The sequence below is a fragment of the Haematobia irritans genome, chromosome 2, assembly GCF_050003625.1.
Source record: "Haematobia irritans isolate KBUSLIRL chromosome 2, ASM5000362v1, whole genome shotgun sequence".
Classification (NCBI taxonomy): Eukaryota; Metazoa; Arthropoda; class Insecta; order Diptera; family Muscidae; genus Haematobia; species Haematobia irritans.
The window spans coordinates 193,202,096-193,490,453 of NC_134398.1; the positions used below are offsets into that span (position 1 = coordinate 193,202,096).

At 32.2% G+C, this 288,358-nt stretch overlaps 1 protein-coding gene across 1 annotated transcript; it reads left to right on the top strand.

Moving 5' to 3' along the window:
- Positions 1-242,953: 242,953 nt before the first annotated feature.
- LOC142224429 (uncharacterized) lies at positions 242,954-244,371 on the top strand. Its single transcript, XM_075294202.1, has 2 exons — positions 242,954-243,318; positions 243,533-244,371. Exons 1-2 carry the CDS (start codon positions 243,111-243,113, stop codon positions 243,955-243,957), a joined length of 633 nt encoding a protein of 210 aa, XP_075150317.1. The 5' UTR covers positions 242,954-243,110; the 3' UTR covers positions 243,958-244,371.
- Positions 244,372-288,358: the final 43,987 nt, after the last annotated feature.

The following is a 288,358-nucleotide window of genomic DNA, read 5'->3' on the forward strand; positions in this document are numbered from 1 at the left end:
GTACATAAGATTCGGCCCGGCTGAACTTACTGCTGTATATACTTGTTTTTTGCTTGGCTTGGTCGGATCCTTTGAAACTTGGCATATTGAGAGCTAAAGACAATGCAACTTTAAATTTTTCAAGTGTTTAAACAAAACCTCTTTCATTTCTTTATCGTTACAATTTTTATATGTTAATCTACCAGCAAACACCAACCAACTTTCAATATCACTAAGTGCCATCGATCAAATATAACCAAATTGAATTGTCTTGATGTCTGGGCCAAATCTTATGGAAAAATTCAGACACATTCTGTAGAAAAATATGATTTGCTTCATATGGTGGTAGATTAAAAATGTCTGCAGGCTCGTAAGTGTTATGGGTGTATGCGTGTGGATTGCTGTGTGTTTGGTAAATTGCCTAGCTGGCTGAATGACGGACTGCCTCATAGCAATCCGCAGCATATGCTCTCTTTGCCATTAGCTGTACTGACAAAGGCATGATTAACTTTTCAATCATCGCCAATGCCAATGCTGGTAGAACATGGCCAATGATTTATGTGAATGTAGAAATGAAAGTCTTTTGTCAAATATGCAAACAAAAGAAATCGAATCTGCTCTTGGTCAGATTTATGCTACATTTCAACTTGCACCAGTTAACAACCATCAGTCCAAGATATGTTTCATTTAAACATGTGTCATAGAGAAACAAGAAAGAAACAAAAAATATGGATTTATGGAAAATGATCCGTGACCAATTTACAGATTGAATACACGCACAAAAAGTACTTTCCTCCCGAACATCGTATGGAATTTGTTTTCGTGGTAAAAAACAAAAATTAACAAGTACATACGGTCGTAAGTTCAGCCAGGCCGAATCTTATGTACCCTTCACCATGGAATGCGTAGAAACTTCTACATAATACTGTCATCCACAATGTAATTACTTCCATACGTAGTATATTAGACAAAAAAGGTATATATATGGAAATCTACAAATAATTACGAATCGATATGGACTTTTACACGGTACTTAAAGAGCCAGAATTGAAATATGGGGGTCGCTTATATGGGTCCTATAAAGGGTGATACGGTCAAAATTTGGTCAAGGGAAAACGCGTGTAAATCGGTGAAATCGTTTATTTAAAAAATCAAATTAAATTTCTTTTTCAAGTTCAATTAGTATAAAATTCAGGAAAAATATTCAGTTAGGCTTTCGCTTTTCCAAATCCGAATTGCCGGGCCTCACGCTTGACACCTGCCATCAGATTTTGTACAGCCACCTTGTCCACCTTCTTCGCCGCAGAAAGCCAGTTTGCCTTGAACTGCTGCTCGTCCTTAGCAGTTTTTTTGGTCTTCTTTAGGTTCCGCTTGGCAATAGCCCAGTATTTCTCAATTGGGCGGAGCTCTGGCGTGTTGGGAGGGTTCTTGTCCTTGGGAACCACCTGCACGTTGTTGGCGGCGTACCACTCCATGGCCTTTTTACCGTAAATATACAATTATGAACTTGATATGGACCAATTTTTGTGTGATTGGTGATCGATTTATCTGAGGGCTATATATAACTATAGACCGATATGGCCCCAGTTAGGCATGGTTGTTAGTACCAAATTTCAACTGACTCGGATGAAATTTGCTCCTCCAAGGGGCTCCAAAACCAAATCTCGGGATCGGTTTATATGGGGGCTATATATAATAATGGACCGATATGGACCAATTTTTGCATGGTTGTTAGAGACTAGAGGTGTGCACGTGACACGAAATTGTCGTGACTCACGAAAATTTTCGTGACAAACGCGTGAGTCACGCTGAGCGTGATTAACCAAACAAATGTCATGCGTGAGCGTGAGTCACGAAAATAATATATTAGTGAATGTGCGTGAGTAACGAATTTCGGAAAAACACGCTCACGAAAATAATCCCGCTTACGAACATAAAATGCTTACGAGTTCAATTCATATATATAAAATTTTAGTGACATCCTAAGTGTTAACAGCTTTATAACGCTCTCGATTATAATCATACTCATATTTTCAGTCAGGTTCTATAGGTAAATTACTCATAAAATTATTCGTGAGTCACGACGTTTTTCGTGAGTCACGACATTTAAAAGATTTCCGTGCGTGAGTGTGCGTGAGTACAAATTTTCTTTTCGTTAGCGTGAGTCCTACCAAACAAATATCGTGCGTGAGTGTGCGTGAATAAGATTTCTCCGTAGTGAGTGTGCGTGAGCGTGAGTAAAATATTACTCACGTGCACAGCTCTATTAGAGACCCTATACTAACACCATGTACCAAATTTCAGCTGGATCGGATGATATGTGCTTCTCTTAGAGGATCCGCAAGTCAAATCTAGGGCTCCGTTTATATGGGGGCTATACGTAAAAGTGGACCGATATGGCCCATTTGCAATACCATCTGACCTACATCAATAACAACTACTTGTGCCAAGTTTCAAGTCGATAGTTAAGGTTAAAGTGGCAGCCCGATTAAGATTCAGGCTCACTTAGACTATTCAGTCCATTGTGATAGCTGGTTTCGTTCGGAAGTTAGCATGATTTCAACAGACGGACGGACGGACATGCTTAGATCGGCTCAGAATTTTACCACGACTCAGAATATATATACTTTATGGGGTCTTAGAGCAATATTTGAATGTTTTACAAACGGAATGACAAAGTTAATATTCCCCCCATCCTTTGGTGGTGGGTATTTGGCTTTCGGAGAGAAGCAAATTTCATCCGATCCGGTTGAAATGTGGTACGTGGTGTCAGCACATGATAACGGTTCATAATCATGGTTGCCACTCGAGCCAAAAATAATCTACCAAAATTTTATTTCTATAGAAAATTTTGTTAAAATTTTATTTCTATAGAAAATTTTGTCAAAATTTTATTTCTATAGAAAATTTAGTCAAAATTTTATTTCTATAGAAAATTGTTGTCAAAATTTTATTTCTATAGAAAATTTAGTCAAAATTTTATTTCTATAGAAAATTTTTTTAAAATTTTATTTCTATAGAAAAGTTTGTTAAAATTTTATTTCTGTAGAAAATTTTGTCAAAACTTTCTTTCTATAGAAAATTTTGTGAAAATTTTATTTCTATAGAAAATTTTGTTAAAATTTTTTTATGTCTATAGAAAATTTTGTCAAACTGCATTATATACGTATTTGATCGATCTTTTTTGATTTAATATAACCACCTATGGACTTACATACAATTTAGAAGACGGTGTTAGGAGGTTTTAAGATACAATGCCATCGGCAAGCGTTACCGCAACTTAAGTAATTCGATTGTATATAGCAGTGTTTAGAAGAAGATTCTACGCAATCCATGGTGGAGGGTACATAAGCTTCGGCCTGGCCGAACTTACTGCCGTACATACTTGTTTTGTATTTATTTATTTCATAAAGAGTCAAGTCGCTAGACCATATATGACCCAAATACGTTAAAAACTGAGTAAGAATTCATAAAATGGTACAAATCATTTAAATTTTGTCGAAAAAAATGCTAAATCCAATCTGAAAAAAATTGTGAATTTTTAAAAATATTTAAGGTCAAACGTTTCCGACAAGCGTTAGAATCTATTAAAAATTATAAAAATTATTTATTTGACAAAATATCACAGAATTTTTTAATTTTCAGCCAAAATATTGAATTCGGATCACACCTAAAGAAGTGATGCAAATTCAGTGCAACGGCTGTTGAAATGGATGACTTCCGTCCTATGACAAGCCCATGTTAAATTCATCGCTTCTGCGTCAATTTTGCACCACTTCCGGATCTAAAAAGAATATTTTCATTACTTTTTTGGCGACGCTTTTTTTTGCTGGGTTGTTAAATGCATCGCTTCTCTCCAATTTTGCACAACTTTCGGATCCAAAAAGGACATTTTCATTATCCTGCGCCACACTGTGTAACATGGTATTATAAGTTAGTGCATTTGTTTGCAATACCCAGAAGAAGACGAGATAGCCAGATGGTGTCTTTGGCAATAATGCTCAGGGTCGATCCCTGAGTCGATCTAGCCATGTCCGTCCATCCTTCCGCCTGTCCGTCTGTCTGTGGACACATTTTTGTAATCAAAGTCAAGATCGCAAGTTAAGTCGACTTCAAATTTATCACAAATATGTGTTTTGGGTAGAATAAGACCCTATTGATTTTGGAAGAAATCGGTTCAGTTTTAGATATTGCTCCCATATATATCTTTCGCCCGATATCTACTAATATGGCCTCAGAAGCCAGAGTTTCAGTTTGATTTGCTTTATATTTTGCACAAAGGGTGCTATTGGTACTGTCGCAAAGTATGCCGTATTTGATTGAAAGCAATTCAGATTTAGATATAACTCCCATATATATCTTTCGCCTGATATGCACTTATATGGGAAAAGATGCCAGAGTTATAGCCTAGTTTTCTTTAAATTTTGCACCAGGATAATGTCGTCATGTGGGCCAAATTTGGTTGAAATCGGTTCAGATTAAGATATAGCTCCCATATATATCTTTCGCCCGATTTACACTCATATGACCACAGGGGTAAGATTTTTACTCTGATTTACGTAATTTTTTTTACAAGGAGTATAGTTAACATACGGATGTTATAATTTCACTCCGATTGACGTGAATTTTTGCACTGAGTCAGATTTAAATATACGTATTTGGGACAAAAACCTCTATATATAGCAACCAATACATTTGACGGATTCGATATGGTATTGAAGATGTGGATTTATAAAGTGGTACAAGGTATAATATGGTTGGTTTCATTGAGAATCGTTTGCTCAAAATTATCGTCTTAAAATAACGATATTGAACTGAACAGAAATGTATATCTCAGGATATTTATTATGAAAATAAACTCATGTATTATAAAGGGTGATTCTTTTGAGGTTAGGATTTTCATGCATTAGTATTTGACAGATCACGTGGGATTTCAGACATGGTGTCAAAGAGAAAGATGCTCAGTATGCTTTGACATTTCATCATGAATAGACTTACTAACGAGCAACGCTTGCAAATCATTGAATTTTATTACCAAAATCATTGGCAGAAAATCCGCTTTTTTATCGACAAATTTTGTTCAGCGATGAGGCTCATTTCTGGTTGAATGGCTACGTAAATAAGCAAAATTGCCGCATTTGGAGTGAAGAGCAACCAGAAGCCGTTCAAGAACTGCCCATGCATCCCGAAAAATGCACTGTTTGGTGTGGTTTGTACGCTGGTGGAATCATTGGACCGTATTTTTTCAAAGATGCTGTTGGACGCAACGTTACGGTGAATGGCGATCGCTATCGTTCGATGCTAACAAACTTTTTGTTGCCAAAAATGGAAGAACTGAACTTGGTTGACATGTGGTTTCAACAAGATGGCGCTACATGCCACACAGCTCGCGATTCTATGGCCATTTTGAGGGAAAACTTCGGAGAACAATTCATCTCAAGAAATGGACCGGTAAGTTGGCCACCAAGATCATGCGATTTGACGCCTTTAGACTATTTTTTGTGGGGCTACGTCAAGTCTAAAGTCTACAGAAATAAGCCAGCAACTATTCCAGCTTTGGAAGACAACATTTCCGAAGAAATTCGGGCTATTCCGGCCGAAATGCTCGAAAAAGTTGCCCAAAATTGGACTTTCCGAATGGACCACCTAAGACGCAGCCGCGGTCAACATTTAAATGAAATTATCTTCAAAAAGTAAATGTCATGGACCAATCTAACGTTTCAAATAAAGAACCGATGAGATTTTGCAAATTTTATGCGTTTTTTTTTAAAAAAAAGTTATCAAGCTCTTAACAAATCACCCTTTATCACCAGACTTCGACCCAATTCTTGTTCCAATGAAAATCGTTTTTCTTGTGATTAAATGTCACACAACAATGAATAATCCCAGTTAATAGACGACTAGACATGAGATTATGGCACCAACGATGAATATGAATGAAAATAAATCTTTTGCAAAACCAATAAATACTCATAGAGATATAATACATCAATAATGCTGCTGGTAGTAGAAAATAAAATACACAGAGAAAAGCTTAAAGTAAATCCCAAAAAAAAAAAAAAAAAAAAAAACAGAAACAAAAACAAAAACAAAAACAAAAATAAATAAATAAATAAACTTTATAAAATGGAAAAAGCGTAAACGAAAATTTTAGTGTAATAAAAATAGATAGACGGACATCATTATATAGTCATAGAATTTATCCCTGAGCAGGACTATAAATATAGTTTATATAGCCGGAAATCGCTATTGTGTTACAATGGAATACTTTATATGCCCCCATCCAACGAGAGTGTGTATAGAGAGGTGAAATATATCCATTAATTCATATTAACCCTATTTAGTTTTGTCAAATATATAGTGAATTTATTTCCCATCTTTCTGCTTCTTGTCATAATAGACATATTCTTACAAAATTTTCTACCATTAAGAACTTTCGGGGTATAAAAATATATTAAAACTTGTCAACAGTTCTAGGTTAAACAAAAATTTGTTTTAAAAAAGACAATATCTTTTTGTCGTTCAACAACAAACAATGCCCTTCAGTATTATAAAAGATTCAAAATTATGTTTATAATACAAATCACTTACTGTTAAACAACAACCAAAATCTTTCAGATTAACGTCCTTGAAAATTGGAATGTCCAAAAGTCAACATTAATCATAAAAGAATTACTAGCATTCTATGAGATAATAAGGGTTTGTGTATGTTTCTCTGATCTTTGCCATTTGAGAAGTGCATTTGTTGAAGCCCATATTGGGAGCAATAGAGAGTGAGAGAGCCATTGTGAACAACAAGAAAAAGGACTAGCTAGAATACATAAAGCTGTAAATTTCTTAGAAAAATATATGACAATGATAGATTGATTGGGCCAAAAAGTCTATCCAATTCACATATGCAGTAGAAGAAGAGAAGAAAGTTGTCATATAGTCATACTCTGGTAAGTAAAAAACATGTAAGGAAAGTCTAAAAAGTCGGTCGGGGCCGACCATATTATAGCCTGCACCATTTTGTAGATCCACATTTTCGATACCATACCAAATCCGTAAAATGTGTTGGTTGCTGTATATAAAGGTTTTTGTTCCCATATACATATAGTTAAATCTGTCTCGATCTGGACAAAATTAGTTCGACTTCTACAGAATCTATAGACTTAAAATTTAAGTCGGCTAATGTCCTGGGGTGAAACACAATGTTATTAAAAAATATGAGAAACTAAATCTGAAGAAGTTTTTAGACAACTGTGTACAAAAGTGTATTTATGATTTGTCGCCCGATAGAGTCATTCTTACAAATTTTCGTCTTAGCAGGGGCGATTTTACAAAGAAAATGTTGGTATTTTGCCCTTTTTGCCGAAATCAGAACAACATATATATGAGAGCTATATCTAACGAATTTCAACCGAATTTGGAGCCACAGTGGTGCAATGTTTAGCATGACCGCCATACATACAAAAGGTTGTGGATTCAATTCCTGCTTCGAACGAACACCAAACAATTTTTCAGCGGTGGATTATCCCACCTCGGTAATGCTTCTGAGTGTTTCAATGCCTCTCTAAATGGTTTCACTGCAATGTGTAACGCCGTTCGGACTCGGCTATAAAAAGGAGGTCCCTTGTCATTGAGTTTAACATGGAATCGGGCAGCACTCAGTGATAAGAGAAAAGTTCACTACTGTGGTATCACAATAGTCTGAATAGTCTAAGTGACACATCGGGCTGCCACTTAACCTAACCACATGTGACATGCATTGTGTTATGTGCATGCAGAATGATAATTCTAAAAACTCTGCAAAATTTCACGTAAATCAGAGTAAAACTTTGGCCTCTGTAGTCATATTAGTGCAAATAGGACGAAAGATATATATGGAAGCGATATCTAAATCTGAACCCATTTCAATCAAATTTAGCACACTTGACAACACTACTAATTGTACTCATTGTGCAAAATTTCCAGCAAATCAGATTAAAATTCTGGCTTTTGGGTCCATATAAGTCCATATCGGGCGAAAGATATATATGGGAGCTATATCCAAATCTGAACCGATTTCTTTCAAAATCAATAGGGTTCTATTATGAACCAAAACAGAAACCTGTGCAAAATTTGAAGCCGATTGGACTGAAACTGCGACTTGGACTTTGATTAGAAAAATGTGTTCACAGACAGACGGACATGGATATATCAAAAACTACCAAAAATCATGTCAAGATTTTATTTCTGTAGAAAATTTTGTCAAAATTTTATTTCTGTAGAAAATTTTGTCAAAATTTTATTTTGTCAAAATTTTATTTCTAAAGAAAATCTTGTCAAATTTTTATTTCTGTAGAAAATTTTTTCAAAATTTTATTTCTTTAGAAAATTTTGTCAAATTTTATTTCTATAGAAAATTTTGTCAAAATTTTATTTCTGTAGAAAATTATGTCAAAATCTTATTTCTATTCAAAACATTGCCAAAAATTTATTTCTGTACAATAATTTTATCAACATTTTATTTCTATAGAAAATTTTATCAAAATTTTATTTCTATAGAAAATTTTGTCAAAATTGACTCCTGCAGAAAATTTGGTCAACATTTTATTTCTAATTTCTATAGAAGATTTAGTCACAATTTTATTTCTAAAGAAAATTTTGTTAAAATTTTATATCTATAGCAAATTTTGTCAAAATTTTATTTCTATCGAAAATTTTGTCAAAATTTTATTTCTATAAAAAAATTTTGTTAAAATTCTATTTCTTCAAAAAATGTTGTCAAAATTCTATTTCTGTAGAAAATTTTGTCAAAATTTTAGTTCTTCAAAATATGTTGTCAAAATTGTATTTCTGTAGAAAATTTTGTCAAAATGTTATTTCTAAAGAAAATTTTGTCAAAGTTTTATTTCTATTGAAAATATTGTCAAAATTTTATTTCTACAGAAAATTTTGTAAAAATTTTATTTCTATTTTTTTTTCAGAATTTTATTTCTTTGTAAAATTTTGTCAAAATTTTATTTCTATAGAAAATTTTGTCAAAATTTTATTTCTATAGAAATTTTTGTCAAATTTTTATTTCTATAAAAAATGTTGTTAAAATGTTATTTCTTCAAAAAATGTTGTCAAAATTCTATTTCTGTAGAAAATTTTGTCAAAATTTTGTAAAAATTTTATTTCTATGGAAAATTTTTTCAGAATTTTATTTCTTTGTAAAATTTTGTCAAAATTTTATTTCTATAGAAAATTTTGTCAAAATTTTAATTCTATAGAAAATTTTGTCAAAATTTTATTTCTATAGAAATTTTTGTCAAATTTTTATTTCTATAAAAAATTTTCTTAAAATGTTATTTCTTCAAAAAATGTTGTCAAAATTCTATTTCTGTAGAAAATTTTGTCAAAATTTTATTTCTATTGAAAATTTTGTCAAATTTTATTTCTATAGAAAATTTTGTAAAAATTTTATTTCTATAAAAAATTTTGTCAAAATTTTAATTCTATAGAACATTTTGTCAAAATTTTATTTCTATAGAAAATGTTGTAAAAATTTTATTTCTATAGAAATTTTTGTCAAATTTTTATTTCTATACAAAATTTTGTTAAAATGTTATTTCTTCAAAAAATGTTGTCAAATTTCTATTTCTGTAAAAAAATTTGTCAAAATTTTATTTCTATGGAAAATTTTGACAGAATTTTGTTTCTTTGTAAAATTTTGTCAAAATTTTATTTCTATCGAAAATTTTGTCAAAATTTTATTTCTGTAGAAATTTTTTTCGAGTTTTATTTCTATAGAAAATTTTGTAAACATTTTATTTCTATAAAAAATTTTGTCACATTTTTATTTCTTCAAAAAAATTTCGTCAACATTTTATTTCTGTAGACAATTTTGTCAAAATTTTATTTGTAAAGAAAATTTTGTCAAAAATTTATTTCTATAAAAAATGTTGTGAAAATTTTATTTCTATGGTATTCTGTAGAAAATTTTGTCAAAATTTTATTTGTAAAGAAAACTTTGTCAAAATTTTATTTGTAAAGAAAACTTTGTCAAAATTTTACTTCTAAAGAAAATTTTGCAAAATTTTACTTCTATTGAAAAATTTGTCAAAATTTTATTTCTATTGAAAATTTTGTCAAAATTTTATTTCTATTGAAAATTTTGTCAAATTTTCTTTCTATAGAAAATTTTGTAAAAATTTTATTTCTTCAAAAAATGTTGTCATAATTCTATTTCTGTAAAAAAATTGTCAAAATTTTATTTCTTTGTAAAATTTTGTCAGAATTTTGTTTCTTTGAAAATTTTTGTCAAAATTTTATTTCTATAGAAAATTTTGTCAACATTTTATTTCTGTAGAATTTTTTTTCGTGTTTTATTTCTATAGAAAAGTTTGTAAACATTTTATTTCAATAAAAAATTTTCTCAAAATTTTATTTCTTCAAAAAATGTCGTCAAAATTTTATTTCTGTAGACAATTTTGTCAAAATTTTATTTCTATAAAAAAATTTTGTCAAAATTTTATTTCATTATTGTTGTTTTTGATGGTTTTAAGCTGAAATAAAAAACAACAATAATGATTGAAGAGAAACCATCAATAACAAACAAAATTAATGAAGATAGAAAATTTTATTTCTTCAAAAAATGTTGTCAAAATTTTATTTCTTCAAAAAATGTTGTCAAAATTTTATTTCTTTAGAAAATTTTGTCAAAATTTTATTTCTATTCAAACCTTTGCCAACATTTGATTTCTGTACAACAATTTTGTCAAAATTTTATTTCTATACAAAAACTTAGTCACAATTTTATTTCTATAGAAAATTTTGTCAAAATTTTATTTCTATAAAAAATTTTGTCAAAATTTTATTTATATGGAAAATTTTGTCAAAATTTTATTTCAATAGAAAATTTTGTCAAAATTTTATTTCTATCGAAAGTTTTGTAGAATTTTTTTTTAAATTTTATTTTTATATAAAAATTGTGGCAAAATTTTATTTCTATAGAAAATCTTGTCTAAATTTTATTTCTATAGAAATTTTCTTTTGAAAATTTTATTTCTATAGAAAATTTGTGAAGTACATCTTAGCTGGAGAGGAATATTTTGCAAAATCTGCCAATCTACCAACCAGTAAAATCTACCATTTTTGGTAGACTTCTGCCAACTGTGGCAACCGTGCTTTCAAGTCATAATAAAATGTCCCGAAATATATAATTATATTCTGCTTCATTTTTGATTTTAGGGCCTAAAGTTGAAGTTAGTACTTAGGAAGAACTACTGCGCCTCGGTCGCGGATTTGTTTTTGGATATGTTCTTTTTTATTTACACATTATTTACACATTATGTCTAAAAATGAAGTACATATAATTTTATTAATCACACCAAATTGTTCTCATTTTAAATTTATAGTTAAAAATTTTTTTATCTCCGCCAATAGAATTTGGTGATTTAGATTTCAAATATGTTAATAAATATGGTGTGTTTTGGTGCATCGGCGAGAGAATTTGACTTCTGTTAAAGCCAACTCTACTCCATTCAGAGAGTTTAGCATTGACAAAAATAGATAATAGTCCGATAAATAATGCAGAGCAAGGGTTATGCAGTGTATGCATCAAAATTTTCCATCAAAATTTTTCATTTGGCTGGATTGTTTTCCCAGATTTTTCCATGTCATCAACAATTAATTTTTGCTGTAACTTTTTTTCAATGTAACCACATTGGATTATTTGTTGATTAAACGAAGCTTAAGCTGTCACCTTTCAAAAATTATATGGTAGGACACAATTTTGTGCGTACACCTGGAAAAAGACGGCATCTGTTGACAAAACCCAAAAAATTCTAGTATTTTAAAAAATAAAATTATATTTTTAGCAAATTATTCTTACAGAATACGAGATATTACTGCTACACTGAAATGAAGCCAATGGAAATTTTATTTTGCCTATAGTTCTCTAAAGATCCAGACATCACCAGTGATTAACTAGTTGTAAACGAAACCGCAAATATTTTATAGGTCCATGCATCCGGCATTCGCTGTCGGAATGGCAACAACTAGATTTAAAACCACTGTATTATGAGCTTGGAGCTTATACATGCATACCAACTGATTACCTATTATTTCAGAAATATATAAGAAAACAAAAACAAAAAAAGTTCCAAGTGTTGCAATATTATCTGATTTGCAAATCCGCAGTATGTCAGAGGCAGCCATTTCAAATTACTGTGTAACTGTTCAGCCATTTACATTCTATGGCTGTTTAGAGGCGAAGACCAAGAAGTTCAAGGGTTTAAGATTTAAGTTTACCTGAAACGTCAATTAATTATTTTATACTCCATTATTTCAGTTGGAACAAGATTTCCTTTTAAGATTTCCTTCACAAATTTTCTCTCAGGACAGCATATATACAATTCAATACGACTACAGCTCTTACGTATTCTAATTTAATTTTAAGTTTAGTTTAGTTTCATTAAATTAGTAACAAATTTCTTAAACCATTTTGTTTTCCATGTCCACTTTATTTTTTTTTCTTGGTTTCATGTGAGGCAACTTTTGGAATATTTACTTCACTTTCCGTTTTGATGTTATTTACAACTTCCAATGCAATGAAGACCCATACCCAAAGACTAAATCACCCACACTAAAACAAAGCAACTTGAAGGAAACTCAAGGTAAATCAATTCTTATTCCGTTTTACTAAGTAAGTACCCACTACCACACAGTCAAGTCAAGCCAGTAAGGAGCAGTTAGTTTTTATTGTGAATAGAAGAACAATGGTAGCAATATACGCTGCCACAGTACCAAATAACACAAATACTCAACTGAACGACCAAAGATGTAAGGGACTTTCAAGACTGTATTGGGCCAAAAATAAGGTAAGCACTTGTGACTAAAGAAGAAAACGTCACAACATCAAGATATTAAATCTTTTTATGTTTCTATGAATGTGGTTAATATTTTGAAAAGATTCAGTGGATAGACTACGGTTGCCATAGGTGGTAGATTTTTTACTGGTCGGTAGATTTAGATGTTTTGGTAGATTTTTAAAAATATTCTTCTCCACAAATTTTGTATAGATACAACATTTTGACAAAATTGTCCTTACGAAAACAATTTGAAAACATTTTCTATAGACATAAAATTTTGGCAAAATTTTCTTTAGGAATAAAATTTGGACAAAATATTCCATAAAATATTGACAAATATAGGAAAAAATTTGCACAAAACTTTTTAAAAGAATATATATTCTGTGTTGACAAAAGTTACTATAGAAAAAAAAAATTTTGAAAAAATGTTCCATAGAAATACAATTTTGACAAAATATTCTATAAAAATATAATTTTGACAAAATTTTCTATAGAAATAACATTTTAACAAAACTTTTATAAGAATATAAATTTGAAAAAAAATTCTATGAGTTAATTTCCTTTAGGAATAAAATTTGGAAAAAAGATTCTATAAAATATTGACAAATATAGGAAAAATTCTTACAAAACTTTTTACAAGAATATAATTTTTACAAAATTTTCTATAGAAATAAAGCATTGAACATTTTTTTCAGCGAATAAAGGAGGTACTTAAAAATTCTCTATAGAAATAAAACATTGACAAAACTCTCTATAGAACTAAAATATTGACCAAATTTTCTACAAAAATAAAATTTTGACAAATTTTTCTTTAAGATTATAATTTTTCAAAAATTTTCTGTAAAAATATAATTTTGAAAAAATTTTCTAATAAAACTAAAATGTTGATAAAATTTTCTATAGACTAAAATTTTGACAAAATTTTCTATAGAAACAACAATAAAATTATGACAATATTTTCTATAGAAAAAAAATTGATAAAAATATAATTTTGACAAAATTTTCTATAGAATTTTGACAAAATTTTCGTTAGGAATACATTGTGGACAAAATATTCTATAAAATATTGAGAAATAATTTTCACAAAATTTTCTATAGAAATAAAGCATTGAACATTTTTTTCAGCGAATAAAGGAGGTACTTACAAGTTTTCCATAGAAATCAAATATTGACAAAATTCTTTATAGAACTAAAATATTGACCAATTTTTCTATAAAAATTAAATTTTGACAAAATTATCGTTAAGAATATAATTTTTAAAAAAATTTTCTATAAAAGTATAATTTGGAAAAATTAAAAAAAAAAATATTGACAAATTTTTCTATAGAATAAAATTTTGACAAAGTTTTCTACAGAAATAAAAATTTGATAAAAATTCTGTGTTGAAAAAAGTTACTGAAAAAAATTGACAACATTTAAAAAAACTTTCTATAAAAATAAAACCTGGACAACATTTTCTAAAGAACTATAATTTTTACAAATTTTTCTATAGAAACAAGATTTTGACAACATTTTCTATAAAAATAAAATTTTGACAAAATTTTTTAAAGAAATAGAATTTTGACAAAATTTTCCATATAACCAAATTTTGATAAAATTGTCTACAGAAATAAAATTTTGACAAAATTTTCTCAAGGAATAAAGCTTTGACAAAAATCAATTTGGATAAAATTTTTTATATAAATGAAATTTGTAGAAAAATTTTTATAGAAATGTAATTTTGACAAAATTTTCTATAGAAATAAAATTTTGACAAAAATTTTCTATAGAAATAAAATTTTGACAAAATTTTCTATAGAAATAAAATTTTGAAAAAAATTTCTATAGAAATAACAATCTGACAAATTTTTTGATAAAAATATAATTCTGACAAAGTTTTCTGTAGAAATAAAATCTTTACAAAATTTTCTAAAGAGATAAAATTTTGACAAAATTTTCTATAAAAATAAAATTGTGATAAAAGTTTCTATAGAAATCATATTTTGGCAAAATTTTCTATAAAAATTATTTTTTGACAAAAATTTTCTATAGACATTATTTTTTGACAAAATTTTCTAAAGAAATGAAATTTTGACAAAATTTTCTAAAGAAATGAAATTTTGACACAGTTTTCTATATAACATTTTGACAAAATTTTCTAAAGAAATAAAATTTTGACAAAATATTCTAGAAAAATAAAATTTTGGCAAAAATTTCTATAGAATATTTTCTCTAGGTGTACAACTTTGATAAAATATTCTATTGAAATAAAATTTTGACAAAATTTTTTGTAAGAATAATCTCTAGACAAAATTTCTATAGAAATAAAATTTGGGCAAATTTTTGGAAAAACTTTTTTTTAGAATAAAATTTGAACGAAATTTTATATAGAAATAAAATTTTGATAACATTTCCTGTAGAAATGTTATTTTGACAAATTTGTTTATATAAATAAATTTTTTTAGTAAATTTTCTATAAAGTGAATAGTAAGACAATATCCTTAAACATGTTAATTTTCGAAACACTTATAATACAAGAGATATTTACACACCAAAAAAATGTCCATATTGGGAGTGATCATAAAATAATAAATCTCCAAAACAAAATTGTAAGCATAGCATTTTCTTTTTTTTGGAAAAATATATTTTTCTTAAAACCCATACAAATTTGATCAACAATTGTAAAATACGATTTTTTTTAGTTGGTAGTTTTTTGGTAAAATATTCTTCAAATTTTTATAGATTATTTTTGGCTCAAGTGACAACCGTTCACCATCAGACCACTATACAATATGACATTGCAGGTCCATTGCTCTATAGAGCCAATCCATAATTTTCGGTTTTAGTTCCCACTTAGTTCATCAATGTGGATTTTATAGCATTTTTCAATATTAAGCTAAAAATGTAGCCTTCTGTCCAATATATTCACCGAAGTATTTTGTACACTCACCAAAGGAAATTTCAACGACGCATAAAAGATGGGCTTAGCAGCATGATGGTTTTGCCGTGCAATTTAAAATTAACTTCGAAGAATTGGACACATTCCAAATATGAACAAAATATTGGCGACCATGGGTGTCCACTTCTGAATGGTTTAACTGAACTTAATTTCGGTTAACCTAAAGTAACAAAATTATAAACCCCAAAATTATAAACAGTCAATCGATTTAAAATTCATTCATTATACACAGTTAGTGAAAAGTGAGAATGATTAAAAAAAATGACCACCAACATTGCAGGAACGAAACAAAATTTTCGTGGCTAGCAAAAAAGGGAAAAAATGTTGCATTGTTCAAATATTGACACAAAGAAAGTTTTACGATAGATGCAAATGGGAAAAGTTTTAGTTTATTTAAACTTTTCGCTTTCGAATAAAATATGGTGGAAAATACATCAATCGAAGTTATTTCCATTTCAATTCAATACTGTAGAAAAATTCATTGGATGGTCTTTTGACGCCAAATCGAACAAAAATAATGGAGAGAAGCAAAGTTATCCTTTAGAGCAAATCATATAATAGACATCCTGATGAATCAGCAGATAGCTTCACTAACTTGCCGCCTGCCCCCGCAACCCCCACATTTCTAGCCATTTTGAGGCGAAAAACATTTCCACAAATGTCGCACATTTTGGTATCACCCCTTTAGATTTCAATCAAAATGTGTCCTTGTCATTGTCAAGTTGATTTGTCGTTATTCAAGTAAAAATCTCATCATAGAATTGATGGTACTCACAAGATTCAACAACCGTAACAATACAACAAAATCGAATACACACACACACACAGATAAACAAAAAAATGTAATCCATCATATAAATCAAAATCGTTTATAGGAAATATGAAATATTCTCTATTCACGTTATGCCATCAAGAGGAAAAATTCATTCAAGTACATTCCATGAATAGTAATAAATTTTTGAATGGCCATAATGGCCGGGTCGAAGTGAATAGCTAAAATGGAAAGTGAAAATAAATAATTCTAGTTTTTTTTTTCTGGATTTTTTATTGTTAGTTTTGTTATCGAAACAAATGGGAGCTTAGAGGAAAATGGAAAGAGAAAACTTCCTTTGTTTTTTGCATTAATAGTTGGCACAATTGGCTCTACTCTAGAAAAACCTTCGATGCTCAACATCAAAAGCATTAAGTTTGAAAAAAAAATTGCATAAGTTTTCAAAAGGTTTGTTTTATATTTTTCATTTAATACTTTTTTTGTTTTTCTTCCCCTGAATATCATCGTTATGCTTTTATGAATCGTTGCTTTTCCATTTGTAATTGCCCCCTTCCCAAAATTGTAATTTTTTGGTAATTTTCTCTTAAAACCATTGACAATAACATATCCACTTCCCGTCGATACAAATGCCATTTTAGCAATAAATTTCCCAAAAAATTTCAATTTCAAATGACTTCTTTCCATTACAATAGCGCAAAGGCATCAAATATTGCTGATTGCGTTCATATCTGCGAGCAATCAAATCCTAAAGCTGTCATTTAAAATGCAAAGCATTTCGTTCATATGCCATTGAATTGAAATAGGATTTTATCAAAAATAATCAAAATAACTTGATGTCATATTGGTACGATATTGTATCTACGGGGGTAATTTGCCAAGTATATATGGGTTAGTCCATTTTAAAATTCTTAGAAAATATTACGTGGAACAATATCGAAAATATAATACACCGAATCGAAAATGGATACTTTAAAGGACATCGAATAAGTTGGAGAGCAGTTTACAAAAATTTCGAATATCTTTATTAAAGGCACATGCTGTAACATATAACCCACGGAATAATAAGTTTCGATTTTTATAGGTAATGTCGAGAAAGACCAATCTTAAAGCGATCATTTAGTGTATCGATCGTTTTACAATTAAATTCTGACTTGATTTGTCCATCTGCCTGTCCATATATGCAAAGTACAGCTCACAGTTTAAGTCCGATCATCCTCAAAATTGGCATTGGTCTTAGTTTGGTTCAAAGGCAATTCCTATATATGCCTATTGAAACAAATCAGTTCAGATTTATACATAGCTATCATATATCCATTTATCACCGATCTCGTCATACTTGACATGTTTACAACTTGATCTTCTTCAAATTTCGTGCACCCGTATGTATTGTGAGGTGTCGTAAAATATTTTCTATAAAAATAAAATTTTGACAAAATTTTCTATAGAAATAAAAGTTTGACAAAACTTTTTATAAGAATATAATTTTGACAAGATTTTCTAAAGAACCAAATTTTGATTAAATTGTCCATAGAAATAAAATTTTGACAATATTTTCTATAGAAATAAAATTCTGACAAAATTTTCTAGAGAAATAAAATTTTGACAAAATTTTCTATAGAAATAAAGTTTTGACAAAATTTTCTATAGAAATAAAGTTTTGACAAAATTTTCTATAGAAATAAAATTTTGACAAAATTTTCTATAGAAATAAAATTTTGACAAAATTTTCTATAGAAATAAAATTTTGACAAAAATTTCTATAGAAATAAAATTTTGACAAAAATTTCTATAGAAATAAAATTTTGACAAAATTTTATAAAGAAATACAATTTTGACAAAATTTTATAAAGAAATAAAATTTTGACAAAATTTTCTATAGAAATAAAATTTTGACACAATTTTCTATAGAAATAAAATTTTGACACACGTTTCTATAGAAATAAAATTTTGACAAAATTTTCTATAGAAATAAAATTTTGACAAAATTTTCTGTAGAAATAAAATTTTGACAAAATGTTCTGTTGAAATAAAAGTTTGACAAAATTCTCTATAGAAATAAAATTTTGACAAAATTTTCTATAGACATAAAATTTTGACAAAAATTTCTATAGAAATAAAATTTTGACAAAATTTTATAAAGAAGTACAATTTTGGCAAAATTTTCTATAGACATAAAATTTTGACAAAATTTTCTATAGAAATAAAATTTTGGCAAAGTTTTCTATAGAAATAAAATTTTGACAAAATTTTCTATAGAAATAAAATTTTGACAAAATTTTCTATAGAAATAAAATGTTGACAAAATTTTCTATAAAAATAAAATTTCTACAAAATTTGCTATAGAAATAAAATTTTAACAAAATTTTGATAAAACTTTGATAAAATTTTCTATAGAAATAAAATCTTGACAAAATGTCTATACAAATAAAAGTTGGGCAAAATGTTGGAAAAAATGTTTTCATAGACTAAAATGTTTACGAAATTGGATATAGAAATAAAATTTTGATAACATTTCCTATAGAAATGATATTTTGACAAATTGTTCTATATAAATAAAATTTTTACTAAATTTTCCAGAAAGTCAATAGTAAGTCAACCAAGTATTTATCCAAATATTGACAAAATTTTCTATAGAACCAAATGTTGATAAAATTGTCTATAGAAATAAAATTTTGACAAAATTTTCTATAAAACTAAATTTTTGACACAATTTTCTATAGAAAAAAAATTTTGACAAAATTTTCTATAGAAATAAAGTTTTGACAAAATTTTCTATAGAAATAACATTTTGACAAAATTTTATAAAGAAATAAAATTTTGACAAAATTTTCTATAGAAATAAAATTTTGACACACGTTTCTATAGAAATAAAATTTTGACAAAATTTTCTATAGAAATAAAATTTTGACAAAATTTTCTATTGAAATAAAAGTTTGACAAAATTTTCTATAGAAATAAAATTTTGACAAAATTTTCTACAGACATAAAATTTTTACAAAAATTTCTATAGAAATAAAATTTTGACAAAATTTTATAAAGAAGTACAATTTTGACAAAATTTTCTATAGACATAAAATTTTGACAAAATTTTCTATAGAAATAAAATTTTGGCAAAGTTTTCTATAGAAATAAAATTTTGACAAAATTTTCTATAGAAATAAAATTTTGACAAAATTTTCTATAGAAATAAAATGTTGACAAAATTTTCTATAAAAATAAAATTTTTACAAAATTTGCTATAGAAATAAAATTTTAACAAAATTTTGATAAAACTTTGATAAAATTTTCTATAGAAATAAAATCTTGACAAAATTTCTATACAAATAAAATTTGGGCAAAATGTTGGAAAAAATGTTTTCATAGACTAAAATGTTTACGAAATTGGATATAGAAATAAAATTTTGATAATATTTCCTATAGAAATGATATTTTGACAAATTGTTCTATATAAATAAAATTTTTACTAAATTTTCCAGAAAGACAATAGTAAGTCAACCAAGTATTTATCCAAATATTGACAAAATTTTCTATAGAACCAAATTTTGATAAAATTGTCTATAGAAATAAAATTTTGACAAAATTTTCTATAAAACTAAATTTTTGACACAATTTTCTATAGAAATGAAATTTTGACAAAATTTTCTATAGAAATAAAGTTTTGACAAAATTTTCTATAGAAATAACATTTTGAAAAATTTTTCTAAAGATATAAAATTTTGACAGAATTTTCTATAGAAATAAAATTTTGACAAAGTTTTCTATAGAAATTGTTTTTTTTTTAACAAAATTTTCTATAGACAAAATTTTCTCTAGGAATACAACTTTGATAAAATTTTCTTTAGAAATAAAATTTTGAAGAAAATTTCTGTATGAATTAATTCTTGACAAAGTTTCTACAGAAATAAAATTTGGACAAAATTTTGGAATAAAATTTTTCTAATAAAATTTTGACGAAATTTGATATAGAAATAAAATTTTGATAACATTTCCTGTAGAAATGATATTTTGACAAATTTTTCTATATAAATAAAATTGTTATTAAATTTTCTATAAAGTCAATAGTAAGTTATCATCCTTAAACATCCACCATAGGATGGGGGGTATATTAACTTTGTCATTCCGTCATATTGCTCTAAGACCCCATAAAGTATATATATTCTGCGACGTAGTGAAATTCTGAATCGATCTGAGCATGTCCGTCCGTCTGTTGAAATCACGCTAACATCCGAACGAAACAAGCTATCGACTTGAAACTTGGCACAAGTAGTTGTTATTGATGTAGGTCGGATGGTATTACAAATGGTCCATATCGGTTCACTTTTACGTATAGCCCCCATATAAAAGGACCCACAAATTTGGCTTGCCGATCCTGAAATTTTTACATGGTGTTAGTATATGGTCAGGAGCCACCGTGGTGCAATGGTTAGCATGCCCGCCTTGCATACACAAGGTCGTGGGTTCGATTCCTGCTTCGACCGAACGCCAAACAGTTTTTCAGCGGGGGATTATCCCACCTCAGTAATGCTGGTGACATTTCTGAGTGTTTCAAAGCTTCCCTAAGAAGTTTCACTGCAATGTGGAACGCCGATCGGACTCGGCTATAAAAAGGAGGTCCCTTGTCATTGAGCTTAACATGGAATCGGGCAGCACTCAGTGATAAGAGAGAAGTTCACAAATGTGGTATCACAATGGACTGAATAGTCTAAGTGAGCCTAATACATCGGGCTGCCACCTAACCTAATCTAGTATATGGTCTCTAACAACCATGGAAAAATTGGTCCACATCGGTCCATAATTATATATAGCCCCCATATAAACCGATCCCCAGATTTGGTTTTGGAGCCACTTGGAAGAGCAAAATTCATCCGTGTCAGTTAAAATTTCATATATTGTGCTAGTATGTGGCCGTTAATAGCCATGCCTAACTAGGTCCATATCGGTCTATAGTTATATAGCCCTCAGCTAAATCGATCCTAAATCACACCAAAAGTGTTCCATATCAAGTTCATAATTGTATATAGCCCACATATAAGCGACCCCCATATTTCAATTCTGGCTCTCTACGTACCGTGCAAAAGTCCATATCGTCCAACCTATACATACCTTTTTTGTCTATGTTAATATGTACCATGTATGGACTAACTAACAATTTAGAAAACGATGTTAAGAAGTTTTAAGATACCACAACCCAAGTAATTCGATTGTGGATGACAATCTTTCGTAGAAGTTTCTACGCAATCCATGGTGGAGGGTACATAAGATTCGGCCTGGCCGAACATACGGCCGTATATACTTGTTTTGTATTTATTCTGATCACAAATGTTTCCCCTGGTCATGCTGGATTTGTTCCATCTTCTTATTTAACACGAAACTATTCCTCTCAATTTCCCGATGACGAATAAAAGAAAACAATTCCCAACTTCATGGCATTATTATGAGACACAATATCCTCTTCCTGTCTGTCATTCTGTTTCTCTACTCGTATTTGTCTCTAAATAACAAGTTCATGTTAAAACTTGTTTCTTTTGGTTGTCTACATCATTTGCCAGCCTTCAATTACTTTTCGATTCTTTTTAGTTGTTTTTTATTTTGCTACCACACGTAATGTTTATCCAGTTTTATTTCTAAAGTAAGAAAGCAAAAGTTATAACTGTTGGATTTGCTGTATCACTGTCATGACGATTGTATTACGTGTATTATTGCGGTAGATGCTTGCAATTGCAGCTGCTAAAAGGACATTTTGTATAACAACAACAATTCTCATAAACAGACACATGCATAGGGTCGTGTGCATTGTACTACATGTGTAACATTATGGAACACTATGATGATGCCATGAAAATAAGGACATGTGATATTTCGTGGAGGAAAGAACAAACAAGGGGGAAGAAAATATCGGGAAAATAAATAATAAAAATGTATTTTAAAGTGAAGAGGGTTTTACAGGTTGACTGATAAGTCCCCGGTCTAACAAAGAAAAACACATTTTTTTGTCAAAATTCGTTTTTATTATTCAACATAGTTCCCTTCAAGAGCGATACAACGATTATAACGACCTTCCAATTTTTTGATACCATTTTGGTAGTACTCTTTCGGTTTTGCCTCAAAATAGGCCCCAGTTTCGGCGATCACCTCTTCATTGCAGCCAAATTTTTTCCCTGCGAGCATCCTTTTGAGGTCTGAGAACAAGAATAAGTCGCTAGGGGCCAGATGTGGAGAATACGGTGGGTGGGGAAGCAATTCGAAGCCCAATTCATGAAATTTTGCCATCGTTCTCAATGACGTGTGGCAAGGTGCGTTGTCTTGGTGGAACAACACTTTTTTCTTCTTCAGATGGGGCCTTTTTTCCGCGATTTCGACCTTCAAACGCTACAATAACGCCATATAATAGTCACTGTTGATGGTTTTTCCCTTCTCAAGATAATCGATAAAAATTATTCCATGCGCATCCCAAAAAACAGAGGCCATTACTTTGCCAGAGGACTTTTGAGTCTCTCCACGCTTCGGAGACGGTTCACCGGTCGCTGTCCACTCAGCCGACTGTCGATTGGACTCAGGAGTGTAGTGATGGAGCCGTATTTCATCCATTATCACATATCCACGGAAAAACTCGGGTGTATTACGAGTTAACAGCTGCAAACTCCGCTCAGAATCATCAACACATTGTTGTTTTTGGTCAAATGTGAGCTCGCGCGGCACCCATTTTTCACAGTGCTTCCGCATATCCAAATATTGATGAATGATATGACAAACACGTTCCGTTGATATCTTTAAGGCCTCTGCTATCTCGATCATTCAAAATCATTTTGTGGATTTTTTTGATGTTTTCGTCGGTAACCACCTCTTTCGGGCGTCCACTGCGTTCGTCCGTGCTCATTTCACCACGCTTGAATTTTGCATACCAATCAATTATTGTTGATTTCCCTGGGGCAGAGTATGGAAACTCATTATCAAGCCAAGTTTTTGCTTCCACCGTATTTCTTCCTTTCAGAAAACTGTATTTTATCAAAACACTAAATTCCTTTTATTCCATTTTTTTCACAATAACAAAAGTTGCTTCACAAAAGACGCTCTATCTCACAAACTATTTGACTTACAGACGTCAAATTTTGACACGAATCATTTGAAGGTTGGTACTATATAAAAATAATATGCATTTAATACTAGCGACGTCATCTATGTGTCAGACCGGGGACTTATCAGCCAACCTCTTACCCTATTCCACAGTGTGGCTCAGGGTATAAAAATTGAAAAATTCTACTTTTGACGTCACTGCTTCGCCTTTGTTGAACTTAAGCAAAAAAAAAAATCTAATACATATTAAAGTATATTTTTGGTTTTTTCATATTAGAAGAAGGCGATTTTTTTCGTTCTAATAGTTCTATAAATATAAGTACATTTATTGTTTTCTTTACTTTTAATCGATTTTCGGCTTTTACGGTTATCAGACTGCCGACTTTTCACGTGTTCTGTGTTTTCGATATTGATTAAATTCGATTATTTTAACTTAAAATAAGAAGACTAATCGATTTAAATGTCTAACAGCATGATTTAGATTGAGTGTTCACCAAAACTTTGAAGCTTTTTTGGTGAACACTCAGTCTAGACATTTAAATCAAATTCGATTTTTCTTCTTATTTTAGTGTAGTATAGTCGAATTAGAATAATATGGAAAAGTCGATTTTGCATTTTGTATCACTACTATACTGGAAAAATTTAATGATTTAGTTTTTACAGGAATTACATTAAAGATAAATTAAACAAGTATATACGGCCGTAAGTTCGGCCAGGCCGAATCTTATGTACCCTCCACCATGGATTGCGTAGGAACTTCTACTAAAGGCTGTCATCCACAATCGAATTACTTGGGTTGCGATAACACTTGCCGATGGCAAGGTATCGTAAAACTTTTTAACACTGTCTTCTAAATTGTAAGTTAGCCCATACGGGGTATATATTAAACAAAAAAAAAGGCCGATTAAATACGTATATAATATAGTTTGACAAAATTTTCTATAGAAATAAAATTTTGACAAAATTTTCTATAGAAATAAAAACTTGACAAAATTTTCTATAGAAATAAAAACTTGACAACATTTTCTATAGAAATAAAATGTTGACAAAATTTTCTATGGAAGTAAAATGTTGACAAAATTTTGTATAGAAAAAAATGTTGACAAAATTTTCTACAGAAATAAATTTTTTACAAAATTTTCTATAAACATAAAATTTTGACAAAACTTTCTATGGAAATAAAATTTTGACAAACATTTCTATAGAAATAAACGTTTGACAAAACTTTCTATAGAAATGAAATTTTGACACAACTTTCTATAGTAATAAAATTTGACAAAATTTTCTATGGAAATAAAGTTTTGGTAGATTATTTTTGGCGATATGGACCAATTTTTGTGTAATAAGTCATCGGCTATATATAACTAAAGACCGATATTGACCAATTTTTACATGGGTGTTAGAGGCCATATATTGACAAAATGTACCAAATTTCAACCGCATCGGATGACTTTTGCTATATATAATTATGGACCGATATGGACCAATTTTTGCATGGTTGTTAGATACCATATACTAACACCATGTACCAAATTTCAACTGGATCGGATGAATTTCGCTCCACCAAGAGGCTCCTGAGGTCAAATCTGGGGATCGGTTTATATGGGAGCTATATATAATTATGAACCGATATGGACCAATTTTTGCATGGTTGTTAGAGACTATATACTAACACCACGTACTAAATTTCAATTGGATCGGATGAATTTTGCTCCTCCAAGAGGCTCCGGAGTTCAAATCTGGGGATCGGTTTATATGGGAGCTATATATAATTATGAACCGATATGGACCAATTTTTGTATGGTTGTTAGAGGGCGTATACTAACATCAGGTACCAAATTTCAACAGGATCGGATGAATTTTGCCCCTCCAAGAGGCTCCGGAGGTCAAATATGGGGATCGGTTTATATGGGGGCTATATATAATTATGGACCGATATGGACCAATTTTTGCATGGTTGTTAGAGACCGTATACTAACATCAGGTACCACATTTCAACCGGATCGGATGAATTTTTCCCCTCCAAGAGGCTCCGGAGGTCAAATCTGGGGATCGGTTTATATGGGGGCTATATATAATTATGGACCGACATGGACCAATTTTTGCATGGGTGTTAGAGACCGTATACTAAGACCATGTACTAAATTTTAACCGGATCGGATGAATTTTGCTCCTCCAAGAGGCTCCGGAGGTCAAATCTGGGGATCGGTTTATATGGGAGCTATATATAATTACGGACCGATATGGACCAATTTTTGCATGGTTGTTAGAGGCCGTATACTGACATCAGGTACCAAATTTCAACCGGATCGGATGAATTTTGCTGCTCCAGGAGGCACCCCAAGCCAAATTTGGGGATCGGTTTATATGGGGGCTATACGTAAACGTGGTCCGATATGGGCCATTTGCAACACCATCTGACCTACATCAATAACAACTACTTGTGCCAAGTTTCAAGTCGATAGCTTGTTTCGTTCGGAAGTTAGCGTGATTTCCACAGACGGACGGACAGCCGGACAGACGGACAGACGGACAGACGGACGGACGGACGGACATGCTTAGATCGACTCAGAATTTCACCACGACCCAGAATATATATACTTTATGGGGTCTTAGAGCAATATTTCGATGTGTTACAAACGGAATGACAAAGTTAGTATACCCCCATCCTATGGTGGAGGGTATAAAAAGCAATCGTTTTAAATTTTAAGCTTACTGTACTTGATACTAGAACACAGATCTTCATTCATTTTTACAAAAAATCATCAAAATTCTTTTAGATTTATTAAAGCCTAAAAAACTTTGGTATTTGGCTTAAACTGGAATTGAACCCAGGACCCTTTGTATGCAAGGGTCCGGGAAACATATAAATGTCAAATCAAATCTCTAAACTCAATGGACTTTTGATTAAGTAAAGAAAACTTTTTATTCCTTTTCTTTGCTATGCAATGATCGCATTCGTATTTTTAGGACGAGGACTATTTTCGTTTATTATTATTTTTTAAGGTGTATTAATAAATGACCTGCTCACATGTATTCATCTACAGCCATAAAATAATGGCCAAAGAGATTTGTTGCCTTAGTTCAGTGCATAATCTCGATTAACTTACTTTAAACTTTCAGCACTTTCAATTTTCTCAGTTAATAAAAGAGGACAAATGCTGCATATTCTGATTTTTAAAAAAAAAATCCATTTAATTCAAATTTCATTTGAGGTTATACCAATCGAACTACCAAAAAAAGAGGGGCTTTGTATATCCATTAAAATTGTCACAATTAAACAAAAAACCAAAGGCATTCACAATCCCATTGTTTCATATCTCCTTTCAATTAAATTGCTTACGACCATCACCATCACTAGAATACAGAGAAAAACTCTCTCAATGATTGAATTAAATTAAAATTTATTCACTGTATATCCGCAGGTCACGTTTCCCTATCATTTTGACCATGTTTTGTTTTTTTGTTAAATGCCATATTGTTTGTGCCAATAAACAACTTGTGGCTGATGATACCTATGGGACAGTTTGAATTAACCAAGTGATAAATTTCATGAAAAACTCATTAAATTACCGAGAACTTTGTCAAAGGGAATTCACACAATACAAATCGTCAAGGCAATTTGATGCTTTATTGGCTTTGCATAAAATTCCTACCCTGAATGGAATTTCTTTTGTGCGGGTGGGGTGGAATTGCCAGTTTCAATGGATAAGAATTGGCAAAATTGAATTTTCGAAATCATCAATTGCATTTATTGAAACGTTAGCAAAAATATTTAAAACGGTTTTTTAGTGTGAAGTCTCTTTCAAAAATCAAACAATGACATTCAGTTAACAACAAACGAAAGATTTTGGAAGACTTATTTGTGTGACAAATTAATTTTCTAAGAATTGAAGGGAATACATATTTGATTGAATTTTCTACGAAAATGTATTTAGTTATTATTAAATAGAGATCAGCGAAATTTACAAGAAAATGTAATATAGTATTAAAGTTTACCATACAGTCATATTGTAACGACGGTGTTATTACACCTTAAACCAAACAGTGGTTTAAATGTGTATTTAGTTGCACACAGGACCTGTTTAAATCTTTCTTCCATAAATGTGGTTTTTATGGTCCTTTTTCAATTGAATCATAAAATACTGCATTCTATTAAATTTGAGTAGCAATATCATCAAGAGCATACTTAAAATTCTATATGTGTGTGTGTGTTGGAAATAAAATACACCAAACTCTCCATATCCATCGATCAATTATCTTTTCCCACATTCCAATATATCGTTCGATACCAATCACATTTATTGTGATTGATTGCTCCTTGGTCTGCGATGGTCTACTCATAACCAGGAATAAGGATTATTGTCATTTGAGTTATGTGCATAAATGAATATTTGCTTTTAATACCTGCTGAGCAAAATGATAAATCGAATATGAAATTTGTTCACACCTGGATGTGTTGGTGCTCAGTGAGTGCACTCACATTGTTATGGAACGAAAAAATTACGAGTTGTGACAAGTGGGAATGCATTACCATATAATTTGAGATTTATTTGCAAAACAAGAGGGTATAAATAAAATGGTTATAATTAACATAAGATCATCAATGATTCGCCGTTGAAGCAGATACATTTAGCAAACTTTTCTGTAGACATAAAATTTTTGGAAAAATGTTCTGTACACGCAGAGAAACATGTTTGATCACCTCAAACATGTTTCAAGCAAAATGTTATTTTTGTATGGTGACCATAGAACATATTTGTCACTAAATTGTTATTTTCTCGTCAAATATAATCTGATGGCCGAAATCAGATACATGATTTCCGAGAAAATAACATGGTTGCGAAAACCATGTTACATGGTCACACAACCCAAAAATAACATTTTGCTCTTAAAACATGTTTGAGGTGATTATATTTCTTCTCTGGGTGTAGGAATAAAATTTTAACGAAATAATCTATAGAAATACAATTTTAACGAAATATTTTATAGAAATAAAATTTTAACGAAATATTTTATAGAAATAAAATTTTAACAAAATTTTCTATAGAAATCAAATTTTGATAAAATTTTCTTTCAAAATAGAATTTTGATAAAATTTTCTATAGAAATTAAATTTTGATATAATTTTCTATAAAACTAAAATATTGGCAATCTTTTCTATAGAAATAAAATTTTGACAAAATTTTCTATAGAAATAAAATTCTGACAAAATTCTCTATAGAAATAAAATTTTGTCAAAAATTTCTATAGAAATATTGGCAGAATTTTTTTATAGAAATAAAATTATGGCAAAATTTTCTAGAGAAATAAAATTTTGGAAAAATGTTCTATAGAAATAAAATTCTGGCAACATTTTCTATAGAAATAAAATTTTGACAAAATTTTCTATAGAAATAAAATTTTGACAAAATTTTATATACAAATAAAATTTTGACAAAATTTTCTATACAAATAAAATTTTGACAAAATTTTCTATACAAACAAAAATTTTGAGAACATTTCCTATAGAAATAAGGTTTTAAAAAAATTTTCTATAGAAATAAAATTTTGACAAATTTTCTATAGAAATAAAATTTTTCCAAATTTTCTATAGATATAAAATTTTGACAAAATTTCCTATAGAAATAAAATTGTGACAAATTTTTCTATAGAAATAAAATTTTGGCAAAATTTTCTATAGAAATAGAATTGTGACAAATTTTCTATAGAAAAATAATTTTTGACAACATTTTCTATAGAAATAAAATTTTAACTAAATTTTCTATAGAAATAAAATTTTGACAATATTTTTTGTAAAAGTAAAATTTTGACAAAATTTCCTATAGTAACAGGATTTTGACAAAATTTTCTATAGAAATAAAATTTTGACAAAATTTCGTATAGAAATAAAACGTTGCGATTTTTTTTAAATAAAATTTTAACCACATTTTTTATAGAAATAAAATTTTGACAAAATTTTCTATAGGATCAAAAGTTTGAAAAAAAATCTATAGAAATAGAATTTGTATTTAAATGTTTTAAAGAAGTAAATTTAGGTAAAAAATGCTACACAAATAAAATATTCGCATAATTTTCCAAAAATAATAAAATTTTGGCTAATTAAAAAAAAAAGCAAGTATATACGGCCGTAAGTTCGGCCAGGCCGAAGCTTATGTACCCTCCACCATGGATTTCGAAGAAACTTCTACTGAAGACTGTCATCCACTATCGAATTACTTGGGTTGCGGTAACACTTGCCGATGGCAAGGTATCTTAAAACCTCCTAACACCGTAATATATACCACATAGTTCATACGTGGCATATATTAAACTAAAAAAAGCCAATTAAATACGTATATAATTAAGTTTAAAGTTTCTATAGAAATAAAATTTTGACAAAATACAATTTTGACAATATTTTCTATAGAAATAAAATTTGGAAAACATTTTCTATAGACATAAAATTTGGAAAAAATTTTCTATAGAGATAAAATTTTGACAAAATTTTCTATATAAATAAAATTTTGACAAAATTTTTTATGAAATAAAATTTTGACAAATTTTTCTATAGAAATAACATTTTGACAATGTTTTCTTTAAAAATACAATTTTGGTAGATTATTTTTGGCTCGAGTGGCAATCATGAATAGGCATAAAATTTGGAAAAAATTTTCTATAGAAATAAAATTTGACAAAATTTTCTATATAAATAAAATTATATGGGGGCTATATATAATTTTGGGCCGATGTGGACCAATTTTTGCATGGTTTTTAGAGACCATATACTAACACTATATACCAAATTTCAGCCCGATCGGATGAAATTTGCTTCTCTTAGAGCAATTGTAAGCCAAATTTGGGGGTCCGTTTATTTGGGGTTATACGTGAAAGTGGACCGATATGGACCAATTTTTGCATGGTTGTTAGAGACCATATACTTACACCATGTACCAAATTTCAGCCGGATCGGATGAAATTTGCTTCTCGTAGAGCAATCGCAATCCAAATTTGGGGGTCCGTTTATATGGGGCTATACGTAAAAGTGGACCGATATGACTCATTTACAATACCATCCGACCTACATTAATAACAACTACTTGTGCCAAGTTTCAAGTCGATAGCTTGTTTCGTTCGGAAGTTAGCGTGATTTCAACAGACGGACGGACGGACATGCTCAGATCGACTCAGAATTTCACCACGACCCAGAATATATATACTTTATGGGGTCTTAGAGCAATATTTCGATGTGTTACAAACGGAATGACAAAGTTAATATACCCCCCATCCTATGGTGGAGGGCATAAAAAAAAACAAGTATATACGGCCGTAAGTTCGGCCAGGCCGAATCTTATGTACCCTCCACCATGGATTGCGTAGAAACTTCTACGAAAGAATGTCATCCACAATCGAATTACTTGGTTGTGGTATCTTAAAACTTCTTAACATCGTTTTCTAAATTGTGAGTTAGTCCATACGTGGTATATATATTATATATTAGACAAAAGAAGAAGTTATATGTAAGTCTACAAATAATTACGAATCGATATGGGCTTTTTGCACGACACGTAGAGAACCGGAATTGAAATATGGGGATCGCTTATGTAGGGGCTATATACAATTATGAACTTAATATGGACCAATTTTTGTGTGATTGGGGATCGATTTATCTGAGGGCTATATATAACTATAGACCGATATGGACCTAGTTAGGCATGGTTGTTAACGGCCATATACTAGCACAATGTACCAAATTTCAACTGACTCGGATGAAATTTGCTCCTCCAAGAGGCTCCAAAACCAAATCTCGGGATCGGTTTATATGGGGCTATATATAATTATGGACTGATATGGACCACTTTCGGCATGGTTGTTAAATACCACCTCGTACCAAATTTCAACCAGATCGGGTGAATTTTGCTTCTCCATAAGGAACCGAAAGTCAAATCTGGGGATCGGTTTATATGGGAGCTATATATAATTATGGACTGATATGAACCAATTCCTGCATGGTTGTTGGATACTACACGGATGAAAAAGACTGTTTTTCATATGTTTGGCTATAAACATTATATATTTGGAAAACAAATTTTTAAACACAATATTTTTGAGTACAAGCATATAATGTTCATAAACTAGCATAACATGTTTGGGACATATATGTTAATATGTTAGAACATATTATGTTTGGGAAATAAAATGTTTTTAAATATAATATGCTTGGATGCAAACATATATTAATTTAGAAATAGCCTATAAACATATATGTGTTTAGTAGCTTGGAGCGCTATTTAACAGGGAGCGATATTGAATTAAGTTGGTGGTTGTTGCTTGTTATTACAAAATTAACATTTTATTTTTCCTTGGGCAATTGATCAGCTACTTCTTTGATCCTTACAAACTGTGTGGTCCGGTGTTCGAATCCCCGTCCGGCAAAAGGTAAAATTAAAATAAAAAAAATCATACAAGTGAATAATTTCTTCTACAATTTTTGTATTACAGAAAAAGGTGCAAAGAACTAAAAAATCTCGTGGAAGTGAGAAAGATGTGGGGGAATATACAATGGGGCAGAAACAAAATTTTGAGCATTCAGGTCGAAAACCTATGTTGTTAGCACCTATATTACCTGTTTATTTTCATAATTCATTATGATTGTAAATATATAAATAAATAAATAAAATTTTGAGCACAATATTGTTTGGGAGAATTTTGTTAAGCATATAATATTTTTGGGTGCAAAATGCTTCCAAACATATTATATGTTCACATAGTAACATATTGTTTTTTGGAAGACAACATTATTGAATTTGGATGCAAAAATACAAAATGTTTGGAAATTGACTACCCAAACATATATTGTTTAGACCAATATGCTTTCAAACATATTATATATTGGAAGAGATCAAACATATAAATGTTTGGGCAATAGCCAAAAATGTATATGCTTGAAGCAAAATATGTTTGGGAATATATGTTACAGAAGCGATTTTTTGTGAGCGTGTATATACTAACATCACGTACCAAATTTCAACCGAATCGGATGAATTTTGCTCTTCCAAGGGATGGATTTATATGGAGCCTATATATAATTATGGGCCGATTTCGACCAGTTTTTGCATGGGTGTTTGAGGCCATATATTAACACCACGCACCAAATTTGAACTGAATCAGATGAATTTTGGTCTTCCAAGAGGCTCTGGAGGTCAAATTTGGTGATCGGTTTATATGGCGGCTATATATAATTATGGACCGATGTGGACCAATTTTTGCATGGTTGTTAGAGACCATATACTTACACCATGTACCAAATGTCAGCCGGATCGGATGAAATTTGCTTCTCTTAGAGGCTCCGCAAGCCACATCTGGGGATCGGTTTATATGGGGGCTATATATATAATTATGAACCGATGTGGACCAATTTTTGCATGGTTGTTAGAGACCATATACCAAATTTCAGCCGGATCGGATGAAATTTGCTTCTCTTAGAGGATTCGCAAGCCAAATTTTGTGGTCCGTTTATATGGGGACTGTACGTAAAATGGACCGGTACGCCCATTTGCAATACCATCCGACCTACATCAATAACAACTACGTGTGCCAAGTTTCAAGTCGATAGCTTGTTTCGTTCGGAAGTTAGCGTGATTTCAACAGACGGACATGCTCAGATCGACTCAGAATTTCACCACGACCCCCAATATATATACTTTATGGGGTCTTAGAGCAATATTTCGATGTGTTACAAACGGAATGACAAAGTTAATATACCCCCATCCTATGGTGGATGGTATAAAAATAAAATGTTGGAAAATATAGAAGTACAATTTTGACAAATATTTTCTTTAGAAATTAAATTTTAGCAAAAATTTTTTACAGAAGTTAATTTTTGACACAATTTACTATTATGGCAGAATTTTATATAGAAATAGAATTTTGCCCCAATTTTCTGTAGAATTAAAATTTTGACAAAATTTTCTATAGAAATAAAATTTTTACAAAATTGTCGATAGAAATAAAATTTATAAAAAAATTTCTAAAAAATAATATTTTGACAAATTCTTTTTTAGAAATAAAATTTTGACAACATTTTCTTTAGAAATAAAATTTTGTCAAAATTTCTTATAGAAATAAAATGTTGGCAAAATTTTCTATAGAAATAAAATTTTGACAAAATTTTCTATAGAAATAAAATTGTGACAAATTTTTCTATAGAAATAAAATGTGACAAATTTTTCTATAGAAATAAAATTTTGCCACAATCCTCTGTAGCAAGAAAATTTTGACTAAATTTCCTATAGAAATGAAATGTTGCCAAATTTTTGTATAGAAATAAATTTTTGACTTAATTTTCTATAGAAACAAAATCTTGACAAAATTTTCTATAGGAACAAAATGCTGGCAAAATTTTCTTGAAGAACAAAATATTGGCAATATTTTCTATAGAAGTAAAATATAGGCATTTTCTAAAGGAAAACATTTTTACAAAATTTTCTATAGTGAAACAACTTGGCAAATTGTAGAAAAATGTTCTATAGAAATAAACTTTTGGCGAATTTTTCTTTAGAAATCAAATGTTGGTAAAATTTAATATAGAAGTAAAAAATGTTTATAGGAATAAAGTTTGAAACATTTGCTATAGAAATAAAATTTGTACTTAAATGGTTTAAAGAAGTAAAATTTGGTAAAAAATTCTACACAAATAAAAATTTGGCAAATTTTTCTAAAGAAATAAAATGCTGGAAAATTTTTGTCAAAAATTTTTGCAAAAGTTTTCCACAGAACTAAATTTTGGCAACAATTTCTATAGAAATAAATTTTTGGCAAAATAGAAATAATATTTTGGCAAAATTTTCTATAGAAATAAAATGTTCGTAAAATTTTCTATAGAAATAAAGTTTTGACTAAATTTTCTATAGAAATAAAATTTTGGCAACATTTTTTATGGAAATACAATGTTTGAAAAATTTTCTATTGAAGTAAAGTTTTGACAAATATTTTATTTAATAATTAAATTTTAGGAAAAAATTTTTACAGAAGTAAAACTTTGCTACAATTTTTTATAGAAATAAAATTTTGGAAGAATTATTTTTATAGAAATAAAATTTTGACAAAAAAATTTCTATAGAAATAAAATTTTAACAAAATTTTCTATAGAAATAAAATTTTGACAAAATTTTCTATAGAAATAAAATTTTGACAAAATTTTCTATAGAAATAAAATTTCGTTTTTTTGTTTTTTATTGTTGGTTTGTACTTCAATCACATTTGTTGTTTTGATCTCAGTTTTAAAACCATTGCGTTGACTAAACTACAAAACTAGCTTAACCAACAGATTAAAAGAATGTTTGTCAAATTTATTTGAGCGAAGTCCTATAGACTGCACGTTGGTTGGATGGACGCACGTTTCGGAATTACCACATTCATCATCAGCATCCTCTACTTGCAGCAAAATTTTGTATAGAAACAAAATTTTCTATAGAAATAAAATTTTGCCAAACTTTCTATGGAAGTAAAATTTTGACAAAATTTTCTATAGAAATAAAATTTTGGTAACATTTTCTATAGAACTAAAATGTCGACAAAATTTTCTATAGAAATAAAATGTTGACAAAATTTTCTATAGAAATAAAATGTTGGCAACATTTTCTATAGGAATAAAATTTTGGCAACATTTTCTATAGAAGTAAAATGTTGGAAACATTTTCTATAGAAATAAAATGTCGACAAAATTTTCTATAGAAATAAAATTGTGACAAAATTTCCTATAGAAATACATTTTTGAAAAAATTGACTATAGAAATAAAATTGTATCAAAATTTTCTATAGAAATAACACAATATCATAGTAAAATGAAATGAAAGAAATTGTTAGATAAAGACAAAAAATGAATTATGACGGTCAGTTCATTAAATCGTTTTGATTATTTTTTTATGTGTTTAGATAAAATCCGCATTTCAACTTACATGTTAGTGAAACGTTGTTATGCTTATCGCCTGACCTTAGATTTTTCTAATTTGTTAGAAATGTGTCATTCATTCATTGGTTTCAAGCCGGCCCTCATTTGTTACAGACATAATATGCATATTCCAATAAGCCTTTTATGGTTACTTTAAACCATCACGCAAATGTACACAAAACTTTGGGTTTGAGCTAATTTATGTCCATTAAAAGCATAGTCCGAAGTGGAGCACGTAAAAACTATTTATTAAAAGGGTTCACTTTAAAAATCCAAAATGCTTTCTGACCTACTTCAACGTCAACAAATAGACCGATCAATGCAATATAAAATGCCCATTTACTTTGATGTTCAAATCCAAAGTGAAAGGTATCATTCCAATATGAACTCAATCCATCACATTTCAAAATGAAAATTCTTGGCCAACTAGAAGGCATAAATCAATGCCAAAAACTATGCAACCGCACAATTAGTTTCAGTGAAAAAAAGAAACAATTTCACAACTAAAATAAAATCGCAAGGGTTATAAAAACTTATCATCATCATCAACTGAGTTTTAGTAGCAATCAAATGTGGGGCCTATGCCAAAATCAATATGAAGGCTTAAAATTATAATGGACACATTATCTAAATAATGTAGGAAAGATAAATGACCACAACCTACTTTTCAGAAAAAAAAACTACAAATTGTAAAAGTTTAAAAATATTTCTCAGTACATTTAGGAATTAAATTAAGAAAGGAAATTTTTGGTGTTGTAAAGTGTAAATAATTTTATACTCCGACCTCACAGCTTTGGCTACCACTATACTTACCCAGTAAAAAAGCGTCTCCAAAAAAGAAAATGTGTTTTTTTCAAGTGGAAGTGTTGCAAAATTGCCGTAGAAGTGAATTTAACATGGGCTCACCATAGGACAGATGGTCACCATTTCAACAGCCGTTGTACTGATCTTGCATCACGTCTTAAGGAATAGTGTTTGGATGTGTATTAAAATATTTTGTAATATTTTGCCAAATCAATAATTTTTATATATATTTTTTTTTAATTTGTTATGCATTCTAAAGCTTGTGTGAAACGTTTGACCTTGAATAATTTCAAAAATTCGTAATTTTTCTATAATGGATTTATTATTTTTTTTCGACCAAAATTTAAATAATTGCTACCATTTTATGAATTCTTGCTCTGTTTTTAACCTATTTACAATAAAAAAGTTAAAATTACCCATTTAAAATATGGAAAACACGAGCTATAAACACGTATATACGGCCGTAAGTTCGGTCAGGCCGAATCTTATGTACCCTCCACCATGGATTACGTAGAAACTTCTACGAAAGACAGTCATCCACAATCGAATTACTTGGGTTGTGGTAACAACTACCGATGGCATGAACCGATATGGACCAATTTTTGCGTGATTGGGGATCGGTTTACCAAATCTGGGATCGGTTTAAATGGGGTCTATATATGATTATGAACCGATATGGACCAATTTTTACATGGCTGTTAGTGTCCATATACTTACACAAAATACAAAATTTCAACTGAATCGGATGAAATTTGGTCCTCCAAGTGGCTCCAAAACCAAATCTGGCTATCGGTTTATATGGGGGCTATATATGATTATGGACCGATATGGACCAATTTTGGCATGGTTGCTAAAGACTATATACTAGCCACCATTGTGCAATGGTTAGCATGCCCGCCTTGCATACACAAGGTCGTGGGTTCGATTCCTGCTACGACCGAACACCAAAAAGTTTTTCAGCGCTGGATTATCCCACCTCAGTAATGCTGGTGAAATTTCAGAGAGTTTCAAAGCTTATCTAAGTGGTTTCACTGCAAGGTGGAACGGCATTCGGACTCGGCTTGTCATAGACATTAACATGGAATCGGGCAGCACTCAGTGATAAGAAAGAAGTTCACCAATGTGGTATCACAATGGACTGAATAGTCTAAGTTAGCCTGATACATCGGGCTGCCACCTAACCTAACCTAACATCACGTACAAAATTTCAACCGGATGGGATGAATTTTGCAAATCCAAGAGGCTCCGGTGGTCAAATTTGGGGATCGGTTTATATGGGGGCTATATATGATTATTGACCGATATGGACCAATTTTGGCATGATTGTTAAAGACCATATACTTACACCACGTACCAAATTTCAACCGGATCGGATGAATTTTGCCTATCCAAAAGACTCCGCACGCCAAATCTGGGGGTCGGTTTATATGGGGGCTGTACGTAAAAGTGATCCAATTGCAATACCATCCGACCTACATCAATAGCAACTACTTATGTCAAGTTTCAAGTCAATAGCTTGTTTCGTTCGGAAGTTAGTGTGATTTCAACAGACGGACAGACATGCTTAGATCGACTCAGAATTTCATTGAGACCCAAATTATACATACTTTATGGGGTCTTAGAGCAATATTTCGATTTGTTACAAACGGAATGACAATGTTAATATACCCCCCCCCATCCTATGGTGGAGGGTATAAAAATTGACTTAAAGAACTTCCTATATAATTAAAATAAAGAACATCTTTTGGAGTACATATTTGGAAGAGGTTTTATAGTTGTGTCTTTAGAAGAACTTCCAAATTTTTTGCTGGCATTTTATGGTTCTTAAGTACATCAAAATTTCTAGTATGAGTTTAATCGAAAACAATTACAGAATTATAGACAATTATAGGCGGCCGTAAGTTCGGCCAGGCCGAAGCTTATGTACCCTCCACCATGGATTGCGTAGAAACTTCTACTGATGACTGTCATCCACAATCGAATTACTTGGGTTGCGGTAACACTTGCCGATGGCAAGGTATCTTAAAACTTCCTAACACCGACTTCTAAATCGCAAGATAGTCCATACGTGGTATATATTAAACTAAAAAAGGCCGATTAGATACGTATATAATTAAGTTTGACAACATTTTTTATAGAAATAAAATTTTGACAAAAGTTTCTATAGAAATAAAATTTTGACAACATTTTTTATAGAAGTAAAATTTGGACAAAATTTTATATAGAAATAAAATTTTTACAATATTTTCTATAGCAATAAAATGTTGACAAAATTTTCTATAGTAATAAAATTTTGGTAGATTATTTTTTCCTCGAGTGGCAACCATGATTATGAACCGATATGGACCAATTTTTGTGTGATTGGGGATCGGCTACATATAACTATAGCCCGATATGAACCAATTTTGGCATGGTTGTTAGAGGCCATATACTAACACCATGTACCAAATTTCAGCCGGATCGGATGAATGTTGCTCCTCCAAAAGGCTCCGGAGGACAAATCTGGGGATCGGGTTACATGGGATAATTATGGACCGATATGGACCAATTCTTGCATGGTTGTTAGACACCATATACTAACACCATGTACCAAATTTCAACTGGATCGGATGAATTTTGTTCCTGCAAGAGGATCCGGAGGTCAAATCTGGGGATCGATTTATATGAGGGCTATATATAATTATGGACCTATATGGACCAATTTGTACATGGTTGTTAGGTCGGATGAAATATGCTTCTCTTAGATACACCGAAAGCCAAATCGGGGAATCGATTTATATGGGGGCTATATATAATTATGGACCGATGTGGACAAATTTTTGCACAGTTGTTAGAGACCATATACCAACACCATGTACCAAACTTCAGCCAGATCAAATGAAATTTGCTTCTCTTAGAGGCTCCGCAAGCCAAATCTGGGTATCGGTTTATATGGGGGCTATATATAATTATAGACCGATGTGAACCAATTTTTGCATGGTCGTTAGTAACCATATACCAACATCACGTACCAAATTTCAGCAACGTCGGATGAAATTTGCTTCTCTTAGAGGCTCCGCAAGTCAAATCGGGGGATCGGTTTATATGGGGGCTATATATAATTATGGACCAAGTTTTGCATGATTGTTAGAGACCATATACTAACACCATATACCAAATTTCAGCCGGATCGAATGAAATTTGCTTCTCTTAGAGGATCCGCATGCCAAATTTGGGTGTCCGTTTATATGGTGGCTATACGTAAAAGTGGACCGATATGGCCCATTTGCAATACCATCCGACCTACATCAATAACAACTACTTGTGCCATATTTCAAGTCGATAGCTTGTTTCATTCGAAAGTTAGCGTGATTTCAACAGACGGACGGACATGCTTAGATCGACTCCGGATTTCATCACGATCCAGAATATATATACTGTATGGGGTCTTAGAGCACTATTTCGATGTGTTACAAACGGAATGACAAAGTTAATATACCCCCCATCCTATGGTGGAGGGTATAAAAATCAAACAGGGAGTGTCAGATTTTATGGGGCAGGAACGTTAAAGCCAATCTTCGAACTTTACAAGCTTACAGCAAAAACCGTATCTGTGTCAAATTTCAGAAAGATGGCTCCATTGTGGAAGGTTATAGCATGATTACACACATACGGCCATCGGGAGATAGTATTATAATTTCTCCCTGATCAACATGACCATATATGGCTTGTTGGAAATCTATTCATATAAATAGATAATGATCCCATAGATATCTATCGCTTTCACAATTATTGTTAACATTTCAAACAAACTGAAATGCAAACACTTCCATAGAATCTTCATCTAAAACATAAAAAAATTATAATTCATAATTCTAAACTAATTGCATAAAATATAAATATCTATTTTCTAATGAATTATTTAATAAATATGGTGGTCATTAATGAATTCAAATTCATAAGCAATCGTTTAGTCAAAATTGCCTTCAGTAAAATTAATAATGAATGGAATTTATTTGACCACAATAATTAGGTAATCATTTGCATATTATGTGGCTATATAGTGAATAAATAGAACAATGCCAAATGAAATTGTAATTAAAGCTTTTATTCAATTAATGGTCATTTGTTTATAATGCCGAAAAAAAGGAGAAAGAATAGTTTTCCACGTACCAGGCGTCACTTGTGACCAAGCTATAAAAAACTACCGGTCTGCAAAACACAAAAAAAGGACACAAGATGTAACCTTCACGAACACTATAACACACACACACACACACATACACATAAACAATCAACCAACTGGCAAAAATTCCTACTAAATATGAATGTTGACCAAACAAATGTCCGGTCGTGACCGCAAATATTACAACTGCAACATATTTTAGCAATTCAGACGAGAACGAATAGAAACATGGGAATAGGAAATTTCATTAAAAAACGACTACAAAATATGCGGCATGGCACAAGCAGATTTTTGTTGTTGCTATAAACCAAGCACAGTGACTTCGGGCAAATACAATGAAATTAATTGGAATTTAAAATAGATTTTAGTTTTGAATGAAAAAGTAATTTTACAATTATTTGTTTTTAACAAAGATTCTATATTGATGTGAAAGAGCTCTTTCTCCTTTTCAAAATTATCATATTTTATAAATAGAATATCCAGGAGAAGGAAAAAAAATAAGCAAAATTTGACATATACACAAAAAACCAAGTCAGTTGTAAAACTGAAACTAAAATGAATTTATAATAATTGCAAAAAAATTAATTTGTTTTAGTTTATTTTTAAAATTTTGTAACAAATTTTCCCCAGTCCAATGAATTTTTCTTTATTCCAAGTATATCTTAAAAATTTTGTGAATTAAATGCCAATAAAATTTCAATGACATACAAATAAGTTCCATGCTAACTAAAGCGGAAGAAATTTCTTCTCAAAAATAATAAGTGAACGCCTGAGATTTTTTCTCTATTTTTATACCCTCCACCATAGGATGGGGGGTATATTAACTTTGTCATTCCGTTTGTAACACATCGAAATATTGCTCTAAGACCCCATAAAGTATATATATTCTGGGTGAAATTCTGAGTCGATCCGAGCATGTCCGTCTGTTAAAATCACGCTAACTTCCGAACGAAACAAGCTATCGACTTGAAACTTGGCACAAGTAGTTGTAATTGATGTAGGTCGGATGGTATTGCAAATGGGCCATATCGGTCCACTTTTAAGTATAGCCCCCATATAAACGGTCCCCCAAATTTGGCTTGCGAGGCCTCTAAGAGATGGAAATTTCATCCGATCCGGCTGAAATTTGGTACATGGTGTTAGTATATGGTCTCTAACTACCATGCAAAAATTGGTCCACATCGATCCATAATTATATATAGCCCCCATATAAACCGATCCCCCGATTTGGCTTGCAGAGCCTCTAAGAGAAACAATTTTCATCCGATCTGGCTGAAATTTGGTACATGGTGTTAGTCTAACAACCATGCAAAAATTGGTCCATATCGGAGCCTCTAAGAGAAGCAAATTTCATCCGATCCAGTTGCAATTTGGTACATAGTGTTGGCATATGGTCTCTAACAATCATGTAAAAATTAGTCCACATCGGTCCATAATTATATATAGCCCCCATATAAACCGATCCCCAGATTTGGCTTGCAGAGCCTAAAACAGAAGCAAATTTCATCCGATCCGACTGAAATTTGGTACATGGTGTTGGTATATGGTCTCTAACAACCATGCAAAAATTGGTCCACATCGGTCCATAATTATATATAGCCCCCATATAAACCGATACCTAGATTTGGCTTGCAGAGCCTAAAAGAGAAGCAAATTTCATCCAATCCGGCTGAAATTTGGTACATGGTGTTGGTATATGGTCTCTAACAATCATGCAAAAATTGGTCCACATCGGTTCATAATTATATATAGCCCCCATATAAACCGATCCCCAGATTTGGCTTGCGGAGCCTCAAAGAGAAGAAATTTTCATCCGATCCGGCTGAAATTTGGTACATGATGTTGGTATATGGTCTCTAACAATCATGCAAAAATTGGTCCATATCGGTCCTTAATTATATATAGCCCCCATATAAACCGATCCCCAGATTTGGCTTGTGGAGCCTCTAAGAGAAGCATATTTCATCCGATCCGGCTGAAATTTGGTACATGATGTTGGTATATGGTCTCTAACAACCATGCAAAAATTGGTCCACATCGGTTCATAATTATATATAGCCCCCATATAAACCGATCCCCAGATTTGGCTTGCGAAGTCTCCAAGAGAAGCAAATTTCATCCAAACCGGTTGTTATTTGGAACTTGGTGTTAGTATATGATCTTTAACAACCGTGCCAGAATTGGTCCATATCGGTCCATAATTATATATAGCCCCCATATAAAACCTGCTCCAGATTTGACCTCCGGAGCCTCTTGGAGGAGCAAAATTCATCCGATCCGGTTCGGTCGCTAACAACCATACCAAAATTGGTCCAATCACACATAAATTGGTCCATATCGGTTCATAATCATGGTTGCCACTAGAGCCAAAAATAATCTACCAAAATTTTATTTCTATAGAAAATTTTGTCAACATTTTATTTCTATAGAAAATGCTGTCAAAATTTTATTTCTAGAGAAAATTTTGTTAAAATTTTATTCGGTTCATAATAAAATTTTCATCATTTTCAAAATTTTATTTCTATAGAAAATTTTGCCAAAATTTTATTTCTATAGAAAATTTTGTTCAAATTTTATTCGGTTCATAATCATGGTTGCCACTTTAGCCACAAATAATCTACCAAGATTTTATTTCTATAGAAAATTTTGTCAAAAGTTTATTTCTATAGAGAATTTTGTTAAAATTTTATTTCTGTAGAAATTCTTGTCAAAATTTTCTTTCTATAGAATATTTGTCAAAATTGTTATTTCTATAGAAAATTTTGTGAATATTTTAGTTCTATAGAAATATTTGTTAAAATTTTATTTCTGTAGAAAATTTTTTCAAAATTTTATGTCTACTTTGTCAAACGGAATTATATAGGTATTGGATCGATCTTTTTTGATTTAATATATACCACGTATGGACTTACATACAATTTAGAAGATGGTGTTAGGAGGTTGTAAGATACCTTGCCATCGGCAAGCGTTACCGCAACTTAAGTAATTCGATTGTGGATGGCAGTGTTTAGAAGAAGTTTCTACGTAATCCATGATGGAGGGTACATAAGCTTCGGCTTGGCCGAACTTACGGCCGTATATACTTGTTTTTTCTTAATCCACTGTGCAATCAGCATTATTTTCTAACCAAATAAAGTATATGTCAAAGAGCAACAACCCTTTTCTTTTCACAAATTTACATAGCCAGAACGACGAAGTCCTTCATGGCTGGGTAAAACTTTTGTCAACACTGGCCTGCAATTCATTTGTATTCTGCGGACAGAAATCTATTGCAAATGCACGTCATTCTAGGACTATGGTCTTTTGTTTTCCCTGGGACAGTGGGATTTGGGATGAATGCCAGAACATCTGCATCTTGAAATTCGATGCGTCGTCTCTTTGACTTTGGAGAAGTTTCTCGATGTCGTTGTTTTAGGGAGGGAGAAACCAAAGGAGATTCTCTGCATTTGTCCATTTTTCCTTGTTGCTGCATGGTAAATTCAGTTTGGTAACAAGATGAGTGTTATTTTAATGAGTTTATTTTGTGGCATGACAGTGACATTGCTGTACTGAAAGTTTTATGGAAGCTATGAAACAAAAAACAAAAAAACAAAACGAAACAAACAAACCCATGGGATGGAATGGGACAATGTGCCTAATTGAATACTGGAGTAAACTGTAGAAAATTGAGCAGTGTAGAATTCATGAAGCAACTTTCACAAGCGACTCCTTAGAGAGCATGTCTAGGGGAAAATATGTGATTTTACACTGAAATAAATATGGAATTCAGTAGTGTTCCAAACCTTAAGTCATAGGTACTATGCCACCACATTATAATGAAGGGCTTGAAAATGACAAAAAGGAAGCTCAAATGTACTCGTGTGTCCTGTTCTCATAATAAATGTATATGACAAAGTTTATGTCGGATACAAGCAAGCATATCTGGTGTCTGTTCTGAAGAGTACTTGCAAATGGACAGATTTTCTATTTTTTTTGTGTTCTCTTGGACAAGTGTCTCATAATAATTGTTCATGCTTTAGGATTCTGTGACATGTCTATCCCAACCCAGCCCAAAATTTCTTTGGTTACGAATGGGATTTCATTGAAATTTTGGTAGCACCAAATTCACTTTAGAATAATTTTAACAAAATCTATTTATGCTGTTGGGGAATGAGGAGCAGGGAGGTTCTTGCATCATTTCACATATGTTGTCAGGTTGGTTTGTTTGATGGTTGGACTTTTCAAAGCTTGTGTGGTTGTGGGTAATGTGAGTACTTAAAGTGTCGTCATGATAATTAAAAAACAAAGGAAAAAAATAACAGATACACACGTTCCAACTTTGGGGGACTCATTTTACATGGGACCATTAAAGTTAATGTTATATTTAAACATGATACATTAATCACAGGAAATATGCCCTCCTACTTCTTGGGTCCTTAGTTTTCAGGAGGTTAATGTAGGAGACTCTTAGGTACATATATGTGGACCATTCCATGAATAATTTGCTGTTTTATAAATAAATAACATATACGATACGAGAGAAATAAGTTCAGCCAGGCCCAATCTTATGTAAAGAATTATTTGGGTTGTGGTAAGTCTTGCCGATGGCAATATAACTTAAAACTTTTTATCATTATCTTGGTCCATATGTAGACCGATTAAATACATATGTATGCAAGTTCAGTTCTTGATCTTTTATATAGTGGAGTCTATAAGTAATAATGAGAAAATATGAACCGATTGTCACCCGTTAAAAGAGGATTAAATTTCAAACGAATCAGATGAAATTTGCTCCTCCAAGAGGGTCCACAAAATAAATAAATAAAATTTTGACAAAATTTTCATTAGAAATAAAATTTTGACAAAATTTGTAATAGAAATAAAATTTTGACAAAATTTTCAATAGAAATAAAATTTTGACAACATTTGTAATAGAAATAAAATTTTTACAGAACTTCATATAGAAATAAAATTTTGAAAAAATTTTCTATAAAAAATAAAATGTTGACAAAATTTTCTATAAAAAATAAAATTTTGACAAAATTTATTAAAAAAATAAAATTTTGCAAAAATTTTGTATAAGAATAAAATTTTAAGAAAATTTTTTATAGAAATACAATTTTGACAAAATTTCTATAGAAATAAAATTTTGACAAGATTTCTATAGAAATAAAATTTTGACAAAATTTTCAATAGAAATAAAATTTTGACAAAATTTCTATAAAAATAAAATTTTGAAAAAATTTCCTTAAATTATAAAATTTTGACAAAATTTTCAATAGAAATAAAATTTTGAAAAAATTTTCTATAAAAATAATGTTTTAACAAAATTTTCTATAGAAATAAAATTTTAACAAAATTTTCTATAGAAATAAAATTTTGACAAAATTTTCTATAGAAATAAAATTTTGAAAAAAATTTTCTATAGAAATGAAATTTTTACAAAATTTTCTATAGAAATAAAATTTTCTATAGAAATAAAATTTTGACAAAATTTTCTGTATAAATAAAATTTTTACAACATTTTCTATAGAAATAAAATTTTGTCAAAATTTTCAATAAACATAAAATTTTTGAAATAAAATTTTGACAAAATTCTCTATAGATATAACAATTTGACAAAATTTCCTATAGAAATAAAATTTTGACAATATTTTCTATAGAAATAAAATTTTGTCAAAATTTTCTATTAACATACAATTTTTGAAATAAAATTTTCACAAAATTCTCTATAGATATAAAACTTTGACAAAATTTACTATAGAAATAAAATTTTGACAACATTTTCTTTAGATATAAAGTTTTGACAAAATGTTCTACAAAAAATAAAATGTTGACTCCATTTTCTATAGATATAAAATTTTGTCAAAATTTTTTATAGAAATAAAATTTTGACATTTTCTATAAATATAAAATTTTGACATAATTTTCTATAGATATAAAATTTTGACAAAATTTCCTATAGAAATAAAATTTTGACACAAATTTTCTCTAGAAATAAAATTTTGACAATATTTTCTATAGATATAAAATATTTACAACATTTTCTATAGATATACAATTTTGGCAAAATTTTCTATAAAAATAAAATATTGACAACATTTTCTATAGATATTAAATGATGACAAAATTTTCTATAGAAATAAACTTTTGACAAAATTTTGTAAAGAAATAAAATTTTGACAAAATTTTCTAAAGAAATAAAATCTTGACAACATTTTCTATAGAAATAAAATTTTGACAAAATGTTGTAGAGAAAAGAAAAATGTTGACAAAATTTTCAATGGAAATAAAATTTTGACAAAATAAATATACAAATAAAAGACAAATAAAAATAAAATTTTGACAATATTTATATAGACATAAAATTTTGGCAACATTTTCTATAGAAATAAAATGTTGACAAAGTTTTCTTTAGAAATAAAATTTTGGCAAAATTTTCTATTGAAATAAAATTTGGACAAAATTTTCTAAAGGAATAAAATTTTGACAAAATTTTCTATAGAAATAAAATTTTCACAAAATTTTCTATAGAAATAAAATTTTGCAAAATTTTCTATAGAAATAAAATTTTGGCAATATTTTCCATAGAAATAAAATTTTGACAAAATTTCCAAAGAAATATTTTTTTTTTTCTCGGTTGGTTAAATTACTCTTGTAGTTTACTCAATACATGGGTTTAAGCTAAAATCACAACAACAATAATGAAATAAAATTTTGACAAAACCTTCTACAGAAATAAAATTTTGACAAAATATTCTATAGAAATAAAATGTTGACAACATTTGCTATAGAAATAAAATTTTAACAAAGTTTTCTATAGAAATAAAGTTTTGACAAAATTTCCTATAGAAATAAAATTTTAACAAAATTTTCTATAGAAATAAGATTTTGACAAATTTTTTTATAGAAATAAACTTTTGACAAAATTTCCTATAGAAGTAAAATTTTGGCAAATTTCCTATAGAAATAAAATTTTAACAAAATTTTCTATAGAAATAAAATTTTGACAAATTTTTTTATAGAAATAAACTTTTGACAAAATTTCCTATAGAAATAAAATTTTGGCAAATTTCCTATAGAAATAAAATTTTGACAAAGGGAAATTTGATAAAAATTGCATTGCTCAAGAAGGGAAATATGTCCACATAAGAGCTATACCTGACCGATACATACTATATAAGTAGGGTTTTTTCCCCGGGAACGGGATCCCAGGAATTCCCAGGAAATTGCTATTTTTTCGCTCCCGCTTTCTCGGGAATGACGTGCGGGAATTCCGGGGAAAATTTCTTTACAATTTTTTTGTATAATAGAGGGTATTATATGACAAATTACAGTTGAAATCTAGTTAAAGTGGATTTTGGAAGTGTAATGTGAGTATAGTTGACTTGTGGAACATACATAGTCGTGGGTTCTAATCCAGAATCCAACGGGCTTCCTATTGTTAAAGTGGATTTTGGAAGTGTAATGTGAATGTCGTATTACTTGGTAGTGTTTCCCTTTTGGAAATATTGACCGAACATGTGCGTTTAACGATGGTGAAATCGAAATAAGTTTCTTTCATTTCCAAACTGTCGTTTAGTGTTACAAAAAATCCTACTATATTAATAGTGTTCTTCCGAAAACTATAGCGAAAGAGACTGCCTTAACCATTGTCAAAATGTTTTGTATTACAAAATATTTCATATTTTAGTATGGCTGATGTAAGAGAACAACTTAATTTAACATATATTGTTAGTTGTCCAGAGATAGCTTTAGGCGATTTCTAATTTATTCAAATATATAAATGTATTCCACATCAAAGCAGGTTTCGCTTTGACCGGGATCCCGGGAAATTCGAAAAAAAATTCCCGCTTTCCCGGGAATGTAAAAAGTTCGGGAAAAAGAAAACCCTACATATAAGACATATCTATATATGGACCCAATGTACCACTATATTTTCTATTTTATGTTAAACAAATCAGATAAAAAATGCAGTGTCAAGAAGCCCAAGAAATTAAATCGGCCTTACTGGGGGCTATACACACCATACTCAGCACACCTATTTGTCAACCAAAATTCCATTTCAGCAAATTGGATGAAAATAGCAGCGTCGTGATAACCATAAAATCAAATCGGGAAATCGGTGTGTAGAACCGATATGCGGTCACCAGTGATGAGACTGTACTCTCTTCTTTTGCCTCAAGTTGTTAATGAAACCGTGTCCCGTTAATCGGAATAGGCGGTATCTGGACCTGTCCTTCAATCTAGACATCTGGGTAAGTGATTTATTTTGATATATTATATGTTCTGTACACAGAAAAATGTCTATCGTTAAACTGCAAACTCTTTTTCCCATAAGAGAGTTTAATTTCTCTGTGTGCTTGAATCTATATTTAAAAAATTTAATATAATTTTTATAAAATAGACTTTCATTCTTGAATTTGATATTACAACTATCAAAAGAAATTTCTCATATGGGTACAACACCTATACGCCTACACACGTTCATGTTGCTAGTGACTAAAATAAACTTAAACACTCTCCCCTCAACACTGACTTTCTATTGATGTGGCCACAACCATATGTGTCCAAAAGTATCTGTTTTCCATGTTAAGCTGCCCATGTTTAAGACATAAACTTTTATGTGAGATAAATTTCGTTCGAAATGGGCAAGTTCATTTGTAGTTTAATGCTGCTGATAAAATATCTTGGTGAGAAAAGTGTTTATTATTCCATTCATTGGTGAGTGAAAAGTCTTTAATTTTGGGTATCTAATTAAAAGTGTTTTTAGATACACGAGATATTCTTGTAATTTGTATATTTCAAAAAAAGTTGCATGTGTATAGGAAAACATAAGGCAACAAAGTTGTAGTTATTTGCGCTAATACACATAAAAATTATATAAGGACAAAATTTGGCCAGGCCGAATCTCAAAAATGGCATGGAATCGTACCCTGCACCACTTGTAGATCTAAATTTTCGATACCAAATCACATCCGTCAAATGTATTTGGTGCTATATTTGTCCCAAATACAAACATTTAAATATCACTCGATCTAGACAGAATTTGATAGACTTCTACAAAATCTATAGACTCAAAATTTAAGTCGGCTAATGCACTAGGGTGGAACACAATGTTAGTAAAAAAATATGGGAAAATTTTTAAATCTGAAGCAATTTTAAGGAAACTTCGCAAAAGTTTATTTATGATTTATCGCTCGATATATATGTATTAGAAGTTTAGGAAAATTAGAGTCATTTTTATAACTTTTCGACTAAGCAGTGGCGATTTTACAAGGAAAATGTTGGTATTTTTACCATTTTTGTCGAAATCAGAAAAAACATATATATGGGAGCTATATCTAAATCTGAACCGATTTCAATAAAAGTTGGCACACTTGACTATAGTACTAACTGTTCTTCTTGTGCAAAATTTTAAGCAAATTAGGATAAAACTCGGGCTTCTGGGCCATATAAATCCATATCGGGCGAGATATATATATGTGGGAGTTATATCTAAATCTGAACCGATTTCTTCCAAAATCAATAGGGTTCTATTCTGTGTCAAAACACATACTTGTGCCAAATTTGAAGTCGATTGGACTAAAACTGCGACCTAGACTTTGATTACAAAAATGTGTTCTCTTACAGACGGAAAGACGGACATGGCTATATCGACGAAGGAGCTCACCCTGAGTATTTTTGCCAAAGACACCATGTGTCTATCTCATCTCCTTCTGGGTGTTGCAAACATATGCACTAACTTATAATACCCTGTTCCACAGTGTGGCGCAGGGTATAAATATGGGAAACATTTAAATCTGAAGCAATTTTAAGGAAACATGGCAAGGTTTTATTAACGATTTAATACTCGATATATATGTATTAGAAATTTAGGAAAATTAGAGTCAGTTTTACAACTTTTCGACTAAACAGTGACGATTTTACAAGGAAAATTTTGGTATTTTGACCATTTTTTGTAAAAATCAGGAAAACATATATATGGGACCTATATCTAACTCTGAACCGATTTCAACCAAATTTGGCACGCATAGCTACAATGCCAATTCTACTCCTTGTGCAAAATTTCAACTAAATCGGAGTAAAAAATTGGCCTCTGTGACCATATGAGTGTAAATCGGGCGAAAGCTATATACGTGAGCTATATCTAAATCTAAACCGATTTCAACCAAATTTAATACAAACAGTTGGAATGTTAATTCTACTTCCTGTGCAAAATTTCAAGTAAATCGGAGTAAAAGATTGGCCACTGTGGTCATATGAGTGTAAATCGGGCGAACGATATATATGGGAGCTATATCTAAATCTGAACCGATTTCAATAAAATTTAGCACACTTGACTACACTACTAATTGTACTCCATGTGCAAAATTTCAACCAAATTGGGCCTAAACTCTGGCTTCTGGGGCCATATAAGTCCATATCGGGCAAAAGATATATATGGGAGCTATATCTAAATCTGAACCTATTAATCAAATTTTGCACACTCGACTATACTACCAATTCTACTCCTCGTGCAAAATCTCAAGCAAATCGGGATAAAACTCTGGCTTCTGGATCCATATAAGTGCATATCGGGCGAAAGATATATATGGGAGCTTTATCTAAATCTGAACCGATTTCTTCCAAAATCAATAGGGTTCTATTCTGACCCGAAACAGGAACATGTGCCAAATTTGAAGTCGATTGGATTAAACTGCGACCTAGACTTTGATCACAAAAATGTGTTCACAGACAGACGGACGGACGGACAGACGGACATGGTTATATCGACTCAGGGAACCACCCCGAGCATTTTTGCCAAAGACACCATGTGTCTATCTCGTCTCCTTCTGGGTGTTACAAACATATGCACTAACTTATAATACCCTGTTCCACAGTGTGGCGCAGGGTATAAAAAATATGGGAAAATATTTAAATCTGAAGCAATTTTAAGGAAGCTTCGCAAAAGTTTATTTACGATTTATCGCTCGATATATATGTATTAGAAGTTTAGGAAAATTAGAGTCATTTTTACAACTTTTCGACTAAGCAGTGGCGATTTTACACAAGCAGACGGACATGGCTATATCAACTTAAGAGCCCACCCTGAGCATTTTTGCCAAAGACACCATATGTCTATGTCGTCTCCTTAAATAAATACGAGGTACATTTTAGGTTATCAATTTTTATCTACATAGAAAAAAATTTCCAGTGAATGTTTTAATTGAGTTTTAAAAAATATTCTATTAAAAATTTAATTGTTTCAACGAATTTTTTAAATGAAACAAAAATCTATCAATGTTTTAATTGCATCAATTAATTTTTTAAATTGATTCTATCATTTCTGTGGTTGAAGACATTTCAACTAAAAATTAATTGAATCAATTAATTTCGTGATTGCAGGCAAAAAATATTTTTTTGTGTGTACATCCATCACTATCGGATTCATTGTAGGTCATCAATTTTTATGTACATAGATAAGAATTTCACGAAAATTTTTCCAATTATAGTCTTAATTGAGTTTTAAAAAATATTCTATTAAAAACTTAAAAAAAATTAATTGAAACAAAAATTAATGGTATCAAATAATGTTTTAACTGGATCTATGAATTTTTTAATTGATACTATCATTTAGGTTATTGAAGATATTTCAATCAAAAATTAATTGGATAAATTAATTTCGTGATTGCAGCAAAAAAAAAATTGTTTGTGTACACACAACACTTTCGGATTCAAAAAGAAAAGTTTCATTCAAAATGCAAATAAATGAATATATCCTCTCTTATGTAAATTCCCTAATGTATAGTCGTACATGTAAAATTTAGTGCAAATTTTTCTAATGTCTTGAAATTTTTGTGTCCTTCTGAGAGAAATATATTGGCCCCATGCCCTTGGAATTTTTGCATTTTGTAAAATATTTCATTGACCAAAAGATTGAAATAAATTCCTTTTTCTTTGATAATATTAACTTCAAAAGAATTTTGATATATTTTATTTTTTTTTTTTTTGTGGGAACATATAAACTGTGTCAACACAGATGCCAAATACAAAGAAATGAAGATTCACCCATTCTAATGTGCATTTTTTTTGTGTGTTCGCGTACATGTAAAATTTTCAAATGTGTTGACATTTTTGTGTCTTTCTACGGAAAATATTTGTGGTCAATGTTCTTGGAATTTTTACTGTTTGTAAAATATTTCATTGACCAAAAAATTTAAATAACATTTCCTTTTTCTTTGGAAATATTAACATCAGAAAAATTTTAATATTTGATATATATACAAGTATATACGGCTGTAAGTTCGGCCAGGCCTAAGCTTATGTACCTTCCACCATGGATTGCGTAGAAACATCTACTGAAGACTGTCATCCACAATCGAATTACTTGGGTTGCGGTAACACTTGCCGAAGGCAAGGTATCTTAAAACTTCCTAACACCGTAATGTATACCATATAGTCCATACGTGGTATATATTAAACTAAAAAAGGCCGATTAAATAGGTATATAATTAAGTTTAAAGTTTCTATAGAAATAAAATTTTGACAAAATAAAATTTTGACAACATTTTCTATGGAAGTAAAATTTGGAAAAAATTTTCTATTGAAATAAAACTTGGAAAAAAATTTCTATAGAAATAAAATTTTGACAAAATTTTCTATAGAAATAAAATTTTGACACAATTTTCTATGGAAATAAAATTTTGACAAAATTTTCTATAGAAATAAAATTTTGACAAAATTTTCTATAGAAGTAAAATTTTGACAAAAATTTCTATAGAAATAACATTTTGACAATGTGTCCTATAAAAGTAAAATTTTTGTACATTATTTTTGGTTCGAGTAGCAACCATGATTATCAACCGATATTGACCAATTTTTTTGTGATTGGGGATCGGCTATATATAACTATAGACTAAAATGGACCAATTATGGCATGGTTATAAGCGGCCTTATACTAACACCACGTTGTAAATTTCAACCGGATCGGATGAATTTTGCTCCTCCAAGAGGCTCCGGAGATCAAATCTGGGGAACGGTTTATATGGGGGCTATATATAATTAAGGACCGATTTGGACCAATTCTTGCGTGTTTGTTAGAGACCACATTCTAACACCATGTTCCAAATTTCAGCCGGATCGGATGAATTTAGCTTCTCCAAGAGGCTCCGCAGGACAAATCTGGGGATCGATTTATATGGGGGCTATATATAATTATGGACCGATATGGACCAATTCTTGCATGGTTGTTAGAGCCCATATACTAACACCATGTACCAAATTTCAACCGGATCGGATGAATTTTGCTCCTCTAAGAGGCTCCGGAGGTCAAAACTGGGGATCGGTCTATATGGGGGCTATATATAATTATGGGCCGATGTGGACCAATTTTTGCATGGTCATTAGATAACATATACCAACACCATGTACCAAATTTCAGCCGGATCGGATGAAATTTGGTTCTCTTAGAGACTCTGTAAGCCAAATCGGGGGATCGATTTATATGGGGGCTATATATAATTATTGACCGATATGGACCAATTCTTGCATGGTTGTTAGAGCCCATATACTAACACCACTTACCAAATTTCAACCGGATCGGATGAATTTTGCTCCTCTAAGAGGCTCCGGAGGTCAAAACTGGGGATCGGTCTATATCGGGCTATATATAATTATGGGCCGATGTGGACCAATTTTTGCATAGTCATTAGATAACATATGCCAACACCATGTACCAAATTTCAGCCGGATCGGATGAAATTTGGTTCTCTTAGAGGCTCTGCAAGCCAAATCGGGGGATCGGTTTATATGGGGGCTATATGTAATTGTGGACAGATATGGACCAATTTTTGCATGGTTGTTAGAGACCATATACTAACACCATGTACCAAATTTCAGACGGATCGGATGAAATTTGGTTCTCTTGGAACAATCGCAAGCCAAATTTGGGGGTCCGTTTATATGGGGGCTATACGTAAAAGTTAACCGATATGGGCCATTTGCAACACCATCTGACCTACATCAATAACAACTACTTGTGCCAATTTTCAAGTGGATAGCTTGTTTCGTTCGGAAGTTTGCGTGATTTCAACAGACGGACGACGGACGGACATGCTCAGATCGACTCAGAATTTCACCACGACCCAGAATATAAACACTTTATGGGGTCTTAGAGCAATATTTCGATGTGTTACAAACGGAATGACAAAGTAATATACCCCCATCCTATGGTGGAGGGTATAATAATGTTGACAAAATTTTCCATAGAAAAAAATTTTACAAAATTTTCTATAGAAATAAAGTTTTGACATTTTTTATATAAAATTTTAATAAAAATTTTCATAGAAATCAAATTTTGACAAAATTTTCTAAAGAAATGAAATTCAGGCAAAATTTTCTATAGAAATAAAATTTTGACAAAAATTCCTATAGAAAATGTTAACAATTTTTTTTTATAAATAAAACTTTAACAAAAATTTCCATAGACATAAAATTTTGGCAAAATTTTTTGAGATATACAATTTTCCATAGAAATAAAATTCTAGTAAAATAGAAATGAAACTTTGACAAAAATTCCTATAGAAATAAAATGTTGACAATTTTTTTTTATAAATAAAATTTTGACAATAATCTCCATAGACATAAAATTTTGACAAAATTTTCTATAGAAATAAAATTTTGGCAATTTTTTTTAGATATACAATTTTAATAAAAATGAGCATAGAAATAAAATTTTGACAAAGTTTTCTATAGAAATTAAATGTTTACAAATTTTTCTATAGAAATAAAATATAATAAAAAAAAATAAATCGACGGTTCGAAATATTTCAAATAAATTCTTATGGTGGTGGTCTAACATTCTATGAATCATAAAATAATCTCCATAATTGGAAGTTGCTTTACAGTCATACTGCACATTGCACTATGGGCGGAAATCGCAAAACAGCACAAAAAAGTCAAATTTTCAAAATGAAAAATTATTGGATATTCCAATTGAAATTACTATAGAACATTTTGGATAGTAAAAATCGAAAGTTAATTTAAAACTTGGCAACCCTGTTCAGAAGAAAAAGGCTGCCAATGTTTACCAAAATTTATGCCAGTTGCTTTTAATCAAGGCGAACAAAAATTGACAAATTTCGTGCTTAATTTTTTTCGCAATAAAAGTGAATAAAGAAAACGTTTAAATGTAGATTCTAAGAGGAGCTTTAGTAGTTCAAAATGTTGTAAAGACTTTACAAAATATTTTTGTTTTTGAACTTGAATTTATGGATTCAAAAGTGCGGTTTATATGTGAAAATTGTAACACATACGTATATTTGGGAGGAATAGAACTAGAAATGTTAACGATTGTTAATGAAAGTTTTGGCTTATTATTGTTCGTGAGGAAGTATACTTTTACGTGCTGTAAAGTTTGTCTGCCCAAACTTGCCTATACTAAAATAAATGTAAGGGTTTTATAGTCAAATTTGGGAAAATCGGGCGATACATATATACACACAAAACATTTTTTGTTGATTTCAATCACGAAAATCGCGGATTCAATAATTTTTTTAATTGAAATGTCTTCAATCACGAAAATGATAGTATCAATCACCCATTGTGATTGAAAATCAACACGATTTTCAATTAAAAATTTAATTGACTTTTGTCACGGAATCAATTAATTGTGTGATTGAATCAATTAAAAACGTGATTGACTTTTAACATAAAATTCAATCACAGTTTTAATTGAATCAATTAAAATTTTAATTAATTTCGCGACAAAAATCAATCAACTATTTGATTCATTCAATTAAATAATTAATTGAAATTGGCTATAAATTTCAATCAAAAATATATATTGCGACCCCAAAATCGTATTTAGTTTTATTTTGTTTCTTATAATATTATGCAATAGACAAATAAATTTGGTTCTTGTCATTTGTGGTTTGCTCTAAAAAATTTACAAATACAATTACTATCAATAACAACTATAGGGTGAAAAAATAAATTATATAAATCATTATCTTCCCTATAATAATAAACATGTCAGCATGTTCCTTCTAATATGTAGATGCGCCTAGATTTCCAATAAATCAGCAGTTAGTTTTTCTGAAAGTAAACAGAATAATTCGAATTTAATTTTGTTCAATTAAAAGTTAATTGTATTAAACATTATTTGCATAGAATATCAAGTTCAACTCTTAGTTCCAGGTTGCAGATTTATAATCTTCTTTTGCAGTTGTAGTCTTTTAGCATAAAAAGGTTTATTAAGGAGCTCGGTAATTTAATTTTAGTAACAATTCTTTTCCAAATTTCCACACATAGAAATCGTCTATAAAATTTGAACCAATTAAAGACAAAAATAATGGAAAAGCAATGTAATATTTGGTATTATATTGATGATACTTTGCAAATTCTGGAAACAGAAAACAATATAAATGGAAAATACATATTTTTATTATTTTCGGATATTTTTCATATTTTTAAATCCAAAAGAAAGAACATTTTTAGATATACTGCTCTCTACTTGGGTTCAAACTGAAAAAGGCATGTAAAACAAAAATGCAATTTATGCAAGGTGAATCTTCCAACAAACCCATACCGCTCTTGGTTGTAAGAAAACTAGGAGTGAAAAAAATTTATAATTTTAAAAGATCAATAGGTACCCACTTTTTTATTGCAAACATATTCTTATATATTTGATAAAATGATGGAGTTGATGGGATTGATTGGTCAATTTCACGAAATAAAATTGGTCACTAAAAGAAATGAAAATATATTATTTTAGTCCGTTTAATGTAAACAGGCTTCAATGGAAAACGATATTCACATTTCACAATTTCCTACCTTCAATAAACGTAGATTGTTTTCCATTTTTACATTACCACAAAACACAAACACAGGTAATTTCCAATGCGTTCTCTCATATATTTTTTTCAAACCTTTACCACTAGGCCATTTGTTGTTGCACACTTTATTTATTTCAAGCCTTTGCTATGGTTTGTTGTTGCGTTCAAAATATTTATGCACACATTTTGAATGCAGCAGACAGAATGTCGCCAATCATGTTTTTCAATTTACGCGAACAACAAAAACCCAACCGTTCGTTACGAGTTACTTCCACAGACTGATCTCTACATCATACATTGTTGAATAAATACCCATTCTCTTGTTCTCTTTTCGCTCTTTCCATTGCTCAAAATTATTCAATTTCAATCACAAAGGTGATTGGATCAATCACATATGTAATTGGAAACGGAAAAATTTCAATCACGTTTGTAATTGAAAATTATTTCCGAATTGATTAACAAATTGATTGAATCAATTAATATTTTAATTGGAAACGTTACAAATATCAATCATTTTTTTAATTGGTTTTTATTCAGATTTGATTAAATAATTAATTGAATCAATTAACATATTAATTGAATCCGTTTCCAAATTCAATTAAGTGTTTAATTGAAAAAATTTTGCTGATAATTTTTTGTGTGTATGGTAGCTATATCTAAATCTGAACCGAATTTGATGAAATTTTGCACACTTTAAGGGTACTATAAAAAATTACTTTGTGTTAAATTTGAAGACAATCGGGTGGTAAATAAGCGCAGTATGGTCTAATTTGTCGAAATCGGGCGATACATATATATGGGGGCTATATGTAACTTTGATCCATTTTTTTCCAAATTCAACCGTGTTTGTCCTTTGACCAAGAAAACATGTTGTACCAGATTTTATCAAAATCGGTTCATAATTGCCACCGGAATCCTGCGAACAACAAACACAAAGGGACGGAATAAGAGTTAGATACCGAAGAATGTGATTTTGATGGCTACTATTTGTTTAATTTTAATTAATAAAATTAATGTAATAAAATGACAATTGGTTTATACTATTTACATCAAGTTCTGGGGATAAGGTGCTTTCTTAATAAGGAAAATAAGCAAATATAAATTAAACTCCATCTAAGAGTATTCTATAGTATTCCAAGTGGAATTACAATTTCAACCCCTCTATAGTAACGCACCTGGAATAAGGAGGATTGACTCCCTTTTTGTTAGTAACATTTGATTTTGATAAGACATATCGATATACCATGTTTGGCGATACTAGATTGATTGTAAATAATTTTTGCCGCAAATTTTCAATTTCCGCCCATAGGGCATTGATCGAATAAATAACACAATGGAATATAATTTTCGTAAAAACTTCTTTGGTTACAAAAATGTGAAGTGTTTTAAAAACTTTAGTTTAGCCGGAGTCGAAGTGGAGCAAAATTTATACAACTCTGATCCAGCAGCAAAATCTTCATACTTCATAAAAAAAATCCAAATCGGTTCAGATTTTAAAAATATATATAAGCGAACATCAAACATTTATATATAGCACACCACTAATTTGAGGGATTTGAGATGGTATCGAAAATGTAGATCTACAAAGTGGTTCAGGGTATACTACAGTAACCCACTCCCGACTTTAGACTTTTCATACTTGTTATACCCTCCATCATAGGATGGGGGTATATTAACTTTGTCATTCCGTTTGTAACACATCGAAATATTGCTCTAAGACCCCATAAAGTATATATATTCTGGGTCGTGGTGAAATTCTGAGTCGATCTAAGCATGTCCGTCCGTCCGTCCGTCCGTCCGTCTGTTGAAATCACGCTAACTTCCAAACGAAACAAGCTATCGACTTGAAACTTGGCACAAGTAGTTGTTATCGATGTAGGTCGGATGGTATTGAAAATGGGCCATATCGGTCCACTTTTACGTATAGCCCCCATATAAAGGGACCCTCAGATTTGGCTTGTGGAGCCTCTAACAGAAGCATATTTCATCCGATCCGGCTGAAATTTGGTATATGGTGTTGGTATATAGTCTCTAACAACCATGCAAAAATTGGTCCACATCGGTCCATAATTATATATAGACCCCATATAAACCGATCTCCAGATTTGGCTTGCGAAGCCTAAAAGAGGAGCAAATTGCATCCGATCCGGCTGAAATTTGGTACATTATGTTGGTATATGGTCTCTAACAATCATGCAAAAATTGGTCCACATCGGTCCATAATTATATATGACGCCCATATAAACCGATCCCCAGATTTGGGTTGCGGAGCCTCAAAGAGAAGCAAATTTCATCCGATCCGCCTGAAATTTGGTACATGATATTGGTATATGGTCTATAACAACCATGCAAAAATTGGTCCACATCGGTTCATAATTATATATAGCCCCCATATAAACCGATCCCCAGATTTGGCTTGCGAAGTCTCCAAGAGAAGCAAATTTCATCCAATCCGGTTGTAATTTGGAACATGGTGTTAGTATATGATCTTTAACAACCGTGCCAGAATTGGTCCATATCGGTCCATAATTATATATAGCCCCCATATAAAATATTCTCCAGATTTGACCTCTGGAGCCTCTTGGAGGAGCAAAATTCATCCGATCCGGTTCAAATTAGGCACGTGGTGTTAGTATATGGTCGCTAACAACCATACCAAAATTGGTCCAATCACACAAAAATTGGTCCATATCGGTTCATAATCATGGTTACCACTAGAGCCAGTAATAATCTACCAAAATTTTATTTCTATAGAAAAATTTTGTCAAAATTTTATTTCTATAGAAAATTTTGTCAAAATTTTATTTCTAGAGAAAATTTTGTTAAAATTTTATTCGGTTCATAATAAAATTTTCATCATTTTCAAAATTTTATTTCTATAAAAAATTTTGTCAAAATTTTATTTCTATAGAAAATTTTGTTCAAATTTTATTCGGTTCATAATCATGGTTGCCACTCGAGCCAAAAATAGTCTACCAAGATTTTATTTCTATAGAAAATTTTGTCAAAAGTTTATTTCTATAGAAAATTTTGTTAAAATTTTATTTCTGTAGAAATTTTTGTCAAATTTTTTTTTCTATAGAAAATTTTGTCAAAATTTTTATTTCTATAGAAAATTTTGTAAAAATTTTTTTTCTATAGAAAATTTTGTTAAAATTTTATTTCTGTAGAAAATTTTGTCAAAATTTTATGTCTACTTTGTCAAACTGAATTATATACGTATTGGATCGATCTTTTTTGATTTAATATATACCACGTATGAACTTACATACAATTTAGAAGATGGTGTTAGGAGGTTTTAAGATACCTTGCCATCGGCAAGCGTTACCGCAACTTAAGTAATTCGATTGTGGATGGCAGTGTTTAGATGAAGTTTCTACGCAATCCATGATGGAGGGTACATAATCTTCGGCCTGGCCGAACTTACGGCCGTATATACTTGTTTTTGAGTTGGTTTTTTGACATCATTAGATCCTGGGGGCCGAATAACTTATGGGTTTTTTTCTTTGTATCAAAGAATAAAAATTTCACCCCGAAGCAGAATGGTTTAAGAGTTTCTTATAAAAACTATGTCATCGTGTGTCAAACATTACAGTCTATAATATACATCGTCACAAGTCTTTGTTGGCCTTTTCACCATGGGAACGGTCATTTCAATTTACACTTAATTACAAAGCATCCAATATTCTAAGGAACTCCCATTTGCAACAACAGACATATGTGATGAAGACAACGATGGCATCAACTATAATATCTCATTAATTTTATTCCCCATAAAGGGAATACTGAAATTAACGATAGTCCAAATGGGCGGTGCGTATGGGTGATAAACACTAAGAGTATGTGATGTGTTCACATATACACACACACACACAAATGGACATATGAACTTGGAAACCAACATAACCATTCACTGATACTACACACACACATACAATCATATGTCATTAATGGTCAACGGTTGAAAGTCACACAAATAGATTTGTGGATACTATCAAGCGGTTAACCGATATGTGAGCGGATCTAGCAAATGTTAAATAATTGAGATAGAGAAGTCTAGTGAATGTCTTAAAGTGGTTTTCCAAAAGTAATTGAATATGTGATACGGTTAAAGAGGCATGCGGGCATTTCTATTAAATGTTGTGTTGCATTCACTTACACATGTGATATTAGTGCATAAAGCCAGCAGATAGACAATTCATATTAATGCCATAAAAGAGGATTAGAATCCAACGGCGGCGGTTTTTTGACGGATTCGGCGGTTTGGGTCAATCCGGCGTACGTGTGTTTCGTCCGTATTTTGGTGTTGGAGAAGGTGCATCCCGGGGAGCCTTTTCCGTTTGCTGTTAGTCCGAGCTGGGTAGAGAAAAACCCCAGACAATAGTATTGTTCGGTCTGGCGAAACCTGATCCACCACCGTTCGGTTTCGGTGAGGTGTAACCGGTGCTTGGAATGGATGCACCTCTGGAACTGCTCTGGACTAGCATCGCTGCGGGAGTATAGTCATACTGACTACGTGGCAGGCTGCTGCGCCAACGAATGCCACCTTCAGCCTAAAGGGTGATACGGTCAAAATTTGGTCAATATAAACTTGACGTATTTCTTTCAATTTTGCATTTCAAAAACCTGAACACCCCTCATTTTGAAGGTGTGTGTGTGTAGAATGTTGCTCCTATTTTGATTTTGGAATTCACTCTTCAGTTGTCAAAATGCCGTCCAAGCAAGAAGAGCAGCGTATCAAAATTTTGCTCGCGCATCGCGAAAATCCGAGCTACTCGCACACAAAGCTGGCAAAATCGCTAAAAGTTGCCAAATCAACCGTTACAAATGTAATTAAAGTGTTTGGGGAACGTTTGTCGACAGCCAGGTAGTCTGGATCGGGGGGAAATCGAAAACCAGAAGCCGCTGAGACGACAAAGAGAGTTGCCTGTAGTTTCAAGCGAAACCCTAACCTCTCTCTCCGAGATGCCGCAAATAAGCTGGGTGTATCGTCTACAACCGAGCATCAAGCCAAAAAACGAGCCGGACTATCGACTTAGAAGAAGTTAGAGACTCCAAATCGCGATGATAAACAAAATACGACGGCCAAAGCGCGATCCCGGAGGCTGTACACGGCGATGCTGACGAAGTTTGACTGCGTGGTAATGGACGACGAAACTTACGTCAAAGCCGACTACAAGCAGCTTCCGGGACAGGAGTTTTATACGGCACAAGGAAGGGGAAAGGTAGCAGATATTTTCAAGCACATAAAACTGTCAAAGTTCGCAAAGAAATATCTGGTTTGACAAGCCATCTGTACCTGTGGCTTGAAAGGCAGCACTTTCATAGCTTCCGAGGCTGTCAACCAAGAAATTTACGTGAAAGAGTGTTTGAATAAACGACTGCTGCCTTTCCTGAAGAAACACGGTTGATCTGTACTGTTTTGGCCGGATTTGGCATCTTGCCATTACGGTAAAAAGGCCATGGAGTGCTACGCCGCCAACAACGTGAAGGTGGTTCCCAAGGACAAGAACCCTCCCAACACGCCAGAGCTCCGCCCAATTGAGAAATACTGGGCTATTGTCAAGCGGAACCTAAAGAAGTCAAAAAAAAACTGCTAAGGATGAGCAGCAGTTCAAGGCAAACTGGCTTTCTGCGGCGAAGAAGGTGGACAAGGTGGCTGTACAAAATTTGATGGCAGGTGTCAAGCGTGAGGCCCTGCAATTCGGATTTGGAAAAGCGAAAGCCTAACTGAATATTTTTCTTGAATTTTATACTAATTGAACTATATTTATACTAATTGAAATTTAATTTGATTTTTTAAATAAACGATTTCACCGATTTACACGCATTTTCCCTTGACCAAATTTTGACCGTATCACCCTTTATAATGTGCCACGAAAGGATTGCACAAGAAGTGGAGGTTTTGGCCTCCACTTCTTGTGCGGAGGAGGGAGACCTCCCAAGGCAGACCAACTACATGGCAGGATGGTGCGCCAACGACAGCAGCAGTGGGTCATCACACTATGCGACCCCCCTACATCTCTCGCACTTTATGAAACAGAAAAGGATCAGGGTCGCGCCGATCCAGGAAATGAATGCCACCTGCAGCCTACGCAATTGTGATGAATACAATGTGCTACGAAAGGATCGCACAAGAAGTGGAGGTTTTGGCCTGGCTTTCATATTACACCGTTCCGTGCAGTATAGACATATCCCGCTTGTGCCAGACTTGGGGCTGCCGAGATAGAGCTATACAATGTGTATATACCGCCGGTTAATATCTGTGCTTCAGGCTATAGCCCAAACATGGAGTGGCTGTTGTGCGGGCCTAACCGATTGGTGCTAGAAATCTTTAATGACCACCATCAACTTTGGCAATCTCCAGAGACAGGCATAGCTATGGCAGAGCAGATAGATGGCTCTACATTTTGCACGGCGAACGAAGAGGCCCCCACGAGAATTATGGGTAATTGCGGCAGTTCGCCAGATATACATTTAGCATCGCCTGGTCTGACAAATGAAGGTTTCTGGTAACCCATCATTTCGTTGGGATTAGACCACCTCCTCATAATTCTCACCACTAACCGACCCTCTGATTTCATAACCTCTGAACGCTGGATGTTTATCAACGAAACCAAAGCCAACTGGGAAGGCTACAGATAATATACAGATTGCTGCTTCAGTGATCTCCCGTCTCGCTCTCATGTTCATGTTGCCCAGAGGATGTTCCGGGACTTCATACCAAAGGGTGTTCCGCTCGCTTCATACCCGCTGGTCAAATTGCCCAAGTGAGGCCCAACTTCCCAGCTGAAGCGGCGGGACTCGCAGACGAACGTGATGAAAGCCGTCTCTCATGTTCATGTTGCCAAGAGGGTGTTCCGGGACTTCATACCAGAGGGTGTTCCGCTCGCTTCATACCCGCTGGTCAAATTGCCCAAGTAAGGCCCAACTTCCCACCTTCCCAGCCGAACGTGATGAAAGCCGTCATGCTCACCCTGCTGATCCTAGAATCAGGGAACTAAATCTAGAGATTAGTAAGACGAGCACCGTGGTGCAAGGGTTAGCATGCCCGCCTTGCATATCCAAGGTCGTGGGTTCGATTCCTGCTTCGATCGAACACCAAAATGTTTTTCAGCGGTGGATTATTCCACCTCAGTAATGCTGGTGACATTTTTGAGGGTTTCAAAGCTTCTCTAAGTGGTTTCACTGCAACGTGGAACGCCGTTCGGACTCGGCTATAAAAAGGAGGTCCCTTGTCATCGGGCAGCACTCAGTGATAAGAGAGGAGCTTACCAATGTGGTATCACAATGGACTGAATAGTCTAAGTAAGCCTGATACATCGGGCTGCCACCTAACCTAACCTAACGTTTCATAAACGAGCGCTATGTGGGTTTACAGCAGCTTAAAAGATTCATCTCGCCCAAATAATGAAATTAAATCATTTTCACGATTTAATTTCACTATTTGAGCTATTATTATTTTTACAACTTTCGATAAAATTAATTAAGTTTTTGGCGATGATGCTCCGTCAAGGACCAGTATTTATCGATGGTATGGTGGTAGTTCTCACCAAGACGAATATCACGAGGGTTGTCCAAAATCATTTTTTTGAACAACGACTCCTGTTTGTATATCGAAAAGAAATCGCCAGATACAAATTTACACCCGCCAACGAATATACCGTAATCTTCCGAATAGGTCTGGCTCTCACCAAAAATATATTGTTATTTTAACTTCCCAGCAAAAAAAAATTTGGAAGTTCTTCTCAAGGCACAACTTTAAAAGAACTTCAAAAAATGCTCTCCCAAAGATGTTCTTAATTTTAACTACACAGGAAGTTCATTTGAGTCAATTTCTTTATAACTCGCTTTTTTATATTTTTAATGGTTTTTTTTTTTGTTGTGTTTTTATACCCACCACCATAGAATGGTGACGGGGGTATAATAAGTTTGTCATTCCGTTTGTAACACATCGAAATATCGATTTCCGACTATATAAAGTATATAACGATGTCCGTCTGTCCGTCTGTCTGTCTGTCTGTCTGTCTGTTGTAATCACGCTACAGTCTTCAATAATGAAGCAATCGTGCTGAAATTTTGCACAAACTCGTCTTTTGTCTGCAGGCAGGTCAAGTTCGAAGATGGGCTATATCGGTCCAGGTTTTGATATAGTCCCCATATAAACCGACCTCCCGATTTGGGGTCTTGGGCTTATAGAAATCGTAGTTTTTATCCGATTTGGCTGGAGTTTGAAATCTAGAGGTATTTTATGACCATTAAGAGGTGTGCCAAAAATAGTGAGTATCGGTCCATGTTTTGGTATAGCCCCCATATAGACCGATCTCCCGATTTTACTTCTTGGGCTTATAGAAACCGCAGTTTTTATTCAATTTACCTGAAATTGGAAATCTAGAGGTACTGTAGGACCACAAATACGTGTGCCATAAATTGTGAGTATAGGTCCATGTTTTGGTATGGTCCCCATATAAAACGACCTCCCGATTTGGGGTCTTGGGCTTATAGAAACCGTAGTTTTTACCCAATTTGTCTGAAATTGGAAATCTAGAGGTATTTTAGGACCACAAAGAGGTGTGCCGACAATGGTGAGTATCGGTCCATATTTTGGTATAGCCCCCATATAGACCTATTTCCCGATTTTACTTCTTGGGCTGCTAGAATCCGAATTTTTTATCCAATTTGTCTGAAATTTGAAATCTAGAGGTATTTTATGACCATAAAGAGGTGTGCCACAAATGGTGAGTATCGGTCCATGTTTTGGTATTGCCCCCATATAGACCGATCTCCCGAATTTACTTCTTGGGCTTATAGAAACCGCAGTTTTTATTCAATTTACCTGAAATTGGAAATCTAGAGGTATTGTAGGACCACAAATACGTGTGCCAAAAATTGTGAGTATCGGTCCATATTTTGGTATAGCCCCCATATAGACCGATCTCCCGATTTTACTTCTTGGGCTTCTAGAATCCGAAGTTTTTATCCTATTTGCCTGAAATTGGAAATCTAGAGGTATTTTCGTGTTTTAGTATAGCCCCCATAAGAACGATTTCCCGATTTAACTCCTTGGGTTTCTAGAAATCGTAGTTGTTATCTGATTTACCTGAAATTGTAAATATTCTGGTATTTTAGGCTCACAAGCACGTGTATCGGATTAAGTTTTTATCGGTCCATTTGGCAATGCCTCCATATAGACCGACTTCACTTTTTGAGGGTGTAGAAGGCACACTGATCATGAAAATTGCTTGAAACTCAATGTAAAACTTCCAGATTTTTCTTCTACAGATTTAAGATTTCAAATCAAGACGTTATTTTATAATTTTCTGGCACACTTACAAGAGATGTTAATGATTCCTCTAAAACTCAAACAAAAATGGTTCTTATAAATCCAGAATCTGATATAGTCTTCATAGGTGAAATCTTTAAATTTATCTCCGGGAAGTGTCCTCAAGTCCTCTAGCCCTCCTGAAATTTCAAAGGAAACCCTAATATTTGATTCATGGTGGTGGGTATTTAAGATTCGGCCCGGCCGAACTTACTGCTGTATATACTTGTTTTGTTTCATATACGTTAAAGCCGAAAAAAATGCTAAAGCCTTTGTAGAAAAAATTCGAATTTTTGAAAATATTTGATCACAAAAGTTCCAGACAAGCGTTATATGTTACATTAAAAATCCCAAAAATTTTTAAAAATTATTTTTTTGTCAAAATATCACAAAATTTCTTAATTCACATCCAAAACACTGAAATACACCTTCAGAAGTGATGCAAATTCAGTGCAGCGGCTGTTGAAATGGTGGACATCCGCCCTATGACAAGCCCATGTCAAATTCATCGCTTCTGCGTCAATTTTACATCACTTCTGGATCCAAAAAGAACATTTTTACAACCTTTTTGGCGACGCTTACTTTGATGGGTTGTAACACTTCGTGCCAACTGTTTTAAATATTTCAAGAATAATTAAAAGTCAAATTTTAAAAGCCAAACTTGATAATTCTATATCTGGAGGCGATATATCCGAAATGATGTTCGATGTCATATGTGTTTTATAGTAAACAAATAAAATCAAAATAGACAAAATTTTTCTTTATTTTGATGTGAATACCAAATCAATTAACCCCCCATAGAAGAGCTAACAATTTAGGTACCATGGTGCGTATGGGAGATTTCTCCTATAGCTACTACACAACTCATACGCTCCATGGGACAAAGAAGAAAACCAAACAAATTCTAAGATCACAATCGACCCTTTCTATAGAAACAGTTGCATAAAATTTTATTTAAAATTGTTAAACAAATTTTGCATTACCAATAAGTCTTACATCCATAACTTTCCAACAAACTTATGATAAAAAGTCTTAGCAGCTTATTTGTGTTAATAATCCTCCTTATAACCATTGGCCCAATTAACACACTAAAACTTGTCTGTAGGCCACTTATGTGGAAATTATGATTTATGTCACTTGTACGAATCGCATATCTATTCAATTGCCATAGAGGGTAGAACCACCACTAGAATGGCCAAAAGTAAATTTCCCAGATTTTGCTTTATACTCTCTATAGCACTTTATTGAATACGAAATTATGGCGCTTCAAGGATGCTTTGCCATGAATTAACGAATTGTGGGCAAAATACACCATAAAATCTGACATTCTATAGTGCTTCTATTTGTCCATAAAGTAGTAATTACGTACAGATAATGTGCCATGGAATAAAGTTCACGTGAAATAAGAGCACGTATACGCGAAAGCCATGTTTTGGGTGGAAAGCACATGTAGACATGCATTAGACAGTGGGATAATGTCGATTAGCTTTGTAAGTTATCAAAAACTTAAAATAAATACTTCTGTTTACTTATAGTAAAATATTTTTGTTTGCAGAGAAAATAAGAGAAATGAAACAATGAACTGCAAGGACAATGGAATGATCATGCTTTCTCAATTACCATTGGCAGCAAATCATGACAATTTTTTTTCATATAGTAGTACTACTTTTTTAACCATTTCAAGAAATAGTGGAAAAAATTCTTGTGCTTTAGTTCACAGTGAAATTATATACCTGCTAGATATAAGAAAATTTGCTTTGGGCTGTGGATATAAGTAATAATAGTATTATGAACAAATTTGTGAAAATCGATGATAGATATATTTATATGTGAGCTATATCTAAACATGAACCGATTAGGATAATATTTTGCATATTTTAATATGTAACAGCTTTGAGAAAAATCGATAAATGCATAAGTGAATTTTGGACTAATTTAGGAGCTATATCTAAATCTGCGTCGATTTGGATGATACTTTTCAGGTTTGGTTGAAACCATAAAATGTTACGCTATGGATAAATTTAAGTAAAATCGGTTGATAAATAGGGTTATTTTGGCCATATTTTGAAAAATCGGGCAACACATATATAAAGGAGCTATAGCTAAATCGGAAAACTCTCACACATAAAAAGTGTTAAATAAGATTACTTTGTGCCACATTTGACTACGATCTGGTTGCAAGGCAGCGCAATGTGACCATGGTTGCAACTCAAGACATAAATAATATACCAAAAATAGAAAATTTTTAAAATTTTTATTTCTACAGAAATTTTTGACAAACATTTTATTCCTACAGAACATTTTGTAAAAAAATTTATTTCTATAGAAAATTTTGTCAACATTTTATTTATATCGAAAATTTTATCAAAATTAGATTTCTATAGAAAATTTTCTCAAAATTTAACTTCTATAGAAAGAAAATTTTGTTAAAATTTTATTTTTGTAGAAAATTTTCTCAAAATTTTATTTTTGTAGAAAATTTTCTCAAAATTTCCTTTCAATATATAATTTTGTCAAAATTTTATTTTTATAGAAAATTTTGTCAAATTTGTATTTCTATAGGAGATTTTATCAAAATTTTATTTTTAAAGAAAAATTTGTCAAATTTTTATTTCTATAGAAGATTGTCAAAATTGTAATAATATACAAAATTTTGTCACAGTTATATTTCTATAGAAAATTTTCTCCAAATTTTATCTTTATAAAAAATTTTATTTTATTTTTATTTTTATTTTTATTCTATACATAATTTTGTCAAAATTTCATTTCTATAGAATTTTTTTTTTCAAAATTTTATTTCTATAGAAAATTTTGTCAAAATTCTATGTAATATTTTGTGAAAAATGTATTTCTATAGAAAAACTTATGAAAATTTTTATTCTATAGAAAACTTTGAAAATTTTATTTCTATAAAAAAATTTTTTAAAAATTTTATTTCTTTAGAAAATTTTCTCACAATTTTATTCCTACAGAAAATTTTGTCAAAAATTTGATTTCTATAGAAAAATCTTTCAAAATTGTATTTCTACAGAAAATTTCGTCAAAATTTCATTTCAATAGAAAATATTGACAAAATTTTCTTTAGAAATAAAATTATGTCAATATTTTCTATAGAAAAATTGGTCAAAAAATTGTCAATATTGTATATCTATAGAAAATTTTGCCAAAACTTTACTTGTATAAAAAGTTTTGTCAAAATTGTATTTCTATAGAAATTTTTTTCAAACTTTTATTGCTATACAAAATTTTGTTAAAATTTTATTTCTATAGAAAATTTTGTCAAAATTTTATTTCTATAGAAAATTTTGTCAAAATTTTATTTGTATAGAAGATTTTGTCAAAATTTTATTACTATAGAAAATTTTGTCAAAATTTTATTTCTATAGAAAGCTTTATCAAAATTCTATTTCTTTAGAAAATTTTGTCAAAATTTTATTGCTATAGAAAATTTTGTCAAAATTATATTTCTATAGAAAATTTTGTCAAAATTTTATTTCTATAGTAAATTTTGTCAAAATTTTATTTCTATAGCAAATTTTGTCAAAATTTTATTTCTATAGAAAATTTTTTAAAAATTTTATTTTTATAGAAAATTTTGTCAAAATTTTATTTCTATAGTAAATTTTGTCAAAATTTTATTTCTATAGAAAATTTTGTCAAAATTTTATTTCTATACATAATTTTGTCAAAATTTAATTTCTATAGAATTTGTTTACAACTTTTATTTCTATAGAAAATTTTTTAAAAATTTTATTTTTATAGAAAATTTTGTCAAAATTTTATTTCTATAGTAAATTTTGTCAAAATTTTATTTCTATAGAAAATTTTGTCAAAATTTTATTTCTATACATAATTTTGTCAAAATATAATTTCTATAGAATTTATTTAAAACTTTTATTTCTATAGTAAAGTTTGTGAAAATTTTATTTCTATAGAAAATTTTGTCAAAATTTTATTTATATAGAAAATTTTGTCAAAATTTTATTTCTATAGAAAATTTTGTCAAAATTTTATTTCTATACATATATTTGTCAAAATTTAATTTCTATAGAATTTTTTTCAAAATTTTATTTCTATAGTAAATTTTGTCAAAATTTATTTCTATAGAAAATTTTGTCAAAATTTTATTAATATCGAAAATTTTGTCAAAATTTTATTTCTATAGAAAGCTTTATCAAAATTTTATTCCTATAGAAAATTTTGTCAAAATTTTTTTTCTATAGTAAATTTTGTCAAAATTTTATTTCTATATCAAATTTTGTCAAAATTTTATTACTATAGAAATTTTTGTCAAAATTTTATTTTTATAGAAAATTTTGTCAAAATTTTATTTCTATAGTAAATTTTGTCAAAATTTCATTTCTATAGAAATTTTTTTCAAAATTTTATTTCTATAGAAAGCTTTATCAAAATTCTATTTCTATAGAAAATTTTGTCAAAATTTTATTCGTATAGAAAATTTTGTAAAGTTTTATTTCTATAGAAAATTTTGTCAAACTTTTATTTCTATAGAAAATTTTATCAAAATTTTATTTCTATAGTAAATTTTGTAAAAATTTTATTACTATAGAAAATTTTGTCAAGATTTAATTTCTATAGAAAATTTTGTGAAAATTTTATTTCTATGGATATTTTGTCAAAATTTTATTTCTATAGAAAATTTTATCAAAATTTTATTTTGATAGAAAAATTTTGTTTAAATTTTATTTCTATAAAAAATTTTGTATAAATTTAATTTCTACAGAAAATGTTGTCAACATTTTATTTTTTTAGAAAATTTTTGCAAAAGTTTATTTCTATAGAATATTTTGTCAAAGTTTTATTTCTATAGAAAATTCTATAGAAATAAAAAAAAAATTGGCAACATTTTATTTCTGTAGAAAATTTTATCAAAATTTTATGCCTATCGAAAGTTTTGTCAAAATTGTATTTTTATAGAAAATTTTGAAAAAAGTTGTATTTCTGTAGAAAAGTTTGGCAAAATGTTATTTCTATAGACAATTTTTTTTAAATTTTATTTCTACGGAAAATGTTGTCAAAATTTTATTTATTAGAAAATTTTGTTTAAATTTTATTTCTATAGAAAATATTGTTTAAATTTTATTTCTACAGAAAATGTTGTCAAAATTTTATGTTTTTAGAAAATTTTGTTTAAATTTTATTTCTACAGAAAATTTTAAAAAATTTTATTTTTTTTAGAAAATTTTTGCAAAAGTTTATTTCTAATTATACCTGCCTGTTTCGGTATCAGGCTAACATGTAATATAAAAAGTTTATTTCTATAGAATATTTTGTCAAATTTTTATTTCTATAGAAAATATTTGCAAAACTTTATTTCTATAGAAAATTTTTGCAAAAGTTTATTTTTGTAGAAAAATTTTCCAAACGTTTATTTCTATAGAATATTTTGTCAAATTTTTATTTCTATAGAAAATTTTTGCAAAACTTTATTTCTAAAAAAAGTTTTTTTTTTATTCAATAGCGTTTGGACGTTCACCAAATTTCATGAAAATCGGTAAATAAATTCGACCGAAATCCTCCTACTAACAAGTCAAGGGCTAGGTTTACTCAGGAAGTAATTCTTAGTCGATCGATTTTTTTGGCCGATCAAAGTTATTATACCCTGATCACAATGTTGTTAGGGTATAAATAGTAATAATATAACCACTGTGCCTCTGCAGTTACTTTCGATTCCCACTGTGTAATATGAATTAATGACACTTTAAACGTAAGCCTAAAGCCGGAACACACTCATGAACGCAAACAGAAGAGCACACACACACACACAGACGCACACTCATATACAGATGTGTATTTACAAACGTGACCTATGCTATAGGTGGTGTAATTTAACGCTGTTGGTAATGATGTTGGATTCTTCTTTGAAAATCTAGCATCGTGACCATGGGTCGTAGCATGGCATTTTACCACACAACTATGGCTTTGAGTTAATATTAATCTGTTAGCAGGTAGTATATGAATAGATACTACCAACACCAGTGAACACAATCTCACACACACACACACAGGCATATTCATAACTAAACCAGTCTCATATATGTGGACCACTAATGCGATGGTAAAATTATTATTCATTTGTCGTGTTAATGGAAAAATTATTAGGCTATATTGGACTTTTATTATAATCTGTTTTTTATCTTTGAGCTGGTGGAGTGAAAATGGAAACGAAATTATGGTAGCCGGTACTAACTCGATAAGGTTTTATTTTTAAAGGATGAGATCCATCTATGTAACAATTACAATAAAAAACACACCATAAAATCGAAACACACCAAATGTGAGTCCATATTTGATATGGAATTTTAACTTGATCTCGCTTTTATTACAAAAAAGTTTTTTTTTTTGACATACTAACGGATAGACAAAAAAGTAAGAGGATTGTCCGAAGACGCCATATACCAATCCCATTACCTTTTAGGTGAAGAACTAATTTATAACAAATCATCTGTCCCATGCAAATAATGCAAATTATAAAAATCAAATCGTTTGGATGCTAAAAAATATATAAACACCCAACATCCGACACAAAATGGAAATTTACAATAATGAAATAGCAAATTAATTTTAAGAATCACAAAAAGTCTCTAAAATACCAACCATACAAGACCCAAATGAAATGGCATAAATGTTCAAACCAAAACAAATCCCAAAGTAAATCCAAAATATGTTATGAGTTTATATGTATTTTGTTAAAATATTTTCAAAGCAGCACAGTGTACGCAGGACCAAATACACTAACAACCAATTATTTAAATAATTGTTCAATAAGTTTTCAATATATCCTGTACCGAATTTGAAGACGGTTAATTACAATATGTGGATAATTTGGGCGAAGAAGATTAGAGAATTACAATGAGCGTGTGTTTCAGGAGTCGATCAGTACCACAGCCAAAAACAATTTCCCAGAGAGTAGTTTTGATCCCCATTATGTGATTCGGAAAAAGTGCACATCTATATCATCGACACGGAAATTTATGTAGACTTATTATAGAATTCATATACTTTGTTTTCGGATCCATGGAATTTCATTTGGAAGAAAAAATTAAAAAAAAAAAAACAAACAGATTATCGATAGTTTTATTACACTTCATGTTTGGTAGATTTAAAAGGTATTTCACAAATTTCCTCCGGAAATAAAATTTTGACAAAATTTTCTATAGAAATAAAATTTTGACAAAATTTTCTATAAAAATGAAATTTTGACAATATTTTCCCATAACAAAATTGGGAGAAACTTCCTATAGAATTTAAATTTTGACAAAATTTTCTATAGAAATAAAATTTTAACAAATTTTCTATAGAAATAAAATTTTGACAAAATTTTCCATAAAAATGGAATTTTGACAAAATTTCCCATAAAAATAAAATGTTGACTAAATTTCCTATCGAATTAAAATTTTGACAAAATTTTCTACAGAAATAAAATTTTGACAGAATTTTCAATAGAAATAAAATTTGGACAGCATTTTTTATAGAAATAAAATTTTGAGAGCATTTCATATAGAAATGAAATTTTTGACAAAATTTTTTATAGAAATACAATTTAGACAAAAATATCTATAGAAATAAAATTTTAACAATATTTTCTATAGAATTAAAATTTTGACAAAATTTTCTATAGAAATAAAATTTTGACGAAATTTTCTAAAGAAATAAAATTTTGACAAAAGTTTCTAAAGAAATAAAATTTTGACAAAATTTTCTAAAGAAATAAAATGTTGACGAAATTTTCTAAAGAAATAAAACTTTTACAGCATTTGTATTGAAATAAAATTTTAAAAAAATTTCCAAAGGAGATAAAGTTTTGGAAAATTTTCCTATGGAAATATAATTTTTAAAAAATTCCCCATAGAAATAAAATTTCGACAAAATTTCCTATAGTATTAAAATTTTGACAAAATTTTCTATAGAAATATAATTTTGACAAAATTTTTAATTGAAATAAAATGTTGACAAAATTTTTTTTTTTATAGAAATAAAATTTTAACAAAATTTTCTATAGAAATAAAGTTTTTACAAAATTTTCCAAATAAATAAAATATTGACACGATTTTCAATAGACATAAAATTTTGACAAAATTTTCTTTAGAAATAAAATTTTGACAAAAAAAATAAAAAATATGGAAATTAAATGTTGACACAATTTTCTATAAAAACTAAGTTTTGATAAAATTTTCAATAGAAATAAAATGTTGAAATATAATTTTGACAAAATTTTCTATAGAAATAAAATTTTGACAAAATTTACAATAGAAATAAAATTTTGACAAATTTTTCTATAGAAATAAAATTTTGACAAAATTTTCTATAGGAATAAAATTTTGATAAAATTTTCTATAAAAATAAAATTTTGACAAAATTTTCTATAGAAATAAAATTATGTCAAAATTTTCTATAGAAATAAAATTTTGGCAAAGTTTCCTATAGAAATAAAATTTTGACAAAGTTTTCATATAGAAATAAAATTTTGACAAAATTTCCTATGGAAATAAAATTTTGACAAAATTTTCTATAGAAATATAATTTTGACATTTTCTATAGAAATAAAAATGTTACAAAATTTTATTTATACAGAAAATTATTTTTTCAGCACGAAATTTTCATACGATTTGAATAAAATTTGGATGGTAAGTTTATATTGGTGCCACAAATAAACTATTCATGTTTTGTTGATATCGGCTAATTTTTTATATAACAGACATATAACACTCTATATTAGATATTAATATTATAGTCACGAAATTTTTTAAACAATTTCCACCACAGTACTTTCACAAATACAACATATTGTCTTTGGTCAATACTTATATACTCTAAAATCAATATGCTCTTAAAAGTATTATATGTTTTCATTTTAATTCCCTTATTGCCAAAATTTATTCTATTTGAAAAAAAAATTAAATAATTTTATACAATTTTAAAAAATCATGTTATATGGACATAAATGTTTTTAGCTTTTAGTATTGAAATAAAATTGAAATTAAAACCATGTCTCTGGGGTAGTCACACCAAATAGCCAACATCCAACAACCAACCCAATGGCTATACTGAACGAACAAAATTGCCAACAAATTTTAGAGTCATGATGAATTTTTGCTCTCAACTCATACAAGTCCTTGGGGATATAATAAAACAAAACTTTTCGAATGAAATTTGTTTTATATCCGTAATAAAATGCCAAAAATGATACAACGAAGCCAGATACAGGAACGACGAACTAGGCAATGAAGGTAACATCCGCAAAGTTGGCAAACCAAGAAGTGGACAAAAACTCACTCTCATAAGGAAGACTGAAAAATGTGTGAGAAAAAAGAATTCCAAGGAGAAACTTTAAAAGACAAGTTTAAAATTTTCCTAAAAGTTCTTTTCTACACTGTTTACCTTAGTGGAGAGATGAGTGCAAAAATAATTCCCAAATGAATTTAAGAGGCCATTGGGGATATTTGCCAATGTCTTTAAAATATTTAGCTTTTTATTTTAGCTTAAGTTGTGAAAGGTTAGGTTTATTTGAATGGGAAAATCGCTTTCTTAGTTTTGAGTATAAGACGGTAAGAGAGCAACAAGCGACATGATGTCTCACAGGAGGTGATTGATATCTTAACTGGCAAGTTTTAAAGGAACACATTTTTTACTTACGGCAAGTTAGCAGGATTGGAGGAAAGACATCCATCAACATTTCCATCGAATGCGAGGAGAATAGGGCCCTTTAATATTATGTCCTTTATTACTGAGAAGAGAGTCATGCATTTCATCAAAACTTTATAGTGGACTTAGAAGCATATCCGGATATTCAGGGCTAAATATATTAACTCGGCAAGGAGTTATAAAAAATGTTCCGAGTTACATTAAAACATGGAAAGTTTACGAAAAAACTTATACGGAGGATATTTTAGTGGGGCCATTGAATGCTTATTTTGTTGGAAACTAGACGCCCGAAACAATTGCTGGTAAAATTATACAGGCTCAACGGAATAAGTTGGGCTCTACGTTTCTTAGGGCTTGCATTGAATGAGAAGATAATTCCGTGGACGTTCTGCAATATATAAGGCTCTATCAATATATGCGACCAGGGCTGCGGAGTCGGAGTCTGAAGATTTTGCTGGAGTCGGAGTCGTAAAGATTATGCTCGATTCCGACACTGGCTAAACTACATTTTTAAAACACTTTTGTAACTAAACGAGTTTTTACGTAAATAAGTTTCCATTGCGTTGTTCATTCCATCAATTTACGGTATGACCGCAAATGAAAAGCACCTTCCAATTATGAAGAACATTTTATGTTTCCTAGAATATTAGACTAGCAGATGGGCTGAATCGATCCATTTGAATGCCCAACACCATAAAAATTTATTTGAAATATTTCGAACAATCGATTTTATTATACCCTAAATGGGTATGGGAGCCACCGTGGTGCAATGGTTAGCATGCCCGCCTTGCATACACAAGGTCGTGGGTTCGATTCCTGCTACGACCGAACACCAAAAAGTTTTTCAGCGGTGGATTATCCCACCTCAGTAATGCTGGTGACATTTCTGAGGGTTACAAAGCTTCTCTAAGTGGTTTCACTGCAATGTGGAACGCCGTTCGGACTCGGCTATAAAAAGGAGGTCCCTTGTCATTGAGCTTAACATGGAATCGGGCAGCACTCAGTGATAAGAGAGAAGTTCACGACTGTGGCATCACAATGGACTGAATAGTCTAAGTGAGCCTGATACATCGGGCTGCCACATAACCTAACCTAACCTATACCCTAAACCACATAGTGGTCAGGGTATAATAAGTTTGATCGGCCAAAAAATGTGCCTACCAGAAATATTGATTTTAGACCCCATAAAATATATACCGATCGACTCAGAATCACCTGCTGAGCGCTTGGTGTCCGTCCGCCCGTCTGTTCATGTATTTGTTGTTCACAGGATTCCGGTCGCAATTATTAACCGATTTTGATGAAACTTGGTACAGGGAGCTTTTTGGGCACAAGGACGAACGCTATTGAATTGGGAAGAAATCGGATCAAATTTAGATATAACTCCCATATATATGTATCGCCCGATTTCGACAAATGGGGTCACGTTGCGCGTTTTTTCAAACGGATCGTCACCAAATTTGGCAAAAGGTACTTCCATCGCCCTTCAAGTCTGCAAAATTTCATCCAAATCGGTTCAGATTTAGATATACCTCTCATATATATGTATCGCCCGATTTTCCCAAATTTGGCCACAAAACCTTTATTTATCAACCGATCTTACTTAAAGTTGACTAAATATAATCTTCTATAGCACTAACTATATGTGCAAAAAATCATCGAAATCGGTTCAGATTTAGCTATAGCTCCCATATATATGTACCGCCCGATTTTTCTAAATTTGGTCATAAAACCCTTATTTATCAACCGATCTTACCCAAATTTGACTAAATGTAGTCTTCTATATCACTAACTATATGTGCACAAAATCGTCGAAATCGGTTCAGATTTAGATATAGCTCCCATATATATGTATAGCCCGATTTTCCCAAATTTGGCCATAGAACCCTTATTTATTAACCGATAATGCTAAAAGTTGGCTAGATCCAGTCCACTATAGTACTTTCTATATGTGCAAAATTTCATCGAAATAGGCTCAAATTTAGATATAGCTCCCATATCTGTATTGCCCGATTTTGAAAAATTCGCCCTTATAACCTTATGTTTGACCATGCAGGCCTCATTTCGTAACTGATCTTACTCAAATCGTGCACAAAGTAACCTTTTGTGGTATTACTCAAACCCGCAAAATATTATGCAAATTGGTTCAGGTTTAGATATAGCTTCCACATATATGCATCGCTCGATTTTCCCAAATTTGGCCATAGTACTCTTATTTATTAACCAATGTTACTCAAATTTCAAATTTTGATGTACTAGCCGATCGTACTTATACGTACTTGTAGCTCTTACATAAGAATATTGCTCGATTTTTACAAATTTGTATTTATTACCCACATTAATTTAACGATTTTCTTTTTTATACCCTCCATCATAGGATGGGGGTATATTAACTTTGTCATTCCGTTTGTAACACATCGAAATATTGCTCAAAGACCCCATCAAGTATACATATTCTGGGTCGTGGTGAAATTCTGAGTCGATCTAAGCATGTCCGTCCGTCCGTCCGTCCGTCTGTTGAAATCACGCTAACTTCCGAACGAAACAAGCTATCGACTTGAAACTTGGCACAAGTAGTTGCTATCGATGTAGGTCGGATGGTATTGAAAATGGGCCTCTAACAGAAGCATATTTCATCCGATCGGGCTGAAATTTGGTATATGGTGTTGGTATATGGTCTTTAACAACCATGCAAAAATTGGTCCACATCGGTCCATAATTATATTAAGCCCCCATATAAACCGATCCCAAGATTTGGCTTCTGGAGCCTCTAAGAGAAGCATATTTCATCCGATCCGGCTGAAATTTGGTACATGGTGTTGGTAGATGGTCTCTAACAATCGTGCAAAAATTGGTTCACATCGGTCCATAATTATATATAGCCCCCATATAAACCGATCCCCAGATTTGGCTTGCGGAGCCTCAAAGAGAAGCAAATTTCATCCGATCCGGCTGAAATTTGGTGCATGATGTTGGTATATGGTCTCTAACAACCATGCAAAAATTGGTCCACATCGGACCATAATTATATATACACCCCATATAAACCGATCTCCAGATTTGGCTTGCGAGGCCTCAAAGAGAAGCAAATTTCATCCGATCCGGCTGAAATTTGGTGCATGATGTTGGTATATGGTCTCTAACAACCATGCAAAAATTGGTCCACATCGGTCCATAATTATATATGGACCCCATATAAACCGATCTTCAGATTTGGCTTGTGAAGCCTCAAAGAGAAGCAAATTGCATCCGATCCGACTGAAATTTGGTACATGGTATTGGTATATGGTCTCTAACAACTGTGCAAAAATTGTTCCACATCGGTCCATAATTATATATAGCGCCCATATAAACCGATCCCCAGATTTGGGTTGCGGAGCCTCAAAGAGAAGCAAATTTCATCCGATCCGCCTGAAATTTGGTACATGATATTGTTATATGGTCTCTAACAACCATGCAAAAATTGGTCCACATCGGACCATAATTATATATACACCCCATATAAACCGATCTCCAGATTTGGCTTGCGAGGCCTCAAAGAGAAGCAAATTTCATCCAATCCGGTTGTAATTGTGAACATGGTGTTAGTATATGATCTTTAACAACCGTGCCAGAATTGGTCCATATCGGTCCATAATTATATATAGCCCCCATATAAAACGTTCTCCAGATTTGACCTCCGGAGCCTCTTGGAGGAGCAAAATATGTATATGGTCGCTAACAACCATACAACAAAGTATATGGTTGCTAACAACCATACAACAATTGGTCCAATCACACAAAAATTGGTCCATATCGGTTCATAATCATGGTTGCCACTAGAGCCAAAAATAATCTACCAAAATTTTATTATATAGAAAATTTTGTCAAAATTTTATTTCTATAGAAAATTTTGCCAAAATTTTATTTCTAGAGAAAATTTTGTTAAAATTTTATTCGGTTCATAATAAAATTTTCATCATTGTCAAAATTTTATTTCTATAGAAAATTTTGTTCAAATTTTATTCGGTTCATAATCATGGTTGCCACTCGAACCAAAAATAATCTACCAAGATTTTATTTCTATAGAATATTTTGTCAAAAGTTTATTTATATAAAAAATTTTGTTAAAATTTTATTTCTGTAGACATTTTTGTCAAAATTTTCTTTCTATAGAAAATTTTGTTTATATAGAAAATTTTATTTCTACAGAAAATTTTGTTAAAATTTTATTTCTGTAGAAAATTTTGTCAAAATTTTATGTCTACTTTGTCAAACTGAATTATATAAAGGGTGATTCTTTTGAGGTTAGGATTTTCATGCATTAGTATTTGACAGATCACGTGGGATTTCAGACATGGTGTCAAAGAGAAAGATGCTCAGTATGCTTTGACATTTCATCATGAATAGCCGAACGATCTGCCACAACGTCGAATTTTCAGTGAATGGGCCCTAGAAAAGTTGGCAGAAAATCCGCTTTTTTATCGACAAATTTTGTTCAGCGATGAGGCTCATTTCTGGTTGAATGGCTGCGTAAATAAGCAAAATTGCCGCATTTGGAGTGAAGAGCAACCAGAAGCCGTTCAAGAACTGCCCATGCATCCCGAAAAATGCACTGTTTGGTGTGGTTTGTACGCTGGTGGAATCATTGGACCGTATTTTTTCAAAGATGCTGTTGGACGCAACGTTACGGTGAATGGCGATCGCTATCGTTCGATGCTAACAAACTTTTTGTTGCCAAAAATGGAAGAACTGAACTTGGTTGACATGTGGTTTCAACAAGATGACGCTACATGCCACACAGCTCGCGATTCTATGGCCATTTTGAGGGAAAACTTCGGAGAACAATTCATCTCAAGAAATGGACCGGTAAGTTGGCCACCAAGATCATGCGATTTGACGCCTTTAGACTATTTTTTGTGGGGCTACGTCAAGTCTAAAGTCTACAGAAATAAGCCAGCAACTATTCCAGCTTTGGAAGACAACATTTCCGAAGAAATTCGGGCTATTCCGGCCGAAATGCTCGAAAAAGTTGCCCAAAATTGGACTTTCCGAATGGACCACCTAAGACGCAGCCGCGGTCAACATTTAAATGAAATTATCTTCAAAAAGTAAATTTCATGGACCAATCTAACGTTTCAAATAAAGAACCGATGAGATTTTGCAAATTTTATGCGTTTTTTTTTAAAAAAAAGTTATCAAGCTCTTAACAAATCACCCTTTACGTATTGGATCGATCTTTTTATACCCTCCATCATAGGATGGGGGTATATTAACTTTGTCATTCCGTTTGTAACCTGGCCTGGCCGAACTTACGGCCGTATATACTTGTTTGATTTAATATATACCACGTATGGACTTACATACAATTTAGAAGATGGTGTTAGGAGGTTTTAAGATACCTTGCCATCGGCAAGCGTTACCGCAACTTAAGTAATTCGATTGCGGATGGCAGTGTTTAGAAGAAGTTTCTACGCAATCCACGGCCGTATATACTTGTTTTAATAATGGGCTCAATATTAGTGGCATACTAACTCCGTAGGTGCAATATCAACACAGCCAGTGTTGCTAGAAGTAGGGGAAATTCCATATATGTAGGGTTTTGCTAATATTTAGCGTCTTGTAGGGACGTAGGGCCACAATGTAGGACATTTTCACTCAACACAATTTGTAATAATTTTTAAATTTTGGTGGCTCTAGAGGAGGAAATTAGAAGCCGGCAAGTCTTGATCTTTAACAATGTGTGGTAAACTTTATTCCTGTAGAAAATGTTGTCAACATTTTATTTCTATAGAACATTTTGTCAAAATTGTATTTCTATAGACATTTTTTTCAAAAAATTATTTCTATAAAAAATTTTCTCAAAATTTTATTTCTGTGGAATTTTTTCTCAAAATTTTATTTCTATAGAATTTATTGTCAAAATTTTATTTCTATAGAAAAATTTCTCACAAAAATCTGTTTATAGAAACTTTTTCCAAAATTTTATTTTTATAGAGATTTAATAAAAAAGATTACTAATTTGGGTAGAATTCTACCAACTGTGGCAACCGTGGTGGTAATACAAATTTATATTCTAAGTTATATACGTTGCATATTCATGTTTTAAGATAATAAAGTACTTAGAACCATTTTTGTTGTGTAAAATTGTTTAAATTTAACGAAAAATATAGTAGGGAAAATTGTTTGGGAATGTATGGGAAAGTAGGGAACTTTCTTTGTCCTTGTAGGGTAAACCGAACATATTCCCTGGCAACATTGACTATGAGCTATAGTCAGATTGACACAAAGCACCCATAGACATGTACCCCTTAATTTTCCTAAATATGCAACTGCGGTTTATCTCCCAGACCTATATGCTACCCCACAAATGCTTATGATTACTAATTCTGTAATGGTGGTTTAGGGTATGATATAGTCGGCCCCGCCCGACTTTCTACTTTACTTACTTGTTTTTTTTTTCTAAATTCAATAGCATTCGTCTTTGTACTAAAAGAAAAAACTGTGCACCAAATTTCCTCAAAATTAGTTAATAAATGCGAAAACCAAATACATAGACGGACGGACACTAAGGCCTAGGTTAGGTATAGTGGCAGCCCGATGTTACAGGCTCACTTAGACTATTCAGTCCATTGTGATACCACAGTGGTGAACTTGTCTTTTATTACTGAGTGCTGCCCGATTCTATGTTAAGCTCAATGACAAGGGACCTCCTTTTTATAGCCAAGTTCCAACGGCGTTCCACATTGCTGTGAAACCACTTATAGAACAAATGCCACCAACATTACTGAGGTGGGATAATCCACCGCTGAAAAACCTTTTGGTGTATGGTCGAAACTGGATTTGAACCCACGATCTTGTGTATGCAATGCTGGCATGCTGCTGCATGAGCTATAGTCAGATTGACACAAAGCACCCATAGACATGTACCCCTTAATTTTCTCAAATATGCAACTGCGGTTTATCTCCCAGATCTATATGCTACCCCACAAATGCTTATGATTACTAATTCTGTAATGGTGGTTTAGGGTATGATATAGTCGGCCCCGCCCGACTTTCTACTTTACTTACTTGTTTTTTTTTCTAAATTCAATAGCATTCGTCTTTGTACTAAAAGAAAACACTGTGCACCAAATTTCCTCAAAATTAGTTAATAAATGCGAAAACCAAATACATAGACGGACGGACACTAAAGCCTAGGTTAGGTATAGTGGCAGCCCGATGTTACAGGCTCACTTAGACTATTCAGTCCATTGTGATACCACAGTGGTGAACTTCTCTTTTATTACTGAGTGCTGCCCGATTCTATGTTAAGCTCAATGACAAGGGACCTCCTTTTTATAGCCAAGTTCCAACGGCGTTCCACATTGCTGTGAAACCACTTATAGAACAAATGCCACCAACATTACTGAGGTGGGATAATCCACCGCTGAAAAACCTTTTGGTGTATGGTCGAAACTGGATTTGAACCCACGATCTTGTGTATGCAATGCGGGCATGCTGACCATTGCACCACGGTGACTCCCTAGGCCTAGATCGACTTAAGTGATTATCGTTATATAATTATATGGGATCTAAAATGAATATTTCTGATAGGCTCATTTTTTGGCAAATCAAAATTATTATACCTTGACCACTATATAGTTCGGCGTATAATAATGTATGTCTGTTTAAATTGATATATGCACATTGCTCTTTGTAAAACACTTGCATCATACGCAGAGTAAGTACTTATAGGACCACCCTCATTAACTAAGAAAATGTCATCAATTCTACTACCACATACTCTTATTTTCCTGTAATAAATGCCGCTTATTCGAAAGGATAGTAGCAACATTGAATTATCCTTAAGAACATGTAACTAAACTCAATTGAATAATTTTCTTCAAATTTCCAGAATCTTTTCATTATTTAAGAAAATCCTTGGAATCCATTAACTCTCTATGTGATAATAATTTGACACTGTGACCACTTCATCTATTCAAATGTTAGCTGACACAAAAGTAACCTCTTTTTGGACCCAACAAAGGCCAAGATTCACAAACACGACCTCATTTATGATCACAACAGAAACCAAAATTATTTTGTGGGGTAATAGAAGTAGGGATGGTGTTCCATACTTGACATCATGGCTTTTATTAAATATTTCATTAACAGCAAAAGGCGATATTAAATTACGCTTTAACTTGAGAAAGCCGACCGGGCATGGACCGACCAACAAAACAAAAACGAAAACGAAAAAAAAAAAAACGCAAAATCAACAAAGATGTTAATTTCCATTATATCCAAAGTAGAGACATTAAGTCGAGGGCTCGAAAGTCAAAGCTGTCTATTCATAGACTTACTGAGATTCTCCCCACCGTTTGGAAATGCCTCGCAATACTTCTTTATCCATGGAGTGTTAAGACCACAAACGTTTTAAATACCATAGCTCCCGCCGCAACCACAGGGTCGGTGGCCACATCCTAGCCAGTGTAACCACTTTAGCCGGGTAAACATTTTAATACAATATGACCATAACTCATACAAACATACTTCACTGGCTCTTCCCAGTCGCCCACTTTCTCTCATCGTCGGGAAGAGGATATGCCTGGTTTCTTGGAACGTTCACAAGTGGTGTTTGCTTAACTTATCAACCACATCAAAATCATCATCATCGTCGTTGTCGTTGTCATCATCTTCATCATTAATGGCCGTAAAAAGTTCTATGCTCAAGTATCTTTCAAAGTGTTGGATTTCTTCTAATGTTTTGACTAAATGAAAAGTAAATCTGTTTATCCTGTTAAATAAACGAATACAAAATTAACGGAAAATTGAATTTGAATGGCTGATCTGGTAGACATTTCATTTCTTGTGATTGTTTTGTTTTGCACAATGATAAAAGGCGTCTATACTCTTTGAAAGTTTATATTAACCAACTTAAAATAGGTCAGAAAATCATAATTAGCCAGAGCATGTAGAAGGCATAATTTGGAATCGTGAATTTTATTAATTTAAATTTGTGAGCTGAAGGTTAAAGGCAAAAATATTGATCATCCCTTATAATATGGTTACAAAAGGGTCATAGCAATATTTTATGAAATCTTGGCAATTTTTTTTTATACTACTCATCCTAAGTCGATCTAGCGATGTGCTTGTCCGGGTGTCCGTCCGTCTGTTGAAATAACCCAAAACTTCAAACTTGGCACAAGTATTTGTTATTTATATAAGTCAGATGCACCGAAAAAAAGTGAATTGTTTTATACCTCGCACGAAAATTGAACTAAATTTGCTCCACATTTTAAGATTTCCACAAAACGTTGTTAAAACCAGGAATTTTTAATGCCCTGTTATACTTTTTAACTGCAGTTCACGAAATTACATCCTCTCATAGAAGAAAAAGTTAACTAAAGGGTGATACGGTCAAAATTTGGTTAATATAAAATTGACGTATTTTTTTCAATTTTGCATTTAAAAACCCTGAACACCCCTCATTTTGAAGGTGTGTGTGTGTGTGTAGAATGTTGCTCCTATTTTGATTTTGTAATTCACTCTTCAGTTGTCAAAATGCCGTCCAAGCAAGAAGAGCAGCGTATCAAAATTTTGCTCGCGCATCGCGAAAATCCGAGCTACTCGCACGCAAAGCTGGCAAAATCGCTAAAAGCTGCCAAATCAACCATTACAAATGTAATTAAAGTGTTTGGGGAATGTTTGTCGACAGCCAGGAAGTCTGGATCGGGGGGAAATCGAAAACCGGAAGCCGCTGAGACGACAAAGAGAGTTGCCGGTAGTTTCAAGCGAAACCCTAACCTCTCTCTCTCTCTCCGAGATGCCGCAAATAAGCTGGGTGTATCGTCTACAACCGTGCATCGAGCCAAAAAACGAACCGGACTATCGACATACACGAAGGTAGTGACTCCAAATCGCGATGATAAACAAAATACGACGGCCAAAGCGCGATCCCGTAGGCTGTACACGACGATGCTGACGAAGATTGACTGCGTGGTAATGGACGACGAAACCTACGTCAAAGCCGACTACTATCAGCTTCCGGGACAGAAGTTTTATACGACAAAAGGAAGGGGAAAGGTAGCAGATATTTTCAAGCACCTAAAACTGTCAAAGTTCGCAAAGAAATATCTGGTTTGGCAAGCCATCTGTACTTGTGGCTTGAAAAGCAGCATTTTCATAGCTTCCGGGACTGTCAACCAAGAAATTTACGTGAAAGAGTGTTTGAATAAACGTCTGCTGCCTTTCCTGAAGAAATACGGTTGTTCCGTACTGTTTTGGCCGGATTTGGCATCTTGCCATTACGGTAAAAAGGCCATGGAGTGGTACGCCGCCAACAACGTGCACGTGGTTCCCAAGAACAAGAACCCTCCCAACACGCCAGAGCTCCGCCCAATTGAGAAATACTGGGCTATTGTCAAGCGGAACCTAAAGAAGTCAAAAAAAAAAAAAAAACTGCTAATGACGAGCAGCAGTTCAAGGCAAACTGGCTTTCTGCGGCGAAGAAGGTGGCTGTAAAAAATCTGATGGCAGGTGTCAAGCGTGAGGCCCGGCAATTCGAATTTGGAAAAGCGAAAGCCTAACTGAATATTTTTCCTGAATTTTATACTAATTGAACTTGAAAAAGAAATTTAATTTGATTTTTTAAATAAACCAAATTTTGACCAAATTTTGACCTTATCATTAAAAAAGTATTATTTTAGTAAAATATAAAAAAACATTAAAATGTTCACTCCCGAAGGGGTATGAAACTGTGTCAGTTGACTCTTGCACATTTAAAGAAGTTCTCTTGAGAAGGTTTCAAATTACAATAATTTTAAATTTTTTTAAGAGTTTATATTGAAAAATATATTCATACAACACTATATAGCAAAAATAACAAACTAAAAACGATATGAAACATAAAATAATATTTTAGTAAAATATTTGTTAAAAAAAATTACACCGCTGGTGAGATTTGAACCTTCGTTCTCTATTTTTTCATTCGTACGAGTAAAGAAGATCACAAAAACTAGTTTTATGCATTTTTTCCATGTTCACGATTACCATTGGTAGATTTTGCAAAATGTTCCTTTCTAACTAAGAGGTACTTAATAAATTTTCTATTGAAATAAAATTTAGGCAAAATTTTCTATAGAAATAAAATTCAGACAACATTTTCTAAAGAAGTTAAATTTTGCAAAATATTTTTTTTTTTTTTTTTTGTCAAATTAGCTCAAAATTTCTGTAGATTATTTTTGGCTTGATTGGCAACTGTGTTCGTATTACCATCATGTCACAAACATTTGAACTGACATTTCGACGCTTCGAGTTTAATGGCATTTGTGGCTGAGTGTTCTAAGGCGTTCTGTTATGGTGCCAACAAACCCCTGGTCATTCCCTGACCAGAGCGAAAAAGTTTTTTAAATTATAAAAATTAGATAATAAGAAAATATAAGCATAATAGAAATATTATTAAAAGTCAATAATGAAATTGATGAAAAATATACTTGCTTTTTAATTTTTAATTTTTGTTTTTTGAACTTATTCATTCAAATTAACCTTCCGGGTATAGCTTCTAAAGCAATGCTAAAGATCAAAAATTGGGGTACTTCCGTCCTATGACAAGCCCATAAGTTAGGTTAGGTTAGGTGACAGCCCAATGTATCAGGCTTACTTAGATTATTCAGTCTATTGTGATACCACAGTGGTGAACTTCTCTCTTATCACTGAGTGCTTTAAGATTCTATGTTAAGCTCAATGACAAGGGACCTCCTTTTTATAACGGAGTCCGAAAGGCGTTCCACATCGGTCGAAGCAGGAATCGAACTCACGACCTTATGTATGCAAGGCGAGCATGCTAACAATTGCACTACGGTGCACAGAGGGTTGAAATCCATCAAAAGTGGCGATTAATTCGAAAGACGAACTTTAACTTTAATAACCGTATTTGGTACCGGATGAAAGAAGATAAAATTCTACATCACTACTTGCCAAAATAAAAGTTCTTAGTTGTTTACTTTATTTGCAGTGTGTCTTCAAAGTTCAATAATTATTATTATTTTTGCGCGCATTGGTTAAAAGTGAAAATTTGCATATTTCCAGTGATAATTTTTTTAATTAATACTTCTAAAAGTGAAAATTTTATAATGGAGCCGTCTACTTCAGGTATTTGAGCATATGATAAATATTTGTTTGTTTAGATAAATGTTTTGGAAATATTGAAAAAAAAAAAAAAAATATAAGGAAATTGCTCCAAAAATGAGGTATTTTTGATGTTTGTATTGGATTTCAACTGAATTATCGGTGAAACTTGGTAAAACTGCTTATATTTTCTTAAAATATGAAGTTTCAGCTTATAAATTCCAAAACATCTTTTTGCCTTTTTGTTGCATTTTTTGACTTATTAAAGAATTTGTAAAATAACTCCAGTCGCTAAAAATATATATAAAAAAATAAAACAAACAAAAAATCACTTTGACCTTATTATCTTTTGTCTTTATATTCCGTTTAGTATTTGTTATTGTAGCTACTGAGTGTGCAGTTTATTAGAGAGGGGTGCGTGAGTAATTTTAAATCACGCGCACTCACGAAAAAAAAATTAATTAATTCCAAATTACTTACAAAGCTTCGTTTGAAAATCTGAATAATATGAGAAAATTATATTTTACACACGTACACTGTTTTGAAAAATAAATTTGATCACGCTTCCATCTCTATTTAGTTTAGTTTTTCATTTGTACCCTACATGATAAATGTTGGTCATGTACATACGTGCGAACATACGAGTACTGTTGTCATATTGGTTTAAGCTGATGATGTTCCATCTACCAATGTATTGATAATTAATTGGTAAGAATTTAATACGTATGGTATTTAAGATTCGGTACTGCCACTTTCATTTATTTTTTTATTGACTGTCAATGTTTTGTTTAATGTGATGTTATTTATTGAAAGTGTTGTGTGTTTGTAAATTATTCGGTACAAGGGAAAACGAATAGTATTTTGCAAATTTTAAACGACTGAAAATTCGACTAATTTCAGGAACAAGTCCCAAAACAATTTTTATTTCTCGCCATGACTTACATAACATTATGAAGAATTCGAAACAAAAATCACTTCAAGATCTTTAATCTTCTGAGGTGGGAAATTAATTTTATAATGGTTGTGAAGTAAATGATGATTATGAATACTTTTAAAATTAATGAAATGAAGTAAATAAAAAAAACCGTACAATTATATTTTTTATACCCTCCATCATAGGATGGGGGTATATTAACTTTGTCATTCCGTTTGTAACACATCGAAATATTGCTCTAAGACCCCATAAAGTATATATATTCTGGGTCGTGGTGAAATTCTGAGTCGATCTAAGCATGTCCGTCCGTCCGTCCGTCCGTCCGTCCGTCTGTTGAAATCACGCTAACTTCCGAACGAAACAAGCTATCGACTTGAAACTTGGCACAAGTAGTTGTTATCGATGTAGGTCGGATGGTATTGCAAATGGGCCATATCGGTACACTTTTACGTATAGCCCCCATATAAACGGACCCCCAAAATTGGCTTGCGATTGCTCTAAGAGAAGAAAATTTCATCCGATCCTGCTGAAATTTGGTACATGGTGTTAGTATATTCTCTCTAACAACCATGCAAAAATTGGTCCATATCGGTCCACTTTTACGTATAGCCCCCATATAAAGGGACCCTCAGATTTGGCTTGTGGAGCCTATAACAGAAGCATATTTCATCCAATCCGGCTGAAATTTGGTATATAGTGTTGGTATATGGTCTCTAACAACCATGCCGAAATTGGTCCACATCGGTCCATAATTATATATAGCCCCCATATAAACCGATCCCCAGATTTGGCTTGCGGAGCCTAAAAGAGAAGCAAATTTCATCCGATCCGGCTGCAATTTGGTACATGGTGTTGGTGTATGGTCTCTAACAACCGTGCAAAAATTTGTTCATATCGGTCCATAATTATATATAGCCCCCATATAAACCGATCCCCAGATTTGGCTTGCGGAGCCTCAAAGAGAAGAAAATTTCATCCGATCCGGCTGAAATTTGGTACATGATGTTGGTATATGGTCTCTAATAACCATGCGAAAATTGGTCCATATCGGTCCTTAATTATATATAGCCCCCATATAAACCGATCCCCAGATTTGGCTTGTGGAGTCTCTAAGAGAAGCATATTTCATCCGATCCGGCTGAAATTTGGTACATGGTGTTGGTATATGGTCTCTAACAATCATGCAAAAATTGGTCCACATCGGTTCATAATTATATATAGCCCCCATATAATCCGATCCCCAGATTTGGCTTGCGGAGCCTCAAAGAGAAGAAAATTTCATCCGATCCGGCTGAAATTTGGTACATGATGTTGGTATATGGTCTCTAATAACCATGCGAAAATTGGTCCATATCGGTCCTTAATTATATATAGCCCCCATATAAACCGATCCCCAGATTTGGCTTGTGGAGTCTCTAAGAGAAGCATATTTCATCCGATCCGGCTGAAATTTGGTACATGGTGTTGGTATATGGTCTCTAACAATCATGCAAAAATTGGTCCACATCGGTTCATAATTATATATAGCCCCCATATAATCCGATCTCCAGATTTGGCTTGCGAAGCCTCAAAGAGAAGCAAATTGCATCCGATCCGGCTGAAATTTGGTACATGGTATTGGTATATGGTCTCTAACAACCGTACCAAAATTGGTCCACATCGGTCCATAATTATATATAGCGCCCATATAAACCGATCCCCAGATTTGGGTTGCGGAGCCTTAAAGAGAAGCAAATTTCATCCGATCCGCCTGAAATTTGGTACATGATATTGGTATATGGTCTCTAACAACCATGCAAAAATTGGTCCACATCGGTTCATAATTATATATAGCCCCCATATAAACCGATCCCCAGATTTGGCTTGCGAAGTCTCCAAGAGAAGCAAATTTCATCCAATCCGGTTGTAATTTGGAACATGGTGTTAGTATATGATCTTTAACAACCGTGGCAGAATTGGTCCATATCGGTCCATAATTATATATAGCCCCATATAAAACGTTCTCCAGATTTGACCTCCGGAGCCTCTTGGAGGAGCAAAATTCATCCGATCCGGTTCAAATTAGGAACGTAGTGTTAGTATTTGGTCGCTAACAACCATAGCAAAATTGGTCCAATCACACAGAAATTGGTCCATATCGGTTCATAATCATGGTTGCCACTAGAGCCAAAAATAATCTACCAAAATTTTATTTCTATAGAAAATTTTGTCAAAATTTTATTTCTATAGAAAATTTTGTTAAAATTTTATTCGGTTCATAATAAAATTTTCATCATTGTCAAAATTTTATTTCTATAGAAAATTTTGTCAAAATTGTATTTCTATAGAAGATTTTGTTCAAATTTTATTCGGTTCTTAATCATGGTTGCCACTCGAGCCAAAAATAATCTACCAAGATTTTATTTCTATAGAAAATTTTGTCAAAAGTTTATTTCTATAGAAAATTTTGTTAAAATGTTATTTCTGTATAAATTTTTGTCAAAATTTTCTTTCTATAGAAAATTTTGTCAAAATTTTTATTTCTATAGAAAATTTTATTTCTATAGAAAATTTTGTCAAAATTTTATGTCTACTTTGTCAAAATGAATTATATACGTATTGGATCGATCTTTTTTGATTTGATATATACCACGTATGGACTTACATACAATTTAGAAGATGGTGTTAGGAGGTTTTGAGATACCTTGCCATCGGCAAGCGTTACCGCAACTTAAGTATTTCGATTCTGGATGGCAGTGTTTAGAAGAAGTTTCTACGAAATCCATGATGGAGGGTACATAAGCTTCGGCCTGGCCGAACTTACGGCCGTATATACTTGTTTTTAAATTATTTTTTTCCTGTAATGGTTGTTTGTTTTATTTTTATACTATGTTTTTTTTTATGAATATTGATCAATAAGATATAATAATATTTTCTAATGTATTTTTTTTTTTAATATGTGGAATTACGGAATTTGAAGAAAAAAAATCGGATTTTAATTTAAAATTTTGGGTATATAAATACAGATTAAGTATTTATTAATTTTTATTTTTTAAAAACTTTTTTTTTTCTAAAAGCACATTAAGTATGCTCTAATTTTCAATTGCATTTCCTAATTTATCGTTTTTCGTTGAAAAGTTACAGAGAAAATTGTGATATAAGACCACTTTTTCCAAAATACAAAAAAGGCCATAAAATATTAAAACAACAATTTTTATTTTTTTTTTGTTTCTAGTTATGTAATTTTATGCATTTATGAATATCCATCAATAAAAAATAACAATATTTTAAAATTACGGCTTTCCTGAATTAATCGCCACTTTGCCTACCGCTCAACCCACTGTGCGGTGGCTCACAAACCCATGTAAAATTCATTGGAAAAGTTTTAAGTTTGTACAACTTCCGAATTACAACATTTTCGGAAGTTTTTTGGCTGCGTTAATCTACATAAGCTCAGACACTAGCAACCACAGCTAGAGCTAGGGACGTCGGAAGTTAATCTGACTTCACGTACGGACATCGCCAGTTCAACTCAGATTTTCACCACGACCCATAATATATAAATATAAAACGGCAGTCCACAGCTGCAGCTGTGTTGGATTTTCACATCACTCATTAATTCATCAGTTGTTTCATTACAAAAGCCCACCTGTAAAATTTGCATATATATTTCTTTCTAATTTTCTCAACGTGAATCCAATGAATATAACAATTGAAATCTTTTGTCATGTAATGGTGCGTGTAATAACTATAATGCGTGTTAAGATCGTTACGCTATGCTAATGAAAATTTGTTGTCAGTTTATTACGATTGTCATATCTGAATGAGCTGCTCATCATGATACATTGTCATGTGTATGAGTGAGAATACATATATCCGTATACTCGTATATTAATATAATGCTGAAATTATTGAGATCCTTAGTTAATTCGTTGTTATTATATGCTTCTTATATTGCTATAAATAAGCATACAACACTCATACACAAATACATACATGCATTAAATTAAATCAGCACATGTAAAATGAGGGGAAGAACGACAATCATATTCACACACACACACAAGAACATTAATTCGTTTAATCTCAGCGAATGTAATGAGTGATATAATGAAATATATTTCATGGAACTTTTATATGAATGATAAAAAATGTAAAATTAATTATAAAGGTGCTGTAATGTTTGACACTACAAATACATAAATTTGTGAATAAAAATAAGCATGGATTTATTGAAATATTAATGGATAGGGGCAACAATAGGAAGGGAAGCTCTAGAGAAAGCTTTAAAAACAATTGGAAGAAACGAAACAATAGGAACCACGGTTGCCACAATTGGTAGAATTCTACCAATAATGTTTCGCCGATTGGTAGGATACTTTGAGAAACATTCCTCTACAACTAAGAGGTACTTCCATTGTATATAGAAAAATACAATTTTAAAACAATTTTCTGTAGGCATAAAATTTTGACAAAATTTTCTAAAGAAATAAAAATTTGAAGAATTTTTCTATTCCAATAAAAGTTTGAAAAACTTTTCTATTGAAATAAAATTTTGATAAAATTTTCTATAGAAATAAAATGTTGACAACAATTTCTATAGAAATAAAATTTTGACAAAATATTCTATAGAAATAAAATTTTAACAATAGAAAAAAATATTTTCTATATAAAAACAAGTAAGGAAAGTCTAAAGTCGGGCGGGGCCGACTATATTATACCCTGCACCACTTTGTAGATCTAAATGTTCGATACCATATCATATCCGTTAAATGTGTTGGGGTCTATATATAAAGGTTTGTCCCAAATACATACATTTAAATATCACTCGATCTGGACAGAATTTGATAGACTTCTACAAAATCTATAGACTAAAAATTTAAGTCGGCACTAGGGTGGAACACAATGTTAGTAAAAAAATATGGAAAACATTTAAATCTGAAGCAATTTTAAGAAAACTTCGCAAAAGTTTATTTATGATTTATCGCTCGATATATATGTATTAGAAGTTTAGGAAAATTAGAGTCATTTTTACAACTTTTCGACTAAGCAGTGGCGATTTTACAAGGAAAATGTTGGTATTTTGACCATTTTTGTCGAAATCAGAAAAACATATATATGGGAGCTATATCTAAATCTGCACCGATTTCAACCAAATTTGGCACGCATAGCAACAATGCTAATTCTACTCCCTGTGCAAAATTTCAATTAAATCGGAGTTAAAAATTGGCCTCTGTGGTCATATGAGTGTAAATCGGGCGAAAGCTATATATGGGAGCTATATCTAAATCAGAACCGATTTCAACCAAATTTGGCACGCATAGCTACAATGCTAATTCTACTCCCTGTGCAAAATGTCAACCAACTTGGGGTACGGCTTCTGGGACCGTATTAGTCCATATCGGGCGAAAGATATATATTGGAGCTATATCTAAATCTGAACCGATTTCAATAAAATTTGGCACACTTGACTACAGTACTAATTATTCTTCTTGTGCAAAATTTTAAGTAAATTAGGGTAAAACCCTGGCTTCTGGGGCCATATAAGTCCATATCGGGCGAAATATATATGGGAGCTATATCTAAATCTGAACCGATTTCTTCCAAAATCAATAGTGATCTATTCTGAGCCAAAACACATACTTGTGCCAAATTTGAAGTCGATTGGACTAAAACTGCGACCTAGACTTTGATTACAAAAATGTGTTCACGGACAGACGGACATTTTTGCCAAAGACACCAATTGTCTATCTCGTCTCCTTCTGGGTGTTGCAATCATATGCACTAACTTATAATACCCTGTTCCGCAGTGTGACGCAGGGTATAAAAAATAAAATTTTGACAAAATTTTCTACACAAATAAAATGTTGATAAAAGTTTCTATAGAAATAAAACTTTGAAAAAAAAAATTCTAAAACATAAAATTTTGACAAAATTTTCTATAAAAATAAAAATTTGGCAGAAGTTCGTATCGAAATAAAATTTTGACAAAATTTTCTATAGAAATAAAAATTTGACAAAATTTTCTATAGAAATAAAAATTTGACAAAATTTTCTATAGAAATAAAATGTTGACCAAATTTTCCATAAAAATAAAAATTTGACAAAATTTTCTATAGAAATAAAAATTTGACAAAATTTTCTATAGAAATAAAATTTTGACAACATTTTTTATAGAAATAAAATTTTGACAACATTTTCTATAGAAATAAAATTTTGACAACATTTTCTATATAAATAAAATTTTGACAAAATATTCTATAGAAATAAAATTTTGACAACATTTTCTATAGAAATAAAATTGTGACAAAATTTTCTATAGAAATAAAATTTTGACAAAATGTTCTATAGAAATAAAATTTTGACAAAATATTCTATAGAAATTAAATTTTGACAACATTTTCTATAGAAATAAAATTGTGACAAAATTTTCTATAGAAATAAAATTTTGACAAAATTTTCTATAGAAATAAAATTTTGACAAAATTTTCTATAGAAATAAAAATTTTACAAAATTTTCTATAGAAATAAAAATTTTACAAAATTTTCTATAGAAATAAAATTTTGACAAAATTTTCTATTGGAATAAAAATTTGACAAAATTTTCTATAGAAATAAAAATTAGACAAAATTTTCTATAGAAATAAATATTTGACAAAATTTTCTATTGGAATAAAAATTTGACAAAATTTTCTATAACAATAAAATTTTGAAAATATTTTCTATAGAACAAAAATTTGACAAAATTTTCTATAGAAATAAAATTTTGACAAAATAAATAAAATTTTGACAAAATTTTCTATAGAAATAAAATTTTCAGAAAATTTTCTATAGAAATAAAATTTTGAGAAAATTTTTCATAGAAATAAAATTTTGACATAAGTTCCTATTGAAATAAAATTTTATCAAAATTTTCGATATAAATAAATTTTGGATAACATTTTCTATAGAAATAAAATTTTGACAAAATTTTCTATAGAAATAAAATTTGGACAAAATTTTTATCGAAATAAGATTTTGTCAAAATTTTATGTAGAAATAAAATTGTTATTGTTGTTTTGATTCAAGATTAAAACCATGCGTTGACTAAACTAAATCAATAGAGAAAAATTTTGTCAAATTTATTTCGAAATTTAACTTGGTAGATTTGTGGCAAAATTTTCTTCAAATTTTGGTATATTATTTTTGGCACGACTGGCAACAGTAGTAGGAAAACTTTCCGTAGATTTTGCAACAGAGCTTACAGACCAAACAAATCAACTTATAACCCAGATATTAGTTTTTTTTTTCATAACAAACATTACTTATCATCTAAATGATGTTCTATACAATTGTTCCAATTCTCCAAAAGAATCAGAATTTCACACTTGAATAAGTACCACTTTAGTAATTTTGATGTGTTATATTTGTTATACACACCCTCAAATGGTAGAAAAAGTTTGTCAATCCGTTTGTAACATATCGAAATATCGATAAAGTATAAATATTATTGACGAGGGAGAAAAATCTAAGACGAAATAACCATGTCCGTCTAGCCGTCTGTCTGAGTGTTGAAATCATGCTTTAACCTTCAAAATAACACTTAAATTGACTACAGATTCGTCTTCAGCATCTAGAAACCCATTTTTACTGGGTCTTGTCTGAAATTGGAAACATATACATATTTCTGGTCCCTAAAGAGAAGTGCCGATTATTGTGTGTAGCGCTCGATGTTTTGGTATAGCCCTCAAATAGAATGATCTCCCGATTTGACGTTTTGGTCATCCATACCCCCTATTTTTATCTGATCTGGCTGAGGTTCACAATTTAAAGGTGTTTTAGATCCGCATGAAAGTATACGGAATCGGTAGTTAGTTTAGGTCCACAAGAACATGTGCCGAATATGGTGTGCAATATCATGTCCTGATTTGATATAACCCCTATATAAAGGGTGATACGGTCAAAATTTGGTCAAGGGAAAACGCGTGTAAATCGGTGAAATCGTTTATTTAAAAAATCAAATTAAATTTCTTTTTCAAGTTCAATTAGTATAAAATTCAGGAAAAATATTCAGTTAGGCTTTCGCTTTTCCAAATCCGAATTGCCGGGCCTCACGCTTGACACCTGCCATCAGATTTTGTACAGCCACCTTGTCCACCTTCTTCGCCGCAGAAAGCCAGTTTGCCTTGAACTGCTACTCGTCCTTAGCAGTTTTTTTGGTCTTCTTTAGGTTCCGCTTGACAATAGCCCAGTCTTTCTCAATTGGGCGGAGCTCTGGCGTGTTGGGAGGGTTCTTGTCCTTGGGAACCACCTGCACGTTGTTGGCGGCGTACCACTCCATGGCCTTTTTACCGTAATGGCAAGATGCCAAATCCTGCCAAAACAGTACGGAACAACTCTGTTTCTTCAAGAAAGGCAGCAGACGTTTATTCAAACACTCTTTCACGTAAATTTCTTGGTTGACAGTCCCGGAAGTTATGAAAATGCTGCTTTTCAAGCCACAGGTACAGATGGCTTGCCAAACCAGATATTTCTTTGCGAACTTTGACAGTTTTATGTGCTTGAAAATATCTGCTACCTTTCCCCTTCCTTTTGCCGTATAAAACTCCTGTCCCGGAAGCTGCTTGTAGTCGGCTTTGATGTTGGTTTCGTCGTCCATTATCATCGCGATTTGGAGTCACTACCTTCTTGTAAGTCGATAGTCCGGCTCGTTTTTTGGCTCGATACATGGTTGTAGACGATACACCCAGCTTATTTGCGGCATCTCGGAGAGAGAGGTTAGGGTTTCGCTTGAAACTACCGGCAATTCTCTTTGTCGTCTCAGCGGCTTCCGGTTTTCGATTTCCACCCGATCCAGACTTCCTGGCTGTCGACAAACGTTCCCCAAACACTTTATTTACATTTGTAACGGTTGATTTGGCAACTTTTAGCGATTTTGCCAGCTTTGCGTGCGAGTAGCTCGGATTTTCGCGATGCGCGAGCAAAATTTTGATACGCTGCTCTTCTTGCTTGGACGGCATTTTGACAACTGAAGAGTGAATTCCAAAATCAAAATAGGAGCAACATTCTACACACACACACACCTTCAAAATGAGGGGTATTCAGGTTTTTTAAATGCAAAATTGAAAGAAATACGTCAAGTTTATATTGACCAAATTTTGACCGTATCACCCTTTAGACCGATCTCCCGTTTTTCTTTCTTGGGATTGTAGACACCCAACGTTTTACTACAATTGGAAATCTGGAAGTACTCTGGGTCCACAAACCAATATGTTCAATTTGGTTTTCATCGATCAATGTATGTTAGATCTTCAAATGTTCTATAAAACCATCACATTCTGCACGAAAGTGGCTCTGCGAGATATTGCCCCATTCCCGGGGCAATCTTTTTCTTTTTGATCCAACTTTACTCTACAAAATGACACAGGCACAAAAGTCACACGGATTGAGATCCGGAGATTTTGGCGGCTATTGTGCGATAAAATGTTTGTCTATCCTGGGCTTCAATACTATCTCTAGGACATTTTGCCGATTATATTCGGCAATTATTTTAACCTCACGCACGATGAGTATGAGCGCAAAAACGACCATCGGCCCGTATGACGGCCCACACCATTACCAATGGAGGTGCTTTAGCTCCTGCCTGATTTTATGTTCAGTTCTATTAAAAGAGACATCCTATTTATAGCCCCACGATGGGCGCCATTTAATTCATGTAACGATCTGTCTATTATGGCTCTTGGTATTAGAACTAAAACCACGAAAAAGGGCCCTGTACGGTGGATCGTTATATAAATTGTTACAACTTCCATTATGTTGGAAGAACATATCATAGCAAACAATTTTTTTAATACGATTTCCTCTATCGCAAAAATATGTTTCCTTTTTAACCCTCCTGCTTACAATTTATATAAATATCATTGTATAATCTTCTCACTGCACTTCAAAACAAAATCCCAGAATAAGCAAAATTATTGTAGTACACTTTACACCCCTACGGAAAGACATTAAACTAATTCCAAAAGCTGGAGAAAAGTGAAATTAACTTTATTCAAAACAAAGCACAACAAAAAACGAGTCATTGCGATATGGGTGAAAGTATTTTCATGTTACTGCCTGGCACTGGCGTAGTTAGAGGGGGACCTGGGTAGGGGTCTCATAAGCTTAAAGCTGATAATCCTCATACCAAAAATTCAGAAATTCAGATATTCGTGGTGGAATTGAAGCGTGAGCTCTCCATCATTCAAATGAGAATAATTGTTTTGTTACTCTTATCATGGCTTGTTGTTGGGATACTGGCAGTAGACTGGAAAGAGCCAAGGTGTTTCTCCGCCTGCAAGAATGTGGCCAGGTACCGAATTCGATTTTCTCCGATGAGAAGTCATTCCCAATTGAGGAGTTTGAGAAAAAAAAACACAATGATCGAGTTTATTTGTCAAAGAGGTCAGCTGTAAATTTATTTCGATATGGCGCATATTAACGTAAAAATGTCCTAAAAGCCGCATAAAAACCCGGTGCAGACAACCATTTCGGCAAAACATGGATATTCCTACAGGACTCAGCACCATCACACTCACCTGACGTCAACCCAGAATGTCTTAAACAGAAGGTTCCTCGCTTCATTTCTACCGCACAGTGGCTAATATAATCCCTTGATCTCGTCGCGTTGGATTTTTGTGTCTGGGATATATTGAAGGATAAGTTTGGTAATAAAAAATACCAAAATAGTCAAAACGGTACTTTGCCGGTAATTACTTTGTCGACACTTTGAAGTCCATAATCCTTGCCAATTACTTGTTGTGACAACAAATCTCTTAATCTATAGGGAGACCGATTTAATGCTTATGTTGAATTGATGTCCACTTAGACCAATACAGGTCCATTGTGATTCCTCGAAGTGATCTTTCCATCTTCTTCCTTCCGATGCGGTCCCCTTTGGAATAGTCCCAGAACTTCCACCTGTCCGTTTTCTTTAAAAGAAATCTTAGAACAACCAATCAGAGGCCCTGATGAAGGTAAGAATGTTCCCTAAGCTGCACTCCCGCAGATCAGTGAGAGCTTGAAAGAAAAAGGATCCCATTATCTTTTTTCTTCTAAAAGATAATGCTGGACACTGACACAGGAAGTGGTACGAGTCTTCCGTAATTTTCGGGTCCAGACACTATCTACCGATATCATCATCTTTAAGGCCTATTCTTACCATGTGTTTCCCAAGTGTGTTATGACCTGTTATGATGTCAATCAAGGCCGCAATTTCTCTCTGTTCATCGACATTAAAATTTCGCAGATCCTTCGGTTCTTTTCGTCCCATATCAACTTGGTTTGCTCGCAACCATCCGAGGAAACCCAGCGTATTCGCAATAGTTCATCATATTTTATCTTTATTCTGTAATGACAAGATGATAGTGGAGGAAAAACGTCCGCTAGGGCATTATTCGTTCCACGAGCTCCCTCCTTAGCCAACACATCCGCTCATCTCCTATTATCCCACAGTGTCTAGGTACCCAGCACTGAGTTATATTGTGCTGTTCAGTGAGAACCTTGAGTTCTCTACAATAGCGGCTGACTAGCTTAGACCTTATGTCAACACTGCGCAATGCTTTTATAACTGCTTGAATGTCGATGAAGAAGCTGATACCTCTACTGAATATCGGCCTCATCAACAGCGACTCAGCTTCCGTTGTGATTGCAGAAATCTCAGCCTGAGAAATATTGCAATCACTATCCAGACTACCTTATTCCCAGTTCACTGTAATAAAGACTACTGCCCGTTCATTCTTCCATCTTTGATCGGTCCGTATACATGTTCGGGGTTCCGAGTTCCGAGATTATCCTCATGTCTTCCCCCTCCATCTTACTTGGGATAATATGTTCCGGTCCTATATAGTTCATTTGCAATACCGTCCGACCTACATTAATAGCAACTATTTTTGCCAAGCTTCAAGTCTATAGCTTGTTTCGGTTGGAAATTATTGCGACGGACGGCCATAGCTAAATCGACTCGGAATTTCACCAAGACACAGAAAATATGCACTATGTGGTGTCTGAGAGGAATATTTTGATGTGTTACAAACGGAATGATAAAGTAAATATACCCCCAGGGAGTTACCGTGGTGCAATGGTTAGCAGGCCCGCCTTGCATACACAAGGTCGTGGGTTCGATTCCTGCTTCGACCGAACACCAAAAAGTTTTTCAGCGGTCGATTATCCCACCTCAGTAATGCTGGTGACATTTCTGAGTATTTCAAAGCTTCTCAAAGTAGTTTCACTGCAATGTGGAACGCCGTTGGGACTGGGCTATAAAAAGGAGGTCCCTTGTCATTGATCTTAACATAGAATCAGGCAGCACTCAGTGATAAGAGAGAAGTTCACCACTGTGAACAACGTTTTTATACCCTCCACCATAGGATGGGGGTATATTAACTTTGTCAATCCGTTTGTAACAAAACGAAATATTGCTCTAAGACCCATAAAGTATATATATTCTGGGTCGTGGTGAAATTCTGAGTTGATCTGTGCACGTCCGTCCGTCTGTTGAAATCACGCTAACTTCCGAACGAACCAAGCTATCGACTTGAAACTTGGCACAAGTACTTGTTATTGATGTAGGTCGGATGGTATTGCACATGGGCTATATCGGTCCACTTTTACGTATAGCAAATTTCATTCGATCCGGTTGAAATTTGGTACATGGTGTTAGTATATGGTCTCTAACAACCATGCAAAACTTGGGCCACATCGGTCCATAATTATATATAGCCCCATATAAACCGATCCCCCGATTTGGCTTGCGGAGCCTCTAAGAGAAGCATATTTCACCTCTGGAGCCTCTTGAAAGACCAAAATTCATCTGATTCAGTTGAAATTTGGTACGTGGTGTTAATATATGGCCTCAAACACCCATGCAAAAATTGGTCGAAATCGGTCCATAATTATATATAGCCCCCAAATAAAGCGATCCCCAGATTTGACCTCCGAAGCCCCTTGGAAGAGGAAAATTAATCCGATTCGGTTGAAATTTGGTACGTGATGTTCAGCGTTGCCATTTTGGTCCGATCGGACCAAAATTGGTCCAAAAGATTTCTAATTTTTAAATTTGGTCCGATGGTCGGGCCAAACGGAATTTGGTCCATTTTCATAAATTTATAATTTTTGTCTAGTATTTAAAATTTTTATCACATATTCAATAGTATCTATGCACTGAAAAAAATATTGTCGTGAGACCGAATATTTCGTGTTATTAAATACGAAGGCGAATTTTGCTTAGCATAGGAGACTCATTTCTCTGTTATAAAGTTTTTTCCTTGTCCAAAAGTCGCTAAACTTTTCATTGAAGTCGTTTTGTCTTTATAGTTAAACGATTCGACTTAAAATTGGGTATCCTAACATGAACGAAAATTTCGTTTTACTTAAGTCCAATTGGCTTTAATACTTCTGAAAAAATCTTCAAAATTAATGAAATCGTCTGTAGTATTGTTGACTTTTTGCATCTTGAGTACAAAACTAAAAAGCGTTTAAAAATATATATTTTAACATTTTATTTTAAAGTCGTTTTGATTTGAAACATAAAATAGTTTTCCCTTGTAGTCGACAAGGGCAAAGACAAAATCTTTGGAACCGTGAATGCTTTGTTTCAGTGTGGGATTAGATACCATTTCAATCACAGAAAATCGAATGAAAATTTCGCGTTTTAGGTCTTGGGCCAGGTTTTATATTTTTTTACCCCCCAATTTTAACCCTAATACTCGAATGTGCACAAGAAGTGGAATATTAGGATTGAGCTACGAGCATATAAGAATATGGACCGATATGGGCCACATCTTCCGCATAAGCAAAACAACATCAAATTGGATCAAAATTCGGATATCTATTGTATTCTCTCAAGTAGGGACTTCATGGGGCAAAGGCAATATAAACCAAATGCGTGACTGTCGTGGTCTTTAACTTCATCTAAGTCGGAAGTTTAAATAATTTTTTTGTAATATTGAATTTAGACTTTTGATGTAAACTAAAATTGACTTTAAAATTCGACCTTTTCAAAAAGTCTATTTTCCCAAATTTTAAAAACGATGAAAAGTCGACGTTTTGATTACTATGTCAACCGCTAAATTATATCAGCCATTTCTGGTTTACTTTACTTTTTTTAATAAGAGCACTATTTATAACAATAAAATACGTTTTAAGGCATTTTTATCCGAAATTGGAAATTTGGTCCGCTGGAGAGAATTTTGGGTCCGATTTTGAAAAAAATTTGGTCCAAAATAAAATTTCGTTATGGCAACGCTGGTGATGTTAGTATATGGTATCCAACAACCATGCAGGAATTGGTTCATATCAGTCCATAATTATGTATAGCCCCCATATAAACCGATCCCCAGATTTTATTTCTTGGGCTTCTAGAATCCGTAGTTTTTACCCAATTTGCCTGAAATTGGAAATCTAGAGGTATTCTAGGCAAATAAAGAGATGTGCCAAAAATGGTGAGTACCGGTACATGTTTCGGTATAGCCCCCATATAGACCGATCTTTCTTGAGTTTCTAGTATCCGTAGTTTTTACCCAATTTGCCTGAAATTTAGAATCTACAGGTATTCTAGGAAACTAAAGAGATGTGCCGAAAATGGTGATTATCGGACCATGTTTTGGATCTAGCCCCCACATAGACCGATCTCCCGATTTTACTTGTTGGGCTTCTAGAATCCGTATTTTTTACCCAATTTGCCTGAAAGTGTAAATCTAGAGGTATTCTGGGACCATAAAGGGGTGTGCCGAATATATTGTGTATCGGTACAGTTTTTGATATAGCCCCCTTATAAACCGGCCCTCCGATTTGGGGTCTAGATTCTAGAACTACAATTAGATGTGCTGAATACTGTGTGTATCCTTCCATGTTTTGGAATAGCCCCACTACACCGAACTTCCGATTTAACTCCAAGGGTATCTAGAAATTGTAGTTTTTATCCGATTTGCCACAAATTGAAAATATACTAGCATTTTAGACCCATAACAATGGGTATATGATTTAGTTTTATCGATCAATTTGGTAAGGCCTCCATATAGACCGATTTCACTTATTGAGGGTATAAAAGGCGCACTGATCATGAAAATTGCTTGACACTGAATGAAAAATTTCCAGATTTTACTTCTCGTAATCATTTAAATAATTGGAATGAAAATCTACAGATTCTAGATTTCAAATCAAGGCGTTATTTCATCATTTTCTTGCACACTTACAAGAGATGTTTATGATTCCTCTAAAACTCAAACAAAAAATGGTTCTTATAAATTCAAAATCCTATCTTGTCTTCATAGGTAAAATCTTTACATTTATCTGTGGGAAGCGTACTGGTTGAACTGATCTGCTTGGGAAAATATCTGTCATCAAACCCCCCTAAAATTTTAAAAGAAAACTATTATATTTGATTCATGGTGGTGGGCAGGGCTGTGGAGCCGGAGTCGGAGTCTTGGAGTCGGAGTCTGAAGATTTTGCTGGAGTCGGAGTCGGAGTCGTAAAAATTTTGCTCGACTCCGACTCCGGCTAAACCAATTTTTTTAAAACACTTCACATTTTTGTAACTAAGCAAGTTTTTACGCAAATTAGTTTCCATTGCGTTATTCATTCGATCAATGTACAGCATGATTGTAAATGAAAATCAACTTCCAATTACGGCTATCTTTTTATGTTTCCTAGAATGTTAAACTAGCAGATGGGCTGGATCGATCCATTTTAATGCCCATATCAATTTATTTCAAATATTTCGAACAATCGAAATTATTTTTTTTTTAAATTTTATTTTAAGGCCATATACATATGTGGAATATTGACAGCAAATGTTTTCAAAGTTGTTTTTTATAGAAAATTTTGTCAAAATGTTATTTCTATAAAAAACTTTGTCAACATTTTATTTCTATAGCAAATTTTGTCAAAATTTTATTTCTATAAAAAATTTATTCAAAATGTTTTTACTATAGAAATATTTTTTTCTATAGAAAATTTAGTCAAAATTTTACTTCTATAGGAAATTTTGTCAAAATTTTATGACTGTAGAAAGTTGTGTCAAAATTTTGTTTCTATAGAATATTTTGCAAAATTTTATTTCTATAGAAAATTTTGTTTGTTACACAAAAATTTTTTCAAAATTTTATTTCTATTGATAATTTTATTTCTATAAAAATTTAAGTCAAAATTTTATTTCTATAGAAAATTTTGCCAAAATTTTATAGTAATAGATTTTTTTATTAGAAAATTTGGTCAAAATTTGATTTCTATAGAAAATTTAGTCAAAATTGTATTTCTATAGAAAATTTAGTCAAAATTTTGTTTCTGTAGAAAATTTTGCATAATTTTATTTACTAGATAAAATTTTTTCCAAAATTGTATGCTCACTGATATTCACTGCTAAGTCGAAAACTTGTAGAAATGACTCAAATTTTCAAATTTTTCAATGAATGAATCATAAATGCATTTTTGCGAAATTGTCTAAACAATTATAAATATTTCCCAAATATTGCCCGAGATTTTGTAGAAGTCTGATTTAAGATTTTATCAAAATGTAGATCTAAATACAAAATTGTGCAGAGTATATTATAATCTGCCCGCCCGACTTTAGACTTTCCTTGCATTTTTATTTTTTGTTAAAATTGTGTTACGTCCCAAAACTTTAGATTTAAATTTTAAGTACATAGATTTTGTAGAAGTATATACAATTTTGTCTAAATCGATTCAGATTCAAATTCATGCATATGGGAATATAAACCTTTATATAGCTCGCAACAAATTTAAAGGATTTGAGATAGTATCAATAATTTTAGTCCATCAATACATATACTGTTGGTATCTTCTCATATTATGATGGGTACTTATATCATTATTTTATTTATTACACATTGCCCTAAATTTGAAATATAGAGTTCAATTGGCATCTAATGTGAAATTAAGACCTTTTTTTTGCACACATAAATAAATACGATACTTTATATCGATTCACTTAGGGTACCCCCACAATAGAACTACAAATTAGTGGTATTAAAATGAGATTTAGTTATATTACCCGGAGTCGACTCCGGAGTCGGAGTCGAGCTGATGAAAAATGCTGGAGCCGGAGTCGGAGTCGAGCAAAATTGGCTCGACTCCACAGCCCTGGTGGTGGGTATTTAAAATTCGGCCCGGCCGAACTTACTACTGTATATACTTGTTTTACACTAAAATTACTAAACATTTTCGAGTTGAAAAATTTAGGGAAAATCTCAGACAATATTCCTACCTACGTCTATGATACTTAAGGCTTCTAGCTCTTCTCTTAGAGTTGAAAATCCTTTAACAAAGCTGTGCTGTACTCAACCGCAGTCACGCAATAAAAAAAATATTTTTCGCCTTTAACAACTTTTTCTTCTACTGTATATAAACGCTTTTGCAAAAGAACTGTGGAATTATTCTTGAGATTTTCAACCAACATCTCTAAGACCATGAAACGCTCTCATTTATGGGGGTGAAAGAAAGAACACAGCCCATTTTCCGCTTTGAATATCCATACACATGAGAAAGTTTTTTACTTAATCAGCTTAGGTGTTGATTTTATACAAATGTCGTTGCTGTGATGTTTTCAAAACTAATTGTTGCCTTACAATTGACACAGCTATATGGGAGGGGGGTGAGTGGTTGGGGAAATGTGATAGAGGATTAAGAAAAGTTCTTGTATTGTTGTTGTTTTTCTCAAGTCGCCTAAAGAAAATTATGCTAATTACTTTGGTGGAAACTTTGAAAACATCTTAAATTGAAGAAGTCACTAAGAATTTTTTTTTTGCAATGGGATTTTGGAATTAAATTTTATAATGTTTGAATAGGATCTACATACATATATGAACATATATATATATATATAAGTAAATAATAAATGAATGCAAATTGTTTTGCAAAAAATGTATCAAAAAGTGAAATAAAATTAGAGAGAGGTTTATTGTAGATTCAATTGGGAAGGGGCTACTGTCGGGCACTAAAGATTATTTGATATTACCCATCAACCCTGCTGCATCAAAAGTTAATGGTTATTTTCTTACCCTACATATGCAAGTCAAATTTTTTTCATAATAAAAGAATTATTTAGAAATATTCTACAATGAGGTATGACTGCTGTTTTGCCTTTATGAATCAAATATTTAGAAAATACTCTTGGAGTTATCGTTCTAAAATTTGGCAGAGAGCATCGCTACAGGTATTTTAGTCTAGTAAAATATTAAGACAAAAATCGTTAAAATTTCATAAACAATATATATTTTACTTTGTTAAATTTTTTTGATAAATTTTCTATAGAATATATTTCAATCCATTTGGTTGTTTGTTTTATAAATACTCTTAGCTTCCTATATCAATATTTTAGAAAAAGAAACAAATTTATTGACACTCAACTCTTTTTACAGATATATTGAATAATATATGTATGAAAACTGTGTTGGTATGTGCAATAAAAAAATTTTAGAATTTAAGTATTTTGTTTTCCGATATCTTTACCAAATAGGATTTGAATTAAAGGCAACTATTTTTTTTTGTTTTAAATTAAAAAAACTTAAATTAAATTGAGAAACAGTGTACCATGTGTTTTAAGATAGAGATTGCAGCTTTGGAAAAATTATTATTTTTCGATTTAATAAAATCCAGAAAAAATCAATTTGACCAAAACGTGCCAAGTTTGGTTACAATAAAAAAAAAAGTAAGGAAAGTCTAAAGTCCGCCGGGGCCGACTATATTATACCTTGCACCACTTTGTAGATCCATATTTTTGATATCATATAAAATCCGTCCAATGTGTTGGATGTTATATGTTATATAAAGGTTTATGTTCCCATATACATATCTTTAAATCTGACTAGAATTTAAGTCGGCTAATGCCCTGGGGGTGGAACACAATGTTAGTAAAAACAAGTAAGGGAAGTCTAAAGTCGGACGGGGCCGACTATATTATATCCTGCACCACTTTGTAGATCTAAATTTTCGATACCATATCACATCCGTCAAATGTGTTGGGGGCTATATATAAAGGTTTGTCCCAAATACATACATTTAAATATCACACGATTTGGACAGAATTTGATAGACTTTTACAAAATCTATAGACTCAAAATTTAAGTTAGCTAATGCACTAGGGTGGAACACAATTTTACTAAAAAAAAATATGGGAAACATTTAAATCTGAAGCAATTTTAAGGAAACTTCGCAAAAGTTTATTTATGATTTATCGCTCGATATATATTTATTAGAAGTTTAGGAAAATTAGAGTCATTTTTACAACTTTTCGACTAAGCAGTAGCGATTTAACAAGGAAAATGTTGGTATTTTGACCAGTTTTGTCGAAATCAGAAAAACATATATATGAGAGCTATATCTAAATCTGAACCGATTCCAACCAAATTTGGCACGCATAGCACCAATGCTAATTATACTCCCTGTGCAAAATTTCAACTAAATCGGAGTAAAAAATTGGCCTCTGTGGTCGTATGAGTGTAAATCGGGCGAAAGCTATATATGGGAGCTATATCTAAATCTGAACCGATTTCAATCAAATTTGGCACACTTGACTATACTGCTAATTGTACTCCTAGTGCAAAATTTCAACCAAATTGGGCAAAAACTCTGGCATCTCGGACCATAATAGTCCATATCGGGCGAAAGATATATATGGAAGCTATATCTAAATCTGAACCGATTTCAATCAAATTTGACACACATGACTATACTGCTAATTGTACTCCTAGTGCAAAATTTCAACCAAATTGGGACAAAACTCTGGCTTCTGGGGCCATATAAGTCCATATCGGTCGAAAGATATATATGGAAGCTATATCTAAATCTGAACCGATTTCTATCAAATTTGGCACACATGACTATACGACTAAGTGTTATGTTTTTACAAAATTTCACGCAAATCGGTCTAAAACTCTGGCTGCTGGGTCCATATTAGTGCATATCGGGTGAAATATATATATGGGAGCTATATCTAAATCTTAACCGATTTCTTCCAAAATCAATAGGGTTCTATTCTGACCCAAATTAGGAACATGCGCCAAAATTTGAAGGCGATTGGACCTAAATTGCGACCTAGACTTTGATCACAAAAATGTGTTCACAGACAGACGGACGGACGGACAGACGGACATGGTTATATCGACTCCGGGACTCACCCTGAGCATTATTGCCAAAGACACCATGTGTCTATCTCGTCTCCTTCTGGGTGTTACAAACATATGCACTAACGTATAATACACTGTTCCACAGTGTGGCGCAGGGTATAACAAGTAAGGAAAGTCTAAAGACCGGCGGGGCCGACTATATTATACCCTGCATCACTTTGTAGATCCATATTTTCGATATCATATCAAATCCGTCCAAAATGTTAGGTGCTATATATAAAGGTTTATGTTCCCATATACATACATTTAAACCTAACCAGAATGTAAGTCGGCTAATGCCCTGAGGTGAAACATAATGTTGTAAAAAACAAATAAGGAAATTCTAAATTCGGACGGGGCCGATTATATTATACCCTGCACCACTTTGTAAATCCACATTTTCGATCTATATCAAATCCATCAAATGTGTTGGGTGCTATATATAAAGGTTTTTGTCCCAAATACATACATTTAAATCTGACTCCATCTGAACAAAATTTATAATCTATAGACTTAAAATTTAAGTCGGCTAATGCCCTGGGATGGTACACTATACAAACAAGTATATATTGCCGTAAGTTCGGCCAGGCCGAATCTATGTGCCCTCCACCATGGATAGCGTAGAAACTTCTACGAAAGACTGTTATCCACAATCGAATAACTTGGGTTGTGGTATCTTAAATCGTCTTCTAAATTGTGAGTTAGTCCATGCGTGGTATATATTAGACAAAAGAGGTATGTGTAGGTAAGTCTACAAATAATTACGAATCGATATGGACTTTTGCACGGTACGTAGGGAGACAGAATTGAAATATGGGGGTTCCACAGTGGACCAATTTTTGTGTGATTGGGGATCGATTTATCTGAGGGCTATATATAACTATAGACCGATATGGACCTGGTTGGGCATGGTTGTTAACGGCCATATATTAGCACAATGTACCAAATTTCAACTGACTCGGATGAAATTTGCTCCTCCAAGGGGTTCCAAAACCAAATCTCGGGATCGGTTTATATGGGGGCTATATATGATTATGGACTGATATGGACCACTTTTGGCATGGTTGTTAAATATCATATACTACAACCACGTACCAAATTTCAACCAGATCGGATGAATTTTGCTTCTCAAAAAGGCACCGGAAGTCAAATTTGGAGATCGGTTTATATGGGGGTTATATATAATTATAGACTGATATGAACCAATTCCTGCATGGTTGTTGGATACCATATACTAACATCACGTACCAAATTTCAACCGAATCGGATGAATTTTGCTCTTCCAAGGGGGTCCGAAATTCAAACCTGGGGATCGGTTCATATGGGGACTATATATAATTATGGACCGATTTCGACCAATTTTCGCATGGTTGTTTGAGGCCATATATTAACACCACGTACCAAATATAAACTGAATCAGATGAATTTTGGTTTTCCAAAAGGCTCCGGGGGTCAAATATGGTGATCGGTTTATATGGGGGCTATATATAATTATGCACCGATGTGGACCAATTTTTGCATGGTCATTAGAGCCCATATACTACACCATGTACCAAATTTCAGCCGGATCGGATGACCGTTAGAATTGCATTATGCATATATTTGTAAAAGGTTTTGAAAATGCAATTGCAGTATCTACAGTATGTCAAAAAAGTCTTTTGACATTGCCAAATATTTCAAATTCCAGAAATAATTGAAGTAAAAATCTAAATGTTAATTCGTTTTGAGAAAAATAAAATATGTATAATTTGTAAAATACATAATAAAATATTTTTTAAAATTAAATTATATTTAATTTTGGAACAAAACATAAGTTTTATCCTATTGTCAAAACACTTTCTTGACATACTGCATGTGGTCAGTGACTCCTTTTCAAATCATATGTTCTGCTGAAATAAATGTACATACATATTGTTTTGTTATATATTTTACTAGACAATAAGAATAATTTTGTTTAAATTTTCTTGGTATGTAAATGAATTTAAACTCGCTCTCTTCTTGCCTAACCATCAAAGAATAAACAACATAAGTATCCTGAACATTGTACTAATTTTTAAATCTTTTCTACAGCAAATAAATAAATCGTTCTAATATTTTTTTTAATCATTGAAATCTTTCGTTTTTTCATTATTCTGTTCATTTCGAACTACGCAAGTTTTCTCAACAGGACCAATTTTGGCATAGATTTTAGAGACCATATACTAACACTATGTATCAAATTTCAGCCGGATCGGATGAAATTTTCTTCTTTTAGAGGCTTCGCAAGCCAAATCTGGGGATTTGTGCATATGGGGGCTATATATAATTATGGACCGAAGAGGACCAATTTTTGCACGGTTGTTAATGATCACATACTAACACCATGTACCAAATTTCAGCCGGATCGGATGAATTTGCTTCTCTTAGAGGCTCCGAAAGCCAAATCGGAGGATCGTTTATATGGGGGCTATATATAATTATTAACCGATGTGGACCAATTTTTGAATGGTTGTTAGAGACCATATACTTACATCATGTACGAAGTTTCGGTCGGATCGGATGAAATTTGCTTCTCTTAGAGGGTGTGCAAGCCAAATTTGGGGGTACGTTTATATGGGGGTATACGTCAAAATGGACCGATATGGCCCATTTGCAATACCATCCGACCTACATCAATAACAACTACTTGTGCCAAGTTTTAAGTCGATAGCTTGTTTCGTTCGGAAGTTAGCGTGATTTCAAAAGACGGTCGGACGGACGGACATGCTCAGATCGACTCAAAATTTCACCACGACCCAGAATATATATACTTTATGGGGTCTTAGAGCAATATTTCGATGTGTTACAAACGGAATGACAATGTTAATATACCCCCATCCTATGGAGGAGGGTATAACAAGTAAGGAAATTCTAAAGTCGGGCGGTGCCGACTATATTATACTCTGCACCACTTTCTACATCCACATTTTCGATACCATATCAAATCCGTCGAATGTGTTGAGTGCTATATATAAAGGTTTTTGTTCCCATATACATATATTTCAATCTGACTTGATCTGGACAAAATATGTTAGACTTCTACTAAATCTATTGACTTTAAATTAAAACAAGTATATACAGCAGTAAGTTCGGCCGGGCCGAATCTTAAATACCCACCACCATGAACCAAATATTAGGATTTCCTTTGAAATTTCAGGAGGGCTTGAGGACTTGAGGACACTTCCCGAAGATACATTTAAAGATTTCACCTGTGAGGACTATATCAGATTCTGGATTTATAAGAACCATTTTTGTTTGAGTTTTAGAGGAATCATTAACATCTCTTGTAAGTGTGCAAGAAAATTATAAAATAACGTCTTGATTTGAAATTTTAAATCTGTAGATTTTCACCCGAAAAATAAAATCTGGAAATTTTACATTGAGTTTCAAGCAATTTTCATGATCAGTGCGCCTTCTATACTCACAAGAAGTGAAATTGGTCTATATGGAGGCATTACCAAATGGACCGATAAAAACTTAATCCGATACACGTTTTTGTGAGCCTTAAATACGAGAATATTTACAATTTCAGGCAAATCGGATAAAAACTACGGTTTCTAGAAACCTAAGGAGTTAAATCGGGAAATCGTTCTTATGGGGGCTATACTAAAATACCGACCGATACTAACCGTTTTCGGCACACCTCTTTATGGCCCAAAAATACCTCTAGATTTCCAATTTCAGGCAAATTGGATAAAAACTACGGTTTCTATAAGCCCAAGAAGTAAAATCGGGAGGTCGGTTTATATGGGGGCTATACCAAACCATGGACCGACACTCACCATTTTTGGCACACCTCTTCAAGGTCCCAAAGTACCTCTAGATTTTGAATTTCGCGCAAATTGGATGAAAACTACGGTTTCTATAAGCGAAAGACCCCAAATCGGGAGGTCGGTTTATATGGGGGCTATACCAAAACATGGCCCGATATAGCTCATCTTCGAACTTGACCTGCGCGCAGACAATAGACGATTCTGTGCCAAATTTCAGGACGATAGCTCCATTATTGAATGCTGTAGCGTGATTACAACAGACAGCCAGACAGACAGACAGACAGACGGACAGACAGACATGCTTATATCGTCTTAGAATTTCTCCCTGATCAAGAATATATATACTTTATATAGTCGGAAATCGATATTTCGATGCGTTACAAACGGAATGACAAACTTATTATACCCCGTCACCATTCTATGGTGGTGGGTATAAAAAAATATGGGAAACATTTAAATCTGAAGCAATTTTTTGGCGACTTCGCAAAAGTGCATTTATGATTTTTCGGACGGTAGATACAAGTAAACCACATAATGTTTAATAAAATCGAAAATATAAAGGCTGGCAAAAGAGTATTTTGAAACAAATTCGTATATACCCTTTATTTTAATTATCACTTTACATATGAGATGTGTTATTTTCTTATTTGAAATCCTATTTCGAATACCTTATGACTACAATACCATGTCTGGAGGATTCTGTATTTCACGCAGCAACACTAACTCTCAGTCACACTCTAGTTTTGTAAAACATTTCAAAACTAAACCAAGCATTGAACATTTGTGGCCTACTTATGAAGTAGAGTTTTTCATGTATTTCCATAGGATTTAATATTTTTTCTTATTTTTATATTTTACAACATAAATGCTAAGGAAAGTTTTGTTTGTGAATTTCCCAAATACTAACATTCACTTACCTTTACTACTTTTCTATAAACTTCAGTGTACTATTTGTCGTTTTTACTCTCGCATAAATGTTAGACCTACTCTTAAACACTCAAACGCACACACTTGACATGTCGTACCATTGTTATGCATATACCATGGGAATATAGGGATATGTGTTTATGTGGCAACACTTACCAACACATTTGTGAGTAGACTTCCTACTACCGGCTTTTAGGTGTATTGGGTTCCTTATTCCTTCGAAATACGTGCCGGGTATGAGATAATACACCAGTAATTTACACCAACAACAAAATATTAAAATGAAATAAATTCCATGCTTATTTAAAGCACGAAAATTTTCGTATTTCACCAAAAGAGATAAGAAGTTTTATTTTACCAACGTATATCTACACTTTCTTTATTCTGTAGGGAAATAATGGAGAAAATGGAGAATGAAAATGCAAAAAAAACTACAAATGGAAAATGTTGAAGTTTGAATTTGAAAACTTTACAAAGTAATAGAACTTTTAGCAGGAATAGGTAAACCAAACATTGAACAGAATTATTATTCAAAATCAAACATTATATGCAGGAACATAACGAATTGTAATCACGGTTGCCACAGATGGTAGAATTCTACCAAAAATGGTAGACATTTTACTGCTTGCTTGATCAGTAGTATTCTTGATATTTTGGTAAACATTTTTACAAAATTGTCTATAGAAATAAAATTTTGAATAAATTGTCAATAGAAATGAAATTTTGACGAAATTTTCTATAGAAATGAAATTTTGACAAAATTTTCTATAGAAATACAATTTTTACAAAATTTTCTACAGGAATAAAATGTGTAGACGATTTACTATAGAAATAAAATTTTGACAAAATCTATATATGTAAAATTGAATCTATGTTCGTTTATTTGTTTGTTTGTTTGTATGTTCCGAGTTGGCTCCGAAACGTCTGAACCGATTTACTTGAAACTTTCAGAGATTGTAGGAGGCGTTCATGTGGTGAAAAAAGGAAATAGAAAATTTTTGACACCTGGTCGCGGAGGGGGACCTCCTTTTTGTCGGACTTTTTGAAAATTGTACCAAAGTTGACCGATTTGCTTGAAATTTTCGTTGAAGATTGGGGTTGGCAACTAGACAAAGATCCGCTACTTTATACTTCGATATATGGTGGCGTAGGGGACCTCTCCTTTGTTCGACTTTTTTTAAAATACAGTGAAAAAACTAAAATTCTCTAAATTATCTGAGATTTAGAGAGAACATGCGGTGAGGTTATGGAATTAATATGGGTTACCTGATGATTTCATATGTGGACGGGGAGGGGGACCTCCCCCTCGCCCTACTTTTTGAAACTTGGAACAAAATTATGCGATTTGCTTGAAATTTTATTGAATATTGGTGTTGGCATCTAGACAAAAATCCGCTACATCATTTTTCGATATTTGGACAGTGAAAACAAAACTAAACTCCCCCGACTGAAATTTTACGAAAAAATGGATGAGGTTATGAAATTTATATCAGGTTCCTGATTTTTTAATAAAAATAACTACATACAGAGAAACAAATAAACTTCACTGGGTTACTTGAAATTTACAGAGGACTGGGGAGAGGTTACGATATTAAGAGTTGATTTTGTGATATTTGGACGGAAGAGAGGCCGCCCTTTAGGCTTATAATTTGCTTGACATTTTCTGGGACGTTTACAAAAGATACTCTACATCACTTTTCGATATTTGGTCGGGGAGGAGGTCCTTCTCTAAAACTGAAAAAGAATCTTAATTTTTCTTGAAATTTACAAAGGCAGTGGTTGAAGGTTATGAACGAAGAAGCATGCTTCCTTGCCCAACACTTGATGGAAAGTTTCATGAATTTTCAGGGAAGGTTAGGGGTGCTATTCACTACGGTGTTTGTCGATATTGTATCGTGGAAAGTGACGTCCCTTTAAAAATATAGAGCAAAATTTAAACATCTCCGATCTACTTGAAATTTACAGGTAACGTGGGAGGAGGTGATTAAATTTATACATGATTTTTAAATTAGTATATGATTTTTCGATATCTGGTTGGGGAAGGGGAAATTGAAATAAACTTTGTCGATTTACTTCGATAGAATTTATAGGGACCATTGAGTAGTTGTCCGATATCAGGTCGGATTGGAGCGAAGGTGGGGAGAGGGTTCCCTTTTGTCCATTTTGTTTTCTTAACTTATTTTTAGTAAAGAACTTAAATTTACATGCAAATTTAACAAAATTTTCTATACAATTGAAATTTTGATAAAATTTTTTATAGAAATAAATTTTGACAAAATTTTCCATAAAAATGAAATTTTGACAAAATTTTCTATAGAAATAAAATTTACACTAAATTTTCTATAGTAATAATATGTTGAGACAATTTTTATAGAAAAAAAATTCACAAAATTTTCTATAGAAATAGCATTTTGAGAAATTTTTTTATAGAAATTCGACAAAAATTTCTACAGAAAAAAAGTAAATCTAAAGAAAAAAATTTTTTCTATAGAAAAAAAAATTGACAAAATTTTCTATAAAAATTAAATTTTTACAAAATTTTCTATAAAAATAAAACTTTTACAACATTTTCTATGGAAATAAAATGTTGGCAAAATTATTTAGAGAAATAAATTTTGACAAAATTTCCAAAAGAAATACATTTTGAAGAATTTTCTATAGAACTAAAATTTTGACAAAATTTTTTATAGAAAAAAACAAATTTGAAAAAATTGTCTATAGAAATAAAATTTTGACAATTCGACAATTGTCTATAGAAATAAAATTTTGACAAAATTTTCAATAGAAATGAAATTAAAAAAAAAAAAACATTCTATAGAAATAAAGTTTACACAAAATTTTCTATAGAAATAAAATTTTGACTAAATTTTCCATAGAAATAACACTTTAACAAAATTTTCTATAAAAATAAACTATTGATAAAATGTTCAATAGCAATAAAATTTTTACAACATTTTGTATAAAATAAAATTTTGACAAAATTTTTTATAATTTGACAATAATTTCTATAGAAAAAAAATATTTCTATAGCAAAAAAAATTTGACAAAATTTTCTATAAAAAATGAAATTTGACAAAATTTTCTATAGAAATAAAACTTTTACAATATTTTCTATGGAAATAAAATTTTGGCAAAATTATTTATAGAAATAAATTTTGACAAAATTTTCTAAAGAAATACATTTTGAAGAATTTTCTATAGAAATAAAATTTTGACAAAAATTTTTATAGAAAAAACAATTTTGACAAAATTGTCTATAAAAATAAAATTTTGACAAAATTGTCTATAGAAATAAAATTTTAACAAAATTTTCTATAGAAATGAAATTTTGAACAAAATGTTCTATAGTAATGAAATTTAGACAAAATTTTCTATAGAAATAAAATTTTGACAAAATTTTCCATAGAAATAAAATTTTGACAAAATTTTCCATAGAAATAACACCTTAACAAAATTTTCAATAGCAATAAAATTTTTACAACATTTTGTATAAAATAAAATTTTGACGAAATTATTTATAGGATTTGACAAAATTTTCTATTGAAATAAATTTTGAAAAATTTCTTATAAAAGTAAAGTTAAAAAAGTCCATAGAAATAAAATTTAAAAAAAATATAAAAAAATGTAGAAAAAATGATATAAATAAAAATTTGGCAAAACATTTCTTACGAATGAATATTTTTGCTATAATTACCTCAAAAATTTGATCAAAATCTGTGAAATAAATTTATTCTATTTTGTTATTTGGTAAAATTTTGGGAGATTATTTTTGGCTGGAGTGGCAACGGTGATTGGAATACGGGAGCTGATTTTTTTCGCCTTGGTTTTCTATATCGGAATTACTACTACATGAGGCAAGTTGGATAAAAAATTAGCACATCATATACCGATGTACCTTGATTTTGCCAACTTCAGGGAAATTGGAAAACGATGTTTAGAAGGGCAAGAAGTCAAATCGGTAGATCGGCGTAAATTGTTATACCAATCAGCAAAAAATTTTGTAAGTTGTTCTAAAGCCACAACTTTAAAACAACTTCCAAAAATGTCCTCCAAAAATGTTTTTATTTTAACTACACAAGAAGTGATTTTAGTTAAATTTTTTATAAGTGTTTTTTTTTTTAAATTTTTAATGGGTAATTTTATATTTTTTGTTTCAAATAGGGTAAAAACAGATTAAAAAAAAAATAATAAAATGGTACAGATTATTTAAATTTTTTTTTGAAAAAATTCCAAATCTGGAAAAATTTTGAATTTTTGAAAATATTTAAAATCATGAATATTTAAAAAAATGAAAATGTTTAAGTGTATGAAAAATCATAAAAAAATATTTATTTGGATAAATATTGCAAAATTTTGTAATTCACATCCATAAAACTGATTTGGATTTCGATGACAAGCCCATGTTAAATACATCGCTTCTGCGCGATGAACTACTTTTTTGCGAAGCTTTTTTGCTGGGAACACATGGACCGACGCACACCATATTCGGCTCACCTATTTTATGATCTAAAATACCTCCAAATTTCCAACTTCAGGGAAATCGGATAAATTTTGATGTCTATAGAATGCAAAAAAATTAAAATCAGGAGATCGGTCTATATGGGAGCTATATCGAATTATGAACACATGGACACCATATTCGGCACACTCATTTATGGACCTAAAATATGGCTACATTTTCAACTGCAGGATAAGATTTGCAGTATAAAGAATCTACATGGGGGCTATACAAAAACATGGACCAATACCCATCATATTCGGCACTCCTATTTTCTGATGTAAAAAAAACCTCAAAATTTTCAACTTCAAGGAAATCGCATAAAATTTTGGGTATTTAGAATGCAAAGAAGTTAAATCAGGAGAACAGTCTATATGGGAGCTATACCAAGCCATGGTCGCTTTATATGGAGACTATATAAAAATCTGGACCGACACAGCCCATCTTCGACCTGTTTGCACACAAAAGAATAATCGATGCCAAATTTCAGAACAATAGCCCCATTAGTGAAGGCTGTAGCGTGATTACAAGAAACAGAGTGACCGCAGGGCACAGTTATATCATCTTAGAGTTTCTCTCTGATCAAGAGTTTAGTCAAAAATCCATATTTACCAAAATAATGACAAACCTATTATACCCCATAATCATTCTATCATGGTGAGTATAAAAAATATATATATAACTTATTAATGATGTTTATATGTACGAAATAAACTGCTGAATGTTTTGTCAACATGTTCCTTAAATCATTTCCTAAAGTTGTCAATATTAGATATATTTGTTTCATACTTCCTCTACCTCATGTTAAAAGAAAAAAATCTTCAGAATTGATCAAAACATCTCTAACTTCTGTGAACTCGTCTTACATTATAAATTTTTCCCAAAAATTCAGCAATCATTAAGAGAAATGTTTTGCTATCAGAAAAATAAATTGCTGACCTGTTCTATTAACGAAAGTGGAATTAAATTAATTTTTTATCAAGCTGCTACCAATTGGATATTTATTCAAAAGCTATTGCCCTATTGGATAAGAACATTATCTCTAAACGGAAAAGTTTTCACACAAATATTCTTGGGAAAGCATATGCAGCGTTTGAACAGACCTATGCTGCTTTTCAAGATAACCAATTAAGGCCAATTAATGACATGAACGTCAAGCGTTTTGTTATTATTCTTGTTTTTGCCAAATAAGTTTTATGACCAACACTTTGGAGAGCATAGAATGGTCATAGGCTTATTTGGTCATGGTATTGTACTAACAGCTGCCCATGATTATGGTATTTGAAGTTTAATTGAAATCGTATTCTTCTACATCCTCTGCGACTACTTGGAAAGATATCAATAAACAAATGGATCTAACTTTTAACTAAGTGAAAACCAAAAATGGGTCTGGGGGATAGTTGTTTGGTTCCCTGGTTACTCGTGGCTAACTTTTCCCATAGGCAAAAAGGGATGAGGATGAGGTCATAAAGAACAAAGTCAATTATGCATTTTCCCTATTCCTAGTCTCCGTCAAGAAGTTGCTAATAAGTTGTTCTTTTTTTAGACATTTTTCTTAGTACGAATATCCGTATCGCTATTGTCTTTCATTGAATTGAATGGTCATGTTCCAGACATCCCTTATTACCCGCTGATGACTGTTCGAACATTGAGTAGATGAACTTTCTTTGTTCATTTATTTTTTGTTTTCTTGTTCTTTAGCACATGTAGCCTATCATGCTTCAGTAGATTTTGTTTATTTCTTACTCTCCAGAGAGCTGGTCATAAATTGTACGAAAAAAAGCCTTAAAGGAATAGCAATGATAAAAAGTTAATTGGCAAAAGTGAAGGAACACAAATCAGCAGTGTGAAAACTTCTATTGCCTACTTTATTGTTAATTTCAATATGCGATGGTAGATAAGTGATTTATTGAAATTCATTTTATTGGAAATAATTGAAAAGTACTTTTCAAATCTATTTTTGTGATCTAACACAAATTCACTTTGGTCGTATTTAGTTTAATGGTATAGCCAAAAATTTTATTTCTGCAGACATTTTTATCAAAATTTTAATTCTATATAAAACTTAGAAAACGATTTCAAAATTTAATTCCTACAGAAAATTTGATGAAAATTTAATTTCTATAAACAACTTTATTAAAATTTGTTTTTCTATAGAAACCATCAAAATTGTATTCCTAAAGTAAATTTTGTAAAAATTTTATGTCCATAGATTATTTTGGCAAAATTTTATTCTATATTAACTTTGGCAAATTTTTCGTTTTATAGAATATTTTATCAAAATTTTATTTCTATAGAAAATTTTATCAAAATTTTATTTCTATAGAAAATTTTGCCAAAATTTTATTCCTACAGAAAATTTTGTCAAAATTTTATTCCTATAGAAAATTTGATGAAAATTTAATTTCTATAAAAAATTTTTTTATTTTTTTGTCTGTAGATAGAAACCATCAAAATTGTATTCCTAACGTAAATTTTATATACATTTTTATACCCTTCACCACTACTGTGGTGCAGGGTATAACAAGTTTGTGCATTTGTATGTAACGCCAAGAAGGAGTAATCATAGACCAACCTTTTAGTATACGGATCGGCTTAGAATTAAATTCTGAGTCGATTTAGCGATGTCCGTCTGTCTGTCTGTCTGTTGATGTATTTTTGTGTGCAAAGTACAGCTCGCAGTTTTAGTCCGATTGTCCTAAAATTTAGTATAGGGTCCTCTTTCGGCTCAAAGACGATCCCTATTGATTTTGGAAAAAATCGGTCCAGATTTAGATATAGCTGCCATATATATTTTTCACCGATCTGGTCATAATTGGCGTGTATATCAACCGATCTTCCTCAAATTCCGTACATCCGAATATTTTATGGGTCTCGAAAAACTTGCCAAATATCAGCAAAATCGGTTCAGATTTAGATATAGCTCCCATATATAGCTTTCGCCCGATTTACACTCATTTGCCCACAGAGGCCAATTTTTTGCTCCGATTTAGTTGAAATTTTGCATAGGGAGTAGAATTAGCGTTGTAACTATGCGTGCCAAATTTGCTTGAAATCGGTTCAGATTTGGATATATCTCCCATATAAAGCTTTCGCCCGATTTACACTCATATGACCACAGAGGCCAATTTTTAACTCCGATTTAGTTGAAATTTTGCACAGGGAGTAGAATTAACATTGTAGCTATGCGTGCCAAATTTGGTTGAAATCGGTTCAGATTTAGATATAGCTCCCATATATATGTTCTTCTGATTTCGACAAAAATGGTCAAAATGCCAAAATTTTCCTTGTAAAATCGCCACTGCTTAGTCGAAAAGTTGTAAAAATGACTCTAATTTTCCTAAACATCTAATACATATATATCGAGCGATAAATCATAAATAAACTTTTTCGAAGTTTCCTTAAAATTGCTTCAGATTTAAACGTTTCCCATATATTTTTACTAACATTGTGTTCCACCCTAGTGCATTAGCCGACTTAAATTTTGAGTCTATAGATTTTGTAGAAGTCTATCAAATTCTTCCAGATCGAGTGATATTTAAATGTATGTATTTGGGACAAACCTTTATATATAGCCCCCAACACATTTGACGGATGTGATATGGTATCGAAAATTTAGATCTACAAAGTGGTGCAGGGTATAATATAGTCGTCCCCGCCCGACTTTAGACTTTCCTTACTGGTTTGTCTATAGATTATTTTGGCAAAATTTTATTCTATATAAACTTTGGCAAATTTTTATTTTTACAGAAAATTTTGTCAAAATTTTATTCCTACAGAAAATTTGATGAAAATTTAATTTCTATAAAAAATTTTATTATTTTTTTTTTGCTATAGATAGAAGCCATAAAAATTGTATTCCTAAAGTAAATTTTATATAAATTTTTTGTCTATAGATTATTTTGGCAAAATTTTATTCTATATAAACTTTCGCAAATTTTTATTTTTACAGAAAATTTTATCAAAATGTTATTTCTATAGAAAATTTTTTCAAAATGTTATTTTTATAGAGAATTTTGTCAAAATTTAATTCCTACAGAAAATTTGATGAAAATTTAATTTCTATTGAAAATTTTGTTTATTTCTATAGAAAATTTTGTCAACATTTTATTTCTATAGCAAAATTTGTCAAAATTTTAATTCTATAGAAAAGTTTGTCAAAATTGTATTTCTATAGAAAGTTTAATTGAAATCGTATTCTTCTTCATCATCTGCGACTACTTGGAAAGATATCATTAAACAAATGGATCTAACTTTTAACTAAGTGAAAACCAAAGATGGGTCTGGGGGTTAGTTGTTTGGTTCCTTGTTTACTCGTGGCTAACTTTTCCCATAGGCAAAAAGGGTTGAGGTCATAAAGAACAAAAATTTTATTTCTATAGAAAATTTTGTCAAAATTTTATTTCTATAGAAAAATTTGTCAAAATTTTATTTCTATAGAAAATTTTGTCAAAATTTTTTTTCTATAGAAATTTTATCAAAGTTTTATTTATATAGAAAATGTTATCAAATTTTATTTGTATTGAAAATTTTGTCAAAATTTTATTTGTATTGAAAATTTTGTCAAAATTTTATTTCTAAAGAAATTTTTTGTTTTTTTTTTATTTCTATAGAAAATTTTGTCAAAATTTTAATTCTTTAGAACATTTTATTTCTATAGAAAATTTGGTAAAATTTATATTCCGATAGTAAATTTCATCAAAATTTTATTTTTATAAAAACTTTCTAAAAATTTTACTTCTAAATCAAATTTTCTCAAAATTTTATTTCTACAGAAAATTTTGTCAAAATTTTATTTCTATAGAAAATGTTGTCATAATTTTATTTTTATAAAAAATTCTGTCAAGATTTTATTTCTATAGAAAATTTAAATATTCTTAGAGATATTTTGCGAAATCTATCAGAACATCAATATTTGTAACAATCTACCAAACTCTAAAAAAATCTACCATTTTTGGTAGAATTTTACCAACTGTGGCAATATTGGATGCACAATACGAAGATTGTTACGCGCGATGTGCGGCATGTGACACCGTCTTATTGTAACCATTTGCAAGGTTAATTCTAGCGTTGTGGTTAATAAACATGTTATATTAGGATTCGTATCATTCTTGGTCCAATGATGCCACCAGTCCATAAATCATACCAAAATGTGACTTTTCTGGATGCTTTGGTAGCTTATGCAATGTTTCTGTTTGACCTTGACTCCAAAATCAATAATTCTGCCTATCTACGTCGCTGAACACAATTTCTGGTTTAAAAAATTGGCCCACGTTTCAAGAGCTTATGCAGCCAAAATTCTGCATTGCGGTGTGTCTTTCAGCTTCAATTCTTACACCAGTTCTATTTACCAAATCCGAGATAATATCAAATTTTACAAGCAGTTCAGATTTGTTCGAATTGGCTATTTTTGGCGAGAAATATGGCCTACATGAAAGTTACTCTGTGTTAAGTTTGTCCATTCCCGACGAGGCACCTTCTTGATTTGATGCACATTTTAGCAGTTTTTAGTGCCACTGTAGTAAAATTGTCCCTTGATATTGATATTAGACTGAATAGTCAAAGTGAGTCAGAACTACGAAAGTCACCGGCACAAAACTCTAACGGATTGCGATCACGGTTGCCACAGTGGTAAAATTCCACCAAAAATTATAGTTTTTTTTTTTAGTTAGGTAGATTTGTAGAATTCTTGATGTTTTGGTAAATTTTACAAAAAAAATCCTCTCCAACTAATAGATACTTCACAAGTTTTCTGTATTAAAAGAAAATGTTTGTATAAAAATAAAATTTTGACAAAATTTTTTATAGAAATAAAATGTTGACAAAATTTTCTATATAACTAAAATTTTGACAAAATTTTTTATAGAAATAAATTTTTGACAAAATTTTCTAAAGAAATAAATTTCTGACAACATTTTCTATAGAAGTAAATTTGGACACAATTTTCTATAGAAATAAAATTTTGACAAAAATTTCTAAAGAAACAAATTTCTGACAACATTTTCTATAGAAGTAAATTTAGAAATAATTTTCTATATAACTAAAATTTTGAAAAAATTTCGATGAAAATAATTTTTTTTACAAAATTCTCTATAGAAATAAAATTTGTACAAAATTCTGTATAGAAAAAAATTTTCTAGAGAAATAAAATTTTATCAAAATTTTCTATGGAAATAAAACATTGGTAACATATGCTTTAGAAATTAAATTTTGACAAAATTTTCTATAGAAATAAAATTTTGACAAAATTTTCTATAGAAATAAAGTTTTGAAAAAATTTTCTATAAAAATAAAATTTTGAAAAAATTTTCTATAGAAATAAAATTTTGACAAAATTTTCTATAGAAATAAAATTTTGACAAAATTTTCTATAGAAATAAAATTTTGACAAAAATTTCTAAAGAAATAAATTTCTGACAACATTTTCTATAGAAGTAAATTTAGAAATAATTTTCTATAGAAATAAAATTTTGACAAAATTTTCAATGAAAATATTTTTGTTTACAAAATTCTCTATAGAAATAAAATTTTTACAAAATTCTGTATAGAAATAAAATTTTGACAAAATTTTCTAGAGAAATAAAATTTTACCAAAATTTTCTATGGAAATAAAACATTGGCAACATATGCTTTAGAAATAAAATTTTGACAAAATTTTCTATAGAAAATTTCGACAAAATTTTCTATAGAAATAATATATTGACAAAATTTTCTATAGAAATAAAATTTTGGCAAAATTTTGTATAGAAATAAATTTTTGACATCATTTTCTATAGAAATAAAATTTTGACAAAATTTTGTATAGAAATAAATTTTTGACATCATTTTCTATAGAAATAAAATTTTGACAAAATTTTCTAAAAAAAAAAATTTTGACACATTTTTCTAAAGAAATAAATTTCTGACAACATTTTCTATAGGAATAAATTTAGACAAAATTTTCTATAGAAATAAAATTTTGACAAAATCATCTATAGAAAAAAATTTCGTAAAAATTTTCTAGAGAAATAAAATTTTAACAAAATTTTCTATGGAAATAAAACTTTGGCAACATAAGCTTTAGAAATTAAATTTTGACAAAATTTTCTATAGAAATAAAATTTCGACAAAATTTTTATGGGAATAATATATTGACAAAATATTCTATAGAAATAAAATTTTGACAAAATTTTGTATAGAAATAAATTTTTGACAACATTTTCTATAGAAATAAAATTTTGACAAAATTTTCTATAGAAATAAAATTTTGACAAAATTTTCTATAGAAATAAAATTTTGACAAAATTTTCTATAGAAATAAAATTTTGACAAAATTTTCTATAGAAATAAAATTTTGACAAAAATTTCTAAAGAAATAAATTTCTGACAACATTTTCTATAGAAGTAAATTTAGAAATAATTTTCTATAGAAATAAAATTTTGACAAAATTTTCTAGAGAAATAAAATTTTACCAAAATTTTCTACGGAAATAAAACGTTGGCAACATATGCTTTAGAAATTAAATTTTGACAAAATTTTCTATAGAAAATTTCGACAAAATTTTCTATAGAAATAATATATTGACAAAATTTTCTATAGAAATAAAATTTTGGCAAAATTTTGTATAGAAATAAATTTTTGACACCATTTTCTATAGAAAAAAATTTTGACACAATTTTCTAAAGAAATAAATTTCTGACAACATTTTCTATAGGAATAAATTTAGACAAAATTTTCTATAGAAATAAAATTTTGACAAAATCATCTATAGAAAAAGATTTCGTCAAAATTTTCTAGAGAAATAAAATTTTAACAAAATTTTCTATGGAAATAAAACTTTGGCAACATAAGCTTTAGAAATTAAATTTTGACAAAATTTTCTATAGAAATAAAATTTCGACAAAATTTTTATAGAAATAATATATTGACAAAATTTTCTATAGAAATAAAATTTTGACAAAATTTTGTATAGAAATAAATATTTGACAACATTTTCTATAGAACTAAAATTTTGACAAAATTTTCTATAGAAATAAAATTTTGACAAAACTTTCTATAGAAATAAAATTTTGACACAATTTTCTAAAGAAATAAATTTCTGACAACATTTTCTATAGAAGTAAATTTAGAAATAATTTTCGATAGAAATAAAATTTTGACAAAATTTTCGATGGAAATAATTTTTTTACAAAATTCTCTATAGAAATAAAATTTTTCCAAAATTCTGTATAGAAACAAAATTTTGACAAAATTTTCGATGAAAATAAATTTTTGACAAAATTCTGTATAGAAATAAAATTTTGACAAAATCATCTATAGAAAAAAATTTCGTCAAAATTTTCTAGAGAAATAAAATTTTAACAAAATTTTTTATGGAAATAAAATGTTGGCAACATATGCTTTAGAAATTAAATTTTGACAAAATTTTCTATAGAAATAAAATTTTCTATAGATATAAAATTTCCTTTAGAAATGAAATTTTGCCAACATTTTCTATAGAAATAAAAATTTTACAACATTTTCTAAAGAAATAAAAGTTTTGACAAAATGTTCACTAAAAGTAAAATTGTGACAAAAATGTCTATAGCTTTTTGGTAAAATTTTCTCCAAACTGTAGTAGATTCATTTTGGCTCGGGTGATTGAGACCCGGAAATTTTTGTGCCATTATATGATAGAAATGAAACGAAGGATCAGTTGGAATGTCCATTGTCTGCGCTCGAAATGTTTGTCTGCCAAGGGCAGCAATATTGTACCATTTTCAGTAACTGAACCCGTTTGTGCAAGCGATGCAGGCTCTTTCCAATATAGTTTTTTTTTTTGCATCGGTAAGTTTTTGCACTTTTCGGAACATCGATGGCTTAGGTTAAAGCTCAGTTTAAAATATGTGTTGTATTTTTATTTTTGATTTATTTGATAGTGCTATTTGTCATCTTTCCCGTACTATGATAGAATTAGTGTCATATTCCATAAACTAATTTCTTCCATTTTGATAAAAGACCACACAAATCTTTTCACCAATTAAACAAGCTCATTCTTCATATTTGCTTGTATGACGAATCAATTACTAATCTCGAAAACTGTTCCACAGATAAATACATCTTGTCCACTGTGGTCGTTATTAAGCCTGTTGACAATCATTTTCATTATCCGTATCATCGTATGGCCATTGATAGCAAGAGATAATAAAGCAAGTTTCACTGAGACAAAGGCCATTGAAGTTTTTAATAACCTACTAGTGAGTATTATTATCTCCTACAGGATAGTTGGAAATAATTGGAATTCTGAATTTTCACTACCCACCCAATCAAATGCACATATACAGACAGAGCTCCTTAAAAAGGGTATACAATTTAAAATGTCCTTCAATTTCAACAACGCTAAGAAGATTATCTTATTCATCCTTAACCTGATGTTCGATCACTCGACTTGGTATATCTCGTTTCGGTAGATGAGTAAACTAAGAGTTGTTCAAATAAAGAAATGCACTCTTACAATAACAATTGAAAGTTTACAGAAAGGATAATAAGAAATGAATGCAAATTCCTTAACATTCCAGGATGATGTCAACTCTTGCTGTTCCTATTTTGTGCGCTTTGCAGAAAGTTTCTTTGCAAGCAAAGCAGAAGAGTAAAGTTAACTGATTTTAAAAGGCAACAAATAAAAAGGCAAGTGCTATAAAATGACATGACAATAACATGGGATACAATGACGTTGCTCACCCGTACATGGATGGTGATGAAAGAATTCGTAATGACCCTATAAATGGAGGAAAAATTTGTATTCAATTTCTTAATTGTAGGATAATGTTGTCACGAGACACAAGAATCTGCAGCGGCATGGTATTAACTGGTGTTTTGATGGACCAGAAATGGTGGAGAAGAAGGGAATAGCGGGAATAGAATATATAAAGGGTGATACGGTCAAAATTTGGTAAATATACACTTGACGTATTTCTTTCAATTTTGCATTTAAAAAACTTGAACACCCCTCATTTTGAAGATGTGTGTGTGTGTAGAATGTTGCTCCTATTTTGATTTTGGAATTCACTCTTCAGTTGTCAAAATGCCGTCCAAGCAAGAAAAGCAGCGTATCAAAATTTTGCTCGCGCATCGAGCACGCAAAGCCGGTAAAATCGCTAAAAGTTGCCAAATCAACCGTTACAAATGTTATCAAAGTGTTTGGGGAACGTTTGTCGACAGCCAGGAAGTCTGGATCGGGGGAAATCGAAAACCGGAAGCCGCTGAGACGACAAAGAGAGTTGCCGGTAGTTTCAAGCGAAACCCCAACCTCTCTCTCCTAGATGCCGCAAATAAGCTGGGTGTATCATCTACAACCGTGCATCGAGCCAAAAAACGAGCCGGACTATCGACTTACAAGAAGGTAGTGACTCCAAATCGCGATGATAAACTAAATACGACGTCCAAAGCCCGATCCCGGAGGCTGTACACGATGATGCTGACGAAGTTTGACTGCGTGGTAATGGACGACGAAACCTACGTCATAGCCGACTACAAGCAGCTTCCGGGACATGAGTTTTATACGGCAAAAGGAAGGGGAAAGGTAGCAGATATTTTCAAGCACATAAAACTGTCAAAGTTCGCAACGAAATATCTGGTTTGGCAAGCCATCTGTACCTGTGGCTTGAAAAGCTCATTTTCATAACTTCCGGGATGGCATCTTGCCATTACGGTAAAAAGGCCATGGAGTGGTACGCCGCCAACAACGTGCAGGTGGTTCCCAAGGACAAGAACCCTCCCAACACGCCAGAGCTCCTCCCAATTGAGAACTACTGGGCTATTGTCAAACGGAACCTAAAGAAGACCAAAAAACTGCTAAGGACGAGCAGCAGTTCAAGGCAAACTGGCTTTCTGCGGCGAAGAAGGTGGACAAGGTGGCTGTACAAAATCTGATGGCAGGTGTCAAGCGTGAGGCCCGGCAATTCGGATTTGGAAAAGCGAAAGCCTAACTGAATATTTGTCCTGAATTTTATACTAATTGAACTTGAAAAAGAAATTTAATTTGATTTTTTAAATAAACGATTTCAACGATTTACACGCGTTTTCCCTTGACCAAATTTTGACCGTATCACCCTTTAGAGATTCTATTCCGGCCTCCCCAACCCAAGAGCTGTAAGTATAGCATAATATTGCAGGATCTGCATCACAAGGGGAAATGAATTGTCGATGAGTACAAGGAAACTAAAGTAAGTGGGCGTGGATAATTCAAATCTATGAGATCTTACTTGGGCGAAGGAGCAGTGGAAGCGTATAAAGCTATGTGAAGCACTGAACAGTCGAAAGAACGATGAAACAACGAAACAACGAAACGAAATAAGGGCAGGACACGACGAACGGAGCTGTAAAATACCGTGTATGGAATATAGGTCGTTTTACAAGATACTATCACATGATAGAAGGGATTAAAGTCTCTAATTAGACAAAAAGGTTGACTAAATTACAAGGGTAGCTTAACCAACAGAGAAAAAATGTTGGCGTAATTTTATTTCTTTAGAAAATTTTGTCCAAATATTATTTCTTTAGAAAATTTTGTCAAAATTTTATTTCTATAGAAAATTTTGTCAAAGTTTTATTTCTATAGAAAATTTTGTCAAAATTCAAAAATGTTGACAAAATTTTGTCAAAATTTTATTTCTATAGATTTTTTTTTTAAATTTTATTTCCATAAACAATTTTGTCAACATTTTATTTCTATAGAAAATTGTGTCAAAATTTTATTTCTACAAATAATTTTCCCAAAATTTTATTTCTATAGAAAATGGTGTCAAAATTTTATTTCTATAGAAAATTTTTTTAAAATTTTATTTCTATAGAATATATTGTAAAAATTTTATTTCTATAGAAAATTGTGTCAAAATTTCATTTCTATAAAAAATTTTGTCCAAATTTTATTTCTTTAGAAAATTTTGTCAACATTTTATTTCCATAAAAAACTTTGTCAAAATTTTATTTCTATAGAAAATTGTGTCAAAATTTTATTTCTATAGAAAATTTTTGCAAATTTTTTGTATATAGAAATGTATGTCCAAATTTTATTTCTATAGAAAATTGTGTCAAAATGTTATTTCTATAGAAAATTTTGTCAACATTTTATTTCTATACAATTTTTTTTAGAAAATTGTGTAAAAATTTTATTTCTATAGCAAATAATGTCAAAATTTTATTTCTATAGAAAATTGTGTCAACATTCTATTTCTATAAAAAAAAAATTTGTCCAAATTTTATTTCTTTGATATTTTGATCTCAACTTTAAAACCATTGCGTTGACTAAACTACGAGGGTATCTTAAACAACAGAGGAAAAGAATGTTTTTCAAATTTGTTTGGGAAAAGCCCTATAGACGGCAAGATGGTTGGATGGACGCACGATCCGAATTACCACATTCCTCAGCAGAATCTTCTGCTTCCAGCAAAACTATCAACCAATTATCAGAATAAATTCTGGTAGTTTAGTCAACGCAATGGTTTTAAAGTTGAGATCAAAACAACAACTATGATTGAAGTACAAACCAACTATAAAAAGACAAAAAGAAAATTTTATTTCTATAGAAAATTTTTTCAAAATTTTTTTTTCCATAAAAAATTTTATTTCTATAGAAAATTGTGTCAAAATTTTATTTCTATAGAAAACGTCTGCAAACTTTTTTTGCGTAGAAAAATGTGTCCAACTTTTATTTCTATAAATAATTTTCCCAAAATTTTATTTCTAGAGAAAATTTTGTCAAAATTGTATTTCTATAGAAAAAATTTAAATTTTTTTTTTTTCTATAGAAAATTTTTTCTACATTTTATTTCTATAAAAAATTTTGTCAAAATTTTATTTCCATAGAAAATTTGATCAGAATTTTATTTCTATAGATAAGTTGTCAAAATTTTATTTCTATAGAAAATTTTGTCAAACTTTTATTTCTGTAGATCATTTTGTAATAATTTTATTTAATTTCTATAGAAAATTTTGTCAAAATTTTATTTTATTTCTATAGAAAATTTGGTCAACATTTTATTTCTATAGAAAATTGTTCAAATTTTATTTCTAAAGAAAATTTTGTCAAAAATTTATTTCTATAGACAATTTTGTCAACATTTTATTTCTATAGAATTTTTTGTCAAAATTTTATCTCTATAAATAATTTTCCCAAAATTTTATTTCTATAGAAAATTTTTGCAAATTTTTTGTATATAGAAATGTATGTCCAAATTTTATTTCTATAGAAAATTGTGTCAAAATGTTATTTCTATAGAAAATTTTGTCAACATTTTATTTCTATACAATTTTTTTTAGAAAATTGTGTAAAAATTTTATTTCTATAGCAAATAATGTCAAAATTTTATTTCTATAGAAAATTGTGTCAACATTCTATTTCTATAAAAAAAAAATTTGTCCAAATTTTATTTCTTTGATATTTTGATCTCAACTTTAAAACCATTGCGTTGACTAAACTACGAGGGTATCTTAAACAACAGAGGAAAAGAATGTTTTTCAAATTTGTTTGGGAAAAGCCCTATAGACGGCAAGATGGTTGGATGGACGCACGATCCGAATTACCACATTCCTCAGCAGAATCTTCTGCTTCCAGCAAAACTATCAACCAATTATCAGAATAAATTCTGGTAGTTTAGTCAACGCAATGGTTTTAAAGTTGAGATCAAAACAACAAATATGATTGAAGTACAAACCAACTATAAAAAGACAAAAAGAAAATTTTATTTCTATAGAAAATTTTTTCAAAATTTTTTTTTCCATAAAAAATTTTATTTCTATAGAAAATTGTGTCAAAATTTTATTTCTATAGAAAACGTCTGCAAACTTTTTTTGCGTAGAAAAATGTGTCCAACTTTTATTTCTATAAATAATTTTCCCAAAATTTTATTTCTAGAGAAAATTTTGTCAAAATTGTATTTCTATAGAAAAAATTTAAATTTTTTTTTTTCTATAGAAAATTTTTTCTACATTTTATTTCTATAAAAAATTTTGTCAAAATTTTATTTCCATAGAAAATTTGATCAGAATTTTATTTCTATAGATAAGTTGTCAAAATTTTATTTCTATAGAAAATTTTGTCAAACTTTTATTTCTGTAGATCATTTTGTAATAATTTTATTTAATTTCTATAGAAAATTTTGTCAAAATTTTATTTTATTTCTATAGAAAATTTGGTCAACATTTTATGTCTATAGAAAATTGTTCAAATTTTATTTCTAAAGAAAATTTTGTCAAAAATTTATTTCTATAGACAATTTTGTCAACATTTTATTTCTATAGAATTTTTTGTCAAAATTTTATCTCTATAAATAATTTTCCCAAAATTTTATTTCTATAGAAAATTGTGTCAAAATTATATTTCTATATAATATTTTGACAAAATCTTATGTCTAAAGAAAATTTTATTTCTATATAAAATTTTGACAAAATTTTATTTCTAAAGAAAATTTTTGCAAATTTTTTTATATAGTAAATTTTGTCCAAATTTTATTTCTATAAATGATTTTCCAAAATTTTATTTCTATAGAAAATTTTGTCAAAATTGTATTTTTATAGAAAAAACTTTAAAATTTTTATTCCTATAGAATATTTTTTCAACATTTTATTTCTATAAAAAATTTTGTCAAAATGTTATTTCCGTAGAAAATGTTGTCAGAATTTTAGTTCTATAGAAAATTTTGTCAAAATTTTATTTCTATAGATAATTTTGTAAAAATTTTATTTTATTTCTATAGAAAATTTGGTCAAATTTTTATTTTTATAGAAAATGTTGCCAACATATTATTTCTATAGAAAATTTCGTCAACATTCTATTTCTATAGAATACTTTGTCAACATTTTATTTCTATAGAAAATTTTGTCAAATTTGTATTTCTATAGACAATTTTGTTAAAATATTATTTCTAAAGAAAATTTTGTCAACATTTTATTTTTATCGAAAATATTGTCAAAGTATTATTTCTATAGACAATTTTGTCAACAGTTTATTTCTTTAAAATATTTTGTCAATATTTTATTTCTATATAAAATTTGGCAAAATTTTATTTCTATAAAAAATTTTGTCGAAAATTCATTTTGTCAAAATATTATTTCTATAGACAATTTTGTCAATATTTTATTCCTATAGAAAATTGTGTCAAAATTTTATTTCTATAGAAAATTATGTAAAACTTTTATTTCTATAAAAAATTGTTTCAAAATTGTTTTTTATATAAAATTTTGTCAATAATTTTATTTCTAAAGAAAATTTTGTCAAAAATTTACTTCTATAGAAAATTTTGTCAAAATTTTATTTTTATAGAAAATTATGTAAAAATTTTATTTCTATATAAAATTTTGTCAAAATTATATTTCTGTAGAAAATTTTTCAAATTTTATTTCTATAGAAAATTATGTCAAAATTTTTTTTCTATAGAAAATTCTTTAAAATTTAAAATTTTTTTTCGGTAGAAAATTGTTTCCAAATTTTATTTCTATAGAAAATTTTGTCGACATTTTATTTCTATAGAATATTTTGTCAACATTTTATTTCTATAAAACATGTTGTCAACATTTTATTTCCATATAAAATTTTGTCAAAATTTTATTTCTACAGAAAATTTGTCAAAATTTTATTTTTAAAGAAAATTTTGTCAAAAATTTACTTCCATAGAAAATTTTGGTAAAATTTTATTTCTATAGGAAATTATATTTAAAACTCATATATTTTACACATAGAATAGACTTAGTGTTCGGTATTTATGTGTACTGAATTTACTCCAAATTTAGAAATATTTAGTTTATAGCTCCCATGTACATTGAGACAGCTAGACACTTAATGTAGCCTACATGTGGTCTATATTTCTGAAGTTTTTAATTTTGATAGGTTAATTTTAGCGTGGTAATATATCAAACAACTCATGATTGTACATTTCAGATCATTATATTATAACTTCTCGGATCATTCTATTACAATTACAATTATTGTAAAATACATGAAATATTCTTAACAATCTCGAGACATAAAATTCTCCTTGGTTTCAATTTTTTTAATGCAATGTTACAAAATTAATAATAAATCGTGTATACCTTTCTATCCCAAACGTATTTTGCTTTCAAAACACTTTTGTTTATTTAAAGTTGAGTGGAACTTTTGCACCCTGAAGTTACTGCTATACAGCAGAGAAAACAAAACTTTCTACGTAAATAGATTTTTAATATACTACAGTGCCATGATTAAGGCATTTTTTTCAGTTGTAAAAAGTTTTCTAATGGAAAAACTTAGTTTTTGTCGACTGCAAAAAAAAAACTGTGATTGGAGTATTGCAGTATTGAAGGAAACGGATTGCGTTAATTACTAATCAAATATTTGTTACTTACTGCAAAAAAAGAAAAACTATTTATACAATCAAATGAACTAATTTAAAATGCAAATTCAATTTAATTTGGAAATACCAAATATTTGCTTTCTTTGGAATAAATTGCAAATGAGTTGGCAAATAATTGCATTCAAGATTCTTAAGATATGTAAAAAAAAATAGGAAAATAATTGGCGTAATATCAAAAGATTAGTTGTCCCTTAAACCCTGAAATATGTCAGACATACCTGCTCAGATTTCGGTGTATTTGTTAGTTTCGTTTCCGGTACACCGAAAATGACTACCACAGAGAATAAAGAAAATTTCTTTCTTATCGACCTCACGCGATTTTAGACTTTCCCACTTGCTTTAACTTTAATTCAAGTCTTAAATAAATTCAACAATTTAGTTATCCGTTCTAGCATTTATCTACTACATTATGTCATTGACCAATTTAATCCATAGACTCTGCCTATATCAAAATAATTTTTCATTAATTAAAATTTTGGCGATTTGTAAATCTTTAAATAAGTTAGAAAATTTCCACTTAATGTTACCCCAAAAACAAACCCATAAATTTATTAATTGCCTTTAAACCAATAAAATGGTAAACCATTTATTTGTTTGGGACTTCTGAGCCAAATTAGCCTTTCGCATATCAAAAGCTACCTCAAAACTTAAGAAAAACATCTCACCTCCTGTTCGACACTCAACAAACTGTGTCACAAATTTGCCAAGGGCTCAAGTTAGCAACATTTTTGGGCTTAGATGAAAATTTTTGTATCTGTGTGTGTGTGTAGGGGGACTCTCCCCCCTCTCTGGTCGTTAACAAGAAGACAACAATGGTGATTATGATAATAACCACATAACTAGAGCGCACAGCAAGAAATAAACATCTGTGCCAAAAATGAGGTTAGCACAACCTGAATCTTTGATTGTTGTTTACTTTATGTATAAAATGGAAACACAACTAAAGCTAAAACCCATATACACACACACACACTTAGCAAAAGCAAACAAATACAAATACACAGGGACACACAAAACACCTAAGCACTACCAAATGAACTGAGTAAACATTTACAGCAAAATGAGCACACAATTCATACGAAAAATTCTCAAGGCCTTTGGGCAATATAGGGTACCGAACGATAAGAAAAAAGAGTTAAACTAAAGCATGGTGCTACGTAATATATGTATCAGTAAGGGAGCTGCATAGACTTATGCACTTGTTTTATTAAAAATAGACACACAATTTTAATATGCCGGCCAATGTTTAAGCTCTTGGTATAAAATTAGTTTATATTGAAAAATAAACTGAAAGCTAATTTAAATTAGGAGTGGTCACACTAGGTAAATATTTTTCTAGAACTATTTTCGAAATATCTGAATATCGCTTTTGGCAAATACTTCTATCGTCACATTATATACCCAATATTAGTTAAAAAAATTTGCTGGTTTGGCTGTGACGAGAAATTCTGTTTGTCTGTTTTTGTCAAATATTTGTCTAGTGTGACTGAACCGCAAGACACTTATGTATATCTTAAATAGAAATATTTGCAAAATATTCCTCTATAGAAATAAACTTCTGACAAAAATTTCTATAGAAATAAAATCTTGAAAAATGTTCTATAGAAGTAAAACTTTGAACAAAAATAAAAAATTGTGATAAGTAGATCAAAAATGAAAAAAAACTTTGTCAAAAATAGAACTAAAATTTTGATAAAATTTTGTATAAACACCAAATATTGATAAAATTTTCTCAAGACATAAAATATTGACAACATTTCAGAAATTTAAAAAAACTTGGCCAAAAATAGAACTTAAATTTTGACAAAATTTTCTATAAAAACTAAATTTTGATAAAATTGTCTATAGAAATAAAATATTAAAAATTTTCAAAAATAAAAAAAAAACTTGGTCAAAAATAGAGCTAAAATTTTGACAAAATTTTCTATAAAAACTAAGTTTTGATAAAATTTTCTATACAAATAAAATATTAAAAATTTTCTATAGAAATACCATTTTGACAAAAGTTTTCTATATGATACAGTTTTGACAAAAATTTCTATAGGAATAAAATTTTGATAAATGTTTCTATTAAAAAAGGAAAATTGACACATTTTCTATAGCGATACAATTTGACAAAATTTTCTATAGCAAAAAATTTTTTACAAAATTTTCTATAGAAATAAAATTTTGACAAAATTTTTTATAGAAATAAAATATTGAGAGAATTTTCTATAGAAATAAAATTTTCTATAAAAATAAAATTGTGACAAAACTTTCTAAAGAAATAAAATTTTGACAAAACTTCCCTACGGGAAATTGATGCAAATTGCCACTGACGGACCCATCACTGGTACCGGTGATCCAGTTTGTCGCAGTTTTTAAATAGTGATAATTTTATAATTTCCATACTCGCTTGATATAAAAATCTTATTGGATCTACACATTTAGTGAAGAAGAATTACAGGAATAACATATTGTTCAACATTTTTCGAAAGTTTTTAATTTCTGGTGCGATTCGGATAACCAAACTGAAACAGATTTATAATAGTTTGTCCGAGACTTGTTCATGAGGACCTGTCTATGGAGTGCTACTACTAAAATGCCCCAGGACGTGTCCTTAGGGACCAGTCCAAGGCGTGTCCTAAAGTGTAAATTTATCCCGTCAATGACAAACCCATGTTAAAGTGGCCGGCCCCTTCCATACGTCTTGACCAGAACTAGGGCTGGTCCATGCACACCAGGGACTAGTTCTGTCCCGGTCCTGTGGCTGATCCATTTCCCGCAGGGTTTCTATAGAAATAACATTTTGACAAAATTTTCTGTAGAAATAAAATTTTGAAAAAATTTTCTACAGAAATAAAATTTTGAAAAATTTTCTATAGAAATAAAATTGTGACAAAATTATCTACAGAAACAAAATTTTGACAATATTTTCCACAAAAAAATTTTAACAAAATATTATATTAAAAATGAAATTTTGACAAAATTTTCTATAGAAGTAAAATTTTGACAAAATTTTCTATAGAAATAAAATGTTTACAAAATTTTCTACAGTTTTAACAGAATTTAATAAAGTTTTAACAGAATTTTATATAAAAATGAAATGTTGACAAATTTTGACAAATCTTTTTATAGAAATAAAATTTTGGCATAACTTTCTATAGAAATAAAATTTTGACAAAATTTTTTATAGAAATAAAATTGTGACAAAATTTTATTTCTATAGAAAATTTTGTCACAATTTTATTTCTATAAAAAGTTTTGTCAAAATTTTACTTCCATAGAAGATTTTTTCAAAATTTCATTTTTATATAAAATTATGTTAAATTTTTTTTCTATAGAAAATTTTGGCAAAATTTTCTTCCTATAGAAAATTATATCAACATTTTATTTCTATAGAAAATATTAAAATATTCCTATGAAAAATTTCGTTAACATTTTGTGAAAATTTTATTTCAATAGAAAAGTTGGCAAAATTGTAGTCAAAATTTTATTTCTATAGAAAATTTTGGCAAAATTTTCTTCCTATAGAAAATTTTATCAACATTTTATTTCTATATAAAATATTAAAATATTCCTATGAAAAATTTCGTTAAAATTTTGTGAAAATTTTATTTCTATAGAAAACTTTGCCAAAATTTTCTATAGAAAAAAAATTTTAACAAAATTTTATATAAAAATGAAATGTTGACAAATTTTGACAAATCTTTTTATAGAAATAAAATTTTGGCAAAATTTTCTATAGAAATAAAATTTTCTCAAAATTTTAACGAAATTTTTCATAGGAATATTTTAATATTTTCTATAGAAATAAAATGTTGATAAAATTTTCTGTAGGAAGAAAATTTTGCCAAAATTTTCTATAGAAATAAAATTTTAACATAATTTTATATAAAAATTAAATTTTGACAAAATCTTCTATGGAAGAAAAATTTTGACAAAACTTTATATAGAAATAAAATTTTGACAAAATTTTCTATAGAAATAAAATTTAAAAAAAAATTTCTATAGAAATAATATTTTGACAAAATTTTCTATAGAAATAAAATTTTAGCAAAATTTTCTAAAGCAAAAATTTTTTGACAAAATTTTCTATAGAAATAAAATGTTGAAAAATTTTCTGTAGAAATAAAATGTTGACAAAATTTTCTATAGAAATTAAATTTTGACAAAATCTTCTACAGAAATAAAATGTTGACAAAATTTTCTATAGAAATAAAATTTGGACAAAATTTTCCATAGAAATAAAATTTTGACAAAATCTTCTACAGAAATAAAATGTTAACAAAATTTACTATTGGAATAAAATTTTGACAAAATTTCCTATAGAAATAAAATTTTGACTACAATTTTGCCATATTTTCTATCGAAATAAAATTTTGGCAAAAAAATTTGACAATATTTTCCACAAAAATAAAATGTTAACAAAATTTTATAAAAAATGAAATTTTGACAAAATTTTCTATAGAAATAAAATTTTGACAAAATTTTCTAAAAAAATAAAATTTTGACAAAATTTTCTATAGAAATAAAATTTCGAAAAAATCTTCTACAGAAATGAAATTGTGACAAAATTTTCTATAGAAGTAAAATTTTTACAAAATTTTCTACAGAAACAAAATTTTGACAAAATTTCTTATAGAAATAAAAATTTTCTATAGAAAATCCATCCAACCATATTGCAGTCTATAGGGCTTTGCCCAAATAAATTTGACAAACATTATTTTCCTCTCTTGGTTAAGCTACACTTGTAGTTTAGTCAATGCATTGTTTTAAGCTGAAATCAAAAAACAAGAACAATGCTTAAAGAACAAAACCAACAATAACAAAACAAAACGGATGAAAAAAAGAGGAAGCACGCTCAAAATAAACCCTGCCAAATGCACGCAAATCGATGATTTGATGGTGGCATAGGAAAAAGAGATATGTTTGCACGAATTTATTTGGAAAATTTTGTCCAAAACTACAAAATAAGATTTTTTTGTAAATTTGGTATATTTTTGTTAACATTTCTTTAAAAGTTTGGTAGATTATTTTTGAAAACCTGGAGGTATTTTAGAACCACCAATAGCTGTGTCAAATATGATGTGTATCGGCCCATGTTTTGATATAGCCTCGATACAGACCGATCTCCGGATTTGAATTCTCCTACCACAAATGTTGGGTCTTGGGCTTCGTAGTTTATTTCAAATTTGCTTTAAATTGGAAATCTAGACGTATTTTCGTAGTACAAATAGCTGTGCCTAATATATGTAGTGTATATCAACCCATATTTTGGTGTAGGCCCCATACAGATCGATCTCTCGAATTGACTTCTTGGTCTTCTAGAAACGATTTTAAATACAAATATAAAAGTATTTGGGTCCAAAAAAGACTTACGTCAAATTTAGTTTTTATCGGTCCATTGTTTTGATGTTTTTTTTTTTTTTTGTAATGCCTTTATATAGACCAATGCCCCAGTTTCACTTCTTGAAGGGGTAAAAGGCGCAACGGGTATCCAAACTGCTCTAAATTAAAAGTAAAATTTCCAGATTTTACTTCTAGTACTGAATTGAGAAAGTTAGGTAAAGATCTAAAAAGTTGGGAAACATTTAACTCTGAAGCAATTTTAAGTAAAGTTTATTTATGATTTATCGCTCGATATATATGTAATAGAAGTTTAGGAAAATTAGAGTCATTTTTACATTTTTTCGACTGAGCAGTGGCGATTTTACAAGGAAAATGTTGGTATTTTGACCATTTTTGTCGAAATCAGAAAAACATATATATGGGAGCTATATCTAAATCTAAACCGATTTCAATCAAATTTGGCACGCATAGCTACAATGCTACTTCTACTCTCTGCGCAAAATTTCAACTAAATCGGAGCAAAAAATTGGCCTCTATGGTCATATGAGTGTAAATCGGGCGAAAGCTATATATGGGAGATATATCCAAATCTGAACCGATTTCAACCAAATTTGGCGCGCATAGTTACAATGCTAATTCTACTCCCTATGCAAAATTTCAACTAAATCGGAGCAAAAAATTGGCCTCTGTGGGCAAATGAGTGTCAATCGGGCGAAAGCTATAAATGGGAGCTATATCTAAATCTGAACTGATTTGGCTGATATTTTGCATGTTTTTCGAGACTCATAAAATATTCGGATGTACGTAATTTGAGGAAGATCGGTTGATATACATGACAATTATGACCAGATCGGTGAAAAATATATATGGCAGCTATATCTAAATCTGAACCGATTTTTTCCAAAATCAATAGGGATCGTCTTTGAGCCGAAACAGGACCCTATACCAAATTTTAGGACAATCGAACTAAAACTGCGAGCTGAACTTTGCACACAAAAATACATCAACAGACAGACAGACGGACAGACAGACAGACAGACAGACGGACATCGCTAAATCGACTCAGAATTTAATTCTAAGCCGATCCGTATACTAAAAGGTTGGTCTATGATTACTCCTTCTTGGCGTTACATACAAATGCACAAACTTATTATACCCTGTACCACAGTAGTGGTGAAGGGTATAAATATCATGAGTATCATAATTTCGATTTAAATTTTTTTATGTAAAAGCCCATGTGTAGCAATATACAATCAAGGAATATATCATTTGTGGAAGAATCTAAGAGAATAACAATATTGTCAGCCTATAGTAGAACTTTGACATTCATACCTCTGACTAATAGAAAAATGTATTTTATGTAAAGAATCATAAAACACCTTAAGAACTTTCGGTATTCTCCTGTCTGGAACTTTTGAGATTTATTTCTTTTCAAGGTCATATTTCTTTGGCCAAATTGAGGTCAAATACTCTCGCCTTTTCTAGTTTTTTTGCTAATTTTACAAATTGGCCCAAACTGTTGCACTACATAGCACAGAATGAATATAATTCCTATGGACGTTGTGCAGACCTTGTACAACTTTTCAAAATCAATTTGTTAGAAAATTATGTGAACACAAAAGATTATCCAGTCATCCATCCCGAAATATTTTCCTTGCATTCCCTTGAGATTAAACACCCACACATAGAAAATATGTTTCCAGACCATGTATACTTTTATGGTTTGTTATGTTAAAGCTTTGGTTTTATGTTATATCTAGTTAACATTGTGTTTTGTTTTTGTAAATTCCATGATTGGATTTTGTTTTTTAGGGGAGCGGGAAAATAAACTCGAACACTAAACATATGGCAACGATTTGCTTAGCTTGTGCTGTCATGGTTTAGTTTAACATGAGAAGAAAATTTACTTGATATTAGTGATGCAACAGCTTGCAAGTTTTGAATGACTACAATGGATGAATGACTGTTGTGATACATGATTGCAATTCAATAAGGTAAAGAGCAAGACCAAAGAATTTGCTATAGTAAATGTGACTAAAATTTTTGTTCTAACTTTCAATATCAAACACTTCATGGTTATGTCATTCGAAAAAGTTACCTCTAAAGGGTGATACGGTCAAAATTTGGTCAATATAAACTTGACGTATTTCTTTCAATTTTGCATTTAAAAAACCTGAACACCCCTCATTTTGAAAGTGTGTGTGTAGAATGTTGCTCCTATTTTGATTTTGGAATTCACTCTTCAGTTTTCAAAATGCCGTCCAAGCAAGAAGAGCAGCATATCAAAATCCGAGCTACTCGCACGCAAAGCTGGCAAAATCGCTAAAAGTTGCCAAATCAACCGTTACAAATGTAACTAAAGTGTTTGGGGAACGTTTGTCGAGAGCCAGGAAGTCTGGATCGGGGGGAAATCGAAAACCGGAAGCCGCTGAGACGAAAAAGAGAGTTGCCGGTAGTTTCAAGCGAAACCCTAATCTCTCTCTCCGAGATGCCGCAAATAAGCTGGGTGTGCATCGAGCCAAAAAACGAGCCGGACTATCGACTTACAAGAAGGTAGTGACTCCAAATCGCGATGATAAACAAAATACGACGGCCAAAGCGCGATCCCGGAGGCTGTACACGACGATGCTGACGAAGTTTGACTGCGTGGTAACGGACGACGAAACCTACGTCAAGGCCGACTACAAGCAGCTTCCGGGACAGGAGTTTTATACGGCAAAAAGAAGGGGAAAGGTAGCAGATATTTTCAAGCACATAAAACTGTCAAAGTTCGCAAAGAAATATCTAGTTTGGCAAGCCATCTGTACCTATGGCTTGAAAAGCAGCATTTTCATAGCTTCCGGGACTGTCAACCAAGAAATTTACGTGAAAGAGTGTTTGAATAAACGTCTGCTGCCTTTCCTGAAGAAACACGGTTGTTCCGTATTGTTTTGGCCGGATATGGCATCTTGCCATTACGGTAAAAAGGCCATGGAGTGGTACGCCGCCAACAACGAGCAGGTGGTTCTTAAGGACAAGAACCCTCCCAACACGCCAGAGCTATGTGCAATTGAGAAATACTGGGCTATTGTCAAGCGGAACCTAAAGAAGACCAAAAAAACTGCTAAGGACGAGCAGCAGTTCAAGGCAAACTGGCTTTCTGTGGCGAAGAAGGTGGACAAGGTGGCTGTACAAAATCTGATGGCAGGTGTCAAGCGTGAGGCCCGGCAATTCAGATTTGGAAAATCGAAAACCTAACTGAATATTTTTCCTGAATTTTATACTGATTGAACTCGAAAAAGAAATTTAATTTGATTTTTTAAATAAACGATTTCACCGATTTACACTCGTTTTCCCTTGACCAAATTTTGACCATATCACCCTTTATTAAAAATCTAGCTAATGAAAGGAACAATTGCCAAATTTCCCACTAATTGATAAACTTTCTATATAATATTCATTAACATTTTTATTATTAATTATTTAATTAATTCTTGTTAATCATATTTTCAGCTTTTGTTAATATTTATTTCTGTTTTTTTGGGTAAACAAAATTTGTTTTAGGTTGGGGGCGCAACGAAATTGATAAAATTTTTAGGGGGTCGCGAAGCAATTTGGGTTATGAAGCTCTTTTCTAAACTGTACCAGAATATGTACTTTGGAATGAGTTCAAGTTATATTCTAAAGTTTAAATGTACCCCATCAATGACTAACCTATGTCAAAGTGTCCGGTCCACTCAATACATTTTGACCAGAACTGGGGCTTGGCCATACACAACAGAGACTACTGTTACAACAGTCATATGCTTGATCTCTTTTCCGTAGGGTAACTCTATTTACATAGCCCAAGAATTTTGTCATTTCAACGAAATGCCTAGTTCACAACAACTCTAGTATTTCCCTCGAAAACTTTTTTTGTAATCCAATTAAAGGCTATTGAGCCATTAAAGTGATTTGTTGTAAGTATTATTATTTTATAAAGAAAAAAATCATTTTTTTTTTATTTTATCTTTTCTAAGTAACGACCAGTGACATTGACCTTTACATTTAAAAATTACTTTAATTTGTCATACTATATACAATGTAATATTTTTTTTGTCTAGACATTTTGGAAGCTTTTGTAATGATACAAAAAACACACAAAAATACATTTGAATAAAACCCTGCTGTACAATAAAATTTGTTTATATGCTAATTCCAGGCAATTAGCTGTGATACTGTATGAATTTTGTTTTTCATAGAAAGAATGAAACCCTCAAAATTTGGAACAGAAGGGACATAATAAATAATAATCATAACTGAAATAAGTGAGAAAAGTCAAGCAGGCCGTTTATATTATACCCTGTACCACTCTGTAGATCTACACTTTCGCTGCCATTTCAAATCTTTCAAATTTGTTGGTTGCTATATATAAAGGTTTATGGTTTACATGCATTTATATTTAAATTTAGACAAACTTTGTTAGACTTCTACCAAATCTCTAGATATAAAATTTCAATCGGCTAATATTTTGGGCGGAACATAATGCTAATAAAAACAAGTAAGGAAAGTCTAAAGTCGGGCGGAGCCGACTATATTATACCCTGCACCACTTGTAACATAGATCTACATATAAACATATATTTAAATCTGACCAGATCTGGACAGAGTTCTACATTATTTATAAACTTTAAATTTGAGTCGGCTAATGTCCTGGGCTGGGCCACAATGTTAGTAAAAAATATAAGAAACATTCAAATCTGAACTAATTTTGAGGCAACTTCGCAAAAGAGTATTTATGATTTATCGGTCGATAGATATGTATTAGAAATAAAGGAAATTTGACTCACTTTTAAAAGTTTTCGAATTAGCAGTGGCGATTTTACAAGGAAAATGTGGGTGTTTTGGCCAGTTTTGCCCAAATCGGAAAACATATATATGGAAGCTATATCGAAATCTGAACCGATTTCAACCAAATTTGGCACGCATAGCTACAATGCTAATTCTACTCCCAGTGCAAAATTTGAACTAAATCGGATTTAAAAATTGACCTCTGTGGTCATATGAGTGTAAAGATTATATGGGCGCTATATCTAAATTTGAACCAGGGATCCGGAGCGGTCCATTTTTTCGCTCCGCTCCGCTCCCGCTCCGGAGAAAAAAAAACCGCTCCGCTCCTCGCTCCGCTCCGAGAAAAAAAAATCGCTCCGCTCCGCTCCACGCACCGCTCCTCTTCGAGAAAATTATAGTACAAACATTGTATTATTTGTTCAATTGAGTTTTCTTTTATTTAGAAAAATCGGGCGGTACATATATGGGAGCTATAGCTAAATCTGAACCGATTTCGATGATTTTATGCACATATAGTTAGTGCTATAGAAGATTACATTTCGCCAACTTTGTGTAGGTTAGGTTAAAGTGGCAGCCCGATTAAGATTCAGGCTCACTTAGACTATTCAGTCCATTGTGATAAACTTTGTGTAAGATCGGTTGATAAATAAGGGTGTAAGATCGGTTGATAAATAAGGGTTTTATGACCTAATTTGACAAAATCGGGCGATACATATATATGGGACCTATATCTAAATCTGAACCGATTTCGATGAAATTTTCAGACTTAAAGGGTGATACAGAAGATTATTTTGTGCTAAATTTGACTACGATCGGTTAGTAAAAAAAGTGCAACGTGACCCCATTTGTCGAAATCGGGCAATACATATATCTAAATTTGATCCGATTTCTTCCAAATTCAATAACGTTCGTCCTTGTGCCCAAAAAAAACTCAAAATCGGTTAATAATTGCGACCGAAATCCTGTGAACAACAAATACATGGACAGACGGACGGATGGACGGACGGATGCCAAGCGCTAGATCGACTCAGGAGGTGATTCTGAGTCGATCGGTATATATTTTATGGGGTCTTGTAGGCACATTTTTTGGCAGATCAAACTTATTATTTGCATTCATGTTAGGATACACATTTTTATGTCGAATCACTTAGCTATAAGGACAAACAGACTTCATTGAAAAGTTTAGAGACTTTTAGACAAGGAAAAACTTTTTTTCAGAGAAATACGTCTTCTATTCTAAGCAAAATTCGTATTCGTATTTTAAGCATGTGAAATATTTGGCCTCCCGACAATATTCTTTGCGGTGCACCATCTACTATTTAATATGTGATAGAAACAAATTTATGAAAATGGACCAAAATGGACCGAATTCTGTTTGGTCTGACCATCGGACTAAATTTAAAAATTAGAAATCTTTTGGACCAATTTTGGTCCGATCGGACCAAAACGGCAACGCTGATTGGAATTGAAAGTCTATACACAGAGTATAAGTAACTACTCTCCGAAAGTTTTTTTTTTTTTGTTTTGCAACAGACGTAGAGAAGAGGTTTTGTTATATTTGTAATGTGTGTGTGTATGTTTATGTTTGCAACAACCTCCATCGACATCAGTCCGTGGTATACCTACGAATATTCTTACTCAGATCTAGTGTTACCTAATTTCGCTTTTTTTCCCCTTTATTGTATAATAAATGTATATGCGCACATTTTTCAACCAAAATTGAAACTATCCATAATTTTAATTAAATTTTCGATAACTAATATCAGAAATAAGAGAATGCTAGGATATAGTACAATAGTAAAGCAAATGTGAATGAAAAAAAGCATGCCCGGTTCCAAAGATTTTGTCTTTACTTTAACAGTTTGGGTATTAATTCCGAGCCAAAGAAGCGGAGAATACAAGTAAGGATACTTTAAAGACGTAATTCTCTTTTAAATTTGGGGGTTATGTACTTGCTTCTAGGAAGCAAATGTTAATTTTTAATTTTTTTAGATTTTTTTTTTTCGTCAGTTGTTATCAAAATCCTTTAAAAACGAGTTAACGAGTTATTTTTTTTCCATATTAAGACTCGACTTCCAGTAGAAATTATGCTATGTTTCAAGTAAAAAGCGTCTTTAAAATAAAGTGTTGAAAAACATGTCTTATTTTTTAACGATTTTTTGCTTTGTAGGCAAGATGCAAAAAGGAAACAAATTTAAAGACAATTTTATTAAAAAAATTTGCATTCTTATTCTAAGGACATGGAATCTTTGACTTCACGACAATATTTTTTTCAGTGTAGAAAACTAAAAAATTAAATATAAATAAGATCGTTTAATTGCATTTATTTGACGTTCATTACAAACATCTTTGTAGTAATACGGGATGAAATTGATCGAAAGTACTGTTGTTACTTTTACAACACATACTAGAGATATATTTTGACATTTGCCGTTTTTGAAAACAATTACTAAAAAACACGTTGTGTTTTCCCCAATGTACGTACGTACAAAAATACATATCGTACATTTTAAACGTTTACTCACACTACGCTAAGTACTAGCTATATTTGAAATTACCTACACAGTGTAATTTCAAAGTTACACATTTCATTCAAGTAATATTTTATTCGGAGCGGAGCGGTTTTTCATTTGGAAACCGCTCCGCTCCCGCTCCGCTCCCGCTCCGCTCTGGATTTTAGAAATGCCGCTCCCGCTCCGGCAAAAAAGGGCTTGCTCCGCTCCGCTCCGCTCCGCTCCGGATCCCTGATTTGAACCGATTTCAATAAAATTTGGCGTAATTGACTATAGTATTAATTGTTTCCCTTGTGCAAAATTTCAAGCAAATTGGTGTAAATCTCTGGCTTCTGGGCGATATAAGTCAATACCGGGCGAAAGATATATATGGGAGCTATATTTGAACCCATTTCAATAAAATTTGGCATACTTGACAATAGTACTAATTGCCCTCCTTTTGCAAAATTTCAAGCGAATTCGTATAAAACTCTGGCTTCAGGGGCCATATATGTGCATATCGGGCGAAAGATATATATGAGAGCTATGTCTAAATCTGAACCGATTTCAATAAAATTTCGTACACTTAACTATGGTACTAATAGTTCTCCTTGTGCAAAGTTTCAAGCATATCAGGGTAAAACTATGCCTTCTGGGCCCATATAAGTTCATATCGGACGAAAGATATATATGGGAGCTATATTTAAATCTGAACCGATATCTTCCAAAATCAATAGGGTTCTATTCTGACCCAAAACAGAAACTTGTGCCAAATTTGAAGTCGATTGGAATAAAACTGCGACCTAGACTTTGATCACAAAAATGTGTTCACAGACAGACGGACGGACAGACAGACGGACATGGCTATTTCGACTCAGGAGCCCACCCTGAGCATTTTTGTCAAAGACACCATGTGTCTATCTCGTCTCCTTCTGGGTGTTGCAAACATATGCGCTAACTTATTATACCTGTTCCACAGTGTGGTGCAGGGTATAAACATTGTGTCAAATGTAAAGTCGATTCGACTAAAATTGCGACCTAGATTTTAATCGTTCAAAAATATGTTCACAGACAGACGGACATGGGACATTTTTAGGGGCCAGTCTCCTTCTGGGCGTTGCAAACATATGCACTAACTTATAATACCCTGTTTCACAGTGTATAAAAATGCGACCTACCTTAGACCGAAACCTTTATAACACTTTCTCATGAAATGTTGCCCATAGCACACGTGTCATAGAATCATCTCTTCCGTATTTAACTTATTTTAAGCCAATTTGATATCAATTGTAAATTAAATTTAAAATTCCATTGAATAATTGACTACTAAATCCATTCAATTTGTTATCCCTTCAAACAGAATTGGCAATTGATTACACTAGGTTACACTCAAAATGTACACTTTATGAGAGTCGACTTTTCTTATGTATTTTGATCTGCTGAATTCGAAAAAAAATGTTTAAAAATTTTTTTATGTTTGTTTATGTTTTACAGTTTTTATATGCACCACCATAGAATGGTGATGGAGGTATAATAAGTTTGTCATTCCGTGTGTAACACATCGAAATATCGATTTCCGACTATATAAAGTATATATATTCTTGATCAGTGAAAAATTCTAAGACGATATAAGCATGTCCGTCTGTCCTCCGTCCGTCTGTCTGTTGTAATCACGTTACAGCCTTCAATAATAGTGCTATAGTCCTAAAATTTGGGACAGATTCATTTTTTGTTTGCAGGCAGGTCAAGTTTGATATAGTCCCCATATAAACCGATTTTCCGATTTGGGGTCTTGCGCTTATAAAAACCGGAGTTTTTATCCAATTTGCCTGAAATTGAAAATCTAGAGGTACTTGAGGACCGTAAAGAGGTGTGTCGAAAATGGTCCGTATCTGTCCATGTTTTGGTATAGTCGCCATATAGACCGATCTCCCGATTTTTATTCTTCGGCTTCTATAAACTGTATTTATTACCCGATTTGTCTGAAATTGGAAATCTAAAGGTATTTTGCGCCCTCAAATATGTGTGCCGAAATTGAGGTGTATCGGTCCATTTTTGGTATAATCCCCATTTAGACTGACTTCTCGATTTTATTTCTTGGGTGTCTAGAGACTATATTTTCTAGCCGATTTGCTTGAAATTGAAAATCTAGAGGTATTTTAAGATCAAAAATAGGTGTGTCGCAAATGGTGCCTATTGGTCCATATTTTGGTGTAGCCCCCAGATAGACCGATCTGCCGACTTTATTTCTTGGGCTTCTAGAATCCGTAGTTTTTATCCAATTTGCCGGAAATTAGAAATATGGACGTATCTTAGGACTATAAAGAGGTGTGTCGGTCCATGTTTTGGTACAGCCCATATATAGACTGATCTCCCAATTTTACTTCTTAGGCTTCTAGAATTCGTAGTTTTCGCCTGAAAGTGGAATTCTAGAGATATTTGAGAAACATTAAGAGGTGGTGAGTATTGGTCCATATTTTGGTATAGCCCCCATATAGACCTAACTCCCGAATTTATTTCTAGGACTTCTGGAATCCGGTTGCCAACAAATAGGTCAGCCGAATACGGTGTGTGTTGATCCATATTTTAGTATAGCCTCCACATAGACCGATCTCCAGATTTAAATCCTTGGGCTTCTAGAAACCGTAGTTTTTATTCGATTTGCATAAAAATTTAAATATACTGTAATTTTAGACCCTCAAAAATCTGTATCGCATTTATTTTTACCGGTCCGTTTGGTAAGGCATCGATATAGACCGATTTATCTTCTTGAGGGTACACCCACAGAAAAAATATTTTTCTCCGGAATGAAATTTTATACAAACGAAATTCCCCTTTCGCATAAAGTATTTTCGTTTAGAGCAAACTAATCTGAATTTTTGATAAGCGATTCAACGATTGTCTCTAAAATTTGTGTCAAAACAAAACTTTGCTTGTCTAAAATTTCGTTGCTCAGAAAAGAAAACACTTCTTTTAGGGTATAACAGGCGCACTGATCATGAAAATTGCTTGAAACTGAAAGTAAACCTTTCCAGATTTTACTCATCGTATTCATTTAAATAATGGCGGGAAAAATCTACATATTTAAGATTTCAAATCAAGGCGTTATTTCATCATATACACGATATGTTTTCAAATAAAATTGGTTCTCATAAATCCAGAATCTGATCTGGTCTTCATAGGTAGAATGTTTAAATTTTTTCTTCGGGAAGCGTACTGGTTGAACTGACTTTCTTGGGAGAAGATTTGTCATCAAACCCCCTAAAATGCTATATATTATCAAGTAACCCGCTACGACGAAGAGTTTTCAAATTAAACTATTATGTTTGATTCATGGTGGTGGGTATTTAATATTCGGCCCGGCCGAACTTACTGCTGTATACACTTGTTGAGATATCCCGTTGTTTTTACTTTTTCGCTCTTTATACCCTTCACCACTACTGTGGTACAGGGTATAATAAGTTTGTGCATTTGTATGTAACGCCAAGAAGGAAAAGTCTGAGACCCATCGTTTAGTACACCGATCGTCTTAGAATTAAATTCTGAGTCGACTTAGCGATGTCCGTCTGTCTGTCTGTCTGTCTGTCTGTTGATGTATTTTTGTGTGCAAAGTACAGCTCGCAGTTTAAGTCCGATTGTCCTAAAATTTGGTATAGGGTCCTGTTTCGGCTCAAAGACGACCCCTATTGATTTTGGAAAAAATCGGTTCAGATTTAGATATAGCTGGCATATATATTTTTCACCGATCTGGTCATAATTGGCGTGTATATCAACCGATCGTCCTAAAATTCCGTACATCCGAATATTTTATGAGTCTCGAAAAACTTGCAAAATATCAGCCAAATCGGTTCAGATTTAGATATAGCTCCCATATATAGCTTTCGCCCGATTTACACTCATTTGCCCACAGAGGCCAATTTTTTGCTCCGATTTAGTTGAAATTTTGCACAGGGAGTAGTATTAGCATTGTAGCTATGCGTGTCAAATTTGGTTGAAATCGGTTCAGATTTAGATATATCTCCCATATATAGCTTTCGCCCGATTTACACTCATATGACCACAGAGGCCAATTTTTAACTCCGATCTAGTAGAAATTTTGCACAGGGAGTAGAATTAGCATTGTAGCTGTACGTGCCAAATTTGGTTGAAATCGTTTCAGATTTAGATATATCTCCCATATATAGCGTTCGCCCGATTTACACTCATATGACCACAGAGGCCAATTTTTAACTCCGATTTAGTTGAAATTTTGCACAGGGAGTAGAATTAGCATTGTAGCTATGCGTGTAAATTTGGTTGAAATCGGTTCAGATTTAGATATATCTCCCATATATAGCTTTCGCCCGATTTACACTCATATGACCACAGAGGCCAATTTTTAACTCCGATTTAGTTGAAATTTTGCACAGGGAGTAGAATTAGCATTGTAGCTGTACGTGCCAAATTTGGTTGAAATCGGTTCAGATTTAGATATATCTCCCATATATGGCTTTCGCCCGATTTACACTCATATGACCACAGAGACCAATTTTTAACTCCGATTTAGTTGAAATTTTGCACAGGGAGTAGAAATAGCATTGTAGCTATGCGTGCAAATTTGGTTGACATCAGTTCAGATTTAGATTTAGCTCCCATATATATGTTTTTCTGATTTCGACCAACAGTTTCCTTGTAAAATCGCCACTGCTTAGTCGAAAAGTTGTAAAAATGACTCTAATTTTCTTAAACTTCTAATACATATATATCGAGCGATAAATCATAAATAAACTTTTGCGAAGTTTCCTTATAATTGCTTCAGATTTAAATGTTTCCCATATTTATACCCTTCACCACTACTGTGGTACAGGGTATAATAAGTTTGTGCATTTGTATGTAACGCCAAGAAGGAAAAGTCTGAGACCCATCGTTTAGTATACCGATCGTCTTAGAAATAAATTCTGAGTCGATTTAGCGATGTCCGTCTGTCTGTCTGTCTGTCCGTCTGTCTGTCTGTCTGTTGATGTATTTTTGTGTGCAAATTACAGCTCGCAGTTTTAGTCCGATTGTCCTAAAATTTGGTATAGGGTCCTATTTCGGCTCAAAGACGATCCCTATTGATTTTGGAAAAAATCGGTTCAGATTTAGATATAGCTGCCATATATATTTTTCACCGATCTGGTCATAATTGGCGTGTATATCAACCGATCGTCCTAAAATTCCGTACATCCGAATATTTTATGAGTCTCGAAAAACTTGCAAAATATCAGCCAAATCGGTTCAGATTTAGATATGGCTCCCATATATAGCTTTCGCCCGATTTACACTCATTTGCCCACAGAGGCCAATTTTTTGCTCCGATTTAGTTGAAATTTTGCACAGGGAGTAGTATTAGCATTGTAGCTATGCGTGTCAAATTTGGTTGAAATCGGTTCAGATTTAGATATAGCTCCCATATATAGCTTTCGCCCGATTTGCACTCAAATGACCGCAGAGGACAATTTTTTGCTCCGATTTAGTTGAAATTTTGCACAGGGAGTATAATTAGCATAGTAGCTATGCGTGCCAAATTTGGTTGAAATCGGTTCAGATTTAGATATAGCTCCCATATATAGCTTTCGCCCGATTTACACTCATATGACCACAGAGGCTAATTTTTAACTCCGATTTAGTTGAAATTTTGCACAGGGAGTAGAACTAGCATTGTAGCTATACGTGCCAAATTTGGTTGAACTCGGTTCAGATTTAGATATAGCTCCCATATATAGCTTTCGCCCGATTTACACTCATATGACCACAGAGGCCAATTTTTTACTCCGATTTAGTTGAAATTTTGCACAGAGAGTAGAATTAGCATTGTTTCTATGCGTGCCAAATTTCGTTGAAATCGGTTCAGATTTAGATATAGTTCCCATATATATATTTTTCTGATTTCGACAAAAATGGTCAAAATACCAACATTTTCCTTGTAAAATCGCCACTGCTTAGTCGAAAAGTTGTAAAAATTACTCTAATTTTACTAAACTTCTAATACATATATATCGAGCGATATATAATAATTAAATTGTACCTTAAAGTTTAATTAAAATTGCTTCAGATTTAAATGTTTCCCATATTTTTTTACTAACATTGCGTTCCACCCTAGTGCATTAGCCGACTTAAATTTTGAGTCTATGGGTTTTGTAGAAGTCTATCAAATTCTGTCCAGATCGAGTGATATTTAAATGTATGTATTTGGGACAAACCTTTATATATAACCCCCAACACATTTGACGGATTTGATATGGTATCGAAAATTTGGATCTACAAAGTGGTGCAGGGTATAATATAGTCGGCCCCGCCCGACTTTAGACTTTCCTTACTTGTTTTTTACTAACATTGTGTTCCACCCTAGTGCATTAACCAACTTAAATTTTGAGTCGATAGATTTTGTAGAAGTCTATCAAATTCTGTCCAAATCGAGTTATATTTAAATGTATGTATTTGGGACAAACCTTTATATATAGCCCCCAACACATTTGACGGGTGTGATATGGTATCGAAATTTAGATCTACAACGTGGTGCAGGGTATAATATAGACAGCCCCTCCCGACTTTAGACTGTCCTTACTTGATTTTCACTAAACAAATTATATCTCGAGTTAGAAATCTCCGATTATATCGTTGTGATAAGTAAAGTGGTTCAAAAAATATCGTTGCGAAAAGTCAAATTTTTAAAAAAAAAATCGTATTTTACAATGGACCTTTTCCGCCAGAAAAGTATAAACTATTAAATTTTTTTTCTCTCCATGGTCGTATAGATGATACTCTAACGTAAGAAATAAGACCAATTTTTTTTTTGTAAACTAGTGTTATCAAAGCTTCCTGTATAATTGTCTTGACTATTGGCTTATCGAGTTTTTGGGACAAATTTCAATGATGATTTCAATGATTCAATGATATGCGGGTGAAATTTCGGCCAAGTCGAATCGTATTAAACCTCCTCCATGGATTCATTACCCAATAGATAAACATCCACATTTGAATTACTTCTCACTCGCAGAGAAGAGATATGGTCACCTCAAAAAACAAATTAACTTTTGGACGGAGATCATGAAATATTTTCGCCGCGAAAATTTTGTTTTCTAGCAAAACATAAAATGGTTGCGATAAACATGTTACATTTTCCTCGTACAAAAATAACATTTTGTTCTTAAAACATGTTTGAGGTGATCTAGGTATATCTATTAGCTTCCGTTTGCAAAGCATGGTTATATTCGACTCAGACCTAAAAAATTATATAAATTTTTGATTCTAGAGAAGTTCTGAGTCATTACAGCCATGCAGGCTACACATCAACTGCATGGCTGTAATGGCTCAGAATTTCTCTAGGATCAAGAATTTATGTACTTTTTGTGGTCTGAGTCGAATATAACCATACTTTGCAAACGGAATAACAAAGTTACTATACCTCCCACACTATGGTGTAGTGTATAAAAATAAGAAAATAAGAATTTTACATAGCCAATGCAGCAATACCACTCATCAAGCAATCAAAACTAATTTATTCGAACAGAAATCTACAAAATTGTTTTTTTTTTTTACTTTCTATGGCCAGTCAATCAGTTAAAAATATTACAAAAGTTCTTTCGTTGACAAAGGAATTAAATGGAATTGAACAGAACTTAAGCTAGTTTATTATAAAGACCAAGGATATTCCGGAACGAAGGAACGAGAACAATGCTAAGTTAAATATAGTAAAAAGAAATAAACCAATTTAAATGAAAGCAACTGAAAAATTCCTAGAGCATAACGTGCACTAAGAAAATTGCTAAAACTATTTGAGACAAACTGAACCGGAAATAACACAAAGGTATTTGTTGATAAGAGAAATATAAGTCTATTCAATTTAATAATTTTAAAACAAGTAGGGAAAGTCTAAAGTCGAGCGGGGTAAACTAACTGCACTACTTTGTATCCATTTGATCCACATTTTCAGTAGCATATCAAATCCGTCCAATGTATTAAGTGTTATTCTGACCCACCCCGACTAAATGCCATGGGGTGGAACACAGTGTTAGTAAAAAACAAGTAAGGAAAGTCTAAAGTCGGGCGGGGCCGACTATATTATACCCCGCACCACTTTGTAGATCTAAATTTTCGATACCATATCTTATCCGTCAAATGTGTTGGGGGCTATATATAAAGGTTTGACCCAAATACATACATTTAAATATAACTCGATCTGGACAGAATTTGATAGACTTCTACAAAATCTATAGACTCAAAATTTAAGTTGGCTAATGCACTAGGGTGGAACACAATGTTAGTAAAAAAACAAGTACATACGGCCGTAAGTTCGGCCAGGCCGAAGCTTATGTACCCTCCACCATGGATTGCGTAGAAACTTCTACTGAAGACTGTCATCCACAATCGAATTATTTGGGTTGCGGTAACACTTGCCGATGGCAAGGTATCTTAAAACTTCCTAACACCGTAATATATACCACATAGTCCATTTACGTGGTATATATTTAACTAAAAAAGGCCGGTTAATTACTTATATAATTAAGTTTAAAGTTTCTATAGAAATAAAATTTGGAAAACATTTTCTATAGAAATAAAATTTGGAAAAAATTTTCTATAGAAATAAAATTTTGACAAAATTTTCTATAGAAATAAAATTTTGACAAAATTTTCTATAGAAATAAAATTTTGACAAAATTTTCTATAGAAATAAAATTTTGACAATGTTTTCTATAAAAATAAAATTTTGTTAGATTATTTTTGGCTCGAGTGACATCCATGATTATGAACCGATATGGACCAATTTTTGTGTGATTGGGGATCGGCTATGTAAAACTATAGACCGATATTAGCGCCTTATACTAAGATTTCAACCGAATCGAATTTTGCTCCTCCAAGAGGCTCCGGAGATCAAATCTGGGGAACGGTTTATATGGGGCTATATATAATTATGGACTGATATGGAGCAATTCTTGCGTGCTTGTTAGAGACCACATTCTAACACCATGTTCCTAATTTCAACCGGATCGGATGAATTTTGCTCCTCCAAGAGGCTCCGGAGGACAAATCTGGGGATCGATTTATATGGGGGCTATATATAATTATGGACCGATATGGACCAATTCTTGCATGGTTGTTAAACACCATATGCTAACACCACATACCAAATTTTAACCGGATCGGATGAATTTTGCTCCTCGAAGAGGCTTCGGAGGTCAAATCTGGGGATCGGCTTATATGGTGGCTATATATAAATATGGGCCGATGTGGACCAATTTTTGCATGGTCATTAGAGAACATAAAGGGTGATTCTTTTGAGGTTAGGATTTTCATGCATTAGTATTTGACAGATCACGTGGGATTTCAGACATGGTGTCAAAGAGAAAGATGCTCAGTATGCTTTGACATTTCATCATGAATAGACTTACTAACGAGCAACGCTTGCAAATCATTGAATTTTATTACCAAAATCAGTGGCAGAAAATCCGCTTTTTTATCGACAAATTTTGTTCAGCGATGAGGCTCATTTCTGGTTGAATGGCTACGTAAATAAGCAAAATTGCCGCATTTGGAGTGAAGAGCAACCAGAAGCCGTTCAAGAACTGCCCATGTATCCCGAAAAATGCACTGTTTGGTGTGGTTTGTACGCTGGTGGAATCATTGGACCGTATTTTTTCAAAGATGCTGTTGGACGCAACGTTACGGTGAATGGCGATCGCTATCGTTCGATGCTAACAAACTTTTTGTTGCCAAAAATGGAAGAACTGAACTTGGTTGACATGTGGTTTCAACAAGATGGCGCTACATGCCACACAGCTCGCGATTCTATGGCCATTTTGAGGGAAAACTTCGGAGAACAATTCATCTCAAGAAATGGACCGGTAAGTTGGCCACCAAGATCATGCGATTTGACGCCTTTAGACTATTTTTTGTGGGGCTACGTCAAGTCTAAAGTCTACAGAAATAAGCCAGCAACTATTCCAGCTTTGGAAGACAACATTTCCGAAGAAATTCGGGCTATTCCGGCCGAAATGCTCGAAAAAGTTGCCCAAAATTGGACTTTCCGAATGGACCACCTAAGACGCAGCCGCGGTCAACATTTAAATTAAATTATCTTCAAAAAGTAAATGTCATGGACCAATCTAACGTTTCAAATAAAGAACCGATGAGATTTTGCAAATTTTATGCGTTTTTTTTAAAAAAAAAAGTTATCAAGCTCTTAACAAATCACCCTTTATATCAACACCATGTACCAAATTTTAGCCCGATCGGATGAAACTTGCTTCTCTTAGAGGCTCCGCAAGCCAAATCGGGGGATAGGTTTATGTGGGGGCTATATATAATTATGGACCGGTGTGGACCAATTTCTGCTTGGTTGTTAGAGACCATATACTAACGCCATGTACCAAATTTCAGCCGGATCGGATGAAATTTGGTTCTCTTAGAGGCTCCGCAAGCCAAATCGAGGGATCGGTTTATATGGAGGCTATATGTAATTATGGACCGATATGGACCAATTTTTGCATGGTTGTTAGAGACCATATACTATAATGTACCAAATTTCAGGCGGATCGGATGAAATTGTTCTTCTCTTAGAGCAATCGCAAGCCAAATTTGGGGGTCCGTTTATATGGGGCTATACGTAAAAGTGGACCGATCGCAAGTCAAATTTGGGGGTTTATATGGGGCTATAGGTAAAAGTGGACCAATATGACCCATTTGCAATACCATCCGACCTACATCAATAACAACTACTTTCAAGTCGATAGCTTGTTTCGTTCGGAAGTTAGCGTGATTTCAACAGACGGACGGACATGCTCAGATCGACTCAGAATTTCACCACGACCCAGAATATATATACTTTATGGGGTCTTAGAGCAATATTTCGATGTGTTGCAAACGGAATGACAAATTATACCCTCCACCATCCTATGGTGGAGGGTATAATATGGGAAACTTTTAAATCTGAAGCAATCTTACGGAAACTTCGCAAAAGTTTATTTATGATTTATCGCTCGATATATATGTATTAGAAGTTTTGGAAAATTAGAGTCAACTTTTCGACTAAGCAGTGGCGATTTTAACGTACAAGGAAAATGTTGGTATTTTGACCATTTTTGTCGAAATCAGAACAACATATATATGGGAGCTATATCTAAATCTGAACCGATTTCAACCAAATTTGGCACGCATAGCTGCAATGCTAATTCTATTCCCTGTGCAAAATTTCAAATAAATCGGAGTGAAAGATTGGCCACGGTGGTCATATGAGTGTAAATTGGGCGAAAGTAATATATGGGAGCTATATCTAAATCTGAACCGATTTCAATAAAATTTGGCACACTTGAATGCACTACTAGTTGTACTCCTAGCGCACAATTGCATCCAAATTGTGGTAAAACTTTGGCTTCTGGGACCGTATTAGTCCATATCGGGCGAATGATATATATGGGAGCTGTATCTAAATCTGAACGGATTGCAATAAAATTTGGCACACTTGACTATAGTACTAATTGTTCTTCTTGTGCAAAATGTTAAGCAAATTAGGGTAAAACTCTGGCTTCTGGGGCCATATAAGTCCATATCGAGCGAAATATATATATGGGAGCTATATCTAAATCTGAACCGATTTCTTCCAAAATCAATAGGGTTCTATTCTGAGCCAAAAAACATACTTGTGCCAAATTTGAAGTCGATTGAACTAAAACTGTGACCTAGACTTTGATTACAAAAATGTGTTCACAGACAGAGGGACGGACATGGCTAGATCGACTCAGGAGCCCACCCTGAGCATTGCTGCCAAAGACACCACGTGTCTATCTCGTCTCCTTCTGGGCGTTACAAAACATATGCATTTACTTATAATACCCAGTTCCCCTGAGTGGCGCGGGATATAAAAATCCAATTTTTATATAAAAAAAAAAAAAAAACAAGTATATACGGCCGTAAGTTCGGCCAGGCCGAATCTTATGTACCCTCCACCATGGATTGCGTAGAAACTTCTACGAAAGACTGTCATCCACAATCAAATTAATTGGGTTGTGGTATCTTAAAACTTCTTAACATCGTTTTCTAAATTGTGAGTTAGTCCATACGTGTTATATATTAGACAAAAAAGGTATGTATAGGTAAGTCTACAAATAATTACGAATCAATATGGAATTTTGCACGGGATCGGTTTATATGGGGGCTATATATGATTATGGACTGATATGGATCACTTTTGGCATGGTTGTTAAATATCATGTACTAACATCACGTACCAAATTTCAACCGAATCGGATGAAATTTTCTTCTCTTAGAGGCTCCGAAAGCCAAATCGTGGGATTGGTTTACATGGGGGCTATACATAATTATGGACCGATGTGTTCCAATTTTTGCATGGTTGTTAGAGACCATATACCAACACCATGTACCAAATGTCAGCCGGATCGGTTGAAATTTGCTTCTCTTATAGGCTCGGCGAGCCAAATCGGGGGATCGGTTTATATGGTGGCTATATATAATTATTGACCGATGTGAACCAATTTTTGCATAGTTATTAGAGACCATATACTAACCCCATGTACCAAATTTCAGCCGGATCGGATGAAATTTGCTTCTCTTAGAGGCTCCGAAAGCCAAATCGTGGGATCGGTTTATATGGGGGCTATATATAATTATAGACCGATGTGGATCAATTTTTGCATGGTTGTTAGAGATCATATACTAACACCATGTACCAAATTTCAGCCGGATCGGATGAAATTTGCTCCTCTTAGAGGCCCTGCAAGCCAAATTTGGGGGTCCGTTTATATGGGGGCTATACGTAAAAGTGGACCGATATGGCCCATTTTCAATACCGTCCGACCTACATCAATAACAACTACTTGTGCCAAGTTTCAAGTCGATAGCTTGTTTCGTTCGGAAGTTAGCGTGATTTCAACAGACGGATGGACGGACTGACGGACATGCTCAGAATTTCACCACGACCCAGAATATATATACTTTATGGGGTCTTAGAGCAATATCTCGATGTGTTACAAACGGAATGACAAAGTTAATATAACCCCCATCCTATAGTGGAGGGTATACAAAAATTGACCATATCTCCTTAAATATGCATCGTAGAGCGAATTGGAGAATAAATCGAGACCACCCTAAAAGACTAAAATTGCAATCAAAGTCCTTATAAAATCAAATATTTATGGAAATAAACTTATACAAAAAACCAAAATCATAATTTTAAAAATATCAAAATTTTTGTATGAAAAATTTATTTTGGCGAACAGAAGGTTAATTAATGACCTTGAGGTTGGTCAAATCAAAAGTTTGATAAGAATCATATGGCTTTCGTCCCATTTATACTCAAGTGACCACAAATAGTAGAATTAACATTCTCGCTATATGTGCCAAATTTTATTCAGATGTAGATGACACTAGCACTTCAGTTTTGCAGAGACAAAGCATTGGTTGTTAGACTTGTAGCATGGGTGCGTATGTGTTACACCGAATGAGAACAGTCAACACTCATACGATCCCATGGCCAATTGCTAGAATAACAATGCAGCCTTGTAGATCTCTCACGAATTATTTATTTACATTATTGTAAATATTTCAGTAACTTGAACACCAAAATTATATCGCAAATACATAGCCTTTCCCAACAACAAAGTTTTAAACTTTTAAATGAGCTGCGTAGAAGACAGCATATAAACTTTTATGAGCTCAATTAGTAAACACTAGCTGGTAAAAAAAAGACTAAGGCATTATTTTGAGACTATAAAAAGTTACCATAAAACAAAACCTACTGACATTCTAACTATAAGGAAACCCTAACCATTTGCCTATATTAAGGCGAGCCTTTCCAGTGTTTCTAACTTGGTCATAAAATTGTTTCCTTTCTTGTTTTTTTCTTTTTTCTTTTCTATTCATCTATTTATTCATCTGAATTTGACCGAACGCAACACTAAAAGGTTCCCAGTTTTACTTTTGTTATCAACTAAAAGTTTCAACTTTAAAATTATTTTTTTTAAGTTTATTAAGAAAGTAAAGGAAATAAAAAGCAAATTGCAGAAAACTAGATGGAGGGAACAATTTGTTTTTTTTTTCGTAATAGATGTTAGTAGTCGCGTTATTTCAATATGAACGAAATTACTTACGATATTATTTTTGTAGACGAAAGCACTCCAAGAAGTTTGTTAACCGTATATTTTTATGTGAATTTTATTCTTTGTGTTGGCTTTTTCCACTTTTTACTACAAACTTGGAGCATTAGCATAGAAATTTAAAATTTCTTTTGAAATAAAACAATGTGGGAGGGGGGATATGGCGTCGAAAGATAATAAAATACCGACAATTTGTCAGTGAAAAAATCGCAAATTTTTTCTTAAGTGGTAGTAATAAGTAATTAGTTCGTTTTTTTTTTTGTTGATACTACGTTAGCACTACCATTTTAAGTGTGGCAAAGTTTCTTGGGCTAAGTTTTATGGACTATTTATAATAATTTCATTTTTGTTATGTTCGTCCCTTTTTTGCTTTTTGATTTTCTTAATAATTTTATTGTATATACAAAATGAGTATAAAACGCTGGCTCTAAAGTTGGCTAAACAGCTATTACAATAAGGAATATTTATAGTCGAATATACTACATTGGAATTTTTTGAACATGTATACTCTATACTGTAGTATGGCGGGGAGGGTTATTAACTTTGTCATACCGTTTGCATCAAATCTACTCTTTATGGTCACATGAGTATAACTGGTACGAAATATATATGGGTGCTTATTTTTGCATAAAGAATTTGATTTTGTAGTATTTTTTTGTCGAAGTTTTAATTTTTTTTGGGTATTGCCACGAATTTAACTATTCTTTGCTCTACGAAGCAAATTTAAAAAATATGGCCAAAAAAGGATTTTTATAAAAAAAATTGTGATTATGAGGATTTTTAAGGAATTTAATTTAATTTTAATACATAAAAATTATTTTTTGATGATTTTGATGGAATTTTTATACCCTCCACCATAGGATAGGGGTATATTAACTTTGTCATTCCGTTTGTAACACAGCGAAATATTGCTCTAAGACCCCACAAAGTATACATATTCTGGGTCGTGGTGAAATTCCGAGTCGGTCTGAGCATGTCCGTCAAGCTATCGACTTGAAACTTGGCACAAGTAGTTATTATTGATGTAGGTCGGATGGTATTGCAAATGGGCCATATCGGTCCACTTTTACGTATAGCCCCCATATAAACGGACCCCCAAATTTGGCTTGCGAGGCCTCTAAGAGAAGCAAATTTCATCCGATCCGGCTGAAATTTGGTACATGGTGTTAGTATATGGTCTCTAATAACCATGCAAACATTGGTCCACATCGGTCCATAATTATATATAGCCCCCATATAAACCGATCCCCCGATTTGGCTTACAGAGACTCTATAAGAAACAAATTTCATCCGATCCGCCTGAAATTAGGTACATAATTAGTATATGGTCTCTAATGACCATGCAAAATTGATATCGGTTCATAATTATATATAGCGCCCATATAAACCGATCACCAGATTTGACCTCCGGAGCCTCTTGGAAGACCAAAATTCATCTGATTCAGTTGAAATTTGGTGCGTGATGATAATATATGGCCTCAAACACCCATGCAAAATTGGTCGATATCGGTCCATAATTATATATAGGCCCCATACAAACCGATCCCAAGATTTGACCTCCGGAGCATCTTGGAAGAGCAAAATTCTTCCCATTCGGTTGAAATTTGGTAGGTGATGTTAGTATATGGTATCCAACAACCACGCAGGAATTGGTTGCTATCAGTCCATAATTATATATAGCTCCCATATAAACCGATCGCCAGATTTGACCTCGGGTGCCTTTTGGAGAAGCAAAACTCATCCGATCTGGTTGAAATTTGGAGCAAAATTCATCCGATCCGGTTGAAATTTGCAACGTGGTGTTAGTATAAGGCCTCTAATAACCATGCCAAAATTGGTCCATAGCGGTCTAAAGTTATATATATGCGATCCCCAATCACACAAAAATTGGTCCTTATCGGTTCATAATCATGGTTGCCGCTCGAGCCAAAAATAATCTACCAAAATTTTATTTTTATAGAAAACATTGTCAAAATGTTATTTCTATAGAAAATTTTGTCAAAATTTTATTTCTATAGAAAATTTTGTCAAAATTTTATTTCTATAGAACATTTTGTCAAAATTTTATTTCTATAGAAAATTTTGTCAAAATTTTATTTCTATAAAAAATTTTGTCAGAATTTTATTTCTATAGAAAATTTTATCCAAATTTTATTTCTATAGAAAAATTTTTCCAAATTTTACTTCTATAGAAACTTTAAACTTAATTATATACGTATTTAATCGGCCTTTTTTAGTTTAATATATACCACGTATGGACTATGTGGTATATATTACGGTGTTAGGAAGTTTTCAGATACCTTTTCATCGGCAATTGTTACCGCAACCCAAGTAATTCGATTGTGGATGACAGTCTTCAGTAGAAGTTTCTACGCAATCCATGGTGGAGGGTACATAAGCTTCGGCCTGGCCGAACTTACGGCCGTATATACTTGTTATTATTACTATTATTTTTTTGGGAAATTAACCTCCAAGTCGCTCTATGATGCATTTTTAAGTTAGGTTAGGTTAGGTAAGGTGGTAGCCCGATGTATCAGGCTCACTTAGTCTATTCAGTCCATTGTGATGCCACATTGGTGAACTTCTCTCTTATCACTGAGTGCTGCCCGATTCCATGTTAAGCTCAATGACAAGTGAACTCCTTTTTATAGCCGAGTCCGAGCGGCATTTCACATTGCAGTGAAACTACTTAGAGAAGCTTTAAAACCCTCACGCCCACTTTCATGAAGCTCCGTTAGTGCACCGTTAACTAACGAACTTTTAAACCGTATTATGGGCATAGCCGTCATCTTGCATATATATTCCATATGCCAATTAGGAACTTAACTGCCGACAATTTTTCAGTTAAAGTTAACCGGAGAGAAGATATTTTGAATTTACTTTCTGTTAACTGGCAGTTAAAGCCTAACGGAGCTACATGAAAATGGCGGTCAGAAATGTCACCATCATTACTGAGGTTGAATAATCCACGGCTGAAAAACTTTTTGGTGTTCGGTCGAAGCAGAAATCGGACCCACGACCTTGTGTATGCAATGCGGGCATGCTAACAATTGTACCACGATGGCTCCCATTTTTAAGTAAATAACATATGACCAAAAAAACTTTTTCCTTAAAAAAATTGGATTTTTTCAATTTCATCGAATTTAATTTTAATGTAAAAATATTGAGTTTGTTATGATTCAGTTTTTTTGGGAGTAGTCACGAATTAAAATCCTTATCGCTATTAGACACATTTATATGTAAACAAATCTTATAAGAATATAGATTTTTTACAATTTTGAGCGATTTTTATACCCTGGGCCACACTGTGGAACATGGTATTATAAGTTAGTGCATATGTTTGCAACACCCAGAAGGAGACGAGATAGACATATGATGTCCTTGGCAATATTGCTCAGGGTCGCCCTCAGTCGATCTACCCATGTCCGTCTGTCTGTGATCACATTTTTGTAATCAAAGTCCAGGTAGCAATTTTAGTCCAAACGACTTCAAATTTGGCACAAGTATTTGTTTTGGGTCAGAATCAGGGTTGGCCTGTCGCAAACTGTGACTTTTGCGACATACGTTTACGACGGTAGAAGACGTATGTCGCAAAAGTCGTAAACCTAATGTAAAAAAACCTAATTTTGAATTAAAGAAATTGTGAATATTTTTTTTAAATTAATTTAGTTAGGCCCCTCGATGGAATGGATGCAAAAAATACTTTATATTGTATTTATTCAAAACTCTACTAGTTTTATATCTCTCATTCGCAGCTTTGAACTATTCTTGGTTTGCGTGGTCCATAATGTTCATCAAAGCCTTAGTTGCATCAGCGAATGACTGGGTACAATTTTGTAAAATTTTAATTGGTATGGGAATTGGCTCTAATAAGCGAAAAAATGATTCTATAAAATTGGATCTAAACAAAAATTCATTTATGTTATAGCTTTCACATATATTTATCACCGCTCTGCTCATAATTGGTGTATTTATCGACCGATCTTCTTCAAATTCCGTACATCTGAATATTTTGTGAGTATTGGAAAATTTGCAAAATATCAGTCAAATTGGTTCAGATTTAATATAGCTCCCATATATATCTTTCGGCCGATATGTACTTAGCTTATATGGTCCCAGTAGCCAGAGTTTTACATTGATTTGCTCACAATTTTGTACAAGGTGTACAATTGATATTGTTGTCAGTTGTGACAAATTGTTAGTTGAAATCGGTTGAGATTTAGACATAGATCCCATATGTCACTTTCGTCCGAATCAAACTCATATGACCACAGAGGCCAAATTATGCCATCGATTCGTGAAATTTTGCACAGTGAGTAGAATTGACATTCTAAACCAAGTTTAGTTTGACCACATGAATTCCGACATATTAAAGTTTCCATTAAGAAGAAGATTCGAATATTTTAAGAATCGGATTTTTGGGGCAATTAAAATGTTTAACATACATTTCCATAATTCTCATTGCTTTTGTTTTAAATTTCATGAAAATTTTTTATACCCTACACCCCAGGACATTCTGGGTCTATATTAGTTATATAGGGTGGTGGTATAATAACTTTGTCATTCCGTTTGTAACACATCGAAATATTGCTCTAAGACCCCATAAAGTGTATATATTCTGGGTCGTGGTGAACTTCCGAGTCGATATAAGCATGTCCGTCCGTCTGTTGAAATCACGCTAACTTCCGAACGAAACGAGCTATCGACTTGAAACTTGGCACAAGTAGTTGTTATTGATGTAGGTCGGATGGTATTGCAAATGGGCCATATCGGACCACTTTAACCTATAGCCCCCAAAGAAACCGACGCTCTGAATTGGCTTGCGGAGCCTCTTGGAGGATCACAATTCATCTGATCCGGTTGAAGTATGGTACATGGTGTTAGTACATGGTCTCTCACAACCCAACCAAAATTGGTCCCTAATTATATGTATATAGCTCCCATATAAACCGATCCCCCGATTTGGCTTGCGGAGTCTCTAAGAGAAGCAAATTTAGTCCGATCAGGCTGAAATTTCGTACAAGGTGTTAGTATATGGTCTCTAATGACCATGCAAAAATTGGTCCACATCGGTCTATAATTATATATAGCCCCCCTATAAACCGATCGCCAGATTTGATCTCCGGAGCCTCTTGGAAGACCAAAATTCATCTGATTCAGTTGAAATTTGGTATGTGGTGTTAGTATATGGTCTCTAACAACCATGCCAGAATTGGTCCATATCGGTCCATAATTATATATAGCGCCCATATAAACCGATCCTCAGATTTGACCTCCGGAGCCCCTTGGATGAGCAAAATTCGTCAGATTCGGTTGAAATTTTGTACGTGGTGTTAGGATATGGTCTCTAACAACCATGTAGGAATTGGTCCATACCGGTACATAATTATATGTAAATTAGGTTAGGTTAGGTTATGTGGCAGCCCAATGTATCAGGCTCACTTAGACTATTCAGTCCATTGTGATACCACAGTGGTGAACTTCTCTCTTATCACTGAGTGGTGCTCGATTCCATGTTAAGCTCAATGACAAGGGACCGAACGGCGATCCACATTGCAGTGAAACCTCTTAGAGAAGCTTTGAAACCTCAGAAATGTCACCAGCATTACTGAGGTGGGATAATCCACCGCTGAAAAACTTTTTGGTGTTCGGTCGAAACAAGAATCGAACCCACGACCTTGTGTACGCAAGGCGGGTATGCCCCCATATAAACCGATCCCCAGATTTGGAATGCGGAGCCTCTACGAGAAGCAAATTTCATCCGATCCGGCTGAAATTTGGTACATGGTATTAGTATATGATATCTAACAACTACGCAAAAATTGGTCCACATCGGTCCATTATTATATATGGCCCCCATATAAACCGATCCCCCGATTTGGTTTGCGGAGCCTCATGGATGAGCAAAATTCATCCGATTCGTTAGAAATTTAGTATGTGGTATTAGTATATGGTCTCTAACAACCATGCAGGAACAGATCTCCAGATTTGACCTCCGGAGCCTCATGGATGAGAAAAATTCTTCCGATTCGGTTGAAATTTGGTACGTGGTGTTAGTAAAGGGTGATTTGTTAAGAGCTTGATAACTTTTTTTAAAAAAAAAACGCATAAAATTTGCAAAATCTCATCGGTTCTTTATTTGAAACGTTAGATTGGTCCATGACATTTACTTTTTGAAGATAATTTCATTTAAATGTTGACCGCGGCTGCGTCTTAGGTGGTCCATTCGGAAAGTCCAATTTTGGGCAACTTTTTCGAGCATTTCGGCCGGAATAGCCCGAATTTCTTCGGAAATGTTGTCTTCCAAAGCTGGAATAGTTGCTGGCTTATTTCTGTAGACTTTAGACTTGACGTAGCCCCACAAAAAATAGTCTAAAGGCGTCAAATCGCATGATCTTGGTGGCCAACTTACCGGTCCATTTCTTGAGATGAATTGTTCTCCGAAGTTTTCCCTCAAAATGGCCATAGAATCGCGAGCTGTGTGGCATGTAGCGCCATCTTGTTGAAACCACATGTTAACCAAGTTCAGTTCTTCCATTTTTGGCAACAAAAAGTTTGTTAGCATCGAACGATAGCGATCACCATTCACCGTAACGTTGCGTCCAACAGCATCTTTGAAAAAATACGGTCCAATGATTCCACCAGCGTACAAACCACACCAAACAGTGCATTTTTCGGGATGCATGGGCAGTTCTTGAACGGCTTCTGGTTGCTCTTCACTCCAAATGCGGCAATTTTGCTTATTTACGTAGCCATTCAACCAGAAATGAGCCTCATCGCTGAACAAAATTTGTCGATAAAAAAGCGGATTTTCTGCCACTGATTTTGGTAATAAAATTCAATGATTTGCAAGCGTTTCTCGTTAGTAAGTCTATTCATGATGAAATGTCAAAGCATACTGAGCATCTTTCTCTTTGACACCATGTCTGAAATCCCACGTGATCTGTCAAATACTAATGCATGAAAATCCTAACCTCAAAAGAATCACCCTTTATATGGTCTCTAACAACCATGCTGGAATTGGTCCACCGCTGAAAAACTTTTTGGTGTTCGGTCGAAGCAGGAATCGAGCCCACGACCTTGTGTATGCAATGTATAATTATATGTAGCCCCCATATAAACCGATCCCCATATTTGACCTCCGGAGTCCCACGGAAGAGCAGAATTCATCCGATCCGGTTGAAATTTGGTACATTGCCCTAGTACATGGCCTCTAACAACCATGCCAAAATTGGTCTATATCGCTCTATAGTTATATATAGCCGATCCCCAAAACTAATCTACCAAAATTTTACTACTATAGAAAATTTTGTCACAATTTTATTACTATAGAAAATTTTGTCAAAATGTTATTACCATACAAATTTTTGTCAACATTTTATTTCTACAGAAAATTTTTCCAAATTTTATTTCTATAGAAAATTTTATCAAAATTTTATTACTATACAAAATTTTGAGTGCTATAGAAAATTTTGTCAAAATGTTATTACTATACAAAATTTTGTCACGTTTTTATTTCTTTAGAAAATTTTGTCAAAATTTTATTTCTATAGAAAATTTTGTCAAAATTTTATTTCTATAGAAAATTTTGTCAAAATTTTATTTCTATAGAAAATTTTGTCAAAATTTTATTTCTATAGAAAAATATTTCAAAATTGTATTTCTATAGAAAATTTTGACAAACTGATGTTTTATATATACCCCGTATGGACTAACTTACAATAGAGAAGACAGTGTTAAGAAGTTTTAAGATACCTTGCTATCGGCAAGTGTTACCGCAACCCAAGTAATTCGATTGTGGATGACAGTCTTTAGTACAAGTTTCTGTGCAATCCGTGGTGGAGGGTACGTAAGATTCGGCCTGGCCGAACTTACGGCCGTATAAACTTGTTTAAAATTTAATTGAATCGAAACATCCCTATAAAATTTTTTAAACTTCTCTGCATATCCAATCGCTACCACTTGCATTTTCCTCGCCCCCTTCAAATCATAAAAATTAAGGCGGAAGGTATTATGATAATCATAAAACACCAAATGTCACGTTATAAATTATTTCCATGACTTGGAATAATAAAGCTATTTATGTAAATGCACCTCAGCAAAAAGTCCTTTGCATTCAGAACCCCCCAAATGCACCAACCAACAAAACAGAAAAAAAATAAAATTATAATACCGCAGACATTGGAGGCAATCGTAAATTCGTTAGAATTCAAATATTTCTGAAATGTTCTACTTCTGCCACAAAAAGAAGAAAGAAAATGCATCTGTGGTTTACCACAATAAAACTTTCAAGACAAAGTTCTTTGGATATTATACGAAAAGCAATGATGCCATAGGCCACAAAGACTATGATGATCAAGAAGGATGCAGGATATTTTAGTTTCCCTTTATACTTCAAATGCAATCATCTATAGTTTGAGTTCTTCGTTGCCATTGTTTCCCATCACATCTGCTGCTGCTGCTGGTAAGGATGCACAATTTAACTTGGCCAACCTTTTGTTCTATGCAATCTTTTCTATTTTATACCATCGACTTGGAGATCCTTATTATTGTAAACGAAGAAAAGAAGCAACACAAAAGTTCACCTATTGTCGGCAAGTGTTCATAGTTTTCTGTGGCATGTCTGGATTGTTGACGCCTGCCTTAGAAATTTTCTTAACTCTTTCAGTTGGGATATCTATGTATTCGTGTGTGTGTGTGTGTGTATATGTCTATGTATGTGGTTTCCCATTGTAATGTAGCATAGTGATCCATATATCGAAGTATGGTTTTCTTGATTGCCTGTGTGATATCCTCCCTTAACCACATTATGATGCAGGATATTGGAAAGTCGAGTGGTTAAGTTTGGCAAACTACTTTGGTTGGCCTAGTGCTGTAACGATGCATTGCGTTGTCCTGATTGATATCCTGAGGGAAAATTTAATGTGTGCCAGTGACATTAAGAATATTCAAATACTTCGGGGTAATTGGGAAATTTTGCTCGTCAATGTGGTATAATACCATTTCAAAATGACTTGAAGTCAAGTGCATTGTTTTTTTTTTTCTTAACTTGAATTTCAAACTGAACTTTAATCAAATGATGTCCCTTTTGGCTGGGGATGTTGATTTATGAAATTTTGAAAAATAGAAAAATTATAGCCCTGCAGAAAATAATTGTTAATAAATCTTTTATTTCACGTATAATGGTTTTTTATATTGATACTGGCAGTGTGCATTCCTTCCCAAAATTTGACAAAAATGGTAAGCACACCAGAAATCAAAATTGAAAGTCAGGTGTGGTCGAAATCCACGCCACATAGGTAGAAAATTTACATGTGAGCTGAACATATCGCGAGAACGGATTCACTTTATATCGAAAAATTAGCATGGACATTGAAGAAATGACATTTGGCCATTGAAGTTTCATTGAACGGGACAAGGAGTTGTTTCGCTTGCACGAAAGCGGTTAGTTAACGAATTTAGTTGTTTCCGATGAGTCATCTGAAAATGCATCAATTGGCCACCAGAACTCCAGAGCCTTCGATGGTAATGGTGTGAGCCGCTGTAACTTCCGATAGTGGCTCCCCGCTCACATTCATTGACCGTGGGGTCAAAAATACATGCCCAATAGTATCTATAGGAAATTATCATTAAGACAGTATCGAAGTCCTGGACAAATAAAAATTTCGGTCGCAGACCATTGACATTCCAACAGGACTCAGCACCATCGCACTCAACGCGCATCAGCGCATCAAGATTGGCTTAAAAAGAAGGTACGGTTCATTTTTACCGTTAATCTCCGAAACTAACTCATTTGTAGTACTGCGTTGGGGACATTTTGAAGAGTACGGTTGGCACAAAAAAATTCCAAAGTGGCGATCATCTCAAGGTGGGGCTTCGCTGGGTTATGCTTTTTTGGCTGCTTGAAATTAAAAATCCCTGCCAAAGATATCCAGTTCGAACAAATCTAAACGGATTCAAATTTTTTGTGCTGTTTAACGTAACAATAAAAAATAGTGTTTTACATACAAAAAAAAATCTCGTAAGTGTCCGGTCGTTGAACAGAGTTTGTGACTTTCTTCCTTGGACTGAGCCCAATGTGGGATCTCTCAACTTGTTCAAAATTTAGAAAAAAACTCATTTTAAAGTTTTCGACTTTTTCAAAAGTTGTGATAAATCGACTTTTTGAGTTGTAGGATTTTCAAAAAATTTGGAAAGTCAGCTGTTACATTTTTTGACTTTTAAATTTTTGAAAAAGTTGAGAACTGCAAAAATCGATCAAAAATTTTTAAAAGTCGCAAAGTTAATTTGTCGATTTTTTCGAAAAAAGTAGAGAACTCAAAAACCGACTTTTCTAAATTTTTTTTTTAAAGTCAGCTGTTAGATTTTTTGACTCTAAAAAAATTGTAGAAAAGTCCGCTTTCGAGTTCTCTACTTTTTTCGAAAAAATCGACAAACTAACTTTGCTACTTTTAAAAATTTTTGATCGATTTTTGCAGTTCTCAACTTTTTCAAAAATTTAAAAAGTCAAATTTTTGTATTTGAGACTATTTAAAAAATTCGGAAAGGTCAGTTGTTAATTTTTGACATTTAAAATATTTTTTTAAAAAACTCGTTTTCCGACTTTTTCAGAATTTGACAAAGACAACTTTTCGAAAATTTGGCAAAATCAAATTCGCGACTTTTTAAAATCTTTGATCTGCACAGAAAAAAATTTTACGAAACATTTTCCAATTAAAATTTTTATTGAGTATCAATTAAAAATCTGATTGAATCAACAAATTTTTTTAGTTGAAACAAAAATCAATCAAAAAAATTAATAGTATCAATTAATTTTTTAATTGGATCAATTAATTTTTTATTTGACCTTCAATTAATTTTTTAATTGAAACTATCATATCTGTGACTGAAGACATTGCAATTAAAAAATTAATTGGATCAATTAATTTCGTGATTGAATCAGAAAAAAAATATTTGTGTATGGTTATTCTCGATATATGTACACATTAATATTCAACGTAAGCCTTTAAAAAAAATATTAAAATATATAATATTTTTGTATCATACTGACCATTGCCACAGTTGGTAGAAATCTACCAAAAATGATAGATTTTTTTATTGTTTGGTAGATTGGTAGAATTTTTGATGTTTTGGTATATTTTGCAAATTATTCCCCTCCAACTAAGAGATACTTCACACATTTTGACAAAATTTTCAATAGAAATAAAATTTGAACATATTTTCTATAGGGATAAAATTTGGACAAAATTTTCTAAGAAATAAAATTTTGACAAAATTTTCTACAGATATTAAATTTTGACAAAAATTTCTATAGAAATAAAATTTTGACAAAAATTTCTATAGAACTAAAATTTTGACAAAATTTTCTAAGAAATAAATTTTAGACAAAATTTTCTAAGAAATGATATTATAGAAACAAAATTTGGACAAAATTTCCTATAAAACTAAAATTTTGACAAAATTTTCTATAAAAATAAAATTTTTATAAAATTGTCTATAGAAATGAAATTTTGACCACATTTTCTATAGAAATGAAATGTTGACAACATTTTCTATAGAAGTAGTCTTTGGACAACATTTTTTATAGAACTAAAATTTTGACAACATTTTCTACGAAATAAATCTTAGACAAAATTTTCTAAGAAATTACATTTGGCAAAATTTTCTATAGAAACAAAATTTGGACAAAATTTTCTATCGAAATAAAATTTCGACAATATTATTTATAAAAATAAAATTTTGACAAAATGTTCTATAGAAATAAAATTTGGACAATATTACGAATAAAAATAGAAATTTGACAAAATTTTCTATAGAAATAAAAATTTGAAAAAATTTTCTGTAGAAACAGAATTCTATAGAAATAAAATTTGGACAACATTATTAATAAAAATAGAAATTTGACAAAATTTTCTATAAAAATAAAATTTTGACAAAATTTTCTGTAGAAACAGAATTTAGGCAACATTTTCTATAGAATTAAAATTTTGTCATTTTCTATAGAAATAACATTTGGACAAAATTTTCCTTGTTAAGAATTTTTTGTTTCGTACTTTTTTTGTTAAAATGTCCTCCAAATTTTGGTAGAATATTTTGGTCTCGGGTGGCAACCGCGATCATCGACCTTTTTTCTCCAATACCGACCTTTCGAATTTGTCGTTGAGAAATCAATGTTGTCAAATATCAAATGTTGTTTGTAAAAAGTCGATTTGGACTTGTTTATTTATAATTGAAATATCGATTGTCGTCCATGAAACGGTCTAGACATATCAGTTTGTCAGTTATTATCACGATGAGGCCTTTAATGGCAGTTACCTTACAATATTGGTTCATCGATATAGTTTGTACGAAGCAAATAAGTTATATTTTTACAATAACGTCTCTATAATATGTTCTCGAAGATGGCTAATTTTGATATTTCCAGGGCATAGAACTTTTTATACCCATCACTACTTCTGTAGCATAGTAGTGTACCATAGGTAAATAAGTTATTACAATCGCCTTAGAATTAAATACTGAGTCGATTAACGAAGTCCGTCTGTCTGTTAATGTATTTTTCTGTGCAAGATACAGCTTGTAATTTTATTTCGATCTTCATCAAATTCAACATAGATCTTTTTTGTTCAGCTCAAAGACAATCACTGTTGGTTTCGGTTCAGATTTATATATTGCTGCCATATATGTTTACCGCGGATCTGCTTCAAATGTCAAACAAATGTGAGTCTCGTAAAACTTGCAAAATATCAGTTAAATCGGTTCAAATTTAGATATAGCTCCCATATTTATTATGCACTTATATGGCCCCCGAGGCCAAATGTTCATATCGGTTTGGTTAACATTTTGCAAAACAAGCAAATTTATTAGTGCCTTCAAGTACGACAACTTTGATTGAAATCGGCTCAGATTTAGATATAGCTCCCATGCATATATCTTTCGCCCAATTTACACTCATATGACCACAGAGGCAGAAACCTTACTCCGAGTTGCAGAGATGGTGGAATTTACCTTCTAAATATTTATTAATTTATTAATTTTTTTTAAATTTTTGTTATAATTACAAATTATAATAAATATATAACAAATCAAGTATATACGGCCGTAAGCTCGACCAGGCCAAATCTTATGTACCCTCCACCATGGATTGCGTAGAAACTTCTACAAAAGACTGTCATCCACAATCGAATTACTTGGGTTGTGGTATCTTAAAACTTCTTAACATCGTTTTCTAAATTGTGAGTTAGTCCATACGTGGTATATATTAAACAAAAAAGTTATGTATAGGTAAGTCTACAAATAATTACGAATCGATATGGGCTTTTTGCACGGTACGTAGAGAGCCAGAGTTGAAATATGGGGGTCGCTTATATGGGGGCTATATACAATTATGAACTTGATATGGACCAATTTTTGTGTGATTGGGGATCGATTTATCTTAGGGCTATATATAACTATAGACAGATATGGACCTAGTTAGGCATGGTTGTTAACGGCCATATACTAGAACAATGTACCAAATTTCAACTGAATCGGATGAAATTTGCTCCTCCAAGAGGCTCCAAAACCAAATTTCGGGATCTCTTTATATGGGGGCAATATATGATTATGGACTGATATGGACCACTTTTGGCATGGTTGTTAAATATCATATACTACCACCACGTACCAAATTTCAACCAGATCGGATGAATTTTGCTTCTCCAAAAGGCACCGGAGGTCAAATCTGGGGATCGGTTTATATGGGGGCTATATATAGTTATGGACTGATATGAACCAATTCCGGCATGGTTGTTAAATATCATATACTAACATTACGTACCAAATTTCAACCGAATCGGATGAATTTTGCTCTTCCAAGGGGCTCCGGAGGTCGAATCTGGGGATCGGTTTATATGGGGGCTATATATAATTATGGACTGATATGAACCAATTCCGGCATGGTAGTTAGATACCATATACTAACATCATGTACAACATTTCAGCCGGATCGGATGAAATTTGCTTCTCTTAGAGGATCCGCAAGCCAAAATTGGGGGTCTGTTTATATGGGGGCTATACGTAAAAGTGGACCGATATGGCCCATTTGCAATACCATCCGACCTACATCAATAGCAACTATTTGTGCCAAGTTTCAAGTCGGGAGCTTGTTTCGTTCGGAAGTTAGCGTGATTTCAACAGACGGACCGACGGACGTTCCTGCTCAGATCGACTCAAAATTTCACCACGACCCAGAATATATATACTTTATGGGGTCTAAGAGCAATATTTCGATGTGTTAGAAATGGAATGACAAAGTTAATATACCCCCATCCTATGTAGGAGGGTAGGTTAAGTTAGGTTAGGTGGCAGCCCGATGTATCAGGCTCACTTAGACTATTCAGTCCATTGTGATACCACATTGGTGAACTTCTCTCTCATCACTGAGTGCTGCCCGATTCCATGTTAAACTCAATGACACGGGACCTCCTTTTTATAGCCGAGTCCGAACGGCGTTCCACATTGCAGTGAAACCACTTAGAGAAGCTTTGAAACCCTCAGAAATGTCACCAGCATTACTGAGGTGGGATAATCCACCACTGAAAAACTTTTTGGTGTTCGGTCGAAGCAGGAATCGAACCCACGACCTTGTGTATGCAAGGCGGGCATGCTAACCATTGCACCACGGTGGCTATGGTGGAGGGTATAATAAAGCCTCCATGTATATATATGTTCTTTCGATTTAGGCAAGTATGACCGATGCACCCATATTTGACTCACAGATTCAGTAACGAGTTTCCCATATTGTTATCATGTCCTACCCAGTGTAACGGCAGACTTTCAACGCAATTTAGTTTATCCACCTACTTCTATAAATATCGCTCGATTTGTTCAAATATTGTCGAAAAACCCATAATTCACCAACTATCATGGCGAGATGTAGCCAATGTCCTTATAAAATCGCTACTGATAAATCGGAAAATTTTTGATAATGTCTGAAATTTACCTATTCCATTTATTAGATGTATTTCCCAATACATCGTCAATTCGCTTTTGCAATACGAGTACTGCATAAAAATAGTTTTAGAATTAAATATTTAATTAATTAAAACATTAGTCGATATTCAACTGTGATCTAGATAATAGGAAAGCTCTGTGATATTTAGTTTTAAATCTGATTATTTTCAGCAATTATATAAAGTTTTGTGTTTGTCTCATATCATATGTTAGCGAATAAGAAAACTTTATAAGTGCAATAGAAAATAACCTGACGAAAGATTAAATATTCAATAAAAATACCATCCCTGAAGAAGCTGGAATCGCCCAGCGAAACGTTGGATGACAAAAATGGAATAAATTAATCTTTTATTCGCATTAAAATACCTGACCTTAAAAGCCCAAAAATAACAATAGATGTTTGTAAAACATTAAGATATTAAACATATTTAATTAAAACATTATGCTCCGTCTGAGGGCATTAGGTCTAAAAAGTGGTACAGGGTATAAAATACTCGGCTCCGTCCGACTTTAGAATTTCCTTACTTGTTTTCTTTTGAGTGATTTCAGTTAAATAGTTTGTACACTAATATACAAGAATTAGGTAATCAGGGTAAATTATCATATAATCGTTGCCATGGTCCACCATCTCTTTACGGTTTTCTTATTTGTTTCCCTTTACAAATTTTTGGCTAACTGCAGCTGTATATGAAATTTATATAAAATTTAATTATAAATATTGGATAGCTATTCTAAGAAAATTTTATGTAAAACGAAATATTAATTTTGCCACACAATTTTTTTAATTTAAAAATCAGAGATCGTTTTTATGATTATATTCATTTTTAATAACCTTAGACGATATCCTTTTTTTTAGTAGCTAATTGCATATACTCGACCACTTAAAATTGCAACTTATATTAGTCTGCTTTGTTCTTGGAATTTTGGGTGACACAAAAAACTCCATTCTTCGAAGAGAAAGTTTATTACCATGTTGTGTAGGAATAAAAAAATATTCTACTAAGGACAAAAGCGAAATTTAGTAAAATAGCCAATGTCATAACCTGGACCACAGCATATGGTAACAAAGTTATCTTTATTAAGTTTTCATCATAATACTAACCTTGTGGTTTTGGTTTATTGTTATTCATGTCATCATGCAATTTTTATGGAAAATATATATGTGTGTGTAATGGCACATAATTTGGCAACAAAAAAATCATAGAAATAAATGGGGCAGTGGTGCACAGTTAGGTGTGACCAATGCACATCAAGGATATTAGCTATCAAATTTACTGAAAAACAAGTAAGGAAAGTCTATATATAAATCTGAACCGATTTTAACCAAATTTGGCGGGACACGTATCTTCAATATTAATTCTACTCCGTGTGCAAAATTTAAAGCAAATTAGGGCAAAACTGTGGCTTTTGGGGCCTTATAAGTCCATATCGGGCGTCCATAGCTGCACTATTAATTCTACTCCCTGTGCAAAATTTAAAACAAATTAGGGCAAAACTCTGGTGCCTTATAAGTCCATATCGGGCGAAAGATATACATGGGAGCTATATCTAAATCTGAACCGATTTCAACCAAATTAGGCACACTTTACGACACTATCAATTGCACTCCTTGTGCAAAATTTAAAGAAAATTCAGGCTCCTGGGGCCATATTACTAGATATCGGGCGAAATAGATATATGGGAGCTATTACAAAACTTAACCGATTTCTTCCAAAATCAATAGGGTTCTAACATATTCTGACCGAAAATACATATTTGTGGATTTTAATTGCAAAAATATGTTCCCAGACAGACGGGCATGGCTAGATCGACTCAGGGGCCGACCCTAAACTATATTGCCAGAGACACCATATGTCTATCTCGTCTTCTTCTGGGTGTCGCAAACATATGTACTAACTTATATTACCCTGATAAAAATAAAAAGTTAAATTGGAAAAATTTTTATACCCTCACCATAGGATGGGGGGTATATTAACTTTGTCATTCCGTTTGTAACACATCGAAATATTGCTCTAAGACCCGATAAAGTATATATATTCTGGGTCGTGGTGAAATTCTGAGTCGATATGAGCAAGTCCGTCCGTCTGTTGAAATCACGCTAACTTACGAACGAAACAAGCTATCGACTTGAAACTTTGCACAAGTAGTTGTTATTGATGTAGGTCGGATGGTATTGCAAATGGGCCATATCGGTCCACTTTTACGTATAGCCCCCATATAAACGAATCCCCAAATTTGGCTTGCGAATCCTCTAAGAGAAGCAAATTTCATCCGATCCGGCTGAAATTTGGTACATGGTGTTAGTGGATGGTCTCTAACAACCATGCAAAAAATTGGTTCACATCGGTCCCCTTTCACGTATAGCCCCCATGTAAACGGACCCCCAAATTTGGCTTGCGAATCCTCTAAGAGAAGCAAATTTCATCCGATCCGGCTGAAATTTGGTACATGATGTTAATATATGGTCTATAGCAACCATGAAAAAATTGGTCCACATAGGTCTATAATTATATATACCCCCCATATAAACCGATCACCAGATTTGACCTCCGGAGCCTCTTGGAGGGGCAAAAGTCGTCCGATCCGATTGAAATTTGGTACGTGGTGTTAATATATGGCCTCAAACACCCATGCAAAAATTGGTCGAACTCTGTCCATAATTATATATAGGCCGTATATAAGCCGATCCCCAGATTTGACCTCCGGAGCCTCTTGGAAGAGCAAAATTCATCCGTTTCGGTTGAAATTTGGTACCTGAAATTAGTATATGGTATCCAAAAACAATGCAGGAATTGGTTCATATCAGTCCATAATTATATATAGCCCCCATATAAACCGATCCCCAGATTTGACCTCCGGTGCCTTTTGGAGAAGCAAAATTCATCCGATCTGGTTGAAATTTGGTACGTGGTGGTAGTATAGGATATTTAACAACTATGCCAAAAGTGGTCCATATCAGTCCATAATCATATATAGCCCCTATATAAACCGATCCCGAGATTTGGTTTTGGAGCCTCTTGGAGGAGCAAATGTGATGCGAGTCAGTTGAAATTTGGTACATTGTGCTAGTATATGGCCGTTAACAACCATGCCTAACTAGGTCCATATCGCTCTATAGTTATATATAGCCATCAGATAAATCGATCCCCAATCATTGGTCCATATCAAGTTCATAGTTGTATATAGCCCCCATATAAGCGACCCCCATATTTCAATTCTGGCTCTCTACGTATTGTCTAATACATATCACGTATGGAGTAACTCACAATTTAGAAAACGATGTTAAGAAGTTTTAAGATACCACAACCCAAGTAATTCGATTGTCGATGACAGTCTTTCGTTGAAGTTTCTACGCAATCCATGGTGGAGGGTACATAAGATTCGGCCTGGCCGAACTTACTGCCGTATATACTTGTTTTTTTTTTTTTTTTAATTTCGTCATCCAAATGAACTTCCAAGGCATAACTTATAAAGCAATGCAAAGGATCAAAAAATGGAGTACTTCCACCCTATGACAAGCCCATATAAAATTCATTGGCGATGATCCAAATTTGCACTACTTCCGGATCACAACTTGGGCATTCAAACTACTTTTTTGGAAGCTATTTTTTTGCTGGGAAACTGAAAAGGAAATTTGGACTCTAGGGGTCATATGAATCTAAATCAGGTGAAAGATATATATGGAAGGTATATCTAAATCTTTAACGATTTCAACGAAAATTAGAACACTTGACAATACCATAATTTGTTCTATTTGTTCAAAATTTGAAAGAAATAAAACCAAACATCTGGCCTCTTGGGCCAATTAAATCAATATCGGATGAAAGATATATATGGGAGCTATATCCAAATCTGAACCGATTTCAACGAAATTTGGTATGGATAGCTATATATTTAAATCCATTCCATGAGCAAAGCCTCACATAAATCGGAGTAAAACTGAGCCAATCGGATGGTCCTATGAGTGTAAATCCTTCGAAATTGCAATATCTAAATCTGAACAGATTTGTAAAAAATTTTCCGCTCAAAGCTGGAATGCTGACTCTTCCCCTTGTGCAAAATTGTACGTAAGTCGGCCTGTGTGGTCATATGTGTGCAAATCGGGTAACATATATATATGGGAGCTATCATCCAAATTTAACTCTACTGCTTCTGCAAAATTTTACACAAATCGAAGTAAAACTCCGTGCATATCAGGCAAAAGATATATATGAGATACATCTAAATCTGAACCGATTTTTTTTTCAATAGGGTTCTATTTGGGACCAAATAACATACTTCTAATTAGCCGTGACCGATGGGCCGACGGACATTGCTAGATAGACTCTGGAGCCGGCCCAGAGCATTATTGCCAAAGACACCATGTGTCTATCTCGGTTGGTAAGAAATAAAATTTTGACAAGATTTTCTATAGAAATAAAATTTTGACAAAATATTCTATAGAAATAAAATTTTGACAAAATTTTCTATAGAAATAAATTTTTGACAAAATATTCTATAGAAATAAAATTTTGACAAAATTTTCTATAGAAATAAAATTTTGACAAAATATTCTATAGAAATAAAATCTTGACAATATATAGAAATACAATTTTGACAAAATTTTCTATAGTAATAAAATTTTAACCAAATTTTCTAAAGAAATAAAATTTTGAAGAATTTTGTGTTTCCATCTTGTCTCCTTCTGGGCGTTGCAAACATATGCACTAGCTTATACACGCAGAGAAGAAACATGATTGTCACAATCATATTCGAAGAGCAAAATAATATGATAGGAGCTATTTTTGCGGCGACCATGTAACATTTTAACCTGCAACCATGTTGGCTCAGTGAACATGGTTCCAAGAAAAATATAATTGTCCTCATCTAAAATGTTATTATATTGATAAAAAGAATTTTGTTTGAATGAAAAGACAATGGTCACAATTTAAAATGTTATGGTATTCATTAAAAATGTTTTTCTCCTAGTTAAAAGAACATGGTCACAACCTAAAATGTTTTGATCTTTATGAAAAAACTTTTTTCATCGTCGAAAAAAGGACGCCACTTGAGAAAAGAAAACACAAAACTAATTTTTTTTTGTTTGTTTTTATTTATTTATAAACTAATTCATTGTTTATTTGTATTTATAATGCCGTTCAAGCAAACATCATATATTTTTACACACTCTATTTTATTTCAATTTCAACAATTAGTAATTATTCCATATTTACATCGTTCCCATCAAATGTACAAACGCAAACATCATGTAACTGCAAATACAAATAAATGATACCATATAGCAAAATGCAGAACAAAAACCAGGTACATTTTTTCAATTACACTTTCCTTTTTTTGTGGTCACATAAAACCACGTGTCACTTAAATAAATTAACACAAAACACAAAAAATCCGTATTCTTCGTCCATTCCAAGAAACAATCAACACACGACTGACGCGCAAAATGAAAATCGTGTGTACCTGGTCAATGTTTTTATAAAATTCTTTTCGCTGCAAAAAAGTTAAATAATTAAATGGTCACGAAAAAAAAGTAAATGGTCTTTATGGCCATGTAATGGTTCTAGACATGTCTATACTCAACCTATAAAAATACTTTTTTCCCTGTAAAAAAGTAAAAAAAATTGAATGGTCAGGTACATGATTTTCCCGACCATTTAATGGTCTCAAATTCTATCATTTAAATGATAGAACATGTTTGCGGTATTTGAGAACCATTCAAATGCTTATTGCCACCATACATTTTTCTCCGCTCGAAAACTATTTTTGCAAAGACAAAATACATGGTTTTCGCGGCAATTACATGCTCTAGATAAGCATTAAATGGATGCGGCAACCATGTCCAAACATGGTTTTTCTGTGCGTGTAATACCCTGTTCCACAGTGTGGTGCAGGGTATAAAAAAATGGGAACATTGAAATCTATGCCCATTATTATGAAATTTCGCAAAAGTGAATTTATGATTTATCTCTCGGTCGATATACATATATTAGCGGTAAAGCGAAATTAAATTTTGATTCATTTTTTAAATTTATCGACATTGTGAAAATGTGGATATTTTGGCTATATTATATATATATGGGAGTCAAGTCTAACTCTGAACCAATTCAAACACATTAGGCACACTTAACGATAAAGGGTAATACGGTCAAAATTTGGTCAAGGGAAAACGTGTGTAAATCGGTGAAATCGTTTATTTAAAAAATCAAATAAAATTTCTTTTTCAAGTTCAATTAGTATAAAATTCAGGAAAAATATTCAGTTAGGCTTTCGCTTTTCCAAATCCGAATTGCCGGGCCTCACGCTTGACACCTGCCATCAGATTTTGTGCAGCCACCTTGTCCACCTGTTTCGCCGCAGAAATCCAGTTTGCCTTGAACTGCTGCTCGTCCTTAGCAGTTTTTTTGGTCTTCTTTAGGTTCCGCTTGACAATAGCCCAGTATTTCTCAATTGGGCGGAGCTCTGGCATGTTGGGAGGGTTCTTGTCCTTGGGAACCACCTGCACGTTGTTGGCGGCGTACCACTCCATGGCCTTTTTACCGTAATGGCAAGATGCCAAATCCGGCCAAAACAGTACGGAACAACCGTGTTTCTTCAGGAAAGGCAGCAGACGTTTATTCAAACACTCTTTCACGTAAATTTCTTGGTTGACAGTCCTGGAAGCTTTGAAAATGCTGCTTTTCAAGCCACAGGTACAGATGGCTTGCCAAACCAGATATTTCTTTGCGAACTTTGACAGTTTTATGTGCTTGAAAATATCTGCCACCTTTCCCCTTCCTTTTGCCGTATAAAGGTTAGGTTAGGTTAGGTGGCAGCCCGATGTATCAGGCTCACTTAGACTATTCAGTCCATTGTGATACCACATTGGTATAAAACTCCTGTCACGGAAGCTGCTTGTAGTCGGCTTTGACGTAGGTTTCGTCGTCCATTACCACGCAGTCAAACTTCATCAGCATCGTCGTGTTTAGCCTCCGGGATCGCGCTTTTGTATTTTGTTTATCATCGCGATTTGGAGTCACTACCTTCTTGTAAGTCGATAGTCCGACTCGTTTTTTGGCTCGATGCACGGTTGTAGACGATAGACCCAGCTTATTTGCGGCATCTCGGAGAGAGAGGTTAGGGTTTCGCTTGAAACTACCGGCAACTCTCTTTGTCGTCTCAGCGGCTTCCGGTTTTCGATTTCCCCCCGATCCAGACTTCGTGGCTGTCGACAAACGTTCCCCAAACACTTTAATTACATTTGTAACGGTTGATTTGGCAACTTTTAGCGATTTTGCCAGCTTTGCGTGCGAGTAGCTCGGATTTTCGCGATGCGCGAGCAAAATTTTGATACGCTGCTCTTCTTGCTTGGACGGCATTTTGACAACTGAAGAGTGAATTCCAAAATCAAAATAGGAGCAACATTCTACACACACACACCTTCAAAATGAGAGGTGTTCAGGGTTTTCAAATGGAAATTGAAAGAAATACGTCAAGTTTATATTGACCAAATTTTGACCGTATCACTCTTTACTACTAATTTTACTCCCTGTGCCAAATTTCAAACAAATCAGGGTAAAACTGTGGCTTTTTTGGGGCCATGTAAGTGTATATCGAGCGAAAGATAAGAGAGCTATATCTAAATCTGAACTCATTTCAACAAAATTTGGCATCTTTATTGAGAATGTTAATTAATCTCTTTGTTAAAATTAAAAATTTGTTCTGTGATATTTCAGTGCAAATCTGGCGAAAGATATGTATTTGGGAACTATATTTAAATCTGAACCGATTTCTTCCAAAAATGTGTTCACAGGTAGACGGACACTGCTAGATGGACTCAAGGGTCATGAGCATTATTTCCAGACGGACGGACGGACCGACATGACTATATCCACTCAGGAACCAGCCCAGTGCAGTATTGCCAAAGACACCCTGTGTCTCTCTCGTCTTCTTCTGGATATTGCAAACATATGCAATGGCTTATAATACCTTGTTCCACAGTGTGGCTTATTGTATATAAAGGGTGATTCTTTTGAGGTTAGGATTTTCATGCATTAGTATTTGACAGATCACGTGGGATTTCAGACATGGTGTCAAAGAGAAAGATGCTCAGTATGCTTTGACATTTCATCATGAATAGACTTACTAACGAACCACAACGTCGAATTTTCAGTGAATGGGCCCTAGAAAAGTTGGCAGAAAATCCGCTTTTTTATCGACAAATTTTGTTCAGCGATGAGGCTCATTTCTGGTTGAATGGCTACGTAAATAAGCAAAATTGCCGCATTTGGAGTGAAGAGCAACCAGAAGCCGTTCAAGAACTGCCCATGCATCCCGAAAAATGCACTGTTTGGTGTGGTTTGTACGCTGGTGGAATCATTGGACCGTATTTTTTCAAAGATGCTGTTGGACGCAACGTTACGGTGAATGGCGATCGCTATCGTTCGATGCTAACAAACTTTTTGTTGCCAAAAATGGAAGAACTGAACTTGGTTGACATGTGGTTTCAACAAGATGGCGCTACATGCCACACAGCTCGCGATTCTATGGCCATTTTGAGGGAAAACTTCGGAGAACAATTCATCTCAAGAAATGGACCGGTAAGTTGGCCACCAAGATCATGCGATTTGACGCCTTTAGACTATTTTTTTGTGGGGCTACGTCAAGTCTAAAGTCTACAGAAATAAGCCAGCAACTATTCCAGCTTTGGAAGACAACATTTCCGAAGAAATTCGGGCTATTCCGGCCGAAATGCTCGAAAAAGTTGCCCAAAATTGGACTTTCCGAATGGACCACCTAAGACGCAGCCGCGGTCAACATTTAAATGAAATTATCTTCAAAAAGTAAATGTCATGGACCAATCTAACGTTTCAAATAAAGAACCGATGAGATTTTGCAAATTTTATGCGTTTTTTTTTTAAAAAAAGTTATCAAGCTCTTAACAAATCACCCTTTATATTGTCACACACACAAAAATGTCAAGTCTTCTTACAAATTTCAGCTTTACAAAAATCTAGACTATAACCTTTAGATGTAAAACAATTTTATCAAAGCAAAAATATTGTCACAAAACATAAACTTGATCTGCTTATGTACTTTGATTTCTTTGAAATTCCCTTCTAAGAAAAAAACATATTGCAAATGAACAAATATTTATATTGTCGCCCTTAAACTAAAAATAATATTAGTTTTATAAACCAAAAAGTAGGAGATTAAAAGCTTTTATTTGCAAAAAGAAAGCAAACAATAGCTCAACAGTAGTGCTAAATACCCTCAGCAGGCTATTTGTGATATCCTGTGTGGATGGGTGGGTGTGTCTCTCATCTCATTTTGTACACTGCATTGTTGCCTATAACAATGACTATCAAATGGGAATTATATCGACATTCTTAACATGTATGAAGAATAAGCTCAAGGACATATGATGATACGCTCCCGGCAAAGCTTATGCAAGTATTCAATTTTTTTGTGTTCATTTTTCACTTCTTTGCCAACGAGCAAACCAATATTGATGATCCAAAATATGGCAGAGTAATAATGCATAAAGAACACATTTGGACGTAGTGTTTTATGACAGAGAATAAAACCAGAAAATAAGTCAACATTGTCAGAGCACATAAAGAAAACTGCCACAACCTCTACATATGGCGACAATAATTCTAATAGCACCAAAAAGAAAAACCATACGCACCGTGGCCATCATTTGATAGTCGTAGTATAATGTTAAGTATGTTGTGGTAAAAATAACCTGCAGCTAAAAGAGTTGCAAAAAATTGACAAAAATATGCTACAGTGGTATGTGATGCATTAAGATGGAAGGATGATACACTGAAAAAAAAAGCATACTCGGTTCCAAAGATTTTGTCTTTACTTTAAAAAATTTGGTATTGATTCGGAGCCAAAGAAGTGGAGAATACAAGTAAGGGTACTTTTAAGACACAATTCTCTTTTAAATTTAGGTTTTGTGTACTTGCTTCTAAGAAGCAAATTTTAATTTTTCGCTTTCTCAGCTTTTTGTCTTCATATGCTATCAAAGTCCTTTAAAAACGACTTAATGGCAACTTTATTTTACAAATTAGGACTCGACTTCCAGTAGAAATTATGCTATGTTTGAAGTAAAAAACTTCTTTAAAATAAAGTTTTGAAAAACATGTCCTATATTTGAACGATTTTTTGCTTTGTAGTCAAGATGCAAATATACAACAAATTTAAAGACAATTTCATTAAATTTAAAGAATTTTTCTGAATTATTAATGTCAAGTTGACCTTAGCCTATAATTTTTTTCTTTCATGTTAAGATACCCATTTTTAAGTCAAATCACTTAATTATAAGGACAATACGACTTCATTGAAAAGTTTATCGACTTTTGGACAAGGAAAATAACTTTATTTTAGAGAAATGCGTCTTCTATGCTAAGCAAAATTTGTATTCGTATTTCAAAGACATGAAATCTTTGACCTCACGACAATATTTTTTTCAGTGTATAAGTTTTATGACAAATTTTTCTATAGAAATAAAATTTTCTATAGAAATAAAATTTTGCGAAAATAAAATTTTGACAAAGTTTCGTATGAAAATAAAATTTTGATTAAAATTTTCTAAGGACATAAAATTTTGACAAAATTTTTGTATAGATATAAAATTTTGATAAACTCTTCTATAAAAATAATATTTTGAAAAACATTTCTTGGAAATAAAATTTTGAGAAAATTTTCTGAAGAAATAGAATTTTAAATTTTTTTATACAGAAATAAAATGTTAACTAAATTTTCTACAGAAATAAAATTTTGACAAATTTTCACTGAAAATAAATTTTGACAAAATTATCTACAGAAATAAAATTTTGATAAATTTGTTCTATGGAAATAAAATTTTGACAAAATTTTCTACAGAAATACAATTTTTTATAGTTTTGCTGCAAGTAGAGGATGTTGATAATAATGTGGTAATTCCGAAACAGCTGTACATCGAACCATCTAGCAGTCTATAGGGCTTTGGCAAGCATACTTTTCCTCTGTTGGTTAGGCTACACTTGTAGTTTAGTCAATGCGTGGTTTTAAGCTGAGATCGAAAACAACAATAAATAAAATATTGACAAAATTCTTATTAGAAATAAAATGTTGACAAAATTTTCTAAAGAAATAAAATTTTGACAAAATTTTCGTTAGAAGCAGCGTTGCCAGAATTGTTTCATCAAAAACCGCTAGATTTGTCCAAAAAACTAGCCAAAAAAAGCTAAAAAATGTTAAAAAATAGCTAGAAAAAAGCTAAATTTTTTTGTATCAAAAGTCATATTTTTGATTAAAATTTAACAAACTTACGGCCATTTTCATATATCTCCGTTAGACTTTAACTCCCAGTTAGCAGAATGTAAAATCGAAATGTCTTCTCTCCGGTTAACTTTAACTGAAAAATTTTTACCAGTTATGTTCCTAACGGGCATATGAAATATATAGACAAGATGACAGACATGTCCATAGTACGGTTTAAAAGTTCGTTAGCTAACGTAGCACTAACGGAGCTTCCTGAAAATGGGGGTTAAAGGCTTTATTTCACTTAAAATGCATATTATTTTAACTGTATTCATTTTATTTCCATTTCTGTGAGACTGTAAGAAAATCTAAGTCATATTAACTCTGTTTGCATACTCGATACATTTTGATTACTATCACAAATTTTTACTGGAAGTCTTTCATTTATATTTCCTAGTAAAAACTTTTTTCCCGGTAAACTTGCAATTATTCTGGTTAATCATCAACAAGTCCAATGTCACATAGAACTGCATTGGAAAATATCAATATATTTCGTTTTAACTGAATTAATGATAAATTCGTTATACGAAAATTTCCCATACAAATCTATTGTTGTCCAATTTTCGTAAATGTAAATCCATTCCATGAATAAATAGCAGATTTGTTTTTTATTGCATTTTTTTTTTTTTTATGTTAAAAAATAATACCACATTCAAAACTTTATTTCCTTAATTATTTCTATGTTCGGTTCCAAAGATTTTGTACACTAATGATTTTGGTATTGATTCCAAGACAAATTTGAATTTATTCGTTTTTTCAGCTTTTTCTTCATGAGCTATCACAGTGCTTTAAAAACGTGCTAACGAGAACTTAAATTTCCAAATTCAGACTCGACTTTAAGTAGAAATTATTATGTGTATACGTTTTTAAAATAAAATGTTGAAAACCCTATTCTATTTTTGAACGATATTTTGGTTTGTGGTCAAGATACAAAAACTCCACAAATTTAAAGACTATTTAATTAATTTTAGGAACTTTTTAGAATTGACCCTAGCCTTTTTCATGAAAAGATACCAATTTTTAAGTTGAATCACTTAACTATAAGAACAAAACGATTTTATCGGCTTTTGGACAAGGAAAACAGTTTATATAAGAGAAATTCACAAATGCCATTATAACCAAAATTCGCGTTCGTATTTTAAAGACATGAAATCTTTGGCCTCACGACAATACTTTTTCAGTGTACAAAGCAATTCACATCTACTATTTTAATTTGGTAATATCATAATAACTTTAGAATACGTATTATAATAACATAAAAAGGATAAACGAGTCAAATGCTAGTATTCCTAATAATTTACTGACAGTTTATATAAGGAATTTGTATGGTAATAGTAGATTTAAAGTTTACGATAACTTGTATGAATACGAGGAAAAAACTTTACAACAAGGTGTATTTGCTGCAAAAATGCCCGCATAATGACTGGAATAATTATTAAGGCTTCAATTGAGCTTTGAAATATGTGGAAACCTTTATTCTGGCAGCAAGGCTTAGATAAAAAGGAAGTTTTATCCATACTTCAATAGGAACATGTCGAAAATAAAAAAAGCCAAAAATAGCTAAAAGGGTCATGAAAAAAGCCAGAAAAAAAGCTAAAAGCTAAATGCATTTTTTCCCCGCTAAACGTCTTCAAAAAAAGCCAAATCTAGCGGGAAAAAAGCTAAATTGGCAACGCTGGTTAGAAATAAAATTTAACAAATTTTCCTTAGTAAATTTTGACACAATTATCTATGGAAATAATATTTTGACAAAATTTTTTTATGGAAAGAAAATTTTTATAAATATTTCTATACAAATAAAATTTTGAAAAAATTTTCTATGGAAATAAAATTTTGCAAAATTTTCTAAAGAAATAAAATCTTGACAAAATTTACTACACAAATAAAATTTTGACAAAATTCTCATTAGAAATAAAATTTTGACAAAATTATCTATGGAAATAATATTTTGACAAAATTTTTTATAAAATTTTCTATAGAAATAAAATTTTGAAAAAATTTTCTATGGAAATAAAATTTTGAAAAAATTTTCTATGGAAATAAAATTTTGCAAATCTATATATATAAAATTCAATTTATGTTTGTTTATTTGTTTGTTTGTTTGTTTGTTTGTATGTACCGAACCGAATCGGCTGAACCGATTTACTTGAAACTTTCAGAGATCGTAGGGGGCGTTCATGTGGTGAAAATAGGGTACCTAATTTTTTGACACCTGGTCGCGGAGGGGGACCTCCCCTTTGTCGGACTTTTTGAAAATTGGACCAAAGTTGACCGATTTGGTTGAAATTTTCGTTGAAGATTAGGGTTGGCATCTAGACAAAGATCCGCTACTTTTTATTTCGATATTTGGTGGCGGAGGGGGGCCTCTCCTTTGTTCGATTTTTTTAAAGTACAGTGAAAAAACTAAAATTCTCTAAATTATCTGAGATGTACAGAGAACATGTGGTGAGGTTATGGAATTAATATGGGGTACCCGATGATTTCATATGTGGATGGGGAGGGGACCTCCCCCTTGTCGTACTTTTTGGAACTTGGAACAAAATTATGCGATTTGCTTGAAATTTTCATTGAATGTTGGGGTTGGCATGTACATTATTTTTCGATATTTGGTCGGGGAGGGGGACCACCCCTTTGCCCTAATTTTGTTTTTTTTTTTTTTGAAAGTTCAAACAAACCTAAACTCCCCCGACTGAAATTTTACAGAAAAAATGGGTTACGAAATTTATATCAGGTTCCTGATTTTTTAATAAAAATAAAAGGGCATAGGGAGATATCCGCTTCTCTTAAGTACATACAGAGAAACAACCGAGTTACTTGAAATTTACAGAGGACTGGGGAGAGATCGTAACCTCCGTCAACCGTAATAGTTGATACCTGATTTTGTGATATTGGGACGGAAGAGAGGGGCGGCCTTTAGGCTTATAATTTGCTTGACATTTTCTGGGACGTTTACAAAAGATACGCTTTTCGACATTTGGTCGGGGAGGAGGTCCTCCTCTAAAACTACAATAAAAATTTAAGTTTTCTGGAAATTTACAAAAGCAGTGGGGGAAGGTTATGAACGAAGAGGCAACCTTCCTTGCCCCACACTTGAAGGAATGTTTCAAGAATTTTCAGGGAAGGTTAGGGGTGTCGATATTGTATCGGGGAAAGTGACGTCCCTTTAAAACAATAGAGCAAACTTTAAACATCTCCGATCTACTTGAAATTTACAGAGACGTGGCAGGAGGTGATTAAATTTATACATAATTTTTAAATTAGTATATGAGTTTTCGATATCTGGTTGGGGAAGGGGAAAATTGAAATAAACTTTATCGATTTACTTCGATAGAATTTATAGGGACCATTAAGTAGTTGCGAAATTAATATAGGGTACGTGATAGTCCGATATCAGGTCGGAGTGGAGCGAAGGTGGGGAGAGGGTTCCCTTTTGTCCGTTTTTTTTTTCTTAAGTTGAAAGTAGAGGGTTGTCCTTAAATGGGAACTCTGTACATAATTTTATGATTTTTGTACAGGCTTCTGCCAGACTTCTTTTTAGTAAAGAACTTAAATTTACATGAAATTGCCAGCCAACGTAGAGGGTGCATCATTTTCCAACATTTTAGCAAATGTTAATGTGGTAAATTTTTTTACTACTTTTGCTTTTTCCAATTTATTGGATAGGAACAGTAATTCTTTGTATGTATTATAATATAGTGCTTAATTTTCAGATATGTTGAGGAGAAGGATACCTTTCCTTGACAAACGCCACTTAAAATTCACAAGAAATATGTAAGATTGTCCAACTACTTGAATACAGAACAATATTAAAAAAAATTGGAGGAAAGGGTACACTCTCTCCCGCCGTATTTGTACCTATAAACGAAAAATCAAGTAGTCCGATTTGTTTAAAAGAATTGAAATCTTTTCGAATTTGTTTTCAGCACGAAGGATATAGTTGACTAAGTTAATGCAAAATGTTCCTCCAAATACGCTTAGGAAGGCGCAGCGAAGCGGGCCGGGTTACGCTAGTTTTCTATAAAAATAAAATTTTGAAAAATTTTTCTATGGAAATAAAATTTTGACAAAATTTTTCATAGAAATAAAATTTTGATAGAAATAGAAATAGAAATAAAATCTTTACAAAAATTTTTATAGAGATTAAATTTTGACAAAATTTTCTATAGAAATAAAATTTTAAAAAAATTGTCTATAGAAATAAAATTTTTAAAAATTTCTATAGAAAAAAAATTGAAAACAATTTCTATAGAAATAAATTCTATGGAAATAAAATTTTGACAAAATTTTCTGTGAAAATAATATTTTGACAAAATTTTCTGTGGATATAATAAAGGGTGATTTGTTAAGAGCTTGATAACTTTTTTAAAAAAAAAAAACGCATAAAATTTGCAAAATCTCATCGGTTCTTTATTTGAAACGTTAGATTGGTCCATGACATTTACTTTTTGAAGATAATTTCATTTAAATGTTGACCGCGGCTGCGTCTTAGGTGGTCCATTCGGAAAGTCCAATTTTGGGCAACTTTTTCGAGCATTTCGGCCGGAATAGCTCGAATTTCTTCGGAAATGTTGTCTTCCAAAGCTGGAATAGTTGCTGGCTTATTTCTGTAGACTTTAGACTTGACGTAGCCCCACAAAAAATAGTCTAAAGGCGTCAAATCGCATGATCTTGGTGGCCAACTTACCGGTCAATTTCTTGAGATGAATTGTTCTCCGAAGTTTTCCCTCAAAATGGCCATAGAATCGCGAGCTGTGTGGCATGTAGCGCCATCTTGTTGAAACCACATGTCAACCAAGTTCAGTTCTTCCATTTTTGGCAACAAAAAGTTTGTTAGCATCGAACGATAGCGATCGCCATTCACCGTAACGTTGCGTCCAACAGCATCTTTGAAAAAATACGGTCCAATGATTCCACCAGCGTACAAACCACACCAAACAGTGCATTTTTCGGGATGCATGGGCAGTTCTTGAACGGCTTCTGGTTGCTCTTCACTCCAAATGCGGCAATTTTGCTTATTTACGTAGCCATTCAACCAGAAATGAGCCTCATCGCTGAACAAAATTTGTCGATAAACACATTTCGAACCGAACACTGATTTTGGTAATAAAATTCAATGATTTGCAAGCGTTGCTCGTTAGTAAGTCTATTCATGATGAAATGTCAAAGCATACTGAGCATCTTTCTCTTTGACACCATGTCTGAAATCCCACGTGATCTGTCAAATACTAATGCATGAAAATCCTAACCTCAAAAGAATCACCCTTTATTTTGACAACATTTTTTATGGAAATAACATTTTGACAAACTTTTCCATAGAAATAAGGTTTTTACAAATTGTTCTATAGGAATATGGTTTTTACAAAATTTACGAAATTTTCTATAGAAATAAAATTTTGACAAGATTTTCTATAGAAATAAAATTTTGACAAAATTTTCTATAGAAATAAAATTAAAAAAAAAATTGTCTATAGAAATAAAAATTTGAAAAAATTACTATAGAAAAAAAAATTGAAAACAATTTCTATAGAAATACATTCTATGGAAATAAAATTTTGACAAAAGTTTCTGTGAAAATAATATTTTGACAAAATTTTCTGTAGAAATAACATTTTGACAACATTTTTTATGGAAATAACATTTTGACAAAATTTTCTATAGAAATAAGGTTTTTACAAAATTTTCCATAGAAATAAAGTTTTTACAAAATTTTCCACAGAAAAAAATTTTGACACAATTTTCTATAGAAATAAAATTTTAACAAAATTTTCTATAGAAATAAGATTTTGATAAAATTTTCGTTAGAAATAAAATTTTGAAAAATATTTCGTTAAAAATAAAATTTTGACAAAATTTTCTGTAGGAATAAAATTTTGACAAATTTTTCATGGAATTAAAATTTTGATTTTTTTTAGTTAGTAGATTTTTTATAAAATTTGATCCAATTTTTAGTAGATTATTTTTTCTCGAGGGCAACATTTTTTTCTATCCAAAAGTTTTAGACAAAAGTTTCCTATAGATATAAAATTTTGACAAAATTTTCTATAGAAACAAAATTTTAAAAAAATTGTCTATAGAAATAAACTGTTGAAAAAATTACTATAGAAAAAAATTGAAAACAATTTCTATAGAAATAAATTCTATGGAAATAAAATTTTGACAAAATTTTCTGTGGAAATAATATTTTGACAAAATTTTATGTGGAAATAACATTTTGACAAAATTTTCCATAGAAATAAGTTTTTACAAAATTTTCCATAGAAATAAAATTTTTACAACATTTTCCACTAAAATAAATTTTTGACAAAATTTTCCATTAAAATAAAATTTTGACAAAATTTTCTATATAAATAAAATTTTGACAAATTTTTTATAGAATTAAAATTTTGACAAAAATTTCTATAAAAATAAAAATTTAATTCAAGAAATGTTGATAAAATTTTCGTTAAAAATAAAATTTTGAAAAATATTTCGTTAGAAATAAAATGTTGACAAAATTTTCTATAGAAATAAAATTTTGACAAAATTTTCTATAAGAATAAAATATTGACAAATTTTTCTATAGGAATAAAATTTTGATTTTTTTTTTTTATTTGGTAGATTTTTGATAAAATTTGATCAAAATTTTAGTAGATTATTGTTAGCTCGAGTGGCAACCATTTTTTTCCAGCCAGATTGAGGGCTCAGTTATTAACTGGAGATTGTAATGACAATCAAAAAGTCAACTTTTCGCCGTATTGAACATTTGGAAAAGTCTACTTTTCTATTATTTCAAAATTAGAAAAGAGCGACTTTTGGCTATTGTAAAATTTTTTTGTCTGTTTTTCTCCTGCCAGATTGAGATCCCAATTCTTAACTAGTGATTATAATGAGATTAATTCTCATTATAATCACTATTATTATTGACTATTCTATTATTTCAAAATGAAAGAAGGGCAACAAAATTGATTTTTTTGTTTTTTTTTTCTCGTCTGTTTACCCATTTTTGCTAAGCAGATTGATGCCTCACTTATTAAATGCCAAAAGCAATCACAAAGTCAATTTCTGACTTTGTTATCTTTCGCCCGATTAGGACTCATAGGACCACAGAGGTCAACGTTGCAATCCTATTTACGTGAATTTTTGGTTGAACTTGGTTTATATTTAGAATTAGCGCTCCCATATATATCTTTCGCCCGATTTACACTCATATTTTATAATTTTAACTCCGATTTACGTGAAACTTTGTACAAGGAGTATAATTAATTCTTACTAAAGGGTGATTCTTTTGAGGTTAGGATTTTCATGCATTAGTATTTGACAGATCACGTGGGATTTCAGACATGGTGTCAAAGAGAAAGATGCTCAGTATGCTTGGACATTTCATCATGAATAGACTTACTAACGAGCACCGCTTGCAAATCATTGAATTTTATTACCAAAATCAGTGTTAGGTTCGAAATGTGTTTCGCGCTTTACGTCCGATTTATGGTCTACATAATCGACCAAGTGAGCAAACAATTAATGCGATTGTGACCAAGTTTCGCACTCAGTTTACTTTATTGGACATTAAACCAACCACACGAATGCGTACAGTGCGTACAGAAGAGAATATTGCGTCTGTTTCTGAGAGTGTTGCTGAAGACCGTGAAATGTCGATTCGTCGCCGTTCGCAGCAATTGGGTTTGTGTTATTCGACCACATGGAAGATTTTACGCAAAGATCTTGGTGTAAAACCGTATAAAATACAGCTCGTGCAAGAACTGAAGCCGAACGATCTGCCACAACGTCGAATTTTCAGTGAATGGGCCCTAGAAAAGTTGGCAGAAAATCCGCTTTTTTATCGACAAATTTTGTTCAGCAATGAGGCTCATTTCTGGTTGAATGGCTACGTAAATAAGCAAAATTGCCGCATTTGGAGTGAAGAGCAACCAGAAGCCGTTCAAGAACTGCCCATGCATCCCGAAAAATGCACTGTTTGGTGTGGTTTGTACGCTGGTGGAATCATTGGACCGTATTTTTTCAAAGATGCTGTTGGACGCAACGTTACGGTGAATGGCGATCGCTATCGTTCGATGCTAACAAACTTTTTGTTGCCAAAAATGGAAGAACTGAACTTGGTTGACATGTGGTTTCAACAAGATGGCGCTACATGCCACACAGCTCGCGATTCTATGGCCATTTTGAGGGAAAACTTCGGAGAACAATTCATCTCAAGAAATGGACCGGTAAGTTGGCCACCAAGATCATGCGATTTGACGCCTTTAGACTATTTTTTGTGGGGCTACGTCAAGTCTAAAGTCTACAGAAATAAGCCAGCAACTATTCCAGCTTTGGAAGACAACATTTCCGAAGAAATTCGGGCTATTCCGGCCGAAATGCTCGAAAAAGTTGCCCAAAATTGGACTTTCCGAATGGACCACCTAAGACGCAGCCGCGGTCAACATTTAAATGAAATTATCTTCAAAAAGTAAATGTCATGGACCAATCTAACGTTTCAAATAAAGAACCGATGAGATTTTGCAAATTTTATGCGTTTTTTTTAAAAAAAAAGTTATCAAGCTCTTAACAAATCACCCTTTATCTATGCCAAATTTGGTTGAAACCAGTTGAGATTTAGATATAGATCCCATATATGTGTTTTTCTGGTTTGGACATAAATGGCCAAAATAGCCACCTTGTAAAATCACCACTCCTAAGTCGAAAACTTGTAAAAATGATTCAAATTTTCCTATACTTCTAATACACATCTATAGGCCGTTCAATCATGAATGCACTTTTGCGAAGTTGGCTAAAAATTGCATTAAATTTAAATATTTGCCATATTTTCTAACAAATTTCATCCAGATGGGGTCACGTTTAAATATTTGTATATGGGAATATAATTATTTTTATATAGCACCCAACAAATTTGAGAGATTTGAGATGGTATCAAAAAAGTAGATTTTGAAGAAGTCTAAAAAAGGTTATCCCAAATCGAGTTAGGAAATGGCTCTTCTATCTTTTATTTCTCTCTTTCAAGTTGGCTTCTTGATTTCGCCGTTGGGATACAATTAGTCGATATAAAATTTAGATTTTTTTAATTTTTGGAATTCCTAGATTTGTAGTTATAGGGAATTTTTGTATTTGTTGGTTTGGTTACATATGTATTCATTTCTATAAAATTTGTCCAAAATTTATCCACTGTACCTTTCGGTTTTATCTCCAATGTCAGCTATTGTATGTGAAAGCATTTTTTGTTGTTGTATGAGCAAGGTATTCTTTTTAGTATTCTATGCGAGTGATAAAAATTGTTTACATTTGAATACCTTTTATTTTTTAAGAGGCAATAAATTTTAAAGAGATACGTAAACACAGGAAGAAATTACAAAAGAAATGGGGTTAAGTCAACTAATATGTGAAAGTGTTTATGTTACAGAATAAGCATATATCATCATATCTGGATGATGATGAGGAATTAAATTTGTATTTAAAATATTTTACAAACAATTAAATTGAACGAAAAGTGAAGACTTTTTGGACGAGTTAAACATAAGGGTTGTATCATGATAGTAAAGGGTGATACGGTCAAAATTTGGTCAATATAAACTTGACGTATTTCTTTCCATTTTGTATTTAAAAAACCTGAATACCCCTCATTTTGAAGGTGTGTGTGTGTGGAATGTTGCTCCTATTTTGATTTTGGAATTCCTTCTTCAGTTGTCAAAATGCCGTCCAAGCAAGAAGAGCAGCGTATAAAAATTTTGCTCGCGCATCGCGAAAATCCGAACTACTCGCACGCAAAGCTGGCAAAATCGCTAAAAGTTGCCAAATCAACCGTTACAAATGTAATTAAAGTGTTTGGGGAACGTTTGTCGACAGCCAGGAAGTCTGGATCGGGGGGAAATCGAAAACCGGAAGCCGCTGAGACGACAAAGATAGTTGCCGGTAGTTTCAAGCGAAACCCTAACCTCTCTCTCCGAGATGCCGCAAATAAGCTGGGTGTATCGTCTACAACCGTGCATCGAGCCAAAAAACGAGCCAGACTATCGACTTACAAGAAGGTAGTGACTCCAAATCGCGATGATAAACATAATACGACGGCCAAAGCGCGATCCCGGAGGCTGTACACGACGATGCTGACGAAGTTTGACTGCGTGGTAATGGACGACGAAACCTACGTCAAAGCCGATTACAAGCAGCTTCCGGGACAGGAGTTTTATACTGCAAAAGGAAGGGGAAAGGTAGCAGATATTTTCAAGCACATAAAACTTGCAAAGTTCGCAAAGAAATATCTGGTTTGGCAAGCCATCTGTACCTGTGGCTTGAAAAGCAGCATTTTCATAGCTTCCGGGACTGTCAACCAAGAAATTTACGTGAAAGAGTGTTTGAATAATCGTCTGCTGCCTTTCCTGAAGAAACACGGTTGTTCCGTAGTGTTTTGGCCGGATTTGGCCATTACGGTAAAAAGGCCATGGAATGGTACGCCGCCAACAACGTGTTTGTTTCCCAAGGACAAGAAACCCTCCCAACACGCCAGAGCTCCGCCCAATTGAGAAATACTGGGCTATTGTCAAGCGGAACTTAAAGAAGACAAAAAACTGCTAAGGACGAGCAGCAGTTCAAGGCAAACTGGCTTTCTGCGTCGAAGAAGGTGGACAAGGTGGCTGTACAAAATCTGATGGCAGGTGTCAAGCGTAAGGCCCGGCAATTCGGATTTGGAAAAGCGAAAGCCTAACTGAATATTTTTCCTGAATTTTATACTAATTGACCTTGAAAAATAAATTTAATTTGATTTTTTAAATAAACGATTTCACCGATTTACACGCGTTTTCCCTCGACCAAATTTTGACCGTATCACCCTTTATCGGTTAATATGGGGGCTACGTACCTATATCGATAGGGACGAATTTTGGCACGATTGTTAAAAGACATATACTACCATCACGAATCAAATTTCAATCTGAAAGGATGAATCACTAATCAAATTTCAATTTGAAAGCCAAATATGGAGATCATCCTTTCAGATTGAATCAAATTTCAATCTGAAAGGATGAATCACTAATGAAATTTCAATTTGAAAGCCAAATATGGAGATCGGTTTATATGGTGGATATATATAATTATGGACTCATGATCAATGATCAGCTTATATGGGGGCTATACCTACATGAGGTCCCTACATTTGGACACCTGCCATTTTTATTATTTTTTTTTATTTGCAAGAAGCCCAAGTTCGAAGGTGAGCTATAAAGGTCCTTGTTTTGGTATTAAAGAAATCGCTACATTTATCCGATTTGCTTCAAATTAGAAATCTAAAGGTATTTGACGCCCACAAGGAGGCGAAAAAATAATTTATTAATGTTATTCGTTAACTGACTCATCTTTGCATTACTGGAAATTATGGACGGAACTAGTTCTATTTTATTTTAGTTCAATATAAAATAAATGAGCTATATCTAAATCTGAACCGATTTCAATCAAATTTAGCATACTTGACGATACTACTAATTCTACTCCTTGTGAAAAATTTTAAGAATATCAGGGTACAACTCTGACTTCTGGGGCCATGTAAGTCCATATCGGGTGAAAGATATATTTGGGAGCTGTATCTATATCTGAAGGGATTGCAATCAAATGTAGCACACTTGACGATACTACTGATTGTACTCCTTGTGCAAAATTTTAATCATATCTGAGTAAAACTTTGGCTTCTGTGGCCATATAAGTCCATCTCGGGCGAAAAATATATATGGGAGCTATATTTAAATCTGAACCGATTGCTATCAAATTTCGCACACAAGATTACACTGAAAAAAAAGCATGCCCGGTTCCAAAAATTTTGTCTTTACTTTAAAAAATTTGGTATTGATTCCGAGCCAAAGAAGCGGAGAATACAAGTAAGGATACTTTTAAGACACAAATCTCTTTTAAATTTGGGTTTTGTGTACTTGCTTCTAGGAAGCAAATTTTAATTTTTCGCTTTCTCATCTTTTTTTCTTCATATGCTATCAAAGCCCTTTAAAAACGAGTTAACGACAACTTTATTTTCCAAATTAAGACTCGACTTCCAGTAGAAATTATGCTATGTTTCAAGTAAAAAACTTCTTTAAAATAAAGTTTTGAAAAACATGTCCTATATTTGAACGATTTTTTGCTTTGTAGTCAAGATACAAAAAGACAACTAATTTAAAGACAATTTCATTAAATCTAAAGAATATTTCTGAATTATTAAAGTCAAGTTGACCTTAGCCCAAACATTTTTGCTTTCATGTTATGGTACCCATTTTTAATTCAAATCACTTAATTATAAGGACAATACGACTTCATTGAAAAGTTTATCGACTTTTGGACAAGGAAAAAAACTTTATATTAGAGAAATACGTCTTCTATGTTAAGCAAAATTTGCATTCGTATTTTAAAGACACGAAATCTTTGACCTCACGACAATATTTTTTTCAGTGTATACTACTACTTGTACTCCTAGTGCAAAATTTTAAAAACATCACTTACAAATCTGGCAACTGGGGCCATATAAGTCCATATCGGGCGACAGATACATGTGGGAGCTATATCTAAATCTGAACCGATTTCTTCCAAAATCAATAGGGTTCTATTCTGACCCAAAACAGAAACGGGTATAGAGGTGTGCACATGAGTAATATTTTACTCACGCACACTCACGGTGGAAAAATCTTACTCACGCACGATATTGTTTAGTAGGATTCACCCACACTCACGAAATGAAAATTTTTACTCACGCACAAAAATGTCATGACTCACGACAAATACCGTGACTCACGAATAATTTTATGAGTAATTTACCTTAGGGGTGTGTCGGAAAACATGGCCATTATTAAAATCGAGAGCGTTATTATATTCTTGACATCCCAGGCGTCACTAAAACTGTAAAAGAATTCAACTCGTACAAAGTGTTTTATGTCCGACGCACAGTGGGTTGAGCGGTAGGCAAAGTGGCGATTAATTCAGGAAAGCCGTAATTTTAAAATATTGTTATTTTTTATTGATGGATATTCATAAATACATAAAAAGGCATAACTAGAAACAAAAAATAAAAATTGTTGTTTTAATCTTTTATGGCCTTTTTTGTATTTTGGAAAAAGTGGTCTTATATCACAATTTTCGCTGTAACTTTTCAAAGAAAAACGATAAATTAGGAAATACAATTGAAAATTAGAGCATACTTAATGTGCTTTTAGAAAAAAAATGTTCTTAAAAAATAAAAATTAATAAATGTTTAATCTGTATTTATATACCCAAAATTTTAAATTAAAATCCGATTTTTTTTCTTCAAATTCCGTAATTCCACATATTTACAAAAAATTACATTAGAAAATATTATTATATCTTATTGATCAATATTCATAAAAAACATAGTATAAAAATAAAACAAACAACCATTAAAGGAAAAAAATAATTAAAAAAATATAATTGTACGTTTTTTTTTATTTACTTCATTTCATTAATTTTAAAAGTATTCATAATCATCATTTACTTCACAACCATTATAAAATTAATTTACTTAATAATAATAATTTTCTTCTTAATCATCATACAATTCGTTAACATAATCTTCATCTTCATTATCTTCATCATCTTCGTCACCATTATCATTTTCATTTTGGGTAAGAATAAGTAACTCCAATGCAGTCTGAGGCATTTGCTGCATTTTCATTTTGCAACTCTTCCTCTTGCTCGAAATAAATGGATCTGAACTTAGAAGAAATCTATTAAAGACGTCTATCTTGTATTTTCCCGACTGAATTTACGGGAAAAGTGCTCCCTATAGCGTTTGAAGTCCTTATTTCTGGTTTCCTGAGATTCTTCAGTTAGCTTACGAAGCTTTGTAAGTAATTTGGAATTAATTAATTAATTTTTTTTTCGTGAGTGCGCGTGATTTAAAATTACTCACGCACCCATCTCTAATAAACTGCACACTCAGTAGCTACAATAACAAATACTAAACGGAATATAAAGACAAAAGCTAATAAGGTCAAAGTGATTTTTTGTTTGTTTTATTTTTCATATATATTTTTAGCGACTGGAGTTATTTTACACATTCTTTAATAAGTCAAAAAATGCAACAAAAAGGCAAAAAGATGTTTTGGAATTTATAAGCTGAAACTTCATATTTTAAGAAAATATAAGCAGTTTTACCAAGTTTCACCGATAATTCAGTTGAAATCCAATACAAACATCAAAAATACCTAATTTTTGGAGCAATTTTCTTATATATTTTTTCAATATTTCCAAAACATTTATCTAAACAAACAAATATTTATCATATGCTCAAATACCTGAAGTAGACGGCTCCATTATAAAATTTTCACTTTTAGAAGTCTTAATTAAAAAAATTATCACTGGAAATATGCAAATTTTCACTTTTAAGCAATGCGCGCAAAAATAATAATAATTATTGAACTTTGAAGACACACTGCAAATAAAGTAAACAATTAAGAACTTTTATTTTGGCAAGTAGTGATGTAGAATTTTATCTTCTTTCACCCGGTACCAAATACGGTTATTAAAGTTAAAGTTCATCTTTTGAATTAATCGCCACTTTTGATGGATTTCAACCCTCTGTGCGACGGCGGGATTATTTTCGTGGGTGTATTTTTCCGAAATTCGGTACTCATGCACACTCACGAAGAAATTATTTTAGTGACTCACGCTCACGCACGACATTTGGTTTGTCAATCACGCACACTCACGCCCTTGCCATCAGCGTGACTCACACGTGTAACGTGCACACCTATAACTGGTACCCAATTTGAAGGAGATTGGACAAAAACTTCATTACAAAAATGTATTCTCGGACAGACGGACATGCCTATATCGACTCAAAGACCGATCCTGAGCATTATTGCCAAAGACATCATGTGTCTATCTCGTCTCCTACTGGGTGTTGCAAACATATGCACTAACTTATAATACCCTGTTCCACAGTGTGGTATAGGGTATACAAATTAACTCATTAAACACATACACAGAAAAAAATATCACCAAAATATTTCCAATTAAAAAGTTAATTGAAGTTGAAAAATTTTTCAATTAATAAATTAATTGATACAATTAACTTTTTAATCATGATAGAAACATTAAGTTAATTAAGTCAATGATGGAAAATTTTAAAATTTTTAATTAAAAAAATAATTGATACAATTAACTTTTTAATCAAATTCGGAAGACTAATTCAGTTAAAAAAAGTGCTGATTTTTTTTTAAATTTTTAATTAAAAATGTATTTCAAACAATCAGTTGTTAATCCAAATAAAAACTCTAAGCCAATTCAGAAAGTAATTAAAAATAGTTACCTTTTTAATTGATAAATTAATTGAGTTTTGCAATCAACATCAATTAAATTTTTAATTGAATCAATTAAAAAATTAATTGAAATTTGCTGAAAAAATCAATTAATTTTTTAATCAAGAATTTTTTCTATGCCCAATTAAAACTGTGATTGATACTATCATTTTCGTGATTGAAGACATTTCAATTAAAAAATTAATTGGATCAATTAATTTGGTGATTGAATCAGAAAATTTTTTTTTGTGTGTATAACAAGAATCAGATAAATTGCTTGACTTCGGTGTTTCCTTCTGAACTGATTTCTGGTGATAATTGGCTAACGCAAGTCGACTATTCAACTAGTGACTGGACGGTACCAGGCGGATATGTGTAGGACCCACACACCGAGATTCTATTCCAGCCAACAGCACAATCTTGTGTGCCATAACGGAATGTGTTAAATGGCTCGGTAACAACACGAACTCACCAAACGTGAATATTTTTACAGATTGCCGAAAGGAAATGAAGGCAATGGCAGACTTTACAGTACGATAGCGAACCGTATTGAAAGGCAAAAGCAAAGAATATTTAGAATACGGCAGGATCCCCATAATATAGGTGCCAGTACATGCCGGAATAAAAGGAAACGAAGAGGCAAATGAAGTTTAGATAAAAGCTGGACAACATAGGGAAGGAAGTGAAGTTTGAGAAAGCAAACCCAATAGAAGTTATGCGGGCCGAGTTGGATGATGAGTACGGGGGACACATAAAACGATCGAAAGGACGACAAATATACTATGGGGACGACAGGACAACAGCCAGTAAGACCGTGGGAATAATGACCGGACATCTAGAATTGGGAGCACATCTTTGATGAATAGGTGCAGCAGAGGATGATGCATGTCGGGTATGTTGTGAGGATGATGAGAACTTAAAACACTACCTTTGTCAATGTCCTGCTTTTACTAAACCATATAGGTGCAAAGTGTAAACCATATCGTTGAAGAGGTGATTCCTGACCTGATCCAGCTTGAAAACAGGGACTGGAAACAAATTAGGGAATTCCTGAAATAAAAGAAGACTATAATGGAAAAAAGAAATTAAAGCCCACAACAAGTGTATGTCAGCCGGCATGAGGTAGATGATCCAGGAAACCTAGGATAGTGAAGTTTGAGAAAGCCAACCCAATAGAAGTTATGCGGGCCGAGTTGGATGATGGGTAAGGGGGGCACATAAAACGATCGAAAGGACGACAAATATACTATGGGGACGACAGGACGACAGCCAGTAAGACCGTGGAAATAATGACCGGACATCTAGAATTGGGAGCACATCTTTGATGAATAGGTGCAGCAGAGGATGATGCATGTCGGGTATGTTGTGAGGATGATGAGAACTTAAAACACTACCTTTGTCAATGTCCTGCTTTTACTAAACCATATAGGTGCAAAGTGTAAACCATATCGTTGAAGAGGTGATTCCTGACCTGATCCAGCTTGAAAACAGGGACTGGAAACATATTAGGGAATTCGTTAGGACAACAAAGTTTCTAAAATAAAAGAAGACTATAATGGAAAAAAGAAATTAAAGCCCACAACAAGTGTATGTCAGCCGGCATGAGGTAGATGATCCAGGAAACCTAGGAAAGTGAAGGTTGAGAAAGCAAACCCAATAGAAGTTATGCGGGCCGAGTTGGATGATGGGGCACATAAAACGATCGAAAGGACGACAAATATACTATGGGGACGACAGGACGACAGCCAGTAAGGCCGTGGGAATAATGACCGGACATCTAGAATTGGGAGCACATCTTTGATGAATAGGAGCAGCAGAGGATGGTGCATGTCGGGTATGTTGTGAGGATGATGAGATCTTAAAACACTATCTTTGTCACTGTCCTGCTTTTACTAAACCATATAGGTGCAAAGTGTAAACAATATCGGTGAAGAGGTGATTGCTGAACTGATCCAGCTTGAAAACAAGCTGGATCAGGTCAACAAATTAGGGAATTCCTGGAAACAAATTAGGGAATTCCTGAAATAAAAGATAGCCTTCTTTGGAAAAAAGAATTAGAGCCCACAACAAGCCGAATACTGGCTTATGTGTATGTCAGCCGGTATGAGGTAGATAATCCAGGAAACCTGGATCATCTTTTCAACCTAACGTAACCTATAGCAGTTATGGTTTTATACTTTAAAGTTTACAATGATATCTACCAATCTTCTGTAAATATAAAAACATTTTACTCTTTTATGAATATTTGCATCTATTGAGATATTTTTAATTCAATTTAATAAAACCATTTTAACAGATATTTCATTATCCGAATTTATTCAAAATTTAAGTGTTTCTTTTTGTTATTGCATTGCAATAACTATCGCATACATTGTATTTCAAAAGAAAAGCCTTGGATACGTTTTTTAATAAAAACTCAAACTACATACACTACACTCAAAAAACGGGAGACTAAAGTCAATTCACCTTTATTGAGTTTATGGAAATTGTTATGTTTCCTTCAATTTAATAGTTGTTCCTGCCGAAAATATTGATTTTGGAAATACTTCGATCGGTTCAGAATCACATCCTGAGTGGATCTAGCAGTCCAATCGACTTCAAATTTGGCACAAGTATTTGTTTTGGGTCAGAATAGAACCCTATTGATTTTTGGAAGAAATCGGTTCAGATTAAGATATAGCTCCCATATATATCATTCCCCCCGATTTTCACACATATGACCACAAAGGTCAGAGTTGTAAACCGATTTACGTGAAATTTTACACAGGGAGTAGAGTTAACATTGTAACTATACATGTCAAATTTGGTTGAAATCGGTTCAGATTTAGATACATCTCCCATATATATGTTTTTCTGATTTCGGCAAAAATGGCCAAAATACCAACATTTTCCTTGTAAAATCTCTACTTCGAAAATTACCCAGCAAAAAAAGCGTCGCCAAAAAAGTAATGAAAATGTTCTTTTTGGATCCGGAAGTGGTGCATAATTGACGCAGAAGCGATGAATTTAACATGGGCTTGTCATAGGACGGAAGTCCTCCATTTCAACAGCCGTTACACTGAATTTGCATCACTTCTTTAGGAGTAATCCGAATTCAATGTTTTGGACGTAAATTAAAAAATTCTATTATATTTTGTCAAATAAATTATTTTTTTAATTTTTTATAATTTTTAATGGGTTCTAACGCTTGTTGGAAACGTTTGACCTCAAATATTTTCTAAAATTCACAATTTTTTTAGATTGAATTTAGCATTTTTTCGACAAAATTTAAATGATTTGTACCATTTTATGAATTCTTACTCTGTTTTTAACCTATTTGAAACAAAAAAGTTAAAATTACATATTATAAGTATGAACAAATCAAGTTATAAAAAATTGAATTAAAAGAACTTCCTGGGTAGTTAAAATAAAGAACATCAATGGGAGTGCATCTTCCGGAAGTGCTTTTAAAGTTGTGTCTTTGGAAGAACTTCCAAATTTTTTTGCTGGGTACTTAAATATTAAAATTCCTATATATCTAAAACATATCCATCGACCGTTAAATCGCAAATACACTTTTGCAATGTTTGCCTCAAAATTGCTTCAAATTTAATGTGTTCCACCCCAGGGCATTAGCCGACTTAAATTTTAAGATAGAAGTCTAACAAATTTTGTCCAGTTCGAGTCAGATGTAAATGTATGTCGTTGGGAGAAAAACCTATATACATAGCACCCAATAAATTGGACAGATTTGTTATGGTATCAAAAATGTGGATCTAAAAAGTGGTGCATGGTATAATAAAGTGGGCCCCCCTTGCCTTTAGACTTTCCTTACTTGTTGGAATTTAGAAAAATTCTGATCAAATTTAGATATTACATCCATTACCCGATTTTGGTCACAAATAACAAAATTTTCTCTGTTATTTGTTTCTAGCATACTTTTTCCCATTGATTTTGACCTACTAAATACGAAAATGAGTTTTAAAAAATTTTCTGTCGGTTGGTTTTCGAGATACAAATTTTTGAACTTTTTTTTTTTAATTTTTGGAGGTACATTTACAATTTTGAGCATATCTTTCGTCTTCTTTGACCTATTCGATCCTGGTGCTACTCAAATTAAAGAAAATTGAGCCGTCTACAACTCATTCTCAGAAAATTTTCAAATCGGGTAAGTAGTTTGGATGTTGGCGGCTTAAAAAAGTTAAAAAACAGCGTCTTTTTAGTAAAAATGTGGCAGAAAAAACCATATAAAAAACACGATGCTAATTTGGTCTTTTCGGTCTTTTACCAAAAAAATTATAATTATATTTGTTGTTAGATTTTGTAAAGTAAGGGCTTATTTTCTTTGTAAAAATTTCAGCTATACGCAAAAAACGAAAATTGCTGTTAGCATCGTGTTTTATATTTTATTTGAATTTTTATATGGTTTTTTAATTTTTTAAGCCGCCAAAATCCAAACAATTTGTATCTCGAAACCCAATCGACAGAAAATTTTTTAAAACTCATTTTCGTGTTAAGTAGGTCAAAATCAATGAGAAAAATTATGCTAGAACCAATTCACAAAACGACTGTTGGCTAGTGTAATTGGCCTTAATACTCGTACTCTTGTTTATTATCTAATGCTACCCAAATTTATTGGCCGATCTTATTCAAACTAACATAAAGCTATTACAAAAACACGAATATACGGCCGTAAGTTCGACCAGGCCGAATCTTATGTACCCTCCACCATGGATTGCATAGAAACTTGTACTAGAGACTGTCATCCAATATCAAATTACTCGGGTTGCGGTAACACTTGCCGATGGCAAGGTATCTTAAAACTCCTTAACACGGTCTTCTCAATTGAAAGTTAGTCCATACGAGGTATATATTAAACAAAAAATGCCGATTAAATACGTAAATAATTCTGTTGACAAAATTTTCTATAGAAAAAAATTTTGACGAAATTTTCAATAGAAATAAAATTTTGACAAAATTTTCTATAGCAATAAAATTTTGACAAAATTTTCTATAGAAACAAAATCTTGACAAAATTTTGTATAGTAATAAAATGTTAGCAAAATTTTCTATAGAAATAAAATTTTGACAAAATTTTCTATAGAAATAAAATGTTGACAAAATTTTCTATAGAAATAAAATTTTGACAATATTTTCTATAGAAATACAATTTTAACAAAATTTTCTATAGCAAAGTTTTCTATAGAAATAAATCTTGACAAAATTTTGTATATTAATAAAATTTTGACAAACTTTACTATAGAAATAAAATTTTGACAAAATTTTCTATAGAAATAAAATGTTGACAAAATTTTCTATAGAAATAAAATTTTGACAAAATTTTCTATAGCAAAATTTTCTATAGAAATAAAATCTTGACAAAATTTTGTATATTAATAAAATTTTGACAAACTTTTCTATAGAAATAAAATTTGGTTAGATTATTTTTGGGGATCGGCTATATATAACTATAGACCGACATGGACTAATTTTGGCATGGTTGTTAGCGGCCATATACTAGAGCAAAGTACCAAATTTCAACACGTAGCAAATTTCAACCGTGTCGGATGAATTTTTCTCCTCCAATAGCTTCGGAGGTCAAATCTGGGGATCGGTTTAAATGGGGTAATATATAATTAAGACCGGTATGCACCAGTTTTTGCATGGTTTTAGAGACCATATACTAACACCACGTACCAAATTTCAACCGGATCGGATGAAATTTGCTTCTCTTAGAGGCTCCGCAAGCCAAATCGGGGGATCGGTTTATATTGGGGCTATATATAATTATGGACCGATGTGGACCAAATTATACTTACACTATGTACCAAATTTCAGCCAGATCGGATGAAATTTGCTTTTCATAGAGGCTTCGCAAGCAAAATCTGTGGATCGGTTTATATAGGGACTATATATAATTATGAACCGATGTGAACCAATTTTTGCATGTTTGTTAAGGACTATATACTGGCACTATGTACCAAATTTCAGCCGGATCGGATGAAATTTGCTTCTCAACTACTTGTGCCAAGTTTCAAGTCGATTGCTTGTTTCGTTCGGAAGTTAGCGTGATTTCAACAGACGGACGGACGGACGGACGAACGGGCATGCTTAGATCGACTCAGAATTTCATCACGACCCAGAATATATAACATTATGGGGTCTTAGAGCAATATTTCGATGTGTTACAAACGGAATGACAAAGTTAATATACCCCCCATCGTATGGTGGAGAGTATAATATATATTACCCCATTTTCAAAAATTTCGCTACATTACCCACACTAATTCAGCGATTTCATCTTTTTATACCCACCACCATAGAGTGGTTATAATAAGTTTGCCATTCCGTTTGTAACACATCGAATTATCGATTTCCGACCATATGAAGTATATTTAAATTCTTGATCGGGGAGAAATTCCAAGACGATATAACCATGTCCATCTGTCTGTTGTCACGCTACAGTCTTCAATAATGGAGCTATCGTGCTGAAATTTTGCACATACTCGTTTTTTTGCAGGCAGGTCAATTTCGAAGATGGGCTATATCAGTCCAGGATTTGATATAGTCCCCGTATAAACCGACCACTCGATTTGGGGTCTTGGGCTTGTAGAAACCGTAGTTATTATCCAATTTGTCTGAAATTGGAAATCTAGAGGTATTTTAGGACCACAAATAGGTGTGTCGAAAATGGTGGTATTTATCTAATATAGACCGATATCCAGATTTGACCTCATAAGTGTGTAGACATCCTAATTTTTATAAGATTTGCCTGAAATTCAAAATCAAGAGGATTTTGTAATAGAATCAAGTTAAACATTTCTAAAAGTAGCTAACTCCTTTTTCTTGTAGGTTATTTTTTTATTTATTTTTTTTTTTTTGGGTGTAGTTAACCAAAGCATTGTTTAAATATCTGCCAAACAAATTAAAGTTATTGTTATACTAAAATATGCAACAAATAAATGTTAAAACATTTTTCAATTAACATTAAAAAAACACACACACACAAAAGCCAAACAAGCCTGATGGACTTAATTCTTGCAATTGCTACAAGCTAAAATATTCTATGATTTTCCAATGGAAATTAAAACAATTAAAAATGTTTCTACAACAAATGCCAATAAGGAGAGTGAGAGAGCAAGATGTTTTTATTTGCATTGTTAATAAAAAATTAATGAATCGAAGCTCATGATAACAATACATCTATGGTAGTTTTTTCCCATTAATTTGTATATTTTTTTGCTGACGTCATTTAGTTTGCCATCGATAAAATGATGAAATATCACAATCCATTGTATAATAAAAAAAAAAAACAATTTAATAGTCTTTTAAAGTTGTTTCAATTTTAAATTCATTAGTGTTGTTATTATACATCAGTAAGAAAAACAATCTGATCACAGCGAATAATTTATTGAAAATATAAACATTTTATTAAAACAGATATTTATTACTATAAAATGATGATATACAAATTACAAATTTATCATTGATGGAATTGCTTTATTAATGATGAATATTGTAATACGCTGAGAAGTGCGATTTTAAATATTCAAAAGGCAAAATTATTGCTTTGACTGATATAAAGACATGAATATTTAAGGGCTGGGAAACTGACGACCATATCAAAGATTTCAATGAAGTTTAAGAAGAGAACTTTTTTAATACCCTACTTCACCCTGTGAAACTAGGCATAATAACCCAGTAAAAAAAGCATTGCCAAAAAAGTAGTGAAAAGGTTCTTTTTGGATCCGGAAGTGGTGCAAAATTGGCGATGAATATATCATGGGATTGTCATAGGACGGATGTCCACCATTTCAACAGCCGTTGCACTGAATTTCCATCACTTCTTAAGGTGTGATCCGAATTCAGTGTTCTGGATGTGAATTTAAAAATTGTGTGATATTTTGCCAAATAAATAATTTTTATAATTTTTTATGATTTCTAATGTATACTAAAGCTTGTTTGGAACGTTTGACTCCAAAAATTCTCAATTTTTCTAGAATTTATTATACATTTTTTTTTTCATAAAATTTGAAATATTTTATACCATTTTATTAATTCTTACTCTGTTTTTAATCTATTTGAAACAAAAACAAGTATATACGGCCGTAAGTTCGGTCAGGCCGAATCTTATGTACCCTCTCCATGGATTGCGTAGAAATTTCTACGAAAGACTGTCACCCACAATCGAATTACTTGGGTTGTGGTAATACTTACCGATGGCAAGGTATCTCAATTCTTCTTGACATCGTCTTTCAAATTGTAAGTTAGTCCATTCGTGTTATATATTAGACAAAAAAGGCAGAGTAAATACGTATATTATTCAGTTCTTGACCGCTATATATAGGAAAGTCCACAAATAATTACGAACCGGTATGACCTTTTGCGCGGTAATTAGAAACTCAGAATTGAAATATGGTGGCCGATTTATATGGGGGCTATATACAATTATGAACCGATATGGACCAATTTTTTTGTGATTGGGGATCGGTTTATCTGTGAGCTATATATAACTGTGGACCGATATGGACCAATTTTTGGTTCGGATGAATTTTGCTGCTCCAAGAGGCTCCGCAGGTCAAATCTGGCATTCGGTTTATATGGGAGCTATATATAATTATGGACCTATATAGAAAAATTTGTGCATAGTTATTAGAAACTGTATACGTATCCCACGTACCAAATTTCAACCGGATCGGATGAATTTTGCTGCTCCAAGAGGCTCCGCAGGTCAAATCTGGGGATCGGTTTATATGGGGGATATATATAATTATGGACCGATATGGACCAATTTTTGCATAGTTATTTGAGACTGCATACGTATCCCACGTACCAAATTTCAAGCGGATCGGATGAATTTTGCTGCTCCAAGAGGCTCCGCAGGTCAAATCTGGGGATCGGTTTATATGGCGGCTATATATAACTAAAGACCGATATGGATCAATTTTTGCAAATTATTAGAGACTATATACGTATCCCACGTACCAAATTTCAACCGGATCGGATGAATTTTGCTCCACCAACAGGCTCCGGACTTTAAATCTGAGGAATTATGGACCGATATTGACCAATTTTTGCATGGTTGTTAAAGACTATATACGTACACCATGTACCAAAATCGGATGAATTTGGCTCCTCCAAAGAGGTCCCCGAGTTCAAATCTCGGGATCGGTTTATATCGGGGCTATATATAATTATGGACCGATATGGACCAATTTTTGCTTGGTTGTTAGAGACCATATACTTCCTTCAACGGAATCGGATGAAATTTGCTTCTCTAAGAGCCTCCGCAAGCCAAATTTGGGGGTCGGTTTATATGGGGGCTATACGTAAAAGTGGTCCAATATGGCCAATTGACCTACCATGCGACCTACATCAATAACAACTACTTATGCCAAGTTGCAAGTCAATAGCTTGTTTCGTTCCGAAGTTAGCGTGATTTCAACAGATGGACGGACGGACGGACGGAGGTCATGCTTAGATCGACTCAGAATTTCACCACGACCCAGAATATATATACTTTATGGGGTCTTAGAGCAATATTTCGATGTGTTACAAACGGAATGACAAAGTTTATATACCCCCACTCCCCATCCAATGTTTTGGTGGTGAGTATAAAAATAACCATTACCCATTAAAAATATAAAAAAGCGAATGATAAAAACTTTTATTAAAATAATCTTTTGTGTAATTAAAATAAAGAACGACTTTGGGAGGACATTTCTGGAAGTGCTTTTAAATTCGTACCATTAGAAGAACTTCCAAATTTGTTTGCTGCGAAGTTCACAGCTCAAAAACCAAAAAAAAACACCCTGTTCCAAATTTCAGCAAAATCGGTTAATACTAATACAACAAATAAATGGACAGACGAACACCCAAGCGCTAGATCGACTCCGGAGGTGATTGTGAGTGAATTCGTATATATATTTTATGGGGTCTTAAATCACTATTTCTGATAGACAAATTTTTTAGCAGATCAATGTTATTATACCCTGACCACTATGTGGTTTACCAAAAATATTTGGTAAAATATCACAAAATTTTATAATCCACATCCACTGTATTCGGATCACAATTTAAGAAGTGATGCAAATTCAGGGCAACGGGCGTTGAAATAGTGGACATCCGTCCAATGACAAGCCCTTGTTAAATTCATCGTTTCTGGCACCACTTCCGGATCCAAGAAGAACATTTTCACTACTTTTTATACCCACCACCATAGAATGGTGACGGGGGTATAATAAGTTTGTCATTCCGTTTGTAACGCATCGAAATATCGATTTCCGACTATATAAAGTATATATATTCTTGATCAGGGAGAAATTCTAAGACGATATAACGATGTCCGTCTGTCCGTCTGTCTGTCTGTCTGTCTGTCTGTCTGTCTGTCTGTTGTAATCACGCTACAGTCTTCAATAATGAAGAAATCGCGCTGAAATTTTGCACAAACTCGTCTTTTGTCTGCAGGCAGGTCAAGTTCGAAGATGGGCTATATCGGTCCAGGTTTTGATATAGTCCCCATATAAACCGACCTCACGATTTGGGGTCTTGGGCTTATAGAAATCGTAGTTTTTATCCAATTTGCCTGAAATTAGAAATGTAGAGGTATTTTATGACCATAAAGGGGTGTGCCAAAAATGGTGAGTATCGGTCCATGTTTTGGTATAGCCCCCATATAGACCGATCTCCCGATTTTACTTCTTGGGTTATAGAAACCGCAGTTTTTCTTCAATTTACCTGAAATTGGAAATCTAGAGGTATTGTAAGACCACAAATATGTGTGCCAAAAATTGTGAGTATCGGACAATATTTTGGTATAGCCCCCATATAGACCGATCTCCCGATTTTACTTCTTGGGCTTATAGAAACCGCAGTTTTTATTCAATTTACCTGAAATTGGAAATCTAGAAGTATTGTAGGACCACAAATACGTATGCCAAAAATTGTGAGTATCGGTCCATGTTTTGGTATGGTCCCCATATAAAAGGACCTCCCGATTTGGGGTCTTGGGCTTATAGAAACCGTAGTTTTTATCCAATTTGTCTGAAATTGGAAATCTAGTGGTATTTTAGGATCATAAAGAGGTGTGCCGAAAATGGTAAGTATCGGTCCATGTTTTGGTATAGCCCCCATATAGACCGATCTCCCGATTTTATTTCTTGGGCTTATAGAAACCGCAGTTTTTATTCAATTTACCTGAAATTGGAAATCTAGAGGTATTGTAGGACCACAAATACGTGTGCCAAAAATTGTGAGTATCGGTCCATGTTTTGGTGTGGTCCCCATATAAAACGACCTCCCGATTTGGGGTCTTGGGCTTATAGAATCCGTAGTTTAAATACAATTTGTCTGAAATTGGAAATTTATAGGTATTTGAGGACCATAAAGGGGTGTGCCAAAAATGGTGAGTATCGGTCCATGTTTTGGTATAGCCCCCATATAGACCGATATCCCGATTTTATTTCTTGGGTTTCTAGAATCCGTAGTTTTTATGCGATTTGCCTGAAATTGTAAATATTATTTTAGGCTCCCAAAAACGTGTATCGGATTAAGTTTTTAACGGTCCTTTTGGTAATGCCTCCATATAGACCGACTTCATTTCTTGAGGGTATAGAAGGCGCACTGATCATGAAAATTGCTTGAAACTCAATGTAAAATTTCAGATTTCAGATAATTCTCGGGTGAAAATCTACAGATTTAAGATTTCAAATCAAGACGTTATTTTATAATTTTCTTGCACACTTACAAGAGATGTTAATGATTCCTCTAAAACTCAAACAAAAATGGTTCTTATAAATCCAGAATCTGATATAGTCCTCATAGGTGAAATCTTTAAATTTATCTTCGGGAAGTGTCCTCAAGTCCTCAATCCCTCCTGAAATTTCAAAGGAAATCCTAATATTTGGTTCATGGTGGTGGGTATTTAAGATTCGGCCCGGCCGAACTTAGTGCTGTATATACTTGTTTTGATTACGCTTTTTATACCCGCGCCACACTGTGGAACAGGGTATTATAAGTTAGTGCATATGTTTGCAACACTCAGAAGGGACGAGATAGACACATGGTGTCTTTGGCAAAAATGCTCAGGTGGGTCCCTGAGTCGATCTAGCCATTTCTGTCCATCCGTCTGTCTGTGAACACATTTTTGTGATCAACGTCTAGGTCGCAGTTTTAATCCAATCGACTTCAAATTTGGCACAAGTTTCTGTTTTGGATCAGAATAGAACCCTATTGATTTTGGAAGAAATCGGTTCAGATTTATATATAGCTCCCATATATATCTTTCGCCCGATATGCACTTATATGGACCCAGAAGCCAGAGTTTTACCCTGATTTGCTTGAAATTTTGCACTAGGAGTACAACTACCCAGCAAAAAAATTTGGAAGTTCTTCCAAAGGCACATCTTTAAAAGCACTTCCAGAGGATGCACTCCCAATAATATTCTTTATTTTAACTGCCCAGGAAGTTCTTTTAAAGCAATTTTTATAACTTGGTTTTCTATACGTTTAATGGGAACTTTTTATACCCACCACCATAGAATGGTGACGGGGGTATAATAAGTTTGCCATTCCGTTTGTAACACATCGAAATATCGATTTCCGACTATATAAAGTATATATATTCTTGATCAGGGAGAAATTCTAAGACGATATAACGATGTCCGTCTGTCTGTCTGTCTGTCTGTCTGTCTGTCTGTCTGTCTGTCTGTTGTAATCACGCTACAGTCTTCAATAATGAAGCAATCGTGCTGAAATTTTGCACAAACTCGTCTTTTGTCTGCAGGCAGGTCAAGTTCGAAGATGGCCTATATCGGTCCAGGTTTTGATATAGTCCACATATAAACCGACCTCCCGATTTGGGGTCTTGGGCTTATAGAAATCGTAGTTTTTATCCAATTTGCCTGAAATTTGAAATCTAGAGGTATTTTATGACCATAAAGAGGTGTGCCAAAAATGGTGAGTATCGGTCCATGTTTTGGCATAGCCCCCATATAGACCAATCTCCCGATTTTACTTCTTGGGCTGATAGAAACCGCAGTTTTTATTCAATTTACCTGAAATTGGAAATCTAGAGGTATTATAGGACCACAAATACGTGTGCCAAAAATTGTGAGTATCGGTCCATATTTTGGTATAGACTTCATATAGACCGATCTCCCGATTTTACTTCTTGGACTTATAGAAACCGCAGTTTTTATTCAATTTACCTAAAATTGAAAATCGAGACGTATTGTAGGACCACAAATACCTGTGCCAAAAATGGTGAGTATCGGTCCATCTTTTGGTATAGCCCCCATATAGACCAATCTCCCGATCTTACTTCTTGGGCTGATAGAAACCGCAGTTTTTATTCAATTTACCTGAAATTGGAAATTTAGAGGTATTGTAGGACCACAAATACGTTTGCCAAAAATTGTGAGTATCGGTCCATATTTTTGTATAGACTTCATATAGACCGATCTCCCGATTTTACTTCTTGGACTTATAGAAACCGCAGTTTTTATTCAATTTACCTAAAATTGAAAATCGAGACGTATTGTAGGACCACAAATACCTGTGCCAAAAATGGTGAGTATCGGTCCATCTTTTGGTATAGCCCCCATATAGACCAATCTCCCGATTTTACTTCTTGGGCTGATAGAAATCGCAGTTTTTATTCAATTTACCTGAAATTGGAAATCTAGAGGTATTGTAGGACCACAAATACGTTTGCCAAAAATTGTGAGTATCGGTCCATATTTTGGTATAGCCTTCATATAGACCGATCTCCCGATTTTACTTCTTGGACTTATAGAAACCGCAGTTTTTATTCAATTTACCTAAAATTGAAAATCGAGAGGTATTGTAGGACCACAAATACGTGTGCCAAAAATTGTGAGCATCGGTCCATACATATCATTCGCCCGATTTACACTCATATGACCACAGTGGCAAATCTTTAACTCCGATTTACTTGAAATTTTTCACAGGAAATAGAACTAACATTCTCAACTGTTTATATCATATTTGGTTGATATCGATTCAGATGTAGATATATCTCCCATATATAGCTTTTGCCCGATTTACACTCATATAACCATAGAGGCCAAGTTTTTACTCCGATTTAGTTGAAATTTTGCACAGAGAGTAGAATTGGCTTTGTTACTATGCGTGGAAAATTTGGTTAGAATTGGATAAGATTTAGATATAGCTCCCATATATAGCTTTCGCCCGATTACACTCAAATGACCACAGAGGCCAATTTTTTGCTCCGATTTAGTTGAAATTTTGCACAGGGAGTATAATTAGCATTGTAGCTATGCGTGCCAAATTTGGTTGAAATCGGTTCAGATTTAGATATAGCTCCCATATATAGCTTTCGCCTGATTTACACTCATATGACCACAGAGGCCAATTTTTAACTCCGATTTAGTTGAAATTTTGCACAGGAAGTAGAATTAGCATTGTAGCTATGCGTGCCAAATTTGGTTGACATCGGTTCAGATTTAGATTTAGCTCCCATATATAGCTTTCGCCCGATTTACACTCATATGAACACAGAGGCCAATTTTTAACTCCGATTTAGTTGAAATTTTGCACAGGGAGGAGAATAAGCATTGTTGCTATGCGTGCCAAATTTGGTTGAAATCGGTTCAGATTTAGATATAGCTTCCATATATATGTTTTTCTGATTTCGACAAAAATGGTGAAAATACCAACATTTTCCTTGTAAAATCGCCACTGCTTAGTCGAAACGTTGTAAAAATGACTCTAATTTTCCTAAACTTCTAATACATATATATCGAGCGATAAATCATAAATAAACTTTGGCGAAGTTTCCTTAAAATTGCTTCAGATTTAAACGTTTCCCATATTTTTTTTACTAGCATTGTGTTCCACCCTAGTGCATTAGCCGACTTAAATTTTGAGTCTATAGATTTTGTAGAAGTCTATCAAATTCTTCCAGATCGAGTGATATTTAAATGTATGTATTTGGGACAAACCTTTATATATAGCCCCAAACACATTTGACGGATGTGATATGGTATCGAAAATTTAGATCTACAAAGTGGTGCAGGGTATAATATAGTCGGCCCCGCCCGACTTTCCTTACTGGTTTTTTTACTAACATTGTGTTCCATCCTAGTGCATTAGCCAACTTAAATTTTGAGTCTATAGGTTTTGTAAAAGTCTATCATATTCTGTCCAAGTCGAGTGATATTTAAATGTATGTATTTGGGACAAACCTTTATATATAGGATGTGATATGGTATCGAAAATTTTGATCTACAAAGTGGTGCAGGGTATAATATAGTTGGCCCCGGCCGACTTTAGACTTTCCTTACTTGTTTGTTTACTAACATTGTGTTCCAGCCCTGGGCATTAGCCGACTAATTTTTGTCCAGATCGGGTCAGATTTAAATATATATATATATGGGAACATAAAACTTTATATATAGCACCCAACACATTTAACGGATTTGATATGGTATAGAAAATGTTGATCTACAAAGTGGTGCAGGGTATAATATGTCTACTCCGCCCGACTTTAGACTTTCTTTACTTGTTTTTACTTGGTTAGTGAATAATTTTGCAATTGAACTTTAATGCTTTAACTCCATCACGAAAAAAAAACTTTACGAATGCAATATTTGATTTATCGTATTTGTAGGCTTGAAAGGAATCAAATGAACTGTCACTGGAATAAATCTATCAGCTGTCAGACGAACGGTTTAAAAATTATAGCAATCAAAAATCGAAAATTTTGGCACCTTAGATATAATATTGTCAGTTCCACGTGACATATCACCTTACTTACTAGTTTATATATTCGAAAAATAATTTTTATTTCTTTCTTAACATTTCCTAAAACACACATTATTTATATGTATAAAGTGTGTGTGATCTTGTAACACAAATTTCCAATAATAACATACAAAATTAAAACAACATTATTTATAATTCTCAAAAATCCACCAATATTACAAATTCCATATTTTTTCCATCTTAAAAGTTACAATTTCTTTAGACAAACCATTGTAGATCATATAACAAGTGAATAAAACAAAACAATGCCTACTACGCCTAAAATGCCTAAAAATTTAAAATTGCCTTCTCAAAAAAAAAAAAAAAGGCATGTCAGAGAAAGCACTTAATTTCAAATATATAAGAAACATTGCCTAAAGTAGTATTAATGTTATTATTTATTTTAATTAAATATGCTGTTTGAAGAAAAGGGAAATAAAACCAAAATACAAAAAAAACCCACAATACAAAATTTGCCAAGCATTCTGCTTACATAAATTAAAGTCAATAAAAGATATTACGCGCTATTTGCCTTTACTCATCACGCACGGTGATTTATTTTATATGAAAAATATGATAATTAAGAATTTAATTTTTTTAACAGATATGAAGATTCTAATATTTTACAATCGTTAGAAGATTGATATAGTGGACGAGAAATCTCGATAATTAAAGTTCCAAAACAAGATATGAAAGATATTAAATCTAAAAATTTATGGATGATGAATGGTAGATTCCTAAAAAGTCAAATAGCGGGAAAGTTTTACATTAGTCTCAAATAGGAATAAGGTACCCAGCAAAAAAAAATTGGAAGTTCTTCCAAAGGAACAACTTTAAAAACACTTCCAGAAGATGCACTCCCAATGATGTTCTTTATTTTAACTAACCAGGAAGGTTTTTTAATTCAATTTTTTATAACTTGATTTTTTCATACTTTTAAAGGATAATTTTAACTTTTTTTGTTTCAAATAAATTAAAAACATAGTAAGAATTCATAAAATGATACAAATCATTTAAATTTTGTCGACAAAAATACTAAATCTAATCTGAAAAAACTGTGAATTTTTGAATATATTTGAGGTCAAACGTTTCCGACAAGCGTTAGAATCCTTTAAAAATTATAAAAAACGTATAAAAATTATTTATTTCACAAAATATCACAGAATTTTTAATTTACATCCAAAACATTGAATTCGGATCACACCTAAAGAAGTGATGCAAATTCAGTGCAACGGCTGTTGCGATGGAGGAGTTCCGTCCTATGACAAGCCCATGTTAAATTCATCGCTTCCGCGTCAATTTTACACCACTTCCCGATCCAAAAAGAACATTTTCATTACTTTTTTGGCAACGCTTTTTTTGCTGGGTAATATACCATTGCAATTGCACCAGATCATATAGATTGATACTCCGAAAGTTTGAGATATGTCACATGGAGACGGATGATCCTAAAAAGGTATGAGTTTTTTCTGTATTTTTATACCCTCCACCATAGGATGGGGGTATATTAACTTTGTCATTCCGTTTGTAAAACATCGAAATATTGCTCTAAGACCCCATAAAGTATATATATATTGTGGGTCGTGGTGAAATTCTGAGTCGATCTGAGCATGTCTGTCCATCCGTCCGTCTGTTGAAATCACGCTAACTTCCGAACGAATTAAGCTATCGATTTGAAACTTGGCACAAGTAGTTTTTATTGATGTAGGTCGGATGGTATTGCAAATCGGTCCACTTTTACGTATAGCCCCCATATTAACGGACCCCGAAATTTGGCATGCGGGAACTCTAAGAGAAGCAAATTTCATCCGATCCGGCCGAAATTTGTGCATGGTGTAAGTATATGGTTTCTAACACCTATGCAAAAATTGGTCCATATCGGTCAATAATTATATATAGCCCCATATAAACCGAACCCCCGATTTGGCTTGCGGAGCCTCTAAGAAAAGCAAATTTCATCCGATCCGGCTGAAATTTGGTACATGGTATTAGTATATGGTCTCTAATGACCATGCAAAAATTGGTCCACATCGGTCCATAAATATATATAGCCCCCATATAAACCGATCACCAGATTTGACCTCCGGAGCCTCTTGGAAGAGCAAAATTCATCCGATTCGATTGAAATTTGGTACCTGAAATTAGTATATGGTATCCAAAACCAATGCAGGAATTGGTTCATATCAGTCCATAATTATATATAGCCCCCATATAAACCGATCCCCAGATTTGACCTCCGGTGCCTTTTGGAGAAGCAAAATTCATCCGATCTGGTTGAAATTTGGTACGTGGTGGTAGTATATGATATTTAACAACTATGCCAAAAGTGGTCCATATCAGTCCATAATCATATATAGCCCCCATATAAACCGATCCCGAGATTTGGTTTTGGAGCCTCTTAGAGGAGCAAATTTCATCAGAGTCAGTTGAAATTTGGTACATCGTTCTAGTATATGGCCGTTAACAACCATGCCTAACTAGGTCCATATCGGTCTATAGTTATATATAGCCATCAGATAAATCGATCCCCAATCACACAAAAATTGGTTCATATCAAGTTCATAATTTCATATTTCAATTCCGGCTATCTACGCACCGTGCAAAAGTCCATATCGATTCGTAATTATTTGTAGACTTACCTATACATATTTTTTGGCAAATATATACCACGTATGGACTAACTCACAATTTAGAAAACGATGTTAAGAAGTTTTAAGATACCACAACCCAAATAATTCGATTGTGGATGACAGTTTTTCGTAGGAGTTTCTACACAATCCTTGGTGGAGGGTACATAAGATTCGGCCTGGCCGAATCTACGGCCTTATATACTTTTTTTATTCGATTCGTCTGAAATAGATAATCTAGATTTATTTTATGTTTATAAACAGATATGTAAAAATAGTTTCTAATCGTTGAGGATGTTATACAGCTCTCATATACACCAGTCTAGAACCCTACGGTCTTAAACTGATAAGTCACCGGTCTAACAAAGAAAAACACTTTTTTTTTTTTTGTCAAAATTCGTTTTTATTATTCAACATAGTTCCCTTCAAGAGCGATACAACGATTATAATGACCTTCCAATTTTTTGGTACCATTTTGGTAGTACTCCTTCGGTTTTGCCTCAGTTTCGTCGATAACCAAATTTTTCCCTGCGAGCATCCTTTTGAGGTCTGAGAACAAGAAAACGTCGCTGGGGGCCAGATCTGGAGAATACGGTGGGTGGGGAAGCAATTCGAAGCCCAATTCATGAATTTTTGACATCGTTCTCAATAACTCTTTGCACGGTACGTTGTCTTGGTGGCACAACACTTTTTATACCCTGCGCCACACTGTGGAACAGGGTATTATAAGTTAGTGCATATGTTTGCAACACCCAGAAGGAGACGAGATAGACATATGGTGTCTTGGACAAAAATGCTTAGGGTGGGCTCCTGAGTCGATATAGCCATGTCCGTCTGTCCGTCTGTCCGTGAACACATTTTTGTAACCAAGGGATTAGGTAGTAATTTAAGCCCAATCGACTTCGAACCCTATTGATTTTGGATGAAATCGGTTCAGATTTAGATATAGCTCCCATATATATATCTTTCGCCCGATATGCACTTATACGGCCCTAGAAGCCTGAGTATTACCCCAATTTGGTTGAAATTTTGCACTAGGAGTACAATTGGTAGTATAGTCAAATGTGCAAAATTGTATTGAAATCGGTTCAGATTTAGCTATAGCTCCCATATATATCTTTCGCCCGATATGGACTAATACGGTCCCAGAAACCAGAGTTTTACCCCAATTTGATTGCAATTTTTCACTAGGAGTACAAATAGTAGTGTAGTCAAGTGTGCCAAATTTGATTGAAATCGGTTCAGATTCAGATACAGCCCCAATATATAGCTTTCGCCCGATTTACACTCATATGACCACAGAGGCCAATTTTTTACTGCGATTTAGTTGAAATTATGCACAGGGAGTATAATAAGCATTGTTGCTATGTGTGCCAAATTTGGTTGAACTCGGTTCAGATTTAGATATAGCTCCCATATATAGCTTTCGCCCGATTTACACTCATATGACCACAGAGGCCAATTTTTAACTCCGATTTTGTTGAAATTTTGCACAGGGAGTAAAATAAGCATTGTTTCTATGCGTGCCAAATTTGGTTGGAATCGGTTCTGATTTAGATATAGCTCCCATATATATGTTTTTCTGATTTCGACAAAAATGGTCAAAATACCAATATTTTCCTTGTAAAATCGCCACTTCTTAGTCGAAAAGTTGTAAAAATTACTCTAATTTTCCTAAACTTCTAATACATATATATTGAGTGATAAATCATAAATAAATTTTTGCGAAGTTTCCTTAAAATTGCTTCAGATTTAAATGTTTCCCATATTTATTCCCTGCGCCACACTGTGGAACTAACTAACATTGTGTTCCATCCTAGTGCATTAGCAGACTTAAATTTTGAGTCTATAAATTTTGTAGAAGTCTATCAAATTCTGTCCAGATCGAGTGATACGTAAATGTATGTATTTGGGACAAACCTTTATATATAGCCCCCAACACATTTGACGGATGTGATATGGTATCGAAAATTTAGATCTACAGAGTGGTGCAGGGTATAATATAATCGGTCCCGCCCGACTCTAGACTTTCCTTACTTGTTTCTTCTTCATATGGGGCCATTTTCCCGCGATTTCGACCTTCAAATGCTCCAAAAACGCCATATAATAGTCACTGTTGATGGTTTTCCGCTTCTCAAGATAATCGATAAAAATTATTCCATGCGCATCCCAAAAACAGAGACCATTACTATGCCAGCGGACTTTTTAGTCCTTCCACGCTTCGGAGACGGTTCACCGGTCGCTGTCCACTCAGCCGACTGTCGATTGGACTCAGGAGTGTAGTGATGGAGCCATGTTTCATCCATTGTCACATATCGATCGAAAAACTTGGGTGTATTATGAGTTAACAGCTGCAAACACCGCTTAGAATTGTTGTTTTTGGTCAAATGTGAGCTCGCGCGGCACCCATTTTGCACAGAGCTTCCGCATATCCAAATATTGACGAATGATATGACCAACACGTTCCTTTCATATCTTTAAGGTCTCTGCTATCTCGATCAACTTCATTTTACGGTCATTCAAAATCATCTCTCTTTCGGGCGTCCACTGCGTTCACCGTCCTCCGTGCTCATTTCACCACGCTTGAATTTTGCATACCAATCAATTATTGTTGATTTCCCTGGGGCAGAGTCCGGAAACTCATTATCAAGCCAAGTTTTTGCTTCCACCGTATTTTTTCCCTTCAGAAAACAGTTTTTCCATTTTTTTCACAATAACAAAAGTTGATTCACAAAAGACGCTCTATCTCACAAGCTAATTGACTTACAGACGTCAAATTTTGGCACGAACCATTTGAAGGTTGGTACTATATAAAAACAAGTAAGGAAAGTCTAAAGTCGGGCGGGGCCGACTATATTATACCCTGCACCACTTTGTAGATATAAATTTTCGATACCATATCACATCCGTCAAATGTGTTGGAGGCTATATATAAAGGTATGTTCCATATACATACATTTAAATATCACTCGATCTGGACAGAATTTGATAGACTTCCACAAAATCTATAGACTCAAAATTTAAGTCGGATAATAAAAAACAAGGAAAATGTTGGTCGAAATCAGAAAAACATATATATGGGAGCTAAATCTAAATCTGAACCGATGTCAACCAAATTTGGCACTCATATCTACAATGCTAATTCTACTCCCTGTGCAAAATTTCAACTAAATCGGAGTTAAAAATTGGCCTCTGTGGTCATATGAGTGTAAATCGGGCGAAAGCTATATCTAAATCTGAACCGATTTCAACCAAATTTGACACGCATAGCTACAATGCTAATTATACTCCCTGTGCAAAATTTCAACTAAATCGGAGCAAAAAATTGGCCTCTGTGGTCATTTGAGTGTAAATCGGGCGAAAGCTATATATGGGAGCTATATCTCAATCTGAACCGATTTCAACCAAATTTGGCACGCATAGCTACAATGCTAATTCTACTCCCTGTGCAAAATTTCAACTAAATCGGAGCAAAAAATTGGCCTCTGTGGTCATATGAGTGTAAATCGGCCGAAAGCTATATATTGGAGCTATATCTAAATCTGAACCGATTTCAACCAAATTTGGCACGCATAGCTACAATGCTAATTCTACTCCCTGTGCAAAATTTCAACTAAATCGGAGCAAAAAATTGGCCTCTGTGGTCATATGAGTGTAAATCGGGCGAAAGCTATATATGGGAGCTATATCTAAATCTGAAACGATTTCAATAAAATTTGGCACACTTGACTATAGAACTAATTGTTCTTCTTGTGCAAAATTTTAAGCAAATTAGGGTAAAACTCTGGATTCTGGGGCCATATAAGTCCATATCGGGCGAAATATATATGGGAGCTATATCTACATCTGAACCGATTTCTTCCAAAATCAATAGGGATCTATTCTGAGCCAAAACACATACTTGTGCCAAATTTCAAGTCGATTGGACTAAAACTGCGACCTAGACTTTGATTACAAAAATGTGTTCACGAACAGACGGACAGACGGACATCGCTATATCGACTCAAGAGACCACCCTGAGCATTTTTGCCAAAGACACCATGTGTCTATTTCGTCTCCTTCTGGGTGTTACAAACATATGCACTAACTTATAATACCCTTTTCCACAGTGTGGAGCAGGGTATAATAATATGCATTTAATACTAGCGACGCCATCTATGCGTCAGACCGGGGACTTATCAGCCAACCTGTTACAATTGCTTATTTTTTATCTTTCCCTATTTATTTCCTTATATTTTCTGCAAAAACACATATTCACCAAGCAAATACTAATTTTTTGGTTCTGAAATTTCCATAAGATTTAATGAACCTGCAAATCACTGTGAAGCGTTCCCACCAAAAAGGCAATAAATAATTGCTTTGAAAAAGAAAACATAACAAATAATATAACCGCTTAACATGAGAATTTTTCATTATATTTTCAATTACGATGAATAAATAAAAAGAAATCTCCCAAAAATTCATACCGTGCCAAAGCCGACAAAAAGCAAAAACCAAAAAAAAAGTCAAAAAATAATGAGCAACAGCCATAGCAAATAGAAATAATGATTATGTCATTTGTTTTTTTTTATGACATGTCATAATAATTAATTAGTTTTTATTAATATTTTTAATAATGAGCTAATATTCAGATATTTTGTATTTAGTGCAAGTTGACATGGGTATAAGTAACAAGTTACATTTATATGTGGCGAGCCGAAACTCATATACCCCAATCCATGGATTTGAATTATTAGACTCTACTATGGAAAATCTGTTATTACACAGAAAAAAATTTCACGAGAATGTTTTCCAATTAAAATCTTAATTGAATTTTAAAAAATATTCAAATAAAAATTTAATTGAATAAAAAAAATTTTAATTGAAATAAAAATAAATCACACAAATTAATTGTATCAATTAATTTTTTAATTGGATCAATTAATGTTTTAGTGCTATGTCAATTAATTTTTTAATTGATACTATAATTTCTGTGATTGAAGACATTTCAATTAAAAAAATAATTGGATCAATTGATTTTGTGATTGAATCAGAAAAAACATTTTGTGTGTACTTGTTGTGCACTATAATATTTTGGCGCTTTTCGCCCAAGTAGATTATTTCTGAGAATTATATTTTCTCACACCTCGCAGTCTCAGCCCCTACAATCGAATTTCATTCGAAGTAATATTCGATAAAGTACGTTAACCCTCTAATGACCAATCCCGCTTTTAGGCGGGCTTCGTTTAATAAGGAAGCTTTTAGTAAAACACTTGTTACGCGCGGACCTAGATATTAATTTGTGATCACTTAGCCACTCGGATACGCTTATCCTAGCACGATCTAGCTCGCGGGGTATAGTGGGGTGGATTCTTGTGGCAAGTGATTCACAGACCGCCGTATCACAACTTCGTACCCGATCAATTTCGATTCCTTAAGATTAAGATCGCTATAGTCCCTAAATCCCTAGTTCCGCTTAGGTGACAAAAGCAGGGCCCTTACGTTCCCTTCCCAACCTTACTACAGCTGTCAGTCAAACTTAATTTGTTCCTATTTTATCTGTAGTCCCCAACTTAAAACGTCACTCCATTTAATTAAGTATGTTGTTGAGTGGCCAACTAAAATTTAGTTTTTTGAATTCCCACTCATGGCCCTATATTATATCGATCCGGCAACACATTGTAATTGACAACTGTCATTTGCAAGAAACCATTACTCTTCCATTTTGAAGTAAACTCCAAGAAGACCGGTCACAAAGAAGGAGAAGTAAACTCTTAAAATCATTGTATTCTTTTTTGAAAATTAGTGCCAGGCTAAATTTAAATCAAACACAATTGTAAGAAAAAATAATTATTTAAAATTTGAATTAAAATAAAAAAAATTAAAATTGTTTTAGATTTTAGCGCAGTCTCTAGTGGATTAAATAAAATTGGATTACGCTCAAAATAAGTGTTTATTTGGTCGGGGCGCTACACCTCATAATATATGTCGAGTCCCATATATTTAGGTCTATCCGCCATGTTCACTTGCTTGATTCCATCATATGTACACTTTAATTATTTATTCCATATTTTCCAATTTTTTATTGCCTATTAATTTCACATATTCGTCTCATTCCAATTTTAATTCCAATGTTAGTAAGATTTCCTTAAAATTCCATATTCAATTCAATTCAACATTATCATTTTTATACCCACCACCATATGGTGACGGGGATATAATAAGTTTGTCATTCCGTTTGTAACACATCGAAATATCGATTTCCGACTATATAAAGTATATATATATATATTCTTGATCAGGAGAAATTCTAAGACGATATAACGATGTCCGTCTGTCTGTCTGTCTGTCTGTTGTAATCACGCTACAGTCTTCAATAATGAAGCAATCGTGCTGAAATTTTGCACAAACTCGTCTTTTGTCTGCAGGCTGGTCAAGTTCGAAGATGGGTTATATCGGTCCAGGTTTTGATATAGTCCCCATATAAACCGACCTCCCGATTTGGGGTCTTGGGCTTAAAGAAATCGAATTTTTTAACCAATTTGCCTGAAATTTTAAATCTAGAGGTATTTTATGACCATAAAGAGGTGTGCCAAAAATTGTGAGTGTCGGTCCATCTTTTGGTATAGTCCCCATATAGACCGATCTCCCGATTTTACTTCTTGGGCTTATAGAAACCGCAGATTTTATTCAATTTACCTGAAATTAGAAATCTAGAGGTATTGTAGGACTATAAATACGTGTGCCAAAAATTGTGAGTATCGGTCCATATTTTGGTATAGCCCCCATATACACCGATCTCTCGATTTTACTTCTTGGGCTTATACAAACCGCAGTTTTTATCCAATTTACCTGAAATTTGAAATCGAGAGGTACTTTAGAACCGTAAAGAGGTGTGCCAAAACTGGTGAGCATCCGTCCATGTTTTGTTATGGTTCCCATATAAACCGACCTCCCGATTTGGAGTCTTGGGCTTATAGAAAACGTAGTTTTTATCCAATTTCTCTGAACTTGAAAATCTAGAGGTACTTGAGGACGATCAAAAGGTGTGCCGAAAATAGTCGGCATGTATTGGTATAGCCCCCATATAGACCGATCTCCTGATTTTACATCTTGGGTTTATAGAATCCGTAGTTTATATACAATTTGCCTTAAATTGGAAATTTATAGGTATTTTAGGACCATAAAGAGGTGTGCAACAAATGGTGAGTATCGGTCCATGTTTTGGTATAGCCCCCATATAGACCGATATCCTGATTTTACTTCTTGGGCTTCTAGAAACCGTAGTTTTTATCCGATTTGCCTGAAATTGTAAATATTCTCGTATTTTAGGCTCACAAAAACGTGTATCGGATTAGGTTTTTATCGGTCAATTTGGTAATGCCTCCATATAGACCGACTTCACTTCTTGATCATGAAATTGCTTGAAACTCAATGTAAAATTTCTAGATTTTACTTCTCGGGTGAAAATCTACAGATTTAAGATTTCAAATCAAGACGTTATTTTATAATTTTTTTGCACACTTAAAAGAGATGTTAATTATTCCTCTAAAACTGAAACAAAAATGGTTCTTATAAATCCAGAATCTGATATAGTCCTCATAGGTAAAATCTTTAAATTTATCTTCGGGAAATGTCCTCAAGTCCTCAAGCCCTCCTGAAATTTCAAAGGAAACCCTAATATTTGGTTCATGGTGGTGGGTATTTAAGATTCGGCCCGGCCGAACTTACTGCTGTATATACTTGTTTTTAAACCCTCCATCATAGGATGGGGGTATATTAACTTTGTCATTCCGTTTGTAACACATCGAAATATTGCTCTAAGACCCCATAAAGTATATATATTCTGGGTCGTGGTGAAATTCTGAGTCGATCTAAGCATGTCCGTCCGTCCGTCCGTCCGTCTGTTGAAATCACGCTAACTTCCGAACGAAACAAGCTATCGACTTGAAACTTGGCACAAGTAGTTGTTATCGATGTAGGTCAGATGGTATTGAAAATGGGCCATATCGGTCCACTTTTACGTATAGCCCCCATATAAAGGGACCCTCAGATTTGGCTTGTGGAGCCTCTAACAGAAGCATATTTCATCCGATCCGGCTGAAATTTGGTACATGGTGTTGGTATAAGGTCTCTAACAACCATGCAAAAATTGGTCCACATCGGTCCATAATTATATATAGCCCCCATATAAACGGATCCCCAGATTTGGTTTGCGGAGCCTAAAAGAGAAGCAAATTTCATCCGATCCGGCTGAAATTTGGTACATGGTGTTAGTATATGGTCTCTAACAACCATGCCAAAATTGGTCCACATCGGTTCATAATTATATATAGCCCCCATATAAACCGATCCCCAGATTTGGCTTGCGGAGCCTCAAAGAGAAGAAAATTTCATCCGATCCGGCTGAAATTTGGTACATGATGTTGGTATATGGTCTCTAATAACCATGCAACAATTGGTCCATATCGGTCCTTAATTATATATAGCCCCCATATAAACCGATTCCCAGATTTGGCTTGTGGAGCCTAAAAGAGAAGCAAATTTCATCCGATCCGGCTGAGATTTGGTACATGGTGTTGGTATATGGTCTCTAACAACCGTGCAAAAATTGGTCCACATCGGTCCATAATTATATATAGCGCCCATATAAACCGATCCCCAGATTTGGGTTCCGGAGCCTCAAAGAGGAGCAAATTTCATCCGACCCGCCTGAAATTTGGTACATGATATTGGTATATGGTCTCTAACAACCGTGCAAAAATTGGTCCACATCGGTTCATAATTATATATAGCCCCCATATAAACCGATCCCCAGATTTGGCTTGCGAAGTCTCCAAGAGAAGCAAATTTCATCCAATCCGGTTGTAATTTGGAACATGGTGTTAGTATATGATCTTTAACAAGCGTGCCAGAATTGGTTCATATCGGTCCATAATTATATATGGCCCCCATATAAAACGTTCTCCAGATTTGACCTCCGGAGCCTCTTGGAGGAGCAAAATTCATCCGATCCGGTTCAAATTAGGAACGTGGTGTTAGTATATGGTCGCTAACAACCATACCAAAATTGGTCCAATCACAAAAAAATTGGTCCATATCGGTTCATAATCATGGTTGCCACTAGAGCTAAAAAAAGTCTACCAAAATTTTATTTCTATAGAAAATTTTGTCAAAATTTTATTTCTATAGAAAATTTTGTCAAAATTTTATTTCTATAGAAAATTTTGTCAAAATTTTATTTCTAGAGAAAATTTTGTTAAAATTTTATTCGGTTCATAATAAAATTTTCATCATTGTCAAAATTGTATTTCTATAGAAAATTTTATTCAAATTTTATTCGGTTCATAATCATGGTTGCCACTCGAGCCAAAAATAATCTACCAAAAGTTTATTTCTATAGAAAATTTTGTGAAAATTTTATTTCTATAGAAAATTTTGTTAAAATTTTATTTCTATAGAAAATTTTGTTAAAATTTTATTTCTGTAGAAAATTTTGTCAAAATTTTATGTCTAATTTGTCAAACTGAATTATATACGTATTGGATCGATCTTTTTTGATTTAATATATACCACGTATGGACTTACATACATTTTAGAAGATGGTATTAGGAGGTTTTAAGATACCTTGCCATCGGCAAGCGTTACCGCAACTTAAGTAATTCGATTGTGGATGGCAGTTTTTAGAAGAAGTTTCTACGCAATCCATGATGGAGGGTACATAAGCTTCGGCCTGGCCGAACTTACGGCCGTATATACTTGTTTTTTATAAAATACAAAATCTTTAAAGAAATTCAAATTATCAATACAAAACTTTATCAAATTTTCTTGATAAACATTTTTATCAATATTTAACAAGTCGTAATTTTTCTGAATACACACTCCTCATGATATTTTCCACTTGTTTTATAAAATTGTTATTACTATTATTAAGTAGTTTTTATTCAAGAGACTTTTCTTTCACACAAAACTGCTCCTCCCACAAATTTCGAATTTTATGTTTTACCATTAACGTGGCAATAAAACATTTCATGTTCTTTGTTTTTCTTATATTTCCACAGTGATAACCTTTGTAATTGCTCTCATAAATTATCACACATTCCGAAAAGGGCGTTGAAGAGAAAACTTTCCTTTTTTTTTGTTCATAAGCATATAATATGTTCTGAAACGAAAGGTGAAATTTATCCAAGTGTGAATAACCTTAGAAAGTAGAGCATAGGGGGAGTATTAAGTATGGAAATTAGGCCTACAAAAGAAACATATTCAGTTTTAGTAATAAACAAGCATATACGGCCGTAAGTTCGGCCAGACCGAATGTTATGTCCCCGCCACCATGGATTGTATAGAAAGTTCTACTAGAGACAGTCACCCACAATCGAATTACTTGGGTTGTGGTAACGGTTTCCGATGGCAAGGAATATTAAACCTCCTTAATATAGTCTTCTAAATTGTATGTTAGTCCATATGGAGTCTATGTTAGATAAATAAAGGCAGTATAAATAACTACACAGAAAAAAAATTCTGGAAAAATGTTCAAATTAAAATTTTAATAGAGTTTTAAAAAATATTCAATTAAAAATTTAATTGAATCAACAAATTTTTTAATTGAAACAAAAATTAATCACAAAAATTAATAGTATCAATTAATTTTTTAATTGACCTTCAATTAATTTTTTAATTGACCTTCAATTAATTTTTTAATTGATTCTATCATTTCTGTGATTGAAGACATTTCAATTAAAAAATTAATTGGATCAATTAAAAATTTAATTGAATCAACAAATTTTTTAATTGAAACAAAAATTAATCACAAAAATTAATAGTATCAATTAATTTTTTAATTGACCTTCAATTACTTTTTTAATTGATACTATCATTTCGTTGATTAAAGACACTTCAATTAAAAAATTAATTGGATCAATTAATTTCGTGATTGAATAAGAAAATTTTTTTTTGTGTGTACGCATGCCTCTTTAGTTCTTGATCGTATCGTTTTATATAGAGAAGTCTTTAAATAATTATGAATGGCTGTGACTATTAGAGAGCCAAATTTCAACCGGACCGGATGAAATTTTCTCTTTCAAGAGGCTTCTGTGGCCAAATTTGGGGTTCGGTTTATACAAAGGCTACATATAATTATGGACCAAATTTTTGCATGGATTTTTGAGGGCATATTCTAACATTACGTACCAAATTTCAGCCGGCTCGGAAGAAATTTTCCATTCTAAGAGGCTTCGGTAGTCATATTAGGGAATATGTTTATATAATTATGACCAATTTGGACAAATTTTTGCATGGATGTAGGATGCAATATGGTAACATCACGTAATGAATTTCCACCATATCAGATGAGATTTGCTCTTCAAGAAGTTTCCGTAATGCCAATCTGTGGATCGGCTTATATGGGGGCTATATATATTTATGGACCGATATGAACCAAATCACATACCAAATTTCAACTGGATTTGATGAAATTTGCTCTTCTATAGGGTCCGGTAGTCAAATCTGGGGATCGGTTTATATGCGTATAAAAACAAATCAACTTCATTGAAGAGTTTTGGAGTTTTAGAGAAGGAAAAACTTTATATCAGTGAAATATTTCTTCTATGCTAACTCAAAATTTGCCTTCGTATTTGAACTTGGCACAAGACTTGAAACTTGGCACAAGTAGTTGTTATTGATGTAGGTCGGACGGTATTGCAAATGGGCCATATTGGACCACTTTTACGTATAGCCCCCATATCAACCGGTCCCCCGATTTGACCTCCGGAGCTTCTTGGTGTAGCAAAATTCATCCGATCCGGTTGAAATTTGGTACGTGGTGTTGTTCTATGGTCTCCAATAATCATGCAAAAATTGGTCCATATCGGTCCATAATTATATATAGCCCCCATATAAACCGGTCCCCAGATTTGACCTCCAGAGCCTTTTGGAGAAGCAAAATTCATCCGATCCGGTTGAAATTTGGTACGTGGTGTTAGTATATGGTCTTTAACAATTATGCCAAAATTGGTCCATATCGGTACATAATCATATGTAGCCCCCATATAAACCGACCTCCAGATTTGGTTTTGGAGCCTCTTGGAGGAGCAAATTTTACCCGATTGAGTTGAAATTTGGTACATTGTGCTAGTATATCGCCGTTAACAATCATGCCTAACTATCTTATTTATAGCCCTCATATAAACCGATCTCAAATCACACATGGTCCATATCGGTTCATAATTGTATATAGCCCCCACGTAAAGCGAACCCATTATTTCAACTCTGGCTCCCTAATTACCTCGCAAAAGTCCATATCGGTTCGTAATTATTTGTTCGGTTCATAATTGTATATAGCCCCTACGTAAAGCCACCCCATTATTTGAACTCTGGCTCTCTAATTACCGCGCAAAAGTCCATATCGGTTCGTAATTATTTGTAGACTTACCTACAGATAAGTCTACAAACAAATACCTTAAATCCCACCCCTAGCATGTATAAAAAAAGTTTTTATTTTTTATTTTTATACCCTAAACCACATAGTGGTCAGGGTATAATAAGTTTGATCGGCCAAAAAATGTGCCTACCAGAAATATTGATTGGGGTCTAAAATATATATAAAATATATACCGATCGACTCAGAATCACCTCCTGAGTCGATCTAGCGCTTGGTGTCCGTCCGTTCGTCCGTCTGTCCATGTATTTGTTGTTCACAGGATTCCGGTCGCAATTATTAACCGATTTTGATTAAATTTGGTACAGGGAGTTTTTTGGGCACAAGGACGAATGCTATTGAAATCGGATCAAATTTAGATATAGCTCTCATATATATGTATCGCCCGATTTTCCCAAATTTTGCCACAAAACCTTTATTTATCAACCGATCTTACTCAAAGTTGGCTAAGTATAATCTTCTATAGCACTAACTATATGTGCAAAAAATCGAAATTGGTTCAGATTTAGCTATAGCTCCCATATATATGTACCGCCCGATTTTTCTAAATTTGGCCATAAAACCCTTATTTATCAACCGACCTTACTCAAATTTGGCTAAATGTAGTCTTCTATAGCACTAACTATATGTGCAAAAAATCATAGAAATCGGTTCAGATTTAGATATAGCTCCCATATATATGTATAGCCCGATTTTCCCAAATTTGGCCACAGAAGCCTTATTTATTAACCGATCTTACTAAAAGTTGGCTAGATCCAGTCCTCTATAGTACTAACTATATGTGCAAAATTTCATCGAAATCGGTTCAGATGTAGATATAGCTCCCATATATGTCTCACCCGATTTTGAAAAATTCGCCCCTAATAACCTTATGTTTAACCATACAGGCCTCATTTCTTAACTGATCTTACTCAAATCTTGCTCAAGGTAACCTTTTGTGGAATTAATCAAACCCGGAAAATATTATGCAAATTGGTTCAGATTTAGATATAGCTTCCATATATATGTATCGCTCGATTTTCCCAAATTTGGCCATAGCACTCTTATTTATTAACCAATTTTACTCAAATTTCAAATTTTGATGTACTAGCCGATCGTACTTATACGTACTTGTAGCTCTTTCATAAGAATATTGCTCGAGTTTTACAAATTTGTATTTATTACCCACACTAATTTAACGATTTTCTCTTTTTTAATAATGGGCTCAATATTAGTGGCATACTAACTCCGTAGGTGCAATACCAACACAGCCAGTTTTGCTAGAAGTAGGGGAAATTCCCTATATGTAGGGTTTTTCTAATATTTAGTGTCTTGTAGGGACGTAGGGCCACAATATAGGACATTTTCACTCAACACAATTTGTAATAATTTTTACATTTTGATGGCTCTAGAGGAGGAAATTAGAAGCCGGCAAGGCTTGATCTATAACAATGTGTGGTAAACTTCATTCCTGTAGAAAATGTTGTCAACATTTTATTTCTATAGAACATTTCGTCAAAATCGTATTTCTATAGAATTTTTTCCAAAATATTATTTCTATAAAATATTTTCTCAAAATTTTATTTCTGTCGAATTTTTTCTCAACATTTTATTTCTATAGAATTTATTGTCAAAATTTTATTTCTATAGAAAACTTTCTCACAAAAATTTGTTTATAGAAACTTTTTCCAAAATTTTATTTTTATAGAAATATACAACAGCGGTTTATCTCCCAGACCTATATTTTACCCCACAAATGCTTATGATTACTAATTCTGTAATGGTGGTTTAGGGTATGATATAGTCGGCCCCGCCCGACTTTCTACTTTACTTACTTGTTTAAATATCAAATTGTTCTATTTGTATTTAATTTGTTTAAATATCAACTTGTTCTTCTTGTATTTAATTTGTCTTCTCAGGAAAATACGTGAATAAATAATTAAATGTAGTTATCCTGACCATATTCCATTCCATTTATATTAATTCCCGATAAACCCGTTAAATGTGTCATGAATTTCAATTAGTGTCATTGTTCTGGCAACATTTTGCTTTTCCAAAAAGGCCAATGACCTAGCAATATAAATACTACGGCCAGTTTTCGTATATTCTTTTTGGTTAGTAAGCTATAAATTCTAGTTAAACGTACACACTTATGGCTATTTCATATAGTACAGCAATATACTCATATTCAATACTTTTCGAACTAAATTAATTTATGGTATACATTATTTGTAGTATTATTTTCATTATCACAAAACGTTTTATTTTTAGTGGTTTAAGTGTCTTCTTTGAAGTAAGGCGATTTTTTTACAGGAAACTTTATTTGAGTGCAGCGTCGCCAAAAAAAATGTTCTTTTTGGATCCAAAAATTGTGTAAAATTGCGCCCAGAAGCGATGTATTTTACATGGGCTTGTCATAGGACGAATATCCAAGAGCCGTTGCACTGAATTTGCATCACTTCTTAAGATGTGATGCAAATTCAGTGATGTGAATTAATAAATTTTGACAAATAAATAGTTTTTCAATTTTTTTAATGATTTTTAATTCAAATCAAATATTTTCAAAAATTCACTATTTTTCTAGAATGGACTTAGCATATTTTTCGGCATTTGTACCATTTTAGTAATTTCCAATTTGTAGCATTTTTTTAATTCTTAATCTGTTTTTAACCTACGTTGAAAAAATATTGTCGTGAGATCAAAGATTTCATGTCTTTAAAATACGAATGCAAATTTTTCTTAGCATAGAAGACACATTTCTCTAATATAAAGTGTTTTCCTTGTCCAAAAGTCGATAAACCATTCAATGAAGTCGTTTTGTCCTTAAAATTAAGTAATTTCACTTAAAAATAGGTATCATAACGTGAAAGAAAAAATGTTTGGGCTAAGGTCAACTTGACTTTAGTAATTCAGAAAAATTCTTTAAATTTAATAAAATTGTCTTTAAATTTGTTGTCTTTTTGTATATTGACTACAAAGCAAAAAATCGTTCAAATATGGGACATGTTTTTCAACACTTTATTTTAAAGACCTTTTACTTGAAACAAAGCATAATTTCTAGTGGAAGTCGAGTCTTAATTTGGAAAATAAAGTTGTCGTTAACTCGTTTTTAAAAGCTGAAAAAACGAAAAATTAGGGAGGAAAATTATTTGAAGTTCTTTTAAAATTGTGCCTTTAGAACTTCTAAATTTTTTGCTATGCTAGGCTTTTTGCTAGGCTTTGTTGATCATTTGAAGACCATATTCGTAGCAAAGTTAAAAAAAAAAAATAAATAAATAAAAAATCAGAGCGTTGTACCTTGTTGAATTTCACTTCAGTCGGCCTGTAAATATGTTGGAACAAATATTGTAGTGAGGCCAATCATTTCTTGTCCTTAAAATACGAATGCGAATTTTGCTTACCGTAGAAGACGCACTTCTAAACTATAAAGTTTTTTCTTGACCAAAAGTCGATAAACTTTTCAATGAAGTCGTTTTATTTTTATAGTTAAGTGATTTGATTTAAAAAAAGTGTATCTGAACATGAAAGAAAATTTAATTTGACAAAGGTCAACTTGGCTTTAATAGTTCTGAAAATTTTTTTTAAAATTATTTAAATCGCCTTTAAGTTTGTTGACATTTTGTGTCTTCATTACAAAGCCAAAAATAGTTAAAAAATGCGATATGTTTTAGGAGATGCTGAAACATAGCATAATTTCTGCTTGAAGTCGGATCTGAATTTGAACGGATCTGAATTTAAACGTTTTAAAAGGTGAAAAAGCTAAAAAACTAATGAATTAAAATTAATATCGTAGAATCAAGTGTACAAAACTCAAATTTTAAAGAGAACTGGGTCTTCAAAATGTCCTTAGGTTAGGTTAGGTTAGGTTAGGTTATGTTACGCAGCCCGATATTTCAGATTAGTCAGTCCTTTGTGATACCACAGTGTTCAATGACAAAGGACCTACTTTTTATAGCCGACTCCGAGCGGTGTTCCACATTGCAGTGAAATCACTCAGAGAAGCTTTGAAACACTCAGAAATTCCGCAAGCATTACTGAGAGGGGATAATCCACCGCTGAAAAATTGTTTGGTTTTCCGTCGAAACTGAAGCTGAACCCACGAAGCGGTCATGCTAACCATAGTGCCTCCCTTACTTCCATTTTCTGCTTATTTGGCTCGGAATCAATACCAAAATCATTAGAGTAAAGACAAAATCTTTGGGAACGGATATGCTTATTTCAGTGCAGGCTCTATTTTCCGCTACAAAAAATCTTAAGCAAGCACAGAGTATCGTTTTCATGAAATTTTACAACGTTAGTATAAATACTTCAACACTTGCCAACTTTGCTAATTCAGTGGTGGTCTAAATACATTTAAAACAAGTAAGGAAAGTCTAAAGTCGGGCGGGGCTGACTATATTATAACCTGCACCACTTTGTAGATCAAAATTTTCGATACCATATCACATCCGTCAAATGTGTTGGGGGCTATGTATAAAGGTTTGTCCCAAATACATACATTTAAATATCACTCGATCTGGACAGAATTTGATAGACTTCCACAAAATCTATAGACTCAAAATTTAAGTCGGCTAATGCACTAGGGTGGAACACAATTTTAGTAAAAAACTATGGGAAACATTTAAATCTGAAGCAATTTTAAAGAAACTTCGCCAAAGTTTATTTATGATTTATCGCTCGATATATATGTATTCGAAGTTTAGGAAAATTAGAGTCATTTTTACAACTTTTCGACTAAGCAGTGGCGATTTTACAAGGAAAATGTTGGTATTTTGACCATTTTTGTCGAAATCAGAAAAACATATATATGGGAGCTATATTTAAATCTGAACCGATTTCAACCAAATTTGGCACGAATAGCTACAATGCTAATTCTACTCACTGTGTAAAATTTCAACTAAATCGGAGTTAAAAATTGGCCTCTGTGGTAATATGAGTGTAAATCGGGCGAAAGCTATATATGGAAGATATATCTAAATCTGAACCGATTTCAACCAAATTTGGCACGCATAGCTACAATGCTAATTCTACTCCCTGTGCAAAATTTCAACCAACTAGGGGTAAAACTCTGGCTTCTGGGACCGTATAAGTCCATATCGGGCGAAAGATATATATGGGAGCTATATCTAAATCTGAACCGATTTCAATAAAATTTGGCGCACTTGACTATAGTACTAATTGTTCTTCTCGTACAAAATTCCAACCAACTTGGGGTAAAACTCTGGCTTCTGGGACCGTATTAGTCCATATCGGGCGAAAGCTATATATGGGAGATATATCTAAATCTGAACCGGTTTCAACCAAATTTGGCACGCATAACTACAATGCTAATTCTACTCCCTGTGTAAAATTTCAACTAAATCGGAGCAAAAAATTGGCCTCTGTGGTCATATATGTGTAAATCGGCCGAACGATATATATGGGAGCTATATCTAATCTTAACCGATTTCAACGAAATTTGGCACACACAGCTACAATGCTAATTCTACTCCCTGTGCAAAATTTCACCTATATCGGAGTAAAAGATTGGCCACTGTGGTCATATGAGTGTAAATCGGGCGAACGATTTACCGATTTCAATAAAATTTTCTACACTTGACTACACTACTGATACTAGTACTAATTGTTCTTCTTGTGCAAAATTTTAAGCAAATTAGGTTAAAACTCTGGCTTCTGGGGCCAAATAAGTCCATATCGGGCGAAATATATATATATGGGAGCTATATCTAAATCTGAACCGATTTCTTCCAAAATCAATAGGGATCTATTCTGAGCCAAAACACATACTTGTGCCAAATTTGAAGTCGATTGGACTAAAACTGCGACCTAGACTTTGATTACAAAAATGTGTTCACGGACAGACGGACAGACGGACATGGCTATATCGACTCAGGAGCCCACCCTGAGCATTTTCGCCAAAGACACCATGTGTCTATCTCGTCTCCTTCTGGGTGTTAAACATATGCAGGGTATAAAAAAGCATGCCCGGTTCCAAAGATTTTGTCTTTACTTAAACAATTTTGGTATTGATTCCGAGCCCCAAAGAAGCGGAGAATACAAGTAAGGATACTTTTAAGACACAATTCTCTTTTAAATTTGGGTTTTTTTGTACTTGCTTCTAGGAAGCAAATTTTAGTTTTTCGTTTTTTCAGCTTTTTTTCTTCATATGCCACCAAAGTCCCTTAAAAGCTAGTTAACGACAACTTTATTTTCCGAATGTAGACTCGACTTCCGGTAGAATTTATACTACGTTTCAAGTAAACAACGTCTTTAAAATAAAGTGTTGAAAAACATGTCCTATTTTTGAACGATTTATTGCTTTGTAGTCAAGATGCAAAAAGACAACAAATTTAAAGACAATTTTATTAATTTTAAAGAATTTTTCTGAATTATTAAAGTCAAGTTGACCTTAACCCAAAAAAAATTTTCTTTCATGATATGATACCCATTTTTAAGTCAAATCACTTAATTATAAAGACAATACGACTTCATTGAAAAGTTTATTGAATTTTGGATAAGAAATTATAGAAATGCGTCTTCTATGCTATGCAAAATTTGCGTTCGTATTTTAAGGACATGAAATCTTTGGTCTCACGACAATATTTTTTTCAGTGTAGTGTAGGCTATAATATAGTCGGTCCGCCTGTTGTTTTATTTTTTTTTCTAATTTGTATTATTTTAATATATAAAAAAAAAATTTTGGTATTAGTTACAAATGCCTTCAATAAAGAAAACATTAGCAGCAGATTTTATATATATTTTTTTAACTTTTTTAACAAAAAAAAAAATGCAAAATTACAATAGCAAACGTATAACCCATAAATATTGCGATTAAATGTTGTTCTTTCGCTACGCTTATCGTAACACATTTTATTTATATTTTTTATAATTTTGTTGTTTCATGTTGAGTTATATTTGCAATTTCACATAAATTGGCTTTTTGTACAGTGGCTTATTTCGCAATGAAGTAAAAGTGAAGAAAGTAATGGTGATTAAATATACATCTTTACGATTAGTAATCCAAAATGTGCACGCCATCCTATTAATCAACATAAGGAAAGCTGAGATTTTAGGTCAGACCAAGCTTAGTAGTTTTCACGTATTATACAGGGTAAACCATCATGCAAATTATTTAATCATAAAAGTAATGCCACATTGTGATCAGTAAAAATATAATACGGCGAAGGTATAAAAAATGATAATTATGTCTTTTCCGAGATATAAAATTTCAAGTTATCTAGAAACTTTAATATATCTGAAATTTTCGAAATTGCATAAAATAATAATTGAGGCTATTTTACTTTATTTTGTTTTCACTCTTTTATATATATGCTTAAACATTCGATATATGTATATGTCGACAAAAGGTCAAAATCCCTGAGCTACTATATCACACTTCTCCTTCCCTGACTGTACAAGAAAAATTTTAACTAAAACTGAATAATTTCCATAAACGAAAATAATGATAAATTGGCTTTAATTCCTCCTTCTTTGAGGGTATGTGAATAAATTTATTTTCCAGATGAGTCACCCTGTTATTCTCCATACGGTTTTGAGATTACCTTATTGGCAAATTGGGTGAGAAAATGTACTTCAACATGCAACCAAACGCACACACACATGCACACACGCACATTGCCGAGTAACACAAATCTCTCCACATACGAATAATAACAATGGGAATGTTTTTACACCCAATTACTGCAAAATATGAAAGAGTAAAACACACGAAGATGGTCGCTAAGAAAGGTAATACATACGCCTGTCGTCGTCCATGCAACAGTGAAATTACATTAAAATCTGACATTAACATGAAATACAATAAAGCGCATAAACGAATGTGTTGCTGGTATGCTAAAGTTCTACGCAAATATAGCCTTTACTGGGAATACTATGTTAACCATAAAATTTGAATTAACATAAAGATTTATTTATAGAAGAAACTATTTTAGTTATGAGTAAATATAGAATAAGGCAATGTGGCAAAGGAATCGAGTTTACATAATTTTTCCACGTCCAATGCTAAGCAAGTTAAAAGAGATTACACTGTAATTGAATTGAATATAAATAAAACCTGACGATATTTGAAGCACTTTGCTCTTGGGCTCATCTGTACATATATAAAATATAAAAAATGAATTTTCGCTCCAACACAATTTCTAAAGAGAGGGCGAATTTTCGATTTTATGAGTATTTTTATTGAATTTTATTTTTTATGGTCCTGAATGTAGCTTGTTTTCACTCTAAGATGCCTATTTAAGATGATATGAGCGTAATAAAATTTTTGTAATTCCAGGAAAATACATTGTTTTAATTTTTGATATTCCCTGAATTTTTCCGAGAATTTGTAAGGCTATGTATTAAACTTATTTACGCTACAGTACGCATCTTTGAACAGGGGTTTCATAAAATTTTCGAATATTTTGATAACTTTTTGAGGATTTTTATGGAATCTTTTTTTTGTTCATGAATAAAGCGCCTTTTCATTGTAGGGCACATTTTTAGGCTGATATGATCACAATAGGATTTTCACAATTCCATGAAAATCTTCGTATATTCTAAGGATTTCCCGGAAGTATTTGATGTTGTATAAATGAATGCTAATTTAGGTACTTTTCTCTCCAGCACGAATCTGTAAAGAGGGATTTCATGTTCATACCCTTCACCACTACTGTGGTACAGGGCATAAAGAGTTTGTGCATTTGTATGTAACGCCAAGAAGGAAAAGTCTGAGACCCATCGTTTAGTACGAGGGCGGTTCGGAAACTTCTTAGCCTATCAATGAAAGAGAATAGTTAGTTTTTCAAAAATATTTTTATTTTTCAATATAATCTCCTGAAACTTCAATACACTTAACATAGGGGTGATTCCACGTAAACTGACCCCAGCTCATTTAAAAATATATAACAGATTTTAGCGAAAAAAATACCATAACGGATATCACGAACAATCTAATTTTAAATATCCATGAAGAGTTGTTAAAATTTAGGAACAGTTTTTTTCGTAAGAAGACATTTCCATGGGGTACCATGAAATTGTTGGCTGCACTACATTTATTGGCAAATTGGCAACACTATTTTTCGACCTATTTTTTCCTTTTATGGTATTTGACTTTTGGCCACATGAAAGTACATATTTTCAAGTATTGTTTATTGCAAAATCGTAACTTTTTGAAAATATTTATTGGCTATAAGCGTCTCTATAACACGGAGGGTCTCATTTGTCACACCCGATACGGTAAATATATAAAAAGTTTAATTTTTATAAATTTTATGTAGGTATATATATAATATATTTTGTGCAAGTTAGGTCCGAGCTAAGCTGTATAAAATTAATTAAAATGTTTCAGTATCATTTTAATATTTAAGCTATTAGTTGCGTTATAAGATCTGTCACACCCGTTACACAAAAATCGTGGTCAATTTTTAATTTATTTATATCATTATTTCAGATATGGAATTCAAAAATAGAATGCAAAAATTTCGGTTTGAGTTGAAAAAAGATCCAACTAAATTAAAAAAACATCTGGAAAAAGAAAGGGAAAGAGATAAGAAACGTCGGGATAACAAGAAAAAGTTGATGGATAATGACGCGTTGGAAGAAAAGCGGAATAGAGATAGAGAGCGACAGAAGAAGTGCAGAGAAAAAAAGAGAAGTATTGATCTGGGCAAAATCTCTTCGAATTCTCATATTGGATCTTATAAATCAAAAAGGTCGCTGAAGAAAGCTGTGACTAACGTAAAAAAAGCTTACCGCAGAGCCCATCGAAGAAGAAAGCTGTTTTATTCGAAATCGCTTCTGAAATACTTCCTTCGGAATTATCAAAGGCTTTGCATAATACCGAAACAAAAAGTAACGCAATTTCTGAAGAGGTGATATCAAATATAAAACAGTTTTTCATTCGAGATGATATAAGTCGTCAAAGTCCCGGCATTAAAGATTATAAATCCATAAAAGATCCCATAACTGGAAAACGGATTCAAATTCAAAAACGATATTTAATAATGAGTCTTAGAGAGTGTTATAATCAGTTTAGACAAAAAAATCCGGACGTTAAAATCGGAAAGTCTAAGTTTTGTTCATACCGACCAAAAAACATTTGCATTGTTAGTGAAATTCCACATGATGTTTGTCTATGTGTATATCACTCAAATTTCAATTTTTTAACAGAAGCTTTGCATAGCATTTTTCCTTCTGTTCCCTCATCATCAAAAGAAATTTTGGATGTGCTCTGTTGCGATGTAAAGAGTGAACATTGTATGACAAACCAATGTTGCAATTGTGACAGAGCAAACGATATCATACCTCTTAAATACGATACATTGACGCCTATATCTTGGAAACAATGTTGCGAAGGACGCTTACAAATAACTACCCAGAAAGACACCGTAGCAGGCCTACTTAATGTATTTCATTCAAAATTATTAAAATTCAAAACTCACGTTTTTTTTTTAAACGAGCAAAGCCGCTTTTTTAAAGAGACAAAAGCAAAGCTTTCCCAAAACGAAGCCGTCTTGCAGTTAGATTTTGCAGAAAATTTTGCTATTATTGCCCAAGATGAAATACAAAGCGCACATTGGCGCCACAATCAAGCTACAATATTTACTGCCTGTGCATGGACTAGAAATTCGGAACAAGAAATTGAATGTCATTACTACGGTATTATAAGTGACGATCTCACACACAGCAAATATTGTGTATGGGTGTTCCTGCGAAATATTTTAATGGTCTTCAAACAAAAACACAAACATATTACCAAAGTTATAATATATTCTGACGGATGTGCCGCACAATTCAAAAATCGCTATAACCTTTTCAACATTTGCACTGCCAAGGAAGACTTTGGTGTTGAAATATCGTGGTCGTTTTTTCCTACCAGTCTTGGCAAAGGTGCAGTAGATGGCATAGGGGCAGTCATTAAGAGAACGATGTGGACTGCAGTGAAGGCTCGTAAAGTTATTTTAAATCAACCTATTGATTGTTACAATTTTTTGATTGGTTCTGCAATAAAAGGAATAAATATACTTTATGTTTCTCAAAATGATATTAAAGAATATCAAAATATTTTAGAAAATAGGTGGAAAGCTCTACAACAAATTAAAAATATTCGGTCTAAGCATTATTTTGAAAAAAGTGATGCTTACAATATCCTAGCATGTCGCACAGCGTATTCAAAGTTAGAAGTCAATTCTTTGGAGAAAATGAAAAAATAAGTGTGATATAAACATGTCTATGAGAAGTGACTTTTTTTTTAGTTTTAAAAACATATTTCCGTCAATGAAATTTTTATTTTCTTATTCTTTTATTTGAAGTTTCTTCAATAAGTTTAAGTAACACTGAAGTATGAATATGATTTTGTGAATAAAAATAAATATTTTTTTTTAAAAGCCATCCGCATTGTCTGGTTTTACTTATTACACATCTAGATTGAGACTGTGTCACACCCGTTACATTGGCATGTCACACCCGTTACGTATTAATATATTTATATCAAACTAAATAATAATCGAAATGATTTGGAATAAAGCTTATAATAAGCAGTATACTATCCATAATCCATGAAAAAAATGTTTTGTTAACGGACCATACAAAAAGTTTACAGTAATCAATACAGAAAGCTGCTGTTCAAGATTTAAGGAAAACTTAAGGTCACACCCGATACGGTGATATACGAGCCATATCTTTTTTACTAAAAATATTATTAAATTTCCTTGTATGTCAGTTGACTACAATTAAATATATCTACTTAAATCACTCTTTATGAATTGTTGTTATAAATTAAATATACCAAAATAAAGAAGATAGTCAGTAACAATGTCACACCCGCTCCGTTGGAATCACCCATAGTCAAACGCTTTTCTAGCAATTCTATCTCTTGGTTAAATTGTAAGGGCTGATGTTGAATGTGAACCAAATCTAAACGCCAAGTGTTTGCCCAATTTTATTTGACATTTCTCTATTTCAGACTTACTCAATTTGAACCATGGAGAGATACACAATCCAACAACGTGTTAAAGTTATCCAGACTTTTTATGAAAATGGGCGTTCAAATCAAAATGAATATCGTGCACTTCGTGATTTTGTTGGTCAATTTGATCGTCCAAATGTTAGTACAATCGCAAATATCGTGGAAAAATTCGAGCAAACCGGGTCTGTAGAAGATGTGAGAACACCAGTGCATGCTCGTACAGCTCGTACTGCAGAAAATATTGCTGCTGTTCGCGATAGTGTGGCTCAAGAGCCGTCCACCTCAACTCATCGTCGTGCCCAACAATTGCACCTTTCACGCTCGTCGTTGATGAACATTATGCATAAAGACTTGCATTTACACGCTTACAAGGTGCAATTGGCTCAAGAACTAAAGCCTCTTGACCATTCCAAACGTCGTGAATGGGCAGAATGGTTCCAAGAAATGGCAACAGTGGATGATCAATTTTCGAAGAAAATCATCCTCAGTGATGAGGCACATTTTCACCTCAGTGGATTCGTCAATAAACAGAATTGACGCATTTGGGCGAATGTGAATCCAAGAGCGATTGTCGAAAAACCAATGCACCCACAAAGAGTGACTGTTTGGTGCGGTTTATGGGCTGGCGCCATCATCGGGCCGTATTTTTTCCAAAATGAGGCCGGTCAGGCAGTTACTGTGAATGGTGTTCGCTATCGTGAGATGATAACGAACTTTTTATGGCCCGAATTGGAAGATATGGATGTGGACGATATGTGGTTTCAGCAGGACGGTGCCACTTGCCACACAGCTAACGAAACAATGGCTCTTTTGCGCAACAAATTTAATGGCCGTGTTATCTCACGTAATGGCGATGTCAATTGGCCGCCAAGATCATGTGATTTGATACCGTTGGACCTTTTTCTATGGGGTTATTTGAAAGAAAAGGTGTACGTCGTTAAGCCAGCAATAAATCAAGAGCTAAAGGATGAGATAATTCGGCACATTAACGGCATAGAACCTCCATTATGCGTCAGCGTCATCGAAAATTTGGACCATCGGATGAAGGTGTGCCACCGAGGTCGCGACGGCCATTTGGCCGATATTTTGTTTCATAGATAATTGAGAAATACCAATATATCGTAATAAAATAAAATTGCAATAATTTCCTAATTAGTTTGCGTTTTATTCAAAATCAACATCGGCCCTTGAAATTTAACCAAGGACTTCAAAATAGTGGTTTACAACTGTAATTACATCTTCATTTGAGGTAAAACGCTTGCTAGCAAGGAATTTTTTTTTAAATTTGGGAACAAGTAAAAGTCACTGGGAGCTAACTCGGGAGAATAAGGTGGGTGGTCAAGCAACTCGTACTTTAATTCGTTGATTTTAGCCATTGTTAAAACACTCTTGTGCGCTGGTGCGTTGTCTTGATGAAAAATTATTTTTTTTTTTTTTTGTGTTGTAAGCCAGGACGTTTTTCTCGAATTTGTACATTTAATTAATCCAAAAGTTTACAATAGTACTCTGAATTTAATGTTTTACCCTTTTGCAGATAGTCAATCAATAAAATATGTTTGAAGTCTCAAAAAACCGTTGGCATAACCTTACCAGCCGATTGAATTGTTTTTGTCTTCTTTGGGGCACTTCCTACAGCTTCAGTCCATTGTTTGGATTGTTCTTTTGTCTCGGGAGTATAGTGGTGGATCCATGTCTCATCAACAGTTATGAAACGACGCTCAAAATACATTTTATTTCGCTTAAAACAATCCAAACAAGCTTGAGAAAAGTTCATTCTTATGCGTTTTTGATCGACTGTTAACAAATGCGGCACCCATCTTGCAGAAAGCTTTTTCATCTGTAGTTCTTCATGCAAAATTAAATGGACTTGATCATTTGAGATGCCCATGATATTAGCAATTTCTCGCATTTTTATTCGTCGATCATTCAATACCATATCATGCACTTTTGCTACAATTTCTGTTGTTGTTGCTGTTTTTGGAGGTCCAGTACGTGGTTCATCTTGTGCTTGTACGACCACGTTTAAATTCAGCAACCCAATTTTTTACTGTTGCATATGAAGGAGCACTTTCAACTAACACATTCACCATATCATAATGAATTTCTTGTCCCGATTAACCTTTTTTATGTAAATATTTAATAACAGCAGGCATTTCTAATTTTCCATTGCAAAAAAATTGCGGATGCGTCTTTTTTCTTTCTATATGAAAGAGTTGCCAGATCAAAACAAAATTTAACATGTGTTCATAACAGAGATGGATGTTTCCAAAACACTTAACTTTTTTCTGTTTATACCGCGCTTTTCGTACTAGGCTAAGAAGTTTCCGAACTGCCCTCGTAGGCATAGTTGTTAACGGCCATATACTAGCACAATGTACCAAATTTCAACTGACTTGGATGAAATTTGCTCCTCCAAGAGGCTCCAAAACCAAATCTCGGGATCGGTTTATATGGGGGCTATATATGACTATGGACTGATATGTACCACTTTTGGCATGGGTGTTAAATATCATATACTACCACCACGTACCAAATTTCAACCAGATCGGAAGAAGTTTGCTTCTCCAAAAGGCACCAGAGGTCAAATCTGGGGATCGGTTTATATGGGGGCTATATATAATTATGGACTGATATGAACCAATTCCTGCATGGTCAGTAGAGACCATATACTTACATCACGTACCAAATTTCAACCTAATCGGATGAATGTTGCTCTTCCAAATTTGAAATTTACTTCTCTTAGAGGATCCGCAAGCCAAATTTGGGGGGTCCGTTTATATGGGGGCTGTACGTAAACGTGGACCGATATGGTCCATTTGCAGTACCGTCCGACCTACATCAATAACAACTACTTGTGCCAAGTTTCAAGTCGATAGCTTGTTTCGTTCGGAAGTTAGCGTGATTCCAACAGAGAGGCGAACGAACGCACATGCTCATATCGACTCAGAATTTCACCACGATCCATAATATATATACTTTATGGGGTCTTAGAGCAATATTTCTATGTGCTACAAACGGAATGACAAAGTTCATATACCCCCATCCTATGGTGGAGGGTATAAAAATTGGTGGAAAGGGAACACCCTCTTCCCGACCTTTTTTTAAAGCGAACCGCTTTACATCTGCATATCCACCGTATTTCTATCTATAAACGAAAAAGCAAGTTGTCCGATTTGTTTCAAAGAATTCAAATCTTTTCGAATTTGTTTTCAGCACGAAGGATATGGTTGACTAAGTTAACGCAAAATTTCCCTACAAATACGCTTCGGAAAGCGCAGCGAAGCGGGCCGGGTTACGATAATTCCTTATAATATGAACCCAACAAATTTAAAGGATTTGTAATGAAATCAAAAATGTAGATTCACAAAATGATGCGGACTATATTATAATATAGTCGGCCCCGCCCGAATGTAGTCTTCCTTAACTGCTTTGGCTTGCATTTGTCCAGATTTTGATATATGCATATACACTGAAAAAATATTGACCTAATATGGAAGATTATGCAACTCAAATTTTAGGACTCAAAATTTACGCAATGCTAAGGAAAAATTCTTTAAAATAATGACATTTTAATTAAAAGAAGGTTTATAATCCTTGCTTCAAAAATTTTTTCATTAAATTTAGGATACAAATTTTGAAATTTAGCGTGTCTCTGCTGAAGTTTTAGATATTTGAAGTAAGACAAATTTTCCTTAAAATAAAGAAAAACATTTTTAATTTAAAGAAATCGTCTTTAACTCAATGACATATTGAATTTTTAAATTTAAGATAAAAACGCTTCAAATATAGGCTTAGACTTATTTTAAGGATTTGCATCTTTGGTTTAAACAATTTTTACTTTGAAGTACTTGGCACAATTTGGATTTTAAAATTGGAATTTGTTTGTACATAAATACCTTTATTAATATATCGCAAAAAGAAAATAAAAACTCGATGAATGAGATCTGTATCCAATTTTAATTTTAGTGATCCTAGATTTAAAGCCAGGTAGGTCCGTCAGAAATGTCTTTATTTTAGAGAAGCCGCATCTTTGGCTCGGAATCAATACCAAAATCCTTAAGGGAAGGTTAAAACCTTTGGATATAAGTAAACTTTTTTTGAGTGTGGAAAACTTACCCTTTATATATAGCAACCACCAAATAATAAGTTTTTCAAACAATATGTCGTATTTTTGGCATGGAATTATTTATTTAGTGGACAGTGCTACTATGGAGTATTTCAAATGTGACCACATCTCCAACTTTTTATTCGATCTGGCCTATTGTAGCCTTAAAATATGTTTCAGTTTTTTCCTTTAAATTATTAATTTTTTTTTCTTGTAAAAGAGCCTTTGTGCATTTTTTATGATTACGAATAAAAATATTTTTATTTTGGTGTCAATTCTTAATACAAACACCACATTAAACACCTCCACTTATTAACAAAAAAAAAAAAACGCCGAACATTTCGCCCCAAAAAAGAAACAAAAACAATTATCCCTTGTTAAGCTTCTCAATGATGGTCACAGCTTTTTAAATAAGTTTATTAAATGAGGCTTTCATGTTGGTTACTGTTTGCTACAAATATAAAAAGAGATCCGACCTTTTTTAAACCTTCTTTTTTGTTGAAGATTAAACATGGAATCCCAAGTATTTTAACAATGAAATGGAGACATTATCCTACATGTAAATAATTGTGTCAAATTTATTAAACATCATCGGGGGAGATTAATTTCCAATTTCGCTAGAGATGACAAAACATCTTCACGGCTTAAGTTTCAAACCCTCTTCATCTCACAAAAACACACATTCACACGCCTACATTCGGAATGTGAGCATTTAAATCCCCCCTCCCTACATCTACAAATTTTTTTCAAATATATTTTTACCCCAATTAAATAGATTTTATCCCTCATCATTGTTTATTTATTGAGACAGAATTTTGAATACATTTCTTTAAATGACATTTGATTAAATACCCTCATTCGACATTCGTTAAATATATCTAAAATACATAAATAAAACAAAAGTTGTCGATAATTAAATATACATTGAATTTTTGGTAGGCTATTATAATGAAAGGTAATCTAAATATGCTAAACCAATTATAAGGTCCAACCGTAACTAAATCAGATAACATTAAAAAAAATCTCACAAAAACATTATTTCACAAATTAGTCTCATTAATGAAATATGAATAATGATGTGGCATTTTATCGTTACCTCCATCATAGAATGGAATAGACTATATTGGGTCTATATATACTTATGGACTCATATTGACCAATTTTTACATGATTTTTAAAGTGGACATACTGTTATCAACCGGAAAGTATGAAATTTTACCTTCCAAAAAATGTATGAAATTAAAACTGCGAGTGAGTATGGGACGATATGGGCCAATCAGATGAAATTTGCTTTTAAAAGAGGCTCCGGAAGTGAAATCTTTGGATCGACCAATGTTTACACGGTTGTTAGACAACATGTACCACACAGAAAAAAATTTCGAAATTATTCTAAAAACACAACTTTAACAAGTATATACGGCCATGCCGAGTCTTATGTACCCTCCACCATAGATTGCGTAGAAACTTATATTAAAGATTGTAATTGTGGTAATACTTACCGATGGACAAGTAACTTAAAACTTCTTGTAAGTTAGCCCATACATGATATATATTTGGAAAAAAAAGATATATATAGGCACGTTTAAAAATAATTACGAACCGATATGAACTTTTGCGCGGTAATTAGAGTGCCAGAATTGATGGGGGGGCTATATACAATTTATATGGGGGCTATATACAATTATGAACCGATATGGACCAATTTTTGAGTGATTGGGGATCGGTTTATCTATATATGACTATAGACCGATAATGACTAAGTTTGGCATGGTTGTTAGCGGCCACATACTAACACAATGTACCAAATTTCAACCGAATCGGATGAAATTTGCTCCTCCTAGAGGCTCCGAAGGACAAATCTGGTGATCGGTTTATATGGGGGCTATATATCATTATGGACCTATATGGACCAATTTTGGTATGGCTTTTAAAGACCATATACTAACACCACGTACCGAATTTCAACCGGATCGGATGAATTTTGCTCCTCCAGAAGGCTCTGGAGATCAAATCTGAGGACCGGTTTATATAGGGGCTATATATGATCATGGTCCGATATGGACCAATTTTGGTATGGCTGTTAAAGACCATATACTAACACAACGTAGACTATTTCAACCCGGTCGCATGAAATTAGCTCCTCCAAAAGGCTCTGGAGGTCAAATCTGGGGATCGATTTATATGGGGGCTATATATTATAATGGACCGATATGGACCAATTTTTGCGTAGTTATTATAGACCATATACTAACACCACATACCAAATTTCAACCGGATCGGATGAAATTTGTTTCTCTAAGAAGCTCCGAAATCCAAATCTGGGGGTCGGTTTATATGGGGGCCATGCGTAAAAGTGGTCCATGGCCCATTTGCAATACCACCGACCTACATTAATAACAACTACTTATGCAAAGTTTATAGTCGATATAGTCGTTCGGAAGTTAGCGTAATTTCAACAGACTGACGGACATGCTTAGGTCGATTCAGAATTTCACCACATCCCAGAATATATATATTTTATGGGGTCTTAGAGCACTATTTCGATGTGTTACAAACGGAATGACAAAGTTAATATACCCCCCATCCTATGGTGGAGGGTATAAAAAAAACCCCTACAAAAAATTTTCCTCCCAAGTATGTCATTTATTTTAACTACACAAGAAGATCTTTGAATTTGTTATAACTCGCTTTTTCTCATATTTTTAATGGGTTGTTTTAATTCTTTTTATTTGAAATCCTAAATCAATTCTTGAAATACGAGGGCAGTTCGGACACTTCTTAGCCTAGAACAAAAAGCGCGGTATAAACAGAAAAAAAGTTAAAGGTTTTGGAAAATTCCATCTCTGTTATGAACACATATTAAATTTTGTTTCGATCTGGCAACTCCTTCATATAGAAACAAGTGTTCAAAAAAGAAGCATCCGCAATTTTTTTTTTTTGCAATATGATGAATGTGTTAGGTGAAAGTTCTCCTTCATATGCAACAGTAAAAAAATGGGTTGCTGAATTTAAACGTGGTCGTACAAGCATTGAAGATGAACCACGTAGTTGACGTCCAAAAACAGCAACAACAACAGAAATTGTAGCCAAAGTGCATGATATGGTATTAAATGATCGACGAATAAAAGTGCGTGAAATTGTTAATATCATGGGCATCTCAAATAATCGAGACCATTTAATTTTACATGAAGAACTACAGATGAAAAAGCTTTCTGCAAGATGGGTGCCGCATTTGTTAACAGTCGATCAAAAACGCATAAGAATGAACATTTCTCAAGATTGTTTGGATTGTTTTAAGCGAAATAAAATTGATTTTAAGCGTCATTTCATAACTGTTGATGAGACATGGATCCACCGCTATACTCCAGAGACAAAAGGACAATCCAACCAATGGACTGAAGCTGGACGAAGTGCCCAAAGAAGGCAAAAACAATTCAATCGGCTGGTATGGTTATGGCAACGGTTTTTTGGGACTTCAAAGGTATTTTATTGATTGACTATCTGCAAAAGGGTAAAACAATAAAATCAGAGTATTATTTCAACCTTTTGGATCAATTAAATATACAAATTCGAGAAAAACGTCCTGACTTACAACACAAAAAAAATAATTTTTCATCGAAGCAATGCACCAGCGCACAAGAGTGTTTTAACAATGGCTAAACTCAACGAATTAAAGTACGAGTTGCTTGACCACCCACCTTATTCTCCTGATTTAGCTCCCAGTGACTTTTACTTGTTCCCAAATCTAAAAAAGATCCAGCAAGCGTTTTACCTCAAATGAAGATGCAACAGTTGTAAACCACTATTTTGAAAACCTTGAGGAAATCTATTTTAATCAAGGGATAGAATTGCTAGAAAAGCGTTGGACTAAGTGTATTGAAGTTTCAGGAGATTATATTGAAAAATAAAAATATTTTTTGAAAAACTAACTATTCTCTTTCATTGATAGGCTAAGAAGTTTCCGAACCGCCCTCGTATAGCGGATTTTCGAAAATATCTGAGCTCAAAAGTCATAAAAAAAGCTATAAAAAATATGTATTCGTCAAAATATCATAAAATTTTGTTATTGACATCCAAAACACTGATTTAGAAGAAGTGATGTAGATTCAGTGCAACGGTTGTTAAAATGGTAGTCAATGTATTATGACAAACCCATGTTTAATGCATCGCTTTTACGCCAATTCTGCACCACTTCCGGATCCTACAAGAGCATTTTTACTACTTTGCTAAGCTTTTTTGCTGGTTAACATTACGAACGAAATACCAAATTGATCGTAGTAAATTTGCTCTTCCAAGTGGCCCCAGACGTCAAATTTGGGAGTCGGTTTATATGGGAGCTATACCTAAAAGTGGTCCGATAAGGGTAGAGTGATCAAAACCGGTGCATAGAAACCGGTGGGCTGGTTTATCTTCTTACACCGATCGTCGATTTTCGTGACCGGTAGAACCGGTGTTTTCAAGACCTCAACAACCGGCTTTGGGTTTTAATATGTTCATAGTAAAGTTGCCACTTTAACGTCAAATTTAGGCATATACATTTTTGTTTTTAATAAACTGCATTGAAAATACTTCCAAATAGTTGCAACGAACATTTAAATAAAAAAAACTAGAAAGTAAATTCTAAAGCCGGGCGGGGCCGACTATATTATACCCTTCACCACTATGTAGACCAATATTTGTGTTACCATCTCAACTACTTGAAATTTGGTGGGAGCTATATAAAGGTTTGTCTTTCCAGATAAAAATACAGACAATTTTTTTGTGCTTCTAAAAAATCTATAGAATTAAAATTGAAATCGGCTAACGGCCTGAGATGACATTTTAATGCGAGAGAAATTTTAATGCACTTGTACAAAAGAACATTTATGATTTATCAGGCTCGAATACTTGTGTATTCGAGATAGGGGACAATTTGAGTAGTATTTACAATTTTTGTTACTCAGCAGTCACAATTTACAAGGATTTTGGTTAGATCTTTAAAAGATATGTGGTCAAGTGTGGGTTGTGATATACTATTTGATCAAGTCGGGCGACTTGGAGCCTTATTTAAAACTCAACCATTCTGTGGAATGTCTGGCATTACAGTTTGTAGGATATGGGGAAACCATCATAGAATTTTGTGTAAAGTGTGGGAATTTGGCCATATTTTTATAAACCGGAAGAACGAATATATGGAGGCTTTATCTAAATCTGAACCAAATTAGATCAAATTTGACACACTTAGATATCATATTAAATATATTTTCCGTGATCCCCGTGGTGATTTGAGTGTAAATCGGGCCAAAGATATATATGGGAGCTATATCTAAATTTGAACCGATTTCAACCAAATTTGGTACACATAACGATACCATTAAACGTACATATCGTGCAAAATTTGAAGGAAATCACTGCAAAACACTGGCTTTTGAGGCCATATAAGTGCAAATCGGACGAAAGATGTATATGGGAGCTATATCTAAATCTGCTAGGCAAAATTCGCATTCGTATTTTAAGGACATGAAATCTTCGGCCTCACGACAATATTTTTTTCAGAGTACCATGTTTTACTTTGAAGATCTACACTTTCATTACCATGTCCATTTCCAAGTTCCAGTTATTTAAAGTATATAAGAATGCTTTACGCCTCAATAGACTATTTACTTATGTGCTATTTAAAGGATGAAAAAAAGAAATTGGGAAAAAATTAATCAGCCATGGACTGGAGTGGAGTGTCAGATACGAGAACGAAAGAGAATAAAAGGCTAATCTACATATATCTTTTAAGAAGAGAATAGTCTTAGAAATACCAAAAAATGTTCTTTATACACTGAAAAAATAATAAAAATAAAAACACGAATGCAAATTTTGTTTACTGTTGAGGAAGCATTTCTCTGATATAAAGTTTTTTTTCCGTGTGCAAAAGTCAATAAATTTTTCATTAAAGTATTTTTAGTCCTTATAGTTAAGTGACCGGACAATGGGGTTTTCAGTGTATGTATCCATTCCCTTTAATTCTTCTCTATGCCGAATATGGGAAAGTTGTATTCAGGAATTTCTTTCAAGATTTTATTTCCAAATTTATGTGACTGTAATGCCTTATATAAACACATACATTTTTTTCTTCTTGATAATAAATCACATGGACTTTCAAGTTAAAGCCATAAAAAACCGTCCATAGAGACCCACGCTTTTTCTAGCCATAGCACAATGATGCTGAACCGCAAATATATTTGAAGGGAATTTCAGTTAGCTGAAAATAAAACTCTTTGATTTTGTCGCCTTAACAAACTTCAAACCAATGAAAAAATAGGAAATTTCAGTTCGGTTCATTTCACTCCCATCTGCCTGTTTAGTTGACCATTAAGAGCGGGTGTTTGTTCATATACTTTTTCTTCTGCAACCACTTTATTTAATTTTTTTGTTTTTTTTTGTTTTCTTTTTGGCGGAAGAAAATTTATTTGGATGGTTGTTTTGTATTTTTTTGGGAGGGAAACATTCTTTTTGTCGATGACATTTTTTCTTATTTTTGTTAATTGTACTGATAAACAGCTTGAGGGAGTATTTATCAGTTTCCAAATACAATGAACAAACATTTTTTTAATTAAAGGAAAATCCTATTCAAAAAGAAGGTGAAACAGATTATTCAAAACCAGAAGGGATGAAAAGAAAAGTTTTTTTTTTATAATTTAATAAGGAAACCACAAAGCTAGAAGCAGATTGCACACTCTTTGTCTAGATATGAAATTTGGTTAACGACAAACATTAATAAAATATTTTGGTATAGCAAAATTATTATATAACATTTTGACAACATTTTCTATGGAAATAAAATGTCGATAAAATTTTCTATAGAGATAAAATCTTAACTAAATTTTTTAAACAAATAAACTTTTGACCAAATTTTGTAAAGAAATTGGATTTATGACAAAATTTTCTATAGAAATAAAATTTTGACAAAATTTTCTATAGAAATTAAATTTTGACAAAATTTTTTATAGAAATGAAATTTTGACAACATTTTCTATAGAAATAAAATTTTGTCAAAATTTTCTATAGAGAAAAAATATTAACAAAGTTTTGTATAGAAATAAAATTTAAAAAAAAATCTAAAGAAAAAATGCAGAGAAATCATTTGAAAAAATAAAATGTTGACTAAACTTTCAATATAATTGAATTTTAAAATTTTTACAAAGTTTTTAATCAAAAAAAAATTTTTGACAAAATTTTCTATAGGGATAAAATTTTCACAAAATTTTCTATAGAAATAAAATTTTGACAAAATTTCCTATGGAAATAAAATTTTCTATAGAAATAACATTTTGACAAAATTTTCTAAAGAAATAAAATTTTGACACAATTTTCTTTAAAATAAATTTTTGATAAAAAATGTCGATATAAACAAAATTTGATAAAATTTTCTTCAGAAATAAAATTTTGATCAAATTTTCTTTAGAGATAAAATCTTAACCACATTTTTTAAACAAATAAACTTTTGGCAACGTTTTGTAAAGAAATTGGATTTTTGACAAAATTTTCTATAGAAATAAAATTTTGACAAAATTTTCTATAGAAATAAAATTTTCACAAACTTTTCTACAGAAATAAATTTTGTCAAAATTTTATATAGAGAAAAAATGTTAATAAATTTTTGTATAGAAATAAAATTTTTACAAAAATTTCTAAAGGAAAAATGCTGAGAAATCATTTGAAGAAATAAAATTTTGACTAAACTTTCAATAGAAATACAATTTTTACAAAATTTTTAATCACAAAAAAAATTGACAAAATTTTCTATAGTGATAACAGTTTGATAAAATTTTCTTTAGTGGTAAAGTCTTGACAAAGTTTTGTATAGAAATAAAATGTTGACAAAATTTACTATAGAAATAAAATTTTGACAAAATTTACTATAGAAATAAAATTTTGAAAAAATTTTCTATAGAAATAAAATTTTTAACAAAAATGTGTATAGAAATAAAATTTTAAAAAAAATTTCTAAAAAGAAAAAATTGACAAAATTATCTGAAGAATTAAAATTTTGACAACATTTTTTAACGAAATAAAATTTTGACTAAACTTTCTATAGAAATAAAATTTTGACAAAGTTTTCAATCAAAATAAAATTTTGACAAAATTTTCTATAGGAATAACATTTTGATAAAATTTTCTTTAGAGATAAAATCGTGACAAAATGTTCTATAGAAATAAAATTTTGACAAAATTTTCTATAGAAATAAAATTTTGACAAAATTTTCTATAAATTAAATTTTTGACAAAAATTTCTTTAAAAATAAAATTCTGACAAAAATTTCTACAGAAATAAAATATTGACATTTTTTTTTTTTTTTACAATAACAAAACGAATGAAGTAAGAGGAAGCACGCTCAAAACCCAGCCAACTGCACTCAAACCGATGATTTGTCAATGGCAAAGGAAAAGAGAAATATTTGTATAAATTTATTTAGGCAAAGGCCGGCTATCATAAACCCTTTTTTTCGGAAGGTTCAAGTGTGGTTCACTTTGGGTTTAGTGAACTGCCTGAATTTATTCTGATAATTGGTTGATAGTTTTGCTGCATGTAGAGGATGCTGATGAGGAATGTGGTAATTCCGAAACGTGCGCCCATCCAACCACCTTGCAGTCTATAAGGCTTTGCCCAACTAAATTTGACAAACATTATTTTCCTCTGTTGGTTAAGCTACACATGTAGTTTAGTCAATGCATGGTTTTAAGCTGAAATCAAAAACAAAAACAATAATTAAAGAAAGAAGCCAACAATAACAAAACAAAACGAATCAAAAAATTGTATTTCTATAGAAAATTTTGTCAAAGTCTTATTTCTATAAAAATTTGTTTCAAAATTTTAATTCTATAGAAAATTTTGTAACAATTTTATTTTTATAGAAAATTTTGTCAAAATTTTATTTCTATGGAAAATTTTGTCAAAACATTTTTTCGATAGAAAATTTTGTCAAAATTTAATTTCTATAGAAAATTTTGTCAAAATTTTATTTCTATAAAAAATTTTATCAAAATTTTAATTCTATAGAAAATTTTGTAAAAATTTTATTTTTATAGAAAATTTTGTCAAAATTTTATTTCTATGGAAAATTTTGTCAAAATTTTATTTCTATAACAATTTTTCTAAAAATTTTATTTCTATAGACAATTTTGTCAAAATTGTATTTCTATAGAAAACTTTGTCAAAATTTTATTTCTAAAGAAAATTTTGTCAAAATTTTATTTCTATAGGAAATTTTGTCAAAATTTTATTTCTATAGAAATGTTTATCAAAATCTATAGAAAATTTTGTAAAATCTTTTTTTCTATAGAAAATGTTGTTCAAAATCTTATCTATATAGAAAATTTTGTCAAAATTTTATTTCTATAGAAAATTTTGTCAAAATTTTATTTCTATAGAAAATTTTGTCAAAATTTTATTTCTATAGAAAATTTTGACAAAATTTTATTTCTATAGAAAATTTTGTCAAAATTTTATTTCTATAGAAAATTTTGACAAAATTTTATTTCTATAGAAAATTTTGACAAAATTTTATTTCTATAGAAAATTTTATAAAAATTTTATTTCTATAGAAAATATTGTCAAAATTTTAATTTTATAGAAAATTTTGTCAAAATTTTATTTCTATAGACAATTTAATCAAAACTTTATATTCATAGAAAATTTTGTAAACATTTTTTTCCTTGGAAAATTTTTTCAAAATTTTATTTATATAGAAAATTATTTTATTTATATAGAAAATTATCAGAATAAATTCGTGTAAAACCTTCCGAAAAAAGGTTTTACATGATGTTTTACATTTCGGCATAAGCCGGCTATCATGTAAAACCTTTTTTCGGAAGTTTCAAGTGTGGTTTACTTTTGAGTTTAGTGAACTGCCAGAATTTATTCTGATAATTGGTTGATAGTTTTGCTGCAAGTAGAGGATGCTGATGAGGAATGTGGTAATTCCGAAACGTGCGTTCATACAACCACCTGGCAGTCTATAGGGCTTTTCCCAAATAAATTTGACAAACATTATTTTCCTCTGTTGGTTAAGCTACACTTGTAGTTTAGTCAATGCATGGTTTTAAGCTGAAATCAAAAACAACAAAAAGAAAAAAATTGTAAATTGTTCTATAGAGATAAAATCTTGATAAAATTTCCTTTAGAGATAAAATTTCGAAAAAAAAATTCTATAGAAATAAAATTTTGATAACATTTTGTATAGAAATAAAATTTTGACAAAATATTGTATAGAAATAAAATGTTGACTAAATTTTCTATAGAAATAAGCTTTTGTTAAAATCTATTTTAGAAATAAAATTTTGACAAAATTTTTTTATTGAAATACAATTTTTCGTTTTGTTTGTTTAATGTTGGTTTGTTCTTCAATCATATTTGTTGTTTTGATCTCAGCTTAAAACCATTGCGTTGACTAAACTACAAGAGTAGTTTATCCAACAGAGGAAAAGAAATATGAAATAAAAACAAGAAATATAAAATAAAATTTTGACAACATTTTTTATAGAAATACATTTTTGACATAATTTTCTATATCTTCTATGTGTATTATGTTTACAAATTTTAATTTTCGTATTAGGTCCTGCTATCAATGTCCTTTTTGAGCTCTCCCTAGTTATGTAGTTATGTGTCTGTTTCGTCCACTTTTTTGACGCGATGCAGCATTATTCTCGTTTAAATACTGGAGGTAGTGGCTTCCATCACGAATAAATTTATTTTTGAATTCAATGGATCAAAATGCTTCTATCAGCTTGTAAACATCAAAATGAACTGTCATTAAAATGAGCCTGTCAGCTGTCAGGCGAAGGGGTTTGAAATACTAGCAGCCTGAAAGTGGATGCCATACATATCACTCATATTGTAACTGTCAATACTTAAATATTAAAAAAGTAATATTATAGTTATAATATTAAAGAATATTCAAATATTCAAAATTTTCAAAATATACGAAGCTTTTTTTTCAAAAATCCCAAGATTAAATATGTCGGATAGTTAAAGAATGTTGATATCGGTAATATTTTCTTTAATTTAAGTTATATTTGCCTTATCTTAAACACACATGACCTTATCTGGGGGGCGGAAAATTTCAAGGTTTGGTGTCGTAAATTAAATGAGAAAAAAATTAAAGCTCAGATCATTATTTTTTAGACCCTACATATAAATATTAACTTGTTATAAGATAAACCGATCCCTATATTTTACTTCTTTAGCCTCCTAGATAAGCAAGTATTAGCATAACCCAAGTAATTCGATTGTAGATTTTGTATGTTTTTGGAAATAGTATTTTTGCATGTTATTCTTAATTAAATTATTTTTTTTTAATATTTAGTGGGTTTTGCGATATAAAATATTAAGTACTTCAGAAAAATTACAAAATTTTTGAAATTTTCACATAAATTGTATTTCATTTTGGGCACAATTTTAAATATAATCATAACCTTTCTATGTATAGACATAACGTCACAATCCCAGACCCATTATCTCACATTTCTTCTGCCCTTTGCCTATTACTTTGTTTTAAATTAAAAGATGCGTGCCAATAAAATCTTAATTTTCTATGCAAATATGGTCTGACGTAATCCATGTTCTTACACTAAAATAAAACTTTAGGCCTATTTCCATTATTATTGTTTTTTTTTTTCGTTTCATAAAACAAAAAAAAACAATTCATCTCAACTACAAGAGTTATTAATTTCTTTAAAATGTATTTGTTTTTTTTTCCTCCAAATATCCTTGTTAGCATTAGCAAGTCTTTGTAAGTTGGTTACACAGCATAAATAAAACTAGACCAAAAAAATTTTTTCAAGTACTTTTGGGAGTGCTTAATGTAAGGATTTTCCCTTAAGGTCAATTGGGGAATGCTTCAATTTTAAGTAATCCATTCATCCTTTGGATGATAAAACAGGAATGATGAAATAGGCATATCCTCACTAAAGCCATCCCATTGTTATGTTTACAATGAAAAAATTCTTAATTGTGTGGAAAACTAAATCCCCCTTTTTAACATTCACTTTCATTTTACTTTTTTGCACATTCTAATCAAATCCTTTAAAGACCATTTTATCTTCACTTTAATATACCCTACACAATAGAGCATTTTCAATTTAGATCATGTGAAGATTGAGTACATAACCGAAATTCTATTATTTCTTAAGTTACAGAGCCAGAAAGCCCACGTAATGCAATGGCTAGGATAAGAGGCCCTGGGTTCGTCCTGATTACGCCAAATTCGTGGTTGATTAAGAATTTTGTCAAAATGTTATTTCTAAAGAAAATTTTGTCAAAACTTTATTTCTAATGAAAAATTTTCCAAAATTTTATTTCTGTAGAAAATTTTGTCAAAATTTTATTCCTATAGAAAATTTTGTAAAAATTTTATTCCAATAGAAAATTTTGTCAAAATTATATTCCTATAGAAAATTTTGTCAAAATTTTATTTCTATAGAAAATTTTGTCAAAATGTTATTTCTACATGAAATTTTGTTAAAACTTTTTTTTCATAGAACATTTTGCCAACATTTTATTTCTATAGGGAATTTTGCCAAAATTTCATAACTGTAGAAAATTTTCTCAAAATTGTATACCTATAGAAAATTTTGTCAAAATTTTATTCCTATAGAAAATTTTGTCAAAACTTTATTTCTTTAGAAAATTTCGCCAAAATTTTATTTCTATAGAAATTTTTATCAACATTTTATTTCTATAGAAAATTTTGTCAAAATTTTATTTCTATGGAACATTTTTTCAAAATTTTATTTCTGTAGAAAATTTTGTAAAATTTATCTTTAAAGAAAATTTTGTCCAAATTTTATACCTATCGAAAATTTTGACAAAATTTTATTTCTATAGAAAATTTTGTCAACATTTTATTTCTATAGACATTTTTGTCAAAATTTTATTTCTGTAGAAAATTTTTTCAAAATTTTATATCAATAGAAAATTTTGTCAAAAATTTGTTTATACAGGAAATTTTGTCAAAATTTTATTTCCATAGAAAATTTCGTCAAAATTTTATGCCTGTAGGGAATTTTGCCAAAATTTTATTTCTTTAGAAAATTTTGTCAAAATTTAATCTTTAAAGAAAATGTTGTCAACATTTTATTCCAATAGAAAATTTTGTCAAAATTTTATACCTATAGAAAATTTTCTCAAAATTTTATTTTTATAGAACATTTTGACAAAATTTTATTTCTATAGAAAAAATTGTCAAAAATTTATTTCAACCGGAAATTTTGTCAAAATTTTATTCCCATAGAAAATTTCGCCAAAATTTTATTTCTGTAGAAAATTTTGTAAAAATTTTTCTTTAAAGAAAATTTTGTCAAAATTTTATACCTATAGAAATTTTTTCAAAATTTTGACAAAATTGTATTTCTATAGCAAATTTTGTCAAAATTTTATTTCTATAGAAAATTTTGTCAAACTTTTATTTTTATAAAAACTTTTGTCAAAATTTTATTTCTATAGAAGATTTTGTCAAATCTTTATTTCTACAGGAAATTTTGTCAAAATTTTATTTCCATAGAAAATTTCGCCAAAATTTTATTTCTGTAGGGAAATTTGCCAAAATTTCATTACTATAAAAAATTTTATCAAAATTTTGTACCCATAGAAAATTTTGTCAAAATTTTATTTCTATAGAAAATTTTGCCAACATTTTATTTTTATAGAAAATTTTGCCAAAATTTTATTTCTATAGAAAATTTTGCCAACATTTTATTTCTTTAGAAAATTTTGTCAAAATTTTATTTCTTTAGAAAATTTTGTCAACATTTTATTTCTGTAGAAAATTTTGTCAAAATTTTATCTTTAAAGGAAATGTTAAAATTTTATTTCTATAGAATAGTTTGTCAAAATTTTATACCTATAGAAAATTTTTTCAAAATTTTATTTTTATAGAACATTTTGTCAAAATTTTATTCCCATAGAAAATTTCGCCAAAATTTTATTTCTGTAGGGAATTTTGTCAAAATTTTATCTTTAAAGAAAATGTTGGTAAAATTTCGCTACAATTGAAAATTTTATACCCATAGAAAATGTTGTCAAAATTTAATTTCTACAAAAAATTTTATTTCTATAGAAAATTTTGCCAAAATTTTATTCCTATAGAAAATGTTGCCAACATTTTATTTCTTTAGAAAATTTTGTCAAAATGTTATTTCTTTAGAAAATTTTGTCAACATTTTATTTCTGTAGAAAATTTTGTCAAAAATTTATACCCATAGAAAATGTTGTCAAAATTTTATTTCTATAAAAAATTTTATTTTTATAGAAAATTTTGCCAAAATTTTATTTCTATAGCAAATTTTGCCAACATCTTATTTCTTTAGAAAATTTTGTCAAAATGTTATTTCTTTAGAAAATTTTGTCAACATTTTATTTCTCTAGAAAATTTTCTCAAAATTTTATCTTTAAAGAAAATGTTGGTAAAATTTCATTTGCTCAGAAAATTTTGCCAAAATTTTATTTCGATCGAAAATTTTGTCAAAATGTTATTTCTGTAGCAAATTCCGTCAAAATTTTATTTCTATAGAAAATTTTGTCAAAATTTTATTCCAATAGAAAATTTTGTCAAAATTTTATACCTATAGAAAATTTTCTCAAAATTTTATTTTTATAGAACATTTTATTTCTATAGAACATGTTGTCAAAAATTTATTTCTATAGAAAATGTTGTCAAAAATTTATTTCTATAGAAAATGTTGTCAAAAATTTATTTCTGCAGGAAATTTTGTCAAAATTTTATTCCCATAGAAAATTTCGCCAAAATTTTATTTCTGTAGAAAATTTTGTAAAAATTTATCTTTAAAGAAAATTTTGTCAAAATTTTATACCTATAGAAAATTTTCTCAAAATTTTATTTTTATAGAACATTTTGACAAAATTTTATTTCTATAGAAAATTTTCTCAAAATTTTATTTCTATAGAAAATTTTGTCAAAATTTTATTTCTATAGAAAATTATGTCAACATTTTAATTTCTATAGAAAATTTTGTCAAAACTTTATTTCAATAGAATATTTTGTCAAAAATTTATTTCCTCGGGAAATTTTGTCAAAATTTAATTTCCACAGAAAATTTCGCCAAAATTTTATTTCTGTAGGGAATTTTGCCAAAATTTCATTACTATAGAAAATTTTATCAAAATTTTATACCCATACAAAATTTTGCCAAAGTTTTATGTCTATAGAAAATTTTTCCAAAATTTTATTTCTTTAGAAAATTTAGTCAAAATTTTATTTCTATAGAAAATTTTGTCAACATTTTATTTCTTTAGAACATTTTGTCAAAATTTTATTCCCATACAAAATTTCGCCAAAATTTTATTTCTGTAGGGAATTTTGTCAAATTTTTATTTCTTTAGAAAATTTTGTCAAAATTTTATTTCTATAGAAAATTTTGTCAACATTTTATTTCTTTAGAACATTTTGTCAAAATTTTATTCCTCTAAAAAATTTCGCCAAAATTTTATTTCTGTAGGGAATTTTGTCAAAATTTTACTTTAAAGAAAATGTTGATAAAATTTCGTTACAATAGAAATTTTATCAAAATTTTATACCCATAGAAAATGTTGTTAAAATTTTATTTCAATAGAAAATTTTATTTATATAGAAAATTTTGCCAAAATTTTATTTCTATAGAAAATTTTGCCAACATTTTATTTCTTTAGGAAATTTTGTCAAAATTTTATTTCTTTAGAAAATTTTGTCAACGTTTTATTTCTGTAGAAAATGTTGTCAAAATTTTATCATTAAAGAAAATGTTGGTAAAATTTCATTACTATAGAAAATTTTGCCAAAATTTTATTTCTATAGAAAATTTTGCCAAAATGTTGTTTCTATAGATAATTTTGCCAACATTTTATTTCTTTAGAAAATTTTGTCAAAATTTTATTTCTTTAGAAAATGTTGTCAACATTTTATTTCTGTAGAAAATTTTGCCAAAATTTTATTTCTATAGAAAATTTTGTCAAAATTTTATTTCTTTAGAAAATTTTGTCAAAATTTTATTTCGTTAGAAAATTTTGTCAAAATTCTATTTCTTTAGAAAATTTTGTCAAAATTTTATTTCTTTAGAAAATTTTGTCAAAATTTTATCTTTAAAGGAAATTTTGTCAAAATTTTATTTCAATAGAAAATTTTGTCAAAATTTTATTTCTATTGAAAATTTTGTTAAAATTTTATTTTTATAGAAAATTTTGTCAAAATTTTATTTCTATAGAACATTTTTCAAATTTTATTTCTATAAATATGGCAACCATAATATTGATGGCCATCCTTCGATCAAGCTCTAGTAGGCATTTAGATGTATTTCAAATGGAACTATGAACTCATTGCACTCTCTATAAAAACGCTATAAAATAATGGGTAGAAGAGCAGAAGTGGTACTAAGGAACAAAAATGCTGATACACACATTTAAGCAAATTCAAAGTATATCATAGTGTAGGGCATATCTAATGTTTTTAGTACTTAAAACGAAACCCATTCATACTTATTATGGTTTCGACAAACATAATTTTCTTGGTCAAAAGCCTGGAAAGACGGAACACAAAATGATGTTATCCGGTTCAATTTTTTGTTTCTTTCAAAATTTCTTCAATGAAAGGGGGAAACAAAAAAATTCACGATATTTATTTTTGTCCATCTCTCTTCCCCAATGCCAGCAACAATAACCAACAAAGAAATAAGGCATTATCCCTTTGCTCTGTTTGTTTTTTGTTTTCTGTGCAGCCAGTTTTGGGGCGTTATAATAACATCATAAAAAGATTAGAAAATGTCTTATTTTAAACAAATGCTTTGAAAAAATACTCCACTAAACAAAAAAAAATAAAAAGGATGTTCAAACAAAAGGGCCAAAAATGCTGCAAGAGTTTTCATCCCCGAAGATAAAAGAAACTGAAATCCCTTTTGGTTTAAACCATTTGTTTTGGCCAAAACATGGATTTATCATCAGTTTAAACACACCAACGCATCCGTGTCCACCACGCGTGCCATGAACCCCTTTCATGTCTTCACGTAGCTTTTGTTATCCTTTTGAATCAATTGATGTACTAAAAGGACCACGAGTATGACAACATCAGCCGGAGCAGCTACAGCTTTGCCTTCAGTGACGTTTGTTGTGGCTTTAGATTTTATTTTATTAACATGTGAACGTGATAAGCTTAAAACAAACCATATTGCTGGCATTTATGCTCCTTTTCATTTTTGCCCTTCTGAACTTTTGCTGCCGTTTTGAGGGTAAAAAAACTGTTTAGTTGGACCTTGGGTCCTTATCATGGAACAAAAAAGAAACCATGACAAGGAAACCCACGAATTGTATCGATGAACTTATTTGAAGTATATCGTATATCCTAAACAGGGAAACAGATGTATTTTAAATTATCTACTAAATTTATTTATTATTCAGTTTAATACATATTTTGTGATATTGGTATGATATGTAAGATGTACGAGTATTATTTGCTTAAAATGAGTTGTAATGAGAATCAAAAAATTTTAATAGTATATTTTCGTTTTCTTCAAAATTTGAAAAAAAATTTCTACTAAGGATTGTAATCAGAATTAAAAAGTCGACTCTTATTTTGTTCATTTTGAAAAGTTATCCTCGAGTCATGCCTTCTAATAAACATCGAAAAATTCTCTTCTAAAGGTTAGAAAAATTTTTACTCACAGAAAGGTTTTTTGAAATAATTACCAATTTTTTTTCGTGTTAACGGACAAAAATATCAGAATCATCAAAAAAATGAAATATATTTGGGTAATCTCCAAAAAACTCTACCCCTTACTCGAATAACATTCCAAAAGTGATACATAAACCACTTCACTGAAATTATTCTAAGGGATATTGAGAGAACCACAAAGAGAAGAGTCAATAGAAATAAAAACGTCTTTGGGCAATATGCAAATTATGTTTATTTTCAGTGAAATGCATACTCTAGGAGCAGGAAAGAAACACTTGCCAGTTGGAAATTCTATTCCCATAAGCATTTTACAATAGGGTGATTACATGACAATGGGAGATATACGAGATCCTATTGATATTCAAATCCTTAACTTCGATTGTAAGTCATATGTTTTTGTTCAGCAAAGTTTTGGGGGAGGAAAAGTACAACAACTATATCCGGAATAATCAATTCAATTCGAATATTTTCTATGGTCTCTCTCTCTCTCTCTGTCCTTCCAATACTTGGAAATAGATTAGAGGAAGTTCAATCGTATCAAAAGATTAGGTTAAAAGCTTTGTAATGTACATCTGCCAAATAGGAAACATATCGTTGGATAACGGAAAATTGCGTTACGATATTAATCAAAGATTTGGACATATTTCTTTGGTAACGCAAGGCGTAAACTCAAACTCGGCCAGCACTCATAAATAATATAGGTGATGAAATTCTCCCTAAACGAAATAGAACAAGTAAGTAAAGTCTAAAGTCGGGCGGGGCCGACTATATTATACCATTCACCCCTATGTAGGCCAAAATTTGTGTTACCATCTCATTTGCATGAAGCTATATAAAGGAGACAATCTTTTTACTTCTACAAAATCTCTAGAATTAAAATATAAATCGACTAACGCTATCCTGTTAATTGGAGGAAACTTCCATTGGAAATGGGTCTAAAATGTGTAACAGTCTACCATATTTTCCCAACTCTGGTGTACGTATATATGGGAGCTATATATAATCTGAATCGATTTTGACTAAATTTGACATGTATAGTTAGAATAACAATTCTGCTATCTATGCGAAATTTCACGTAAATGGGAGTATAACTTTGGCCCCCTGGTCATATGAGTGCAAATCGGACGGAAGATATATATGGGAGCCATATCTAAATCTGAACCGATTCCAACCAAATTTGGCACAATTACCGATACTGCTAAACGTACTCCTTGTGCGAAATTTGAAGCAAAAACCCTGGATTTTGGGGCCATATAAGTTCAAATCGGACGAAAGATATATATGGGAGGTATATCTAAATCTGAATCGATTTTGACCATATTTGGCACATACAATAGTATCGTTAAAAGTACCGCTTGTGCAAAATTTGAAGTAAGTCAGGGCAAAACTCTGGCTTTTGAGACCATATAAATCCAAATCGGCCGAAAGATATATATGTGAGCTATATCTAAATCTGAACCGATTTTAACAAAATTTGACACACTTAACGTAGCCCTTGTGCAAAATTTAAAGCAAATCACGGCAAAACTCTGGCTTTTGAGACCATATAAATCCAAATCGGCCGAAAGATATATATGTGAGCTATATCTAAATCTGAACCGATTTCAATAAAATTTACCAAGCATTGGTAGAATGTCAATTCTACCCTCTGTGCAAAATTTCACGAAGATCGGTAGTAAACTTTGGCCTCCGTGGTCTTATGAGTCTAAATCGGACGAAAGATATATATGGGAGCTATATCTAAATCTGAACCGATTTGGCTGATATTTTGCAAGATTTTCGAGATTCACAAATCGATATGGACTTTTGCACGGTACGTAGAGAGCCAGAATTGAAATATGGGGGTTCGCTTATATTGGGGCTACGTACAATTATGACCTTGATATGACCCAATTTTTGTGTGATTGGGGATCGATTTATCTGAGGGCTATATATAACTATAGGCCGATATGGACCTAGTTAGGCATGGTTGTTAACTGTCATATACTAGCACAATGTACCAAATTTCAACTGACTCGGATGAAATTTGCTCCACCAAGAGGCTCCAAAACCAAACCTCGGGATCGGTTTATATGGGGGTTATATATAATTATGGACTGATATGGACCATTTTTGGCATGGTTGTTAAATATCATATACTACCACCACGTACCAAATTTCAACCAGATCGGATGAAGTTTGCTTCTCCAAAAGGCACCGGAGGTCAAAACTGGACTGATATGAACCAATTCCTGCATGGTTGTTGGATACCATATACTAAAATCACGTACCAAATTTCAACCAAATCGGATCAATTTTGCTCTTCCAAAGGGCTTCGGAGATCAAATCTGGGGATCGGTTTATATGGGGGCTATACATATAATTATGGACCGATTTCGACCAATTTTTGCATGGGTGTTTGAGGCCACATATTAATACCACGTACCGAACTTCAACTGAATCAGATGAATTTTGGTCATCCAAGTGGCTCCGGAGGTTAAAACTGGTGATAGGTTTATATTGGGGCTATATATAATTATGAACCTATGTGGACCAATTTTTGCATGGTCATTAGGGGCCATTTACTAACACCAAGTCCCAAATTTCAGCCGAATCGGATGAAATTTGCTTCTCTTAGAGGCTCCACAAGCCAAATCGGGGGATCGGTTTATATGGGGGCTATATATAATTATTGAACGATGTGGACCAATTTTTGCTTAGTTGTTGGAGACCATATACTAACACCATGTCCCAAATTTCAGCCGGATCGGATGAAATTTGCTTCTCTTAGAGGGTCCGCAAGCCAAATCGGGGGATCGGTTTATATGGGGGCTATATATAATTATTGACCGATGTGGACCAATTTTTGCTTAGTTGTTGGAGACCATATATTTACACCATGTACCAAGTTTCAAAAGGATCGGATGAAATTTGTCTCTCCTAGAGGCTCCTCAAGCCAAATCGGGGGATCGGTTTATATGGGGGCTATATATAATTATGGACCGATGTGCATCAATTTTTGCATGGTTGTTAGGGACCATATACTAACACAATGTACCCAATTTCAGCAGGATCGGATGAAATTTGCTTCTCTTAGAGGATCCGAAAACTAAATTTGGGGGTCCGTTTATATGGGGGCTATACGAAAAAGTGAACCGATATGGCCCATTTGCAATACCATCCGACCTACATCAATAACAACTACTTGTGCCAAGTTTCAAGTCGATAGCTTGTTTCGTTCGGAAGGTAGCTTGATTTCAACAGATGGACGGGCGGACATGCTCAGATCGACTTAGAATTTCACCACGACCCAGAATATACTTTATGGGGTCTTAGAGCAATATTTCGATGTTTTACAAACGTTAACATTCGCATAGATTGTCGGATGGCAATGCAGGCAATAGCAGACATTACGGTCCTTTCGCGAACCGTATTGGAATGCAAAAACATGATCAACGATTGATCTGAATATGGCAGAATCCGAGTAATATGGGTGCAGGGACATCCTAGAATAAGAGGGAACGTATAAGTAAGTGAACTGGCAATAACAGCTAGGAAACATAGAGAAGTGAATTTAGAGAACGCAAAACCATGGGAGGCACACACGATGTAGTCAAATGCAACGTTAAAAATACCGGATAACTTTTGGAAATTTTTACTGCTTGGTGCCTAAGGGTGTCTTCGGTTTGAGAGAAGGCAATCATGCAGCAGATGCAGATGTAGAAGCTCAGCACTTGAGATTTTAGTTGGGGATGTTTTATTATAGATATAACCATGATATACTTCACGTTGGGCGCCATTTACTTTAAAAGATAATCCACTAAACAGATCTTTTCTCTTATGAACAAGAACTGTCTAATGACTGAGAACGTTCGGGATCTGAAGGTACCTGCGTTCAGAAGAGAAAGGACCCAAGTGGAGTATAGTCACAAAGAACAACAATCTATGGCTGCTGCACAAATGGTCTGAAGAGTGTATTCGCTATACGAAGTCATCCATCGAAATTTACGTACATAACAAAGTAAAGATAATGTTTTTTGGTTAAAATGTATGGAATGTTCTCCCTACTAAAGATCATGGGAGGGATATACGTTCTGCAAACGCGGAAAGCTCACCTCAGCCTTCAACTTCACGATCAACAACTTGGGCTATTTGACAAATTGCCAGCGAAATACATTCGATCTATGGGCGTTAACTATTGGGATTTGCAAGCAGTGCAGATGTTATTTTTATACCCTCCACCATAGGATGGGGTATATTAACTTTGTCATTCCGTTTGTAACACATCGAAATATTGCTCTAAGACCCCATAAAGTATATATATTCTGGGTCGTGGTGAAATTCTGAGTCGATCTGAGCATGTCCGTCCGTCCGTCTGTTGAAATCACGCTGGTATTGCAAATGGGCCATATCGGTCCACTTTTACGTATAGCCCCCATATAAACGGACCCCCAAATTTGGCTTGCGATTGCTCTAAGGGAAGCAAATTCCATCCGATCCGGCTGAAATTTGGTACATGGTGTAAGTATATGGTCTCTAACAACCATGCAAAAATTGGTTCATATCGGTCCACTTTTACGTATAGCCCCCATATAAACGGACCCCCAAATTTGGCTTGCGATTGCTCTAAGAGAAGCACATTTCATCCGATCAGACTGAAATTTGGTACATGGTGTTAGTATATGGTCTCTAACAATCATGCAAAAATTCGTCCATATCGGTCCACTTTTAATTATAGCCCCCATATAAACGGACCCCCAAATTTGGTTTACGATTGCTCTAACAGAAGCAAATTTCATCCGATCCTGCTGAAATTTGGTACATGGTGTTAGTATATGGTCTCTAATAACCATGCAAAAATTGGTCCACATCGGTCCATAATTATATATAACGCCCATATAAACCGATCCCCAGATTTGGCTTGCGGAGCCTCAAAGAGAAGCAAATTTCATCCGACACGGCTGAAATTTAGTACATGGTATTAGTATATGGTCTCTAACAACCATGCAAAAATTTGTCCATACCAGTCCATAATTATATATAGCCCCCATATAAACCGATCCCCAGATTTGAACCCCAGAGCCCCTTAGAGGAGCATAATTCATCAGATCCGGTTGAAATTTGGTACGTGGTGTTAGTATATGGCCGCTAATAACCATGCCAAAATTGGTCCATATCGGTCTATAGTTATATATAGCCCATCCCCAATCACAAAAAATTGGTCCATAGCGGTTCATAATCATGCTTGCCACTGGAGCAAAAATAATGTAGCAAAATTTTATTTCTATAGAAAATTTTGTCGAAATTTTATTCCTATAAAAATTTTGTCAAATTTTATTTCTATAGAAAATGTTGTCACAATTTTAAATCTTTTGAAAATTTTGTAAAAATTTTATTTCTATAGAAAATTTTGTCAAAATGTTATTTCTATAGAAAATTTTGTTAAAATCGTATTTCTATAGAACATTTTGTCCAAATTTTACTTCTATAGAAAATGTTGTCAAAATTTGATTTTGTCAAAATGTTGTTTCAATAGAAAATTTTGTCAAATTTAATTATATACGTATTTAATCGGCAATTTTAAGTTTAATATATACCACGGATGGACTACGTGGTATATATTACGGTATTAGGAGGTTTTAAGATACCTTATCATCGGCAAAAGTTACCGCAACCCAAGTAATTCGATTGTGGATGACAGTCTTCAGTAGAAGTTTCTACGCAATCCATGGTGGGGGGTACATAAGCTTCGGCCTGGCCGAACTTACGGCCGTATATACTTGTTTGGTTTAAAATTTTTATTGTATGGTAACGTTACCAAACGTTTACACAACTTTTGTGTGATGACAACTCAGTCGGTCTGCATCGATGCCTCCAAAGGATTATTGCCGAAGTCCTAACCATCTGTATCATTAGCACGCCCTTGCCAGAATATCTCTGGGATTTTCTTCAAATATCATATTTCTTTCCAGCCAATTTTTATGTTTCAAAAGGGGGATGCGACCATCTGTGCCTTTGACACGATCATGTCAGAACATCTATGAAGAATTTTTCTCATAGAGACGTCGACATTTGTAATAGTTTGTATCCGATTTGCCTGAAATTGGTAATCTAGGGGTAATTTAGAACCACAAACAACAGCGACGAATATACTGTGTATCTGTCCATGTTTTGGTATAGCCGTTATTTAGCCCGGTGCCCTCGATTTGACTTCTTGGGCTTATAGAACCCAGTTTTTATTAGATTTGCCCCGGAAATGGAGAATTCAATAAATAAGATCTGTATTCTGATTTTAATTTTAGAGGACCTAGATTTAAAGCTGAGTCGATTCCTGAAAAAATTTGATGGTATATGGCTCGGAATTAATATCACAGCCTTTATATTAGAGTCAAAATGTTCTATTTTCTTTTTATGACCACTTAGATTTTATCAGGATTGACCTGATAAAAACTAAAACTCAGGGTTGACGAAAAAAAGTCCACTAAAAATAATAAAAAGTCATCACCGTTGAAGCCAGTTAGCTTTTTTATTTTGAATGTATATAGAAAATATAAACTTGACTGACTACCATAGACATCTACAATAAATTACTTTACATGCAATTCTCAATATTGCCTTTAAATTATTGGTCTTTTGGTTCTTAAGGCCAATATGATGCCATGTCATAAAATGTAACATTTCACTTACTTTGCATTTCTATTCCAAATTATAATAAAATTCGATCGCCTTTTTGCTATTTCACATAATCCCAAAACCCTAGCAAACAATAAAGTGAAAACTTTGATGGAAATCGTATTATCCTTTAATTTTATAACTTTTTTGTGCAAATGTAAAATTCATTCATTTAATCATTGTGAAAAGCTCAGCAAACTCTACTCAATCTAAAAATATAAATAAAACCATCTATTATTCTTCACTCTGGTTGTTGTAGAACATGTGTAAGGATTTTTTTATTGTTGTTGTTGTATTTTTTCTAAAAAATCTTGACTTGTTATTGCTGTCACATCATTGATTTTAATATAGGCTTTAAGTAAAAGAATATTAGATTAGACACCAGCTGAAATGTCAAAACATATATAAGGCCAAACCTCCTATTCCCTATTTTCATATGTGTGAGTGAGTGTGTGTTTTTTTATAACCATGTCCTTATACATTTTCACAGTTCATCGTCATTTCGTCTTGATTTTTATTATTTTCTTTTGTCTAAATGTGATGATTTCGAGAAAGAGAGAGAGAATGAAGGAGTCTAAGAACTGTTTTCATCAAATATGTTATTTGGGCATATAAACATACGAGGATGAGGTGTACATTTGAGGGATAATTTTTCAGAGAACGATTTTGTGTTCATTTTTGTGTAATGTGTGTTCAGTAAATTGAAATTAATTTTCGGAAAATGCCCCAAACCAATAAAATTTTGTTAATTTTTTTGGCATCAACATTTCGTCATATCAGTCTATCTATCCTGGGCAACTTCGCAAAAGTGTTTTTACGATTTATCGGTCAATAGATATGAATTATAACTATAGGAAAATTGGAGTCATTTTTACAAGTTTTCGACATAGGAGTGACGATTGTACAAGGAAAAATTTGATATTTTGACCATTTTTGCCGAAATCACAAAAACATATATATGGAAGCTATATCTATATCTAAACCGATTACAACAAAATTTGCCATGCCTAGTTACAATGTTAATTCTACTTTCTGTACAAAATTTCACGTAAATCGGATTTCAACTTTGACCTCTGTGGTCGTATGAGTGGCAATCAGGAGAAATATTTATTGGCATATGTATCGAGCACGTTAATTCTAGTCCCTGTGAAAATTTAAAACAAATCAGTGTAAAACTCTGACTTGTGGAGCCATATAAGTCCATATCGAGCGAAAGATAAAGGGTGATACGGTCAAAATTTGGTCAAGGGAAAACGCGTGTAAATCGGTGAAATCGTTTATTTAAAAAATCAAATTAAATTTCTTTTTCAAGTTAAATTAGTATAAAATGCAGGAAAAATATTCAGTTAGGCTTTCGCTTTTCCAAATCCGAATTGCCGGGCCTCACGCTTGACACCTGCCATAAGATTTTGTACAGCCACCTTGTCCACCTTCTTCGCCGCAGAAAGCCAGTTTGCCTTGGACTGCTGCTCGTCCTTAGCAGTTTTTTTGGTCTTCTTTAGGTTCCGCTTGACAATAGCCCAGTATTTCTCAATTGGGCGGAGCTCTGGCGTGTTGGGAGGGTTCTTGTCCTTGGGAACCACCTGCACGTTGTTGGCGGCGTACCACTCCATGGCCTTTTTACCGTAATGGCAAGATGCCAAATCCGGCCAAAACAGTACGGAACAACCGTGTTTCTTCAGGAAAGGCAGCAGACGTTTATTCAAACACTCTTTCACGTAAATTTCTTGGTTGACAGTCTCGGAAGCTATGAAAATGCTGCTTTTCAAGCCACATGTACAGATGGCTTGCCAAACCAGATATTTCTTTGCGAACTTTGACAGTTTTATGTGCTTAAAAATATCTGCTACCTTTCCCCTTCCTTTTGCCGTATAAAACTCCTGTCCCGGAAGCTGTTTGTAGGCGGCTTTGACGTAGGTTTCGTCGTCCATTACCACGCAGTCAAACTTCGTCAGCATCGTCGTGTACAGCCTCCGGGATCGCGCTTTGGCCGTGGTATTTTGTTTATCATCGCGATTTGGAGTCACTACCTTCTTGTAAGTCGATAGTCCGGCTCGTTTTTTGGCTCGATGAATGCTGGAGACGATACACCCAGCTTATTTGCGGCATCTCGGAGAGAGAGGTTAGGGTTTCGCTTGAAACTACCGGCAACTCTCTTTGTCGTCTCAGCATCTTCCGGTTTTCGATCCCCCCCGATCCAGACTTCCTGGCTGTCGACAAACGTTCCCCATACACTTTAATTATATTTGTAACGGTTGATTTGGCAACTTTTAGCGATTTTGCCAGCTTTGCGTGCGAGTAGCTCGGATTTTCGCGATGCGCGAGCAAAATTTTGATACGCTGCTCTTCTAGCTTGGACGGCATTTTGACAAGTGAAGAGTGAATTCCAAAATCAAAATAGAAGCAACATTCTACACACACACACCTTCCAAAAGAGGGGTGTTCAGGTTTTTTAAATGCAAAATTGAAAGAAATACGTCAAGTTTATATTGACCAAATTTTGACCGTATCACCCTTTATATATGGGAGCTATATCTAAATCTGAACCAATGTCAACCAAATTCGGCATATTATTAGATATCGAGCGAAAGACGTATCGATGCCCTCATTCCAGAGTACACTAAGTCGACTTAGCCTGTATTGATGGAGTTCGCTGTTTTTTATTCAGATTGATTTGAATTTCATCCTGTCAAAAGTTGGAATTTATTGGACATTTCTATCAAAAGTTATGGTTAATATTGTACATAGCCTGTGACTAAAGTTTTAAAAAATGTCCAATCCAAAAAGGGCAAAAAGCTTTGTTCGGTCTAAATTGGTAAATATAAGTCATTTTTAGCCATGTTCTACTATCACTATTTTGAGTTCGTACATACTTAAAAAAAAATATTATAAAAAATATGATTTTAAAACCGAAAAAAAGAAAATATCTATCTTATAGGTTTTTGAGAAATAAAAAAAAAAAAAAACTTTGAACTTGTTTCCTGTAAAATTCATTTTTTAGACTTACTACTTTGGAATGTAGACATCGATATATGGGAGCTATATCTAAAACTGAACCGATTTCTTCCAAAATCAAAAGGATTCTATTCTGACCCAAAACACATACCTGTGCCAAATTTGAAGTCTAGTGGACCAAAATTGCGACCTAGACTTTGATTACAAAACTGTGTTCACATGGGTAGATCGACTCAGTGGACGGCCATAAGCAATATTGCCAAAGATACCATATATCTTTCTCGTCTCCTTCTGGGTGTTGCAAACATATCCACTAACTTATAATATCCCAGCAAAAAACAAGTAGATACGACAGTAAGTTCGGCCAGGCCGAATCTTATGTACACCCAGAGAAGGAATATGATCACCTCAAACATGTTTCAAGAGCAAAATGTTATTTTTGTATGGTGACCATGTAACATGTTTGTCACTAAAATGTTATTTTCTCGTCAAATATAACCTGCTTGCCGAAATTAGATACATGATTTCCGAGAAAATAACATGGTTGCGAAAACCATGTTACATGGTCACCACCCAAAAATAACATTTTGCTCTTGAAACATGTTTGCGGTGATCATATTCCTTCTCTGGGTGTACCCTCCACCAGGTATGCGTAGAAACTTCTACGAAAGACTATCATCCACAATCGAATTACTTGGGTTGTGGTATCTTAAAACTTCTAAACATCGTTTTCTAAATTGTGAGTTAGTCCATACGTGGTATATATTAGACAAAAAAGTTATGTATAGGTAAGTCTACAAATAATTACGAATCGATATGGACTTTTTGCACGATACGTAGAGAGCCAGAATTGAAATATGGGGGTCGCTTATATGGGGGCTATATACAATTATGAACTTGATAAATAATAAAGAACCTCTCCAGAAGTAGCTAGAATGTTAGGAAGCGATAAAAATTCCAACCCCATGGTAAACTCATCGCTTCTTCTCCAATTTTTCATCACTTCCGGATCCAAAAAGAAAACCTTCTTTACTTTTTCGTCGCCCCGTTTTTTGCTGTGAAGCAAAATATTTATCCTTCAACCCTCGTATGTATATCTAAAGGCTCCAATGATGGGATGCTTTATTATACTTTTCTTTGTGATGATTTCTTTCTTGTATTTTGGGGTCCATTTTTTTCCATTCGTTTTTTGTTTTTCATTAGAAAAATCTCGTACATACTCGTATATATATATATATATATATATATATATATATATATATATATATATATATATATATATATATATATACAAATTCTATTTGCAGAAATTCAAGAATATCACAAACGGATACAATGACATTGAGTGAAAGATTGAATGAAGTGAATGCATGAAAGACCGGAACGTGTGAAACAATTCTGGAGAGACTAGACCGAACTACAGGCAGCCATCATCATTAAAACAAACACTGTAGTCAGATTGTATTGTACTGGCATGACATTAGGTGAAATTTCGTCTTAGAAAGTATTTACTTTGCAAATCATGCTTAAGGCCTATTTTCAACGTCGACATCAAAGCATACGACGATAAACCAAAAATATTTGAGGCTTCACTTCCACTGTTTGCTATGGCAAATGTTAAAACAAATAAACATCAACACAATTTTGTTTAATACATATGAATGAACCAACAAACATTCCTCAACACTCAAACTGGGGGAATAAATAAACCCCCACATACAAAAATAAAAACAAAAGAAAAATAGAGTTCCTTTTAAAATGAATCTAAAATTACTGCTAAGGCGTAAATAATCCTGAGATTTTTAATATATCTTTTCCTAAGTATAAATTTACTCCATAGCAACAAAATTACATATGATAATACCAAGCAATCTGGACAAATGGAGTATTTTAACATTTTTTTTTTTTTTTTGTATATAGGCTCTTAGGAGCTTATCCTATATTTGACACTATTAGCAGTGATTAACATTAGTGAATAACAAAAAATTGGAGCCCAAAAGGCAACTTCTTTGAAATAAAGATATTTTGAGGGAATACTACGGCTTTAAATATACACTGAAACTAACAAGAAAGATTATCGAACTTAAAATTTAGGCTAGACAACTTAAATAATGTCAAAGAAAAATTCCTTTAGAACAAAACAAGTACAGTGAAAATTCTCAAACTGGAACATCCTCAGAAATGGAGACATGAGACGTTTGCTATATTATCACATAAAAAGGCATCTCTCATAAATGGACCCATCCAAAATGTGGACAAAATTTAGGCGACAATGAGTGCCACTTCTGAGAGGCTTACACACAAAAAAAATATTCATTTATTTTATGAATAGTGTTCCAAAAAATTTTCCAAACACGGAATTCATAAATTGTATGAAAAAAGTTCATAAATTAAAAAATACAGGTTTTCATTGACTACGAATGTATTCATATTATTAATGAAATTTGTAATATTATAAATAAAGTATACATAATTTTCGACATTGAAAAGTATGTATTTTTACATAATATATATTAAAAATGTCATGTATTAAATGTAGCTCTTCTTTTCTTTTTTCTTTTCGATTTCCCCTAATTCTTAATTGGCCAAAATGTATGAACCCATTTATTAAAAACCGCATTAAAGTCCTGCGAGTAAACAACATTTTATAATATTTTTTATTACTTATAAATATGAGCACCAATGCTTCCAGTTAATTAATAAAATTGTTTAATTTCGTCAACCTTTTTCAGCAATAAATAATCTTCAAATCGCGACGGCGACTCAAACTGAACTGAAAAAACCTAACACAACAAAGCCACGTGTTGCCTTCAAAAACGTTATGTTTGGTTTTTCTCTTTTATTGTATGCTTGTATTGTATACATATGAGAGTAACTCTATGCTGTGGCTCTCTCATGCTAAGAGAAAACCAGTATTTTTGGATATATTATGTAAAGTTTCATTAATTTTATGGAAGAAACCATGCGCAATATTAAAAATTGCTAACAATTATTTACGAATAAAAAAATACATCTATTTCATGAATGAGTCCATAAATTTTCAAAAATGTACACATTTATGTACAAATTCATATTTTATTTTTTTGTGTGTAGTTAAACACAAAAAATTTTCAAAAAAATTTCTATAGAAAAAAATGCACCAAATTTTCTAAAGAAAAAAAATTACAAAATTTTCTATGGAAATAAAATTTAAAAAAAAAATTTATAGAAATAAAATATTGACTAAATTTTCTACAGAAATAAAATTTTTACAAATTTTTTTATAGAAATAACATTTTGCCAAAGTTTTCTATAGAAATAAAATGTTAACAAAATGTTCCATAGAAATAAAATTTTGACAAAATTTTCCATAGAAATAAAATTTCGACTAAATTTTCTTAAGAAATAAAATGTTGACAAAATTTTCCATAGAAATAAAATTTTGACAAAATTTTTTGAATAAAATTTTGACGAAATTTTTTATAAAAACAACATTTTGACAAAATTTTTTATAGAAATAAAATTTTGCAAAGTTTTCTATAGAAAAAAAATTTTAACAAAACTTTCTATAGAAGTAAAATTTTAACAAAATTTTCTATAGAAATAAAATTTTGACAAAATTTTTTATAGAAATAAAATTTTGACACAATTTTTTATAGAAATAAAATTTTGATAAAAATTTTCTATAAAAAAAATTCACAAAAATTTTCTATAGAAAAAAAATTACAAAATTTACTATAGAAATAAAATTTTGACAAAATTTTCTATAGAAATAAAATTGTGAAAATTTTTTCTATAGAAATAAATTTGTCAAGCATACTTTTCCTCTGTTGGTTAAGCTACACCTGTAGTTTAGTCAATGCATGGTTTTAAGCTGAAATCAAAAACAACAATAATGATTGAAGAGAAACCAACAATAACAAACAAAACGAATTAAGATAGAGGAAGCACGCTCAAAAACAAACCCAGCCAACTACATTCAAATCGATGATTTGAGTTTGGCAAAAGAAAAAGATATGCTTGCAAATTTGTTTTGGGCAGTAGCCGACTATCAAACCTTTTTTCGGTAGGTTCAAGCGTAGTTCACTTTGGGTTGAGTGAATTACCCGAATTTATACTGATCTGGTTGATAGTTTTGCTGCAAGTAGATGATGTTGATGAGGAATGTGGTAATTCCGAAACAGCTGTACATCCAACCATCTTGCAGTCTATAAGGCTTTGCCGAAATAAATTTGACAAGCATACTTTTCCTCTGTTGGTTAAGCTACACTTGTAGTTTAGTCAATGCATGGCTTTAAGATGAAATCAAAAACAACAATAATGAAAAAAAATTTTTTGACAACATTTTCTATAGGAATAAAATTTTGACAAAATTTTATATACACATAAAATTTTAACAAAATTTTCTATAGAAATAAAATTTTAACAAAATTTTCTATAGAAATAAAATTTTAACAAAATTTTCTATAGAAATAAAATTTTAACAAAATTTTCTATAGAAACAAAATTTTGACAAAATTTTGAACAAAATTTTCTCTTGAAATAAAATTTTTACAAAATTTTCTATAGAAATAAAATTTTGAACAAAATTTTCTCTTGAAATACAATTTTGACAAAATTTTCTATAGAAATAAAATTTTGACAAAATTTTCTATTGAAATAAAATTTTTACAAAATTTTCTATAGAAATAAAATTTTGAAAAAATTTTCTACAGAAATACAATTTTGACAAAATTTTCTATAGTAATAAAATTTTGACAAAGTTTTCTGTAGAAATACAATTTTGACAAAATTTTCTATAGAAATAAAATTTTGACAAAATTTTCTATAGAAATAAAATTTTGACAAAATTTTCTATAGAAATAAAATTTTGACAAAATTTTCTGTAGAAATAAAATTTTGACAAAATTTTCTATAGAAATAAAATTTTGACAAAATTTTGAACAACATTTTCTCTTGAAATAAAATTTTGACAAAATTTTCCGTAGAAATAAATTTTTTTTAAATACAATTTTGACAAAATTTTCTATAGAAATAAAATTTTGATAAAATTTTCTATAGAAATAAAATTTTGACAAAATTTTCTACAGAAATAAAATTTTAACAAAATTTTCTTTAGAAATAAAATATTGACAAAATTTTCTATAGAAATAAAATGTTGACAAAATTTTCTATAGAAATAATATTTTGACAATATTTTTTATAGAAAAAACATCTCTAGATTTTTCAATTTCAGGTAAATCGGATAGAAAATACAGTTTCTAGACGGCCAAGAAGTAAAATTGGCAGATCGGTCTATATGGGCGCACTTATTTATGGTCCTAAAATACCTCTAGGTTTCCAATTTCAGGCAAATCGGATAGAAAATACGGTTTCTAGAAGCTCAAGACCCCAAATATGGCGGTTGGTTTGTATGGGGGCTATACAGAAACATGGGCCGATATAGCCCATCTTCGAACTTAACCTGCTTGAAGACAAAAAACATGTAAGTTCGGCCGGGCCGAATCTTAAATACCCACTACCATGAATCAAATATTAAGGTTTCCTTTGAAATTCCAGGGGGGTTTGAGAACAGATCAAGCAGAGCAGTTCAACCAGTGCACTTCACGAAGATAAATTTAAAGATTTTACGTATGAAAACTATATCAGATTCTGGATTTATATGAACCATTTTTGTTTGAGTTTTAGAGGAATCATTAACATCTCTTGTAAGTGTGTAAGAAAATTATAAAATAACGTCTTAATTTTAAATCTTAAATCTGTAGATTTTCACCCGAGGAGTAAAATCTGGAAATTTTACATTGAGTTTCAAGCAATTTTCATGATCAGTGCGTTTTCTATACCCTCAAGAAGTGAAATCGGTCTACATGGAGGCATTATCAAATGGACCGATAAAAACTTAATCCGATACACGTTTTTGTGAGCCTTAAATACCAGAATATGTACAATTTCAGGCAAATCGGATAAAAACTACGATTTCTACAAACCTAAGGAGTTAAATAGGGAGGTCGGTTTAAACGGGGACCATACCAAAATATGGACCGATGCTCACCATTTTTGGCTCACCTCTTTATGATCCTAAAATACATCTAGATTTCCAATTTTAGGTAAATTAAATAAAAACTTCGGATTCTAGAAGCCCAAGAAGTAAAATCGGAAAATCGGTCTATACGGGGGCTATACCAAAACATGAATCTATGCTCAACATTTTCGGCACACCTCTTTATGGTCCCAAAATACCTCTAGATTTCCAATTTCAGGCAAAGTGGATAAAAACTACGGATTCTATAAGCCCAACAAATAAAATCGGGAGATCGTTCTATATGGGGGCTCTACTAGAATATTGACCGATACTGACCATTTTTGGCACACCTCTTTATGGTCATAAAGTACCTCTAAATTTCCAATTTCAAGTAAATTGAATAAAAACTGCGGTTTCTATAAGCCCAAGAAGTAAAATCGGGAGATCGGTCTATACGGGGGCTATACCAAAACATGGACCGATACTCACAATTTTTGGCACACCTCTTTATGGTCATAAAATACCTCTAGATTTCACATTTCAGGCAAATTGGATAAAAACTACGATTTCTATAAGCCCAAGACCCCAAATCGGGAGGTCGGTTTATATGGGGACTATATCAAAACATGGACCGATCTAGCCCATCTTCGAACTTGACCTGCCTGCAGACAAAAGACGAGCTTGTGCAAAATTTCAGCACGATTGCTTCATTATTGATGACTGTAGCGTGATTACAACAGACAGACAAGCGGACAGGCGGACATCGTTATATCGTCTTAGAATTTCTCCCTGATCAAGAATATATATACTTTATATAGTCGGAAATCGATATTTCGATGTGTTACAAACGGAATGACAAACTTATTATACCCCCGTCACCATTCTATGGTGGTGGGTATAATAAAAATGCATGGAAAGTCTAAAGTCGGGCGGGCCGATTATAATATACTCTGCACAACTTTGTATTTAGATCTACATTTTGATAAAATCTCAAATCAGACTTCTACAAAATCTCGGGCAATATTTGGGAAATATTTATAATTGTTTAGACTATTTCTCAAAAATGCATTTATGATTCATTCATTTGAAAATTGAAAATTTGAGTCATTTCTACAAGTTTTCGACATAGCAGTGAGTATAAGTGAGCACACAATTTTGGAAAAAAAAAATTTCTAGTAAATAAAATTTTGACTAAATTTTCTATAGAAATAAAATTTTGGCAAAATTTTCTATAGAAATCAAATTTTGACCAAATACATAAAAATAAAATTTTGAATAAAATTTTTATAGAAATAAAATTTGGCAAAATTTTTTATAGAAATAAAAGTTTGAAAAATTTATCAATAGAAATACAATTTAAAAAAAATGTGTAACAAACAAAATTTTTCAAAATTTTCTATGGAAATAAAATGTCCTCAAAATTTTCTATAGAAACAAAAGTTTGAATAAATTTTCTATAGAAATAAAATTTTGACTAAATTTTATATAGAAAAAAATATTTCTATAGTAATAAAATTTTGAATACATTTTTTAAAGCAGTGAGTATCAGTGAGCATCAGTAAGAAAAAAAATTTGAGAAAATTTGCTATAGCAATCAAATTTGACAATTTTTTCTTATAGAAATAAAATTTTGATAAAATTATCAATAAAAATACAATTGTAGAAATATTTTTATGTAGTAAATAAAATTCTGCAAAATATTCTACAGAAACAAAATTTTGACTAAATTTTCGATAGAAATAAAATTTTGACAAAATGTTCTATAGAAATAAAATTTTGACCAAAGTTTCTAATAAAAAAATCTATTACTATAAAATTTTGGCAAAATTTTCTATAGAAATAAAATTTTTACCAAATTTTCTAATAAAAAATCTATTACTATAAAATGTTGGCAAAATTTTTTATAGAAATAAAATTTTGACTTAAATTTTTATGGAAATAAAATTATCAATAGAAATAAAATTTTGAAAAAAATGTTGTGTAACAAACAAAATTGCGCAAAATTTTCTATAGAAATAAAATTTTGCAAAATATTCTATAGAAACAAAATTTTGACTCAGTTTTCTATAAAAATAAAATTTTGACTAAATTTTCTATAGAAAAAAATATTTCTATAGTAATAAAATTTTGAATAAAGTTTTTATAGAAATAAAATTTTGACAAAATTTGCTATACAAATAAAATTTTGACAAAACTTTTTATAGAAATAACATTTTGACAAAATTTTCTATAAAAAACAACTTTGAAAAAAATTTCTGTCAATATTTTACATATTTATATGGCCTTAAAATAAAATTAAAAAAAAATAATAATTTCGATTGTTCGAAATATTTCAAATAAATTGATATGGGCATTAACCCTCTAATGCCCCAATTTTTTGGCCAACTGATTAATTTTTCAATGTTAACGACACGAAAGTAGGAAAAGTAAACAAGAAAAATTTACACGGTAAAATTCAGTATATGCTGCAAAGTCTCTTGAACAGTTTCAACTAAGTTTTCTTTTTATTTTACCCATTTTTGTTGTTTTAAGGTGTGTTTTACTAAAAGCACCTTACAAAATGAAGACCGCCTAAAGGCGGGCTTGGGCATTAGAGGGTTAAAATATATCGATCCAGCCCATTTGCTAGTCAAACATTCTAGGAAACATAAAAGGATAGCCGTCATTGGAAGTTGATTTTCATTTACAATCATGCTGTACATTGATCGAATGAATAACCCAATGGAAACTAATTTGCGTAAAAACTTGCTTAGTTACAAAAATGTGAAGTGTTTTAAAAAATTTGGTTTAGCCGGAGTCGGAGTCCAGCAAAATTTTTACGACTCCGACTCCAGCAAAATCTTCAGACTCCGACTCCAAGACTCCAAGACTCCGACTCCGACTCCAAGACTCCAAGACTCCGACTCCGGCTCCAGCTCCGGCTCCCACAGCCCTGCCCCCATCAACATTCTATGGTGGTGTGTATAAAAAGAGTTTACGCAAAAGTTAAGCAAGATAGCTTTATTATTGGACTACAGCCTCCAAGATTACAAGAGATTTTTTTTTAGTGTAAATAAGTTAACAATGATATACTCTGCCTTATTCTATAAACCAATATATTAATATCTTTAGCAAAATTAAACAGCTTTGGGATTCTGTAAACGATGGATTCTTTCATATAATGAATACCACTCAAATACTAATCCACGATTGAGTTAGCTTGGCTCAGAGATATATTTTATGATTAAGTTTGTAGAAAAATCCCCAAAATCAAACAACTCAACATTACTCTTGAAGTACCAGAAATAAGTCATCAACACCATTCACATCCCAACCAAAACACATCGTCTTCGTAGTTTGAATGACCTTCTTCAAATACTCTCCATTTTGACTGGTCCTTATTGCGTGGAGAATGGCAAACAATTAAAAGTGATTGATGACATTTTTCCTTTGTCTAGCATCTCAGCCCATTCATTTATGCCAGTCATGGACAGTGCCTGGCGTTTTAGGCCCAACAAGTCAATGATGGCCTGATGTCTGATTAACCACAAACCAATATGAATACGTCATATGTCAAGATTTGGGTAAATATTTTATTGTTGTGGTTTAGAGATGACATGAGTTAGGCATTTCGGTTAGTAATAAAAGGATGTCCTTTTTTGCATAGGGAATTTTTCAATTAAAAATAAAAGTTTCCTAAATTCTTTGGTATATAGCGAAACGAACTTCGAGAAAAAATATGTGGGTTAGAAAGTATACGCCAAAGGGAAAAAATTAAGGAAACTTTGAGGTTGAATAGGGTTGACTACATTGTGGCTGATATGTATTGCAACCAATTTGCAGCTGGTTATCATTTCTAAACCGCTGAAGCATCGATGGTCACTCCCCGCTTGTATTCATATCGGACCGTGGTGTCAACTAAATGTCGAATATTATCATGAAAATGGCCAATATTGAAGCACTATACACTAGATAGGGTCACGTAAAAAAGTTGATGCGGTCACCCTCACGTTTTGTAGCATATTCGAAGACAATTTCAGAACACCAAAAATTTTTTTTTCGTGCACCCTACGACCCCCCGAAATACAATTTATTGTGCTGTGTCGTCATTTGAAGTCCGATCGAAAAGAAACGCATATCGTTGTTCGTGGTTGATCAGGGGCTATATTTCGTGCATTGGTCATTTTTGACTCCGACGTCAAATTTAATTTTTAATTTTTTTATTTCGCTTCGTATACCCCTATGATGCCCATTTCTGATAACCATTATAAAGATCTTCACAAAATATGAAACTTTTGCTTTTATCGTTATGCTGCTTACACATTGGCAGCATTTCTGCCTTTCAACATCTGACTACGACGTAATTTCAAATGACGACACAGCACAATAAATTGTATTTCGGGGGGTCGTAGGGTGCCCAAAAAAAAGTTTTGGTGTTCTGAAATTGTCTTCGAATATGCTACAAAACCGGGGGGTGACCGTATCAACTTTTTTCCTTTAGGCCGTGACCCTATCTACTGTACACATAAAAAAAAATTCTAGTTCAATCACGAAATTAATTGATCCAATTAATTTTTTAATTGAAATGTCTTCAATCACAGAAATTATAGTAAAGGGTGATACGGTCAAAATTTGGTCAAGGGAAAACGCGAATAAATCGGTGAAATCGTTTATTTAAAAAATCAAATTAAATTTCTTTTTCAAGTTCTATTAGTACAAAATTCAGGAAAAATATTCAGTTAGGCTTTCGCTTTTCCAAATCCGAATTGCCGGGCCTCACGCTTGACACCTGCCATCTGTAACGACCCTTCTCTTTCAAATACTATACCTTATGTGAGGGTGCTACCTATAATGCCGGCCTTGCTCAGGGCAATGGGGGGTGTTCTTTCCATAAGGTATAGATTTCGGCCAGTTAACATAAATTAATAAAT

Coding starts and splice junctions, on each gene's coding strand:
- LOC142224429 (XM_075294202.1), top strand. CDS start 243,111: ATGAAATTGTTGGCTGCACTACATTTATTGGCAAATTGGCAACACTAT. Junction 243,319..243,532: donor CATTTGTCACACCCGATACG/GTAAATATATAA, acceptor TCATTATTTCAG/ATATGGAATTCAAAAATAGA.